This window comes from Gopherus flavomarginatus, chromosome 22, assembly GCF_025201925.1.
Source record: "Gopherus flavomarginatus isolate rGopFla2 chromosome 22, rGopFla2.mat.asm, whole genome shotgun sequence".
Taxonomy (NCBI): Eukaryota; Metazoa; Chordata; order Testudines; family Testudinidae; genus Gopherus; species Gopherus flavomarginatus.
In genome coordinates, this window is record NC_066638.1 from 18,287,201 (window position 1) to 18,530,993 (window position 243,793).

Below are 243,793 nucleotides of genomic sequence, written 5' to 3' on the forward strand. Positions count from 1 at the left end.
GCGCTGGTGTCTGCCGTGCCCCGCTCCTAGGGCCGCGGGAGGCGGCTCCGTGTCACCGCCCTGCCCGCAGCCCCGGCAGCGGCGGACGGGGGATCCGGCCAAGCTGGCTTCGCCCCGAAGCGGGTTGACAAAGGGTCCTTGCAAACCCGGCCTTGGCTGAGCTCAGGCTGGGGCATGAGGGCCGGTGACCAGCCCAGGCCCAGGAGATCGGGCTCGGTAAAGGGGGCTGGCTGGGTAGTGGTGACCCAGGCAGAGACACTAGTGATGTGACAGCTCCTCCGTGAGCAGGTCCTTGGCCCTTCTCTCCCAGGACCCAGGTTACATGCAGCCCTGGACGGAGGGCTCACAGTGCAGTCTCCTTGGAAGAAGGGGAGCGGGTAGAAGCTGCTTTTCCCTGGCAGCACCTCAAGCCTTCTTCTTGCCTTGCAGTGACCTCCTCACAATGGCAGATCACATGATGATGTCAATGAGCCATGGAGTTAATGGGCTCCAGAATTACCGCATGGGAATGAATGGGCTGCAGGGACCCCCCCAGCATGGGCAGCATGTGCTAAGGACTCTACCTACAACCAACCAGATGATGCAGTACGGAGGGGCCAGCATGGATGGGAGCATGAGGCCAAGACCCAATATCAGTGGACAAATGGGCCACCATCAAATGCCTAATACTATGATGTTCAACAGTCCGAGCCAGCAGCAGCAATACCTGGGGCATGTGGGCACTCAGCAGCTTATGGCCAGCATGCACTTACAGAAACTCAACACCCAGTATCAAGGGCACCCTCTAATGGGCATGAACAATGGTCCCATGGCAGCAGGTGCCCAGCAATACAGAGTGGTGCCTAGTCAGCACCCTGGCATGCAGCACATGCCCTCACCAGCTCTGACCTTGAATGTTATGGACACTGATCTCATAGATGAGGAGGTCTTGACGTCTCTGGTCCAGGAACTGGGTTTGGACCGGATTCAGGAGCTGCCTGAGCTCTTCTTGGGACAGAATGAATTTGACTTCATTTCAGACTTTGTCAGCAAACAGCAGCCCAGTGCCATCAGCTGCTGAGGGGCTTGGGGCTCAGCCTTTTCCTTGTGGTGGCTTGATTTTTTCCCCCCTTTCCCACCACCTCCCCCAAAACAATCATTGGATGCTGATGGCTTGCACTGGATTGCTTTCTCTTTTCCATGTGGGAGTTATTTTTCTTGTTTGGGAATGGGAGGGGAGGCAGGTTCTGGTGACCCGGACAGAGTGAAGACGAAATCTTGCTGTAGGATCATCCTAAATGGCATGAACAAGTTTTGTCTTCAGCAGAAACAATGGACTTAAAGTGACGCTCATGAGTTTCCATGTCTAGGCTTCCAAGTGCCAGGGTAGAAGGACAGTGCGGTGCTGCTGCCAATAGTGGGCTTTTGTTCTAGGTTTTGGCATTACCGGTGAAGTTCACAAACTTTATTTGTGATTGAAATCCTGTAATGGCTTGTGTGTCTGAACCTCCACTATCTCACATTGCAAAGAGGGGCTTTGGTTTGGGGTTTGTTGGTAGCTGGCTTTTTGTCTTAAAATCAAATCCCTTCCTTCCTCACAATACTATGATGTTTAACAGGTCTTGAATCTTCCTTTTCTACTTTGACTTGAAAAGGGATCACTTCTCCCTCTATCAAGTTATTACTGTTTTATTGTCTTAGCTGCACAAAATGTGTCTCTCCAGGGAAGGTGATGTATACGTATGTGCCTAAACCTCTGTAGAACTTGGATCTTTTAACTTGTACAGCTAATCAACTGTAAAACTACTAAGTGCTCAGACTAATTCAGATGTAAGGCTTAAAGCTGCAGTCAAGCTCCATTTTCTCTGCCTCTGAAACCAAATAAAATCCATGTAATTATGTATTCCTGGCCTAATCTTATTTATTCTTGTTCTAATCATTATTTATTAGAAAGGGCTCCATTTGTTTGGCTTTGAGACTGTTGGGAATGACTAAAGGGCTTACTGCGGTTTTAAGATGCTGGCTTTTTAAAAAGGACTGGAACAGCTACATGGTTCTTCCAAAGAGCCATGCACAAGGTTATTTCAGCAGCATAATTTTGTGATGAATATGTAGGACCTTGTAAACCAACCCGCCCCCTCCCTGATGTGATAAAGGATGACTTGACTTTTAATTACATTTAACCTTTTCTGAGCAATGTAAAAGCTAGTGGGTTTTTGTTTCCTCTTGTCTCCAGGCTTTGGAAAGTGGAAAGCTCATTGTGTCAACTTTTAGTTGCTACTGCCCCCTGCTGCTGAGAGTACATGGCAGCACATCATTGTTGATCAATGAAGTGAGAATGTACAGGTTAATTTTAAAATAAAAGCTAAAACTCTTAAGTGACAAGCTTGCTTGGTGGTTTGTTTAATCAGATGTGCCTCAGATAGGGTTGCCAACTTTGGTTGGATGTATTCTTGGTGTCATCAGATGACACAATCTAAGATTAATCTTAAATGCCTGGAGAGTCCAGGACAACCTTGAAGAGTTGGCAACCCTAGTCTGGGACGATATCAGGCCCTGTCCAACAGCTGTGTACAAGGAGAGCTGTATATTGCTGTCTGGGCTTTGGAGTGGGTCTCTCACTGTCTGTCTAGACAGTCAATATTACAATGACAGGGCTGCTCATGGCTTTAATGGCTCAAATAGTCCTGGGAATTTAAGCTTAATCTAAAGTGTATGGGAGAGGGGGGTCTGCACCCTCTAACTGCATTAGTAGCAGGGATTGCATTTTAGGCACTGCACTGGTGTCTGACTAAAAGGTGGATTATTCACACGGGCAAATTACCCTAATGCAGACAAGCTGGAATGGTCTGGCAATGAGCTGCTTGTGCTTACACTTCTGTTGGGCTCTCCTGTAATTGCTTGCCTTCCACAGGCTAGACTTTCAGGATTCACAACTCAGCATCTCTTGTGAGAACAAAAGAATCCACATCCCCTCCACCCTGCTGGCTAGGAGCTGTGGCTGCTGAGCACTTTAGAAATGGCTAAATTTCCAGAAGCTTTGTGAGGCTATCATGCTGTTGGTTTTTTTTTTTTTTTTAAATTTTTCCCCTGCTGGTCTAACAGTACTTCATTCTTTAACCCACTCTCCCCTCTCCTCTGAAATACCAGTTTGACGCTACTGGCCTGCCACTTAATACACTACATTGTGTAGTGAATTATCCTCTCCTCTCTTCTCCCCTCCACCCCGAATGCTCAGTGATAGAAAAGAAAATTTCTTCCAGGCTTGTGCTGAATGTTAAGGGGCAATCCCTTATGAGTTGTAGGTGCCTGGACCTAAGGTGTCTGCCAGCTGCATGGTGTGATGAAGTGAGGGAGTTTCTTGGTTTTTCTGTGTTTTCCAGTGGTTTGCATGCAGAGGGAGTAGAACTCAGTTTCCTGGGTGTTATGGGTTTAACAAGGTGAGGGGAGAGGGAGTTTGATGTTACAGAGGACCGGAGAGGGAACTTGGGACTCCAGCCGATGTCCTGGAGGATAGTCCCCAGCGACTGGTGACCTGGAGATGCAGCTCAGGAGTCACAGCTGGTTCTGGCCAGTGGGAAGACAATGCTGCAAAGAGAGGACCCTGGTGACCTGACCAGCCAGAGGAGAGCTGCGAGGAGAGGGGACTCAGGCCTTCCTGTTTACAACCCTGTTTACCTGGAGAGAAGACAATGGACAGAGGGGGCTTGGGGCCAGGGATATCGGAGGTCCAGCTGGGAAGCAGGGGGGCTCTGGGCTGGAGAGGGGGAGCAAGCAGGGCCCACCTGGATGCAAGGAGGCTGGGCTGAGGGAGGCCAGGCTTGAGGCCCTGAGAGTTTCCTGTGCTGTGTTCAACTCTCAAACGCTCCTGTTTTATGCTGGCTGAGAGTCACTCTGGTCTAGAGAACAGGACTGCATCAAAGAGACTGGTGGGGTCCAGAGCACATGGACTCCCTGAGGGGGCCCACAGCAAGAGACAGGCATGCCAAGGCTCAGAGAGGTGCAGCTCCAGGAGGTGGAGGGGCCTGACCCCAAGAGAGAGTGGACCCCCGAGAAGGGCTGTTGCACTGAAAGGGGCACCTCCTACAGGCCACATGGGGCCAAGAGTGGGCATGATCTGTGAGTCTGTGACACATGGTACAGAGCCTCTGGAAAAGCAGATGACCAAAGTGAAGCATTTTGGTGCAGTTGCTGATCGGACAGAATGGCAGAGGTTTCAATCAGAGCAGGAGAGATGACTACTGACTGAACTGACATGCACTTAATGTGCCACCTGGTTAGGAATAAAGATCTCTACACCTCCTCCAGAACCCTGGGCTTCAGGAGCATTCAGTGCTGCCCTTTAGTACAGAGCCTGGGGGTAAATAACTGCTACCTGCTCTGTCACAGCCACACCTGGGGGACTCCTCAGCATGAGACTAGCCAGGTAGTAAGAAGTTAACAAATAAATGAAACTGGTAGCTTCTCAGACACAGAACAGATGTTTCCCTAGTAGAAGTACAGGGAGGGCTGAGAGAATAAATGCTTGTTACAAACCAAAGCCTCATTTGCATTTACTGTTCGTACATTCTCTACGCCCCATGGAAACTATCACTCAATATTCCAAAAACAGCCTAACTCCCTCCCCCTCTGTTACCTGGGGTGGTGGGTAGGTAATACTAGTGCTCTTTTGTATGTCCATCAGAGTGAGCTTGATGTATAAGGCTGATTAATAATGCAAATACAGCATGCCATCTCATAGTGCACATCTGGGGAAGAGAGGGCCTGGTTATGTATCAGTATTGGATACAGCTGTAATAGAATGGCTTCCTAATTTGGTAAAACATGAATATGCAGTAGCAGCGGTGGCTCTAGCTTTTCTGCTGCTCCAAGCATGGCAGTCAGGCTGCCTTCAATGATGCACTTGCAGGAAGTTCCCCCGTCCTGCGGATTTGGTGGCTTGTCTGCGGGAGGTCCACCTGTCCCACAGCTTCAGTGTACTCGCTGCTGAATCCGCAGGTCTGGCAGACCTCCCATAGGCAAGCCCCTGAAGGCAGCCTGACTGCTGCTCTCACAGCGACTGGCAGAGCGCCCCCCTGCGGCTTGCCGTCCTAGGCACGTGCTTCGAGCGCTGGTGCCTGGAGCCACCGCTGTGCATTAGAGGGGTATGCAATGCACTGTGAAAGGTACTGGGTTTAGTCTGATTCAAGACAGCTGATGTTACTGCTGATATTGCATAAATCAGCCATTAAAGTGAGTTTTAGCTCTTGGGAGCAAGTCCTAGTAGTTGAAGTTAAGATTGTTTCTGAAACTATTTTCACACAAGTTTAAATCTCACAGTGAACAGACACACCTGAAGGGTACATTGACAAGCCTTTAATGCCTTAGATTTAAGGGCCAGAAGGGACCAGTCTGATGACCTAAATAGCCTAGCCCAGAGAACCTTCCCCAGCAGTTCCTATATGGAACCCATAATGGCTGGCTGAATTCGTGTAAAGGTAACACTTTTGGTCTCTTTTTTAATGTTCATCTTGTTTAGCTTGGAGTTTGTGAAGTTCCTTGGGATGGTCCTCTTAGTGCATTTGTGTTTCTTTAACACGGACTCCTGCAGACCTCACCAACTCCATAGAACTCCTGCAATGCAGGGCTGCAGCATGTGTAATATTAGATGTTCCTGTTCTCCCCTAGCCCCAAACTCCCATTCTTCTTACCATAGGAAAATAAGTCAGAGGCCTCTTCTCTATATTGACTTTCAGTCACTGGTGCCCCTAACACGCAGGGTCAGCACCTCTGGTAGTAGCAGGGGGAGTGAGTGATAGCAGAGGAGGAAAGACCTGGCACCATGTAGCTCACAAAATATTTCCTTTAAGTGCTTTCTGGCTAATGGCTTATGTGCCAAAAGCCTCATGAACTAAACTGTGCTTGGTGCCCCGTCTATGCCAGATGGCACACCCTTTCCCATCCAATGGTAAATAAAGGCCAACATGCATGCTCCTTCCTACCTGCTGTAGTCTATTTGGGGCTTGAAAACTCACTGTGGGATGACACTGATCTTGAAAACATCTCAAGGCCTGGATCCACAGAGTTCCTCGCTCCTGGGGCTCTGCAAAGCATCAGATGAAGGGGAATAATACAGGCCTGGAAATGGACAGATTTTCTTTCTGCGAAGAGGAATGGTAGCATAAATTAAAGTAGGGGAAGGAGGCCCTATGTAGGCACTGCAGTCTGCTGGGGCCAATTCACCCTAGGAAGTTGTCTCTGCTTGAGAATTTGCTCACTTGCAGAATTTCCTCTGTCCAAATGGTGTCCACATCATCTCAGATTGGCTTGGTGGCTTTGATGACAAAGACATATCTCAGTGAAGGGGGGTTCTTCCTTTGGCTTCAGCAATAGAGATTCAGGCCTGATTTGGGACAAAAGCAAATTCTAAGAATATGTTTGTTTTGTTTTCTTGAAAAATCTCCTCTGGACAGGTCCTAATGCAAAACATCTCCCCTGTGAGGTATCTATGGTCCTTGATTTTCATATCTAGGGAGCACTGGAACAACTTTAAAACACTGTCGTCAAGGGAGCATACTCTCTAGCCACCACGGTTGCTAGGAGAAGTGGTGTCTGGGTCTATGTCTGCTGGGCCCCTCTTGGCCAACTAACCTTGACAGAGAGGCTGTAACAACACTGGGTCTCCCCAGCTGCACTGGACCCTACTTGGCCACTCACTAAGTATCTTTAGATGTTTTCCTCCTAAAAATTAGGCCTCAGGATCTGCCTTGGCAAACAGATGGTGTGAATATGCCAGGAAGGCTGGAGACACGATGGCTCCCTAGGTTTCATTGCCTACAGTTTGGAGGTGCAGAATAGGGCCCCTTCCCTATGTGCTCACCTGCACTTCCTAGCACACACTTGGAAGCTGGAGATGGGCACAGCATAATAGTCCCAAAAGCGCCTAGGTGCCGTAGGAGCCCATGTCTCATGGAAAGTCAGTGGGATTTAGGCTTCTAGATGTCAGTCAGTTTTGAAAATTTGATTCAGACTCCTACATCAGTTTTGAGAATGTTACCCCTTGTCCCAAAAGCGGCGTGCACAGATCCATTTCTCCTTCGCTGTGCCACCACTACAGAGTTTAGACCCTGACAGCCAGGATGTGAATACAGCTTCTTACAGGAAAGCTGAAAGACTGCCATGGACAGTGGCCGTCCATGAGCCCTCTTTACAGCCCTTTACATTGTCAAAAAGCTATCCTCCCCCACGGGAGAACTTCAGACTCTAACTTCTGTTCCAGCTGCTTGGGAGGCGTGCCTAGCACAGAGCCATGTCGTGCATCTAGCACAGCCATCTCTTGAGCTCTAGTTGCTGTGGACTTGCTTTGCAGATAAGGCCCTCCCTATCTCTCCGCTCACTTTTCAAAGTGCAGCCCTATGTAGGGAGGAAGACAGAAGCTGCAGGCTACTACCCACTGTGGGCTCTCCTCTACCACAGTCACCCATGCTCTGAACCCACCCTGCAGCCCTACCTCCCAGTGCCCATGAAAACTAAGTCCCAAAAACTAGGTTTTAAAGGGAAAATGCCTGGTGGTTGCTTCTTTCCCTTGTCATGGCCATCAGGGCAGGTCACTCTAATCTTGACTCTAGGAGCCAACCTTAACCTGCTCTGCTGTGAGAACCCCCTCCTCCCCGGCTATTCACGCACAGCCGCTGGCATGTAAGCTGCTCCTTGGATTGTGCACCCGAATGACACTAGCCAATAACTCCAGTCCCAGACACAGGTAATGAAAGTTTGTTTCCATATAAGTTCTTGAGATACTTTATGAAAATGCCAGGAAATTCCATAAGTGCCTTCTCCTGGTTCCAGATTCAAAAGGATCGATGTTCTCTACCTCACAGACTCCAAGCTTTGGCAATGCCACCATTGTGCTTACATGAAAAGCAGCCATTGTCCAATGTTAGAGCAAGGCACAAGAGTAGGGACTCCTGAGCTCTATTCCGATCTCTATTATCTTGTTGCTTCTTCTTGTCATGTGTCATAGAATCATAGAATATCAGGGTTGGAAGGGTCCTCAGGAGGGCATCTAGTCCAACCCCCTTCTCAAAGCAGGACCAATCCCCAACTAAATCATCCCAGCCAGGGCTTCGTCAAGCCTGACTTTAAAAACCTCCAAGGAAGGAGATTCCATCAGCTCCCAGGTAACCCATTCAGTACTTCACCCACCCTCCTAGTGAAAAAGTTTTTCCTGATATCCAACCTAAACCTCCCCCACTACAACTTGAGACTGTTACTCCTTATTCTGTCATCTGGTACTACTGAGAACAGTCTAGATCCATCATCTTGGGAACCCCCTTTCAGGTAGTTGAAAGCAGCTATCAAATCCCCCCTCATTCTTCTCTTCTGCAGACTAAATAATCCCAGTTCCCTCAGCCTCTCCTCATAAATCAGGTGCTCCAGCCCCCTAATCATATTTGTTGCCCTCTTCTGGACTCTTTCCAATTTTTCCACATCCTTCTTGTAGTGTGGGGCCCAAACTGGACACAGTACTCCAGATGAGGCCTCACCAACGCCGAATAGAGGGGAATGATCACATCCCTCGATCTGCTGGCAATGTCCCTACTTATACAGCCCAAAATGCCATTTGACTTTTTGGCAGTGTGAGTGTCACTGAAAATCAGCTCGCGTGCCGCCTTTGGCACACGTGCCATAGGTTGTCTACCCCTGCCCTAGGTCCTTTTCTGCAGAACTGCTGCCTAGTCATTTGGTCCCTAGTCTGTAGAAGTGCATGGGATTCTTCCGTCCTAAGTGCAGGACTCTGCACTTGTCCTTGTTGAACCTCATCAGATTTCTTTTGACCCAATCCTCTAATTTTTCTAGGTCCCTCTGTGACCTATTCCTGTCCTCCAGCATATCTACCACTCCTCCCAGTTTAGTGTCATCTGCAAACTTGCTGAGGGTGCAGTCCACACCATCCATATGGTCCTCATACTGCTACCCACCACATTGGTGCACATGTGACTGTCTGATCATTGAACTCTGCCAGATCACTGGAAGAACGTTCACGCACAAGCAGCTGGCATCGCAGGAGCTGCTTCATATTGTGAGGCTCTGGGGTGCAGTCACAGGTATTGGGGCCAGTGCTGTAACCCCATTTGGTCATCTTGTCCTTAGACTGGCCAACTCCAGTGTGGAGTCAATTAAGACTATGCCGTATAGTCCAGGGCTGATGTGCACCAAGTGGTAGGTGCTCAACCAGTCAGAGCCAGAGCACGCAGGTTACAGGGTTGTTCTTTACTCTTATATGCCATAACTGAACCCTGTTCTGTTTGGGTGACAATGTTAGGGGCTTAATGGTGGCAAGAAAACTTTGTTGTGACTTCAGTCAACTCAGCTTCAGTGTTATAACATATAGTTGATGCCTTGGATCTGTGCATCACCTTGTGTGCTCGACTCCATTGCAACTTCCCAGTGTATATCAAAAGGAGCAATGCCTGCAAGGATGCAGTGGCTGTTGACGTGAGTAGGCTTAAGGCATCCTTTAATATAGTGGCAGGTGGTGGTAAGAACAGGATCTAGCTTCTTTGCATGAGGGGATCATGCCTGCGCTACACAGGACTATTCAGCAGAGGAGTAGCAAAGTGCCAATGCTATTGATCGCAGAATGGTTTGGTCTGCACCACACTTCGATGTAACCAGCTTGCTGAGAATGTTGTTTCATATGCTAACCTTGGCTTTAGTTTTCTCAATGTGGATCTAAAGGAGAGTGTGCAGTCAAGAGTAACACCAAGGTATACAGGATTTATGGAATGAGTAAATTTCATCCTAAACCAGCTGATGTTGAGTTCGTGCTCTCGGTTTTTGAGGTAGAATGCACTGACTTGCATCTTTGCTGGGTTTGCATGCAGTTTGTTGGCAGCATAGTACTTCTCTCGGGCATTAAGTTCATTCACCAGAGTACTTTCTAATATGCCAAACTTCTTGTGCTGTGTGGTGACACACAGATCATCTGCATAGATAAACCATCTTGTGCCGAAGCAGCTTGGCTGTTTGTGTAGCTGTTAAATAAAGTAGGTGCTAGGACACTACCTTGTGGGAGGTCATTCTTCTGTCATCCCTGTCAGCTCCATTTGCCACAAAAGTTCACAAAGAATCTTTTGTTCTCCAATATGGTCTGTATTAGCTTCATGAAGAGGTGGTTTTTTGTTACCATTAGTACTTTGGCAAGGGGCCATGGCAGGAGCTTTCACGTGGCTGTCCCTGTCAGCCTTAAAGATTGCAAATCCTGCTAAATGCTTTGTACTACTTCTTTCCCACATCTTATTACTGTGATGCTACAAAACAAAGAAAGACATTAAAAACAAGTCTGGACATCAAGTCCTGCTTGGGACCAGCACTGAGTGTTCTCTCCATAAATGTTGAAGGATTGTCAATTCCAAAACAGGAAATGTTTGCTGATATTTGTGCAAAATACCAGTACCATGTTCTCAGCCTACAGTAGACTGACTGAGAATTACAGGACAAACAACCTAGGATCCCAGGAATTCTGGTGGCAGTTGGGGGACCACACAGCCAATACGGCAGCACCTTATTTGTTAAGCTAGGCATAAGGACTGCATTCACCTGTAAAATGGAAGAGGATAATATTGAGCTTCTCGTTGTTGAGCTCAACAAGCTCTCCATAATGCCCATCCACAACCACCAGAGATACTTTTAAATTTTGTTGACCTGCTCATACAATGACAAAGTGTATCATGCATCGTCGCTGGCAATTTCAACAGCGATAGCAGTTGGTGGGGCTATGCAGAGAACAAGGATGATGGAAAGTTGGTCTGGACATGGGCAGCCACGTAATGGCTGAGTGTGATTCATGACCCAAAGTTACTAGGCCGGGGAGATGTGGTCAGGGCTCAGTAGCTCTGCGTGGGTCAGTGGTCTCAGCTCTGCAGGCAGCGGCAGCATCCTTGGGCCCCACATGGCAGGCAGATTCACTGTATTTGGTCAACCCCAAATTGTTTTTATACACAGGGTATAAAGAAGTAACCAGTTCAGTTCCCTTCCCTAGTAATGATATGCTGCCTGCTTAAATGAGCAGGGCTGGATTTGAAGTGAAGACTGGAAGCTAAAGGTCTATCTCCCACCAGCAGTGCCCAGAACCAGCCAGCAACTCCCCACTGGAAACACACACAGAAAAGGAGTTTACTTGGTTCATATTTTTCCTTGATTTATGACACAAAGGCCGAGACTCCTCTCATGCTGGTGTAAACTAGAAGTCAATGGGGTTATGCCATGGGAGCAGAATGCAGCACCCTCAGATACAGGAGCTGGGTCTGAGCAAAAGGATGGACCTGGTCAGGACGGTCTGAGCTGATGAATGTTTGTGCTGCCCTTTGAGAACAGCATTTCTCTAATCCCAGGAAAGGTGACTCTAACATAGCCGTGTAACTCCCAGGGAAATGCAGACCCCCATCCCATCCAGGATGACATGGGTGGAGCAGGGAGCTCTCTTCCTAAGATGGCCTCTGGTTAGTGCTAATGCAGAGGGTGACTATGGCTGATGGGGTGAAAGCCACACTCCATGCAATGAGACACTGGTGATTAGAAACCCATACTCAGCACTGCAAGGCTTCCCTTCCGGCAGTGTTTCTGGGATGTGTCTTGTACTGACAGACCCTTCTTCAGGGTCCCACAAGTTCAGTGCTGGTGTTTGTTTATGATGTGTTACAATAGAGAGGAGGATGTGGTTTGTGAAATTCATAGGTTGGTTGTAGCCCACTGCTGGGTTGCCTCACAGTTGCTATATCAAGGGATGGACCAAGTTCAGCTCTTCCTGTTTCAACGGTAAATTCAAAGGACAGTTAGATGCAGGTTGTTAAAGCAAGTTGAGAAATGTTTCAACATCTTGGGCCAAATCCTGTGCTAGGTTACCACAGCCCAGAGAATTCAACTGGGCTTTCCCCAGTGCACTGGAGAGTAGAGCTGGCTGCTGCTCTGAAGGCCGTGTCTTCGGCCCATCACCAGCAGCTTTAGGAGGCCAGGTGCAATGATGAGTCCTTTTTTGAGTTTCCAGAAACTCGTTTTGCTTGAATAGTAGCCTCCAAAAGCATTTGGCCCAGCTGTGTGGTGTAATGAATTCCCAGAGATCATATTTATAAACATGGCAGAAAATGTCTACATAGGTAAATAAGAAACAGTCCCAGGAGAATAGGGAACCGCCAACAATTCAGCAGTGAATGATCTGCATAGCCTGAGTCCAGTCACATCTCTGACCACCTGAAGAACTTGGGCTGGAAATCTCATGGATCAGGCACTCGTGTGACTTTTCCACTGCTTCCTAAAGGTCAGATGAAGTCAAAGGCAAGACTACCATTCTCTTCAGTGGGAACAGGATGAGACCTTAGGTTTGGGCAGGTTGAGCATGCTATAACAGCAGAGTTTCGCCCACAGACTGATATCCTCCCTACCAGCTGAAAACAGGAACATGCAGAAGTGCAGGGATGTGGTGAAAGTTACACAAACTCAACAGCCATCTGCTCCACTTCATTCAATATTCTTTTTGCCTGACCTAGTAACAAGCTTCTCTCTTGCTCTTCCCAACCCCAGCACTTCTCAATCATATTGCAGCAGTCCCACTTCGCCAGCTGGGTCTCTCCTCTTTGCTGGAATGGGTTCTATGCTTCTTTCACTTTTCACTCCTCGAGTCCCATCACTTCACAGTAGATGGGATGGCAGGGACATCTGTCTGAGTTCAGATGGGCAGACTCATGAGTCACCTGCCACAGGATCAGGGCTGTCTCTAGGTTTTTGGCCGCCCCAAGCAAAAAATTTGCCACCCTAAGCTCAGGTGGGGACTGAGGCTAGCAGGCGGTGCTGGAAGTGGAGGGAGTGATGTCACCTTCTCCCAGCGCCTGCAGGGGCTTTACTCCCTCCCCTGCCAGGCCGCACAGAGAAGCCCCAATACAAGGGGTGGCACAAAGCAGTGCAGCAGCCAGTGCGCAGATGAGGTGGTGCAGCCCCGACTCCCCAGCAGAACTTGCCTCTCCTCCCCAGGTAGCAGTGAGGCCCGGGCAGCTCAGCATGCTGGGGCTGGGGCTTGGGCTTCCCCTTCCCGCTGCAGCCGGGGGCCCGGCGCCCTCGCCCTCTCTAAGTGGCACAGCTCCAAGAGTGCAACTGCCCCCAAAAAAAGGATAGCTGGAATGCCGCCCCTGGAAATGTGCCACCCCAAGCACGTGGTTGTTTTGCTGGTGCCTAGAGCCGGTCCTGCACAGGATACAGACAACCTGCCCAGAGTGAAAGGGGAAATGTATAAACTCTGTCTGTCTGACACAGATACAAGAGCAATACGACAGAGGTCACAGCCCAAGCAATGAAAGAGAAGAAAGAGGTTTACTCCATCTCTCTATTTAAGACTGAATCTCTGTGTGACTCAAAAGCGTGTCTCTCTCACCAACAGCAGTTGGTCCAGTAAAAGATATGACTTCCCCCACCTTGTCTGTCTCATATCCTGGGACCGACACTACTACTGCGACACTGAATCCCTCCATGTTATTCTGGTGCATTTCCAGAGGCAAGCAGTACTCCCAAGTGATACCAACAAAGGTACTTTGTGAAGTACTTTGAGATCCATGGGGAACAATGAAAGAGAAGGGTATCACATGTATCACGAATGAGGTGCACTGTAAATTCTCTGCACTTAGGGGCATATGTGGCTAGGCAGCTGTAAGATTCAGCACTAATCTTGGCGTCGTCTGGTGTTGTAGGCAGAGAGAGCAGCATGGCTGTTCCTGAGGAAGAGGAGTGGGTTGGCTGTGTACAGTGCTCCCACGCTGCCCAGGAAGTCTTGGTGGAGCGGCCATAGACTCCTGCTGGAGTGGCAAATAGGAAAAGTCTGCAGTGCCCAGGCTAGCATTTCTGGAGACAACCCTGTGATCCTATGGGCTGCTTTGGATGTTAGGGACAAGCCCCACATGATCAATACCCTGCTGCCACAGGAAACAGCAAGTGGCCTTCTTCCTTCCCACCCTCCCTGTTCAATCTGTGATGAGGTGATAATTGTGCCATGGCTGAGACCCAGGAGTCTTCCACAGTCTCTTGCTGGGGTTCAGGTCCCTTAAGGAAGACCTCTGCAAGGGGTGGCAGAAGGAGGAGCTGGGCATGTGCCCTAGTTTCCTTTGTCATGATGCATGAAGAAGGTTTGAATGGAGTGTATTTATTTATTTATTCCTTGCAGAGTGAGTTTGTCTGCTTGTATGCCACAGTAGAAATGCAGGTCTGGTTTGCACTGGTTTGTCAGGAAGACTTTCTGAGAGATGGGGAAGTGAGGGGCCGGGACACAGAGTAAAACCTGGTAGTTGAGAGGGCCCATGATATTCATTCACAGGGCATTTAGACCAGGAAAACCAGTGAGTGTTTTAAAACACATTAGCTACCACATTGTAGCTACAACATTTGAATGCCCTGGGGTTCCCCTTGACCAACTAACATTAAAATACCACTGGCTCCATCCACACTAGGTTCTAAAACTTGCAAATTAAAATGAATTCACTAAACACTTTTAAAAACACCCTTCCCTTGATGGCGACAAGGCCCCTGTTCAGCGCTGTTGGGTGTGTTTGCTTTTTCACCCCACTTAACTCCAACAGTTCCCACAAGCAGTTGAAGGAATTAAGTTCTTCAGCACTGCAGAGCTGAGAACATTTCTAATCCACTGCTTTGCGTCCTCCCATGAAACCTCCAGCATCAACAGGGCAGAGCAGATGCGACAACCTCAGGACTTCTAAGGTGAAAAAGAAGCAGAGAAAAAACATTTTTTTTGTTTGACAAGAACCTTCAGCTCTTCCGTATACAATGTCACAACAAAATCAGGCCACTTCTGCTCTGCAGTTCACTATTAATGTAGATGCATAAAGTAGAAAAAAAGTGGAAATGAGAAGCATGGAATTAAATCCATCCACTGGGAAGGTGCAGCAGTCTTGTCTGAATGAAGCTGTCCACCCACAATGCCCGTGTTCTATACTGGCCACATGCCTTTTGTCCTAGGGCTGTGTTCTACAGAAGAACAGTAAAATCCCATCCCAATGCCCATGTGGCAGATCCCCTGGACAAAATCTAAGGGTCGGGGGGACCCAGTGCTAAGAGCTTGTCCATTGTTCCTATCTCCCTGACGTTCAGCACTGGTGAAGAGTGCAAAGACTCCACCTAGGCAGCACCACCACAGCCTTCCTGAAGACTGTCTCCAACTTGGTCCAGAAGGGCCATGACTAGGAGTAAAAGGAGAGCTCAGTCTCCAGGGCCCATCCAGCCCTTGGCCTTTCTGCTGGGATTGTCAGTGAGGGTGCCAGCAGGAATCTAGACAGCTATCAATGGCTATTAGCCAGGATAGTCAGGGATGGTGTCCCTAGCCTCTGTTTGCCAGAAGCTAGGAATGGGTGACAGGGGATGGATCACTTGATGATTACTTGTTCTGTTCATTCTTTCTGGGGCACCTGGCACTGGCCACTGTCAGAAGACAGGATACTGGGCTAGATGAAGCCACCATCAACAGAAACAACTTTCAGCTACTTTCCCACAGGGAGAGAAGTAAAGAGCTGCTATCCCATTCCTGATCCTCAAGAGAGCCAGCCCTGTGTCAGTCCATTACGCCCTGTGAAGGCTACAGTAGAAGATCTATTTTTTCATTGTAATTACAGCTCCCAGCATATAATCATAAAATATCAGGGTTGGAAGGGACCTCAGGAGGTCATCTAGTCCCACCCCCTGCTCAAAGCAGGGCCAATCCCCAACTAAATCATCCCAGCCACGGCTTTGTCAAGGCTGACCTTAAAAACCTCTAAGGAAAGAGATTCCACCACCTCCCTAGGGAACCCTTTCCAGTGCTTCACCATCCTCCCAGTGAAAAAGTTTTTCCTAATATCCAACTTAATCCTCCCCCATTGTAATTTGAGATGATTACTCCTTGTTCTGTCATCTGCTACCACTGAGAACAGCCTAGATCCATCCTCTTTGGAACTCCCTTTCAGGTAGTTGAAAGCAGCTATCAAATGCCCCCTCATTCTCCTCTTCTGCACACTAAATAATCCCAATTCCCTCAGGCTCCCCTCAGAAGTCATGTGATCCAGCACCCTAATCATTTTTGTTGCCCTCCACTGGACTCTTTCCTATTTTTCTACATCCTTCTTGTAGTGTGGGGCCCAAACTGGACACAGTACTCCAGATGAGGCCTCACCAATGCCGAATAGAGGGGAACGATCATGTCCCTCGATCTACTGGCAATGCCCCTACTTATACAGCCCAAAATGCTGTTAGTCTTCTTGGCAACAAGGGCACACTGTTGGCTCATATTCAGCTTCTCGTCCACTGTAACCCCTAGGTCCTTTTCTGCAGAACTGCTGCCTAGCCACTCTGCCCCTAGTCTGTAACAGTGCATGGGATTCTTCCATCCTACATGCAGGACTCTTCACTTGTCCTTGTTAAACCTCATCAGATTTCTTTTGGCCCAATCCTCCAATTTTGTCTAGGTCCCTCCGTATCCTATCCCGACCCTCCAGCATATCTACCACTCCTCCCAGTTTAGTGTCATATTCAAACTTGCTGAGGGTGCAGTCCATACCATCCTCCAGATCATTAATGAAGATATTGAACAAAACTGGCCCCAGGACCGATCCTTGGGACACTCGGCTTGATACTGGCTGCCAACTAGACATGGAGCCATTGATCGCTACCTGCTGAGCCCGACGATCTAGCCAGCTTTCTATCCACTTTATAGTCCATTCAGCCAGCTCATACTTCTTTAACTTGCTGGCAAGAATACTGTGGGAGACCATGTCAAAAGCTTTGCTAAGGTCAATGAATAACACATCCACTGCTTTCCCCTCATTCACAGACCCAGTTGTCTCCTCATAGAAGGCAATTAGGTTAGTCAGGCATGACTTGCCCTTGGTGAATCCATGCAGACTTTTCCTGATTACTTTCCTCTCCTCTAAGTGCATCAGAATTGATTCCTTGAGGACCTGCTCCATGATTTTTCCAGGGACTGAGGTGAGGCTGACCGGTCTGTAGTTCCTTGGATCCTCCTTCCCATTTTTAAAGACGGGCACTACATTAGCCTTTTTCCAGTCATCCGGGACCTCCCCCAATCGCTATGAGTTTTCAAAGATAATGGGTAATGGCTCTGCAATCACATCTTCTAATTCCTTTAGCACCCTTGGATGCAGCGTATCTGGCCCCATGGACTTGTGCTCGTCCAGCTTTTCCAAAAACATGTGCTGCCCGGGTGAGTTAAAGGCAGAAAGAAGGACACCCATTGTAGTCCCCAGCTTCTATGTGTCTCATTAGATGTTGAAGAAGTGCCTGCTCTGGAAAAGTTTAAGAAAGCACAGAGTTTAGGAAACTGCATCATAGGAACCAGTGCCACACGGCCCCTTGGCATCGCAAGAACCAGTGCTGCACGTTCTCTTGGCTTCACAGGAACCAGTGCCACACAGCCCCTTGGCATCGCAGGAACCAGTGACGCACAGCCCCTTGGCATCGCAGGAACCAGTGACACACGGCCCCTTGGCATCGCAGGAACCAGTGACCCACGGCCCCTTGGCATCGCAGAAACCAGTGACGCACGGCCCCTTGGCATTGCAGGAACCAGTGCCGCACGGCCCCTTGGCATCACAGGAACCAGTGCCACACAGCCCCTTGGCTTCACAGGAAGCAGTGCCGCACGGACCCTTGGCATCACAGGAACCAGTGACGCACGGCCCCTTGGCATCACAGGAACCAGTGCTGCATGGCCCCTTGCCATCACATGAACTAGTGCTGCACGGCCCCTTGGAATCGCAGGAACCAGTGCTGCACGGCCCCTTGGCTTCACAGGAACCAGTGCTGCACAGACCCTTAGCAGTCAATGAGGCAGAGTGGACCCAAGAGGGCTTTTCTGGCTCAGATTCTGTGCTAGGTTCCGTGGAGCGTCCATCACCCAAACAAGAGCAGGGGTGACTGCAAGATTGCAGGTGCTTGCCATTCAGTGTGGGAGGCTGAAGCCCTTCAGGATATACGGCTGTGCAGACACTCGGTGGCTCATACATTACAGTGCTGGCCTCGCCCAGGAAGGGAGATGATCGCGTTTTTCAACTATTACAACAAAAGCAAAATACTTTATCTGTGACACTGAATAGAGGAGCCAGGATTGGAGACTTTTGTCACCATTTTTCAAGTTAATTAAATAGTTCTGTGTAGGGGAATGGCAGTGTTATTTTTTTAGAAATTCAATATCCTGTATTTGTCTGGGATCTCTTTGGACAAGTTCACATCTCTGATTGTCAGTTATTCTTTCTGGCTATAGCGCTGAGTCATCAGACAACATCTGAATGACCTCCGTGGACTCACCTCGCAGATCAGTGTCCTCAGATTTGGTCAGAATACTTTCTCCAGTTTCAGCTTTTTCCTCAAAATTAAGAGCTGACATCTTAGTGATGGAGTGACATAAGTCAAACATTCCTTACTTTCTGCCTTTTGTGGGGTGAAGAATGTAGTTAATTTAGGATATATTCCCAGGCATTTAGCCTTTTCCTCAGAAGCACATCTTCTTTGAGCACTGCTGAGTTATGAGCGTTTCATCTCTGGCTCTAGTTTTTCCCTCTTTAATTTTATATAACTTCTTAGCAGTTTTGTTTAACTTAAATCTATCTATATTTTTAATAGAAAATAAAGCAATTTTTTTAAAAACATCAAATCCCAGACTTGCCTCAGTGATCTCCTAATTTTCTCCACTCTCTCTCTCCAATCCAACACCAATTTACTGTGAGTGATTTGCTCTTTCAAAGCACAGACCTAACAAATCGAACAAACATGATGGAGCTGCAAATCAGCAAGCAAATGAGTTTACAAAAACTACGTAATATGAATTTGTTCTGCAATAGAGTTTGTATTATCTTTTAGACTTTAGTGTGATTCATTTCCTCTTTTAGAGATTAAATTACTGTTAACACTCATATTATATTTATCCCAATGATTCTATCTTCTTGGGGCCCCCTGTGGCGTGGTGCCCTGGCAATTGTCCTGATTGCTACCCTCTAACTGCTGGGGGGCGGGGTCTTATCATGGAAAGTGTCAGGCGACCCTAACAATAGGTGGTACTACCAGCTCTGCCTATAATTGGCCAGTATTACTGTATTTTACTGAAGAGCGGTGGTCAGATGGCAAATGGCAATCACATTTGGCCTGATCCAGTATGTTCCACCGGGATCTCAGAGACAGTGAAACAAATGCCTCCCCTCCAGGGCAGCACTCACTGTGCCTGCTGCCTCCAACTCACAAACTGCATGGAGCTGCCAGGATGGCAAAGCATTTTCCAGACAGAGGCTCCTGCGACTCTTCCTCGTTCACTTTGTAGGAAGGTGTTTGGGACTGATTCCTGCGAAACGTGTGTGAACAGTGCCCCAGCAAGGACAAACAATCCTCGGAGGCTGCCTGGCATGACAGGACAGGGTCCCCAAAGTTCATGCAGACACCCATCTGACTGTAGCTGTCAGTTTGTTACTGGCTTTAGTCCAAGTCCCCATTGGCACAGCTTAGGTCAGTACAGCCCTTTGTCCCTGGCTCTCCTGTGCTTTCTCCTGGGCAGGGTTGGCTGCATTGTGACAGACAGCATAACAGTGGGATGGAGATGGGACCTCTGAAGTGGCTGGCTCTTGCCCTGTTGAAGATCAGAGTCAGGCCTTTGGATTGACAATGGAAGGCACTTGAGGGTCAGTGGAGGGATCAGAGTACTGGGACAACGTGCTTACAGTGACGGAGGCTCCAGGACAGACAGGGTGCCTCATTCTACACTGCTTCTACTTTCAGCCCCTCTTGCAATGAGCTGCACCTGCAGCATCCAGGTATCTGATTCTGACTGGCATATGTACATGCATGCAAACACACACACACGTGCAGAAACACACTCACTTACAGACACATGTATGCATTTACACACCTGCACAAACATACCAACACATATCCCACATGCATACACACAGATCCATTATACATTTCATTGCAACCTGAGTGTGTATAGGTGGTAACACTGCAGGCTGTTTAACAGACCCCACTTTGGAAGCCCACAGTGCAATAAAGAGTAGTAGGCACTAACGCTGGTTCACAGAATCTTCTTAATCCTAGGAATGTGCCTTGTTGACAAGTTTAATGGCTGTTTCATGCATTAAAGGCAAATAATTGCAGTAAATGAGTAATCTGTCTAGCAAACCCTCTGCACACATCCTGGTGTTTTGAGTACTGCTGAATGCAAGGCAGAAATATTTAAGACTTAATTAGATATTCAGTGGAGTTTATTGACACCAAAGAATTACTCAGATGTCTTTGTTCATTGAATGCCAGGAACAGATCATAATCAGGCTCCATTTTCTTCCCCTCAATACCAAATATCTTTGGCTAAATTCAAGGCAATGAAAGAAAAACGTTGCAAATGCCTCTGGCCCCTTGCATGAGAAGGCGCAGCAGCAGCAGGCAGCTCTTGTTTATAAATAACCAGGTTCAGGAAAAGGCACTTTCCGTTCTCGTGTCAGTACTTTATGAAGAATAAACAGTTTTCAGAGCTGAAAAAAAGCCCTGCTTATCTTTTCAGTAGGAAAAGCTCTGCATCTGCTTCAATGTATTCAGCCAGCACCCTGGGATTCAAACACCAATTTTGTTTCCCCCATTTCACTTGGTCTGCACAGGGGCAGGCATATGTCACACTCTGAGCAGGGAGGAATAGGCCAGGATCTGGAAATATCAGTTACTCGTTCCCAAGTTCAGGCTGCTATCCTTGGGCCTGCAGGAAAGTACTAGCCCGTTTTCTCATGAGAACTAAGTGGGAGTCCGCAGGGGAAGGGGACTCATTAAAACACAACATTCCATCAGCTCGTTCCTTTCTGCTCTGCTGGCCTCTCAAGTTATGCAAGATTTCAAAAGAGCTACAGAGGCTGTTTAAACAAGTTTGTCATCTCACTAGGGCCTATGATGAGCTGAGCTGAGGCCATGTCAGAACAATGATCCTCAACACTCCTGGCTGGCCTGTCCTTAAAGCCTCTCAAAGTTCTGCACAATTGTAAGCAACACTCCCGAGAGGCAGGGCAGTATGATTAGCCCCAGGTTAGAGGTGGGGAACCTGAGGCACAGAGAGGGGAAGTGACTTGCTCAAGATCATGCAGAACAGCAGAGGCAGAGTTGGGAGTAGAAGTCAGCAATCCTGACACAAAATCACTTGCTCCAGCAAGTAGACAAGGAACAGCATATGGGCACCTGCTCTGCCACCCACTGTAACCCTCATTAATCAAGCTCATTTATTAATCTAGCTATCTAGCACCATAGTTTCTGAACACTTGGAACATTTTAAAGGAAACATACTGGCCATCTGTTTCTCTCAGTCCCCCAGGCCCCAGCCATGGGGAAATTCCTTTGACTGCTTATTGCAGGGAAGCCAGACAGGAATGTGCTCAGTGGTGGCTCTGTTTTTTACCACCCCAAGCACAGCAGTCAGGCGGCTTTTGGTGGCATGCCTGCGGGCAGTCTGCTGGCCACGCAGATTCGGCAGCGTTTCTGCAAATGATCTGACGGTCCCGCGCCTTCGGCACCCTCCATCGAATTGCCGCCGAAGCCGCAGGACCGGCAGACTTCCTGCAGAAAAGCTGCTGAAGGCCGCCTGACTCCTGCCCTCATGGCGACCGGCACGCTGGCCCCCGCAGCTTGCCACCCCAGGCTTGCTGCGCTGGTGCCTGGAGCCATCCCTGAATGTGCATCACATTTTGTTCCAGTGGCAGGGATGGGTGCAACACAGTCCAGAACCATCTTTGGGGTGTGGTGGTCTCATCCTTGGGGGTAATAAATCAGTGGTTCCAGAGAAGCATGCTTGTTGAGGGTAGTTTTGGTCACAGAAAGACTGAAGGCCCCTTAGTTTGCTTGGGCCATTTCCAATCATCAGGCCTTGATTCTGATTTAGGCCTGGGCTACACTAGCAGGGGGGTTCGAACTAAGATATGCAACTTCAGCTACGCTATTTGTGTAGCTGAAGTCAAAGTATCTTACTTCGACTTATCTGGCCGTCCTCACGGCAGTGAGTCGATTGCTGCGGCTCCCCCGTCGACTCTGCTTACTCCTCCTGCCGAGGTGGAGTACGGGTGTCAATTCAGGGATCAATTTATCGTATCCAGAGAAGAAGCAGTAAATCAATCCCCGATACATGGAACACTACCCACAGATCCGGCGGGTAGTATAGACGTACCTTTAGAGCTCAATAGGGAGACAAAGTAAGGAATGGAGAGGCATGGTTACGTGTTTTTCATGACTTGCAATGCTAAGTGGCTGCAGAGCTGCATTTGAACAACCGGAGTCTCACACGTTGGTGATTTCACCCCCAGATAGATTGCAATGCAGTAACCAAGCTTGGAGGTCACGAATACCTAGATCACTGTGCCCTGGATCACCATGGCCAGGCATAGACGGGAAAAGGCCATTTTTGCAACCATAGCATCTGAAAAGAGTCTTTTGCCTGCTTTGCAGTGGGTAGTCCCCAAATTAAGGGCACTGACCTGAACAGAACTCCGATTGTTTTGTACACTCTGTTTTATTTGGTGATCAAGCCCTGCTTTGAAGACAGGTTCAGAATATTTGTGGAGGAGGCAGGGGATTTTGACAGCGAATTCTTATCTGATACATGTATTCATAACCAGCCTGTGATGTTCTGTAACTAGCTAGAAAAAGCAAATAAACAAAGGAAGGAAGTGCACTCACAAAACATTCAGTGCAAGCTCTCTGGGAGGCTCATTCACTCAATTTCACTTTTTACAGGATGCTGCTGCCCCTTGGTGGCCATTGGTTAAACACCAAAATCTAGCTCCATCCAGATCCAGAGTAACACGGAAGGAGATGGAAACACAGAGTAAGACACCCTCAGTGTTGTGACTGGAGATGTTTTGTTTGAGGCTGTAGAGAGGTTGCTGAGAATAGCTCCAAAAATCTGGTGCTAGTGCTCCCCTACCCTTGTTCCCAGGATCTGCACTCAGAAAATGGGGGATCCCTTTGCCTGGTTCAAAGGTGGAGAACCATCCAGTTTCTGTTTTTTCATTTCACTGGTAGCCAGAAAAAAGCTGGAAATGGATTTGGGGACAACTGACCTGAAAATCATTCTTCTACCTAAATCTAGGCTGCTTGTGTGGACGCTGAGAATGTGGAATGGGAGAGAACCAGCCCAAGCTACTTCAGGTTTCGATCATTGCTCTAATTATCAGGGTCACCAAATGAAATTAATAGGTAGCAGGTTTAAAACAAATAAAAGGAAGTCCTTCTTCACACAGCGCACAGTCAACTTGTGGAACTCCTTACCTGAGGAGGTTGTGAAGGCTGGGACTATAACAATGTTTAAAAGGGAACTGGATAAATTCATGGTGGCTAAGTCCATAAATGGCTATTGGCCAGGAAGGATAAAGAATGTTGTCCCTAGCCTCTGTTTATCAGAGGATGGAGATGGATGGCAGGAGAGAGATCACTTGATCATTGCCTGTTAGCTTCACTCCCTCTGGGGCACCTGGCATTGGCCACTGTCGGTAGACAGATACTGGGCTAGATGGACCTTTGGTCTGACCTGGTACGGCTGTTCTTACGTTCTTATGTCATTACCCTGTACACCCCTTAGGGTGGCAGTAGCAGGCCCAGCACATCACATCTCAGGGGCAAGCTCTGTAAGTGCTTCAGCAGCTTGGCCTTGTGGGTGCTAGCCTTGGTGCGTCCCTTTCAGACACATGGCTAAGGGAAAGGTTTTTACTAGGGCTGGCAGGAAAGGGAAAAGGTTGCAATTACTCTAGGTAAAGAGGCTTAAACAGTTACAGTTCAAGGTGAGTGACAGGGCCGGCTCCAGGTTTTCTGCCGCCCCAAGTGGCAAAAAAAAGAAAAACAAAGCCGTTGCAGTGTGATCACGCCCCTCCACTCTTCGGCTGCAATTCGGCGGCAGGTCCTTTGTTCCGACAGGGACTGAGGGACCCGCTGCCAAATTGCTGCCAAAGACCCAGACGTGCCGCCCCTTGATATTGGCCACCCCAAGCACCTGTTTCCTTAGCTGGTGCCTGGAGCTGGCCCTGGTGAGTGATAGCGGTACCAGTTGGGCTCCTGGGCAATCCAATTAAGAGTCAAGGCTTTTCAGACCTGCAGTGCCCTCTGTGGCCCAATCCCTATTCAAGCAAATAAGCATTTGTAGGTTTCCAAGCCAGACACAGTCAGCATCTCTCATCGAGTCACTCTGCACGGGCTCCCTGCCCAGCCACCGCTGCTCCCTCACAGACCTGCACCCAGCTGTGATGTCCGACAGTCACAGCAAGTTCCAAAGTGGAATAACTTCAACAGGAGAAACAGAGAAAGGCCCACCCTAAAATAGTTCATAGCCCAGTGGCTACAGCACTCACATAGGAGGGGAAAGACATCAGATGGACTGGGGAGCTCAACCTGGGGCTCCCACATGCCCTGTGACTGCTCTAACCACTGGGCTAGAGAACATAAAGACACCAGCACTTTTTTCTTTGTGAGAAAGAGCTGATCTGGCTCTGATGCCTAACTTCAGGAGAGGGTTCATGGCCATGGATCCTGAGAGCAGACTGGCACCTCCCTCTGGCTCTGAGTTAGGCACTTAAGTCCCATCCCCTCCTCAGCATTTCCTATTGGCTAGCTCACGCGGCTCCCCACTCAGCATGCTAGCTTCCATAAATCCCATCCTTAGGCACCTATCTCTCCCCATGCACGGTATAGAAAGCCTGAGTCCCTAGCTCAGGACTGTGGTTTTCACTAAGTAGCAGAGCACCTGAGTTACACATTGCAGTGCTGAGCCTTTGTGAATTTAGCCCTTAATCTCCCCTATTCCCCAGTTCCCTGCCTGTGAAATGACGATAACTGCCTACCTCACTGGGGAGTTGTGAGGATGAAATCTATAAGTGATTGTGAGGTGCTCAGACAGTGCAGGGTTGAGGGCCAAATAAGACAGCAGATCTGCCACGCTTGTGTAAGCGCCTCCTTGAAAGTCTTTTCTGCCTCCAAAGGGGCAGGAATGGCTGTACAGACCTCTCTGCCCATTGCACACAGGACCTGCAGGGGAGGAAATGTTCTATGCAGGGCCTGTAGTTCTCAATCACCTCCAGAGAGGGAAGAGGCTGTGTTGTTACTGATCACATTTCTAAGGCCATGTCTACACTATGCATGAAAGTCGATCTAAGCTATGTAATTTGAGTTACGTTAACAGCATAACTCAAGTTGACATAGCTTAGATCTACTTATCGCAAGGTCCACAATACGCAATGTCGACTGGAGATGCTCTTCTGTCAACTCCCCTTACTCTTCTTGATCCAGCTGAGTACAGGAGTCAACAGGAGAGTGATCGGCACCGATGCATCGATCGCCACAGCACTGATCCTCCGGTAAGCATAGACAAGTCCTAAAACAGAAGCATAGGCAGTGCCAGAATGGAGCAGACCCAAGAGCCATCTAGCTCAGTATCCTATCTGTGACAATGGCCAGTACCAGGTGATTCAGAGGAAGAGGTAAGAACCTGACAGGAGCAGATGTGAGATGAGATCAGCTGAAGCCATGAAGCACAAGGTTTAACATCCCTACCAAAATTGTTATCATTAATTATAGCAACTCTGAATATTCTTGTTAGGCATATAAATACCCAGTCCCTTTGTGAATGTTGCTAAATTCTAGACCTCAATTACTTCCTGTAGCAATGAGTTCCACAGTCTAATTATACTGTGTGTGGAATAAGTATTTCCTTTTGAACCTCCCACTTTTTAATTTCATTGAACATTTGTTCATTTCTTCTCATGTTATGAGACAGGAAGAACAGAAGGTCCCTGCATTCTCTAGAGCCCTCAGTATGTTATCTACTTTTATCAAGTCCTCTCTTATTTATCTCTTTCTAAAGTAAACAATCTCTTTTCATATAAGAGTTTTTCCAGAACCCTAATTATTCCTGTATCAGAGGGGTAGCCGTGTTAGTCTGGGTGTGTAAAAGCAGCAAAGAGTCCTGTGGCACCTTATAGACTAACAGACCTATTGGAGCATGAGCTTTCGTGGGTGAATACCCACTTTGTCGGATGCATGTAGTGGAAATTTCCAGAGGCAGGTATATATATGCAAGAGGCAGTGGAAATTTCTTTTATGACTGCAGCATGCCAGCAAGTAACCTTGAGCTATTAATGGATGGTAGCTGAACCGGTTATGAACTTTAGCTGCTCCAGTGTATTCTACCCTTCACACACCGTCTATATCCTCCCCATCTCTATTCTTGGGCATCCCTCCCAGTAGTTTCCTGGGGGAGGATTGTCCCTCCAGCTCCCACCAGGAGGGAACCAATGGTAGAGAGTTCATATAAGCTCTGTGCAGAGGCCCCTTACAGATATCTGACCCAGTTGTACAGCAGCCCAATCTGACCCTACTCAGTAGTGTCTTAATATTACTTTTTCTAATATAATCAAGCCCTATTTTTGCTACAGGGAGGTGTAGGATCAGGACTGGGAAGTTGGAAGGGGAGGTGATATATAAGATCCTGTCATAAGAAATGGCCCACAGTATAAAAATCTTTTGGAACCACAGGCCATTCCAGTTCATGCTGGAAGATCATTTTATTTGGGCTGGACAAATGCAGGTGTCACCAGACCCAAGCTGTGTGCCTCTATTGCCCCCTATGGTGAACACAGACAATGTGTGCCATGGGACCCTCATAATCCATACACTTCCCTGTCTTTGCAACTAACATCTTTTATCAATCTTCCTCAAAAGTACAAATCGCAGGGGCACAAAAGCATCCAAAGAAGAGCTGCTCCTTCTCAGCCAAGCAACATGAGGTGTAAATTATCAATGCTAGAAATTTATACAATAAAGCCAAGTCTGTCTCCAAGTGACTGACTGTCTGTCACCTCTTCAGAGCTGAGACTTGACAAAAGAGAACAAAAAGATCTTTTTTCGGCCAGACAAGAAAGTCATTATCCTTCATGGGAAGGGAGGGAATGTGTGGATTTATCAACAATGCAGGTACCATACTGAAACTGAAGTCCTTTCAGAAGAGCAGCTAACACAGGACATACCATACATCTCAATCCCAGTCAAATAATTCCACTCTCATTTTAGATCTTTTGAAATTTTGAATCTGTTTATGTCAAGACAGCTGACTTGATTGTCATGTCACCTTGCTTTCAAGTGGCAAAGGAAAGTGTATTTTGTACTTTTTGTATCTCATTTAAATAGTTTGCCAATTTATAGTAAAGAGACCTCTCTCCCTTTTAGTCTCATTTACCAGCCACAGTGACACTACAGCTTTACCTCATTTGTTTGTATTGCATCCATTTATCATGTTATATCATTCTTTACTGTAAGCTCTTTGGGACCAGGATCATACCTTCTAGATGTTCTGTAAAGTATCCACCACACTTTTGGGAACTGTAAAACAGATAATAATAAAGTTCATAAATACTGTTAACTACTAAGAATAAGTTAGCTCCCTACACCAACAATGTTGGTCTGGAAAATCTCTCCGTACTGTCCAGCTACAATGCACCCACCAGCACTCATTTTATTCACAAAGACATTGTATACAGCTTCTGTTCTCAAAGGAGTGTGTTTTAAAAACTTTGGGCAGGATCCTGCAAATATCTACATATGCACTGAGCTTGAAACATAGGAGCAGCCCCACTGACTAAAATGGGACTATTCATGCACTTAAAGCTAAGCACGCACATGTTTGTTTGCAGGTCTGTGGCCTTGTCTGAAGTCCTGTACTACACATTTACCAGGATTTTGTATCTACCATTCGAGACATACACCTGTAAATAGTAAAGTAATATTGTTGTCTCACAAGCCATTTCTCAAATAAATGCACACACTAAGTTGTCTCAATAGTGTATATTAGTAATGATGGTTTGATAATATCTCTTATATACAAATTAATCGTTACTCATAGTACCTTAATTCAAACTTTCTGAATAAATTGCAAATATGACTTTCTTCAAATATTGGATGTCCTTTAAAATATTGTTCAAATTTTTTTTAATGAGTGAGAAAACTGGGTATATAACTTACACTTTTATGCTATTGAAAGTTACCAATATATTTCTAACTGGACAAAGAGAGGTAAATTGAAAACCAGAGTAAATAAAAATCATGATTTCAAAAATAATGGAGGGGTGCAAGCACTTTGGATGACAGGATTAAAATTCAAAATGACCTTCATAAATTAGAGATTTGGTCTGAAATCAACCAGATGAAATTCAATAAAGATTAGTGTAAATTATTACACTTAGGAAGGAAAAATCAAGTGCACAGCTACCAAATGGGGAATAACTGGATAGGCAGTAGCACTGCTGAAAAGGATCTGGGGGTTAAAATGGATCACAAATTGAATATGAGTCAGCAATGTAATACAGTTGTGAAAAAGGCTAATATCACTCAGGGGTATATTAATAAAAGTCTCATATGTAAGACACGGGAGGCAATTCTCCCACTCTACTCTGCACAGATGTGGCCTCAGCTGGAGTACTATGTCCAGTTCTGTGTGCCACGCTTTAGAAAAGATGTGTATAAATTGGAGAGAGTCCTAAGGAAAGCAACAAAAATGATAAAGGGTTTAGGAAGCCTGACCGCTGAGGAAAGTTTAAAAAAAACTGGGCATGTTTTCAGTCTTAAGAAAAAAAAGACTTGAGGGTGGACCTGATAATAATCTTCAAATATGTTAAGGGCTGTTATAAAAAGGACAGTGATCAATTATTCTCTATGTCCAGTGGAGATAGGACGAGAAGTAATGGGCTTAATCTGCAGCAAGGGAGATTTAGGTTAGATATTAGGAAAAACTTTTCAACTATAAGGGTAGTTAAGCATTGGAACAGGCTTCCAAGGGAGGCTGTGGAATCCCCATCATTGGAGGTTATTAACAACAGATTGGACAAAAATCTGTCAGGGATGGACTAGGTTTACTTGGTCCTGCCTCAGTGAAGGGGGCTGGAGTTGATGACTTCTCGAGGTCCCTTCCAGCCCTACACTTTTATTAATCTATGATTTTTTTAAAGAATTAATTATTTAAATCACCTTGATTTAAATTGCTCAACTCATTCCAAATCTGAATTTCCTCATGGGCCAATATAAAAATGTATGTGTTTCCAGGTGCTATTTAACAGCATTAAACAGCAAGAAGGAACTCACAATAACATGTATTAATTCATGGATAAGGCCCTATCAAATTCACAGCTGTGAAAAATGTGTCAGAGATCATGAAATCTGGTTTCTTTTCTTATACTATACAGATTTTCACCGAGGAGACCAACGTTTCCCAAACTGGGGGTCCCGATCCAAAATGGGGTTGTACGGGGGTCACAAGGCTTTGTATGGGGTCAAAGTATTGACACTCTTACTTCTGCGCTGCCTTCACTTCAGCTGGGTGGCCAGAAAGCAGCAGCTGCTGGCCAGGTGCCCAGCTCCGAAGGCAGTGCCCCAGCAGCAGCACAGAAATAAGGGTGGCAACACCATACCATAGAACCATAGAATATCAGGGTTGGAAGGGACCTCAGGAGGTCATCTAGTCAACCCCCTGCTCAAAGCAGGACCAATCCCCAGCTAAATCATCCCAGCCATGGCTTTGTCAAGCCTGACCTTAAAAACCTCTAAGGAAGCAGATTCCACCACCTCCCTAGGGAACCCTTTCCAGTGCTTCACCGCTCTCTGAGTGAAAAAGTTTTTCCTAATATCCAACCCAAACCTCCCCCACTGCAACTTGAGACCATTACTCCTTGTTCTGTCATCTGCTACCACTGAGAACAGTCTAGATCCATCCTCTTTGGAACCCCCTTTCAGGTAGTTGAAAGCAGGTATCAAATCCCCCCTCATTCTTCTCTTCTGCAGACTAAACAATCACAGTTCCCTCAGCCGCTCCTCAGAAGTCAAGTGATCCAGCCCCCTAATCATTTTTGTTGCCCTCCGTTGGACTCTTTCCTGTTTTTCCACATCCTTCTTGTAGTGTGGTGCCCAAAACTGGACACACTACTCAGATGAGGCCTCATCAATGTCAAAAGAGAGGAATGATCACATCCCTCGATCTACTGGCAATGCCCCTACTTATACAGCCCAAAATGCCGTTAGCCTTCTTGGCAGCAAGGACACACTGTTGACTCATATCCAGCTTCTCATCCACTGTAACCCCTAGGTCCTTTTCTGCAGAACTGCTGCCTAGCCACTCTGTCCCTAGTCTGTAACAGTGAATGGGATTCTTCCATCCTAAGTGCAGGACTCTGCACTTGTCCTTGTTGAACCTCATCAGGTTTCTTTTGGCCCAGTCCTCTAATTTGTCTAGGTCCCTCTGTATCCTATCCCGACCCTCCAGCGTATCTACCACTCCTCCAAGCTTAGTGTCATCTGCAAAGTTGCTGAGAGTGAAGTCCACGCAATCTTCCAGATCATTAATGAAGATATTGAACAAAACTGGCCCCAGGACCGACCCTTGGGGCACTCCACTTGAAACCGGCTGCCAACAAGACATGGAGCCGTTGATCACTACCCGTTGAGCCCGACGATCTAGCCAGCTTTCTATCCATCTTATAGTCCAACCATCCAGCCCATACTTCTTTAACTTGCTGGCAAGAATACTGTGGGAGACCGTATCAAAAGCTTTGCTAAAGTCAAGGAATAACACATCCACTGCTTTCCCCTCATCCACTGACCCAGTTATCTTGTCATAGAAGGCAATTAGGTTAGTCAGGCACGACTTGCCCTTGGCGAATCCATGCTGACTGTTTCTGATCACTTTCCTCTCCTCTAAGTGCTTCAGAATTGATTCCTTGAGGACCTGCTCCATGATTTTTCCAGGGATTTAGGTGAAGTTGACTGGCCTGTAGTTCCCCCGATCCTCCTTCTTCCCTTTTTTAAAGATGGGCACTACAGGAGCTTTTTTCCAGTCATCCGAGACCTCCCTTGTTGTCCATGAGTTTTCAAAGATAATGGATAAAGGCTCTGCAATCAACCAACTCCGTTAGCACCCTCAGATGCAGCGCATCCGGCCCTATGGACTTGTGCTCATCCAATTTTTCTAAATAGTCCCGAACCACTTCTTTCTCCACAGAGGGCTGGTCACCGCCTCCCCATACTGTGCTGCCCAGTGCAGCAGTCTGGGAGCTGACCCTGTTTGTGAAGACAGAGGCAAAAAAATCACTGAGTACATTAGATTTTTCCATATTCTCTGTCACTAGGTTGTCTCTCTCATTCAGTAAGGGGCCCACACTTTCCTTGACTTTCTTCTTGTTGCTAACATACCTGAAGAAACCCTTCTTGTTACTCTTAACATCTCTTGCTAGCTGCAACTCCAAGTGTGATTTGGCCTTCCTGATTTCACTCCTGCATGCCTGAGCAATATTTTTATACTCCTCTCTGGTCATTTGTCCAATCTTCTGCTTCTTGTAAGCTTCTTTTTTGCGTTTAAGATCAGCAAGGATTTCACTGTTAAGCCAAGCTGGTCGCCTGCCATATTTACTATTCTTCCTATACATCGGGATGGTTTTTTCCTGCAACCTCAATAAGGATTCTTTAAAATACATCCCGCTCTCCTGGACTCCTTTCCCCCTCATGTTATTTTCCCAGAAGATCCTGCTCATCAGCTCCCTGATGGAATCAGTCTGCTTTTCTGAAGTCCAGGGTCCGTATTCTGCTGCTCTCCTTTTTTCCTTGTGTCAGGATCCTAAACTCGACCATCTCATGGTCACTGCCTCCCAGGTTCCAATCCACTTTTGCTTCTCATACTAACTCTTCTCTGTTTGTGAGCAGCAGGTCAAGAAGAGCTCTGCCCCCAGTTGTTTCCTCCACTTGGACCAGGAAATTGTCCCCTACACTTTCCAAAAACTTCCTGGATTTTCTGTGCACTGCTCTATTGCTCTCCCAGCAGACATCAGGGTGATTAAAGTCTCCCATGAGAACCAGGGCCTGCAATCTAGTAACTTCTGCTAGTTGCCGGAAGAAAGCCTCTTCCACCTCATCCCCCTGGTCTGCTGGTCTATAGCAGACTCACACCACAACATCACCCTTGTTGCTCACACTTCTAAACGTAATCCAGATACTCTCAGGTTTTTCTGCAGTTTCATACCAGAACTCTGAGCAGTCATACTGCTCTCTTACATACAATGCAACTCCCCCACCTTTTCTGCCCTGCCTGTCCTTCCTGAACGGTTTATATCCATCCATGACAGTACTCCAGTCATGTGAGTTATCCCACCAAGTTTCTGTTATTCCAATCACATCATAGTTCCTTGACTGTGCCAGGACTTCCAGTTCTCCCTGCTTGTTTCCCAGGCTTCTTGCATTTGTGTATAGGCACTTAAGATAACTCGCTGGTTGTCCTGCTTTCTCGGTCTGAGACAGGAGTCCTCCCCTCTTGCACTCTCCTGCTCATGCTTCCTCCCGGTATCCCATTTCCTCACTTACCTCAGGGCTTTGGTCTCCTTCCCCCGGTGAACCTAGTTTAAAGCCCTCCTCACTAGGTTAGCCAGCCTGCTTGCGAAGATGCTCTTCCCTCTCATCGTTAGGTGGAGCCCATCTCTGCCTAGCACTCCGCCTTCTTGGAATACCACCCCATGGTCAAAGAATCCAAAGCCTTCTCTCCGACACCACCTGCGTAGCCATTCGTTGACTTCCACAATTCGACGATCCCAACCCAGGCCTTTTCCCTGCATAAGGAGGATAGATGAGAACACCACTTGCACCTCAAATTCCTTTATCCTTCTTCCCAGAGCCACATAGTCTGCAGTGATCCGCTCAAGGTCATTCTTGGCAGTATCATTGGTGCCCACGTGGAGAAGTGTGGTAGCGATCTGAAGGCTTGATGCGTCTCGGCAGTCTCTCCGTCACATCGTGAATCCTAGCTCCTGGCAAACAAAAGACCTCTCGGTTTTCTTGGTTGGGGCGGCAGATAGATGACTCAGTCCCCCTGAGAAGGGAGTCCCCAACCACCACCACCCTCCTCCTTCTCTTGGGAGTGGTGCTTGTGGAACCCCCATCCCTAGGACAGTGCATCTCTTGCCTTCCAATCGGTAAAGTCTCCTTCTGCTCCCTTCTCTCAGATATACCATCTAGTCCACTCTCCGCATTAGTAGCTGTGGAAAGAACACGAAAATGGTTGCTCATCTGTATCTCCATTGCTGGTACATGGACGCTCCTCTTTCTTCTTCTGGAGGTCACATGCTGCCAAATTTCTTCACCGTCCCTCTCTCCCCTCTGCACAGCCTGCTCCGAGTCTTCAGGATGTTGTGCCCATAGAAGCATGTCCTGACATCTGTTCAGGAAATCTTCATTTTCTCTTATGCAACGCAGGGTTGATAGTTGTTGCTCCAGACCTCGAACCTTCTCTTCCAATATGGAGACCAGCTTGCACTTTGTACAGACAAAGTCGCTTCTGTCCTGTGGAAGAAAGACAAACATGGCACAACATGTGCAGGTCACAACAGCTGAATGCTCACCTTCCGTAATTTCTTCCTTCTAAGAGCTTCCTCAGCTGTTGCAGCAACTCACAGAAGCCCATGAGATGACAGCCTCAGTGGGCTCTCCCCAGGCAAACTCCCTCTGTTAGCCTCTGCTGTTCACCGCTCAGCTGGTTCACTGCTGACTGCCTTTTTATAGCAGTCAGGCCCACTCAAGGCCCACCTGGAACAAAGCACTCCCAATTCACACTTTTCAAACAAACAATCAAACAATCAAGCACACTGTCCAACTGACAAACTGTCCCCTGCAACAGACACTCAGATACTCACCAACACAGCTCCCCTAATGCAGCACTTAGCGTACCTCCTCTCAGACAGATCCCAGGCAAATGCCCTCTGTTAGCCTGTGTTGTAACTGTAGGGGTCATGACTCAAACAGGGCTGTGGGGAGGATCACAAGTTTATAGTCTTGTTATTGCCACCCTTACTTCTGCACGGCTACCTTCAGAGCTGGGCAGCTGGAGAGTGGCAGCTGCTGGCCGAGGGCCCAGCTCTGAAGGCAGCAGCACAGGAATAAGGGTGGCAATAACACGACTCCCCTACTATAAACTTGTGACCCTCCTTGTAGCCCTTTTTGAGTCATGACCCCTACAGTTACAACACTGCGAAATTTCAGATTTAAACATCTGAAATAATGAAGTTTGCAATTTTTAAAATCCTATGACCATGAAATTGACCAAAATGGACCGTGAATTTGGTAGGGTCCTATTCATGGATTCATAGATTCCAGGGCCAAAAGTGACTGTTGTGATAACCTAGTCTGACTTCTTGTATACCAAAAACCATAGAATTTCCCCAAAATAATTCCGAGAGATCTTTCAGAAAAACAGCCAACCTTAACTTATATATTGTCAGTGATGGAGAATCCACCATGACCCTTGTAAAGTTGTTCCAATGATTTATTACTCTCACTGTTAAAAATTAAGCTTTATTTCCCATCTGAATTTGTCTAGCTTCAGCTTCCAGCCATTGGATTGTGTTATACCTTTCTGTGATAGATTGAAAAGTCTGTTAGCAAATATTTGTTCCCCGTGTAAGTACTCAAACTGTAAACAAGCCACCCCTTAACCTTATTGTTAAGCTACACATATTGAGCTACTTGAATCTATCACTATAAGACATGTTTTCCAATCCTTTAATCATTCTTGTGGTTCTTCTCTGAACCGTCTACAATTTATCAATATGCTTTTTGAATTGTGGACACCAGAACTGGACACAGTTGTGACGTTGCACCCCATAAGGTTTTATGGAAATATGCTTATGAATGGAAAAATGACATATCTGGAATATGTTTAATGCTACATATGCCATGTAACATATCTCTGCAAAGGTTATGGCCTACTGAATATATTCATCCTATTTGTATGCATGTATCATTCTTGTATTCAAAGTTATGAATATTGCCTGTGAATTTGTTTGATTTTAAGTAGCCTCAGTGAAGCATTTGGTCAGCTTCTTGAGAAAAGACTATTCTCAGTAAGTGCCCAATCAAGAAACACTTAAGCTGACAACAGACTTTGATAGACACCAGTCCACATCTGAGCTTTCCTGGGAACGTTCCTGTAGAGAACTAAGTCATGCATGGACATGTGACTTGCCCAGGTGACTCCAAAACTCCATCTTGTAGAGGGCATTCCACACAGGAGGAGGGAAGAATTTCCACCCACAAGAGAGAAACTATATAAAGCCGTGGGAGTGTCCTCAATTTTTGTCTTCAGCTGGCTCGAGAGATAGCATCTCCACCCTCAAAAGATACCTGAAAGAAAACGGAACAAAGGACAGTAACTACAGAGTGATTGCTGGACCCAGACTAGGAGGAGGATAGTCTGTAAAAGAAGCTTACTAGAACGTCTCTGAGGTGAAATTTCATTTGTAATCACTTTCTTACTGTTTTAGGCTTAGACTTGCGTGTTTTATTTTATTTTGCTTGGTAATTCACTTTGTTCTGTCTATTATTATTTGGAACCACTTAAATCCTACTTTTTGTATTTAATAAAATCACCTTTTTACTTAATAATTAACCCAGAGTATGTATTAATACCTGGGTGGGCAAACAGCTGTGCATCTCTTTCTATCAGTGTTATAGAGAATGAACAATTTATGAGTTTATCCTTTATAAGCTTTATACAGGGTAAAAGGGATTTATTTGGGATTTGGACCCCATTGGGAGTTGGGTACCTGAATGCTGGAGACAGGAACACTTCTTAGGCTGTTTTCAGTTAAGCCTGCAGCTTTTGGGGGACGTAGTTCAGATCTGGGTCTGTGTTTGTAGCAGGCAAGCGTGTCTGGCTCAAATCAGGCAGGGCACTGAAGTCCCAAGCTGCTAGGGAAAATGGGCTTAAAGGTAGTCTCAGCACATCAGGTGGCAGTTCTCAAAGGGGGTTCTGTGATCCAACCCATCACAGCAGTACTCTAGTACCAGTTACACCAGGGCACCGGGCATAAGAGATTTGGGGAGGCTAAGCCTCTCCACATAGGGCAAAAATTGACGGATGCGGGGCACCTCCCTTTAGATATGTACCAGACAGCCGTCTTTGGAGTGCTGCCACCAGAAGCTCCTGAGAAATGTGTGAGCGGGGGTCACCAGCGCCCATTGCATAGCGCCACCCTGAGTCCCCACCTGCACTGCACCTCTTCCCCCCGAAACCCCGCCCTCACGGTCTCTCTTCCTCACTACTCTCTGCCCCTCCTTGTGTCACTTGCCCATAAGGCAGGAGGAGACAGAAAGGAGCAAAGGGCGGGTGTGGGGGCAGAGAGGAGTGAGTGGCGGGCAGGCAGGAGGGGAGTCAGGGAAGAGACGGAGTGGGGGCAGGACCTTGGGATGGAGTGCGGGCGGGGCCTCAGGGGAGGAGGCCGAGTTGGGATGGGACTCCCCAGTTCTAGGGAGTTTCTGGTGATCGCACCAAACACAAGAGTCACCTGCCACCTATGCCCCAGTGCCAAATACAAGCAGCAACAACCTCTCTGCTCCTATGTGAGACTCCTGTTTATGCATCCAAAGATCACATTAGCCCTTCTGGCCAGAGCATCACCATGGCACTTCATGTCCAGCCGATTATCCCCCATGAGCCCACATTTTTTTCAGAGTCCGGCCTCCCACGAGGGACTCCCCCACCTTGTAACCATGGCTGCCATGCCTTGTTCCCGGATGTAAACACGTACACTCAGCCATATCCAGAGCCTCCTGCCCCAGCTTACCAAGGGACCCAGGCTGCTCTGTGTCGATGACCTGTGCCGCCTCGTCCCCATTTACCAGCTGCAAACGGTCAGAGCTGTGGGCACTGAAGGCCTCGGCTGGGGCAGCTGAGCCCCAAACCCTTCCACCGCCCAGGGCTGTTCCGCTGCCCCGCCCCCAGGCCGTGTCCCCGTAACCATGGCGCCCAAGGACCCTCCCGCCCGCCGCTGAGGCGAGGCAGTGAGTGCGCGTGCGCCAGCCTGCGGGCCGGTCCCTGGGGCCGGGTACTAGTGCGCACGCGCAGTGGGTGAGGCGGTGCTCTGCCCAGTTCAGCTGAGCTCCCGGACCAGTTTGCCTCAGCCCGGCTTCGCCATGTCCTACGGCCCGTTGGACGCGTGTCGGCCCGGGGGGCCCCAGGGGCAGCCTCCGCCCCGGGACTTCAGCTCCATCATCCAGACCTGCAGCGCCAACGTGCAGCGCATCGCTCAGTACAGTGAGTGCGGCCCGGCCCGGCCCGGCCCTTCCTCGCTCGCGCCTCCAGCCCCCAGCCCCTGGCGCGCGGCGACTCGTAGCCTCCTCCCGCGCCGGCCTCCCCCGTCCCTCCCAGCCGCCTCCCCCTCCCCGTCCCTCCTGCCGCCCCAGGGCCTGGCCCGCCCCCCTCGCCTCTCCTTCCGAAACCCCGCTGCTGCCATTCCTTGCCCTGCTGGCCCCGACCCGCTCCTGCCCTGCCTCCCCCGTGGCTGTGGCATCGCCTTCGAGTCCCCCCCCCCCCCCGCCAGTAACTGTGCTTACAGCTTTCACCCTTGCTCCTGCTTCATGCTGCACCCAAACCGCTGGCCTCTCTAGTTCCCTTCAATCGCCTCTCCATCCTTGCCTTTGCATTGCAGTTTCTCTTCACCTCTTCCCCAGTGTGGGAAATAATGAATGGTGGCAAGCTACTCACTCAAATCCTAAAGTAGATAGCTAATTGGAAGCACGTATTTCTTACTAGGCAGTCGGTTGTCTGCAGGAGAGTTTCTGCTGATCTCTTGGAAGGTTTATATGGAATTTTTAAAATCTGAAAACGTCAGCAGGTATCTGAGGGACCTGAAATAACTGAATACAGCCGGGGAAGGAAGTCAGTCAACCACAGCAGCTCCCTTATAATTGGCCATGTTCATCAACTTGCTTTGTCAGACTAACACATCCATATTGCTGCAACAGCTAGTCATCCCTTGACAGTATGGTGGCCCTCTGGCTTAACATGAGATAGTCCATTCCTGACTTTCCAAGGGACTTGTTTTCCTGGAAGTTCTCTTCATCAGCCCCTGACTTCCCTCCATTGCGATGTCTGCTTCTTTTCCTCCCATGGGACAGTGAAGGCTTCATATCTATAAGACAAAAATAGTGTGGTTTTTCTTGTTCTCTTGCCCACCCATTCACCTGTCTAATCTCTTCTTGTGTTTCCTTGCTTTAATTCTTTTCATGAAACAGAATAGAATCCTCCTGCTGCTACTAGATCATTACACCTGACTAGTGCCAACACAGAGGAGCACATGAGGTGTGGGACTAGCATAAGAGTTTCTCAAAATAGTCAAGGAATAAGTGTCTTATCAAAGGCCTTAATAAAATAAAGGGGCACCATCAACTTGAGTATATCTAGGGATACAAATGCCTAATATTACTGTACCAGACAGAGAAGTTACTTTTCCATTTTGGTTACTTTAGACAAAAGGTGCTTTCAGTAGTAAATTTCATTGTAATCAATTTCCCCCATGTATGATATTACATTCATTACCTTTCTTGGCTTTGATCATCGCTGCATAGAGTACTATCTGAAAGCTTTCTGTCACTTTTAAGACTATTTTGAGCTTTACTTATAAGGACAACCCCAGGGAATTACAGACCAGTCAGCTTAACTTCTGTACCAAGATAATGGAGCAAATAATTAAGAAATCAATTTGCAAACACCTAGAAGAAAATAAGGTGATGAATAACAGCATGGATTTGTCAAGAACAAATCGTGTCAAACCAATCTGATGGCTTGTTACCCTGCCAAAGAAAGCTTTGTGGATGGGGGAGAAGTGGTACATGTGGTATATCTTGACTTTAGTAAAGCTTTTGATACTGGTTTGCACCCCTTCTCATAAACAAACTAGGGAAATACAACCTAGATGGAGCTACTATAAGGTGGGTGCATAACTGGTTGGAAAATCGTTCCCAGAGAATAGTTATCAGTGGTTCACAATCATGCAGGAAGGGCATAATGAGTGGGGTCCCTCAGGGATTCGCTCTGGGTCCGGTTCTATTCAATATCTTCATCAGTGATTTAGATAATGGCATAGAGAGTACACTTATAAAGTTTGTGGACAATACCAAGCTGAGATGGGTTGCAAGTGCTTTGGAGGGTAGGATTAAAATTCAAAATGATCTGGAGAAATGGTCTGAAGTAAATAGGACATTCAATAAGGAAAAATGCAAAGTAGTCCACTTAGGAAGGAACAATCAGTTGCACACATACAAAATGGGAAATGACTGTGTAGTGTCAAAGTTAGACACAGGACTCACAGTTTGTCAGACCACTCTGTTTTATTAGCACAGCTCTCTGCTAATAACACCCAGATAGTTTGTGTCTTGCATGGCGCTCACATTATCTTATTTATACAGATAAAAGGGTGAGAGCGTAACAAGATAACAAAAGAAGCAGAATCTGATACGTTTACCTGGGCTAGGCATGCATATCTTATTTCCTTACTAACTATTACCGATCTTCTGTTAATGTTTCGCCATTAGTACCATTATTTATGCCTAATGTTTCTTTTCCTGGCACCTGTATTTCAACATTTCTTATTTCTGCTTAAAGGTACATACAACATTTCTTTAATCCATTCTTATTTTTACAATATAATTCATTCTACTTTCACAGTCCTTCCTTTTGGCCAAGCTACGCCATGACCAACATTTTACTGGGTTCCACCTATTAACCGTTCCTTATCTCTTTGTTCATCAACGATATTCAAAATCATCATATTAGCACTCTGTTTAGGGGCGGTCACCTGGGTGACATGCCTTACACAACTTTGGATACAACAGGAGACTAACTGAAAAAACATAAAAATTATTAGGATTCCAAACAGGATAGTCAGGACTCCCTGAAACAACCAGTTTCCTATGCCAAAGAAATTGAACGGGTTACTTTAAGAACTCAGTTCTTCATGGTGAAGATATGTGATTTGTTCTAAGTGGCTAGCACGATCTATTACGTCATTGGTATTGTCAGGTATAAACACACAACATTGTTTTCCAATGAGAGCACGGGTCCCTCCTTTGGCAGCCAGTACTGTGTCCAATGCCTGACGGTTTTAGAGGGCCACCTGTCGGATCGCCCTTGTTTCTTTAGCCAGGGCTCTTAAACTTTCTCCAGTTTTATTTGCCATTATTTTAACTACTGCTTGTAACCTCAGGAGCCTTTTTGCATGGTGTATTACTCCCCCAAGTGGGATAAAGGAACTGCCATTAGCCTTTTCCCAGGTGTCATTACTGTTCCATGTTGTGTTAAACAGACAAGGTCCTCCAGTGAGGTCTGGGGAATCGAGTGGGATAGCCAGGACAGGAACACCAGCTTGAGAGTGTGTTGGGATGTGGCTGCAGACCCAGCATTTAGAAATATTAAGGGTTTGAGCTATCGACACTTGCTGCTGGATAAAAGAATTGTCATTGTGGGCTCCCCAGACCTTAAGACACCAGCAGCCGAGGAATAGGCACCACCAGAGGCACATGTTGGAGGCAGGGCTTTTCTGGTTCTGACAACCTCAACTGCAGTCATGATTTTACGTCCACCAGGCAGCAGGTGCTAGGCTCGCTACTGCTCCTTCTTGGGCCTTGCTTTAGGTTGTCATCTGCTTCTGTAAACCCTTAGGAGAACGTAGATTGTAACGTATTGCAGGCTGTTCCTCTGCGTCGTCATCTGGAGTCAAAATTGACTCTGCATGGTCCTGAGGTGGTGATTGGTTCATTGGGGGTTGTGCATTCTTACACTGCAAAACATGTATCCACTCTGCGATGCCAGACAGTTTAACAGCCGTCTGGCTAGTAAGCAGTACCTGATGATTCTTTGATGCTCTTTAAGTCTCTTTGCTTCTTTCCTTGACTCTGGCTATAACAATGGCCTTCACACTTTATCTTTTCCTGATGCATACATTCTTCGTTCACGCAAACAAATTGAGAATACAAATGGTAGTATTTTATATCGAGCAAAAAGGCATTGCAAATTAAACCTTGCTAAATTTTACAATCAATAGCCAAGACAATTTACACTGAGACCCAGGCCTTCAATGTTTTTCTAATTTACATAACATAGACACAATAGAGAATCCTGTCTCTTACCAACTAATGCCTGGTCTACACTACGCGTTTATACCAATTTTAGCAGCGTTAAACCGATTTAACCCTGCACCCGTCCACACAACGAGGCCCTCTATATCGATATAAAGGGCTCTTAAAACCGATTTCTGTACTCCTCCTTGACGAGGGGAGTAGTGCTGAAATCGGTATTGCTGTGTTGGATTAGGGTTAGTGTGGCCGCAATTCGACAGTATTGGCCTCCGGGCAGTATCCCACAGTGCACCATTGTGACTGCTCTGAACAGCGATCTGAACTCGGATGCACTGGCTAGGTAGACAGGAAAAGCCTCACGAACTTTTGAATTTCATTCCCTGTTTGCCCAGCGTGGAGCGCTGATCAGCACGAGTGGCCATTCAGTCCCAAATCCAAAAAGAGCTCCAGCATGGACCGTACGGGAGATATTGAATCTGATCGCTGTATGGGGAGACAAATCTGTTCTATCAAAGCTTCGTTCCAGAAGACGAAATGCCAAAGCATTTGAAAAAATCTCCAGGCTATGATAGACAGAGGCCACAGCAGGGGCTCAACACAGTGCTGTGTGACAAGCATAATGGAAAGCCAAAGAATCAGATGGACGCTCAGGGAGGGAGGGAGTGGGGACCGAGGACTCGAGCTATCCCACAGTTCCTGCAGTCTCCGAAAAGCATTTGCATTCTTGGCTGAGCTCCCAATGCCTGGAGGGTCAAAAACATTGTTGCCAGCGGTTCAGGGAATATGTCGTCAATTTACCCCCCCGCCCTCAAAGAAAAGGGGAAAAAAATCGTTTCTCGCCTCTTTTCAGTGTCATCGTATGTCTATTGGATGCTGCTGGTAGACGAGGTGCTGCAACGCTAAACAGCGGCATCCTCTCCCCTCCCCAGTGGCAGACGGTACAGTACAATATGACTGATAGCCGTCCTCGTTGTCATCCTGTGAGTGCTCCTGGCTGGCCTCGGTGAGGTCGGCCGGCGGTGCCTGGGCAAAAATGGGAATGACTCCTGGTCATTCCCTTCTTTAAACTTTGTGTCCTGGAGATTCAGTCCTGGCAGATGGTGCAATAGGGCTGGTAACAGTCCTCATCATAGCAGCTGGAGGCTGAGCTCCTCTCTCCGTCCCCCCTCCCCCCGCTTTCATATCTAATGGAGATTCTGGGCTATCATAGCAGCGGGAGGCTGTGGTCCTTTCCCTCCACCCTTTAATGAGTAATGGAGATGTCCTGCCTGGAATATCATAGCAGCAGGAGGCTGCCTCCCCCTCATTTTATCTCACTAAAAAGTCAGTGTTTCTTATTCCTGCATTCTTTTACTTCATCACAGAAATGGGGGGATAACTGCCACGGTAGCCCAGGAGGGGTGTGGGAGGAGGGAAGCAATGGGTGGGGTTGTTGCAGGGTCACCCCCTAGAATGGCATGCAGCTCATCATTTCTGTGGGATATCTGGGGCTCTGACCCGGAGCGGCTGTGCTCTGTGGTTCTCTAGTAGACTTGCCCTGTATTCTAGGCAGGACTGACTCTCTATTTTTAGACAAAACATAAAGAAGGGAATGATCTGGGAAGTCATTCCCACTTTGGTCCATGCGCCCCCGGCTGACCTCAGCGAAGCTAGCCAGGAGCACCCATGACAGCAGCAGACAGTACAATAGGACTGGTAACCATCTCTGCTACCTTGCAAAGGCAAATGAATGCTGCTGTGTAGCGCTGCAGTACCGCTTCTGTCAGCAGCATCCAGTACACATACAGTGACCGTGGAAAAAAGGCTAAACGGGCTCCATGGGGTTACCATGCTATCGCGTCTGCCAGGGCAATCCAGAGAAAAAGGGCGCGAAATGATTGTCTGCCGTTGCTTTCACGGAGGAAGGAATGAGTGACAACATTTACCCAGAATCACCCGCGACACTGTTTTTGTTCCATCATGCATTGGGATCTCAATCCAGAATTCCAATGGGCTGGGGAGACTGCGGGGAACTATGCACAGTGCAACGCTCCGGAAATCGACGCTAGCCTCGGTATATGGACACACACCACCAAATTAATGTGCTTAGTGTGGCCGCGTGCACTCGACTTTATACAATCTGTTTTAAAAAACCGGTTTCTGTAAAATTGGAATAATCCCGTAGTGTAGACATACCCTTAATCTTAAAACAAAGAGTTTAAGAGAGGGCCCAATTTGTAATGCATATGGGAAAACAGAATCTTATAGTCCCAGAGGGTCATTTCTTTCTGCTATTCAAAAAGGGTGGCCAGCAGAATGAAATGAAATCATACATTAATTCTTATGGGACATTATAAAATCCTGCTCCTACATATCCCCCTTTTGACACTAAGCTTATTAATTGCCAGTGTCACTTCTTATTTAGTCCACGTAATAGAAAATACTGGGAGGTGATTTGGGCCTGTGGCTTTAGCTTTGCATACATTCGTTTTATCCAACAGCACATTTTAAACATTTCAATTAAACACATACAATTTAAAACCAAAAACAATTAGAGGTAGTAACATTAGTATGCCAGTAGTTGTGGGAGACCATCCAGAAAATATGCTATACCAATGGTAAGCTGTTATGTCTTTCTGCCATGGCAATTCTTAACATGTCCCCATTTGCGTGTATAATATGAATGGTTCGGTTTCCCACATTGTTTTTTTTTTTTCTAGGAACTATGTTACCTTTTAACAGATGATTGGTAACTGTTTGCCATTCAATGCCAAGATTGATAGAGAACTCAGCTAAATCAGTGCTTACAGTAAGCTGAGACTCTCTTGTTGTTGTTGTGGCAAATAGTAAATGTGATTGTTGGTAAACACAGTACTTACATTACATGTACATTTGTCTTCTGGTGGGTTGCTAACACTTTTTTTTAAAAACACTTTTCCTCAAGAATTAACACATGCACATAGACCATTATACAGTACTTTGGTCTCATTATTAATTTTATTTCACATAACAGGATTCTAGTGAGATGTCTTTACTACAGGGCTTTGGAGCAACAGGCATGGATGAGCATGCCCACTTTTGAGGAATCCACTTGGTACAATCTTTGGTGACCAATAGTTTTCCTACCTCCCCAGCCCACTGGCTTGAGGTCCAGATCAGCCAGAAAGATCCCAGGTGCAATCTGGGGAGTGGGCTAACTTTCCATATCTTTGCTTCCAGAGCCTGTTGGTGTGTGATTTTAACAACGTCTTCACTTAACAAATTTTGTCTCACCGTACTGGAGACATACTGCATTTACCTATCAATATAAATATCAAACAATGATTTTTTTTCCTTTGCTTTAACAGATGCATTAAAACCCTTAATATTTTCTGATATTAACCAAAACATCTTATGTTCTAAATATCTTCATTTCAGTACATTCCATAGCTATTGCACTATGTTGTGTTGTTTTTTTACTTTCATTTGTTCTGTAACTGGTATTTAGCTTTTTATGATTTTCTGAAAGACAAAAATAACATTTTTCTACCCCTTTTCGGGTGGCATTGATTATTGCTTAAAAGATTCCTTTCTCTTACAAATACCCTTGCTGATTGCAGGCAAAACAGAAAAATTACCCCATATTTTCCTGTGTGTCTTTGTTCTATAGGCAGGCCAGGTTCTAATGGCTTCTGCTTTTTAAGGGTTATGGGGAAATTATCCCACTGTTTTAGTCATTAAATCCACGAGGTGGTGTACCTCAGGTTTTCCTCTTAGATAGCAGACCAAGTTTGTTTGTTTTTTTTCTGCTGTGTTAAGCTCTAAGTTTATTCACAGGTAATAGCTGAGAAGCATCATTACCATATTACCTTAAAGGATTTTTCCAAAAATCATACACACTATATGTTGTTACAGGGGTACTTACTAACATTAAATTTATTTCAATGTTTAATATTAACAATAATATTAGTGTCAAATCTATTAAAGGTATCTTGTTATTTATTTATTTAGGCAGTTTGTTTGCTGACCAGGTATATCCTTTACTTGCAGCTTCTTTTGTGCTGGCAGTTCTCACCTTCCTTTATCAGTTAGGTAATTTGCATCAACACAGGCTTGGCTTTTGGATTCAAAGCCAACAGCAGTGGTCAGAGACTCTGTCTCAAAAGGGATACAATCAACTTCCTCCAGAATTTTGACTTCTTTCCACTTTCAACTCCTGCTTACAAAACACACAGAGGCTACGTCTACGCTACAGGATAAATTTGAATTAGCTTAAACCGATTTTATAAAACAGATATTATAAAGTTGATTGTGCGCTTCCACACTAGGCACATTAATTCGGTGGTGTGCGTCCCTGGTCCGAGGCTAGCGTCGATTTCTGGAGCGGTGCACTGTGGGTAGCTACTGTAAAATAATGAGGCCAATAACGTCGATTTGCGTCCACACTAACCCTAATCTGATAGAGTAATATCGATTTTAGCGTTACTCCTCTCGTTTTGTAGGAGTACAGAAATCGATTTAAAGAGCCCTTTAAATCGATATAAAGAGCAGTGTAGTGTGGATGGGTGCAGCGTTAAATTGATTTAATGCTGTTAAAATCAGTTTAATAGAGTAGTGTAGACCAGGCCAGAGATCTGAAAAAGAAAACATAGTCTATTGCGGCTCTTTTGGAGCCCTAATAGGATTTTAATTCAGCAGCACGTTTCATTTGTATTTCTTTTACCCCTTTCTACAATATACACTGCACATGTCCTAGGGAAAATGCACATTCCTTCTATACTATATCTTTTAAAACATTAGCCATATCAACGTTTACATAAGGTGTAACAATTTCTTTTGTTCTTACAGAGTTTTTAAGTACCCTTATCAAAGTGACAGTCTGATTACACAGAGCCATTTTAAGGCTCAGTGTGTTTAACATTGCTTCTTTTTGTTTTGTGCACCTCACTTCTGCTGTTGCTTCAGAGGGTCACTGTTAATTTCTTATTCTTACACTACAGCTCTTATCTGCTATTGTTACAAAAAAATCAACCAAACAAAAAGACTCCTGATTTTGACCGTCCTATTGCAGCCATGACTTGGTCTTTATTTAAAAAACATTTTAAATTTTGTAAAGAATCAAGTTACCCCTTAAGGGTTAAATTCTAAATCTCAAAGCCAAACAACACTAATTACCCGTGTCTTGCAAAAAGATCGTTCAGTTTTGCAACTTTGAATTAAAGAGTCAAATGAATTTTTAGTGGCATTGAAAACAAAACCAAAACCAATTTATCTTACACCTACAAAACAGGAGTTTTACAAACCAGATGTGCTGGTTTAGATTCTTAGAACTTTATGCATATTTGTCTGTGAAAATATGTAAACATTTTCTTTTCCTTAACGTTCCTTACCACTGCTTTGTTTTTACATAGCTGTACATATATTTGGATTATTTACAGGCATTCTTTTGGAAAAGGGCCCATTTTCCCTTCAGACTGTCTGTAAAGAAACCAAGAATTCTCTCTCTCTCTCTCTAACATGGTCCTTTTTAACATTTTCACAAAGTTTAACTGCTTAACTCTACAGAGGCTGGAGAGAATTAACTTTTCACTCTTTCCTTTAATCACTTGTTCATCTCCCAAAATGACACCTTTATCACCTCAGATTTCGCCATTTTCAGTATTGTTCCAGGGGTTCATGCCTGCACTTACTGCTTTTCTTACTCCTGACACTATGCCCTTAAGGCTTCCAACCTGTTTTTCAGTTTCTTTATCTGTAGCTTGCCTGCTTGTCTGGGCCGATTCTGCTCCCTCCCTCCCTCCTTCCCCCCCCCCCCCCCCCCCCCCGCAATGAACCGTTTGTGAGTGATATTGTGGTCATTTCACAATTTTGAAAGAGATGTTTAAGGAAAGGGACCAGAAAGGGTGGGGGCCAGTTGAGGAGCCCATCCTCCTTGCTGAATTGGTAGTGGAACACTAAAGAATCAATTTTTGAGGCAGACAACAAAGGGGAACAGAACAAGGGGCTTTTTGTCCTTTTTACAATGAGATGGGAGTATGAAGGGGGTTGGAATCGATCCGGGGTGGGTTTTTTGAGAACGGGGTAAAGGGGAGCGCTCGGTCTGGTGGTGGGACAGGAGGCTTTTAATAAAGCTTTTAACTTATTATTTGAATATTTGAGAGAGGCGAGTTTTGATTTTGTTCACCTACGATTTGCCTCTTCCCACCACTGCATGAAACAGTTAACTTCTCCTTTAGCCAATTTAGTTTTAGGTTGGCCGAATTTGTCCTTTAAGACGTCCACTCGGTCTTTGTTCCAAGATTTTAACAGTGGTCAATGAGTTTTGGGATCCCCCTGAGTTAGCCTAGACCATTTTTCCAGAAATTTACAGGAGTCTGGACCCATCCTAAAATACATAAAATGAGCCGGCGTTCGTTTAGGGAACTGTCCCGACTTAGACATCTGGTTCCCCATACAGGAGGACTTCACACACCAATCGCACAAGAAGGAAATTCGGGTTCGTCAGAGTGATGCCCGGTGCAACACACAAAAGGAGCCCACAGGCTACTGCCTCAGTCGCCCTTGCTTTCACACCAAGAGTTTTACCCAAAGTGCAGTGTGGCTGTGATTGTGCAGATTCCACTCACTCAGACTGCGGGGACAGGAGCCCCTTGGTCTGCTGATCCCCGGACGGAGATGGCACCCAGCCTCAAACACTCCACAGGACGGATGTATAGACACAGAGACAGGACAGTGGTCAGTCCAGACAAAACACAGAAATAATTACCTGACCAGATTCCTGATGTCAGATCCCGGGATCCCTACCAGAACAGAGTGGGAACCAACAGGTTCGATGGCATAGACTTCATTGTGGTTGTGCACCTTTCTGTTCTGGTGGAGGACCACTCAGGCCAAATGCCCAGGTGCCGGCTGTCATGGTCGTCCTACAAAAACGGTCAGGAATCGCACAGCCCCAGTGAAGACGGTTGCCATCTCGGTGGGACCTCTAAATTGTCAAAGTTAGACTCAGGACTCACAGTTTGTCAGACCACTCTGTTTTATTAGCACAGTGCTCGGCTAATAACACCCAGATAATGTGAGCACCACGCAAGACACAAACTATCTTATTTATACAGATTAAAGGGCGAGAACTTAATAAGGTAACAAAAGAAGAAGAATCTGATAAGTTTACCTGGGCTAGGCATGCATATCTTATTTCCTTACTAACTATTACCAATCTTCTGTTAATGTTTCGCCTTTAGCACCATTATTTATGCCTAATGTTTCTTTTCTTGGCACCTGTATCTCAATATTTCTTATTTCTGCTTAAAGGTACATACAACATTTCTTTATTCCATTCTTATTTTTACAATATAATTCATTCTACTTTCACAGTAGGAAGGAGTACTGCGGAAAGGGATCTGGGGGTTAGTGGATCACAAGCTGAGTGACTCAACAGTGTGATGCTGTTGCAAAAAATGCAAACATCATTCTGGGATATATTAGCAGGAGTATTGTAAGCAAGACACGAGAAGTAATTCTTCCGCTCTACTCTGCGCTGATTAGGCCTCAATTGCAGTATTGTGTCCAGTTCTGGGCACCACATTTCAGGAAAGATGTGGACCAATTGGAGAAAGTCCAGAGAAGAGCAACAAAAATGATTAAAGTTCTAGAAAACATGGCCTATGAGGGAAGATTGGGAAAAAAAAATGGGTTTGTTTTGTCTGGAGAAGAGAAGACTGAGAAGGGGCATAAGTTTTCAAGTACATAAAAGGTTGTTATAAGGAGCAGGGAGAAAAATTGTTCTTAACCTCTGAGGATAGGACAAGAAGCAATGGGCTTGCAGCAAGGGCGGTTTAGGTTGGACATTAGGAAAATCCTTCTAACTGTCAGAGTGGTTAAGCGCTGGAATAAATTGCTTGGAGAGGTTGTGGAATCTCCATCATTGGGGATTTTTAAGCGCAGGTTGGACAAACACCTGTCAAGGATGGTCTAGATTAGGGGTCTCAAACATGCGGCCTGCGGGGCTCTTGCGTGTGGCCTGCCAAGCTCCCCGCGCCCCCCCCGCCCCTCTGCCTACCTGTGAGATTGCCCCCTGTGATGTTGCGAGCCCCGTGTCGCTGTCTGAAGCAGCTGGCAGCACGCCCCTTTGGGCTGGGGGGGAAAGGGAAGGAGGCAGAGGGCTCCTGCATTGGCTCCTTCCAGGCACCACCCCCCACAGCTCCCATTGGCTGGGAACAGGGAAGCGTGGCCAATGGGAGCTTTGTGGGAGGTACCTAGAGGAGCAGCAAGAGCAGCGCACGCATAGAGCCCTGAGCCCCTCCCCCTCCCCCAAGGGCTGCAGGGACACAGTTCCAGCTGCTTCCTGGAACGGAGCAGCGCAGGGCCAGGGGCCAGGGCAGGCGGGCAGGCAAGGAGCCTGCCCTGACCCCGGTGCACACCGCTGCCACTCCGGAGCCACTCTAGGTAAGCGGTGCTGGGCTGGAGCCTGCACCCCATCTCCCTGCCCTGAGCCCCCTGCCACATCCCACACCCCAACCCCCTGCCCTGAGCCTCCTGCCACATCCCACACCCCTTCTGCACCCCAACGTCCTGCCCTGAGCCCCCTGCTGCATCCTGCATCCCCTGGGGGCAGCATTGGAGTGGGGACTTCGGGGAAGGGGTTGGATTAGGGCAGGGAAGGGGTTGAAGGGGGTGGGGCCTAATGGAAGGAGTGGAGTGGGGGCGGGGCCAGAGGCAGTGAGTGGGGGGTGTCAGTAATGCGGCCCTTGATTCAATGCACTAGTCCTCATGTGGCCCTCATGGTCATTTGAGTTTGAGACCCCTGGTCTAGATAATACTTAGTCCTCTGCACTCAAGGCAGGACTGGACTAGATGACCTCTTGAGGTCCCTTCCAGTTCTTTGATTCTCTAGAAGATGTTAGACTTGTGACCCATTACAAGAGTTGTTCTGGCATGAAATCTGTGATGCTTGGCTCCTTTGGGTAGGGGAATTTAGTGCATGGGGAGTTCACTACACAACTGTGTACTGGGAGAACTAATAGAACTCCAAGAAATCAACATGCTACCCAGGCAAGGTTCTGAGTTCCAGTATTTAATTATTCCATAAAGCCACATTGTACTATATGTGCTGTTAGGCATTACATTAAAAGACGTTGTTAAATGCAAACCAGTATAGTTTAAATACACTCCATGAGCAAACCCAACATAAGTGACTTGATCCAAGACACAATCTAAATGAAGAAGTCACACCAACTAAACTAAATTGATTTACAGTTTTTAGTTAAATAGTGCAACTTCTTTTTGTAGACTGGGCCTAATGTTCTACTGGTATGATGGAATTGATTCACTTATCACTCCTCATTCTGACTCTGTTGTTCTCAGAAGATAAAACAGTAGCAGGGTTCGTATACATTCTAATCCCACTGTAACAAGATTGTAACTGAAATAGTCAACAAGAAGAACTAGGCTTGAAGAATTGTGTGCAGCACACTTAAATGCAGATTGTTCACATACATCTTCTAAGGTTCGTCCTCCTTCCCAATGCGACGCTAGTTTTCAAAGACGTCCTGCAACTACAATATATTCTAATAGCTCAAGTAGAACGCTCTAGTAACTAGACTACCAGAAATGTAAAGATACCTTCATACTCCTCCGAAGTCGGTGGCTGCTGTCTCCTGCTTCCACTGATTATGAGCACGTTTTTGCTGGTAACATCACAGGCAAAAAACTGTGCTGGGGAACTCTGCATGGAACAGATCACTTTACTGACTAAATCCCCAATTCAGACTCTTCTTTAGGCCAGCTCTATAAAGGCAATATCTGTCCTATAAGTTTATTCAGATTTTTACACTGCTTGCTAAGAAATCATGAACAACTCCTGTTGTTCAGCTCCAGAACTGGCGTACTGGGGGGCTGGAGCTGGGTGCAGTAGGTAAGGGTAGTTGTGTGAGGTTCTCCACAGTGCTTAGAGGTATACCATGAACTTAAACTACTCCAATTAAAAAAAAAAAAAAAAAAAGTCTTCTTGTGCACCTGCCTGAGTCCTTCACAGCTTCAGCAACTTCACAACCATGTTTTTGTAGTTGTAACTGTTTCTCTCCCCTCTTGCTGTCTTTCATGAACACACACAGGAAAAATTGACTGTAATGAAACTGACTGTAGAAAGCACTTTTTGTCTAAAGCAGCGGTTCTCCAACTGTGAGGCAGGCTTCCCAGGAGGCGTGGGAATGTGTCAAGGGAGCTGTGAGCTGTGTGCTTTTTGAGATCTGGCTGTCAACCCTGGTGGCTGGGCCTCGTGCAGAAGAGTTGTGCACACCTGGGAGGCAGTGATAAAGGGGACAGCTGGAGCCCTGCCACCTGGGCTCAGGCTCTCCTTCCCTCCCCACAATCCCTCACCTGGACATGGTGGCAGCAGCAGCGCAGAAGTAAGGATGGCAATGGGGCATCAAGTCTGGTGTGAAAAGTGATATTGACAAATATCACTCTGCCAACCTAACTTCTGTGTTCAGAGCTGGGTGCCTTGTCAACAGCTGCTGCTCTCGGGTCTGCCTTCAGAGCTGGGGGTAGTATATGTACTTGAGGGGGAGGGTTACATAAAACAGACACACAAAAGAAGGGCCCAATCAAATAAGTTTGAAAACCACTGGTCTAAAGTAAACAAAATGGAGAAATGACTTTCCTCTCTGTTATAGCAATATTAGACGTTTGTATCAACAGGTAAACTCAGATATGTGACTTTCTAAGTTGGTGGTGCCCCTCCTATTTTATTAAACCCTTTGGTAAAACTCTAGTCACTTGTAAGCACTTTACAAATCAATGACAAGACTACTTCAGACACCCCACTTGGTCTAACAAAAAGCATTTAGGGTAAAGTATGTTGTGACAATTGGTCTATAACTTTTGCCTGCTTAGAAATTTAGCCTAGAAGTAATTTTCAATAAAGAATGTTATAAATGTGCAAAAGGACCAGACAGAGACTAAATCAATCTAAACAAAAAAGGCCACATTGATATAATTCACGGAGTAAAAACAGGAGATGTAGAACTGGAAATTAATTAGCCAAAATTAGTGTACAAAATAAGGGTATTGGCTGTTTTTCTCCTATCACTTCCCTTTTTGGGTCCTTAAATAAAGAGACTTTGGGGAAAACAGATGGGGGTTACAGAAAAAAGCTTCCCCTCCTGGCTGTGTTTGGTGGGACACATGGCCTTTGTCATTCTGATCCTGAGAGATACCCAGACCAGTCCTGAGAGAGCCACTTCTACCAGCTACTGCTGAATTCCAGTGCCACCTGAGATGAAATGGCATTGAACTTTAACAGCAGCCATAACCACTTCAGCCTCTCTCAGCTACACCTCTACCTCGATATAACACGAACCGATATAACATGGGAAAGCAGTGCTCAGGAGGAGGGGAGAGCGAGGCTGCACACTCCGGTGGATCAAAGCAAGTTTGATATAACACGGTTTCACCAATAACGCAGTAAGATTTTTTTGGCTCCCGGGGACAGCGTTATATCAAGGTAGACATGTATCTTCTCTCTTCCTCAAAAGGACAGTTATTACTATCCGACACCTCAAAGAGATTGTCAATCTGGGGGTGCTAAAGCCCTCTCCAGCTAAAGGGAAACGGAACACAGGATGCTCTTAAAATGGAGGCCTTATTTAATATTTTACTTTTCAAATGCTTTCACTGTTTTTCCTTCTTTTCTTTGTCTTTAATAAAAGGTTAAAATGTTTTTAATGGTATTTGCCATGGTACTAAGCAGACCTTGTTTAGCATTATTTAATGTTGGACAATGACTGGGTTATGTTAACATCTTTGGCCCATTTATTCCATCTAGATTAAGAGGACAGGTCCAGGTCCATCTTAAAGTGGTGAGCAAGCCTTACTTCAACAAAACTTTGATAGCAACATTTCTATGGGAGAGATGGTAATGCAGCTAGAAAGGGAACTTCAAGAAAAATAAGCAAGAAGGAGTCTGTGTTTTGAAATGGTCTTGCCTTGCCTTACAAATCACCAAGCCATTGTAAACTCTTTTCCTCAGCTTCTCAGATAAAGAATTTGATGAGCCAGCTTGGAACCAAACAGGACTCCAGCAAATTGCAGGAAAACCTGTAAGTATTACCTGAACAAACACATAAGTGTGCATGTGTATGATGGAAATAGACTGGGTCTCTTCTGGTTAGTGAGCAGTATCCTGAGCGAAACTCCACAGGGTGGGAGGGTGACGGTAGAGAGGGAGTGTGTGTGGTGTGGCAAGGCATAAACGTGACTTTCTAGTTCTCTCAAAAAGGCTAAGTTGGTGGATGAAGGGAATTTGGTAGTTGTACTGGAGTCAAAAGCCATTAATATCTGCTTGCAATGGACACTGTCATGTGGATCAAAAACTGGTTGAAGGGTCATAAACAAGGGGAATTAACAGCCATGTATCAAGCTGTTGCAGGCTAGAGCAGGATCTGTGATGGAGCTGATACTATTTTAAGCTTCACTTATGATTTAGAAGAGAGAGTAAATGTCACATTAACAAAATTCTTGGATCCTAAATTAGGAGAAGTAATGAGAAGGTAATGTTCTGAAGGGGGAGAAACTCCTGTAGTGCCAAAAGACTAGGCAAGAGAATGATAAGCAGCAATAAGTTATGGCAATCAAAATGCCTAATGTGACTTTAAACACTGTAGAGAAGAATATGCCACTGGGTGACAAACCGCAGGGAGTTCAGATAGAACAACCAACATTCTCAAAGGGTCTGGAAGGACTGACCTAAGGCAATTACACATAGTTTGTCTAAGGCCTTGTCTACACTACACACAACAGTGGGGGTGTACACATTGCAAAGCTAGCTTTGTCGGCAAAACTCTCCTGTTTTGTGACAGAATAAAACCGCCTCAACAAGAGGCATAATGCTTTTTGCAGCAAATTTAAAATGACAAAGTGTCAGTGTAGATGCAGCTGTTCATTCTGTCGCCATAACTGGCCTCCCCCAGTGTCCCACAATACCCACTGTGATCACTCTGCTGCCCTGGATTCCAGCTACAAAGGCATACGCCCTTCGCCTTCCAAAGCTGCGGGAAGTTCTGACAGCTGAGCGTGCTACTCCATTCTGGCAGCAAAGAGCAAATCATTAATGTGGAATCCTCCTCTCCCCTGCACTGGGAACACAGCGGCAGACAGGCTGCTGCGGCAGGGGTTTGGGAGGTGGGAGGGAGACTGCTGTGCAGAGCTGGGAATGGAGGCATCTCCCTTTCCTGCCTCAGGACTGGATGCTTCTGGTTGCTGTCTGAATTTAGAGACAGCATGCTGACACACTCACTCTTCCCCCAACACGTACTCTGTCTCTCTCACATACACACTCCTCCCCTACTCTCATATACTCCCCCAACACAGTCCGTCTCTGTCTCTACACACACACGCCCTCCCCTTCCCCCTCCCCCTTCAGTTGAAAAGTGGCTGGCAATCTAGTAGGATGCCCATGGAACAATGGGATTAAGAAACCTGAATCATGTGATGTTGTGCCTGCCCATGAGGCACTGCAAAACTTTCCCAAAGCACCCTGCGGCCAGTTGCACAGTGGGATAGCTACCCTCAGTGCATTGCTTTCTGTGTCAGTGCAAGAGCTGCTAGTGTGCCTGTGCTCTACCAACACAAGGAGCATAGTGTAGACATGCAACAGTGCTTTAATTAAAGTCGCATAACTTTTGTCAGCAAAACTCTGTAGTCCTAAGCAAGGACTACAGTTGTACACAAGCGTACAAATAATTGAAGGGTGTAAGCAGCAGAGTGGTAGAGAAATAACTCAGGAATAATAAGAGGAAATTATTAAAAGGAAAAATCAAATGAAAACCCAGAAAAACTTCTTAACTGTGAGGTCTCCTAATAATGGAATGATCTCCCAAAGGAAATAGAAGATTGGTTTTTTTGAACCTTAAAATTAGAGTTGATCAAATCTAAAAAATGTGCAGTGAAGAATCTTTCATTGACACCCAGAGGTGAACTAAATGGCCATAGAATCTCCATGTTACAGATTCTTTGAAAAGAAATATCCAATTTATTTGCATTGGGTTTACTCCAGTGCAAAGAAATCTCTTGGGTAAGGCTTGTTGGCAACCTTTTGTCTATGAGAGACTCTGGGAATTGCAGTCTGTGATGTAGATGGTTTGCAATGTCTCATGTGACTGAACGTGCAAATCTCTTGGCAGTTATTGCAAATGTATATATTTGGGTTGGGAGTTGCTTGCTTCCTCTGAGCTCTTTTCTCTTCAAGCTGTAGGAGCCAACTTCTGTCATGGACTTTGTCTCCATCAGGGTATCAATGACGCTACTTATTATGGTTACTTGCCAAGATTTCCCATTGGTCAGGATCAATTCCAGATTCCTTCATATCTTGCTTGCATATCTCTTTATAGTGAAACTTGGGACATCCTGTTGTTCTTGTTCCCTCTGATAGCTCCCTATATAGCGTGTTCTTGGGTATGCATCCATCTTCCAAGCTACTCAGAGGGCCTTGCCAGGGCAGACGTCTTTGCTTGAGCAGGGCTGTCACACTTGGTAAATTTGCCTTTTGAAGAACCTCTGTACTGGTGACTTTATCCTGCCATTTGATGTTGAGTATACGGTATAAACAATGTAGTTGGAATCTATTTAACCTTTTCTCCTGATAAGCATAAGTTATCCATGTTTCCCCACCATACATCAGTGCTGAGTACGCAGGCTTAGTACACTAGCATTTTGGTCTTGATGGTAAGCTTTGAGTTGTTCCGTGCTCTCTTAGTCAGTCTGCTGAAGGTGGTGGCAGCCTTTGCAATGCGAACATTTAGTTCTTCATCCAGTGAGAGGTTGGTGGTCACTGTAGAACCTAAATAGCTGAACTTTTGGATGATTACTAGCTGGTTTGCATGTAGGATAATTGAAGGATCTTGTGGAACCCGCTTATCCTAATACAACCATTTTCTTGATGCTGATGGTTAGAGCAAATGCCTGACAGACACTTGAAAGGTAGTCCATGAGTTCTTGTAGTAGGTCTTTATTGTGGGCTATGAGGGCAGCATCATCGGTGAATAGAAGTTCCCTGATTAGCTCGTTTTTAACTTTGGTCTTGAACTTAAGTTGGGATAGGTTGAAGAGTTTCACATCTGATCTCATATGGAGATGCACTCCATCCTTCGTGTTCTTAAACGCACAATTCAAGAGTACCGGGAAAAAGATTCAAAAGAGTGTAGAGGCAAGAACATATCCTTGCTTTACTCCATTTTTCATCTCAAAAGCTGTCTGAAGTGGACCCATCAAACTGGACAGTTGCTCTCATGTTGTTGTGGAATGAATGTATGACTTAACAGGGTTGGTGAGCATCCTGTCTTTTCTAGTATTTCAAATAGACCTGCTCTGCTGACTGTGTTGAATGCTTTGGTTAGATCCACAAAAGTGATGTACAATGGTCAGTGTTGCTTTTTGCACTTTTCTTGGAGTTGACACAGAGAAAATATCATGTCTATAGTTGATCTTCCAGCCCTGAATCCACACTATGATTAAGGGTAGGCGCAATTCACCAGCTGTTGTAAGTGCACTAAGGTGACTTTTGCGAAAGCCTTTCCTGCTACGCTTAGTAGCAGGATGCCCCTGAAGTTGTTGCAATTGCCCTTTTTGCCTTTATTTTTATACAAAGTGATGATGTTTGCATTGCGCAACTCTTGTGGTGCTTCACCCTCCTTTCCAGCATTTAAGTAGCAGCTGATGAAGATATGGTAATAAGTTGTCTTTCTCACACTTGAGGATTTCCTCTTGGATGCCATATTTTCCAGGAGTCTTGCCACTTGCCCACTTCTGCAGTGGGCTCCACCTCTAGTTCTGGCATGACCTGTAGAGTTGGCATTTGGTCTACTGATTTGCTGGTGATGTTTGTTTCTTGTGCATATAGCTCTGAATAGTGTTCAACCCAACGAGACAACTGCTTGCTTTTATCTATAATCATTTCACTGCTGTGTGATTCGAGAGGGGCAACCTTGTTGACAGTGGGACCTAGAGCTTTCTTCAGCAGTCATACGTGACTGTGAGGTTTCCTGTGTCTAAGGCTGTCTGTATCTCTTCACAGACCTTGATCCAGTAATCATTTGCACAACATCTGCTTGCTCACTTTTGCATGTCAAAGTCTCACTTTGGAACTTTGTTGATTTCTTGTTGTGTTCCAGATAGAGGCTGTGTTCTTAACGTTGATGAGAGGTAATAGTTCTGCTTCGTTTTCTTCAAACCAGTCCTTTTTTGATGGTCTCTTTCCCCCAAATGTAGCTAAAGCTGTTTCATAGAATCATAGAACTGAAAGGGCTGAGAGGTCATCTAGTCCAATTTTCTGCCCTCAAGACAGGACTAAGTATTATCTACAATATCAGAGCGGTAGCCATGTTAGTCTGAATCTGTAAAAGCAGCAAAGAGTCCTGTGGCACCTTATAGACTAACAGACGTATTGGAGCATGAGCTTTTGTGGGTGAATACCCACTTCGTCGGTATTCTGACTGCATGCGACGAAGTGGGTATTCACCCACGAAAGCTCACACTCCAATACGTCTGTTAGTCTATAAGGTGCCACAGGACTCTTGGCTGATTTTATTATCTACACTATCCCTGACAGGTGTTTGTCTAAGCTGTTCTGTTCTTAAAAATCCCCAATGATGGAGATTCCACAAGCTCCCTAGGCAATTTATTTCAATGCTTAACTACTCGACAGTTAAAGGTTTTGTTTTTTTTTTCCTAACGTCCAACCTAAACTGCCCTTGCTGCAACTTAAGATCATTGCTTCTTGTTCTGTCCTCAGGGATTAAGAAGAACAAATTTTCTCCCTCCTTCTTGTAACAACTTTTTATATACTTCGTGGATTGTTGTTCTTAAATCTTCCCAAAATTCCTCTGTCTTCTCAGGTAATGACTTCCCATGCATGCTAAGTTCAAAAGTCTTCACAAAGTCCTGGCAATTCCTGTGGTTTTTAGTGTTAATAGTATTGATTTGGGGCTTGCTCCTAGGTTTTGCTCTGTCGTTTCTTGGCTGTAATCTTCACTTTGCTAATAATCAAGGAGTGGTCAGTGTCACAATCAGTGCTGTGGAACGTGTGAGTGTTCTGCACTAAGGATAGGTCTTTCCTCCTGACAATAACAAAGTCTAATTTGTGCCAGTGGCCTGGTCGTGGATGTCGCTATGACACTTTGTGGCACTCTTTTCATGTAAAATATGAATTGGTAATGCATATTTGGTTTTGGGTGCAGCATTCAAGATGTCGTTGGCTGTTCTCATTCATCTTGCCAATGCCAAAATGTCCTAGGCAATCTGGCCATGAGTTGTCTGCACCAACTCTTACATTAAAGACACCAAGGAGGAAAAGTTGCTCAGTTGATGGTATTCTTTTGATGACTTAATGCAAAGAGTCGTAAAATATATCCTTCTCCTTGGGGTTAGATTTCAGTGTTGGTGCATAGGCACTAATGATGTTCACAGAGCCAATGGTCATCTGAAGTTTAAGTGAGATGATACACTCTGACTTCCCAATGGGTATTTCTAGGAGCTTTACCTGCTTGTTTCTCACAGCAAAACCAATACCTTGCAGACGATTTTCTTCACTGCTTTTACCTTGCCAAAATAAGGTCTCTTGACAGAACCAGCATCTGCAAGTCTTGTTTGCTGAAGTGCTGCAATGTCAACATTGAGTTTGTACAGCTCAGTCTATCAATGCTGATTTCTGTATGCTGTTTTTGTATTGTAGGTCATCGTTGGTTAATCCCGGACAAGTGGTCCTGACATTCCAGCTTCCAAGCTGAAAAGTTCTTGATTTCTTATTTTTGCCAGGTGCAAGGTTTCAATCTGCATTTCAACTTTTGGTTTAGCCCACGCACCCCAGGAGGCAGACAGACCATGGCGGGTCAGCACATGACTGTTTGGGGTCTGCTGACTTTGTGGCAGGCAGTGACTGACTGACCAATAGAACACTGTGATTCCTCCTATCGTTGACGGTGATCTGTGGCACCCTCCTCTTCACCAGTCAAGTTAGAGCTTATAACCCATAACTGCCACCTTCCGTGTAGTGTCCAAATCTAAATGAAGGCTCTTTGGCTGCCTGCCTGGAAGGCTTTAGTCAGTTTCAGTTTCTACCTATAGGTAAAGAGCCTTCTGGGTGGCCAGCTAGCAAGCCAAAAGCTTCTGGTTTGGCTCTCCCCGAACAGAATTTTCTGGAAATCCCTTCCCATGAAAAATCTGATGGTTTTGACTTTGTCTCTTTTTGGGATGAAAAATTTGTCAGATGAAATCTGTTACAGGATGAGATTTCCATTTTCAGTGACAAGGTTCCTACTTATAAAAGGGAGCCCCTTCTCTTCCTGTAGTCTCTGTTTTGTCATTCCGAGCTGTTCAGTACAAATTTGAGGGCTGCTATGTATAATAGACACCTGGGTGGATATTGAACATGTTTATAACGTTCTACATGAAGTGCAGAACACTCTAAACTCTTTCAGAATGTAAGCAGGACACTGCTAATGCTTGAGTGCTTCAACTAGATTTTAGTTGATTTGATCTGGATTTAATGGTGTCAGTCTAATGAATCTAGTTTCCAGTTAATATAGTTCTGTTATAGAAAAACTCTCAGCTTTCACTTGAAGGGATTATTAGTACTTAACAAATAGTGCTTTCTAGGGTGAGACTTCCAAGTGTATTGGTACAAAAATGCAGGAAAATCATAGTGAGCACAACCATCAAATTAACTTCTCAAGCATCACTATAGTTTACCTGCTGTGGGCTAGAGTATGCAATGAGGCAACACAAACTCTACTAAACCTGACCGCTTAGTCCTGTACATCCATTGGGCTATATGGTTGATAGCTTTCTTCTTGGTGTCTTATGGGCATGCAAAGAACTTATTGCCTAGTGCTTTTTTTTTCTTTTTTTTTTTTTAAATCCCTTGCCTTTCTTTCCCCATCTTATGCTCTGACCCACCACTAAGTTCTGTGTGCACATGGCAAGAGAGTGAAACTCGTAAGAAACTTAATCTATGCCGTGATAGCACTCTTGGTTAATGAATGAATTCCTTCCAAATCCACCTTCCTAGGGCAGAAAATACTACAAATTACAGTAAGGTGTCTGGAAACTTTGTGACATGAATTTAATGTAGATCATATGGTAGGCATACTAATGATATGTACAGTTTCCAGTGGTGAACTGTCTGGGTATGCTAAAGCAGAACTGTGTGTGTGTGCAACTAAGGACTTTTCATAGGTTATGGTTGGCTGTCTATTATAGAAGATCATGACTTCTTATAGCAAAGCGTTCTGGGACCATCCTAACTTGCTGGGACAATAGTATTCATAGGTTCCAGAAACCTGTCTATGGTACACCCAATGTAACCACTAACTAAACAATTTCCTCCCCTCACCCCCCATTTCCATGGCTTGTGTGTATCATGTTATGATGGGCATGGTAATCATTGTTCATGGTCACCAAAATGAAAGCAAAACTACTAAGCAAAAATTGGGACCCAGTCAGCATTTAAAGAATTACACTTCTGTCTAAAAATGTTTTCCTTAGATGACTATGGAAAGATTTGAATAAGCAGCTGTTCTGTGCACTTGAGATTCTTCTTCTTGCTGTTTTGTGATGTGTGCCATTTTCCCAGGTTTTTTATCCCCCTTACTGCAGGGGTTCGCAACCTTTTTCTTTCTGAGACCTGCCCTCCCCCTCCCAAAATGCTATTTAAAACTCCATGGCCCACTTGTGCCAAAATAATGGGATTGCTGTGTACAAAAGCCAGAGCTGGCGTTAGGGGGTAGCAAGCAGGCCACTTGCTTGGGGGGCCTCATGCCACAGGAGCCCCCACAAAGCTACATTGCTCAGGTTTCAGCTTCAGCCTCAGATGGGAGGGCTAAGGTCCTGGGCTTCAACCCCATGCAGCAGGGCTTCGGCTTTCTGCTCTGGGCCCCAGTGAGGCTAATGTTGGCCCTGCTTGGTGGCCCCCCTGAAACTCCTCACAGCCCCCCAGGGCACCTTGGATCCCTGGTTAAGAACCGCTGCCTTACAGCAATAAGGAGGAAAGAAAGATCTTAAAGTGACTGCTGAACCACAAGGTTTGGTAGGAGGTCTAGAGCAGATGTAGAACCTGAAATGACCTTAAATACTATTTTTAACGTAGCTAGGCTGTGTCCTCTTTAAGTAACATGTCAACAAAATATGTGCAACCTGAAGCTACAAATGCACCCTAATACAAAAGTTAGAAGTCAGTTCCTCCTGTCACCTTGAGCAAGGGAAGATGCTGTCTGCTATGCAGTGTTTTATAACGCCTGCAACTCCTTACTGAGGAAATGGTACTTGGGACTTGTCAGGTAAAGACTATTCTAGTTATTTGATTCTGATACTAATAAGCTTCTGCAGACTCTTAAGAATTCTCTTCCCTCTTGGCATGGGAACTCCTAATATTATTTAGTGCTGTAAGTGCAAGTGGAACTTCCTGGGATAACCTGACAGTTGTAAACATCGAGCTGCAATCATTTGAATTGTCATAATGTGCCACTTAAACGTGCATGATTTTGGAACCCTTGTGTGGTACGATGACAAATGTTAATTGTTTGGAAACTATACTAACAAATTAGTTCAGAGGAAACTACATAAGCTTATATTTTTATTTTAGACAACAGTTACAGCATTCTGCAAACCGGCTCGCCAAGGAGACAAACGAGTACCTAAAGGAGCTGGGATCTCTGCCACTTCCCTTATCTGCTTCTGAACAGGTTTGTGGGGTGAAGCTTCAGTGGAAAGGAAGAAAAATTATCCTAATATTTTCTTAAGAAACAAACACAATAACTTGTGTCATTACAGTACAAGTATGAGCTAGCAAATCTAGGTCATCTGATAGGGTGACCTCTGTCTAAAGAGAGCAGAGAGCACCTGAAGAAGTGAGGTTTTTTACCCATGAAAGCTTATGTCCAAATATATCCGTTAGTCTTTAAGGTGCCACCAGACTCGTTGTTGTTTTTGTGGATACAGACTAACACAGCTACCCCCGGTACAGAATTGTTTAGGGATGCTTTAAAATGGTGAGTGAAGCTAGAGAGTCCTCAGTGCCCCATGTCGCTTGTGTTTGTAGAACACAAAGTTTGACTTTCAGCTTGCGTGGATTTCTGTGCTGAGACTTTATCCCAAAAGAGATTGGAACACAACCTAGATCTGTGATCATTCTGACACAGTGATGTGACAGGCTTCTTGGTATAGTGTAAACTAGGAAGTCTTCTTGTAACGAAGAGGATCTTTAATCCATTAGCATCCTGATCAGCCTCTGTCTCATGGGTTTACCATGGGTGCATGATCCTGGAACCTCCGAGTTCTAATTCTGGCTCTGCCATTCAGAGCTTGCCCACAATGGACATTACTGCACAGCAAGCCAGGGTGTGACTCTACAGTGCACCAGCTTGCTGCACACTTATATTCCATGTGGACACTGTTGCAGTGCAATGGGAGTTCCACAGTGCACTCATAGTGTACCACCACTTCAAAAACAGTATGTCAGAGGGCATCCATTGGTCTAATTTCCGTTGTCAGGTTTAATCAAAGTATTGCAGCCCACAGCTAGGTTCCCTGTAAGATGCATAGCCGTGCAATAGGCTATTTAGGGACGCGCAGGTCCCCCGGCCCAGCCCCTCCAGAATGGCAGGGGAGAGGAGCCCCTCCCCCGGCCCTGGCCTGCTAGAACTGCAATGGCTGGGGAGAGGAGCCCATCAGCTGGCCCAGACCGGCCCAGCTCCGCTGGAGCTGCCACAGCCAGGGAGAGGCACCCCTCCCTCCAAGCCCGGGTGGTACTGTGGGGGGAGAGAGCTGGGGGAGTCATGCACCATAGCCCCGGGGCAGCCTGCACCCCAAATCCCTCATCCCTGGCCCCACACCAGAGCCCTCACCCCCTATACCCCAACCCTCTGTCCCAACCATCACCTCCATGTTGGTGCACACAACAAATTTCACTTTGCACATGGGTGGGAAAATTAGAGGGAACACTGGCCCACAGGCAACTAGATTTATGTGCCACAGGCAGAGAATAAGAGGGACTGAGCGCCTCAAGTACATTTTGAGGAATCCCTTCCTCACCCCTGCAGCTGGCCAGCTGAACCCTGAGCTTTTAGGAACATAAGACACACACTAGAAGTGAGCTCCTGGGCTGTTGAACCCCTCCCCCTCTGCAGCATAACAAGCAACCGCATCGTACAATTGTACTCATAAACTTGTCCATCTCTCTCTCTCAACTCCTATGAATGCGAGAGACACCACTATAGCAAAACTGACTCCCTGGTCATATTGGAACAGATACAGCCAGGCAATGATTACAGGTGCTTGTCTTGCTAGATGAGGCTTTAGCTTATCTGCTTCTGTGGGTGGGGCAAGGTTTGTCATTTGTTACGAGTGACTCTAGTGGTGAGTTTGCATAGCAGATTTGAGTTCTGAGATGAAGACTGGGAGGAGTGTGGCAAGGATGGCTAACCCACCAAAAGGAAGAGACTTGGGAGTTAGTGTGGGATTGTAACAAAAAGTAATTGCTTCACCCTGAAGAACTGGTGATAAACATTCTTTCTAGGCTGCCTTCTCAGCCGACCTACGCACAGAAGAAAAAAACACAAAAACCTTGCTGCAGGAAAGTTGCTTGGGAGTTCATGGACATTGTTTCAAAGATACCTTCTGTGCATCCTTCACTATTGTGTGAGTGACAGAAGGTTGAATGCCCCAGACTAGATCTTCCTTACCAACGGCAAGGTTGGGAGATTTATGTGGAATGCCCTTGAAAAAGCTCCATGGTTCCAAATGAGAATTTTTTCTGGTTTTTTCAGGACTTGCAAGTACCCATTGTGCTCCTCTATACATGGAGGGCTCAGCTGCTCATCAGAAAGTCTTCTCAGATTACAAGCCAACAATTTAAACTTTTGCATCACTGAAGTAAAAGACTTAGGTGGCTGATTATTGCAGGCATGTGCAATGTCTGACTATATAAACGGACATTTAGGTCTGTACTGTGTTCCTATGGGTTAATTTCTTATTGCAAGAAATGCAGTGTTAATTCTACTTTCACAGGAGTGTCAGGTTTCTAAGAATACATTAAGCATGTGATGAGGCTTAGGAAATGTGCATTTAATTATGAACTTGGGCACTGAGGAATTCTGCTTCCTAATGCAACTAACTGCACAAATCAATGCTGTTGTATCCTACAAACTGTATAAGGAGAGTAGAATGAGAACTCTCCTCACTTCCTGAGTGCAGTAGAACAGGGATGCTTCTCAAAAACAGGGGCACTGATCCTTTGCAGAACAACAAGGGCTTGATAACTCATTTGTAAAATAAGAGCCCTGTGTTTAATAATTCAGAAGTGTAAATGACCCAGTTAGAGAAATGAGCTGGCAGCCCTTGGCTATGTATTTAAAATACAAAAATGAATTTCCAGGTTGTGCCTTTCCCTAGGGAATGTCTGCCGACCCCACGCTTTCCCCTCCCCATACAGGAGATATTATTAGAACTGGGATTTTTCAAAGTCTGTCGTGTGGACCACATCTTAAGAATCAGAGGTGTAGCCATGTTAGTCTGGATCTGTAAAAGCAGCAAAGAGTCCTATGGCACCTTAAAAACTAACGGACGTATTGGAGCGTGAGCTGTCATGGGTAAATACGGACATGCATCTGATGAAGTGGGTATTCACCCATGAAAGTTCATGCTCCAATATGTCTGTTAGTCTATAAGGTGCCACAGGACTATTTGCTGCTTTTACACATCTTAAGAGACTCCCTTCCCTTGTATACCATGATGCAGACCACTTCTCCCTCCCATTGAGCAAGCTAACATCCCAGTGATAAATACAGCAATTGTGTACATGGTTTTCCTCACACTTTCCATGTAATGTATCTTTTGCTGTTCTGTTGCAGTTTAGTAAATGGGCGGGGGGGAAAGGAGGCGGAACCAGTACTGTGTGAGCAGCCAACTCTCTGCAGACCACCAGGGAGTGCTCCACAGACTGCTGGTTTGGTAAACCCTGCATGGAAACGTTCCCTAGCTATCTGGATTCTGCAAGCTGTAGAAAGCCATGGGCGCTGGTTTTGTAGAAAGCTCACATATCCAGAGGAAATAGAAGGCCCATTCCAGCTCCATATTTCTCTAGCTTCTTACCAGAAACCTGCAGAGCTGCTTGGAGAAGGGGCTCACTGTTGCTGTATAGTGGCTCTGTCCTTCGCCCACCCTCCCCTGGCCTTACGGCAGTGTTATAGCGTTAAAATACAATTGGACTGTGTATTCAGAACTGTTACTTAGCTTCTAAATGCCTTTTAAGATACTATTTGCTGTAAGGGATAGCTGATTGTGTTGAAGAAGCTAAATTATAGGCAATGCAAAATTGTACCAAAATGCTGCATAGTGGAGCATTTGTTGGCCAACATCAAGTCTCTTTAACATTCCAATGTGCATTTAAATGCCCTTGCCTTTCCCTGGGAAGATAGTGGGAAGATCTAGTCATCTTATGAGGTTCCCTGCCCAAAGGCCTTGAGCACAAGATTTATGAGGAGAGGCTGAGGGAACTGGGATTGTTTAGTCTGCAGAAGAGAAGAATGAGGGGGGATTTGATTCAGGTAGTTGAAAGCAGGTAAGGGGGTTCCAAAGAGGATGGATCTAGACTGTTCTCGGTGGTAACGGATGACAGAACAAGGAGTAATGGTCTCAAGTTGCAGTGGGGGAGGTTTAGGTTGGACATTAGGAAAAACTTTTTCACTAGGAGGGTGGTGGAGCACCGGAATGGGTTACATAGGCAGGTGATGGAATCTCCTTCCTTGGAGGTTTTTAAAGTCAGGCTTGATGAAGCCCTGGCTGGGATGATTTAATTGAGGATTGGTCCTGCTTTGAGCAGGGGATTGGACTAGATGACCTCCTGAGGTCCCTTCCAACCCTGATATTCTATGATTCTATCTAACACACAACAAAAGGTAACACATCTCCATGGGAACTAAGGAGACAGGCCTGGCATAAACAAAATATAAGCCTTAAATAGATAAGCCCCAAGCACTCTCCTGCTAAATTTTGTGATAAAGGACGCAGTTTTGAGCCTTGACTGAAAGGGTGATGCTCATGTGCTGAGGCATATCCATGGGATGGGAAGAGTGCTCGGTGAAGGAAAATCTTGTCAATCATCCTCTTCAAGATACCGTTACGGGATCTACAGCAGCAGATATGGGGCAGCAGATGTTGCCTCAACCTGATCCTAAATTTAAATTTAAATACCAATTGTAAGTAAGACTGAAATTCCATGCTCTGTATGGTTGTTCAACATATGCAATTCAGTTTCCCTCTAGTGGACAAGAAGTCCTTGACAAGTTATGCTGCCATGTTGATAGGGCCCTACCAAATTCATGGCCATGAAAGACATGTCATGGCCCATTAAATCTGGTCTCCCACCATTAAATCTGATCTCTTGTGGGCTTTTACCCTGTACTATGCAGATTTCATGGGGGGAGACTAATGTTTCTCAAATTGGGGGTCCTGACCCAAAAGGGAGTTGCAGGGAGATCGCAAGTTATTTTAGGGGGGCTGCAGTATTGCCTCCCTTATTTCTGCTCTTTTGGAGCAAGGTGGCCAGAGAGTGGCAGCTGCTGGCCGGGCACCCAGCTCTGAAGGCAGGACCCTGTGAGCAGCAGTGCAGAAGTAAGGGTGGCAATACCATACCATGCCATCCTTACTTCCGTGCTGTTGGTCGCGGAGGCTCTGTCTTCAGAGCTGGGCTCCCGGCCAGCAGCCGCCGCTCTCCGGTTCTGAAGGCTGCCCCACTGTAGCAATACTGCAACCCCCCACTCCCCTCCCATCCCCTAATAACCTTGTGATCCCCTCCCCACATCTTCTTTACGGGTCAGGATCCTTAAAATAACAACACTGTGAAATTTCGGATTTAAATAGCTGAAATCATGAAATTCACTATTTTTAAAATCCTATGGCCGTGAAATTGACCAAAATGTGCTGTGAATTTGGTAGAGCCTTACATATGGAGTAATAGTTGCAATATGTGAATATCTCTTGCTGAAAGTGCCAATAATTACTTTTCAGCATCCCAGCCAAGAGTTCATGAAAGCCTGAATCAGAATGACAAGAGTCTTCCCAGAAGAAAGTATTGAAATTTTTACATCTGGATAGGCTTCATTGGATTATGCTACTGCATCAAATGCCTTCTCATAAAACTGTTTTTGAAAAATTATTTATATTTGCTTAATAAGAATGTTGAAATGTGGACAAGAACTGACTAAAGGATCATAAACTGGGTAATAAACAATACTGTCTCAAGTTGTAGGAAACCTGTATAGTAGATACCACACAAATCTGCCCTCATCTTAGTTAACATCCTTAATGAGCTGGAAGAGGGGTGTGCGTGGCACATTTAATGAAACTAGTACATGACACACAAAAAAAGGGAAGAGCTCAACCCTAATGAGGACAGAATTCAACCAAACTAAAGAAATATGAGAAATATGGAAAAGGTAAAATGAGACTTGCCTTGGAGGGAAATGTAGCTAATAAATCTGGAGAAAAACAAGCTGAAACACAGACAAGGAAAGCAGTTATCCCACAAGATTAAGGGATAATAGACTGCAAACTAAATGCAATGTTGTATTGTGGAAAATGCAGCACTCTAGGGGCTTGTCTACACTGTGGATGCAACAGTAGCACAGCTATGGTGTTGAAGTGTGGACACTTTCTACAGCGATGAAAGGGTTTTCCATCACTGTCTTAAATCCACCTCCCCAAACGGTGATTGCTAAATAACTGGAAGCATTCTTCCATCAACCTAGCCACATCTACAGCAGGGGTTAAGTTGGTGTAGCTATGGTGCTTAATATTGTGAAATTTTCACACTCCTGAATGATGTAGGAAGTAGCGAAGTAGACCAGGCCCAGGGCTGCGTACAGAGGCAGTTTATGGAACAGGAAGGTCGGTTCCCATGTACAGCTCTGTCGTAATCACATAGGGAACACACTATTCCATATTAAGGGAAATATTGACAAAGTAGAGGGAACTTGAAGAAAGTCACTGACCATCCTCCAGCTTTTGTAGGATTCACTTGCCAGGAAAAGATAGGGTTAAATTCTTCTAACTTGGCTAAATGAGTTACTGAGGGATCTGCAGAGGACTTAGGCCTGTAGGTATCTGAATCTTGTTAACCTAAGGAGACTGGCTGATTATTTAGTACAGTCCATGTGGTATGACTAGGAATAATGGGTTGCAATGTACTAGGGTCTGGAAGTGTCTGCAGGAAAGTTCCTCACTCTCTAAATTTAAAGCTAAACTAGAGAACCCCATGGTAGGGAATGATCTAGCATTGGCAGGGGCTGGACTGGGTAATCTGTCTGAACACTGGAGATAGGGGCCTCCTGAAGCTCCAAGCTGGGGGATTGTCTCATCAGTAGATATTTGAATAACTAGTTATCTTATTTCAATTCTTTAGCGCCAACAGAAATTGCAGAAGGAGCGTTTAATGAATGACTTCTCTGCGGCCTTAAATAACTTTCAAGCAGTGCAGAGAAAAGTGTCTGAGAAGGAGAAGGAGACTGTAGCCAGGGCACGGGCTAGCTCTCGTCTCTCGGTAAGTATTTTAAAAGGAGTTGTATAATGAGCTCAGCGAGTTCTGAAGTCTTTATTACAAAGGCACCTTTCACTCAAATATTTGGACTTCTGTGACAAACCATAAACAAATGAAAATGTGCATGTTTGTGGGAGGTACACACCACGCTACTGAGATCTATCAGCTCATATGTCTGCATGGCTGAAGACTTCATAACTGTCATTCTGCACTGTCACTGAGCAGTGTCTGTGTACTAGCTCTTTGTATTCTGAAGCACAGCAGTGCTTTGCCTGCTTGCAGTAGTGGAGGAGGAGGAGGAGGAAAATCAGGCATGTGCAAGTATATGTGGAGAGGGGAACCAAAGCACAGCTGGTAGGCCTGCAATAAGACTGTCAGCACTGGCCTATAGCTCTCCAAAAAGACCTTAAATTTTGTCCGTCCTTGAGCTGCCTCTTGGCAGACACTCTCTCTCCATATCCCTTTTCCCCTTCCCTTGAGCCCCCTTTGTCCAACTGCTTCTTCAGTGCAGCTTCCAATTTTCTTCCTATCCGTGGTTGGTTAAAACCTTTTCTGGTGGTGATGTCTCTGTCTCTTGTAAGTCCCTGTGATTACTAAGAAGCATTCCTAATAAAATGGACAACTAAACCATTTTTTTTTCAATCCCTCTTGCCCTTTTTCTCCCCTGCTTTGTCTAATCCCCTTGGAATATTTATTCGTAATTCTGTTCCCTTGCTGAAGTTTATCATAATCCATGGGTTGATGGCTTTAGAAGTAAATGCACCAAAACACTTACTGTATGTGGATGAAGGAATTGACAAGCAATCACAAAGGACTTAAGCAGACTTTTTAGGGGGCCTCTTTCAGTGGCCTCTGACTTGCAGTGCCGCTGTAGCTTATGTCTAAAAACCAAAGTACCGCAAGCATCTTAAGGGCACTCATGTTAGTATGCTCCAACTCTTCAGCTCCACATAGTAAGAGTCCTGCTTTGCTGTGGTTGGTTGTGCCCATGATGCCTGCAGTTTGTGACAGTAATGAACCATTCCTCTCTTCCAGACTGATGAGAGACTCAAAGAGGAGCAGCTGGTCTCGTTTGATAGGTAACAACTACTTCTTGCATTCCTGGGGTGCATTTTATCACTTCCATCTGTGTGTAATTAATACGTTACTACAAGAAACTGCATTAATGCAGCAGTATCACTGAATTTGGTGCATAGAGTCCAATAAACCCAATTCCTACACAATAGAAAACATTTCCGTATATAGTTAGTTTGTAAACCTTATTGTGGTGGTACACAGCTTCCAAACATTAAACTATTTCAAAACTAGGCTACTTCACATGTTGGCTGTTGGCCCTCCCAGAGATAATTAGCATCTCTTAATGTATTTTGACACTTTAAGGTCTTAAAACTTACAAGCTAGTGAAAACTGCTGGACAGTTGTGCACTAACTCGGACATGGAATCTTGGTACAGCTTTCCAAAGTATTTACTCTTGAGTGGAGAAGGAGAACACCAGCTGGTTTGTCCATAATAGTGCCTAGCCTGCCCAATGCTGTCTCTCCAGGATGCAGGTGATTTGGGAGTGGGGACGACTGGCTTGCTTTAACCTCTCTGCTGGTGTTTGTTTTCCTTTGCAGTTGTTCTTGATAGGGTCGTGGACTAAAATATCAGGCTTTATTTTGACCTCCAATGCCATGCATCCAGTAGGTATCATTCAACCCAGACCCATGCATGGCATGCTCTGCCTAGTACTCAAAACAACATGCTTGCAGGTTGCCTTCCATAAAGACTTCCATCCGTGCCTTTTGTTCTTTGGGTGCCCTACAAACAACACACAGCCCCAAGCACAATAGGAAATACAAAGTTTCCCAGTATGTAGCCATAAGGAACACTTTCATCTAGAACAAAGCATCTTACACAGACCAACTTTTAGTTTCTTTACTGAGATTTTGAAGTATCCTTATGCAAAACCTATGCTTCATCCCTTCAGTAACCTGTCATCACTAGTCCAATTTGTCTCTAAGTACAACTGTATTACCAGAATCTATCTACTTGTACTAAAGGTTTAAATCCACTCCTGATTTGATTTTTTTCATCCCCGGGGGAAGCTTTCTATAATTCACTGGCATTGTGGCATGAATGGAGAGTGGAAGTATCTGCCGCTCAGGAGGAACAGGCCCTTAGTCTGTGTTCTTTCTGCAGTAATGAAGACTGGAATCAAATGCAGTCTCAAGAAGATGTAGCAATAACTGACCAGGACCTTGAACTCATTAAAGAGAGGGAAACGGCAATCAGGCAGTTGGAGGTGAGCTTTGGAGTCTATCATTCACAGCCCCGACCTAAATAAAAGGGCCAGGTAACGTGCTCTAGGCTCGTCTATTTGTGCGGAAGAATCAAGAGAGCTAGGAGTTCAGTAGGCCTAGAGCTCCTTCTAGAGATGCTGATGCTTAGGTGAGTAACCTCCTCGCTGAAGAGGGCTGTGTGCAGGTCCCTCCAGCACCCATCAGCGTTGCTCCAAAGTTGGTAGGAGTGACACTTTAATAAAAAATGTTCATATGAATCCTGCACTGTGATAATTACTAGTGCCCTGGGACAACCACTGAATACCCATGAAGCTTGCTCTCTGCTGTATTTGGTGTATAAGTCTTGAAAGCTTTCATCTCTCATGAGGTAGAAAAAACTGTTACCACAACCACTGAAAATCAACATCCATGTAGAATGGGAATTTTTTTATAGAGGGGTGTTTAGTCTGTTATGCCTTGGGCAGTATTCCTGAGATGGACCTTTAAGCAAAGAAGAAACTAGCTTTGGAAAAATATAATCTATCCCTGTTGGAACTTGTCAAACAGTTACTGACTAAACTGTTGTCTTCAGGCAGACATTTCGGATGTCAATCAGATATTTAAGGATTTAGCTATGATGATTCATGATCAAGGAGACATGATTGGTAAGTATACTTGGACAATAGATGCTCTGAAATATAACTCCTCTCTTTTATCTGGCTTTATTCTACACCTATTCCACATTTTAAATTCAATGTATATGGAAAAACTGATTTAAACCGTAGCAGCTCTTCTATATAAATGCCATATGATAGCATATTCTGTTAATCTTTAATTCTGCTGTTCTGAATTGGCTTCTAATATAACTTGAGTTCTCTCACCTTACACTTGTGTAGATAGCATAGAAGCAAATGTGGAAAGTTCAGAAGTGCACGTGGAAAGAGCCACTGAACAGTTACAGAGAGCTGCTTATTATCAGGTAAACTCTTTCTTTTGTATGCTTTGCACTGCCATACGTATTGACCGGTGCTATCGCCATATTGCACAGAACAAGGCAAACATACCCACTTCTGCAATCAGTCAGGCAAGTTTACATACAACTAGCAGGAGCTGAGGTGGGACTAACTCTTCTAATGAACTCCATCTCCTGGAAAGGATGCTCCCATGTGCGCTACTTGGCTTATTGATAAGATACTAGAAATTAACCATGGATTCCCTTTGGGACCCCTCTACTCAGCCTTCTCCATCATGCAGGTGATATGATGTGGGGTGCATGGACCTGGAGAATAGCTGAAGGTAGCTGCTGGGTTTTCTCTTCAGTACTTCATTTTAAAATAAAAACAGATATTAAAAGATAACAGAGAACTCCTTAGCAGAGGCAGGTTATTGTGTTACAGTGGAAACATTACAAGGCTGATCTTCAGACTGATACAGTAAATCTGTGAGTTTACCAGCCCAGGCAAAAATTTACTACCTAATACTTAGCATAAATACCAACACATGCAACCCCATTCACAAAAAACTTAACAGATGATTTCTCTCCCACCCACTCCTTGACATAGTGTCCCACAACATGCTCAACTTGCGTCATCTTGCCATTTGCTGCTCAGTTCTCACCACCCACTCATCCATTCTTCCCTCTTGCACCTCAGCAGTTATCAGTTCTTTTTCCTGACCTACTAAATCTCTCTCTCAGCAACTTTTCAAAGCCCCTCATTTTGGCCACTTTGATTAGATCTCTAGTGTTGGCTTGATGGCATGCACCTCTCCTCCTGCCTGCCGCGTTTGCAGTTCAGGAGCCTGTGGCAGGACTAAGGTTCTGCTTCAGCTGCTCCCTTGTGTAGAGGGCTATGGCTAAGGAACTGGGCATGCTTGGTCCAGGGTAGGAGACATATGGAGATGGGTAAGAGGAGGCTACAGTGCAGTAGAGCAGCAGTGGTCTGATCCTGGCTTCAGCTGTGAGGAAGGAAAAGGGCCCGTGCTAGTGGTGGTAGCTGTTCCTCTGCTTGCTCTTGACCAGAACTATGGTGTTGGAGCTCCCACTCCAATGGAACAGAATAGCAGCTGCTCTCGCCATCCAGCAGCTTGCGATATTGTTTGTGTCCTGGGACGACTTCACAATTTCACAAACACCAGGGCTGGACTCTCCAACAGTTTAGAATTTGCATGCGTTGTAGGCATTGGTCATACTTACCTAGACACAGTAGGAAGTTTCCGAAGGTAAGTGAGACTCTATAAGGCTGAAGTGGGTAAACTTTAAAACAGCTGCATGTCTGTGTTCACGACCGGGTATATTACAAGCCTCCAAGTCAGGATGGGGATAGAGTACAGTGCAGAAAGCAGAGGCCATTACATCAAAGAGCAGAAATCATGGCTGATGAATTCACCCACATATCATTTGCATAGTTCCAAGAAGCTTCTTGTAACAGCCAGTTCAGGCACACAAAGGGAGATGCAATACGCAGGTAAATTGGTTATTCTTTGATCATGCCTTATGGATGCCCTCAAAGAATCCTAACAGCTGGGTGAGGTATGACTTCTGTACAAGTCATACCGGTGTGTTCTATCATAGCATGGTCTGCTAGGCATTTTAAAACGCAAGCTTGCTCGCTCTCCACTACTGTTTCAGCCAGCTTCAAGTATCTCTCACTCTTTTTTGACAGCAGCAGGAGTTGAGTCCAACCGTGTTCTGACTGCATCACCTCCTAGTTCTTTATGCTGTTAACATTGAGCATTTTTGGTTTGAGTCCATAGAGCACACTGATTTAAACAAAGTGTAATCTGTTCTCTGGGAATTTTTTTCCATTCTCCTCCTGAGTCAGGATAGATGTGCTGTGCTTCTACTTTCGCTGCTGTCTCCTGTCCAGAACTCTATAATTAGCTGAACTCCATTGAGTCTTCTGTCATCTGCTGTTTTAGTGTCAATATTTTTTGTTCTATTTCTTTCATTAGAAGAAATCTCGTAAGAAGATCTGCATCCTGATTCTTGGCCTTGCTGTGGCTTCTGTAATCTTAGGAATCGTTATCTGGCAGGCAACAAAATGAAGTCCTCATAAGAAGTCTAATTTCATTGCAGAGTTTTCCCCTGGGAAAACAGGCTGGCTAGTCTTGGAAATGAATTGACCACCTTGAGGGAGCACAAACCAGAATGTCCTCTAGTGATAGATTTAGAAACTAACATGCAGATAACTACTTGGAATTAGTGAACAGTGGAGACAGTATTTATCAGTTTATGTACAAATTCTATTGCTTTATGTAACTAAACTATCTTGTATTTTTTTGCTTTCTGTATTGTATTATGATTACTCCCTGTCCCAACTGTATCTTGAAGAATGTGATCAGTAATTGGAGATGTCTTATTTTGGACAAGTGGCACTACAATTCTTCTAACATGTTTATATGTATAGTTATACTTTGTAGGAATGATGCAAATAGGAATTACTTCCAAAGAGTGCACAATACTGATTCTCACTTGACCTTGACTCACCAGTTCCTAACGTCTCTAGTATCTGCCCCATGGTTTGATTAGTCTCCAGGTGGCCATAGCTCTTAACTCTTCTAGAGAAACTTTACCCTTACATTTTTGAATGGTAAGGATTAAAATGCATGAGTGCTGAAGCTGGAACCACTAGTGGGCTTGGTGACTGATCAGTTTAGTCTATAGATAATAGTAACTGTTTTTATTCATGTTTGGTGGTGGGGTTTTTCACATCAGCGTTTGTGGTGACAATGCAGCATTTAACATAACGTTCTCTAACAATATATTCTTTCCTAGTGAGACTATAGCTGGTGGCTTACTGTTGTCAAACACCTTAAATCTTCCCACTCGGCACAGCCACCACTTGTGTAAAATTCAAAAATTGCTATTGGAAACCCGCCCTATGGCCTAGGCAACCCTAAAATCTGTAACTGCACATTTAGTTTTTAACTAGTTAATGTGACAACTTCACATTTTTAATGGTGATGAGAGAGGCATGCAAGGTTGGAAACTGAACCCAAGGGTTTGTTGAATTTTCTGGTTTGCATTAGCCCAAACCAAATTATTTAGAAATGACCCTTGAAGCTCTATGACTAGTTAGCAATGTGGAACTGGTACTAGAACAGATGGTATGCATATTGTGAACAAATACTAGTTATGAACATCTAATACTCTTAATCTTCTGTTCATAAGGGATAAAAAATTGGTTTAGTAGTAAATCAATAGTAGTTTTAGAATGGCAGAGAGTATTGCTTGACTAAGTCTTTCTATGGAAGAGATCTCTGGTTCTACTTAGTGTTCTGTAATGGCGCTGGATAGCACTTACCTGCCACCCCCATTCCTCAATGTGGTTCTGAACTTAAATGCACTGATGGAAAAATAAGATTCTAGCTAAAGCTCATAATTGTGTGGTTAACTGCAGCATACTGGCCCATTTTGTATTTAATCTTTATTCCGTGTCTGTCTTAGTTAAATACTAAACTAAATGTGAAAACTGTCATAATTGCACAATTTTTTGCACTATTGCACCATCATTCCACCCAATAACTGCCAATAAACATTTTAAAAAGTCTCTTATTAATTGTCTTTCTCATACAATTTGAAGTGTTAAACTCCTTGTGGTGGAGTAAATGATACTTAGTCTCTAAAGGTGGAAAACATATTTCTTGAAGCTTACCTCTCTAGGTAGGGTGGAAGGCTGTCTTCATTCCAGCTACTCTTGCTCGTGGCATTTACAGTGTTCATTGCTGTAGTGTAGTTAAAGGTAATGTAAAGTGAGCGCTAACTCACCTTTACGTGGAGGTGTACAAGATTTCAATGCTGAAACTCTGTTGGTTACACTGCAGTTAAAAGTAAACTAAACTTGACCTCTTACTGAACATTGTCTAGATAATAGTCCTGCCTTGAGTGCAGGGGATTGGACTATATGACCTCTCGAGGTCCCTTCCAGTTCTGTGACTGGATCATGTACATTGAAAGATTCGCCTAACATCGCTGTTGTCTAAATACGCTTTGGAGAGCTCATCCCACCCGGTCTGACTTAAGGGCAAGAAACATCAGTGCATGCTGCTTCTGACACCATCAGGTATTGCTACTAAATGATCCAAGACTTCGCCTCCTCCATGGACAGTGTGTTGTCTGTACTGTATTGATGATTGGGAAGTAACTCTTCAGTGTGGTGGGCCCATGTATGAAATCAAAGTGGTCTCTGTATGTTTCCACATTGGGGGATATGCCATAGTTGCCGCAGTTTCAGAATAGTCTAGAAAGCTGTGGCCTTTGCTACTACTTAAGTGCATCTTGTGTAGCACTAAATGTTTAGTATTGAAGCTTCCTTTTTCTGTGGTTGGTTGACTTCTCCCTGTTGGTTTTAACTCCCTGTTTTTGTTCTTTAGGAGAACAGTTCTTATCAGCCCATCTTCCTGGAGACTACTGCTTGCTAAGCTCTGACCAGTGGGACTGTGGCAGAAGTTACTTCCCACGCACCTTTGACTCCTAGCCTAAGCTCCAGCCTGAGTTTTTAACAAACGGAGCAGGGGCAGTTGGAACACAGGGCCTCTTTTTCTGAAGTGAAGGAATAGGGCTCAAAACAGGAGCTCAGCTGCCACCTAATAACTGTTTCCTAGAACAGGTGGTCTCTTCTCTGTACCATTCCACCCTATTCGCTTTCCTTGATGACCTCTTCCTTCCTTCCATTAGCATGGGTGGGGAGGACCCCTACTCTAGAAAGTTCTGAAGTTCACCTCCCACCAGAGTGAATAGGCAAAGGCAATGCATTCTCATACTCCAACTACGGGTAAGCGTAGCTGCAGTTCCATTTGCAGTGATGTGCCTCTTCCTTACTACCCAACCCCAGTGTGATCCTTGCATGGTTTCCATTCTGTGCTGGGACAGTAGATGGCTCTTTTTTTAAAAACTGCTTTCTAACAGTGCAGAGAGAACAGATTCTACAGTAGAAGCAGTGCATAGCCCAACCTCTACCACCAACTTGCTATCCTTCAAGGGAATGGAAAAAACCCTCCCGCTCCTGCTAGAGCCATTAGCTTGCCTGTAGCATGCTACAGCCCAGGTACATTTACTTCTCTCCACTTTTTAATCCATTTTGGAGGATCTACAATGTGCTTACTCCTTTCTCAGGAGCAGTTAATGACATAACAGCACTGTTACCGTACTTAACACTTGCACACAAACACGTGCTCTGGCTATATGCAGAGTGCTTGCAAAAGGAAGTTTTATTTAAACATTAATTAAAAATACAGCAGGCCCCACCACAGAAGGAAAAGGAAACAGGTGCTAAAGAAATTTATTTATTTTTGTCTCCAAGCTCTTTCCATTGTGGTTTTAATTAGGTTGGTGTTTAAGTTGCCGGGAATTAATTTTTTATTTGCCTGTAATGTTAATGCTCCAATCATAGACAGTGTTGCAGCAGCCTGTGGTCTTTATTCTTAAACTAACCATGTTTGACCTTCCTCAGCTCCAGCAATTAGTCTGTTACACTTACTCAGGGTGGAGAGAGACGAGGTGGTTTTGTTTTTAAATCTTGCTCTAAGAACCAATCTTCTGAGTTTTCAGTCTGACTTTTCCATTGACTCTGTTATACCTTTTCTTCGCAAGGCAGCAGGCCTGTGGGCTCAACTTGCTGGTTAAAAATCAAAATCAAACTTCAGACATATGATTGAGATAGACTAGGCCCTGTTTATTTCAAATAGAGAAAGCACTCCCATACTTATAATTCCCTCTCTCTCCTCTTCCTTGCCCCCCACCCCCGCCATTTGAATAAAAAAGTACTCAAATCAGACAGGGTTCATACGCCTCCTAGCATGCCCACTTGCTGAGTTATACCTGTTTATAGTAAGTAGGCCAGCATGGCTTAACAGTGAGTGCTGGAGGCCATGTTAATGCAGCTTCCGAGCTGTTGGTTGTTGGATTCTCCTGTTGCTTCAACAGATGAGCGTTCATAACTGATGTGTTATGGGTATGTGTCTGTCTGGTTTTCTTTTTTAATTTTTTTTAACAGCTGCTCACATAGGAAGTGAGTCCAATCCTGGATTTGCAAATGCCAATTGTAAGTCTTCCAAGTGTAACAAGGAGTCCAGTGGCACCTTAAAGACTAACAGATTTATTTGGACTTGAGCTTTCCTGGGTAAAAACCTACTTATTCAGATGCATGGAGTGAAAATTACAGATGCAGGCATTATTATTCCAAGTGTAGTCATTACTGAGAGGAGGGTTTGAGAATTTGGCCTTATGACTTACAATAGAGCAGAGATCTCACAGGCCACTTTTAAAAAGTGGCCACAACATCATGGCACAGACCTTTCCATCTAGGTGTGTCCAGTGCAGTGACTTCCCAGGTTTAATGTCTATCTTGTATGCTTTGAGGTTGGCTTTTAAGGTGTCTTTATCTGAGGACGGGTCAACCCTTAGAGCAGGTTCCCATGCTCGGTTGTAGAGCACTACTATCAGCAGACAGGAAACCTCCATGCAGACATGTCTGACCCAGTAAAGTTGAGCCCTGATGAGCCTGCTCTTGATGCCAGGGATTTGGCATCTCTCCAGGACTTAAGTGTTTGGATCTCCTGTCCTGCCACTTGATGCTGCAGATGGATCTTAGGCAGTGGAGGTGGAAGCTCTCCCACTGTTTGATGTGGTGTTGGGAGTGTGTCTGTGGCTTGCAGCCGTAGAGGAGTGAGGTGAGTACAACAGCAGCCCAATAGATTTTTACCTGGGTTCTCCCTCCAGAGTCTGGGGATGGCCTTTGCCAAGTGCTGAATGATCTCATCAGCTAATATGGTGTTGCTGGAAAGTGTGCTATCCAGGCAGAAGAATTTCCTGACCAAATTGAGGGGTGTGTTGTCAGTTGTGACAATTGGATCATGGTGCTCGTGGGCTGACTGAACAACTTGCACTATGAATGGGATTTCAGCGAGAGAGATTTGTGCAGAGTCTTTCCCACTCTGCCACCCAGGCAGCTGTTGCCATGCTGGTGCAATACAGGTCACAAGCACAGCAGCTGACATGGGTGCAGGATTTGTATTCAGAGTTGTCTTTTCTCCTAGATGAGCTGCTAACCTGAGCCTCATTTACCCATGGACATAGTGATTAGCCAATGACTGTCTATAATGCAGGTTTCCCTTATATGCCATCCTCTCCGTTGACACTAATGTTCTTCCCTGCAATCTGCCAATGAAGACTTTGCTGTGACCCTGGCAGAGGGTTTGGGGGTTACTCACTTTCCCAAGGTGTGACCCCAAGACTAGTATGGAGGCACGAGCCTATCACTCTTCCCGTACAGGCCAGTTAGGGCTGCCCACTGCCCTGAGCTTCCTGACAGTCCTGGGGTTAGTGAACTTTATCACATGAAATACTATTACGTTATCACCTGGCTACCCAGGATCTACATCAGGGGTCTCAAACGCACAGACCACATGCAGCCCATGGAGTTATTTCCTGCAGCCCACCATAGGCACAGACTCCACCAACAGCCAAGCTCCCCTCTCCTCCCCCCCAGTGTGCTGCATCCCTGCTCCTCCACCTATCTCTCAGCATTTCCCACTGCTAAACAGCTGTTTGGTGACACTTAAGACTTTCCAGGAGGGAAGGGGGAAGAGTGGGGATGCCACACGCTCAGGGAAGGAGGCAGAGAAGAGGTGGGGAAGGGGGGTGGAACAGGGAGGGGTGGAGTTGGGGCAGGGACTTTGGGGAAGGGGCTGGAATGGGGGCAGGGAAGTGGTGGGCCAGGGGCAGGGCTGCATGTTTGAGACCCCTGTTAGACTGTTAGGGGCATCAGGCACCATTGCCCAGGGGTCTCTCTCTTTGTCATGCTGTCCAGCACCCCTAAGTAGAAATTTTCTGTAACATTTTTATAATTCTTAGGTGAGTCTGTTTCCCTCAACATTGCACTGTGACTGGGGGGGCGGGGGTAGAAAGGGTTATGCAGTGCAGGAGAAAGTCAGCGCCTATGGCAGGCCCAAGGAAATAACTCCGCGGGGCTGCGTGTTTGAGATCCCTGGTGTAGATCATCAGTGTTAGTGACCACATCAGGAATAGTTACAGGTGTTTGTATTTTATTAAAACCCCTCTTTGCATTACACTTTTTATAAAGTTAATACCTTGACTTTTAATAGCTGTGACAAAGTTCCTCCTCTACCTTGGTGGGTCCTGCACTTATTTGGCAGATTTGCTGACCTCAATGACCTTCCCCACAGTCTGGGTCACCTTCTCCTGTGTCTGATCAGGAGTTGGGAGGTTTGGGGGGAACCCAGGCCCGCCCTCTACTCCAGGTTCCAGCCCAGGGCCCTGTGGATTGCAACTATCTTTAGTGCCTCCTGTAACAGCTGCATGACAGCTACAACTCCCTGGGCTACTTCCCCATGGCCTCCTCCAAACACCTTCTTTATCCTCACCACAGGACCTTCCTTCTGGTGTCTGATAATGCTTGTACTCCTTAGTCCTCCAGCAGCAAACTCTCAGCTCCTCACACACACTTCCTCTCCTCTGGCTCCCCCCTCCTTGACTTGAGTGAGCTCCTTTTTAAACCAGGTGCCCTGATTAGCCTGCCTTGATAGGCTGATTAGAACACCTGCAGCCAATCTGCCTTAACTGGTACTCTAGTGCAGCCCCTGCTCTGGTCACTCAGGGAACAGACACCTGCTTCTCCAGTGGCCAGTAGTAGATCTCCCTTCTAGTCCTCTGCTGTAGAGGGGAGGAGGGAGAGGGCGGCTGCTGCTGCTGTCGTTCCTGCTGGGCCCTGGGCCCTCGCTGCTGCTCTTACTGCTCCAGCTGCTCCCCTGGCTGGGCTAGACACCACCACCCCACCCCCTTTCTCTGCTATCTGCTTGCTGGCTGGGTAGTAGATTTCCCATCTCCAGTTGCTGCTGTTACTCCACCTACAGCCCCATTGAGGGGGAGGGCTACTGGCCGCTCCCCAGAGGAGGGGAGTGAGGGACCCCAGCTCCAGCCCTTGTTACTGAAGATGCCGCCACCACCACTATCATCTGAGCAGGGTCCCTCCTGCCTGGCCACCAGACCACCACCACCTGGAGCTGCTGTGTTTGCTACTGGGGAGTTGCTGGAGCCCCGAGGAGGAGAGGACCACTTGCTGTTGGAGGACCACATAGAGACTCTGAAGACCACCGTGGAGGGGGCACTTCTGGACTGAGTATTTTTTGAACTGTGCTCTTGTGGGGGTCTGGACTGTGTGTGTGTGGACATCGGGAGTGTGGCGTGGAGCCTGCCCCCAGTCCATCCGTGTCCCCCTTCACCCCCACCACTATTGTTGCCCCCTCCACCACCCCCGCTGGCTGTTTTCTATCTACCTCAGCCTCCTGCCTCTGGGACTGAGCTGCTCGCCTGGCTCACCACGCCCACTTCCACCATTTGAGCTTGCAGCAGCAGCAGCCAACCATTGACTTTTTTGCACAGGTGCCTGTGGGCACACCCCTTCCCCTCCCCCCCCCCGCACCCTGGACTGACCCCCTTTCCTTTGCCACATTTGTCTGCCCCACCCATTTCCCTCTGTGGCCCTGATTGTCCTGCCCCAGCCCTGCAGCTAGCCCTGTGGTCCCTCCACCCTTTTTTCCCAGCTCACCCTTTCCTCCTCCCACCCTGTGATCCCCCAGCCCTGATTGGCCCCTCCCCTCGTGCACCCATGCCCCTTCCATGTGCTTGTGCCCTTCCCCCGTTTGAGTTTGCTCTTGTTCACTGCACCCCCCCCCCATGCCATCATCTCCCCTGATCCCCTAGTGCAGCTGGAGGAGACGGAATTCCTCTCTGAGTAGGTGACCTGCCACCCTCCCACCCCTAGGTCCCTGATATCTCCCCATGCCCGTTTAGCCCTCCCCTTCTGGTGCCCTCCTCCCCTGCCTGCAGCCTAGCGGGGAGGGGTTGTCGCCTCCTCTCCCCCCCCTCACTGTTTGTCCCCCTCCCCGCTCTCGTTGTGGCGGGGGACGTGGCGGGGGAGACCCCTCGTGATGCTCCCACCGCCCCTCCTCCACCTGCCCCCGTGTCCATTCCCCAAGCCTCTACCTTGACTGCTGCTGCCGATCCACCTACCACCGCCCCTGCTGGGGCACTGGCGGCAGCGAGTACCGGGGAGACCTCAGCTTCTGCCACGTCCCTTGCCCCTTCTGATTTGGGGGGAGCCCCCCCAGCCGGTGGGAAAGGTCGGAGTGGGAAGAAGGGTAAGGGCCCAACTAAAAAGGCCAGGCCTTCCATGGCAGAGACTGCCCCCGCTACCGGCCGCTGCATCCCTCCCTGCTGCTCCCTCCACCAGCTCCGCGGGTGTCTCTCCCTCGGCCCCCAGGGCATACGCCCAGGTGGTGATGGCCCCCTCACCTGCTGCTGCTCCTCCGACCACTACTTCCAGTACCATCTATAGCGGCCGGGGCCCCTTCCCCACCTTCACCAGGAAGCATGGCATCCGTTGCCTCCTGGTGCCTGCCTTGCCCCATGTGGAGACCTACGTGTTGGCGAGGGTGGTGGGATCCATGGCCATCGTGGTGGCCTCCAAAATGTACAGGAGGGTAGTCTTCTTCCTGGCGTCGGAGGCCACTGCCCAGGAGGTGGTAGAGATGGGACTGGCGGTAGGGGGTGTGTTCGTCCCCCTGGAGCCATTGAAAGACCTGGGGGTCCACTTGATCCTGACCTCCATCCCTCCCTTCCTGCCCAATGCCGCCCTGCTGCCCGAGCTTTCTGCCCTGGGGCGCCCCATCTCCGTCATCAGCCCTCTCCCGTTGGGCTGCAAGGACCCCGCCCTCTGTCACGTCCTCTCGTTCCGCTGGCGAGTGCAGCTCCAACTGCCGCAGGTGGTGCATGACGGAGAGGAGCTCGAGGGGTCCTTTCTGGTCCTCTACAAGGGAGCCCACTACTGGGTGTGTTATTCGACGGGGGAGGCCCGGTGCTACTTCTGCTGGGCGATGGGGCACGTCCGGAGGGACTGCCCCTTGGCCCAGCATGGAGGAGTGTCCAGGACCCCCAAACCCAGGCTAGGCGCCAGCCCTGTCATCACCGATGCCCCTGGCTGCCCAGCACCCGAAGCTGCCCCTCCTCCTTCTCGGTCCACTGCTGTGGAGGAGGGTGCAGCGGAGATGCCACCGGGCGTGGGAGAGGGCTCGCCCCAGGGGGAATCCTCCCTCATTCCTGCTACCCCACCATTGCCTCCCCGAGTCCCTGAGCCATTGCCCTTGCCCCCCGACCCAACCCCTGTTAGCCAGCCCCCGGATGATGCCATGGAGGGCTGGTCCTTAGTGCAGGGTAAGTGGGGCAAGTGGAAGGCTCGGGCCCCACTACATCCTTTGGATTCGGAGACCCCCCAGAAGAGCAGGAAGGGGGGCACCGATGGCGATCCTTCTGCTTTGCCCCCTGACAACTCCTGTGGTGCCGGCTGGGGACACCGTTGCAGCACCGGAAGGTAACACTGCCCCTCCTCCGGGGTCCCTTCCCGCGGAAGCCCCCGAGGGAGCCCTTCTCGCCTCCTTACCATCCACAGCCCCTGCGAACGCCGAGGTGGGCATCACTTTGGGTGCTGGCGGGGAGGGGCCTGGGGTGGCAGATGGTGATTTCTCTTCCATTTATGAAGAGATCGAGGCCCTAGGTCTGACCCCAGTCACGCAGGGGGAGGATGACCCTCTGCCGGTGGGCCTCAATCTGAGCGACCTCAGCCCAGTCCCCGTCTTCCCTTTTTCTGACTGCTGCTTCTGCTCCTGCCTCTGAGAGTCCCCTGGGGTCTTCCATCAGCCCGGCTGCAGGTGGCATGCTGCTGACGGCCGCCGAGCCCATTGAGGTGATGGCCAGTGCCCCGCTGCCAGGACCCAATTCCCATGGAGTGTCCCTCGGGTGTGGAGCACCCGACCTCCTTCCCGGACGGGGACCCCATTAGCAGCTAGGGCTGCCGCACGAACCATAGTGGCTGAGCCCCAGCATCGTTGAGGGTCCCCTTCCCATTCCCCAGATCCCTGAGGCTGAGCAGGAAGGGCCACCTTCCAGAGATCCACCTATTGCGGCTCAGGATCCTACTTCTGCCTCTCTCCCCGATTCTCTTCCTGATACTACCCCTACTCCTGTCTCCTGCCCTATCCCTGATGCTGGCCCTGTCCTTGTCCCCTCCACCTCCCATGATGACATTGCCGCCCCTGGGAATGCCCCCCAGGGAGCAGCCTTAGTAGCTTTTCCCTGTCCCGACCCACCAGGGGCTGCTGTTCTCCTTCTGCCGCCCCCTGTTGAACTGGGGAGCGAGGCAGGCCGCGTGGTGTCAGCCCATCGGACGCCACGTCGGGGGTCTGCCCCCTGCCTGCCCGCCTCAGTGGGCCACGGAGCTGTGACGGGGACCCCGCTGGGGGAAAGTCATAGATCAATAACCCTGCCCCCCCCATGCGCTGAGGGAGGAGCTGTGGGAGTTCCTCGAGGACGTCCGTGGCTCCCATAACAAAGTCCAGCTTGTGCTCATGCGGTGGGGGGATTTCCATCAGATCCTCAGGGCTGCGAGGGCCCTCATGGGGGAGGGTAAGACGATCGGGAAGCAGGCCGCCGCGGCCTACCAGCAGGTCCGCCTCTTCCGTGACTCTTTACTCACCTACGGGGTAGGTCACGGATTGCTGCACGGCCCGATGGAGGCCGTGGGCGTGTCTGCCGGCGAGGATCCCTCCCAGCCCTCCTCATGGCATCGATCATCTTTGCCACATTAGACACCCGGGGCTGTAGGATGGGTCTCCGCAGGAGCCAGGTGCTCTCCTGCCTTTGGGAGGAGGAGGTACTCTGTGGTTTTCCTGCAGGAGACCCATACGGATCCGGCCGCTGAAGCTATCTGGTGGCTGAAGTTGGGGGACGGGGTCTATTTTAGCCACCTCTCGGTTCGCAGAGCTGGAGTGACGACCCTGTTCTCCCCTGACCTACGGCCAGAGGTGCTGGGGGTTGCCAAGGCTGTGCCGGGCCATCTGCTGCACCTCCGGGTCTGTATGGAGGGGCTTGTGGTTAATCTTGTCAACATCTATGCCCCAACATCGGGACCAGAGAGGCTGCGTTTTTATCAGCAGGCGTCCACCTTCCTCGGCTCCCTGGATTCTCGTGAGTGCCTGGTCCTGGGCGGGGACTTTAACACCCCCTTCAAGGAACGGGACCGCTCAGGGACCAAACAGTGCCTGGCCGCCGCAAACGTCCTCTGGGAGATCATCGAACACCACTCCCTGGTGGACGTCTGGCGCGATCACCCTGGGCAACGTCTCGACGTTCACATTCATCCCGGTGGAGGCCCATCGGTCGCACCACTCTCGGCTGGACCACATTTACCTGTCACGTCTCCACCTTTCACGGGCCCACTCCTCCAGCGTTCAGCCGGCCACCTTTTCAGATCATCACTTTGCCACCGTGACAGCCTCTCTCTGCGCGGAGAGGCCGGGGCCGGCCTATTGGCACTTTAATAATAGTTTGCTGGAGGATGCGGGCTTCGTGGCGTCCTTCCGGGAGTTCTGGCTGGCCTGGTGAGGGCAGAGACGCGCCTTTCCCTCGGCGCGGCAGTGGTGGGATCTGGGGAAGGTGTGCACCCGGCTCTTCTGCTGCGACTACACCCGGGGCACCAGCCGATGGAGGGATGCGGCGATAGAGCAGTTGGAGCGGGAGGTCTTGGAGCTCGAGAGGCATCAGGCCACCAGCCCCAAGGATCCATCCCTCTGCGGAGCGTGCCGGGAGAAGTGGGAGGAGCTCCGGGCCCTCGAAGACCATCGGGCCTGGGGTGCCTTTGTTCAATGTCGCATTCACCTCCTTCGGGAGATGGATCGCGGCTCCCGCTTCTTCCATGCCCTGGAGAAAAGGAGGGGGGCCAAGAAGCATGTCACCTGCCTCCTGGCAGAGGATGGCACCCCCCTCACGAATCCGGCAGAGATGTGCGGGAGGGCAAGGGCCTTCTACGCGACTCATTGCTCCCTGGATCCGACCGATCCTAATGCTTGCAGGGTGCTATGGGACGGACTCCCGATGGTCAGCACGGGCAACTGTGACCGGCTGGAGCTGCCTCTCACTCTGGCCGAGTTCTCGGAAGCCCTCCATCGCATGCCCACCAATAAATCTCCGGGCATGGACGGGCTGACCGTGGAGTTCAACCGTGTGTTCTGCGATGTTCTCGGCCCAGACCTGGTCACCGTCTCGGCCGAGTCTTTGCAGAGCAGGGTCCTCCCTCTCTCGTGCAGGCAAGCCATGCTCGCCTTATTGCTGAAGAAAGGAGACCTCTGCGACTTACGGAATTGGCGTCCCGTCTCGCTTCTCAGCACAGACTACAAAATTGTTGTGAAGGCCATCTCAATGCAGCTAGGGTCCATGCTGGCGGACGTGGTCCACCCAGACCAGACCTACGCTGTCCCGGGCCGCACAATCTTTGATAACTTTTGTATCTGGTCGGGGATCTTCTGGAATTAGGGTATAGGGATGGTCTGTCAGTCACCCTCTTGTCCTTGGATCAGGAGAAGGCGTTTGACAGGGTGGACCATAGGTATCTCCTGAGCACTCTGCGAGAGTTCGGCTTCAGACCCCGGTTTGTGAGTTTTCTCCAGGTGCTGTACGCTTCTGCAGAGTGTCTGGTCAGGCTCAACTGGACCGTGACCGAGCCGGTCAGCTTCGGGTGGGGAGTGCGACAGGGGTGTTCCCTCTCGGGTCAGCTGTGCGCTCTGGCAATCGAGCCCTTCCTCTGTCTCCTCCGCCGGAGGCTGACAGGGTTGGTGCTTCGAGAGCCGGAGCTGCGGCTGGTCCTGTTGGCGTATGCCGATGATGTGCTCCTCGTGGTCCAGGACCTGGGCAACTTGGTGCGGGTGGAGGCTTGCCAGGCCATCTACTCGGCGGCCTCCTCCGCGTAGGTCAACTGGGTCAAGAGCTCTGGCCTAGTGGTCGGGGATGGGTGGCAGGTGAGCACCCTTCCACTCGTGCTTCAGGCCATCCAGTGGAGCGCAGGTCCGCTGCTCTATCTCGGTGTTTACCTCTCTGCCACTCATCCGTCTCCGCCAGAGAACTAGCATGGTTTAGAGGGCAGGGTCACGGAGTGGCTCCGGAAATGGACAGGACTACTCCAGTGCCTCTCCCTTCGAGGGAGGGCACTGGTGTTCAATCAACTAGTCCCGTCCATGCTCTGGTACCGGCTCAACACCCTGGTCCCGGCCTCGAGTTTCCTGGCCAACCTCCGGACAGCGATTCTGGAGTTCTTTTGGCCAGGAATGCACTTGGTCTTTGCAGGGGTCCTCCACCTGCCCCTGGAGGAGTGGGGGCAGGGCCTGAAGTGCCTACACACTCAGGTCCATGTCTTCCACCTCCAGGCCCTGCAGAGGCTCCTGTATGGTGCAGGTAGTCCAGTGTGGAGTGCATTGGTGCACGCCTTCCTCTGCCGCTTCTGAAGGCTCCAATATGACCGGCAGCTTCTTTACCTCCATCTGAGAGGTCTTCCGTGAGACCTCTCCGGGCCGCCGGTCTTCTACCAAGACCTCCTCCAGACCTGGAAGCTCTTTTCAACAACCAGGTCTGTGGCACCACTGTGGGGGCTGATCTCCTCGTGGAGCCCCTGCTACACAACCCCCAGCTTCGTATGCAGGTGGTGGAGTCCCCCGCGGTGCGCAAGAGGCTGGTCTTGGTGGGAGTCACCAGGGTCAGAGACCTCCTGGACTACAACTGGGGAGACTGGCTGGATCCCCTGACGCTCACTCAGCACATAGGGCTCTCCAGGCCTCGTACTCCCTGGCGCGTACTTCAGGAGGTGAAGGCTGCTTTACTGCCCGCTGCTCGGACCTACCTTGACTGGGTCCTACAAAAGGGCACGCCCCGCCCACCCTCCACTCTAGGCCACCCGGACCATTTTATAGAGCCCCTGCATCGTGGACCCAATCGGCCCCACCACCATTTCACTGCGAGCCGGCTGCACGATCTGCAGCTGGTTCTGTTCCAGACCACGCCAAGGAAACATCTGTACATGCTTGTGCTCCACACTCTTCACTGCCTCACCCTTGCGTCCCACCCCCGCTACAAAGTGGCGGGACCTTATGCCACCTCTCGAGGGTAAGCCCCAGTGGGCCAGCTTATACTCTGCCCTGGTCCTGAGGCCTGCCGGGGATGTCAGTTGTTGGCTCCTTCACGGGGCTGTGAGCACGGGCATGTACTTGGCGCGGTTTACCCCTGTCCCCAACACCTGCCCCTTTTGCGGCATGAAGGAGACCCTGGTGCACATTTATTTAGAGTGTGCCAGGTTGCAGCCCCTGTTCCGGCTCCTCTTGGAACTCTTGTTGCGTTTTTGGTTGCACTTTTCCCTTCACCTGTTTATCTACACACTCCCCATCCGTGGCCCCACAAAGTCGCGGGATCTCCTTGTCAACCTCCTCTTGGCCCTGGCCAAACTAGCCATCTACAAAACCAGGGAGAGAAGGTTGGCCGACGGGATTTCCTGCGACTGTGGGGCCTATTTCCGCTCCTCCGTTCATTCACGCAACCGGGCAGAGTTCCTCCGGGCGGCGTCCACTGGCTCCCTTGACGCCTTCGAGGAGCAGTGGGCGTTTTCTGGGGTTCTCTGCTTGGTGTCCCCATCAGGTTCCCTTCGTTTAGCCCTATGACCTCACTCCCGAGCCTGGTTTTCTCATTGGTTGTCCCATGCAATTATTTGGTGTCACAGACCTGTGGATCCTCTCTTAGGCTGGGGGGAGGTCCTTTATCAGTGGGCGGGCTTCGCCCACCCACTTCCTGGATACCAGTAGGACCAGACTCCTGTACCCCACTGGCCTGGGTCTGTCACATAGCATACTATATTACTCTTCATTTTTTTCATATTTGACTATACTTTTGTATCACTGTATGAAAAGGTTTCAGTGATGCAGCACCCAGGCCAATGTATCAGTCCTCACGTGGCCCTCGCAGGGCCGCCCAGAGGATTCAGGGGGCTTGGGACAAGGCAATTTCGGGGGCCCCTTCCATTAAAAAAAATTGCAATACTATATTCTCATGGGGGGACCCCTGCGGGGCCCAGGGCAAATTGCCCCACTTGCTCCCCCCCCCCACGGGCAGCCCTGGGAAAAATAAACCTTCCGCTTCTCAGCACAAACTCAGTTTTGAGAAAACTTCTTGACAAGGTATCACTGGTTCTCAGCATCAGCTAGTGCTAAAAGGCACTAAAGCTCAGTAAAAGGGTTGGACAAATATTTTCCATCAAAACTTTTTTTGGATCGAAAAGTAGGGGGTTTTAAAAAGCAGAAAAAAAATCACAGACAGTGTCTACTTTCCTTCAAAATTTGTTGTGTTTTTTTTAATTGAAAAGCTGAAGTTAGTCTGCCAAAACCTGAATATCGTTTGAGGTTTCAGAAGTGTGTGGCCAATATTCGCTGCTTGCTGTGTGTGTTTGTTTAAAGAAACAATAAAAAAAAATCTGCTTTTAAAAAAAATCCAAAACTTTTGAACCACCTCAGCTTGTGACCAAACGCCTGAGCCCATCTTGTCAAGAGATTTTTCCAGGTTTCTGATACTCTGCTGGCTACCTTGAGGCATATCTGTCTCCTTAACTTTGGGTTCATTTAGGCTAGAACATAAGAACAGCCATACTAGGTCAGACCAAAGGTCCATCCAGCCCAGCATCCTGTCTACCGACAATGGCCAATGCCAAGTGCCCCAGAGGGAGTGAACTTAACAGGTAATGATCAAGTGAGCTCTCTCCTGCCATCCATCTTCACCCTCTGACAAACAGAGGCTAGGGACACCGTTCCTTACCCATCCTGGCTAATAGCCATTAATGGACTTAACCTCCATGCATTCATCTGTTTCCTAGAGACTGGCTCCATGGGGTCCCTCACACACTGAAATTAAATATACACTATAATTTGGCATTTGAGAAGTGAAAGGGATGGTAGCCCTAATGGAAAAGCTAACAGCTTGGCTCTTCTGCAAGCCTCAAACTGCTGAATGCGCTTTAGGGTAGGGAAGGCTGGGCTTCCCAAACAGCCTGTCCCTGTCCCTGTCCCCTATCCGACCCCCACCCACTTCCTGCCCCCTAACTGCCTGCCCCCCCTCAGAATCCCCAACCCATCCTGCTCCTTGCCCCCTCACCATCCCCCAGAGACCACCACCACCCTGGGACCCCACCCCTGCTCCCTGTCCCCTGACTGCCCCGACCCCTATTCACCCCCACACACACATTGAGTCCTGAAAGACCCCTGGAACGCCCATGATCCAACCCCCCCATTCCCTGTCCCCCCCACCTCTGCCCCCTCCCTGTCCCCTGACTGTCCCCGGGACTCCCTGCCCCTTATCCAACCCCCCCAGCCCCTTACTCCTGGCTCGCCACTCTCACGGACCTCAGCGCATCCAGGAGCGTCCCTGAGCTGCGTGGTAAGGGGGCGGGGCTGTGAGCTCCAGTGGGGCCTGAGCTTCCTCCGCTCCGCCTGGCGCTCACAGCCCCGGCCCCTTACCACATGGCTCTGAGCAGTGAGGGGCTCGGGAGCCCCGCCGGAGCCACACTGCACCGCTGTCCAGGGACGCTCCTGGATGAGCTGAGGCTCCGGGTGAGGAGTGGGGCCGGGGCGGGAGCCTCAGCTGTTCTCTTGGGGGCCCCTGCGGAGCCCGGGGTCTGGGGCAAATTGCCCCACTTGCCCCCCCCCCCCGGGTGGCCCTGAGTCCTCGTGGTGATTTGAGTTGAGATCCCTGATCTACATGCTGCCTGCTATCTACCTGCAGTCACAGTCATTTATTGTGTTTTTAACAGCAGCTGGTGTAAAATAAAAGTGTCCTCTCTTCTCCAGCTTGGTTGCATGAGAAAGAGGCTGCTAAGGCGGCAGCTTCTCAGGACTGGATTCTGCTATTGTAGAAAAGAGAGGGTTGTTTCACTGGGCTTGCAGGAAAACAGAAGGAAAAAGGGCAGCATTTAAAAATATTCCATTGGCAGAAAGCAAGCTGAGAGCATTAGTTTAGAGCCCAGAAGTGAGACTAATTGCCACAATTCCTCTTCAGCACGGGCAATAGCTCATACCGTGTTTGCAAAACAGGGCCTAAAGTTATGGCACTGTATAATCACCAGTGTCTTGCAAAGTAAGCTGCAGAACCCAGGTCTGTTAGCCCCCTCACCCTTTTGCAGTGTGCCCAGCTCTGACTGGAAGAGCTGAAAGGGCATTTTGAATCCTGGTCTACAGAGAAGCTTTGCCCAGCAATGTCAGCCCTTCTGGATCCAGCACAGCCAAAAGGCTCTGAACGACAGCAGGGCTGACTTAAACCAGGCATGCAATCCTGATCTCTCACCTCACAGGTTGCCACCTATGCAGGCAAGCCTGACATCTGCCCATTAGAGTAGTGAACCCCCACACACCCCTGTCATAACCTAGTCCCAGATTTGGACCTTAGCGTCCAAAATATGGGGGTTAGCATGAAAACCTCCAAGCTTAGTTACCAGCTTGGACCTGGTAAAGCTGCCACCACCCAAAAAATTAGAGTGTTTTGGGGCACTCTGGTCCCCCCAAACCTTCCCTGGGGGACCCCAAGACCCAAATCCCTTGAGTCTTACAACAAAGGGAAATAAACCTTTTCCCTTCCCCCTCCAGGTGTTCCTGGAGAGATGCACAGAAGCAAGCTCCGTGAATCTAAACAGAGGGATTCCACCCTCCCCGTTTTCAGCCTTGGAAAACAGAAGTACCAAGAGCTAATCTCTCTTCCCCCCTCACCCAGAGGGAATGCAAAGTCAGGCTAGTAAATCTAACACACACAGATTTCCCCCTGACTTCTTCCTCCCACCAATTCCCTGGTGAGCACAGACTTAATTCCCTGGAGTTTCCCACTAAAGAAAACTCCAACAGGTCTTAAAAAGAAAGCTTTATGTAAAAAGAAAGAAAAATACATAAAAATGGTCTCTCTGTATTAAGGTGACAAATACAGGGTCAATTGCTTAAAAGAAATATGAATAAACAGCCTTATTCAAAAAGAATACAATTCAAAGCACTTCAGCAACTACACACAGGTAAAATACAAAAAAACATATAAATCACTATCTGATCTTTTGTACTTACAACTGGGAAACAGAAGATTAGAAAGCAGGAACTAGAGAAATCCTTCCCATAGCCGAGAGGGAGATAGGCACAAGACAAAGAACAAAGGACTCACACACAAACTTCCCTCCACCCAGATCTGAAAAAGTCTGGTTTCCTGATTGGTCCTCTGGTCAGGAGTTTCAAGTACTTCTTTCCAGGTATAAGAGACATTAACCCTTAGCTATCTGTTTATGACAACCCCCAACATTCAGGCGCTGGCCTGAGCACAGGCCCGGAACCCTTAGGGAAGAGCCCAAACTTCTTGTAAAGCCCCTCAGGAGGTCACTTGATCCATAGGGAGTCCTGGGGGAGAAGAGATCCGGTCACACTCCACTGAAGGATGATAGCCTCTCCACAGTAAGACTGAACCTTACCTGAGAAGGGATCGCGTCCTTTGCCTGCTGGAGAGAAGCAGGAGTGGCCCACCGGCAGCACCAGCGGAGGCTTAAGGTAGAATAGTTCTTTGCTGCTTTGAGGGATGAGTGAGGCCAAGGAGTTGAGATGAAATAGAAAGGAGGCACCGCAGGCCACAGAGTCTAGTTCACACCACCAGTCTGTCTCTCCCCTTAGCCTAAGGACTGATCTGAATCAGCCCTGCTGCAGTTCAGAGCCTGCAGGGTGTGGCTGTGACACATACGAAGTTAGGCTGGGCAAAGCCATCCTGGTGAAAAGGAGATGTGGAAATAGCAATAAAGCATAAAATTGTATTTACGTTTTTTAAATGTATAATGAGGGGAAAGAGAAAGTAAATGGCAGTGAATATAAATTGCAAGCTAAAAAATGCAGGCAACTGAAAAGGAAAGCCAAACGAATTATTGAACTATCAGTGGCCAACAGGATAACAGATAATAGACGACAGCTTAAAAACATCTAGGGCTCTTCTTGTTCTTCATGTCAGGTATGAGTGTTGTGCTAGGTGCAAATGGTAAAACTGTGAACAGTGACATTGAGAGACTCCAACGCCTCCCCAGAAAGCTGTTCTGATGTTTAATCACTCTCACAGCAAAAAAAATATTTTATTTTAAGGCTGAATTTGTCTAACTTCAACTTCCAGCAACTGGGTCTTGTTATGCCTATGTCAGCAAAGTCACAAAGCCCTGCACAGTCAGGTCTCCAGGCCATGTGTAAGTACCTCTCACCCTTCTCTCGATAAGCTGAATAGAGTGAACTCCTTTAGCCTCACACCATAAGGCTTGTTTTCCAGCTCCTGGATCATTTTTGTGGCCCTCTTTTGAACTCACTGCACATCCTTCTTGAAGCATGGACACCAGAACTGGACACAGCATTCTAGTAGAGGATTTATCGGTGCTGGGTAGAGGCTAGATTACTCCCTACTTCTATTTGATAGTCCTGTTTATACATCCAAGGATCACATTAGCCCTTTTTACTTCAGCACTGCACTGTGAGCTCAGGGTGATGATCTGTGCTGACCCTTACATCCTTCTCTGAGCCACTCCTTTTCAATACAATCTCCCTCCTGTAGTTATAGCTTGTATTTGTGGTTCCTGAATGTACTACCTTGGATTTGGCTATATTAAAAACACACCGTGCTGGCCTGTGACCATTTAACCAACTGAGTCAGATCATTGTGTAGCAGTAACCTACCCTGATTGTTTACTACCCCACATTCTTTGTTTCATCTGCAGTCTTTACCAGCACTTATTTTATACCATTGAGGTTGCTGATAAAAAATATTAACTAGCATCCTCAAACCAAGAACCTATCCCTGGGGGACCCTGCTAGAAACAGCCCAGCTCACTGGTATCTCCCTATTAATTACATTTTGAGACCATTCAATGAGCCAGATTTTAATCCATCTCTGTGCCCTGTTAAGTCCCTATAATGCAAGTTTTTTTAATCAAAATGTCATATGGTACTAGATCTAGTACCTTAGAGAAATCCAGCTACACTATATCAACATCATTAGAAGCATTTGGTATAGGAAACAGGGTTGCAGGACCTCTGTCCTGGTCCAGTATGGCAGTTCCTAAAATATTTGTTACTGTTTCCTACCTTCAGGGCTATGCAATCAGGGTCAGTTATAGTTTTAAGTTCAGCAAACCTTCAACTGAACTCTGCCCTTCAGCCGTTTACTCTGAGAGCCACATGCAGAAATGGGACAAGCTGGTTAAGGGCAGCAGTGAGATCAGAACTGTTGGTTTGATTTGGTGGATAATGGGCAGCACAGGGGCCTGACAGGCTGGTGAGCCTACTGGGATAGTAATTTTTTTGAGGGCTGCAGCAGTGGAGTTAGTACTGACAGTGTGGTGAGTCCTTAAGCAGAACAGGACAAGGGAGAGGAATTGCTGCTATGGTGGAAAGTCTGAGCCTTGGTGAGAGATGGATAGAGAGGTAGTCATGAGGGGTAGCACTGTGCACCTTGAGGTACATGTGTGACCATCTGAGGGTTCTTTCTAACCCTTGAGTTTAACTCTTGACAGTTCCTGGTACCAGGATGGAAAGGACCGATTTGTGCTCACAGCTGCAGTAAATGCATGTATGAAGTGGGTACCCAGTTGTGAAAAACAGGCCTTGAGCATCTTCCCAACCACAGATAGTCCCACTGGCTTCTGATCAGAGACACCACCCCTTGAATTAATGATGAACTTGGAAGAACCTAGGCTGAACTTGAAAGGCTGGTAGTTAGGGGGAAAAAATCACCTTTTTGCTTGTGAATTCAGCAAATATTACCTGCAACACATCATGGAACTCTACAATGCCACTACAGTCACTTTTTCCATGAGAACTGCACTTGGCCCTTGGAGCAGGATTAAGACTTACACTAAATTAGAAGGATTTTCAGTTTTGTAGAATTTTAAGGCCAGAAGAGACCACAGATCATCTGGCCTGTCTTCCTGTATATTACAAGCTATTAATTTTCACCCAGTGCCCTATCACATCAGTTAGACCAGGGGTCAGCAACCTTTCAGAAGTGGTGTGCCGAGTCTTCATTTATTCACTCTAATTTAAGGTTTTGTGTGCCAGTAATACATTTAAACTTTTTTAGAGGGTCTCTTCCTATAAGTCTACATACAATAATAGTTTAGTTATATATTATAAAGTAAATAAGGTTTTTTAAATGTTTAAGAAGCTTCATTTAAAATTAAATTAAAATGCAGAGTCCCCCGGACCCGTGGCCAGGACCCAGGCAGTGTGAGCACCACTGAAAATCAGCTCGCCTGCTGCATTTGGCACCCAGGCCATAGGTTGCCTATCCCTGAGTTAGACCAAAGCACGTCTGTCTTCAGGAGACTAAATAATGTGCTACAAATAGAAAACAAGAGAGACTGAGCTGCCACCACTGCCTCAACCCATTGCAATGACAGGAATTGATTAGTCAAGATATGCCCAGATGATTCCATCAGGCCAACCCCACTGCCTGCTGCTGGGCTAGGCTACCTCTGCCCTCTCTCTCCTCCCCCCCCCCAAAAAAAGTCTCAACCAGTCAGCCATGGGGGAAATGCCTTCTCAAACCCAAATCTGGCAATCAGATCCTGACCAAGTGAGCCAGATAGGCATATAGAAGGAGCATTGCCTGTGCCACCTAAATGATACTTCAAAAAGCGAAAAACAAACCTCCTGCAATGCTCTGTACCTCAGGGGATACCTAGCATCCTTGTAAAATGACTGTGTGGGATCCAGTGCAAAATTTGTCATGTTGGGTATCTTCAGGAGGCTCATGATGCACTGAAAAGTACTGTAACAATTACTATTACCTCACTATAACAACGTTATAGGTTGTAATTTCATGTATATAGTTGTAACCCTTCTGCCAGGTGGAGGCAGCAGCAACAAGGGCCAGGTTCAGGATCTAGGGATTCCTTTTCAACAATATAACACAAAACCAGCTTGAGCCCCCAGCCAGTGACCTGGGACAATTACACACCAACCCCTGGGCACCTCTGAGAGACAATACTTCCCCTCTTGGAAGCACAGAGTCTGAATGTAGCAAAAGCTTTTAATAAAAGGAGGGAATTACCTCAGCATTCATTTGGGAAAACACTGCAACTCGGGTTCATAAACACAAACCATGAGCAAAAGACCCACTCCCAAGTAAGTTGGGCAGTGTCCTTTTCCCCTCGGAGTCTTGAGTCCAGCGACCCAAAAGTCTCTTTAACACACCCATCCTTTCTCTGTACCCCACTCACAGTTGCTGTCTCTGGCCAGTGCAGCCCCAGAGTTCACCTCCCAGCCTGTGTGGAAGGTGGGGGAATGGTAAGTAAGGTGACCAGATGTCCCAATTTTGGGGTCTTTTTCTTGTATAGGTTCCAATTACCCCCCACACTTGCTGTCTGGTCACCCTAGTGATAAGGAGTTGCTGTCCTTGGCCAGTGCAGCCCCACAGTTCACCTCCCAGCCTGTGTGGAAGGCCGGGGGAGCAGGAAGGAGGCACCTTACACACTGCACTGCTCAGGTACTTGCTCATCACCCCAACAGCCAATTGTCACACCTCTGGGGAGCTCTGCTCTGGCCCTCCCCACCACTCTGCTGGCCCCTTGCCGCATCTCTCTGCTAGCTGCCCACTCACCAAGATGTCTTCAGCCCCCCCGGCACAGCTCTGACTGATTTCAGCTGTTAGCAGGGGAGCCTCACTGCTGGTGCACACTGGGCAGTCTCTTGCAATATAGACACTGTCCCAAAGTAGGTCTAATACAGGGGTTGGTAACCTTTCAGAAGTGGTGTGCCAAGTCTTAATGTATTCACTCTAATTTAAGGTTTTGCGTGCCAGTAATACATTTTAACTTTTTAGAAGGTCTCTTTCTATAAGTCTATAATATATAACTAAACTGTTGTTGTATGTAAAGTAAATAAGGTTTTAAAAATGTTTAAGAAGCTTCATTTAAAATTAAATTAAAATGCAGAGCCCCCTGAACTGATGGCCAGGACCCAGGCAGTGTGAGTGCCACTGAAAATCAGCTCATATGCTGCATTTGGCATTTGTGCCATAGGTTGCCTACCCCAGTCTAATACTTAAATCTAGGTATCAGTGATTTCCACTCTACAGCATGTTACGAGACTCCTAATTGTCTAAATTAGCTCTTTTATTATACCATGAAGAGAGGAAGGATCACATGGGGTCTAATGCCCTTAAACAGGGTCCACCCTCTCTCAACTCATTGGGCTTTGGAATCCTTGTCCCCCTGCCTAGTGAGTGCTCTTCAGTTGAGTGTGAGTCCCTGCCAGGTACAGTTCTGCTGCCCTCAGTTCACACAAGGATAACAACCCTTTATTACTCCTGCCTCAATAACAAGGAGATTGGCGATCCAACACCAGCCACAAGGGGTCATCTGGGCAAGCAATCCCATCATGCTAAGCACCTAGGCAGGGTGGGTGTGTCCATGCTAATAAGATCAGCTTCTGAAGTCATTTTCCACAGCTCACCACTAGATGTCAGGGGAGAGCTCATCTAGACTCTGCTTACATCTTTATGAGGCTGAAAATGTATCCTCATGGCTTAAAACAAGCTCAGGCAAAAACTCTTCAAGAGCAGAGGGGCAGTTCACACCTCATCAGGGCATGTATGGGACAAACCCAGCCCAGCCTCACAGGAACAAAGGACACTGGCCTAGGCAGCAACAAAGAATCTGTTGGACTCTTGAGTGAGGGTATGTCTGCATCTACAATTTTGCAGCGCTGGTTGTTACAGCTGTATTAGTACAGCTGTATAGGGCCAGCGCTGCAGAGTGGCCACACTTACAGCAACCAGCGCTGCAAGTGGTGTTAGATGTGGCCACACTGCAGCGCTGTTGGGCAGCTTCAAGGGGGGTTCGGGGAACGCGAGAGCAAACCGGGGAAGGAGACCAGCTTCGCCGCGGTTTGCTCTCGCGTTCCCCGAACCACCCTGCAAACCACAGGGAAGGAGACCTGCTTGCTCGGGGGTTCGGGGAACGCGAGAGCAAACCGGGGAAGGAGACCAGCTTCGACGCGGTTTGCTCTCGCGTTCCCGGAACCACCCAGCAAACCGCAGGGAAGGAGACCTGCTTGCTCGGGGAACGCGAGAGCAAACCGGGGAAGGAGACCAGCTTGATTACCAGAGGCTTCCTCAGGTATGCTGGGATACCTGCTTATTCCACGGAGGTCAAGAAAAGCGCTGGTAAGTGTCTACACTTGATTACCAGCACTGGATCACCAGCGCTGGATCCTCTACACCCGAGACAAAACGGGAGTACGGCCAGCGCTGCAAACAGGGAGTTGCAGCGCTGGTGATGCCCTGCAGATGTGTACACCTCCTAAGTTGCAGCGCTGTAACCCCCTCACCAACGCTGCAACTTTGTGATGTAGACAAGCCCTGAGTCACTCCCCTTCCCTTGGTCAGTTTGGGACTATGATGAGGTAATGCTCACCTGACTCTCAAGTAGGAAAGGGGGGGCAAAACCAAGAGGGAAGAAAGAACAGGATGAAAGGGAGAGACGTTTGCCATGCTCTTCCTCTCTCTTCCACCTACATCTGTCCTTGGCATCATGCTGTGCTAGGCAACACAGTATGAGGAAGAAGTGAGCAGTCCTCAGTGGTGAAAGAACAGGTTAAGGACTATTTAGAAAAACTGGACATGCACAAGTCCATGGATCCAGATATAATGCATCTGAGGGTGCTGAGGGAACTGGGTGATGTGATTGCAGAGTCATTGGCCATTCTCCTTGAAAATTCATAGCAATCGGGGGAGGTCCAGAATGATTGGAAAAAGGCAAATATAGTGCCCATCTTTAAAAAAAGGAAGGAGGAGGATCCAGGGAACTACAGACCGGTCAGCCTCACCTCAGTACCTGGAAAAATCATGGAGCAGGTCCTCATGGAATCAACTTTGAAGCACTTCAAGGAGAGGAAAGTGATCAGGAACAGTCAGCATGAATTCACCAAGGGCAAGTCATGCCTGACCAATCTAATTGCCTTCTGTGATGAGATAACTGGCTGAGTAGATATGGGGAAAGCAGTGGATGTGATATATCCTGACTTTAGCAAAGCTATTGATAAAGTTTCCCATAGTACTCTTGCCAGCAAGTTAAAAAAGTATGGATTGGATGAATAGACTCTAAAGTGGATAGAAATCTGGCTAGATTGTCAGACTCAATGGGTAGTGATCAACGGTTTGATGTCTAGTTGGCAGCCGGTATCAAGCGGAGTGCCCCAGGGGTTGGTCCTGGGTCTGGTTTTGTTCAGCATCTTTATTAATGATCTGGATGATGGGATTAATGGCACCCTCAGCAAATTTGCAGATGACATTAAGGTAGGGGGAGAGGTAGATAAACAGGAGGGTGGGGATAGGGTCCAGAGTGACCTAGACAAATTGGAGGATTGGGCCAAAGAAATCTGATGAGGTTCAACAAGGACAAGTGCAGAGTCCTGCACTTAGGAAGAATCCCATGCACCGCCACAGGCTGGGGACTCACTGGGTAATTGGCAGTTCTGCAGAAAAGGACCTGGGGATTACAGTGGATGAAAAGCTGAATATGAGTCTGCAGTGTGACCTTGTTGCCAAGAAGGCTAGTGGCATATTCGGCTGCATTAATAGGAGCATTGCCAGCAGATCAAGAGAAGTGATTATTCCCCTCTCTTTGGCACTGGTGAGGCCACATCTGGAGTATTGCATCCAGTTTTGGGCCCCCCTCTACAGAAAGGAAGTGCACAAATTGGAGAGAGTCCAGTGGAGGGCAACAAAAATGGTCAGGGGTCTGGGACACATGACTTACAAGGAGAGGCTGAGGGAAATGGGATTGTTTAGCCCACAGAAGAGAAGAGTGAGGGGGAATTTGATAGAAGCCCTCAACTACCTGAAGGGGGGTTCTGAAGATGATAGAGCTCAGCTCTTCTCGGTGGTGGCAAATGACAGAACAAGAAGCAATGGTCTCAAGTTGCAGTGGGGGAGGTTTAGGTTGGCTATTAGGAAACACTGTTTCACTAGGAGGGTGGTGAAGCACTGGAATGGGTTACCTAGGGAGGTGGTGGAATCTCCATCCTTAGAGGTTTTTAAGGCCCGGTGTGACAAAGCTCTGGCTGGCAGGGCCGGCTTTAGGCCGATTTGCCCGATTCCCCGGAATTGGGCCCTGCGCCTGAAGGGGCCCCGCGCTCACTATCTCCCGGAAGCAAAGTTCTGCATCTCCCGGAAGCAGCAGATGTTGCTGCTAGGCAATGAGAGACACTGGCCGGCAGAGGGCTGAGGCAGACGGGGCTGTTGCAGGTCAGGAGGGGGAAGGAAGAGGGGGGAGAAGGCACATGTGCTTTGCAGCCTTCCTTCCCCTCCCCTCCGCCCAGCACTTACCTGGAGGAGACGCCGAGGGAGCTTCGTTTCTGGTCCGGTAGGAGGCAGGAATCTCAGCAGTGGATCTCACCTACCTGAGCAGCTGCTGGGGCTTCCAATGGTGAGTGTTTGACCCTGTGATTCCCTGGAGGTTTGTAATATTGGGTTGGTTTTGTGGTTTTCGTGGTGTTGCTGTTTGAGGGTGAGTTTGTGCCTGCCTGTATCTGTTTCGAAACTAAAGTCGAGATCATGTCATGGAACCCAGGAAAAAAGCCCGGAGCTGGTACTTAGTGCTGTGAACTCCAGGTGAGAGAGAGAGGGAGGTTTGGAGGAGGAAATCAAATACAGCAAGAGAGGAGAATGCGAAAGGTCTGCAACATGGCACAGCAGGCTGAGACTTTTATCTCCCCCCTACCACACCGCAGAAGGGGAAACTGAGGCATGGCGTGATCTGATTCCCTCTCCAAACTATTTTGCAAAGGAAGGGGACTAGGGCTCCTATCCAAACCAGTTCCCTTCCCATCAACTCTGCTTTCCCTGCTGAAGACCGCTGCAGGGGCTGAATATTTCCATTAAACTATGGCTCCTTCATTTGCCCTGCAACAATAAAATAGATCGGCTTTTGGGGGCGGGGGTGAATAGCCACCCCCCAAGCTGTGTGGATATTAAGGTTTTTTTGAGGAGGGGCATGATAATATTCTAGATCAATCAAATGCGCAGCTCAGCTTTCTAGCCATCCAGCAGCTCTAGGGTAGGGAAGGAAGGTGGTCTTGGTGCAGAGTGGTCGCAAAACAGGGATGAATTTAGCCAGAGGTTGGGGGGTCCGCTTGAAATCCCACCCGATGCAGCCACACAGAATCACTGGCAGCGCTGGGAGAGGCCAGGAGTGGAAGCAGGTGGCCTGGTGGGGGGCAGGGGGGGAGCACATTGCCCTCAGTCCTAGGCTCTGGGATGGACTAGGCTGGGTGGTGGGTTCAGTCTAGTCTTCCAGCCTGTTGCTCTCACTGGAGTTTGTGGTTTTCATCTGGATCCACCGAAAAGATCAAACAAGCCCAGCAGAAAAGGGGAATGAGTGAGGCGGGAAAGAGTTTGTAAGGGGTTTAAGTGACCCATCAGCGAAAGAGTAAAACTAGAGTTTGACTGGGTTTCCCCCCAGCCACCACTCCTGCAAACACTGAGGAAGGGGCAGCTCCATCCCCCACTGAGGCTATGGTGAGGGGCATCAGGGGAGGAAGGAAGCCACATGGCAGTCCCTTCCCTCCTGCCCCCAAACTCTGTTCCAAAGCCTGCACTCACCCCTCTCCACTCCCTCCCAGAGCCTGCACCCCTCCACCCTTCCTGCACCCCACCCCGTGCCCCAGCCCGGAGCCTGCACCCAGCACCCAAATTCCATCCCACTCAGCCCTGGGCAAAGCTCCTTGGTCTGGCTCCCAGCCCCTCTCCAAGGGTTGCAGCTGTCTGGAGGTGCCTGCCTGCCACACCTTCCTCAGTCACACCTCATTCATTCAATAGGGCAATTGATTACAAAGTGGAGGAAAGATCTCATTCTACTTCTAGCAAAAAGACATTTTTCTTTTACCTCAATATACTACCTTAGGGGCCCACTATAACATATTACCAAGGTTCAATACAAAGTCATGTAAAAGTTATACAAAAATGCATAATACAGAGATTTATCTACAACTGCATTGACTGCTGTGTGCAGTAATATAGTGACCCCTGGGTCTCTGAATGAGGCTATATACTCGGGGGAGGGGGGCGATGCAGCGGTGAGTTGGGGGCGAGCAGGTGGGCAAGCAGCAGGTGGGCAAAGAGGCAAGCAGTGAGCCAGCAGGGGTTCTAGGGGCAGGCATGGGGGTTTCTGGCAGGGGAGGGAGAAAGTGAAAGGAGGAGAGTGGTGGGTGGGGGACTGACTAGGAGGAACGCAGCAAGTCAGCGGGGGACTAGGGGGTGAAGAGGGGTGTGATGGTGGGGCCGAGCGGGGAGGGGGTAGGTCCTATTTTACTGCTGTGATCTGGTCACCCTGTGTGTGCCAGGTTTCAGAGTAGCAGCCGTGTTAGTCTGTATCTGCAAAAAGAACAGGAGTAATTGTGGCACCTTAGAGACTACCAAATTTTTTTCAACATAAGCTTTCATGGGCTACAGCTCACTTCTTCGGATGAATAGAATGGAATACTTCTTTTTGTCTATGTGTGCCATTTCTCTTCCCCACCCCTCACCTTCCTCTTTGGCCCACAGCTGTTTCGACAGGGTGGCGCTGAGGAAGGAGGGCTTGTTTCTGCGAGGCGGGCGGTGCTGGGGGGAAGAAGGGGGCATAAAATAAACATTATTGAAGAAAATCAGTTGTACAACTATCGAAACAAATTATTTTCCTAATATGAAAGTGAAAATCTATAATTAATATTCTTTTAGAATGCGGTGACTTCTATCAATATGGGCAAGAGATCAAGAGATATTGGTAGAAAGTATCTAAGTGGGAGTAAGAAAAGAGACATATACAATATGATGTAATGTATGTAATATTTAATTTTGTTATTATGTATACAGTCATGGAAAGTAAATAATACATGGAAGAAATGAAAGGTGTTTGGTTTTTTTTTTTTAGTCATCCCTGCCGGGGCCTCGTCGAAACTGTTTGAATTGGGCCCCGCACTTGCTAAAGCCGGCCCTGCTGGCTGGGACGATTTAGTTGGTGTTGGTCCTGCTTTGAGCAAGGGGTTGGACTAGATGACATCCTGAGCTCTCTTCCAGCCCTAATCTTCAATGATTATATGATCTACAGACATTACCACCAAGCAACTGAAGCACTGATCAAAGGGGAGAGCCTGGCTGAAGGGCAACCAGCCAGTCTGTGGTGAGAAGCATCTAAGTTTGTAAGGACACTGAAAGTGTTAAAGTCAGATTAGAACGCGTTTTGCTTTTATTTCATTTGACCAAATCTGACTTGTGCTTTGACTTATCACTTAAAATCTATCTTTGTAGTTAATAAATATGTTTATTTATTCTACCTGAAGCAATGCATTTGGTTTGAAGCATGTCAGAGACTCCCCTTGGGATAACAAGCCTACCTATTACATATCAATTTCTTTGTTAAATTGATGAACTCAAATAAGCTTGCAGCATCCAGCAGGCATAAGTGGACACTGCAAGATGGAGGTTCCTAAGGTTGCAAAGAATCCTGTGGCACCTTATAGACTAACAGAAGTTTTGGAGCATGAGCTTTTGTGGGTGAATACCCACTTCTTCAGATGCATGCCACAAAAGCTCATGCTCCAAAATGTCTGTTAGTCTATAAGGTGCCACAGGATTCTTTGCTGCTTTTACAGATCCAGACTAACACGGCTACCCCTCTGATACTTGGTTCCTAAGGTTGTATGTGGGACCAGAGAAATTAGCTAGTGTCATTTCGTTGCACAATCCAAGGAGCAGCTTACATGCTAAAGGCTGTCCGTGAGCAGCCCGGGAATGGGGGTTCTCACCATAGGTGCCGACTCCATGGATGCTCCAACCCTGGAGCACCCATGAGAAAAATTAGTGGGTGCTCTGCCAAACTCCCCTCACCCCCCCCGCCCCAACTTTTCCTTCTTTGAGCAGGCTGCATCCCCACTTCTCCACCTACCTCCCAGCGCTTCCCGCCCGACTGCAGCCAAACAGCTATTTAAGTGTTAGCATGCTCCGGGAGCGACGGGAACATGGTGCGCTCAGCGGAGGAGGTGGGGAAGAGGCGGGCTGGGGCAGGGACTTGGGGAGGAGTTGGAATGGGGCAGCGCTGAGGCGGGGACTTTGGGGAAGGGGTTGAAATGGGGGCGAAGCAGGGGTAGGAAGAGGCGGGGCAGGGCCTCCTGTAAGGGATGGAATAGGGGTGGGGCAAGGGACGAGGGGAAGTCAGTGCCTATGGGTCTCACAGCACAGCAGGGCTACACTGGCTCCCAGAGCTGAGGACTGGAGTGACCTAGCACATCCTGGGTCCAGATAACACCAGAGGAACATCGCCCCTCCCCATCGCCCAGCCTGGGCATGGACACCCCGCCCCTCCCCATCGCCCAGCCTGGGCATGGACACCCCGCCCCTCCCCATCGCCCAGCCTGGGCATGGACACCCGGCCCCTCCCGCCCCCCAGCTCTGGCACGGACTCTCCACCCCCTCCCATCCCCCCATGCCAGGCACGGGCGCTCCGCCACCTCCCATTCCCCCATGCCAGCCACTGACGCTTTGCCCCCTCCCACCCCCCAGCCCGGGCCCACACACTCCGCCCCCAGCCAATCACTCTCACTATGACAGGCGCGGCGCGCGATGCATGCCGGGATCGCTTCCCGGCCGGTCCTCCAGTTTCCCAGCCTGCCTCGGGCCCGCTTGAATGGGGTCTCTACAAGATGGCGGCGAACGCGAATTCTTGTGGCGGCCTGTCGCTGTTCGACTGCCCAAGCTGGTGAGCGCGGCCGGGAGGGCTGTGGGGGGTGCGCATGCCGTGGGGCTGGGCTGGGCTGGGGTTGGTGGCTTGGCCGCGGTGTGGCGGAATCTCTCATCCAGCAGATCATTGGCCAGGGTGCGGAGTGTGTCCTCAGTGAGTGCAAACGTCTGGCCAGTCGGAGGCACGGCTTGTGTGCTGGGAGGAGAGCAGGACTGCTGGGTTCTGTCCAGGGTCTGCCTCTGATTCCTGCTCTGGCCTGGGACAGATTCCTTTCCTTCCCTGTGCCTCAGCTTCCTGATCTGTAAAATGGGGATTCATAAACCCTTTTGTTCTCATGGGTGTTCGGACTGGGTGAGCTGTTCAGGAAGCATTATGAATCTGCACAATGAAGCAGCGCACTTTGGGAGTGTGATAGTTACGCGGTGGTGCTCTCTCCTGCTTGAACTTGTGCAAAGTGCAGATGAATGAATGTCTTCCATAGCGACTTCAGATATGAGTTCTGTTTTCTATTGAATGCCGCTGCTGAAATAACCAGCATGTTTCAGAAGTGATGTTATGTGTTTTTTTTTTACCCATAAATGTTTCCCCAAGATTTTAGTGAAATAGGGAGTTGGGGCAGAGTAAGCAAAAGCCTGACATGCACTTCAAAAGTATGAGAAACCTGTTAACTTGAAATTGGCTGTGATTCTCTTCGCCCCCACCCCAGTTATGCTGAGGGGAAGACTGTCAGACGGAATGCACAGGTAGAATGTGAAAGTATGATGGGCTTGGTTCCTATCTGTAGCTTCAAAGAGAACAAGACTAAAGGCCTATTTGGTCATCCACACCGTCATCCTTGCACAGTGCAGGATTGTTTTCTTCAGTGTATTCAAGTTTTGTGCTCGGTCTAACTTTGAATTGCCTAGGAGAAAAACTACAGTAAAAGCACTGAAGTGGCAAAGGCAAGCACTCAAAAATCAGAAGATGCCAGAGAGAGCCTAATTCCAACCCTTGTTTGTATGCATGTGATCAAGTCTTTGCTGGCATGATTACCTACTTTTTCTTCCACAAGACCCCAGCTGCAGTCAGTGAATATGTCTCTGTTCTATATTGCTTATTATCTGTCTCATCCCTTTGTATTGTCCCATGCTTTATTTACTGCACACCATGTAAACCTTGCACTTAATACAAAACTACAAATTTACTTATGCGCTTTTTTAGCTTTCTCATTGTCATACTATCTGAGAGATTCACAAATACTACAGAAGACTCCTGTGAGGCAAGATGGTGTTAGTTTTCCACGATATTAAGGCCAAAATTTTTAGGCATCCATGATTAGCTGATACTTAAATTCAGATGGTTTGGGCCTGATGTTTCAGTATACTTAGCACATTTATAGCAGGTCATATGCTCAAAGCAGAGAGCTATCATTGACTTAACTTGCAGTCATGAGTGCTCAGTGCTTCTGCAAACCCATCCCCAAATGTCTCAATCAGGCACCCAGAAAATGAAAAACCCAATTAGTGACCACTTGTGAAAAGTTTTGTTTAAGTGACTTGCCAAGCATCACATAGGAACTGTGTGGCACAGGCAAGTGTAGAATCAAGTTCTCCAGATTGTCATTCAGCCATCTTAACCAGGAGACCATTCTTTCTCTTCCTTCGATCCCCTGCCTCTTTTGTGACACACCATCCCATTTGCAATAAACAAGGTAGGGATCCTACAGGTGACAGTCTCATTCACTGCCGAGCACCATCCATCATGTGTAGGGCCCTCCCAAATTCATAGTCATGAAAAACGCATCACGGACTGTGAAATCTGGTCTCCTCCTGTGAAATCTGGTCTTGTATAGGGTAAAAGAACACACTATACATATTTCACAGGGGAGACTAGTGTTTCTCAAATTGGGATCCTGACCCAAAAGGGAATGGTGTGTGTGGGGGGGGGGGTTAGGCAAGGTTATTTTAGGGGGGGTGTGGTATTGTCACCTTTACTTCTGTTCTGCCTTCAGAGCTGGGTGGCTGGAGAGCAGAGTCTGCTGACAGAGGGCCAGCTCTGCAGGTGGCAGCTCAGCAGCAAGGGTAGCAGTTCCGCAACCCCCCTTACAATAACCTGGCAATGTTCTCCCACAACTCCTTTTTGGGTCAGGACCCTATAATTACAAACACTGTGAAATTTCAGATTTAAATAGCTGAAATCATGAAATTTACACTTTTTAAAATCCTATGGCCGTGAAATTGACCAAAATGGACAGTGAATTTGGTAGGGCCCTAGTCATGTGCACAGAACGAGACAGAATAAATAGTATGTTAAATGCTTATAATGTATACACACACATGGGTTTTATTAAAGTTGTGTGTGTAACCTTCATTCTGGCACTTTAACTTTTGAGAGTTTACAACCTGTGGCTTTTTTTTAATGCAGGTTTTTAAATGTAAATTCCTGGCTTAAAAAAGAAAATTGGTCAGGTGAAATTATATTGACCATCATGTGGGTCATCGGCAGGATTGGGACCTGTAGGCCACCAGCTTTTATAATTTGAGAACTGAGTATCTGGTGGTAGTAGTAGTCTCTTATCCTCTATGTGGACAAGCCACTAGAGGAGAAAGAGCTGCACATTTTATCAGTGGGATTGTCAGATATTTTCTGGATAGGAATGTTGAGACATGGGAAGGAACTGAGGACTTCCAGGTTCTGGAATGGAATGCGCCCTAGTCATTAATACATCTGTCCCTGTCCTGTCTTCTGTCCCCTTTATTCATGTTGTTCCCAGCCTACACCTACTCACTCCGCTACACTCCTCACCTCTTTGCATTCAAGTCAAACTGCTTCCTCCTTCTCCATGGCATTGCGAGCACAAGAGGGACAGTGTCCCTGTTCTTAGTTCTGGTACCTGGCATCATAGAAGCCTGCAGTGGGTGGGAGAAGCAATTGTAGGAAATGCCTTCCTTTTGGAGCATGCTCAGTCCAGTTACCATGCAGGAGCTGTGTGGGAATGGAGCATACTTGGTGCAGACAGAATCTTCAGGGAAGAATGCTGCTGCCTTTTAACAAACCTACAGAATCATGTGCAAACTGCAATTTTTCAGAGGCTTTTAACTCGTCCAAATTTGCTGGATTTACACTAGAACAGCAAAAGCTGCATCTCTGACACAAGAACAACATCCCTGCCAAATTTCAAGTTCCTCCTCCAAAGCATGCAGGTGATAAAACTTCTCAGTTACATCACTGAAAGAATATTCTAGCACCAGGAAAATGTTGGTTTGCCCAGCTTTTCTCTTGAAGATAGTTTTTTACTAACTCTCTCAAATTCGGCATGCAGCAGGCTCCCAGAATGGAAAATATCAACCCCAATGTTTAAAGTTTGGCCATGTTATAGGTAACTCAACTTTGTAATAGAAAGTGTCAGACACGCTCTGCCATTGGTGTTTGTGTTCTAACCAGTTGTGGGGAGGTGCTTGCAGGTGGACTTTATTTTTTTTATTTCTTCTGATCTTGAAGTATCAGTCTCCAGTAAAGATTAAGAATTTCATGCTTTGTTTAAAAGCTTTACTGTTATAAACTATGCTGGCACCTGTTTATTTATAAATTCTTGTTCATAAACTTAGTTTTAATTTCTTCTGAACTGAAACATGGATTACAAGGTCTTGACATAAGCCCAGTGGTGGGTTTATAAAAGCTGGTATGAAAAATCATATGTATACAGAAGGAACATGGCAAACTGTCTTCCAGTTATGCCTCCCTGGGCTGGAGAGGATTCGCAGGAGCAGGCTTCAGCTGTACAGTGTTCCTGAACTCCTGGTTATCTGAATCCTTCATTCACCAAAAGTTTCAGGTGACCCCTGAGACGTTTATATCATGCAAGGTGAACCTCAATTATCTGTGTATGAAATATAACGTGTGATGCAAGACTTAAACATTTGTTCACCAGGAGGCAGTTGGCAAGGGAATAGTTGGTTTCAGCAAGCAAGTCTGAAGAAGCGAATAGTTGGGGCCTCAAGGATCTACATAAAAACTTGGTGTAAACTGGAACATTTTAAAGATACAAATTGTGCTTCACAAGTATCTTTGAACCAAGGTGAAGCTCTCACTGGTGGAGAAGTCACAGTGTTTGTTATCTGGAGAGGATGAATGCCTTCAGAGTTCAGGAAATTCCACCTTGCCCTACAAGCCAGGTGCTGAGATGTATATAATAGTAATGTAGGCCAAGATTTTATGAAAGAGATGACTAAATTTAGGCTCCTAAATCCACATTTAGAAACCTAAATAAGTGGCCTGATTTGAAATTAACACATTAAAATAAAACTTGTCCAGCCCATATCTTTAACAGCTAACACATTTAAAAATTACTTTTTAAAATATCTAATCTAGACAAGACCTTATTTTTGCAAAGAGTTCTCCAAAGGTGAACTGAAGGTAACAATGTACTGTTAACCTCAAATAATAGCACTGGGAAGTGTGAACTGTCCCATTTGTCTTAATGGTGTGTTAACACTCAGACCTAAAGATGACGATCTGAATATTGTGAAAGGAATACTGTCAACTTGAATTTTTTAAAGGTCAATTTAAAAATTCAACTGCATAATAAAGTGTGCTATAATTAGCATTACTTTGATTTTTTGAGAGTTTCTGTGTTCTGTTTGGGCCTGAAAGCACCAACCTCAAACATGTAATGGCTCAGACCTTTTTTCCTCACCTTTCTCTGTGCGCACACTCCTATCTTCTCCTGTTTCAGTTTCAGATTTGCTGCTGCTGCTGCTAATACCGATAAAACACCTTGTTGCTGAACCTGAGAGAGAACCCACGTATACTCTCCATGTTTTATGAGTAATGCAACAAACGGTGAAACAGACAAATCAGTAATTGCTAGAGTCATGTTGGGGATTACTTCTAACAATTCTAGATACAAAATTTTCAAAGGAAAACCTGATTTTAAAATTGATGTCCTTTTAACCATTTCACTGCTGATCACTTTCCAGCCAGTGTATTTATCCAACAATCCCAAACTGCCTCCCTAGGTGCTGAAAACTTGCACTGTGCCTTGCCCTGTTGCCAAGCCTGACGCCTTCCCCTGGCTGCTACAGTGTAGTAATGTATCTTCAGTACAGAAACCTGAAGCTTATTGAAAATGCAAGGGTAGTATAAATAAATGGAACCAATCAAGGTAACAAGGAATATTGTACTGACTGAATTATAGGAAAAGAAAAGAATACAATACAATACAAACTCAAATTTCATTTTTGATGCTGTTGTAAACGCTTCACTCTATTGCACTGAAATATCACAGAATCCACAGACCTAGCCTCATGATTTAAATCAAGTTTACCATGGAGCACACTGGGCTTTGACTGTAGAAGTTTTCTTCATGGAGAATGACAAAATGCTTTACAGGTTGAACCAACCAAGCCAGGCTACACACAGGAATCTCTTCACCCACCAGGAGTGTCAGTGTAAAATTAGGCAACTACTTAACAGTGAAAATGAGTCATGATGGGAGACTAAGAACCCTATCCAATTGAAACTCCTACTTCATCCTTCTTCAAGAATCCTCTTTTTAGAACAGTTATAAAGGACAAAATCATTTCCCATCTTCAACTGGGAGCTGTACATTGATAGATGTAAAGGCCAGCAGAGACCATTATGGTCATCTAGCCTGGCATGTTAACACAGGCCGTGAAATTTCATCTAGTGTTTCCTACAACAAGTTCTGTGGAAAGGATTGTATTCAAACGACTTTCATTCTCAAAAACGAGGAAATCTCTATCCCATTCCAGATCTGAGTTCTGAACAGATGCATCTGAAATTTCGATTTAATCTGATGACCCCAAGCCACCAGAATTCCTCCAAACATTGTAGGATTTACTTCCAGATGCCTACTCAGCCTCTCCTCAGGAAGAAACTAAGATTGTCTGAGGTACAGCCATTACTATAATACAGGGATGGCCATACTTTGTGGACTGAGAGCCACATCAGGTTTCGTAAATTGTATGGAGGACCAGTTAGGGGAGGGGAATCGTGGCTTGGCCTCCACCTCCTGTCTGCCCCCTCCAGGGTTCCTGCCCCATCCAAACCCCCCTGTTCCCTGATGGCCCCCCCCAGGATCCCTGCCCCATCTACACCCCCCCCTTGTCCCCTGACCACCCCTGGACTCCCACCACCCCATCCAATTCCTCCTCTCATTCCTGATGCCCTCCCCCCAGGACCCCTGCCCCATCCAACCATCCCTTCTCCCTGTCCCCTGACTTCCCCCAGAACCCCTGCCCCCTGCTGCCCCATCCACCCCTCCTCCCTCCAGACTTACCCCCCCCAGGACCCCTGCCCCCATTCAACCCCTTTTCCCCTGCCCAGCCCCTATCCACACTCCTGCCCCCTGACCACCACCCTGAACTCCCCTGTGCTCTATCCAACCCCCCCTGCTCCGTCCCTCCTTACCATGTGTCTGGAGCACCAGTGGCTGGCGGTGCTACAGCTGCACCGCCTGGCTGGAGCTGGGCCATGCTGCTGCCACCGCGCAGCACAGAGACCGGGTCAGGCTGGGCTCTGTAGCTGCGCTGCCCCAGGAGCATACAGCCCCACCACCCAGAGCATTGTGCTGGAGTGAGTGAGCTGAAGTTGCGGGGGTGGGGGGAAAAGTGGGAGAGGGGCCAGGGCTAGCCCCCCTTGGCCAGGAGCTCAGGGGCCAGGCAGGACAGTCCCGCAGGCTGCATGTGACCCACAGGCCGTAGTCTGTCCACCTCTGCTATAAAAGGATCATTCTTTGCAGTCTTGCTACCGCTCTGAGAGGGTTTACAAAAAGTCTTGCTGCATAAGAACATAATAAGAACATAAGAATGGCTGTACTGGGTCAGACCAAAGGTCCATCTAGCCCAGTATCTGTCTACTGACAGTGGCCAATGCCAGGTGCCCTAGAGGGAGTGAACCTTACAGGCAATGATCAAAAGATCTCTCTCCTGCCATCCATCTCCATCCTCTGACAAACAGAGGCTAGGGACACCATTCCTTACCCATCCTGGATAATAGCCATTTATGGACTTAATCACCATGGATTTATCCAGTTCTCTTTTAAACGCTGCTATAGTCCTAGCCTTCACAACCTCCTCAGGTAAGGAGTTCCACAAGTTGACTGTGCACTGCGTGAAGAAAAACTTCCTTTTATTTGTTTTAAACCTGCTGCCTATTAATTTCATTTGGTGACCCCTAGTTCTTATATTATGGGAATAAGTAAATAACTTTTCCTTATCCACTTTCTCCACATCACTCATGATTTTATATACCTCTATCATATCCCCCCTTAGTCTCCTCTTTTCCAAATTGAAGAGTCCTAGCCTGTTTAATCTCTCTTCATATGGGACCCTCTCCAACCCCCTAATCATTTTAGTTGCCCTTCTCTGAACCTTTTCTAGTGCCAGTATATCTTTTATGAGATGAGGAGACCACATCTCATAGACATTAGGGTCAGAAGGGACCAATATGATCATCTAGTCTGATCTCCCGCACAAAGCAGGCCACAGAACCTTACCCATCTACTTCTATAACAAACCCCTAACCTATGTCCGAGTTATTGAAGTCTTCAAATTGTGGCTTGAAGACCTCAAGCTGCAGAGGATCCACCAGCAAGTGACCCATGCCCCATGCTGCAGAGGAAGGCGAAAAACCTCCAGGGCCTCTGCCAATCTGCCCCGGAGGAAAATTCCTTCCCGACCCCAAATATGGCGATCAGCTAAACCCTGAACATGTGGGCAAGACTCACCAGCCAGCACTCAGGAAAGAATTCTCTGCAGTAACTCAGATCCCATCCCATCCAACATCCCATGACAGACCACTGGGCATACTTATCTGCTGATAATCAAAGATCAATTACCAAAATTAAGCTATCCCATCATACCATCCCTTCCATAAACTTATCAAGCTTAGTCTTAAAGCCAAATATGTCTTTTGCCCCCACTACTCCCCTTGAAAGGCTGTTCCAGAACTTCACTCCTCTAATGGTTAGAAACCTTGGTCTAATTTCAAGTCTAAACTTCCTAGTGTCCAGTTTATACCCATTTGTTCTTGTCTACATTGGTACTAAGCTTAAATAATTCCTCTCCCTCCCTAATATTAATCCCTCTGATATATTTATAAAGAGCAATCATACCCCCCCTCAGCCTTCTTTTGGCTAGACTAAACAAGCCAAGCTCTTTGAGTCTCCTTTCATAAGGCAGGTTTTCCATTCCTCGGATCATCCTAGTAGCCCGTCTCTGAACCTGTTCCAGTTTGAATTCATCCTTCTTAAACATGGGAGACCAGAACTGCACACAGTATTCCAGATGAGGTCTTACCAGTGCCTTATATAACGGAACTAACACCTCCTTATCTTTGCTGGAAATACCTCGCCTGATGCATCCTAAAACTGCATTAGCTTTTTTAACGGCCATATCACATTGGCGGCTCATAGTCATCCTGTGATCAACCAATACTCCAAGATCCTTCTCCTCCTCTGTTGCTTCCAACTGATGTGTCCCCAATGTATATCTAAAATTCTTATTATTAATCCCTAAATGCATGACCTTGCACTTTTCACTATTAAATTTCATCCTATTACTATTACTCCAGTTTACAAGGTCATCCAGATCTTCCTGTAGGATATCCCGGTCCTTCTCTGTGTTAGCAATACCCCCCAGCTTTGTGTCATCCACAAACTTTATTAGCACATTCCCGCTTTTTGTGCCAAGGTCAGTAATAAAAAGGTTAAATAAGATTGGTCCCAAAACTGATCTTTGAGGAACTCCACTAGTAACTTCCTTCCAGCCTGACAGTTCACCCTTCAGTACGACCCGTTGGAGTCTCCCCTTTAACCAGTTCCTTATCCACCTTTCAATTTTCATATTGATCCCCATCTTTTCCAATTTAACTAATAATTCCCCATGTGGAACTGTGTCAAATGCCTTACTGAAATCGAGGTAAATTAGATCTACTGCATTTCCTTTGTCTTAATAATCTGTCACTTTCTCAAAGAAGGAGATCAGGTTGGTTTGGCACGATCTACCTTTAGTAAAACCATGTTGTAACTTGTCCCAGTTACATTGATCTCAATGTCCTTAACTACTTTCTCCTTCAGAATTTTTTCCAAGACCTTACAGATTACAGATGTCAAACTAACAGGTCTATCGTTACTTGGATCACTTTTTTTCCCTTTCTTAAAGATAGGAGCTATGTTAGCAATTCTCTAGTCATACAGTACAACCCCTGAGTTTACCGATTCATTAAAAATTCTTGCTAATGGGCTTGCAATTTCATGCGCTAGTTCCTTTAATATTCTTGGATGAAGATTATCTGGGCCCTCCAATTTTCTCCCATTAAGCTGTTCAAGTTTGGCTTCTACCTCAGATGTGGTAATATTCACCTCCATATTCTCTATCCCCTTTTTAATGATTCCTAACATCCTGTTTACTTTTTTGACCACCTCTGCACATTGCATGGACTTCTTCAGAGAACTATCCATGATAGTTCTGTTTATCTGAGATACCAAAAATTAACACTTAGCTGTCTTGGTGGCTAGCTACTTAAGGCTCAGCCTCCACAGGGGGTGCATTGTGCTTTGAGGAAGTATTCATTGGAGCTCAAGATCATCATTAAAAAGCTGTTCTGTTACCCAGCTCTACTTTCCAGAGAGGGCGTTCTTGATTTCAAGTTGACAACTGCTTATATTCTTCCAGGCAAGTTTTAGGAGATGCAGTAAACAATCGAAGTACCCATATCCCAACTTAGACAAAGTTTGGTTCCATCTGAGGTTTCTGGGGCTAATGACCTCCTGCACCTGTCAATCCATTTGCTAGACTCTGAGGCTACTAGAACAATGTCTAAAACAGGTCTATTCTTCCCAGCTAGACAGCATTCACTCAGTGATGATTATGGCCCAAGATGGACAAGACTCCTTAAAAGGGGGTACAGTTCCAAAGAATGCCTGTAAGAAAGTATCTTTTGTTTGTTAAACCAAAAGTAATTGTGCACAGGTTTGGAAAGTCTGAATGGTGGAAAACCAAGGAAACCAGACCCTCCCATAAATGTTCTAGTTTGGAGAAAAAATCACTTGACCCTCAAGTCACTTCCTCCCCACACTCAAAACAGTATAAATCCTGGTGGAGATGACTGATGTAGTATATCAGTGTGGTGCTCAAGAGGAGCTTTCCCATGCTGCTTTTTCAAAGAGAGAGTTCTGCTTTGAGTGGTGTATTTGTATCAGAAAGCCTGGCTGGCCATCTTCCTGGAAAAGATGATATTCTAGCAAACAGTGTCAGTAGTAGAAGCATCATTCAGTACAAATGGCATGCTCCATCTAGACATTTTGCTACAGAGGAAAATGAGAAATGGCCCAGCAGGCCTGGCCTACACTACAGTGTTGCTCCTGCTGATGAAAGTCACCCACTACACCGATTTAATAACCCCACCTGTACAAAAGGCTTAGTGCTTAGGTCAATATAGTTAGGTCAACACAACATCAGTGTGGACCCTGCATTGCTCACATCAGACGGTTCTGGCTGTGAGCCCCAGGTGTCTGACAGCCGGAACCTTGCCACCCTGGGGCTTGGGCTGACAGTTTCCTACACTCAGGCCTGGTCTACACTAGGGAGGGATTGATAGAAGTTACACAACTTCAGCTACGTGAATAACCGTGTTAATCCCAGGATATTAAAGAGACATATCTTTTATTGGACCAACTTCTATTTGTGAGACAGCCAAGCTTTCGAGCCACACTGAACTCTTTAAATCTGGGAGAGGTACTCAAGAGTCACAGCTAAATGCAAGGTGGAACAGATTGTGCTACTTAAACTAAACATATTGCGAGGGACCATTCAAGATAGAGTGGCCCATTAACACCTCTGCAGTCTTAAAACAAAAAGAGGGGGTTAGTGGGTTAGATTGTTGTAATAAGCATAATCCAGAGTGTCTGTTCAGACCATGATTTTTAATGTCTACCAGGCCTTGTCTACACTACAAAGTTGCAGCGCTGGTGAGGGGGTTACAGCGCTGCAACTTAGGATGTGTACACACCTGCAGGGCATTACCAGCGCTGCAACTCCCTGTTTGCAGCGCTGGCCGTACACCCGGTCGTGCCTCGGGTGTAGAGGATCCAGCGCTGGATCACCAGCGCTGGTCATCAGGTGTAGACACTCACCAGCGTTTTTGTTGACCTCCGTGGAATAAGCAGGTATCCCCGCGGTGTGCTCTGGTGTTCCCCGACCCCCCCCCCTCCAAGCAGGTCTCCTTCCCCGCGGTTTGCTCTGGCGTTCCCCGACCCCCCCTCCAAGCAGGTCTCCTTCCCCGCGGTGTGCTCTGGCGTTCCCCGACCCCCCCTCCAAGCAGGTCTCCTTCCCCGCGGTGTGCAACAGCGCTGCAGCGTGGCCACATCTAACACCACTTGCAGCGCTGGTTGCTGTAAGTGTGGCCACTCTGCAGCGCTGGCCCTATACAGCTGTACTAATACAGCTGTAACAACCAGCGCTGCAAAATTGTAGATGTAGACATACCCCCAGTTATTTATTTAGTTTAATTTCATAACCCACTAATCTCCTCTTTCCACCTTGCATTTCGCTGTGATGCTGGGGGTACCTTTCCCAGACCTGAAGAAGAGCTTTTGGTGCTCAAAAAGCTTGTCTTTCTCACCAGCAGAAGTTGGTTCAATAAAAGATATTTCCTCACCCACCTTCTCTCCTTAGGAACCTGAACATGGAAGCCTGGATTGAGCCACTGAGTTCTGATCTAGCCTTTTCCAGTGAGTGTCAGATTCTGCTAGAATCATAATGTTTCCACATGTTGCTGTTAACAATAGATACCTTTATTCTGGTGGTGCCAAAAGGCCCCAGCCAGGAATAGGGCTTCATTGTGCTGGGCATTATACAAACATAGGTAAGAGGTGGTTCCTGCGCTGAAAGCCTTAGATTCTAAGCCCAAGTCTACACTGCACACCTTACAACAGCGTGGCTGTGCTGTTGCAGCTGCGCTGTTGTAAGGTAAGCAGTGTGGCCACTCTTTGTTTCTGAGAGAGAGCTCTCCTGGTGACGAAATAAAGCCACCCCCACAAGGGGCAGTAACTTCATCGACGGGAGAGCAGCCCCTGCAAATGAAGTGCTGCCCACACCAGCCCACTTTTCGTCATTAAAACTTTCATGGTTTTTTCACATCCCTGAACGGCAAAAGTTTTAATGAAGAAAGTGTAGTGTAGACAAAGCCTGAGTTGCAAAGGGTAGAGGAGGGAAATATAACATGCAATAAATTCATAGACAATGAATTGGCACAATTTTGTTAGCTGCGTGTTTTCTTGTGTGTGTTTGGGTTTTGTTTGGTTTTGGTTTTTTCTTTAAACTTACAGGTAGAAAGAAGATGGGGAATGGCAGGAAGTGTAATGTTAGTAAGTGCAAAGAGTAGGGGAAGGAAGGAGTAGAAAAAGACAATCTGGGGCTTCTCATCTGCCTAGCTATGAGCAGCAGCCAGTGTTTTGTAGGCATCACAGCAGAAGTGAGTCTTTAGGAGGCTAAGGTAGTGGCTGGTGAGACTGTATACAAAGAGAGGTCTTTGATACAAAGATTTTCTGCTAAATTTTGGAGGAGGAAAGAAAATGAGGGATAAGGGCTGTGATTTCTTCTATGTCCTTTGTTCAAACATTTTAGATCTGGAAAAGCACATGCACAGCCCCCAACATGCTGTTTTCCACATGGTTCTGAAGCATATCCACACAACATTGACCTCTGCAGGTAATCAATGAGGTGAACTTCAATTACAAATTTCTTTCCCAATGCTTCAGTGTCACTGCTATTGTACAGAGCTTCCCAACAATAGCAGAGACTCTGGTCTCTTACTCTCCAGCTATTCAGAAATTTGTTGGCAGCCTGTAGCTGAGAATCATGTAGTTGCGTAGAACGTTTGAGCAGCACCAGAAGCAAGCAATGAGGGTATTTCTAGCGGAGGAGGAGTAGAGTATCAAAGATGCACAAGTACAAGAGATGTGTCCTCACTGTTTCCCCAATAATCAGGAGGTTCTAAAATGCAGCAGTGGGGGAAACCACTGTCTCGCTTCTGATAGCTGAAGAGATATCTGATAAACCTGAAGCCCCCTGCATATCTACTAGCTAGAAGTTAATACAAGAGATGGGAGTCCCCAAGCAGGCTGCAGGGACAGTCCTTGTTAGCAACCCCAGCCCTTCTCCAGTTCCAGAAGCTGGGAGTTGGCTGTTTCTCCCACCTGGCATTATCCAAGGAAGTTGTTAATGGCAGCACTATCCCCCTTATCTTTATGTATCTCTTGCTGGTTGATTTCCTTTGATGGCTGGCTAGCAGGTTTCTGGTGAGTGTTTCAAGCCCATCAAACCTCAATGCGCTGTGGCAACTGAATAACTTGGTAAGTACGGAGAGAGTTGTGTCTGTACGCAAAACAAATCTGGGACCTCACATACAGGACACTTGTGGGACTATTATTTTTCACAGTAAACCTGGATTTGGATTGGGTTTGTTTGGGATTGATAGAATGATGGTACAGTGTTAGCAATACTACACATCAATATTTATTTCTCTCCTTGTTTTCCAGGGCAGGAAAACCTCCCCCTGGCTTGCATCTGGATGTAGTCAAAGGAGACAAACTAATTGAGGTACGAAAATAGATGTAATAAGCGTTTAGATGCATGCAGAAGGAGATGGGATTTAACCCATCTGTTGATGGGGAATTGAATTCCATTGCTTTATTTCCCAGTCTTCCCCTTCCATATACACCCCAAAGTGACCCTTCCCTCTCTCTGCGCACCTCAAAGTGATCCTTTCGTCTCTTGACACACTTTTTTTTTAATTATTATTTTTATTAACAATGATCCAGCCCCCAACCTTTCACCACAGTCAGCTAGGCTTAACGTTTTTAATTTATTTTGATAAAGTGCAAAGTCCCCATTGTGTACATGCACTGGGTCCCAGTCAGGAAGCTGTGCTATGAATCCATCAGCTGCATGGTGATTGGGTTTAGGAATGTAGGATTGGAAGGGACCTTCCAGACCAGCAAGTCTGGTCTCTTGCTCTCAGAGGCAGCCATTCATATAGTTGTGTAAATAAATGTTGCATGCTCCATCTTAAAACTGGTTAGGAGGTGGTTTGTCCCCACTACTCCTACTGAAAGGCTGTTCCAGAACCTGACTCTTGATGGTTAAATATATTCATGTCCAGTTTGTGCCAGAATTCTCCTCTAGCTTTGAGAGCTCTTCTCCATCCTTTGTGTTTACCCTCCAATGTATTTATAGAGAGCAACCTTATTCCCTCTAAGCCTTCGTTTTGCTAGGCTTAAAAGAACTTGGCTTGTTTATCTCCCCTCATAAGAGAAGTTCTCCCTTCCCCTTATCATCCTAGCAGCACTTCTCTGCACCTGGTGAGTTTGAATTCGTCTTGCTAGAACATGGGTAAATTTCAAACAAAACACAATTTAAAAAAAAAAAGCAAGTATTTCCAAAATTGTTGCTTTGTGCAAAGCCTTATTTTACCAAACTTAAATGTTGGGTTAGAATTGTCTGCCTATCCCCTAAAAGTATATATGCTATTGAAGGTTTTCATGTAGCTGGTCTTGGATTCTGACCAGCAGCCCTCCTTGTCAGAAGTGCTCCAGGAGCCTGGTTTTGTAAGCAGAAGCTCATTTAACTAATGCCTGGGGAGCCCAAATGGCCAGTGCAAAGTAAGTAGTATTCGACTGATTCTGAGCTGCTTATTGCAGGGGTTTGTTGCTATAGTTTGTGTTGTAATATTTTTACAATAAAGGTAATGCTTCTCCCTTGCCTAGAGTCCAGCAGTGGGAACAAAACCATTCAGGGAGTCAAAGTAATGCTGCTAAGGAAGAAATTGGAGTATTAGGAATCTGAGGCCTGGTGAAGCGAACCCGAGGAGCTGGGAGTCATTGTTCACTGGCTTGCAGTGTGCGATATTGCAGGATCTTTGGCCAGCAAGGGAAAATTGCCCCTGTCTCACAGGAGATTGGACCAGCAGATCAAGTACATATTTTGGTTATGGTTCCAAAAATACCATCTCTTCCTTTTTAACAATTCATGTTCTGGAACTTATTTAATTGTATTCTTCCCAAGCCACACTTTAGTTTTAATTCACAATTTTTTTTTCTACTACACAGCATAACCAACCCAATTTGTAAGGGTTGGTTATGCTGTGTAGTAGACTAGTAAGTCTTCAGACTTATTTTAAGTACTTTGTTGATGCATCTCCTATCACCTAGTATTGTCTGTAATATATAGTTTGTCTGTTTAGAATGTAAGCTCCTTGGGACAGAGACTATGTCTTGTGTGTGTTGTATAGTGCAGAGCGTGACCATAGTCAAATAGCAGATATTTAACACTTTAGTAAGTGATTTCCCTCATTGGGATCTGAAGTGCTACTCTGATGCCCTGGCATCCCTGCTCTGATTGTTTCTTGTCTTGTAATCGCCTATCCTGCCCTTCTTCCATACGCCACATGTCACAGCCATCAACTTCAGGGTAAAAAATCTTCATCTTTCACTAATTCTGCAGGGCCTATATTCCAGCACTCACTAGTTTGTAAAACATCTGGCTGTACCATGAGTAAAGGCTTGAATGTGTTGTGACATCAAGAACCTGAAAATGCAATTGACTTCACTGATTTTCATTGGTCAACTTCATAGGGCTGTAAAAAGAGCAAAGATAGTGACAGGCAAAGTGGACTTCAAAAATTTTCACTCTTTCTAATCTAATGTTGTTGGTAAAGGTGAAGAAATGTTTGTTCCCAACATATGACTTTAAGTTGACTGTCCTCTTTAAGGGTCAGCTGTTTAGACTAGTCGAAAAACTCTGCATGTTTTCCTGTAGTTAGCAGTGGCTAGGTAAGAGAACTCTTTAATCTTTACAGATTTACTAAGCACTTGATACTAACCGAGCTATCTGTATCCCAGCTCTCATGTAGAGATCTGAGATATAACTTGTGATTGCTGGGTCTGAGAAGTGCAATATTAAAACAAGCCATGAAGTATTAAGCTCAGTGTGTAGAGGATCACACTGGGTTATAACTCAGGGGCACAGAGGAGTTTCAAGCTTGTCTAAACTTCAAATACTGCAGTGGCGGTACTGTAGTGCTTCAGTGAAGATGCTTCCCAAGCCAACAGGAGGGGTGTGACAGTCTATGCTATTGTAGTCACCCCTTTTACAAGATTATGATATACTTTGTACAAAATTTGACTTGAGGTATCATTTGAAAACTCTTCATCTGCTAAACATTGTTATCCCATTGAAATATATGTAGAAAACTATATGAAGTTGAGATTCTACTGTATGATTGTTACTAAAATATTTTAAGTCTGGGTAACACCCACAAACCATTTTTCAGAGACAGACACATTGTCCCAGACAGGTATCCGTAAAGTCAAGTGGGCTATCACTTGCTTAAGCAGCCATTCTCCTGCAGGGGGAAGGTATGAATGTGAAATTTACATTGCATCTCTGGAATGTTTCAGCCCTCATGTCCGCAAGGGACTTCATGTCATCTGCACCTCAATGGGGGGTCGGGGGAGATCCTGAAAGAGGGGAGGCTGGTATATGAGAGAGAGAGAAACAGACCTCCAACTCTACTCTCCTCCTACCTCTCTACTCATGACATCAACGAACACCTATCTCTGAACTGGGGGAGTGGTCCCTGACTGAAAGGAAATCCAGTCTGTGAACTATTATAACTTGTGGTGAAAGAGTCTTGCTTTAAACTCTATTAGCTTGTTAAAGTTTAGGAAATAGCTTGCGTTTTTATTTTCTTTTGTAACCAATCCTGACTTTTATGCATTATCACTTACAATCACTTAAAATCTTTCTGTAGTTAATAAGTTTATTTTAACCAGTATGTGTTTGGATTAAAGTGTGTGGAGAAACTCCATTTGGCATAACAAGGTTGGTGCATTATCATTTTCCTTTGATGAATTGGCGGACTTTCTGTGAGCTTGCATTGTTGAGCAGTGTGCTGGACAGTACAAGATGCAGATTTCTGGGGGAATAAGACTGGGACAAAGAATTTGCGGGTGTTGCCCTATATGTAATTTATGAGTGACTGGTCAGAGTGCTCATGTATTTAGCTGGGACTAAATTTACATACTGAAGACTTCATGAGCAGACCAAGAGTGGCTGCTCTGGCAGTAAAGCAGTGTAAAAGGCACCTCAGGCTAGAGAGTTCCAGGGACCCCACTGTTCAACATTCCAGATTGTACCATGGGGAATGTCACAGTGGTGCAGCGAGGAGCAGCGTATATGCACAGCTTGTCGTTCCAAGTGAAGTTTGCACTTTAAGCACTGGGGTAGCAATTTTAAGTGACATTCAAGTGTGGTGGCTGAAAACAGTCAAAGAAGGGTTACAGTTTTGTTTTCTGTTTGCTTATTTTGGGAAAGGGAAATAGAAACAGAAAAGCTTAAAAAATGAGCAAAGGTGCAGCAGCTTCAAAGATGGATTTGGCCAAACTGAAGTTGAAGGAGAGAGAATGAAAGCAAGTGTTGGTTAAAAGAAGCAGAGATTGAACTGAAAATGCAGGCATTAGAGCTGAGAGAGAGAAGCCTATAAGTGAGCCCTGGGACTAAAGCAACTGGAAGCTGAGGCTCATAGGCAAGCCACAGAGCTGCATGAGAAAACCATGGAGCTGAAAGCCAAAGAGGCTGAGAAGAAGAAAAGGGAACGGAACTACAAACTGGAGATGTTCGCAGTGCACTATAAAAGGCACCCCAGGCTATAGAGTTAAGGGTACACCGCTGTTCAACATATTGACAGGTGAATTCTCCCTTTGACCTCGGGCTGTCTACACCAGGGGTTCAGGGGCTTAGGTTAATTTAACTGCCTTGCTTTGGGGGGTGGATTTTTCTTATTCATGAGCAACGTAGTTATACTGACCAACTTCCTAGTATAGACCAAGCCTTCATCATAGTCAGATAAAAGCTGTAAAATTAGTGTTTATTATTGATTTGCCACTGTCTTGCACCTTGTGAAGTCATTACAGCTCAAATGTGAAATTGCAGAACCATTAACTATGGTTTGTAACCTGTCCTTTAAATCGGCTTCTGTACCCAATGACTGGAAGTTAGCTAATGTAACACCAATATTTAAAAAGGGCTCTAGAGGTGATCCCGGCAATTACAGACCGGTAAGTCTAACATCAGTACCGGGCAAATTAGTTGAAACAATAGTAAAGAATAAAATTGTCAGACACATAGAAGAACATAAATTGTTGGGCAAAAGTCAACATGGTTTCTGTAAAGGGAAATCGTGTCTTACTAATCTATTAGAGTTCTTTGAAGGGGTCAACAAATGTGGACAAGGGGGATCCAGTGGACATAGTGTACTTAGATTTCCAGAAAGCCTTTGACAAGGTCCCTCACTAAAGGCTCTTGCGTAAATTAAGTTGTCACGGGATAAGAGGGAAGAGCCTTTCATGAACTGAGAACTAGTTAAAAGACAGGGAACAAAGGGTAGGAATAAATGGTACATTTTCAGAATGGAGAGCGGTAACTAGTGGTGTTCCCCTCAGTCATAGGCCCAATCCTATTCAACTTATTCGTAAATGATCTGGAGAAAGGGGTAAACAATGAGGTGGCAAAGTTTGCAGATGATACTGAACTGCTCAAGATAGTTAAGAATAAAGCAGAATGTGAAGAACTTCAAAAAGAACTCACAAAACTAAGTGATTGGGCAACAAAATGGCATATGAAATTTAATGTGGATAAATGTAAAGTAATGCACATTGGAAAAAATAACCCCAACTATACATACAATATGATGTGGGCTAATTTAGCTACAACTAATCAGTAAAGAGATCTTGGAGTCATCATGGATAGTTCTCTGAAGATGTCCACGCGGTGTGCAGCGGCAGTCAAAAAAGCAAACAGGATGTTAGGAATCGTTTAAAAAAGGGATAGACAATAAGATGGATAATATCTTATTGTCCTTATATAAATGCAATGTATGCCCACATTTTTAATACTGCATACAGATGTGGTCTCCTCGTCTCAAAAAAGATATACTGGCATTAGAAAAAGTTCAGAGAAGGGCAACTAAAATGATTAGGAGTTTGGAATGGGTCCCATATGAGGAGAGATTTAAACAGGCTAGAACTTTTCAGCTTGGGAAAAGAGGAGACGAAGTGGGGAATCTGATAGAGGTATATAAAATCATAAGTGATGTGGAGAAAGTGAATAAGGAAAAGTTATTTACTTGTTCCCATAATATAAGACCTAGGGCCACCAAATGAAATTAATGGGCAACAGGTTTAAAACAAATAAAAGGAAGTTCTTCTTCACGCAGCGCTCAGTCACCCTGGTGAACTCCTTGCCTGAGGAGGTTGTGAAGGCTAGGACTATAACAGGGTTTAAAAGAGAACTAGATAAATTCATGGAGGTTAAGTGCATTAATGGCTATTATCCAGGATGGGTAAGGAATGGTGTCCCTAGCCTCTGTTTGTCAGAGGGTAGAGATGAATGGCAGGAGAGAGATCCCTTGATCATTACCTGTTAGGTTCACTCCCTCTGGGGCACCTGGCATTGGCCACTGTCAGTAGACAGGATGCTGGGCTGGATGGACCTTTGGTCTGACCCAGTGTGGCCGTTCTTATGTGCAGAGTGAGTGTCAAATGCTGCCAAGTCAGAATGCTAACATTTTACACTTAGTACTGGTGTAAATGAGAAATTGCATTGACTCTTCTCCAGCCCCTTGGGACTAGAAGTAAGAATGAAAAATTCCAAGGTAAGTTCTTACAGTACTTGAAGCCACAGGATACTGTGCTCATAGGGATTTAAATACCCATGTCTGGTTCTGCTCACCCAGTAGGAGGGAATTGTTTGAGAACGTGAGAATAAAAGGAAAACTTAGTATAAGGAAGCACCAGCTCCTTGACTCTCCCAAGAAATGGGATTATAGAATGCAGCTGCACAAGCTTTGTTCAACATCTTTATTAATGATCTGGATGATGGGATTAATGGCACCCTCAGCAAGTTCGCACATGACACTAAACTGGGGGCAGAGGTAGATACGTTGGAGGGTAGGGATGGGGTCCAGAGTGACCTAGACAAAGTGGAGGATTGGGCCAAAAGAAATCTGATGAGGTTCAACAAGGACAAGTGCAGAGTCCTGCACTTAGGACTGAAAAATCTCATGCACTGCTACAGGCTGGGGACCAACTGGCTGAGCAGCAATTCTGCAGAAAAGGACCTGGCAATTACAGCGGACAAGAAGCTGCATATGAGTCAGCAGTGTGCCCTTGTTACCAAGAAGGCCAACGGCATATTGGGCTGTATTAGTAGGAGAATTGCCAGCAGATTGAGGGAAGTGATTATTTCCTCCCCTCCCCCCCGGTTCAGTACTAGTGAGGCCACACCTGGAATATTCTGTCCATTCTCCCCCCATTACAGAAAGGATGTGGATAAATTGGAGATAGTCCAGTGGAGGGCAATGAAAATGATTAGGGGGCTGGGGCACATGACTTACAAGGAGAGGCTGAGGGAATGGGGGTTATTTAGTCTGCAGAAGAGAAGAGTGAGGGGGGATTTGATAGCAGCCTTCAACTGCCTGAAGGGGGTTTCAAAGACTATGTAGCTAGGCTCTTCTCAGTGGTGGCAGATGACAGACCATTGCTGCTTGTTCTCAGGTTGCAATGGGGGAGGTCTAGGTTGAATATTAAGAAACACTATTTCACTAGGAGGGTGGTGAAGCACTAGAATGGATTACCTAGGGAAGTGGCAGATTCTCCATCCTTATTGGTTTTTGAAGCCCGGCTTGATAAAGCCCTGACTGGGATGATTTAGTTGGTGTTGGCCCTGCTTTCAGCAGGGGGTTGGGCTAGATGACCTCCTGAGGTCTCTTCCAGCCCTAATATTCTATGAAAGGTATTGAATTCAGGAAAACCACCTGGGGAACTGAATCTAGTGAGTAAGACACTTTTGGAAGAAGCAATAAATCCATTGAGGTGGAAAGTTTGGGGAATCCTAAAACCTGCCATGATTAAGGTGCAGTTGACCTCAGAATTAAAAGAACAAGAAGCAGACAATATGGCTTTTCAAAGAAATGCTCAGATAAAATGAGTTCTTGAGAAAAATCTCTCAAACACCAATGTAACCAAACAAACCGGAATCCATTAAGACTTACAGGAAAAAGGCAAGGGCAGCAAAAAGATACTAGCCAGAGAGGCTAATGTGAATAGGAAGAGCTCTTCTTAGGAAGTGCATGTGGTGGAGGAAAAAGCCACTTCTGAAGTATTATTTGGTGCTTAAGATCGCCATCTTTTTGTAAAACTCTTGTCCAAACTTTTATATTTTGGTTAACTTGGAAGTAAGGGAAGACCTTGTAAAAACTGCTGTTCACAAAGAGCAGGTATGGAATATATGAAAAATGTGAACATATACCAATCAGCAGGTCCACATGACACAATTGGTGGGTGACTAGAATGCAGAAGTTGTGATATGTTCTGGACTTTGGCAAAGCATTTGATAATGTCTGATGAAGTTATGCTCAGAACATTTGTTCAAATTGATTCTGATATGAACACGATTATGTAGATTGAAAACTGGCTGCAGGCCTGATGGTGAGGGATGATGATAAATGATAACATGAAGAGTTGGCAGAGGACTTGTGCCTTGTCTTTAAATCTTTGGGTTATGATCTAGAAAAGAGAATAAACACATGAAATTTGCTAAACATTCATTAGTGAATATTAAATTGTGAGACGCTGCAAATGCCATGTGAGCAGAGAAATACATAATACAAATGGGTAGAGCACTTAAAAACAAAAGCAGAAAACAAAACGAGGTTCAGTTTGGAAAATGTGTGTTAATCCATGTGAGGAAAATTAATCTGAAACAGAGATTCAATGGGGAATAAAAACCAGAACATCAGTAATGCTGAAAGAGACTCAAAGGTGATAATGGACAGCTAATTAGACAGGTTTGCAAAGAAAAAGAGCCCATTGTAATTTTGTATCTGTTGACGAGGTACAGGAATAGAAGTCGAGATGCCTGTTCCTGGCTCTGCCCCTCACTGTATGACTTGGTCCTTAGTCACAGACGTTGTCAGCTTCCCCAGGCCTTCCAACTATAAACCTGAGAAGATTGCATATGGAATATTGAGATCCGTTCTAGGCATCCATATTACTAGAAAGATTAACAAACAAAAGAGCAGGAAGAGCAACGTAAATGATGAGAAGCTGGAGAAATTAAGTTGAGTGACTTGAAGAGCAACATTCATTTACAGGAAACTTTGAGGGCTCTGCCTAAAGGCCCTGTGCTCTTCTACTAGATGGGACTTCAGCTCTTGGAACCTCAAGCTCTTGAAAACCAGGAACTGCTCAGTTAAGGTCTTCTCAAGTTAAGCTGCTGCTTCACACACAATACAACCTTAATGCAGCCCCTCTTTGGACATCACCCCTTGTAACATTCTTTGGGCAGTGGGGAATATTTGCCTAAATTGCAGAAGAACAATCAAAAGAGATCCTTAATGTATTGCTAGCATCTCTAATTGTAGTTGTGCAGTTGGTTGCAAGGAGAAAAGGCAAGTCAGTGTGATCAGTATGGTGGTAGCAGAATTAAAAGCAGAGTAAATGTTTAGTCAATTTAAGGATAAAATGAAAGGTAACCCTAACACGAGAGTTGTAAGAGATGCTGTTTTCTCTTCTCGTTTCTCGCCTCGCTTTTAGTTGATAAGGATGGAATGCTCATTTAAGCAGAAATCTTGAGATAAGGTAGTGTCTGAAGGGAGTTTGTATAAACAAAGGATAACTGTTAGCCGTTGATGAATGATATATGTAATGGGAAGGTATAAATGCTTGTCTTACACTACTTGTAGGGGGGAGATGTGCCTAAGGTCGGGGGGGGTCCCTGTCCAACTGCAGTCTTCCCTTGCAATTGCTCGAAATAAACTGTCTCTGACAAATGCAGAGTGAGGGCTTGTTTTCTTCCACACCACCAATCAGCAGCACATCCCCACAACAATGCTGCTTAGGGTAAATTAAGTCAAAATGACTTTAAATTAACAAACAGGAAACCTTGATTCAAATCAATGATTTAAATCATGGTTTACCTTTGTAGTTTTTAATTTTCCTAATGAAGGGTTGATTCTCATTGGTTGGTAACCACTAAAATGTGTTGACTTGCTACTAAATATAGCCTTTGCATTAAATTTAGTGCTTTTTTTTTTGCTGACCAGTAGGATAAACTATATCTGTGCATGCTCATTTAAGTGGTTGTATAACTTAATTTAAATGTATTCAGATTCTTAATGTTCCCATTTTATATTGTTAGAAAATGGTTAATGATGCGTTTTTTTATTTACTAGATTAATTATTAATTTGCATTAAGCTGTATTTGGATGAAAAATCAATTAAAAACAGGACTTTTTAAAGTATTAGCTCAATAAAACTACCTTAAATGTGCTGGATACATGACCTTTTTTTCTTATCAGAATGTTTTGTCAAAACATGCTTTGCAAATGAAACGAATTTATTAAAGAAAGAAAGTATTATCTGTAGTTATTGAATGGAACTAATTGTTTCAGGTCACCATAGAATCATTGAACTGGAAGGGACCTGGAGAGGTCATCTAGTCCTGTCCCCTGCACTCAAGTCAGGACTAAGTATTATCTAGATCATCTCTGATAGGTGTTTGTCCAACCTGTTCTTAAAAATCCCCAAAGATGGAGATTCCACAACCTCCCTAAGGAATTTATTCCAGTACTTAACCACTGACAGGACATTTTTCCTAATGTCCAGCCTAAACCACCCTGGCTGCAATTTAAGCTTCTTGTCCTATCCTCAGAGGTTAAGAACAACAATTTTTCTCTCTTCTCCTTGTAACAACCTTTTATGTACTTGAAAACTGTTATCATGTCCCCTCTCAGTCTTCTCTTCTCCAGACTAAACAAACCCAATTTTTTCAATCTTCCCTCATAGGTCATGTTTTCTAGACCTTTAATCATTTTTATTCTTCTCTGGACTTTCTCCAATTTGTCCACATCTTTCTTGAAATGTGGTGCCCAGAACTGGACACAGTACTCCAGTTGAGGCTTAATCATCGCGGAGTAGAGCGGAAGAATTTCTTCTTGTGTCTTGTTTAAAATACTCCATGTCCTTCATTACTTTAGAATTAGTAGATATCCTCTTAAACCTAGTTTTTCTCCATAGACTGTAAGAGGAAACCAAGCTTTCCTGCTTTTTCAGCTCCCAATTGGCTTCTTAACTTTGAAAGAACTAATCGTTGAACTGAACTAGTTGAATAAACTGAAATGAAGAAACTATCTTTGCACCTACAAAAGAAGTTGCTGCCATCAAAAACTTGTTCAACACTTCAGCAAACTCTGGTTCCAGGTGCTTAGCCGGTGACTTCCACCAGTTTAGTTTCACCAAGTTATTTTAGACTTTGCAACAGAAGTACTGCTTACTTTTATTTTTTAAATTATTTAAAGATACTATATTTTATCATTTAAATTTAAAACATTTTTTAAAAAATTATGAATTTGTATTCACTGTCATGTTGCCATGCAGCCCACTGCCCATTCCATCAGATGGTATGAATAGGAGCCCTAGATTGGTGCTATGGGCACAGGGAAAATATCAGCTTTTGTTGACACGGGTGCTGTAATGGTTCTATATGTGTCCACAGGAGGCAGAGTTTTGTGTGGTGTGCAGCAGCACCTTAAGTAAGCATTTCCTGATCTTCCAGTGTTTTGAGTTGGAGGTTTTGAAGTTCCATGCCTTAGTCACTGTATTTGTTTAAATCTTAATCCATCCAGATCCGTAATCCTCTAAATTACTTTCCCCATAAGCCACATTACATACCTAACCAATGCATATATGTCGACCCTAAATATCAGCTGATGTTTCGGCAGTTCTAATTAAGGTATTTTTATGCCATGAGGAAGATTAACGTGGTGGCGGCTAGTGTTTCCTTACTATCTGCAGGCAGAAGGAAGTTCCTTTTGAGTGTGTCACTTGTCAATGGAAATACTCTATTGGCATTAGGGTGTAGTGTCTCATAACTTGGTACCTTGCTTTTTTAGTTTTTACATAGAGGGGATGTAATGCATGCCCAACCTTAATCCAGTTTAAACAAACAACTTTGTTTATACAGTAAGTATGGAGAGCCAGAGTAAGAAGGAAAAACTAAGGCCTTGGCTACACTGGAGAGTTGCAGTGCTGGTGGTGTCTTTACAGCGCTGCAACTTACTCACCGTCCACACTTGCAAGGCACATACAGCACTGCATCTCCCTGGCTACAGCGCTGGCTGTACTCCTCCTCTGCCTGGGGAATAACAACTGCATCGCTGGTGATGCATTGCTGCTCTGCCAGTGTGGCCACCAAAAGCGCTGTTATTGGCCTCCAGAGGTATTCGGAGGTATCCCAGAATGCCTGCTCAGCCACTCTGCTCATCAGTTCAAACTCTACTGCCCTGGCCTCAGGTGACTCGCCCTTTAAATGCCCTGGGAATTTTAAAAATCCCCTTCCTGTTTGCTCAGCCAGGTGTGGAGTGCAATCAGTGAATGTTTCCAGGTGCCCATGCCTCCACGCACCAGACGAGCCCCAGCATGGAGCAATGGCGAGTTGCTGGACCTCATCAGTGTTTGGGATGAGGAAGCTGTGCGGTCCCAGCTGCGCTCCAGCCGTAGGAATTACGATACCTATGGGCAGATATCAACGGCCGTGCTGGAAAGGGGCCATGACCAGGACGCGGTGCAGTGCAGGGTTAAAGTGAAGGAGCTGCGGAGTGCCTATTGCAAAGCCCGTGAGGGAAACTGCCGCTCAGGTGCTGCCCCCACGACCTGCTGTTTTTACAAGGAGCTGGACGTGATACTTGGGGGTGACCCCGCTGCCAATCCGAGGACCATGATGGACACTTCAGAGCGGGAGTGGGAGGTGGAGGCAGAGGAGGTGGTGGGGGAGGAGGAAACCGAGAGTGAGGGTACTGGAGTGGAGGGAGACACCCCGGAGTCCCAGGAGGCATGCAGCCAGGAGCTCTTCTCAAGCCAGGAGGAAGGCAGCCGGTCGCAGCAGCCGGTACTTAGTGAAGCACAAGCAGAAGAGCAGGATCCCAGTAAGCAGCTTTTATTTTTAGGATGGAACTGTTTTGGGAGAGGAGGGAGGGTTACGGCTGCATGCATGCATGCCTAGAGGTGGAATAGCCCATTGATGTGGTCTATCACGTTGCGGTAATCGGCCTCGGTAATCTCTTCAAAAGTTTCTGCCAAAGCGTGGGCAATGCACTTCCGCAAGTTTATAGGGAGAGCCACTGTGGTCCTTGTCCCAGTCAGGCTAATGCGTCCGCGCCACTGTGCCGCGAGGGGTGGGGGGGGACCATTACTGCACACAGGCAAGCTGCATAGGGGCCAGGGCGGAATCCGCATTGCTGTAGAAGACCCTCCCACTCTTCCCAGGTAACCCGCAGCAGCGAGAGATCTTTCAGGATTAACTCCTGTGGAAAATGTTGGGAGAGTGTTCACTGTAGGAGCTCCCTGCAGCAGTTTGCTTTCCCCAATACACAGAAACCCCTGCACAGCCCTGAAGCAATCAGTCCCCCTTACTCACCATTTCGAGGCTCCTGTGGGTTATGTGCGCTTTCTTTGGTATGGGAAAATTATGCTAAAGTGAAGACTGTAAACTCCTTCACTGTGTGGGAATAACTATCTGAGATACAAACAATGCTGCCTCTGTTAACTGTTGCCTTTTTTTCCTTTCCACAAGCGACCTTGAGTTCTCTGCTGCCCATGTTAACAGCAGCTCAAAGACCGCAAAACCTGCGGAAGAAGCCATGAAAAAGCAAAGACAACTTGCTGCAAACAGTTATGCATCACTCTGCCAGAGAGAATAAAAAACTGTAGGACTGGAGGGAAAGGGAAAGCAGGATCCGCCAGAGAAATGCAGCGGCCAGGAAGAAAAGCACAAAGCAGCTGATAAGCATCCTGGCGCACCAAGCAGACTCTATCGAGGCGCTCGTAGCCATGCAGGCAGAGCACTACCGCACCGCACCGCCCCCTGTCCCAAAGCTCTTTCCCTTGTGTCCCAATGTCAGCTCAAAACCCCCTTCCCCTGCATCCAGGTTCTTACCTCCACCAGCTGCCTCCAACACCTGTGTATTCACCAACCAGCCCTGAGAACTACGACCCTTACCCTCTGCACTCAACCCCCATCACCATGCAGTATAGGCATCCTGAAGTGCAGCAGTCATTGCACAGCACTCCAGACAGGACATAGTCAAACCTATGACTGTACAGTTCCCCACCCCACTCCCCTGCCCTTTTAGGTTCCCAAAATGTTGTGTGTCTGTCAAGAAAGTTATTTTCTTTTGAATAAATGAATTCTTGGCTTTGAAAACAGTCTTTAATAATGCAGAAAGTCAAAGATACCTTAGCCCAGGAAAGAAACAGGCACTGCAAATCAGCTTAGGAAAAACAGATTCCTACTAACATTGTAACCACTGCACTTCACTCCTGTGCAAGGCACCAAACATTACTGTTTGCTTTCAGCCTCAGATTCCTCCCTCAAGGCATCCCTGATCCTTGAAGCCCTGTGCTGGGCCCCTCTAGTAGCCCTGCTCTCTGGCTGTGCAAATTCAGACTCCAGGCCTTTAACCTCAGAGGTCCATGCCTGACTGAATCTTTCACCCTTCCCTTCACAAATATTATGGAGGGTACAGCACGCGGATATAACAGAAGGGATGCTGCTTTCCCCCAAGTCTAGCTTCCCATACAGAGATTGCCAGTGCCCTTTTAAACAGCCAAAAGCACACTCCACAGTCATTTGGCACCGGCTCAGCCTGTAGTTGAACCGGTCCTTCCTCCTGTCAAGCTTCCCTGTATATGGTTTAATGAGCCAAGGCATTAACGGGTAAGCGGGGTCTCCAAGGATCACAGTGGGCATTTCGACATCCCTTACTGTGATCTTCCAGTCTGGGAAAAAAGTCCCTGCCTGCAGCTTCCTGAACAGGCCTGTGTTCCGAAAGATGCGTGCATCATGCACCTTTCCAGGCCAGCCTGTGTTAATGTCAATGAAATGCCCACGGTGATCCACAAGCTCCTGGAGAACAATAGAGAAATACCCCCTTCCGATTAAAGTACTCAGATGCTAGGTGGAGTGGTGCCAGAATAGGAATATGCGTCCCATCTATCGCTCCTTCACAGTTAGAGAAACCCATTTGTGCAAAGCCATCCACAATGTCCTGCACATTCCCCAGAGTCACGGTTCTTCTTAGCAGGATGCGATTAATGACCCTGCAAACTTGCATCAAAATGACTCCAACGGTCGACTTTCCCACTCCAAACTGGTTCCCAACCGATCGGTAGCTATCTGGAGTTGCCAGCTTCCAGACTGCAATATCCACCCACTTCTCCACCAGCAGGGCAGCTCTCAATCGCGTGTCCTTGCGCCGCAGGGTGGGGGCAACCTCCTCACACAATCCCATGAAAGTGGCTTTTCTCATCCAAAAGTTCTGCAGCCACTGCTTGTCATCCCAGACTTCCATGACGATGTGATCCCACCACTCAGTGCTTGTTTCCCGAGCCCAAAAGCGGCGTTCTGTGGTGCTGAGCATTTCTGTGAAAGCCATAAGCAATGTCATGTCATACGCGTCAGGCGACTCGCAATCATCGTTGGACTCCTCATCACTTTGGAGCTTAAGGAATAGCTCAACTGCCAAACGTGATGTGCAAAGTCCTCAGCAGTTCGGGCTCCATTTCCCACAGAAATTGCGCTGCACAGAAACTGTTGGGAGAGTCACAATGGCGCCAAACGTGGGCGGAAAAACAGGGACTGCTGGGATGCAAAGAGATGCATCACAGGGCGTTGGGACAGGAAGCAGAATGACCCGCACCCTTTCGTCCCCTTCCCACAACCCATGGCGCCAAAATGGGACGAGGTGCTCTGTGGGATAGCTGCCCATAATGCACCACTCCCAACAGCGCTGCAAATGTGGCACACTGCAGCGCTGGTAGCTGTCAGTGTGGCCACACTCCAGCGCTGTCCCTGCACAGCTTTACGAAGACAGCTGTAACACCCAGCACTGCAGACCTCCAAGTGTAGCCAAGGCCTAAGAAGAGTAACAGAAGAAATGGGCAAATAGGTGGATTTGGTTGTGGGTGAAAACACACTGGAGAAACCAGCTAGGCCAAACAAAGCTCTGGAGAACACAATGTAGGCACAATCCTGCATAGGAACATAGGACTCGCCATTCTGCATTGGACCCAAGGTCCATCTAACCCAGTATGCGGTCTCTGACTGTGCCCAGTACCATATACGTCACAGGAAGGTCTTTGAGAAGGTGACAGATTATTTAGACAAAGGAAATGCAGTAGATCTAATTTACCTCTATTTCAGTAAGGCATTTGACACGGTTCCACATGGGGAATTATTAGTTGAATTGGAAAAGATGGGGATCAATATGAAAATTGAAAGGTGGATAAGGAACTGGTTAAAGGGGAGACTCCAACGGGTCGTACTGAAGGGTGAACTGTCAGCCTGGAAGGAGGTTACTAGTGGAGTTCCTCAGGGATCAGTTTTGGGACCAATCTTATTTAATCTTTTTATTACTGACCTTGGCACAAAAAGCGGGAATGTGCTATTAAAGTTTGTGGATGACACAAAGCTGGGAGGTATTGCCAATACAGAGAAGGACCGGGATATCATACAGGAAGATCTGGATGACCTTGTAAACTGGAGTAATAGTAATAGGATCAAATTTAATAGTGAAAAGTGCAAGGTCATGCATTTAGGGATTAATAATAAGAATTTTAGTTATAAATTGGGGACACATCAGTTGGAAGCAACAGAGGAGGAGAAGGACCTTGGAGTATTGGTTGATCACAGGATGACTATGAGCCGCCAGTGTGATATGGCCGTTAAAAAAGCTAATGCAGTTTTAGGATGCATCAGGCGAGGTATTTCCAGCAAAGATAAGGAGGTGTTAGTACCATTATATAAGGCACTGGTGAGACCTCATCTGGAATACTGTGTGCAGTTCTGGTCTCCCATGTTTAAGAAGGATGAATTCAAACTGGAACAGGTTCAGAGAAGGGCTACTGGGATGATCCTAGGAATGGAAAACCTGCCTTATGAAAGGAGACTCAAAGAGCTTGGCTTGTTTAACCTAACCAAAAGAAGGTTGAGGGGGGATATGCTTGCTCTTTATAAATATATCAGAGGGATTAATATTAGGGAGGGAGAGGAATTATTTAAGCTTAGTACCAATGTAGACACAAGAACGAATGGGTATAAACTGGACACTAGGAAGTTTAGACTTGAAATTAGATGAAGGTTTCTAACCATTAGAGGAGTGAAGTTCTGGAACAGCCTTCCAAGGGGAGTAGTGGGGGCAAAAGACATATCTGAGCTTTAAGACTAAGCTTGATAAGTTTATGGAAGGGATGGTATGATGGGATAGCTTAATTTTGGCAATTGATCTTTGATTATCAGCAGGTAAGTATGCCCAGTGGTCTGTCATGGGATGTTAGATGGGATGGGGTCTGAGTTACTGCAGAGAATTCTTTCCTGAGTGCTGGCTGGTGAGTCTTGCCCACATGCTCAGGGTTTAGCTGATCGCCATATTTGGGGTCGGGAAGGAATTTTCCTCCGGGGCAGATTGGCAGAGGCCCTGGAGGTTTTTCGCCTTCCTCTGTAGCATGGGGCATGGGTCACTTGCTGGAGGATTCTCTGCAGCTTGAGGTCTTCAAACCACAATATGAAGACTTCAGTAACTCGGGCATAGGTTAGGGGTTTGTTATAGAAGTGGGTGGGTGAGATTCTGTGGCCTGCATTGTGCAGGAGGTCAGACTAGATCATATTTGTCCCTTCTGACCCTAAAGTCTATGAGTCTATGAGAAACCCCACAGTAGGCACATGTGGAGTAATCTCTTCCCCTCTCCCCTCACCCGCCCAATCCCCCAGCCTCATCCTAATACCCAGTAGTTAGATTGGTTGAAGCCCTGAAGCATAGTGTGTTTTATCCCTTCCAAAACTGTGTTTTGCACTGGCCTCAGGGTGGTGGACTGGATAGGACCCAATAGATGTCTTCCATCTCCAGTTGCTCTGATTTTATAAAACAGAGCTTTCTTTGAATTTCCTTTGATCAGTTCAAGGCAACATTGAAATGTTATCCAACAGGCTTTAATATGCTGAGACCATGTGTCACTTCCTATGTCATGCATAGTTTTTCCTTCCTCTACTAGCTTGCTAAAGATTTGTGGGATTGTGATGGGTTTTGATCTGTTTGCTTCATGTTCTAGAGTCCATGTTTTAGGACGATCTGGGAGATTGTATGAATCTGATAAGGTAACGTTGCTATTTATTTAATATTCTACCTCAGAAACTGATCATTGATGAGAAGAAATATTATCTATTTGGGAGAAACCCTGATCTGTGCGATTTTACCATTGATCACCAGTCCTGCTCTCGGGTCCATGCTGCCTTGGTGTATCACAAACATCTTAAAAGGGTTTTCCTCATAGACCTTAACAGCAGTAAGTAACTTGGCATTTAACCAGGGAGCGGGTGATTTGATAGTTTGACTGGTTGGATTTTAAAAATGTTTGAAAAAATGTTTTGATGCATAAGGATTGAGTTTGTGTTAACTTCTTATTGACTGAGAACTTGTAACACTTCCAGTGCACTACATCCCAATGCTCACACCTTCTTGAACATCCCCAGAGCTATATTCCGTTCCAGTCACATTTTACCATGTGTGGAAACTATGGCATCTGGGATATGAACTAACATGCTCATTCCGAGATTGACGCAAGCCGGGGGTAGAGGGACTCCTTGCATCACTCAGTGCCCCTCCCTCATTCAGCGATTGGTGACAGTATTTCCAGACTCTGGAGTCGATCAGAGTGGTAGCATGGCAGTGAGGTTATGGAGGGACTTGGCCTTCCCTTCAAAACTGTTATAACTTGAAGTATAAAAAAAGGCTTATTAAGCTACATCTCCATTGTGTAGGGCACTTTCTCAGGATCTGGAACTCAAGGGAGCTCCAGCCTGTTCCAAGCAGCTGGATACAAGCAAGGGGTGGCTAGAAGTGCTTGAGGAAGTCTGAAACCAAAGTGTACTTGTCATTTCTGTTTGAGTTATTAGGGGAGTGCTGACCCCTTGGTGTTCGGGAGTGAGCCCCCTGCATGGGATGTTTGGGTGATTAGCGTTACTGCAGTGACGTGTATATATCCAGCCATTCACGCGTGGGTTTTGACCTTACGGCAGTGTTCCAGTTCCCCAGTGACAGTCTGTTTTTTCATTCTGATATTCTCCTCAGCACATGGCACGTTCTTGGGTCATATCCGTTTGGAACCTCACAAGCCCCAACAGATTCCCATTGACTCCACAGTTTCATTTGGTGCCTCTACACGGGCGTATACTCTGCGAGAGAAGCCACAGACACTGCCATCCGCGGTTAAAGGAGATGAAAAAATGGGTGGTGATGATGAGGAGCTCAAGGGTTTGCTGGGCCTGCCGGAGGAGGAGACCGAGCTTGATGTGAGGACCACAGAGCATTGTGCCTCTTACTGGATAGCACTCCCCACCATTGGCTTGAGTGTCCTTGGGGCTCATTTCCCTGGCACTGCAGATGGTTTTAGGGGTGTCTGCTGCTGACACTCACAAGCCATCTTATGCCACTAGAATAGGCTTGCCTTCATGCTGCTTTCCAGCACCTCTTGTATAACAGTCCAGTGATTTTTCTGACAGGCACTCAGCCATTTTCTTCTGTCCCAGCCAAACCCACACCAGGTCGCTGGCAGTTGCCCAGCCCTGTTGCTCATTCACAAGCAGTGCCTGCTGTAGCCCCGTCACCTGCAGTCAGTTAGTGAAGGGCAGACCAGGACGGGGACCGAGAAAGTGCAGCTGGCACTTCTGCCCCATTCTTTCTTTCCTTGAGGTTTAAGGCTGGGGCTAGGTCATGTGCTGTGCTCTGCTGTTAACTCTCACAGCTCTCCGATGGCTGCTGCATGTGTTATAGCTGCACTGACCATTTCCTCCCTGATTGTGTCCTTAGAACCTGACAGAGTTTAACACAGCCCACAACAAGAGAATCTCTACGCTCACCATAGAGGAAGGGAACTTGGATATTCAGAGACCAAAGAGAAAACGGAAGAACTCCAGGGTGACATTCAGCGACGATGATGAGATCATTAATCCAGGTGAGCATGTGTATCTTGCCCCTCCCATCTCCTCGCCCCCACCCCTCTGAGAGCCTGCTTGCTAATATCCCATATTTGGAACCACACCCCGCCCCCGCCCCTGCCTCACATGGCCAGCGAGCCAGTCAGTTGGAAAACACAGAAATCTGAGTTGGAGACTCCAAGGGGACTGGCCCTTCAGAGAAGCACTCACATTTCCCCACATCGGTGTTATGTGCCCTCCAAGGCACTTTCCAGCTGAACCATACTGTTGTCTCCTGAGAAGAGGATACATAAGGTCCCTCAACCCCTACAGCTCCTGAGCCACTTGCCAAGCACCCAGACAGAGCCCCTGAGGTGGTAGAGTCTAAACTTCCAGCGGCTCAGAACTCAACACCGTATGTGCTGAGCTCTCATATTTTGGTGTCTAAATGGGAGCTGAGTGTTTTTGAAAATCTAGCCCTAGATACTTTGAGCACCTGTAGTTGCAGGGATGGCAGACCCGAGTTTGGATCCACAGTTCAAATTTCCCCTGCTAATCTGCATAGGTGGCTGGGGGTGGGTCCCGCCGAGGGGGCCCTCTGGCAGCCAAGGAGTGGAGTTACTGGTTAAATTCCAGTTAACGGTAAGCCTAATGCTTAAACAGTTTAACCTTTTACATCCCACTTCAAGCATCAGCCGGTGTGAGTTGTTCAGGTTCCTTATTTCCAATTTGAATTTATTTGTCTGGAAGTTGAAGCTTAGCAAAGTCAGTCAGGAAGGAAGGTGGGTACGGTAAATTAACCATTGGAACAACTGTAACCTAAGCAATAATAACACCCATCCCCAAAGGTCAACAGTTCTTCCAGCTCTTCCCAGTCTGAATAAATTGGGAGCCCACTGCCACTAGATGGCCCCAGCAGTGTGAAGGATCTTAGTTTCTCTACTGTGCACGTACAGCTCCTGAACTGCTGCTGTCTGAAGGGAAGGTCCATATGACACTTCCATGTAGAGGTGTGCTTGCATGCCATGTGCACGCTGCAGCGCACATCCTCTCTTGTAGCCTTCATACTAAAAGCCTAATCCTTCTCATGCTTACAGAGGACGTGGACCCTTCAGTTGGGCGTTTCAGAAACATGGTACAGACAGCAGTGGTCCCAGTTAAGGTACAAACTAACTTCCAAACTAACCAAAAAACTTTGTCTTAATTTGTAATCTATAGCGTGAATTATTGTCTTAAATATTGTGCATTAGGGTGGTGGATTTGTCAGTGTTTTCTTTTTGTGTACAGATGGATTAAAGGGAAACTGGCAGTTCTGTTTAGGTTCATAATTTAGGCAGTGTTTACAAAATTGAAGATCAATAGAAAGGTCCCAAATGCTTTTCTAAAAATTCATTGGCTGTGTTTTTTGGTGTTATAGGATGAGACACAAAATACTGTCATGGATGAGAGCCGTGGTGGGCAGCCTGTGAGCCGCACGCAGCCCATCAGGGTAATCGGCAGTCAGGCTGCGAGACAGTGTTTACCTTGACGGTCTGCAGGCACGGCTGCCCACAGCTCCCAGTGGCTGCAGTTTGCCGTTCCCAGCCAATGGGAGCCGCGGGAAGTGACATGAGCCAGAGGGATGTGCTGGCCACTGCTTCCCGCAGCTCCCATTGGCTGGAAATGGCGAGCTGTGGGCAGCCATGCCTGCGGATGCTCAATGTAAATGCTGTCTCGCGGCCTGACAGCCGATTACACTGACAGGCTACAGGCTGCCCACCGCTGGATTAGAAGCTGGCTAGGGGGCAGAAAACAACAAATAGGAATCAATGGTCTGTTTTCTACACGAGAAAAGGTTAACGGTGGGTGTCAGAGAAAGTTCCATATTAGGACTGGTGAGGTTTGATACATTCACTTTTTCTGTGGGAAGGCAGGGAACAATGAAGTGGGCAAGTCTGCAGATGACACCATTATGTAAGCTACTCAGGACTAAAGAAGACTGAGGAACTTCAGAATAGCCTAACACTGTGATTGCATATTGACAAGTACAAAGTAGTGCTCATGGGAGGGAATACTTTGAGTTACTCATAAGATCACTTACGTTCTAAATTAATTGTAACTGCTCTGTAAAAAGACCTGGGTGATCAAAAGCAAGACATAAAATCTGCCACTCATAATCCAGAGGCAGCCCTGTTTGTTAATTTGTATCCAGGTAAAGAAATATACTTTAGAAACCATGCCCACTCAGCCATGCCTTCTGGACACATGCAGGTCGGGCAAGCAAGCTCAGGAGGCAAAGATGGGAAGCTTAGTCTATTCCATAAACTAAACCCTAACTAATGCTTCCAGCACTCAGGACTGGTCTGTGCTATAGAGTTAAGTTGACGTAAGGCAGTTTACATCAACCGAATTATGTCAGTGTGGACACTACAGCCTTGCTCCCACCAGTGTAAGTGCCGTACTACACCAACATATTAACTCCACCTCCATGAGAGGCATCGATGTAGTTAAGGCAACAGTGTCCATGTAGACACCGCATTGCTTACATCAGCTGTTGGCTGTCATTCTTGTCAATGCTGGAGCTGTGAAATTGACAGAAAGTCTGGAAGGTTCCCTGCTGTGAACCCCACACCTGGCTCACAGCTTGGGTTGTCACTCCAGGGCAGGTGGGGGCACTCTTTGCTCCGAGGCTGGGCAGCCCTCCAGGCTCCCAGCAGGGAGCTCCACCTGGAACTGAGAGCCTGTGCTCTCAGCCCCCGCACACTGCCCCTGTTTAGTCAGTGCAAGTGCTCCTGGAGAGGACGTGCTCCACTGACAGGAGGGTAGTGGTGGACTTGAAAAACCACAGTAACTAATTACTGCAGTGGCTGTGTCTCGACTTAAATCAACTTAAGTCTGTCCTGTAGACATGCCCTCAGTCTGTCCTGCACTCTGCATCAATGAGAGCGTTGGGAGTGACTTCGGTGACAGCCCCAAAGGAAAGCCAACTGGGGCGATGGGGAAGAGGATAACCTGTCCATGTCTGTGTAACTGCTTCTATAGGACAAAGCTAAGTGTGGTGTACATGGTGACCATTTGTGGTGTTTGAGGAGAAAGTGAAAAAATTAGCTGGGATCCAGTTAAAGTGGCTTCTTGTTCTGGTCCTCCATGCTGTGAACCATTCACTAAATAGTTCTTTCTTCCCTCCAATTGCAGAAGAAACGGATGGAAAACCCAGGCTCGCTGAGCATGGATGAGTCTGTAACACGGCGCATGCAGAACTTCCCCTACGGTGGAGGATTGTATGGTGGCCTGCCTCCCACTCACAATGAGGCAGGTTCCCAATCGCATGGCATTCATGGGACAGCACTCATTGGAGGCCTGCCAATGCCCTACCCTAATCTTGCCCCAGAGGTGGACTTGACTCCCGTTGTGCCATCGACGGTTAGCATGAACCCTGCTCCCAACCCTGCCGTCTTTAATCCTGAAGCTGTGAATGAACCGAAGAAGAAGAAATATGCAAAGGAGGCTTGGCCAGGCAAGAAGCCCACCCCTTCTCTACTGATCTGAGATGGGCTTTGTTTGGGGGTGGGAGCGATGAACTTGAGAAGCTGTTCCCGTGCAGTATCGTCTTTTAAAGTTTTTGTCCTAACCACATGTAATATCAAGATTGGAGGAGTGAAATGTCCCTCAAAGATCTGTCTTCAAAACATTTTTATATGTCTGTAAAACACATATCTCCCACCTCCTTTTGAATCTAAAGGCCAGCAACCTTTTCCTGTAGCCATTATGCTCCATAAGTTAAAAGGACACTGTTAAGTAATTCAGCCCCACATTTATGGCCTGATCCTGCAAACACATCAACTAGGTGTAGTGCTGACTATGAGCAGCCTCGCTCCAGCTAGACTGCTCAGGGCGATATGCACCACCTGAAGAGTAAGCAGGCCTAAATTCAGTACTAAATCAGGCTTTTGTATGTAACTTTAAACCATGACAAAATGTAATATAAATGGAATGGCTTTGTTTTACCGTTACAAAATCACATAAACGCTTTTAGTTTGGCTGTAAACATTCCTTTGTACTTGCAACCTAAAACATGGCAGCATCTGGGTAGCCCTTGAGAAGCTGGAGGTGAAATGGACAAGAAATAAAAAAGTAGAAATTGACTAGTCAGTTTCTACTTATCACCCTCTGTTAAACACAAAAGGCAAACAGCAAAGAAATGGTTAATGTGAACTCCTTAAAAACCTTTCTGCTCTAATATTCGAGGTGTTACAGAGGACACAAATAGGGACACTTGGTTTTTTAAATATGGTTTTTAATCTTTCAGCTGAAATGAAATATCTTTTATTGAAGAGAACACACAGACACAGAGCACCTTAAGACTTGTGCGCACACAAAGTGTCATAGGTCTGTGATTAGGAGCAGCTAGCCAGCCAGCAGCCATGGGTTGGTCACATACAAACTACATGGGTTTTAATGATTAAAGAATAAAACCATGTGCAGTCTTCTGTATGTGGTCCTTTTCCCCTGTTAACAGCAGAGGGCAGGGATTAAAGACAAGCAGCAGACTCCTGAAATGATGGTAGTTTCTTAGTGAAATGTAAAATCCTGCCTCATCTAACAAAAGCAGTTTTTCCGCGCCTGGGTACACAGTGCTCTGGTTTGACCTTTTTGTTTTTCTTTCAGTTGAACGAAATGAGAAATGTGACTGGGAATACTCCTGCAAATCCTCATCTTTAGCTTCTAAAACTGAAATTTTACGTTCATTCAGTATTTTGCTTTAAGTAAATACATAGAGAAAGCAGTGCTACGTTGTCCTAGGCTTATTCAGGAGCCTTTATATTGTGTGATTAATAGTTCATCTAATTAGTCACCATATTATTTCTGGGAATTCCTCCAGAATGAGCCCTAAAATATGACGCAACATCCCTGGCGGGTCATTAGTAGTGCATTGTGAGGAGTTACCTGGCAAACTAGTGTTGCCAAAACCTGACAGCCATCAGAGTTATGCTGCCCTGTAATGTATCAGATCTGGCCATACACCCTTGAACTGCTTTGGACAGATGTTCCAAAATCTGTGTAATGTTTGTTTCTGCAGAATGACAAATTCTATTATGTTTGTGGTATAAAAATGAGCTAGTAACTACCCCAGCCAGGATTGGTTGAAGTCCCTTATGGCCTGGCTGGTTCTCTCCCGCTCTCCACCATGTCTGGCTCAAACTACTAGATGCTGGAACTTTTCCTGGTGCCATTTCTCCATGGTATGATTGTAACACCATGTTTTAGGTTATCATGCTAAATGGCTTGTGTTTCTCTTTAGTCGTTCCTATTCCAAATCCTCCAAAGTCCACTTACAGACTTCCTCCCTAGATTTTTAGTTCTACTTCTTCCCAGGCTGTAGGATTTTTCTATTTCCTGCCTGTCTGTGTTATGAAGGCAACTCTTTAGGATGTGACCAGCTGGGGCAAGTAAAAGTTGAACAGACTTTATTTTGCAAGATCTCCCTGGGGAAGGGAAACTTTCCTGCTTGTTGTTTTTGAAGCTCTTCTCCTCGTTGGGTTTGTACAAGCTCTCGTTATTTCAGAGCTCTGTGGCTATTATGGGCCAGGAAGGAGGGGATGGCATGAAACCCATGGGCTTTGTACAGAAGTTTGTACATTTGTGTAATAGGCCTTTTCACACTTTCTGTTTAGCTTTTTACCTGTAACCTTTACTATGTAAATTAAACGCAAATTTTGTCATTTTGGAGTTCAGTATGTTCCTTCCCAATCTAGATCCCTGCTGCAGTTGGGAGTTTACATCTTGAAGGTCTTTGTCACTGCAAAATGCCCTTGTCATTGGAGGCCCTAAGCTTAGCAGACTGGCTTGTGCTCTGCCCTAAAAGAAGAGTAAGTCTGATTCCCACCCTGCCTCCTATGCCTTGTGCTCATGGCCTACACCCAGTTGCCCAGAATGGTGTCAGTCACGGATTGTCCTCAAACGGTAATTGCCCTTCTCCATTTTCTGACCCTCTGGCCAAATGGATCTTTGTTTTCCTGAAAGGGGCTCAGCTCCCAAAAGCCTGGGCAATGCTGCCTTCGAGAGGCAGTCTGTGAGCCATCCTGGGAGTGTTCACTGCCATAGGACCAATAGTTTATGGGCTACGTGCCCAAAGCAGAGGACAGCACTCACAACTGAGGCCGACCCGTCTGCTCCCATTGTGCAACTTGGGATCTGAATGTCAATGTGCACCCAATGCACTGAGCGGTTAGGGGCCTGCTGCTCTGAGTGGTTTTGCCAAGTCTCAATCTGATACTTGCATTTTTAGACCCTGTCTTTCCAGGAACTGTTCCCAAGAATCCTGCTTTGGAAGGGTTGTGGACGCTGTCTCTCTAGTGGCAGCAATGCAGGCAGGAATAGCTCTAGAGCTAAAGCAACAGGAGCATGTGCTCAGTACCACCAAGGTGCAGGCCCCAATTGTAAGGGCTGAGCACCTAGAAACCTGTCCTGGATTCCTTTGGAAACGTGGCCCTTTGCTATTGCATCTCTGGCTAGGAATCCTTAAAGGCTGGTCCAAAGGCTGAGCAACTCGCACTCCTGCAGCCGCAGGGCGGGGAAGCAGAAAGCACTCCAGGGCTGAGGCACTGGTGCGGCTGGAGGAAGCCTGTGTGAGGCTTTGCAGGTCAGCCAGATCAAAGGGGGACACAGCGGGGAAGTGAGGATTCAGGCTAGAGCAGGAGTGGGGAAGTTGGAGATGGTTGTATGAGGGGTGCCTACCAAAGGAAGGAGAGCTCTGCGTGTCAGTCCAGCAGAGAAAGGCTCATATTTCAAAAGCAGTCAGAGGGAGACAGGGACTTCCTCACCAGGAGGGTTCCCAAGGCAGCCTGCACAGACCCATGTGTTCAGCAGGGGCCAGTGTTGAGCCACGGCCTTTGGCAGTGCTCTCGCTGCTCACTGAGCTGGCAAGTTGCAGTGTAGGAAGCAAAGCAGCTGCCACTTTTATCCGTCTGCCCTTGGAAAGCATGGGGCTGATTGGGAGGGGGAGGGGCAGGATCCTAGCCAGCTCCCACAGTGGAGGCAGCTGTGTGTTTAGGCCCAGGGCCACCCCAAAGCCAGCCTCTCCCTTGCTCCTGTGAGCCCTGGAGAAGTCCTTGGGTACATGCCGTTGGCTGGCTGGCTGACTTACTGAGCATGGGTGTGCCTCAAGCCCAGCCCTGTCCATGAAGCTGCCCTGTCCCCCTCAGCAGGCCAACCACCAGCTCCCCAAAACCAGCAACCTCCCAGGGTTTCAGGCTCCAGCATGTCGCTCTGCTTTCTGCAAAACTGCCAGGGCCGCAGAGGATTCAGGGGGGCTGGGGTAAAGCGGGGGAGCGAACATAAAAAAAGGCATCACCCGCTGTGGCGCTTGTCTCACTGGGTGGCGCTCTGCGTCTTCGGTGGCGGCGGCGGGTCCTTCACTCGCTCTGCGTCTTCGGTGGCAGCGGCGGATCCTTCACTCGCTCCGCAACTTCGGCAGCACTAAAGGACCCGCCTCTGAAGTGCCGCTGAAGACCCAGAGTGAGTGACCGGCCTGCCACTGAAGACCTGGACCCCCATCGAGTGAGTAGCCAGGGAAGAGATTCTCGGCCAGGGTTCATGGGGCCTGGGGCAAATTGCCCCACTTGCCCCCCCCATTCCCGGGAACCCCTGAAACCTGCTTCTGAGTTGCTCACCATGCTGGGCAGCTACAAGATGGGCAGGCAGGCACCTGCCCTCTCCCTCCAGGCTCCTGCCCATCCCCTGGCCCCTTCCTGACTTCCCCATGTCCCCACCTGTCACCCATCCCTTGACATGCTGGGGTGTCCCTGTCACACCAGCACCCTCTACAGCAGAGTTGGACTGTCTAGTCTGGCAGCTGTGTTGGGGAGCGGCCGGGCGAGGAGACCTGTCCTCCCTCAGCCCAGAAAGATGTGCAATGGGAATGTGTGTGCTAGGTCTACTCTGACCCTACTCCCATAGCCCTGCACGGTCTAGGCTGGAGCTTGGCAGCCCCGTGGGGGCACTGACTTTTGAGGAACAGGCAGGCTGGCTGTTGCAGCAATTTTGCGGCAGTTCCCATGGTTGGTGGCCACAAACAGCTCTTCACTCTCTGTTCTGCACCAGTTCCTGTTCCAGGCCTGCTGGGAATCATTCCCTTGCTCGTTCCCCCTCTTGAGCAGACACCAGGTACATCCTAGAGCCTTTTTCTCCTGTCTCATTAACTGAGTGTGGAGGGGAAGGAGACAGTGGTGAAAATAGTAACTCTGCCTATGGGGGGGGGGGTATCCCCACACCACCTCGACTGGAGAGAGGGGGAACCCCAGGCTCCTTGGCACCATCTGGGCCACCCTGCAGCCTTGTTCTGGTTGCCAGCTCAGCCGAGCCTGGTATTATCCTTTCACCCAGCTCCAGCTAGATGTTTGGTCTCTCAGCAGCAGCTACAATATTTGAAGTTCTCCTGTGAGTAGAACAGAGACTGACGATGAGCCAACTCAGCCCACAGCAGCACTTCCTGTATGGCACTGGAGTCCCAGCTTCTGGTGAAATGTCTCCCCTGCTGGAGGGATGCCAAGGGGTGTTGGCTGGAGAAAGCTTTTCCCTGCAGAACATCCAGGCAGGCAGTGACCAGGCCATCTGCACGGACACTGGCATGAAGCTAGCAAATCTATGGGCCCAGCTGAAAGGCCAGGTATGAGCAGTAACCAATAGGCAAAGCTCTGAAGTCCTGAGGGATGGAGCTGTGCTTTGCAACTGGGAAACGGGAAAACTGCTGTTCTTCCAGGGGCAGGAGGGCAAAGCACCAAACTACCAACCTGACCTTGCCCTCCACTGGGCAAAATTGCCACCTCCACCTGCTGACTCTGCAGGACACTCCTGCAGATGCCACACATGACCCCACCCTGATATGTGTCAGTTACAGGGGAACAGCAGAGCATGGGGCAGCCCTTACGGGGAGCAGGCCATGTGCAGCATTCCCAGAGTAATGGAAAACACTCAGATGTAAGGGCAGAGGGAACCCATTTAGCAGGGTCCAGGACAAACCGGTTCTCAACCAGTGCTCCATTGGGCTGCACAGCCTGAGGAATTTGTAGCCAGACCTCTAGGCCACAGGAAGAGCCCAGGGTCCAAGCCCTCTCCAGATAAAGCCAAGGGGAGTCCTCCCATCAACTCAAATGAGCACTGGCTCAGCCCAAGGTCAGCAATGGAGAAAGGTCATTTAATAGGTGCCTGGGCATATTTATTTTCAAGGGGATGCTCAGTTGTGACCTACCTGCTCTAATCAAAGGAGCTAGACCTCCAGGGCAGAGTGACCACTGGGACATTTTAAAATTTACCTCACCACCACCAAGGAGTTTAACAAGTAAAAATGCTGTTTTTAATCAACCCCAAAATTCCCTTGCTGGCACATTGCACCACTGCCTGCCAGAATGTTGGAATGCTGCAAAACTGGGTCTGTGAGCATTCATTCAACTTCACACTGGGCAGGTTGGTGCCAGTCCATCGTCATGAATGTTCACATTAAACGTGCATTTGCACGAATGTGTGAGAATGGCTCTCCATCCTCCAAGACCCTCTAGCTACATGCAAAGTTGTTTATTCTTTGCTGTTCTCTTGATTACAAAGTTTGTCATCCAATCAAGGTACGTAAAAACCATGTGACTTCGTCGATGGATTTGCAGCCCTCTTGTCACAGGATTTCCCCACCAATTGCAAACAAACAACAAACACATTGTAAAAATCACAATCTGGCTGTGGATAATTTGCAAATAAAGGGTTACATTTGTCAGGTTGGTTATTCATAAACTAATTCCCACAGCTCCAAGCAGACCACTGAAGACTCAAACTGCCCAAACCCTTTGTGGCAAACAGCTAATTTAGCCCTGCTTCCAGACAGTAATGTGTCCACCAATGAATTTCTTCATTATTCCAAATCTTTGAATGAGTTTTGTGACCAACTTTACGCCTATGAATTATTCCTTGGCTATTTGTATGAGTCAAAACTACAGTTACCTGGGGCTGGGGATGAGAAGTTTGGGGTGCAGGAGGAGGCTGTGGGCTGGGGAGGTGGAGCCGAGGGGTTCAGAGTATGGGAGAGGGCTCTGGGCTGAGGCAGGGGTTGGGTGTGGGAGGGGGTATGGGCTCTGGGCTGGGGGTGTGGGTTCTGGACTGGGGCCAGAAATGAGGGGTTCAGAGTGTGGGAGGGGCTTTGGGCTGGGGGAGGGAGTTGCAGTGTGTCGGGGGGGTGAGGGCTCCGGCTGGGGGTGCAGACTCTGGGGTGGGGCTGGGGATGAGGAGTTTGGAGTGCAGGAGGGTGTTCTGGGCTGGGACTGAGGGTTTCAGAGGGCAGGAGGGGGATCAGGACTGGGGCAGGGAGCTGGGGTGTGGGAGGGAGGCGGGGTACAGGCTCCGAATGGCTCTTACCTCAAGCAGCTCCCAGAAGCAGCAGTATGTCCCTTCTCCAGCTCCTATGCAGAGGTGCTGCCAGGCGGCTCCATGCACTGCCCCATCCACAGGCACTGCCTCTGCAGCTCCCATTGACCAGGAGCTGGTGCTTGGGGCAGGGGCAGCATGTGGAGCCCTCTGGCAGCCCCTCTGTGTAGGAGCCAGCAGGGGGACATGCTGCTGCTTCCAGGAGCCATGCAGAACCCTGCCTGGCAACCCTACCTGTGGGGTGGAGCAGGGGAGGTGGCTGGGAGGGCTCAGTTCCCAGAGGCGGAGGAGGAGGGCTGAGGGGAGGGGGTTGGGCGTGCTCAGTTCTCTTGGGGGCAGGGGAGGGAGCTGGCCTGGTTGGAAGGGGAGAGAGCCAGCCATGGCCGTGTGACCACAGGCTGCCCTGGGCCTGAACATGCTCCTAAAGGTGACAGCCTGGTGGGGGGCGGGGGACACGGGTCCCTGCTGCCTTTGCCATGGAGCCGTGTGGGCAAGCAGGGAGTGGGCCTGTTCTGCTTCTTCCTGTAGGACATGGAAGAGGCCGGAGAGGGGCTGGTGTCTGCTGTGCTTTACCCTAGATGTCCCGGCGCTGTTGAAGCTAGAAGGCTCTATGGGGCCATCCCAAGCCAAGAGGGCAGATCAAAGGGAGAAGGGGCTTTGCCTCAGACTGGTTGAACCCACTGGGTTGGTTTTATTAACACCTGTCATTCTAGCAGTTAATTCACATTCTGGCTCAAGGACCCATCCCCTCCTTCTCCTATAAGGGGGTGCTGTGACAGCCACCATTGGGGCCTGCCCCCAGGACCTCAGTGGGGAGCCTCCAGGCCTGGAAGCAGACACTGCTCCAACCTGAGCTGAAGAACCAGTAGCTGGAGGCTGAATAACACCTGCCCACTGTGGCTCACCTCTGTGGCTTAGGGCTCATTGCAAACCAGGGTCCTCCAGCAAACAGTGGAAGGACAGCCACAGGGATTTAGGTGCCTAACTCTCACTGGTTTCCTTTGAGGAGCTGGGCCCACGGTACTGATACTGCCAAGGTAAAACAAATGCCAAAAAAATTGTTTAACCCCGTCCTTAGTCTGTTGACGAGAAGTGAAACAGCCCCATGTGCTGGGTTTTGATTGCTCCTGCTGGCGGGTCAGCAGCAACTGCCACACGCTGGGTGCTGCTGGCTGCAGGGGCAGCTGGGAAAGAGCAGTTCAGCCTGGGCACTTGGCTTGTGCTGGCCTGGCCCTGGCCCCCCCCAGGCAATGTTGGGAGCTGCCCTGTGCACTTGTCCTGCCCTCCCCCGTACCCGTAGCACCTTCCCCACCCTCTAGCACTAAGTAACATCCCTAAAGAGCAACACATGCTCACTTCCTTCCTCATTTGCTATGAGTCATTGCAGCCCAGCTAAGCAGCCCAGAGAATGGCCTGGCTGTGAGAGCCCAGCACAGAGGGTTTCACACTTGGCCTTGGACTCTACAGTATTTCATTAACTCTTGCACTGCCATACTCCCCTGGCAGCCCTTGAACACAGCCCCTGCCACGCTGGCGGCACCACTCGGGCACCCGGGAAGGCGTATAGCTGAGGCAGAAGGGTGTCTGGACACATACGCAGTGTGCAGCATGGGCAGAAGGGTGAGCACCTGCATTGGACGTTATGCAACAAGTGACTGAGCCGAGATTCTTTGGGAATGGCTTCACCTGGCACCCTGCAGCCAGCTCCCCAGAGCAGTGTCTTCCACTTTGGGCTGGATATGTATTATTTATTGGTAGTGTTATCATAGGGCCTAAGAGCCCCAGTCCTGGGCCAGGGCCCCACTGTGCTAGGGGCTGCACAGAGAACAAAGGGACAGTCTTTGCCACGGGATGGGAAGGCAAAGCCGATGGGTGGGACAGGGTCATGCAGCACCCTATCGGCGCATCCCTCTTGCAGTGACACTCACCTGCTACCCTCATTGGCTAGGAGAGACAAGATGATTGGACAAAATCTCTGGCTCCTGCCCTGGGCAGGGAGGCTGGGAGTGGGAGAGTTTGCTGCTGGGCCCCACTGGGTTTGGAGTCAGCTGCTGATGTCACCTGTGTGTTCCCAACCACTCCAGGAAGCAGCTGTCCCCGGGGTGCTCACAGGACCAGCCCGTCCCAGGCAGGCCACTCAGCCAGAATTTATCAAAATTGCTGCATAAACCTTCCCAGCCCCAGGGGCCAAATGCGAGTTAGCACTGTGCAGTACCCTAGAACCACCAGCCACTCAGCCCCTTGGGCAAGTCACTTTCAGTAGGGCCGGATTAACTGTTTGTGGGCCCAGCACCAAACATATTTGTGGGCCCCCATGTGGTTGTGATGGGCCCCTTCCAAGTGTGGGCCCAGTGTGATAGCATCATTGATGCCATAGTAAATGTGGTATTGCTGGAATGGGGATGAAAACATTTATTCAAAAACAAAATAAGATATTTGAAGCCACACTTGATTGACACCTCCATTCAACCCACAGAGAACAAACTGGGCTAACATCACTGTATCCAGAATATCATTGAATTTGGTTTGTGTGGGAGGAGGTTGTTTGTTAGTTTTATCTTTTTTGTTTAAACACTCAGGGCCTGCTTGGGGCCCTGAACACAAGTGCTTAATTAGCACACTTATGAGCCATATCAGTGGCATTGCACCTGCACCTCCCCAACACCATCTCCTCCACCCAAAGTTATATTTCATAAATACATTTTTTGAAAGCTGCATTTTCTACATTGATACAATAATGTTTACAAAACTTTGGGACGGGGTGTGGGGAGGAAAATTGCTGGTGCCCATCTTTTGCAGGGAGAAAGGGCCACTGAGAGGCACACACACACTTAACCACAAAGGCTACCACAATCCAGACTCAAGCTCCTACCCCAACCTTCGCACTTGGCCTCTCCCCCCAACCCTGTCCCTCCTACTGTCCCCACCCCATACAACTAACCCCCAAAGAAAGGCTCTCCTCAATCTCCCTGCTATTGCCCACCCACCCCCCACTCACTTTCACCCCTGTGCAGAGGTGAAAGTAAGCTGGTACGGGCCGGTATGGAGGACCCGTAAGAAAAGGAGACTGATTGAGGGAGGGAGAGAGAAGCCTGATCCCTGCATAAGAATAGTTTAAACTTAGCTGTTCCCTGATGGTTCAGCCCCCAGAACTAGGTTTCCGGCATCCTTGTTAATTTCACTCACAATAGCTGAGAGGAAGGGGTCGAGGGGAGGGTGTGTTTGACCACAGCAGGGGTAGTCCTTTTCTGCCCCCGGGGTGAGAGGATCTCTCCAATACTAATATACACAACAAATGCAAGATTTTGGCTGCACAGCTTAAATCTAGAGCTAATAAAAGCAGGTGGAAGGGGAAAGCTCACTGTCACATTGGTTTCTCGTCTCCTCCGTCCCCCTCCTCCAGCCAGGCTGCAGACAAGGCTCTGCATTCCTCCCCTTCCCGCTCCCAGCAGGGGTTTTCCTCTAAGCTCTAGCTTGCAGTAGGGAGACTGGCTGAGATGCCTGCTGCTGCTGCCTGCAAAAGAACGGTTTAAACTCAGCTGTTCCCTGTGCAGTTCAGCGCCCAGAGTTAGGAGCCATTTCTGGCATTCTTGTTAATTTCACTCCCAGTTGTTGTTGGGTGTGTGTGACCATGGCAGGGGCAGTTCTTTTCTGACCCCAGGATGAGGGGATCTCCTAAACACAATCAAAATCAGGAACCATTTCCAAGTTCAAATCTATCCCATTCCCTCCCCAGCAGAGGATCATGGTTGTAATGTCGAAACTGCTTGCAGATCCTCTTTGAAATGTTACTGTTTAAAAAAAACAACACAAAAACCATGGAGAACATGGTGGAAAGATGTGTCATGATGATTAGGGTTTATTTTGGGCAAAGCAATTTTGCTAAAGCAACTCAAGATTCACAGGGAAAGCAAATAGCCCCCATAGACAAAACCACAAAGGGATTAGAGGGGAAAACTGAATGTTCAGGGAAATTATTGTACCTCGTTTGAAAGAAATAGTAGTTTTCATTCCAATCCACCCTCTTTATATATTGATTTAAATACCTGAAATGTCCTTAGGACATCAGGTGCAATCTCAGATCTCTTTTTGTTTTGTCCTGCCTGCAGAGTGCAGAGGCTGAAATTGACAAAACTTTCTCTAAATATCTTGTATATTTCATGAAGGCTATTCTAGTGGTCCTTCATTCATCCCTGACTTCCCCTCCCCGCTCCCTCCCTGGCTGGCTGGCTGTGGTTTTTGCCTTGGTTACTCCTTGGCAGACCCAGCCCAGCAACCCTGCTGGCTCTCTGCAGGCAGCAGCCCACAGGGGCCGGTTGCTGGGGTCGCTGCTGGTCGATGGCAGGCTGCAGCTGCATTGTTTGTGACGCATTCATACACATACACATATATACAGTATATATTACTATCCCGTGGGGAGGGCGCTGGTGCCCTTTTTAGGGGCGGGGGGACAGGGGAGACAGTATTTCTGCTGCTCCAGAGGTGAAAGTAAGCCGGTCTGGTCCAGTACGCCGTGCTGGACCGCATCGACTTCCACTGCGGGGATTGAAAGGGCTCTGGGCTGGCCGCGGCTGCAGGCAGCCCAGAGCCCTTTGAATCCCGGCCGCGGCTCTGGCCACAGCTGGTTCCGCAGGGCCTTTAAATCTTGAGAGGCCACACCTCTTCTGGATGAGGCCCCGTCCCCCTCAGGACTCTGGCAGTACCGATAAGTCCTGTAAGTTACTTTCACCCCTGCCCCAGGGGCTGTCACCTCCCTCCCTTCTACTACCCCCACACACACACATTGAGCCAACTTCCATGCAGACTCTCCCCTCCTTCTCTCTGCCCCCTGCCACACCAATTCCCACCTTAACACCCTGCGTCTCCTTTCCCCCCAAACCTCGCCGCACCTCCTCCCCTCATTGCAGGGGGCACAGCAACCAGCACTGAGAAGCCCCACTGTCACCACCCCCCATTTCCAGGGACCACAGACAACCACCCCCATCCTAAAGTGCAGGGTCGAGACAGTGCCCAGGGGCCTCTGGGCATCGCGATGGCTGGGGGGCTGCACACCGCTCGGGAGCCACAGCACTCTGGCTGCCCCCACTGCCCTGGAAGCACAGGGGAGAATCAGGGGAGGGGGGAGCCAGGAGCTCCCACCCCGTGGCCCAAGTGGAAGGGAAGGTGCAGCGGGATTACTGCTGGGAACCCTCGCCCTGCACCAGACCATTTCCTTGCTTGGGATTCTTTTTGGTCCACTCCTCCCACTTCAGCTGGGGTGGCTGGTAGCATGGCATGAGGTGCTCTGGGACGAGTAGTGCAGCTGCCAGCGCAGGTCCCAGGGCCCCAGCGGAACACAGCGACATACAAACTACAACTTCCGGCATACCTGCCACACCCAGTCCCTGTTGCACCTGTGCACTGCACTCCCCAGGCTGCTGAGTGTTTCAGCTGGTGCTGGGAAGTTGCTGACTCTTCACATTGCTGCACTGTGGCCCAGGCTGGATTAACCCTTTGTGGGCCCCTTCCAAGTGTGGGCCTGGCACCACCGGTACTGGATTTCAGGGCCTGAGATTTCCAGGTTCTCATGCAAGAAGCAGGTGCCCTGCCTTCTTCCTGCTTAGGGCTGGCACCTTCCCCACGCTCCCCACATGCTCATTGTACTGAGCGCTGGGTCCTCAGCATGGTGGTGCCTGCTTGGTGCAGCTGGTGCTGGGCCTGGCTGGCACCTTCATGTCTCACTCCCTGCACCATGTCCAGGGCAGATCCTTCCGTTAGTTCATAACAAAGCCACCCTTGGCCTGCAACAGCCCCCTTCCCCACACACAGCCATGCGCTGTTCACACACATAACCTCCATTACTGTGGCTGCCAGGCCTTCTGCTCCCCCAGCCTCTCCGGGACACAGCATCTGATGCAGGGAACAGGGAACACTCAGGCTATGTCCACACTACCAATTTGTGTCAACAAAAACACCCAGAAGTCGTCATAATAAAAATCGCAGTTTTGTGTTCACACTTGCTTCCTCTATCAGCAGATAGCATCCACAGTAGGAGCACCATCAATTGACAGTGTGAGCAATGCACTGTGGGTACATATCCCACAGTCCTTCTGTTGCTAGGTGTTGTGGGACAATGGAGCAGATTGCAGCACATCTTGGGACAGTGCTAAATGTCCCGTGATGCATTGCTTTCTGTCCCAGCACTACTCGGTCTTCCAGCTTTCTTTCTTGGCATTTTTTCAATGGCCCTTCTTTGCTGTGCACCCCGGCATCGTTGTGAGAAGGGAAGTATTCCACACTGCTCTCCTGTGCTCTGTTAACTGTCATGAAGACATCGTGGATGGCAGTGCAGTTAATCATGAAGTTCCTAACTGAGGAAGACTCGCAGGTGCCCGACATTCTGCATGTTATGGATAGGAGCAACTTTAGATTGCTTTTGACATTCACAGAGCAGGTGCATAGGGTGGAACGTTGCTTTTGGGCTCGGGAAACAAGCACGGAATGGTGGGATCGTATCATCATGCAGGTATGGGATGATGAGCAGTGGCTACAGAACTTTCGGATGCAGAAAGCCACCTTCCTGGCACCGTGTGCAGAGCTCGCCCCAGACATGCAGCGCAACGACACCAGAATGAGAGCTGCCCTCTTGGTAGAGAAACATGTGGCAATTGCTGTATAGAAGCTGGTGACTCCAGAGTGTTACCAATTAGTCACGAATCAATTTGGAGTGGGGAAGTCGACTGTTGGGGCTGCGTTAATGCAAGTGTGCAGGGCAATAAATTGCATCCTGCTACGAAGGACCATGACTCTGGGAAATGTGTGTGAAACAGTGAACGGCTTTGCAGAAATGGGTTTCCCTAACTGTGGAGGGGCAATAGATGGCACGCACATTCCAATTTTGGCACCAGCCCACCTTGCAACGGAGTACATCAGTAGGAAGGGGTACTTCTCCATGGTGTTGCAGATTCTTGTGGATCATTGTGGGCTTTCACTGACATCAATGTGGGGTAGTCTGGGCAGGGGCCCAACACATGCGTTTTCAGGAACCCTGGCCTCTACAGAAAGCTGCAGGCAGGGACTTCATTTCCTAACCAGAAGATTACAGTGGGGGATTTTGAAATGCCCACAGTGATCCTGAGGAACCCTGCGTACCCCTTACAGCCATGGCTCATAAAACCTTATATAGGACACGTGGACAGCAGTAAGAAGCCGTTCAACAACAGGTTCAGTAGGTGCCAGATGGCAGTTGAATGTGCCTTTGTCAGATTAAAGACACGCTGGCGATGCCTTTATGGCAGGTTGAACCTCACTGAGGATAATATTCCTATGGTCATAGTCACATGCTGTATGTTGCATAATCTCTGTGAAGCTAAGGGTGAAAGGCTTGCTCTGGAGTGGAGTGCTGAGGCAGACTACTTGGCTGATTTTGAGCATCCAGATACCAGGGCAGTCAGAGGATCTCAGAGGGGAACTATTCAAATCAGAGAGGCTTTGAGGCAGCACTTTGACAATGAGCACCAGTAACATATATCTCTATCTGAGTTGCTTCAATGTTACATTACATGTAGTTTTCCTAGGGTGTAATGATGACATTTGGGGCCTTCAATTCCAGTAATAAAGTGATTAAAATGTATGTATTGGCAGTGCCTGCAATCTCACCTAGTAGAAAAAAATAAAGACGATTTACCGTTATAAAACTTTTTTTTTATTGCAGAAGAATCAGCACACACAAACACACACATGCTTTCAAGGAAAGAGGAACCAGTGAAGAGCAGACTTTCACAACTGTGTGTAGGTCCAGCTATCATTGTGAAAGTTGTCTGAGTGGGTGGAGTGAAGGGGAAACTGAGAAGTCATAGAAGGTGGAAAGGAATGTGTGCACGGAGTTTGGAGGAGCATGGAAAAGAGTTCTGAATGTGCTGCAGTGGAGGTCGAGCACTGATCTGCTCAGTCTGCAGCACTATTAAGGACTTCAGCATCTGTGTTTGCTCCTCCATTACTTTAAGCATCTGCTCAGTTGTGTCCTTAACAAATGCGTGATTCTCTTTTCTGTCCTGCCATTCGGCTTCCCAGCACTCCTTGCATTCCCTTTTTTCTGCATTGGAGCACTGCAGGACCTCCCAGAACATGTCTTCTTTGCTGCATCTTGAGTACTTTCTTATCTGGTGGAGACGCTCAGCTGGAGTGCGTGGGGTGTTCCTCAAGGCCACAGCTGGTGACGCACAGGGGACAATGCACAGAAGCAGGATTAAGTTCATGCACAGCACTGAAACATTTCAGTTAAATGCACCTTTTGCAACATTGCCATCACTTTCCCACTGACCCTAGCCAGACACTCATCTCTGCAAACTCTCAAAGCATGATGAGTGTTGGCAGGGGAGAGGGGGCGCTCCCCATGGGGAAAAGAGCACACACTCTTTGCAAGGGTCATGGTGCAGCATTCTAGGGAACAAATTCTAAAATATTCCCACATTTTTCCACAGGCGGGGGTAATTCTAGCAGACATCTCACTGCTAAGGGTCAGCAAGGAAATGAGGGCACATCTACTCCATGCTTGTGGCTTCCGCCCTGCTCCCTATGCTGCTCACCCATGTGCCGCTTTGGTCCCTGCACAAATGATTGCTGAATGGTGCAGGAAAGTTTCCTACAATGGGGGAAGGAACAAAGCTGTTCTGCCATGGAAACTTTGGCAGAAGATTGTTGAGTACCTCCCGGAAACTTTCCTGGAGATCTCTCTGGAGGGATTCCCATGAGATCTCAGTGTGCATCAACGCTGTGTTCTGCCGTACCGATTAGCTACACAGGGAAACGTCCACCTCACAGAAACATAGCCAGCCTCACCTATTTCTATACCCTGAACCCACCTTCGCAATACACAAGCCACAGCCACTTACCAGGTGTCTCATCTCCTGCTTCTTGTTCACTGAAGAGCAATTGCTGAGACTGGCTAGACACTTCTGGAGTGGAGAACAGTTCCTGGCTGCCTGCCCCACCTAGCAACCCCACCGGAAGCTGCACATCCTCATCTAACTCCATCTCTTCATCAATAACTTCATCCTCCGCGTTGTGTCCTCTTTCCTCTGTCTCCGTGCCCTCCGAAGTATCCACGGGGATCTTAGCGATGGAGGTTGGGTAGTCACCGAGGATAGCATCCAGTTCCTTATAGAATCGGCAGGTCTTAGGTGAAGCACTTGAGCAGCGGTTTGCCTCCCTGGTCCTATGGTACGCTTGCCTCAGCTCCTTTGTCTTCACTCTGCACTGCAGTGTGTCCCAATCACAGCCCTTTTCGCACAAGCCTCGAGAAATCTGCCCATAGGAATCCGAATTCCTACAGCTCAAGCACAGTTGGGACTACACAGCCTCCTCTCCCTATATACTGAGCAGATCCAGCAGCTCCGCAGTGCTTCAAGGAGGAGACAGTGGCGTATTATTGCCTAGGCCAACAAAGCCTAGGCCTAGGGCAGAAAATTTTCAGGGGCGGCAAATTTGCTCATGCCCCCTCCCCAACTCCACCCCTTCCCCAAATCCCCAGCTCGCCTCCTCCCCTCCCTCCCAGGCTTGCCGCGTGAAAGTGCTGGGAGGGAGGGAGGGAGGGAGAAGCGAGTAGCGGCACTCGGAGGAGGCAGAGCAGAGGTGAGCTGGGGCCCACGGGCACTGGGAGTAACCCGAGGGGAGCTGGGAACCGCTCCCCACCTAGCTCACCTCCGCTCCACTGCTGCCATCTTCCGAGTGCACCGCAACTCCCCTTCGCCCCATTCGCTCCCAGACTTGCTGCACGAAAGTGCTGGGAGGGAGGGAGGGATACGCGAGTAATGGCACGCTCAGGGGATAGCGGAGGTGACCTGGGGCCAGCGGGCACAGGGAGTAACTCTTCAGGGAGGGGGGCAGGGAACCACTCTCTGCCCCAGCTCACCATCACTCCGCCCTCGCCATCCCCCAAGTGCGCCACATCTCCCCCCTCCCTCCCAGGCTTGCAGTGGGGGAGCAGCAGTGAGCTGGCATGGAGGCGTGGGGGTGGCAAATTTGTTAATCCGCCACTGGCAGGAGAGTGTTTGCTGCGATAAGCCACCATAGTCACCTGGGAAGGTGTGATGAGCCTTCGCCATGCTCATCACACCTTCCCAGGTGTGATGAGCATGGAGGAAATGGAATTTCGAAAATTTCCATGGCTTCTAAGGGGGAGGGGTGGATAGTTGTTTCCTTGGCTGCAGGGCAGTGGAATTCAAACTGCTGACCAGAGCGGTCAGGATGGGGCATTGTGGGACACCTCCTGGAGGTCGATGAAATCAAGAGTGGTGTCTACACTTGCACTTTGTCGACAAAAATGTAGAGGAAAAAGCTGTAAATCTCTTGTGCGGGTGGATGGATTTTGTTGCCAAAACTGGGCATTATCCGAGACAAAAGTTGCCTCGCAGTGTGTACACACTCACTGTTTGGGTTGACAAATGACAGTTTGGGTGACAAAACTTGATAGTGTAGACAAGGTCTGGTGCTACATCCACAGTTCTCAGCTCTGCCCTGAGAAGTAGTAACAGGAGCCGCCCAGCGTGAGCTTTGCCTGCAGGAGCCTCAGGGCAATGGAGCTGACCAGCGCAGCGAGGGACGGTTGGAGCATGGCCATAGGAGCCCAGCGCTGGAGTTGTGGGTGGGGATTGAAAGAGAATGCACTCTCCATGCCACCGAGGACGGAGGGCGCTGTGGGGATCACCCATGCCCCAGCCCTGGAGAAGAGGGGAGCTGGGGCTAAGCTCGTTGGGGCAGGAACCATGTCTTTGGATATGTTTATGCAGTGCTCAGCGCAGAAGGGCCCTGGCCACCCCCAGCATATAAATAGTGACAGGAATGGAGGCGAATTTCCTGCATCTTTTGCTCTGACTTCTTCCTTACCACAGGTGAGATGCCCAGCCAAGGACCTTTTCCCAACCATTCTGCTGTCCCTGCCACACACCAGCTGCCACAGACGTGGCCGGAGACACGGCAGGCTCCCCAGCAGGTGGCTGAGCAGGCAGCAGCAGAGATGCATTTCCTAGGCTCTGGGCTGGCTATGGTTGTCTCTGAAGCCTTCCACTATCACCTGGAGGCTACAACCCCAGCAGAGAAGGAAATTGACATGAGCAGGCTGAGACCTGTGGTGAAACCTCCCCCCACAGGCAGTTCTGGTCACGCAGTGCCCTGTCGTGCTGTGCACGGAGCATGGCGAGGCAGCTGCACGGTCCACGGAGCAGGCTCGGCAGCAAGGTCAGGGGCTTGAATGTTCTGCAAAATTTGGACAAAAGTGTCTGAGCTGGGCTTATAGGGATCCCCAGAGAAGTGAATGCTGCAGAAGGGAGTCCTGGCAGTCCAGACAGCTTTTCCTTCCCTGCCCCAAGCTGCTCCTCTCTGCGGCCCAGGCAGGAGGTGAGCATGAAGAAATCAGTGAGGAAGCACTGGGACATGACACAGCATCTCACCATGAACCCAGCTGGAGGTCACTACCATTTACAGCACAGTGGAGGTCCAACAGGTCTGAGCACTTGCCCAGGCTAAGCTCTAAGGACCTCTCTGTGGGAGGGATGCTGCTACCCACTGTACCAGGCTCCCGCGCAGCCCTGTTGCCAGCACATCCAGAGAGGGGGTGTGGGATGTTATGCTTTGAGTGTGGCTGGAGAGGAATGGTGCAGGGGGCCTGTCCCCCTCCCTCAGCAGAGGCACCCCAGTTCCTGGGTAGATTCTGAGCCCCTACAGCCTCATCAGCCCTTCTGGGGTGAGGGGACCACACATGACTGCCTCTGCTGCTCCCAAGCAAAGGGGCCCAGCTGTCCCTCTGGGCAGGAGAAGGGGACCAAACTCCTCAGTGCCTGCCTCTCTGGGCAGTGCTTGCCAGGCTCAGGCAAGCCTGGGGATGTGACTCACCTGAGATCCCATAGGGATGCTGGGGCAGAGTGAGGGATACAGGCTGGACGTGCTGACTTGCAACCCCCTGCTCTAAGCCCTACCCCACACTTCCCCTGCCATGCCATGCAAAGTGCAGACCCGATGGGGCCCTGGCTGGGAGGAGAGACTTGGGTATCCTTCCAGGGGAAAGTCGGAAGGCTGGTGAGTGGAGCTAGGGGGTCCAGAGGCAAATGGAGGGCTGGCGTATGTGCAGGGAGTTGCAGGTTGTATTAGGCGACCCCAAACACACATCCCTCTCCTGTTACCAATCCCTCCCTTTGCAAGGGCCCCAGGCTTTACTCCAGAGTGGTCACAACTGCCCCTGACAGGGGGCGGGTTGGCCTCTATTCCAGGGCACTCAGAGCTTGGCCTTGGCTAGACAGCAAGGCGCAGCGCAAGCCAAGGAGACACAGTGTGGAGACAGTCTGGTTTGGATGGGCCGAGATGCCAAGATCTCTGCTAAGCCAATGCACCCAGTTCCTCATCTCAGGGCTCACAGACCAAAACCCCTCCAAGCAGAGCAGCAGCGTCAGCACAGAAAGGCCCAAGCACCCAGAGTGCTGGAACAATTTTTAAAGCAGGGGAGGCAAAAGTCATTGAACAAACCTGTAAATGCTGGCTAGGATGAATGCCGTGCATTCAGTGGCTTGGTCCAGTGGCCCTGCTGGGGTCTATGAATTTTGGCATGTGTGGCCATGGCAGGAAGGAAAAATACTGTTTGGTGAAGATAATGCACGGGAGCCTAAAGAGAAGGGGTGGAAGTCCCAGCACTGAGGCATCCAGGGCTTTGTAAGAGGCTTGGGGCACTGCCAGCAGCATCCGCCTCTGCTTGGGGAAGGAAGTTATTTCAGTCAAAAGCAGAAGTGAAAGACACAGTGCAGTCCAGAGTGCCCTGTCTCCCCTTACACTCGGATCCCAGCAGAGCCACAGGGAGGGTGCAGAGCCATGGAGCCTCTCTCTTTCCAGGAGTATATCTTATCCCTGGACATTGCATCCCTGCCCAGGGTGCTGAAGGTTTGTTCCGGGGTGTACTTCCAAGGTGAGTACCTGCCTGCTTCCCGACCACAGCCAGGATGTCTCTGCTGTTGGTGCCAATGGAGTGGGGCCTTGAGACCTGTATCTGCAAATCCTTGAACTCCTTCAGGGGCTGGAGAAGCAGGGTGTTGCCTGTAGTCACTGCAGGACAGGGCTCTCTTCATCCCATCCCAGCCTCACCTCATTCTGTGCTAGCAGCACAGAGTGCTTTGATAGCAACCACTCCATGCCACCTCCTCACACCAGCAGGAGGTACTGTGGTGACAACACTCGGCAATGGGGAACAGTCCTTCTGCCAATCCATGGGCAGGAAGCCTTCACTTGTATCCAAGCAGCTTGTGGAGTGGGCTGTGATCTGACCATTGCAATTCACTGAAACTCCATGCACTACCTCCCTCCCCCACCAAAAAAAGCTTGTCTCTTGGAGTGACACTGGCCCTCTTCTGCCCATGTAAACAACTAAAGGGAAATTAATACAATCTGAACAATGAAAAACACAACCCCTCCACAATCACAGTTTTTAAACCATAATGGAAGACAGGCAGAGACTGCATGAAGGAAATGTGCTATTGGTTTTATGGGGAAGGTTCTCAGCTACTGCACAATGGGCAGCAGGATGAGACAATTCATTGGCCTCTGGCTCCAAAGTCCCTATAAACCAGCTGCGCTGTACCAGAAGGGCACAGACCTGCCTGCTGAGCTGGAGTTGTTGTTTCCCAGGTGGAATCCCAGATGTCGAATTGGAGAGAGAGCCCAGCTAACGCAAAGGCAGGCAATGTTAAGATGGAGTTAAGAATACGTAACAGCATGAAAACATGCAGTGCACGCTGCCCTGTACTGACAGCACATGGGTTTTATGGTGTTGACTAAGCTTGAGATTTATGATATTTATGTCATTGTTGGGTTGTGGGTCCAGATTAGATAAAACTAATTTTTAAAGGCACATCTGAATTTTTCTTTCTCTGTGTGTGCATACATGCGTGTGTGTGTGTGTGTGTGTGTGTGTGTGTGTGTGTGTGTGTGTGTGTGTGTGTGCGTGCACACATACCACCCGCACATCTCCCTACAGGGCAAAATTAAGGTTGTTTGCGTACCCTAGCTGTGCATTTCCATATTTTAGCATGTTTAGTTTTTGTTTCAGTTTAACACTAACTTTGAATTGTCTGGGTTTATAATGGTTGACTGGGATAATTACACCCTCCCTGGAATGTGTTTTACCCTAAATTACTGACATGTCCTCTCAGCTTTAACTTCATTGGAAGAATTTCCTTGTTTTTTAAATTAAAAATGTCATCCATGGTCACTGCAGCATTGTTGTAGATGTGCTGGTCCCAGGCTATCAGAGAGACAAGGTGGAGAAGGTATTATCTTTTACTGCACCAGCTTCATTCAGAATTAGACTTGGTACAATAGAAGATATTATCTCACCCTCCTTGTCTATCCATGACCACTAACAACAAACCTAACGAGAATGTTGATGTGCGATGGTCTGAAGAGCTGTAGAGTCAACACAGAAATGGCTGGTCTAGTTCAATCTCCTGTCCCCAGCTATGGCCAGCACCTTCAGAAGAATCATAGAATCATAGAAGATTAGGGTTGGAAGAGACCTCAGGAGGTCATCTAGTCCAACCCCTTGCTCAAAGCAGGACCAACAGCAACTAAATCATCCCAGCCAGGGCTTTGTCAAGCAGGGCCTTAAAAACCTCAAAGGATGGAGATTCCATCACCTCCAGATGATACTAAACTGCTCAAGATAGTTAAGACTGTGAAGAACTCCAAAAAGATCTCACAGAACTAAGTGATTGGGCAACAAAAAGGCAAATGAAATTTAATGTGGATAAATGTAAAGTAATGCACATTGGAAGAAATAACCCCAACTATACATACAATATGATGGAGGCTAATTTAGCTACAATGAATCAGGAAAAAGATCTTGGAGTCATCATGGATAGTTCGCTGAAGACATCCATGCAGTGTGCAGTGGCAGTCAAAAAAGCAAACAGAATGTTAGGAATCATTAAAAAGGGGATAGAAAATAAGACAGAGAGTATCTTATTGCCCTTATATAAATGCATGGTACACTCGCATTTTGAATACTGCGTACAGATGGGTCTCCTCATCTCAAAAAAGATATATTGGCATTAGAAAAAGTTCAGAAAAGGGCAATTAAAATTATTAGGGGGTTGGAATGGATCCCATATGAGGAGAGATTAAAGAGTCTAGGACTTTTCAGCTTGGAAAAAAGGAGACTAATGGGGGATCTGATAGAGGTATATAAAATCATGAGTGATGTAGAGAAAGTAAATAAGGGAAAGTTATTTACTTGTTCCCATAATACAAGAACTAGGGACCACCAAATGAAATTAATGGGTAGCAGGTTTAAAACAAATAAAAGGAAGTTCTTCTTCACACAGCGCACAGTCAACTTGTGGAACTCCTTAACTGAGGAGGTTGTGAAGGCTGGGACTATAACAGCGTTTAAAAGGGAACTGGATAAATTCATGGAGGTGAAGTCCGTTAAAGGATATTACCCAGGATGGGTAAGGAATGGTGTCCTTAGCCTCTGTTTGTCAGAGGGTGGAGACGGGTGGCAGGAGAGAGAGCACTTGACCATTGTCTGTTGGGTTCACTCCCCCTGGGGCACCTGGCATTGGCCACCATTGGTAGACAGGATACTGGCCTACATGGACCTTTGGTCTGACCCATTACGACCACTCTTATGTGCTTATGTTCTTTCTAGGTAATTCATTCCAGTGCTTCACCATCCTCCTCGTGAAATAGTTTTTTCTAATATCCAACCTAGACCTCCCACACTGCAACTGGAGACCACTGCACCTTGTTCTGTCATCTGAGAACAGCTGAGCTCCATCCTCTTCAGAACCCCCCTTCAGGCAGTTGAAGGCTGCTATCAGATCACCCCTCACTCTTCTGTTCTGTAGACTAAACAAGTTCAGTTCCCTCATCCTGTCTTCGTAAGTCATGTGCCTCAGCCCCCTGATCATTTTTGTTGCCTTCCACTGGACTCCCTCCAATTTGTCCACATCCTTTCTGTAGTGGGGGGCCCAAAACTGGACTCAATACTCCAGATGTGGTCTCATCAGTGCTGAATAGAGGGGAATAATCACTTCCATCAATCTGCTGGGCAATGTTTCTAATAATGCAGCCCAATATGCCGTTAGCCTTCTTGGCCACAAGGGCACACTGCTGACTCATATCCAGCTTCTCATCCATTGTAATCTCTGTTGTCAGACATCACCAGTGTGGTGCTCTGCTCTGTTCAATGTTGATAACAGTCAGCCGCATGTGTGTTCCCTCTCTGTGCTGGCCCTGCTCTGCGCAGATAGCTGGCACAGCAAACCCAATGACCCAGACTCCGATAAGGTACAAAGGCACCCAGCCAGCATTATAGTCAAACAAAGCACAGTATTAGTTTCCCAGAGACTCTAGAGGACATATTACGAATAATATGGTCCCTGACAATGGACCAGCTCAGACAGTGGTGGGACACTCCATTGCCCTCTAGGCTAGACAAAGACACCGCCCCAGGGATCTATTCTTATACACAGGTACAAATAAGTTACACATCACTCCTGACGTATTGAGGTACAACCCCTCTGCGTGTTGGTGTGCTGCCTCTCTCTTGGTACATGTTGGTTCGAACAAACATGTCTAGCCATCATATTATCCTTTTGACTCTGTTGTTTAGGATGGGTCAGCCTGTACCTCCTTATCTCTGTGGAATGTGTTCATACCAGACTGTTCTGGTGCCATCCTGACACCTGTTTATACTATTAGTGCTTGATACCTTTTAGGTAGGTGTATACGTCCAATTAGCAGCCTTCTTCTTGCCAGCTCCTGTGAGCAGGGCCTGCCTCCGGCTCACAGCTTCACTTTGCTTTATGTTAGCAAAGTCTTGACCATTACTTTAGCTCAGGCCTCAGGTCTCATACCGGGCCTCTGATATAAGGATTTATGTTTCAGAAACTCATCTTACTATATTCCCCCACTTTTTGTCTTTTTATGGGGAGGATGTTTACCCATCGTCTCAGAAAAGCATAATGCATGGACTAAAGATAACCCTGTGGCCTAAACACTGTTACGTGGTTAACTTATTTTACCATCCATATACTCATGCTCCACCTGTCTTTAGTCTGCACATTCCCTCTATGACTGATGGACAGATTTTATTATCCAATTATTTTTACTCTCTTATGGTGGGCCCGGGACCATGAATGAGGAATGTAGTTTTATGATTGAGCCTAGAGGCACTCCCAAATAATTAATATATGTGAATAATATGGATATGGCATATATATTTGTAGCATATATGGGCATATATGTATAGTATGTATGTGTACATATGACACCACCGTATATCCAAGCATAACCATATTTTTCCAATCTGGTGGTGTACTCTGGCCCTTTTACTTTGGTGACACAGATAGAAACACACTCCTATTATGGTAATTGCAGTTACTTGTATCATCATTAGTAATAGGCTGAGTGTTTTGAAATACTGGGATTGGCACTGTTATAGTGTGTTACACAGTATTATGTATATAAGATATAAAATAGAAATCTGGAGTACTGACACTACAAATGAGGCCTTTATATATAAAAATGTCTTGTAATTAGTTACTACACAATACTACCCATTTATGTTATAGGTTACCCTTACTGCTGGTTGTTACCCTCTGGTAAGCTTTGCTAGGCAGGAAACAAGAACTGCTAGCTTCTGTTCCATTCAGTTTACAGAATATCAGGGTTAGAAAGGACCTCAGGAGGTCATCTAGTCCAACCCCCTGCTCAAAGCATGACCAATCCCCAGGCAGACTTTTGCCCCAGATCCCTAATGGACCCCCTCAAGGATTGAACTTGCAACCTTGGGTTTAGTAGGCCAATGCTCAAACCACTGAGCTATCCTTCCCCCCCCACCTTGCATTGCTCTGTGATGCACCAGTAGTTGACATAGATCCAGTTGTTTTTCATGGATGCTGTTTTCCAGATAACCTGCTGAATGGACAGTAACCAATTTACCAAGTATTGCTATGTCAGGATTTAGTATTGGTATCCAGATGGTTTTGAATAACATGTGCCTCAGTTAGGATGCAGTGTTACTGATCCCAAATTGTGACCAATACTAACAGGGAATTTATATACCTACCAATAATTTGTAGTTATTGTGTGACAATTTTTTTAACCAATTTGTTTCTCCTTGCCTTCATGTTGTATGCTGCCGTTCGTTTGGTAATTTTTACCCGTGTGTTGGTTAAACAGTTTAGCAAGGTTATGCACATTGTACATGTTGTACAACAATAATACAACACAGGAACAGTAGAACAGTACAACGAGAATACAGTAGTACAGCAATAATATCGTTGTTTTTACACAGTAACCAAGTTGAAATTAAATGACAGTTTATCCTGGTCCAGCTAGTGGTTTTTAGCTGATTGTTGATACTATTAAATGGTAGATAGAGGTGTATTTGAGCAGTCTCTTTTTTATAAAGCACTTCATTTTTCTTTTCTTGATGCTTGGGGTTTCTTCACTGTATACTGATATTTTCTGGTGTCTTCAGGGTGTGATATTTTCTGGTGTCTTTGGTCTGTGGGATGCAACTTAAACAACTTTTGTTAGTTAACATAGTAAAGTTTTTTTGTTTTCTTTTTTGTTTTTGTGAAAAACTTAATACAAAGTTTAACTTAGTTTGTCTACAGTGTAATAGGGACAATGTAATAGAGACTGAGTCTTTTATAACACAAGCTGTATTTTTGCGATTGTTGTGTAGACATTCATTTTCATCCATTTGAGGTGCATTACTAATATTTCATACTAAATATAATGCTCAATGACTAAAATAAATGTTCACAATCTTCTGTGAGAAGGTGTATTGCTTTTTTTTCCTGCTGAACATTCTGTTAGCAACAGAGTCAATAACGTATTTTTTACCAAGCTTTTTAGAGTTAATTTGCTTGTGATACCAATTTCACTCCTGTTAACTGTTTAGAAACACAAACTTTAACAACCACTGCTTCCCATTAACATAACAAAGCAAAAGAAAAGCATATAAAATTAAACCAACTATAAAATTAAACCAAAATAGATTTTAATATAGGTCCATGCAAATACTTTGAAGGTATTAAACTTTCATGATGCTTTGTTGTGTCTGGGAGCCAAAGGTGGAAACCTGTTGAAAACATGGAAACCTGTTGAAATTGTTTGGCTAGCGTTATGCTTAAATTGTTATTTTTAAACATTTTTGCTATCACATTCAAAACTATATTTAAAAGTGCAAACAAGTTTATAAAAACCCAAACAAGAAATTGACATTTTGTTAATACTATCTTTACCTTAATGTTGAGGTTTCCCCTTACATTTTTTCTTTGAATAACAAATAAAAAAAACTTAAAAAACAAAACAAAACTGTGATTAATAAAACAGAATTCTTTTTATTTGCAATTGAATTATTTGTTGAGGCAGAAATATATGTACATATATTTGTAACTGAAACCTTTTTGAACTTTGCATAAAAAAGTGGTTCTAATAATACTATGATTATACCCCAACCATGATCGTAAAATAGTGTGGTACCATATATACATATATTTAAAAGGGTATAAAATTGACTTTTGTTGCAACAAAATAAAAATAATAAAAAGGACTCGTAACACACACAAGACAACACACATGACATACAGGACTAACTTACAATTAAAAACAAATGACTTCAGAATTCTGTTCATAACTATACAAAATAAGGCAAACAAAAATAAAAAATAAAAAGGTTAAACATTTGAATAAACAAGTTATTACCTTATTTAAAAGTTTTAACATAAATTGAGAAAAAATATATTAATATTTGCCAAATTTACAAGGAATTTTGCATTACTTTATATTTAACATTATTTTAAAACTCTGCTATATGGAAATAAGAAAAGTCCATGTTTCAAATATTAGTGAGTGGTTAGGATTAGAAGCAGAGTGTGCATTTCTGTTGCTTGGCAACCATATCTTCAAGAAAGGTAGGAATAATTCCAGCTGTTGCATTCCTGAAGGTTAAAATAATTAATTTACTGGATTTATATAAAGTAAAGTTTTTACCTTATTTTTTCTTTGATTGTTTGTTGTTTTGTTCTGTTTTCAATTGTTTTATCTTTTGGAAGTTTCTATAAAAACTATAACTTTAAACTTTTAACAGAGAGAGAGAGCCAAAATGAGGAGCGATGGGGGAAGTGGGGGGGGGGAGGTGAAGAGCAGCCTAGGAAGGTAGCCAGACCTGAGTCAAAAGAGATTAACTCTATCAAGGTATTTAAAAGTACAGGCAGCAGCAGTGAGTTTAGCAAACTGAGGAAGCATATTAAGGAAAAAAAATTAACCGGTATGTAAAAATATCTGAGAAAGAAGATTACCTTTTTAGATATGAGCCCAGTGTGTGGTTCAGTGGGTCAAAGCAGTTGGGAATCTGCAGAGTTGGGAACTGGGCCCCTGGTTTTTATCCTGGCTTTGAGAGGAGAGTGGGGGTAGTTAGCTGCTCTTATAAAACCTGAATTTGTTTCCCCAGTGTCTGTTACTTTTGTGTGCATGCCAAAAGGATGGCAGGAGTGCCCTTTTCTGCTGCAGTTAACTGTTTTGGGGCAATTCCATGTGTTAATGCATCAATTCTAGGTGTTAATCTGCTTAATTTCTTTTTTTTACTTTGAAATTGTTTTCTATTCACACCCTTGCAATCGAGTCACAGCTCCTGTCTCCTAATGAGCTCGGTTCCATTTTTTCCTTTATTTGATTTACCAATTCAGTGAAACTATTGTTTGCTACTTTTTCCATTTGTGCACTTACTTCTTCTGTTCTGATAGGTACCAGTCTAGGTGTCAGTTCAAGTTTAACCAGAACCTGGCTTTTATTACAAGGTGGTGGTTGCAATACAGTGGACCCCAGTTCATCTTTTAATTTTGCTAGGGCCACCTTTTTCCACTTCTGTCCCCATTCTTCAGGCACAGGGGAGCTACCTGAAGCCTGCTGTTGACCACAAATTTTTATAACAGGGGCGGCATATCTCTTTTTTGTACGTTTCTTACAGCTGTTTTCAATGTTTTATTCTGTTCCTGTGCTGGTTGTCTCCGGGCTGCTTGCCACCCGGCAAGGGCGGTGGGAGCATTCCAGGGCTTTGTAGCTTCTTTTGATTCTTTTAATTATTTTTTTTTTCTGTTACTGTTACTTACCCCACCAGTTTAGAGGTGTGCTGTTTTAACAGCCATGGTTATAGTTTGCAATAGTCTACATTTCAAGGCTACTGTCTCTGCGGTAGCCTTACAAATTACATTGCATGTTTATTTCCCATTATATTTTTTAAACTCTTTGGGGATTTGCAGGGAGGGGTTAAGGGAGTTTCCTAGCTCATGGTTTTCTGTCATGTTAGATCACGATTCCTACAGCGAACAGCTTGCTTACTCACCAGATCAGCAGTTGTGGTCACCAGTGTTGCCACATGTCACCGGTATGGTGCTCTGCTCTGTTCAATGTTGATAACAGTCAGCTGCGTGTGTGTGTTCCCTCTGTGTGCTGGCCCCGCTCTGCAGATCGCTGGCACAGCAGACTCCGAGAGAACCCCCAATGATCCAGACATAAGGTACAAAGGCACCCGGCCAGGTTTATTGTCAAATGAAGCACAGTAATAGTTTCCCATAGACTCTACAGGACATACTATGAATATGTGCCCCTGACAATGGACCAGCTCAGACAGTGGTGGGACACTCCATTGCCCTCTAGGCCAGACAAAGACACTGCCCCAGGGATGTATTCTTATACACAGGTACAAATAAGTTACACATCACTCCTGACGTATCGAGGTACAACCCCTCTGCGTGTTGGGGTGCTGCCTCTCTCTTGGTACATGTTGGTTCGAACAAACATGTCTATCCATCGTATTATCCTTTTGACCCTGTTGTTTGGGACGGGTCAGCCTGTACCTCCTTATCTCTGTGGAATGTGTTCATACCAGACTGTTCTGGTGCCATCCTGACACCTGTTTATACTATTAGTGCTTGATACCTTTTAGATATGTTTATACATCCAATTAGCAGCCTTCTTCTTGCCCGCTCCTGGGAGCAGGGCCTGCCTCTGGCTCACAGCTTCATTTTGCTTTATGTTAGCAAAGTCTTGACCATTACTTCAGCTCAGGCCTCAGGTCTCATACCGGGCCTCTGATATAAGGGTTTATGTTTCAGGGCCTCCTCTTACTACAATCTCCAGGTCCTTTTCTGCAGAACTGCTGCCTAGCCACTCAGTCCCTAGTCTGTAGCAGTGCATGGGATTCTTCTGTCCTAAGTGCAGGACTCTGCACTTGTCCTTGTTGAATCTCATCAGGTTTCTTTTGGCCCAATCCTCTAATTTGTCTAGGTTACTCTGGACCGTATCCCTACTCTCCAGCGTATCTACCTCTCCCCCCTCCTGTTTAGTGTCATCCACAAACTTGAAGGTGTGAGAAACACCACAGCAGGCAGATGTGGGATAATCAGCCCCATTAAGGCCCCACCCTAATCCCTGCTGATCAGAGACTGATTGGTAGAGATTGAAGGTTTAATTTCCCTTCCATGCTGTATAGGTATTTATACTACACTCATCACCATAGTATCTGAGCACTTTGCAGGAGTGCATTAAGCCACATGACTGCACATGTCATCTTTTTTTGTTCTCTCAGCCTTTCCCCAGAGGGAGACCTGTGCAGGAGAGTGTCTTGGTTTGGTAGGGTGTTTTTGTTTAAATAAATATATATCTATTGTGAGATGTTTATATTAGAGACAGCAAGGTTGGAGAAATGCCCCTGGCACTTGGGGTAGACAGTTGTGAGCTTTGTGATAGCCCCTTCTGAAGAGGGTTGTTAGTATTAACTCTTACAATTAAAGGAACTTCCACACTTGTTTTTCTGATTAGCTTTTCAGATTCCCAGGGCACTTTGTTTGCTTTACCCCACTTTGGAGCAGCACAAAGGCTCCAGGATGGACTGGCCAGGTCCAGGGTGTCCAGCCCTGGCATTGCCAGAACAAAAAACTGGAATGTATACAGCAGCTTCTCTCTCCTTCCTGCACATGTTCCCCCACCCCGATTTCCCTGCTCTCACACACACACCCAGAACCCCCTTTCTGTCCCCCACATTTCTCTGCTCCATCCTCCTTGCTTCCCCTTGGCAGTGCTGAGTAGATCTGTGCAATGGGCATGGGTGCCAACCCCATGGGTGCTCTGGGGCTGGCGCACCCATGGAAAAAAATTGGTGGGTGCTGAGCACCCACCGGCAGCTCCCCATGCCCGCCCGCGCCAACTCTCCTCCACCACGAGCATGCCGCTGCATCCTGCTTCTCCTCCCTCCCAGCCCTTGCACTGCAGCACAGCTGATTTGTGGGGCAGGGAGGGATGGAGGAGGAGGGGGAATGCCGCATGCTGGGGGAAGAGGTGGGGTGGGACTGGGATTTGGGGAAGGGATCCAATAGAGGCAGGAAGGAGGAGGAATTAGGGCGAGGACTTTGGGGATGGGGTTGGAATGGGGGCAGGATCAGGGGTGGGGCTGGGGTGGAGTCAGGGTGGGACCAGGGGCGGGGAAAGGGGCAGGATGGGGGCACCCACCAGCGCCATAGAAAGTTGGCGCCACTGGCAATGGATACTTTTTGGAAAGCAGCAATTAGGCTGAATGGCCATTTTCACTGCTATTTTTCATAACGGAAGCTGGCTCCTTCAGCAGAAGCTTATGAATAAAACCCTCCTTCACAGTGACTGCCAAGGAATTGCCATCTTTGCTGGTGTCTGCCAGACCCCATTTCTCCAGTGGGAGCGTAACCAAGCTGCCCACATGGGCGTGTGCTCCGGAGGTGCAGGGAAGGAACACTGTGAGGAGCTAGTGAGCAAGGCGATGACCATCCTTGCTAAAGGCAGCCTCTGACCTCAATCCCACTGGGACAACAGGAGATGGAAGCTGGTCTGAAAAGGGGCAGTTCTTTGTGGAAGCTGCTGTAGAGCAGCAGTTCTCCACCAGGGGCCCGGGGCAGGGGGCGCAAGCAGGTTACTTGGGGTCCACCAAAATAAACTGGGGAGCAGGGCTGGCGTTAGACTCGCTGGGGCCTGGGGTTGAAGCTGAAGCCTGAGCCCTGCCACCCAGGGCTGAAGCCAGAGCCTGAGCAACTTAGCTTAGCTTAGCTCTGGCTTGAGGCCTCTGACAATTGCCCTGCTTGCTACCTCCTAATGCTGGGCCTGGCTTTTAATCTACTGGATATGCAGAAAACCAGTTGTTGTGGCACAGTTGGGCCGTGGAGTTTTTATAGCATGGGCGAGGGACTCGGAAAGAAAAAGGTTGAAAACCCCTGGTGTAGAACATTATTCATCAGCCCTGCTAAAGACAAACGTCCAGTGATGAAGAATAACAAGATGGGAATATCGACTATGTAGTTGATGCATGAGATTTGAGAAGTTTTTAACTGTCAGGGAAGTTTGAAGGTTCTGCGTTATTCTGTTTTTAAGACCATTAGGAAAAAGGAAAAGAGCTGACACCAGGTGCTAATTTCTTAAAGGGCCTGTTTCTAAATTCATTTGGACTCCTAAACTAATGAACAGGTTCACTTGTCAAGTTTCAGCAGATCCATTCTGTACTCTTATCGTTTGTAATCTCCTGGGGGCAGACACTGTGAACTCTTCTGAGTCTGTGCAGCAGCCAGCACCATGGGCCCAACCATCTTGCCCTATAGTGCGACCACAATAGAAAGTGCTACATGATAGTAAAAGAACAGAGTTCTGGCATCTTCAGGTCTCCATTGGCCTTGTAGTTTATAAACTCTGCATGCTTGTTGTGCTCTGCAAACTCACTGCGTGCTCACAGGGTTTCTGAATACAGGAGTTCTGAGCCAAGCCCTGGAAGCAGGGGGTGGAGAACTAAGGGGAGCCGCGCATAGCAGTTTACCACTGACGTGCTCTAGTTTGTTCATAAATGTTTATTCCTTTCTCGCTCACTGAGTTGAGGAACCCCAAGATCAGGACAGGGTGACAGGAGAGCTGGATGAGTGGATGGTTGCAGTCATTTTGAGGTTAGCTCCTGTCCTTGAAACTGAAGACAGAGGAAAGGGGAGAATGTGGAGGAGCAAAGAGCAAGGCCTGTGTACATAGTTTATTAGCCCAATAGTAGTGTGAGAGGCTTAAGAAGAGAAGAAAGCCAAACATGAATGTGTTGCAACCTCCATCCAGTCTGCAACTGCCAGGCAACATTGCAGAGAAAAAATTTGGACAGAGATTTGAGACTAGTATTTAGCAGCCATAGGCGCAGAGGAGAAAAATGATAAAGAGAAACCATCAATCTTTTTGCATATTGTTGGGGAGGAAGCACTGGATATTTGTCGCAACTTTAAGTTTGAAGAAGGTGAAAGCATGAAGTTAAGTAAACTACAGACCAAGTGTGAGGAACGTTGCATGCCAAAAAGGAATGAGACCTGTGAGACACACACATTTTTTACATGCATTAAAAAAATGATGACACTGTATGATGACAATATATCTCCGAATTAAGAAGATTCAGTAACACCTGTGTCTTTGGTGAGTTGACAGAGTCTCTTGTCAGAGATAAGAATCATTTGTGACATTAAAGACAATGTGTTTTGAGAGAGACTGTTCTGTGAAGGAGACTTAGCTTTAGAAAAAGCTCTCCTGATAGCAAGGTACCAGAAATTGTGAAACCACAAGCCAAAGAGCTGAATTCACCGAAAGGGGTTATCCACAAACTAAGAACTAAAGAATCTAGGCAGAATTGGTCAAATCAGAAAGTGGACCCAACCGCTATGAACACAACCACTAGGGGAAAGACTGGGTACGGACGATCATGTGGAATGTGTGGATAACAGATTGGCCCAAACAGTGTTTTGGCTATGGGAAGTTCTGTCATAAATTTGGAAAAAATAATCATTTTGCAAAATGCTGCAGATCCGAAATGCAGAAAAGTCAGATGTGGGCAGCTGAAGACAACTTGGTTGAAGAGTTTTACATAGACCTGCTGAGAACAAGCAAAACTGGGGAGAGGGACTGTGTACTGCCTATGACAATGAATGGAACAATTATACCACACAAACTGAACACAGGAGCTCAGCCAATATTCTATTGAACAAGATTATGAGAGACTGGAAATAAGACCTGTCGTGGTATAATTCCCCACTCTGAACCTTAGCGTCCAAAAGATGGGGTACCAGCATGAATTCCTCTAAGCTCAATTACAAGCTTAGTACTTGTAGCGCTGCCACCAACCAGGAATTCCAGTGCCTGGTACACTCTGGTCTCCCCAAAACCTTGCCCGGGGAACCCCAAGACCCAGTCCCTCTGGATCTTAACACAAGGAAAGTAAACCCTTTCCCTCACCATTGCCTCTCCCAGACTTCCCCTCCCTGAGTTACCCTGGAAGATCACTGTGATTCAAACTCCTTGAATCTTGAAACAGAGAGGAAAATCCACCTTCCCTCCTCCTTCTCTTTCCCCCTCCCAGACTCTCCCTGAGAGAGAAAGTAATCCTAACACAGAGAGAAAATAGCCTTTCTCTCCCGCTTCCCTCCTTTCTCTCCATCAATTCCCTGGTGAATCCAGACCCCATCCCCTGGGGTCTCACACCAGAATAAAAAAAAACAATCCCGTTCTTAAACAAGAAACTTTGAATTAAAGAGAGAAAAAACAGTAAAAATTATTTTTGCAAATTTAAAATGGAATAGGTACAGGGTCTTTCAGCTATAGACACTGGGAATACCCTCCCAGCCTAAGTATACAAGTACAAATTAAAATCCTTTCAGCAAAATACAAATTTGAACTCCTTCCAGCCAAATACACATTTGAACTCCTCCCAGCCAAAAACACATTTGCAAATAAAGAAAAGAAACATAAGCCTAACTCGCTTTATCTACCTAGTACTCACTATTCTGAACTTATAAGAGCCTGTGTTGGAGAGATTGGAGAGAAACCTGGTTGCATGTCTGGTCCCTCTGAGCCCCCAGAGTGAACAACAACCAAAAACTAACAGCATGCACAAAACTTCCCTCCCTCAAGATTTGAAAGTATCCTGTCCCCTGATTGGTCCTCTGGTCAGGTGACAGCCAGGCTCACTGATCTTGTTAACCCCTTACAGGCAGAAGAGATATGAAGTACTTCTGTTCTATTAACTCTTACTTATCTGTTTATGACAAGACCAAAACTGGGAATAACAAAAATAAAAGTCACTGGTTATTCTGTAAGTGTACCAGTGATGGGGGAGGTGCATAAAAAGACCATGTACAGGTTCCCGTTCATTGTAGAGTCAAAGGGCGTGACACCAATTTTAGGGCTGGCTGCATGTGAGAAACTCAGTCTGGTAAAAATGGGTGCTCTCACTACAAGATCATATTGAACCTGGCTATGAGACACTCTTTTGGGAATATTATGACCTCTTTCAAGGACTGAGCTGCTTGCAGGGTGAACATACAATCCGGATAAACACGCAGGTCTCTCCAGTTATCCATCCCTGTAGAAAGGTGCCGTTTGCACTCTGTGATAAACTCAAGGCCGAACTCTCAAAGGATGGAAGCAATGCAAGTAATACAAAAAATTGAGGTGCCAACAGAATGTATGAGCGTCCTACTCGTTGTGGAGAAAAGTAAGGGTCAGCTACGCATATGCTTAGATCCAAAAGACTCAACCAGGCTATACAAAGAGAACATGTCAAACTACCAACCAGAGACGAAATTATGGCTCAGTTTGCAAATGCTCAATATTTCACTAAATTGGATGCCTCCTCAGGATTTTGGCAGCTAAAATTAATTGAAAACAGCTCAAAACTATGCACGTTTCAAATACCCCTTTGGAAGAAACAGGTTCTTACACTTACTCTTTGGCATAGATTCAACACCAGAAATGTATCACAAAACCACCCATATGAACTATGAACATATTAATGGTGTCTATACTTTAGAGCAAAAGCAACAAAGAATCCTGTGGCACCTTATAGACTAATAGACGTTTTGGAGCATGAGCTTTTGTGGGTGAAGACCTGCCCCTAGAAATTTCCACTACATGCATCTGACTAAGTGGGTATTCACCCATGAAAGCTCATGCTCCAAAATGTCTGTTAGTCTATAAGGTGCCACAGGATACTTTGCTGCTTTTACAGATCCATCCTAACACGGCTACCCCTCTGATACTTGACTTTAGAGCAAGACATCATTACCTGGGGCTCAACTAAAAAGGAACATGACTGTAGACTTTAGGAAGTCTTGGATGCAACTAAAGCTGCAAACTTAAAACTAAGTTGGGAGAAATGTGTTTTAGGGGTTACAGACATGACCTTTGGAGGTATTATTTCCAATGAAGGTGCAAAGCCTAATGAGAGATAGATTTCTGACTGTGATGGGGTGTTCACCCCAAACAATGTCTGAAGGGGTAAATTAGACCAATTAACCTTAGGCTACACCTAGAGGAAACCCAGGAAGTGCTAGACCCTAATTGCTAAGAAAGTACAGCAGTGGGAAGAGCTGGGCAGGATCTATAAAGCGAGAAAGTTGGTAGGTTTCCAGCAGGAAACCTGCAATCATATTGTCTATACATGAGGAAGAGCAGGAAGCTGTAATGACAGAGTGGGAAGCAGTCCAGGGAAGGAGCAGTAAGGGCTGGGAGCAATAGCGTAGCTAGAGAGGGAGCGGGGGAGCAGCCGCTCCCCAACTGAGCACAAGTGATGCCTTGTCAATTTCTTGGCACCTTTTTACTCACCTGGAGGAACGATAAAAATAAAAGGTGCCACTTGCTGTGACGCTTTTATTTTACTCACGCAGCGGCGTTCCGGGTCTTCGGCAGCACTTCAGTGGCGGGACCTTCACCTTCAGTGCCACCGAAGGCACCTGGAGTGAGTGAAGGGCCCACTGCCAAAGACCCAGAGCACCACCAGGTGAGTAAAAGCACCGCAGTGGGTGACGCCTTTTTTTTTTATTGCTCTCCCTGTTCCCTCCACCTGGCTATGCCACTGGCTGAGAGAATAAAAAAGCCCAGAGCTGCTATGTTGAGGGTCCCGGGACTGGACCCTGGGGTAGATGGTGGGCCTATGTTCCCCTACATGACATGGCTGGAGTGACACACTAGGGATAACCCATTGGGGATGTCTGGAAGCAGTCTGGAAGCAGGCTTTGAAGATATCCCAGGAAGAGGAAACCACATAGTGACCTGGCTGGAAGACCGAGTCATGGAGAGGAGATTGCAGTTCCTGAAGTGAGAGGGATCACAGGTCAAGACAGGATGGGTGAAGATGCCCCTAGAGGAGGGTGCAACTCCTGGCAAAGTTGATTTCCAGGACATCCAGGAAGAGGAGGCACCATTAGTATTGCGTGACTCCCCGTCACACAGCCATTGAAACGATGCCACGTTCCCAGTCAAAGAACGATGTCCAGCAGTTCCTGGAAATGGTTAGACTTGCTAACCTGCCTAGAGAAGCGGTGTTTGAGGAAAGTGAGTGATAAAGACTCACTCCAGAGAGATGTGTTGGTAACCTCTCCTCTCTAGGTAGTTGACACATTGTATATATGGATTGTAGTCTATGGCAATGTACTCACTGGGTTGAGAATTGAATGTATATGTTAGTAGATAGTTGTTATATATGTGGACATATATTTGTGTAAAAGTTAGACTCAGGACTCACAATTTATCAGACCACTCTGTTTATTAGCACAGTGCTCAGCTAATGACACCCAGATAATGTGAGCATCATGCAAGAGCCACACTACCTCAATTTATACAGTTTAAAAGGGAGCAAACGTGACAAGATAACAAAGGGAGCAGAACTGACAGGTTCACTGGAGGCTAGACATACATAGTTAATTTCCTTGCTAACTTTTACCAATCTCTGCTAATGTTTCACCATTAGCTTAAGTGGATTCATTGTTTATGTCTTAATGTTTCTTTTCCTGACACCTGTATGTCAACATTTATTTCTGCTTACAGGTTCATACAACATTTCTTTAATCCATTCTTATTTTTACAATATAATTCTTTCTACTTTCACATTTGAGAAAGATGATAGTTTAGAGAGGCTCCCACTCAGGGGCAGCAATACGAGCAGGAATGCTGAGAGGTGCCCAGGAAGCAGGGGGTGAAATTTTCAAAAGAACCGTAGTGACTTTATGAGCCTAATTCCCATTGACTTTCAATAAGATTTAGATTTCTACATGTCTAAGTCACTTTTGAAAATAGGACTTAGTCTCCTAAGTCACTTAGGCATTCTTGCAAATATTGCCGTGGGTGCCTAACATCCACTGAAAGTCAATGGGAATTGGTTACTTAAATCCCTTAGAGCCAGATTTTCAAAGGTATTGAGGCATCTAAAGGTGAGGACAGGTGCCTAGTGGGATTTTGGTGACCAATTCCCATTGATTTTAATAGGAGTTAAGTGCCTAACCTGCTCAGATGTTTTTGAAAAACCCTTGTCTGCATGTTTAGGCCCCTAAATACCTTTGAAAATCTGGCCCTTATACTTCTTTGAAAAGTCTGGCCTGTGTGGTTACGCAAGTTTTCTAACAGATATATTACAAGAAAGCAGAACAGAGGGGAACAGGGGAGTTCTACTTTTTTATTCCTTTCCCATTCACTGATCTCTGTTCAGTGAACTCCCAGAGCATCACTCTCCCTGGCCTGGCAGCCCCACCCTCTGGCACCTGCAGGGCTCCAGAGCCTGTGGGATCCACTTGGCTACAGGGGCTCTTAGTCCAAGCCATTCCCTCTGGCTAGCAGGGCCAGCTTGGGAGGTGGGCAGGCTGGGCGATAGCCCAGGGCGCACCTTCTTGAGGAGGCACCTCCGGAGCAATGGTGTCCTGTCCCTCCTCCTCCCTGTGCTGTTCTTCTGCTGTCTGCTGCCACCACTGCCCCACTCCCTCTCTCCACTTGGAGCCACCCCGGCCAAGCTGCTCCCAGGAGCCTCCTGCTTCCTGTACAGAGGGTGGAGGGCTGATTTTGGAGTGTCCCCATCCCCCCTCACCCATGTACCCAGTCTCTGCTGAGCTGGGGTGGGCAGACAGGAGTGTCTGTGTGTGCTGCTGCATGGCTGTGGGTCAGGAATGGGAGCTGCTGGCCATTGCTGCTGGACTAAGCAACTGAGCGTAAAGTGACAGGGTGTTGCCTCTCACACTCCCTCAACACACAGTCTGTCTCTCTCTCACACACACTTCTATTATTGTTGTTGTTATTGGCAAAAACAAGGAGGAGTCCTTGTTGTTTTTGCTGATACAGACTAACACAGCTGCCACTCTGAAACCTGTTATTATTTCTTGGTACTTCCTGTCAAAATGCGCAAGGTACATATATTTCTGTCATTTTATTCTTTCAAAATTTGTTAAGGATTACAGCACTGTTATTTCAGTTCTTTGACTGGTCTATCTATGTTTAACGCCGACAGAGCCCGGTTGTTGGCAGGCAGGATTGAACTGGGAACCGGGGGACCTCTGGAGCTTACTGCATGAGTCTCTACAGCATGAGCTCAAAGCCAACGGGCTCTTAACTAAGGGCTTGGCTACACTTGCAGTTGTGCAGCGCTGGGAGTTACAGCTGTCTTCGTACAGCTGTGTAGGGAAAGCTCTGCAGTGTGGCCACATTTGCAGCATTTGCAGCGCTGTTGGGAGTGGTGCATTGTGGGCAGCTATCCCACAGAGCACCTCGTCCCATTTTGGCGCCGTGGGTTGTGAGAAGGGGACGGAAGGATGCAGATCATTCTGCTTCCTGTCCCAATGTCCCGTGGTGCATCGCTTCACATCCCAGCAGTCACTGTTTTTCCGTCCACGTTTGGCGCCATTGTGAGTCTCCCAATGGTTTCTGTGCAGCGCGATTTCCATGGGAAATGGAGCCCGAACTGCTGAGGACTTTGCTGATGGGTGTCGCCAGCACATCACGGTTGGCAGTTGAGCTATTCCTTAAGCTCCAAAGTGACAGTGAGGAGTCGACAATGATATCGATTCGCCTGATGCGTATGACACTAAAGTGCTTTTGGCATTAACGGAAATGCTCAGCACCATGGAACGCCGCTTTTGGGCTCGGGAAACAAGCACTGAGTGGTGGGATCACATCGTCATGGAAGTCTGGGATGACGAGAAGTGTCTGCAGAACTTTCGGATGAGAAAAGCCACTTTCATGGGACTGTGTGCTGAACTCGCCCCCACCCTGCGGTGCAGGGACATGAGATTGAGAGATGGCCTGTCAGTGGAGAAGCAGGTGGCTATTGCAGTCTGGAAGCTGACAACTCCAGACAGCTACTGATCAGTCGCGAACCAGTTTGGAGTGGGAAAGTCAACCATTGGAATCGTGTTGATGCAAGTTTGCAGGGCCATTAATCGCATCCTGCTAAGAAGAACCGTGACTCTGGGGAACGTGCAGGACATTGTGGATGGCTTTGCACAAATGGGTTTCCCTAACTGTGGAGGGGCGATAGTTGGGACGCATATTCCTATTCTGGCACCACCCCACCTGGCATCTGAGTACATTAATCAGAAGGGGTATTTCTCTATGGTTCTCCAGGCACTTGTGAATCACCGTGGGCCTTTCATTGACATTTACACAGGCTGGCCTGGAAAGGTGCATGATGCACGCATCTTTCAGAACACTGGCCTGTTCAGGAAGCTGCAGGCAGGGACTTTTTTCCCAGACCGGAAGATCACAGTAGGGGATGTCGAAATGCCCATTGTGATCCTTGGAGATCCCGCTTACCCGTTAATGCCTTGGCTCATGAAACTGTATACTGGGAAGCTTGACAGGAGCAAGGACTGGTTCAACTACAGGCTGAGCCGGTGCCGAATGTCTGTGGAGTGTGCTTTTGGCCGTTTAAAAGGGCGCTGGCAATCTCTGTATGGGAAGCTAGACTTGGGGGAAAGCAGCATCCCTTCTGTTATATCCGCGTGCTGTACCCTCCATAATATTTGTGAAGGGAAGGGTGAAACATTCAGTCAGGAATGGACCTCCAAGGTTCAACGCCTGGAGTCTGAATTTGCACAGCCAGAGAGCAGGGCTACTAGAGAGGCCCAGCACAGGGCTTCAAGGATCAGGGATGCCTTGAGGGAGGAATCTGAGGCTGAAAGCAAACAGTAATGTTTGGTGCCTTGCACGGGAGTGAAGTGCAGTGGTTACAATGATTTGCAGTCTTTTTTTTTCCTGGGCTATGGTATCTTACACTTTCTGCAATAAAGAAAACTGTTTTGAAATTTGAAAACTGCTACAAATTCATTTATTGGAAAGAAAATAACTAAAAGGGCAGAGGGGGTGGGGTGGGGAACTGTACAGTCAGAGGTTTGAATATGTCCTGTCTGGAGTGCTGTGCAATGACTGCTGCACTTCAGGATGAAAATGCTGCATGGTGATGGGGGTTGAGTGTAGAGGGTAAGGGTCGTAGTTCTCAGGGCTGGTAGGTGAACGTACAGGTGTTGGGGGCAGCTGCTGGTGATAATAACCTGGATGCAGGAGAAGGGGGTTTTGAGCTGACATTGGGGCACAAGTGAAAGAGCTTTGGGACTGGGGGGGGTGCTGCAAGGTAGTGCTCTGCCTGCATGGCTACGAGTGACTGGATACAGGCCGTTTGGCGCGCCAGGATGCTTATCAGCTGCTTTGTGCTTTTCTTCTTAGCTACTGCCTTTCTCCTGCTTTCTCTTTCCCTCCAGCACTGCATTTTTTCCCTCCAGTCCTGGAGTTTTTTACTCTCTCTGGCAGACTGATTCATAACTGCTTTCACCATATCTTCTTTGCTTTTTCATGGCTTCTTTCTCAGGTTTTGTAGCCTTTCAGCAGTCTCTGATCCAGCCAGTGGGTATTCAAGGACACTGTTATTAGAAAGACAAAAATTGAAACATTTTACAGAGAGGCAGCATTGTGTATAATCACAGTGAAGGAGTTTACAGTCTCACTTTAGCGTACTTTCCACATACCAACCAGAGCACAGAGACCACACAGCAACGAAGAAATGGTGAGTAACGAGGAATGAGTGCAGGAGTTAATTAATCCTGGAAGATATCTCGCTGCTGCGGGTCACCTGGGAAGGGGGACTGATTGGGTCAGGGCCGTACTGGGGTTTCATTGCGTTGAGGAAAGCAAACTGTTGCAGGGGGACCTACACTGAACACTATCCCAACATTTCCACAGAAGTTAATCCTGGAAGATCTCTCACTGCTGCGGGTCACCTGGGAAGAGTGGGAGGGTTTTCTGCAGCAATGCGGATTCCGCCCTGGCCCCTATGCAGCTTGCCTGTGTGCAGCAATGGTCCCACCACCCCTCGCGGCACAGTGGCGCAGACGTGTTAGCCTGACTGGGACAAGGACCACAATGGCTCTCCCTATAAACTTGCGCAAGCACATTGCCCACGCTCTGGCTGAAACTTTTGAAGGGATTACCGAGGCCGATTACCGAGACATGATAGACCATATCAATGGGCTATTCCACATCTAGGCATGCATGCATGCAGCCCTAACCCCCCCTCCTCTCCCGAAACATTTCCATCCTGAAAATAAAAGCTGCTTACCGGGAACCTGCTCCTCTGCTTTTCTTTCACCAAGTACCGGCTGCTGAGACTGGCTGCCTTCCTCCTGGCTTGAGAAGAGCTCCTGGCTGCATGCCTCCTGAGACTCCGGGGTGTCTCCCCCCACCCCAGTACCCAAACTCTCGGTTTCCTCCCCCCTCCACCTCCACCTCCCCCTCCTCTCCCCTCTCTGAAGTGTCCATCGTGGTCCTCGGATTGGTGGTGGGGTCACCCCCAAGTATCGTGTCCAGCTCCTTGTAAAAACGGCAGGTCGTGGGGGCAGCACCTGAGCGGCAGTTTCCCTCATGGGCTTTGCAATAGGCACTCCGCAGCTCCTTCACTTTAACCCTGCACTGCACCGCGTCCCGGTCATGGCCACTTTTCAGCATGGACTTTGATATCTGGCCATAGGTGTCGTAATTCCTAAGGCTGGAGCGCAGCTGTGACTGCAGAGCTTCCTCCTCCCAACACTGATGAGGTCCAGCAACTCGCCATTGCTCTGTGCTGGGGCTCGTTTGGTGCATGGAGGCATGGGCACCTGGAAAGATTCACTGATTGCACTCCACACCTGGCTGAGCAAACAGGAAGGGGATTTTTAAAATTCCCAGGGCATTTAAAGGACGAGTCACCTGAGGCCAGGGCAGTAGAGTGCGAACTGATGAGCAGAGTGGCTGAACAGGCATTCTGGGATACCTCCGAATACCCCGGAGGCCAATTACAGCGCTTTTGGTGGCCACCCTTAAGGAGCAGTGCTGCATCACCAGCACTGCAATCCTTATACCCAAGGCAGAGCAGGAGTACAACCAGCACTGCAGCCAGGGAGATGCAGCGCTATATGTGTCTTCCAAGTGTGGATGGTGAGTAAGTTGCAGCACTGGTGGTAGGTTTACAGCGCTGCAGCTCTCCAGTGTAGCCAAGCCCTAAGGCTGTAGAGCAAACTCATTAATTGCTCTCCAAGTGGTCTCAGTGCCACTAGATGGGACAGAGCTCCACACCCAGGAGGTGTGCGGGTTACATCTGCATTTCATAATTTTATTTCTCTCTTATGCTTAAATTTAATTCTTTGAGTAGAGAGTTCTAAAATGCCTAATGTGTCCTGGCTGCAGCAATGATCATTATTACTGTTATTATCATATTGTGCTTTGTCAGTCATTATTTAAAGTGGTACAATCAAATAATAGTATCCTTCTAGAATGTATATTCAGCTTGTACTCATCTTACCAGAGCCAGTTTAAAAAAAAATTAGCTAAACACATATTTTTAGACATTTTGCAGATAAAGGTTCCTTATTTTCAAATTGTGTTTTTAGTTATATCTGTAAAATAACTTAAAACTTGTATAGAAAATAAATGCAATGCCAAGTATGATTCTAATAGCAATAATGGAGTCAAATGTTAGTGAGTCACGTACATGACTGTGGTCGATAAGCATAAATGCCAAAATAATTAGAAAAATTAATTTCCTTTCTTAATAAAAGAGAAAAAAACCCTTACTCATGTATGTTAAAATTAAGTATGCTTTTAGTAGAGTGAAAACCAATTGACTAAAATAAAGTAGATAATGGCAGTAACACAGAAAGTAAGCAGATTTTATTTATTTTTATTTATCTCTACTTAAAATAGTGTACAAAGTGTCAAACTTGTGTTTCTGATATCTGTGTTAAAGCTCCAGAATTGATACCTCAAGGTTTGGGATTGGGAATATCTTGCTGTATTACCTCCTGATTGTTCTAAATTTACATATAAACTTAAAATGTGGCATTAATTGGAGTTTGCATATATTTTTTCTTTCTTTATATAACAATTAGATACACTGCTTCTGTCAGCTAATTCCTAAGTTATCTGCAAAACTCCTGAGAGTTTTCAAGTGCCTTAGTCCCTGGAATCACAGTTAAACATAGGATATAAACTGGACACTAGGAAGTTTAGACTTGAAATTAGACAAAGGTTTCTAACCATTAGAGGAGTGAAGTTCTGGAACAGCCTTCCAAGGGGAGTAGTGGGGGCAAAAGATATATCTGACTTCAAGACTAAGCTTGATAAGTTTATGGAGGGGATGGTATGATGGGATAGCCTAATTTTGGCAATTAATTCATATTTGATTATTAGCAAATGGTCTGTGATGGGATGTTAGATGGGATGAGATCTGAATTACTACAGAGAATTCTTTCCTGGGTGCTGGCTGGTGAGTCTTGCCCACACGCTCAGGGTTTAGCTGATCACCATATTTGGGGTCGGGAAGGAATTTTCCTCCAGGGCAGATTGGCAGAGGCCCTGGAGGTTTTCCGCCTTCCTCTGCACCATGGGACACAGGTCACTTGCTGGAGGATTCTCTACAACTTGAGGTCTTTAAACCATGATTTGAAGACTTCAATAATTGAGGCCTGGTCTACACTATGACTTTAGGTCGAATTTAGCAGCATTACCTCGATTTAAGCCTGGACCCGTCCACACAACGAAGCCCTGTTTTTCCACTTAAAGAGTTCTTTAAATCGATTTCTTTACTCCACCTCCAACGAGGAGATTAGCGCTGAAATCAGCTTTGCGGGGTTGAATTTGGGGTAGTGTGGATGCAATTCAATGGTATTGGCCTCTGGGAGCTATCCCAGAGTGCTCCATTGTGACTGCTCTGGACAGTGCTCTCAACTCAGATGCACTGCCAGGTAGACAGGAAAAGGCCTGCAAACTTTTGAATCTCATTTCCTGTTTAGCTAGCATGGCAAGGTGCAGGTGAGTGCAGATCTCATCAGCAAAGGTAAACATGATGGAGTCCCAGGATGGCAAAGAGCTCCAGCATGGACCGAACGGGAGGTACGGGATCTGCTCGCCATATGGGGAGATGAATCTGTGCTAGCTGAACTCCGTTCCAGTAAACAAAATGCCAAAACATTAGAAAAAGTCTCAAAGGACATGAAGGACAGAGGTCATAACAGGGACACACAGCAGTGCCACGTGAAAATTAAAGAGCTAAGACAAGCCTACCACAAAACCAGAGAGGCAAACAGAAGGTCCGGGGCAGAGCCGCAGACATGCCGCTTCTATGCTGAGCTGCATGCCATGCTAGGGGGTGCAGCCACCACTACCCCAACCCTGTGCTTTGACTCTGTCAATGGAGAATCACACGACAAGGAAGCAGGTTTTGGGGATGATGAAGATGATGATGAAGAGATTGAAGATAGCTCACAGCAAGGAAGCGGAGAAACCAGTTTCCCCGACAGCCAAGATACATTTCTCACCCTGGACCTGAAGCCAGTACCTCCCAAACCCACCCAAGGCGTGCTCCCAGACTCTGTAGGCGGAGAAGGGCCCTCTGGTGAGCGTACCTTTGTAAATATTACACATGGTTTAAAATCTGCCCTGGCATTTGTGGCCAGTACATCTACTGCAAAAATCTGTTAACGTATGGGAATGGAGCGGAAATCCTGGTGTTTGCTGGCATTCAGACAACATCTATTCCTTATCTCTCCTTGTGTTATCCTCAGGAGAGTGATATCATTCATGGTCACCTGGTTGAAATAGGGTGCTTTTATTAAGGGGACATTCAGAGGTGCCCGTTCCTGCTGGGCTGTTTGCCTGTGGCTGAACTGAAATGCTCCCCGCTGTTAGCCACCCGGTAGGGGGAGGGATGAAGTGATCATTCCAGAGAATAGAGTGTTGGGGGTGGGGATTATTTGGGTTTGAGCTGCATGCTAACCCGCAAACCGCAGCCCCTCCTTTTAAATTGCAAACCCATTTTAAATGGCCAACCCAACGGCCGCTTGATATGAGAAACAAGGGTGCTGCTGTTTGAAACCATTCCCACATGTTATGAAGGTTAAAGAAGCCAAAAGACTGTGGCTTACCATGGCTGCCTGCAAGCCAAATTCTGTTGCCTGGCACGGCGGGAGGGATCTCTCACACCACACCAGCAGGCCCTCAATAGAAGAGGCAAAATGCTACCTTGTAACGAAAGCACGTGAGCTGTGTAATGTGAACAGCAAGGCTTAACGGGAAAGAGTGATCCTATAGTTCTCTAAAATGTGTTTTTTTCACTACCAAGCTCCCCTTTTCCCCACCAGCTGCAAATGTTTCTCCTTCGCAGAGGCAAGCGAAGATTAGAAGGCTAAAAAAACACACTCGGGATGAGATGTTCTCAGAGCTACTGCTGTCCTCCCACACTGACAGAGCTCACCAGAATGTGTGGAGGCAGACGATGTCAGAGTGCAGGAAAGCACAAAAGGAATGCGAGGAGAGCTGGTGGGCTGAAGAGGATAGGTGGCATCAGCTTGCTGACAAGGCAAGAGTCGATGCTCCGACTGCTGGAGCATCAAACCGATATGCTCCAGCATATGGATGAGCTGCAGGAAAGGCAGCAGGAGCACAGACCGCCGCTACAGCCCCTGTGTAACCAGCAGCCCTCCTCCCCAAGTTCCATAGCCTCCTCACCCAGACACCCAAGAACACGGTGGGGGGGCCTCCAGCCACTCTACCCCAGAGGATTGCCCAAGCAACAGAAGGCTGGCCTTCAATAAGTTTTAAAATTTTTAAGTTTAAGTTTTAAAGTGCAGTGTAGCCTTGTCCTTCCCTCCTCCCCAACCCCATCCTGCGCTTCCCTCCGCCCCCACCCCTCCAGTTATCCCCTTATTTGTGTGATGAATTAATAAAGAATGCATGAATGTGAAGCAACAATGGCTTTATTGCCTCTGCAAGCGGTGATTGAGGGGGGAGGGGAGGGTGTTTAGCTTACAGAGAAGTAGAGAGAACCAATGGGGGGGGCGTTCATCAAGGAGAAACAAACAGAACTTTCACACCGTAGCCTGGCCAGTCATGAAACTAGTTTTCAAAGCTTCTCTGATGCACAGCACGTCCTGCTGTGCTCTTCTAACTGCCCTGGTGTCTGGCTGCATGTAATCAGGGGCCAGGCGATTTGCCTCAACCTCCCACCCCACCACAAACGTCTCCCCCTTACTCTCACAGATATTGAGGAGCGCACAGTAAGCTGTAATAACAATGACAGGTTTCAGAGTAGCAGCCATGTTAGTCTGTATCCGCAAAAAGAACAAGAGTACTTGTGGCACATTAGAGACTAACAAATTTATTTCAGCATGAGCTTTCTTGAGCTACAGCTCACTTCTTCAGATGCACAGAATGGAACACACAGACAGGAGATATTTATACATACAGAGAACATGAAAAGATGGAAGTATGCATACCAACAGGAAGAGTCTAATCTATTAGATTCTAATCTATTAGACTCCTCCTGTTGGTATGCATACTTCCATCTTTTCATGTTCTCTGTATGTATAAATATCTCCTGTCTGTGTGTTCCATTCTGTGCATCTGAAGAAGTGAGCTGTAGCTCATGAAAGCTCATGCTGAAATAAATTTGTTAGTCTCTCAGGTGCCACAAGTACTCTTGTAATAACAATGGGAATATTGCTTTTGCTGAGGTCTATCCAAGTCAGTAAACTGCACCAGCATGCTTTTAAACATCCAAATGCATATTCTACCACCATTCTGCACTTGCTCAGCCTATAGTTGAAAAGCTCCTGACTATTGTCCAGGCTGCCTGTGTATGGCTTCATGAGCCATGGCATTAAGGGGTAGGCTGGGTCCCCAAGAATAACTATAGGCAGTTCAACATTCCCAAAGGTTATTTTCTGGTCTGGGAAGAAAGTCCCTTCCTGCAGCTTTTGAAACAGACCAGAGTTCCTGAAGATGCGAGCGTCATGTACCTTTCCCGGCCATCCCACATTAATGTGCAGGGGAGTTTCAGAGCGAGTTCTGTTGGAGGAGCAGGTTTTTGTAGTTTGTAGTTTGTGGATTGTATTGTGTAGTGTGTGTGTGTGTGTGTGTGTGTGTGTAGGCTGCTAGGGGCAGTGTGCTGGGAGAGCAGCAGAGCTCTGATTAGGGGGCGGGGCTTACCTGATTAGGGGTACTATATAAGTAGTCAGGCAGCGGCACAGGAGCCAGCAAACAGAGCTGTAAACAGGGGAGTTTCAGAGGGAGTTTCCAGGGGGAGGTTGCAGGAGAGACTAGGACAGAGGAACTGACAGGCTAGTTAAGGGATTGGGGGGTAGTCTGGTGCCTGCTGGGGGTTTGTGTTGTGTTCTGTTCCGTGGACTACCAGGCTTTAGGTGGGAAGGCTATGACTGATACAGAGGTAGCACTGAAAGACATAGTGAGGATGACTGGATGTGGAAGCTGCGGCATGTACATGATCCTGGAGGGAGTACCTGAAAAGAGTTTTGTCTGCATGAAATGCTGCCTGATAGAGCTGATGGAAGAAAAGATCCGAGGACTGGAGATGCAGGTGCAAACTCTGGTTGAGTTTAGAAGGGGGTTTGAGCAGATGATGGAGCACAGACACAAGGGGGCTGAAGGGATAAACTCAGACGTGCAGATTGAAGCAGGACCAAAGAATTCAGAAGAGAGACTGCTGGGTGAGGAAAGTGGATGGTGGAAGCATGTGACTAAAAGAACCAGGCAGAGGAAAAGACGGGCCAGTGAAGGAGAAATAGAACTCAGGAACAGGTTTGCAGAGTTGGAAAATGAAGAAGGGACACAGCAGGTGGTCGCTGAAGGAGAGAGGGCAAGGAAAAAGAGAAGAGCTGATAGTTCTACAAGAAGAGGGGAGGAGTCAATGGAGGCAACACCAAATATAAGCCCCAGGAGGATTGCAAGGATGAATAGGAATTGAGAGGACTTGCAGACAGTGAGTGCGGGGGATAGACCAGAGAATCACACTGTCACCAGGAATAGGCAGGTCTACATGATTGGAGACTCCTTACTGAGAAGAATAGAGAGGCCTGTAACTAGAGCTGATCAGGAGAACAGGAGGGTGTGCTGTCTGCCGGGTGCTAAGATACAGGATGTGGACCTGAGGCTGAAAAGGATCCTAGCGGGAGCGGGAAAGAATCCATTGATTGTCCTTCATGTGGGAATGAATGATACGGCTAGATACTCTCTGGAATGTTTCAAGGGAGACTATGCCAGACTGGGGAAGACGCTTAAGGAAATCGAGGCTCAGGTGATCTTCAGTGGGATTCTGCCGGTTCCTAGAGAAGGGCGACAAAGGTGTGACAAGATTATGGCGATCAACAGATGGCTCAGGCAGTGGTGCTATAAGGAGGGCTTTGGGAGGTAGGGCCATTGGGAAGCATTTACGGACAGAAGACTGTTCTCTCGGGATGGACTTCACCTGAGCAGGGAGGGAAATAGACTTCTAGGATGGAGGCTCGCCGAACTGATTAAGAGAGCTTTAAACTAGGAAGTTGAGGGAGATGGTTGGGAGATGTCCAGGAGATCTCCACGCCTGAATGTAACCTTGAGAGGGAAGTAAACAAAGTAAGAGGGGATACAGGCGTGGACAGAAGAATTGGCATAAGGAGGAAGGGTAGTGTAGATAGCAGACTAACAGGTGATGCTGGTGGTAGAATGTCTGAGCCTAACAGAGTAAAGAATGTCAGTAAAGCCAAACGGCAAAAATTAAGATGTCTGTATACTAATGCAAGGAGCCTAGGGAACAAAATGGAGGAACTAGAGCTACTGGTGCAGGAAGTGAAACCGGATATTATAGGGATAACAGAAACATGGTGGAAGAGTATCATGACTGGAGTACAGGTATTGAAGGCTATGTGCTGTTTTGGAAAGACAGAAATAAAGGCAAAGGTGGTGGAGTAGCATTGTACATCAATGAGGAGGTTAACTGTAAATAAATAAGAAGTGATGGAATGGACAAGACAGAGTCTGTCTGGGCAAAAATCACACTGGGAAAGAAAGCTACTAGAGCCTCCCCTGAGATAGTTCTTGGGGTGTGCTACAGACCACCGGGATCTGATTTGGATATGGATAGAGACCTCTTTAATGTTTTTAAGGAAGTAAACACTAATGGGAAATGTGTGATCATGGGAGACTTTAACTTCCCAGATATAGACTGGACGACAAGTGCTAGCAAGAATAATAGGGCTCAGATTTTTCTTGATGTGATAGCAGATGGATTTCTTCACCAAGTAGTTGAAGAACCAACAAGAGGGGATGCCATTTTAGATTTGGTTTTAGTGAGTAGTGAGGACCTCATAGAAGAAATGGTTGTAGGGGACAGCCTTGGTTCGAGTGATCATGAGCTAATTCAGTTCAAACTAGATGGAAGGATAAACAAAAATAGATCTGGGACTAGGGTTTTTGACTTCTCGAGGGCTAACTTTAAAGAATTAAGGAAATTAGTTAGGGAAGTGGATTGGACAGAAGAACTTGTGGATCTAAATGTGGAGGAGGCCTGGAATTACTTTAAGTCGCAGTTGCAGAAACTATCGCAAGCCTGCATCCCAAGAAAGGGGAAAAAAACCATAGGCAGGAGTTGTAGACCAAGCTGGATGAGCAAGCATCTCAGAGAGGTGATTAAGAAAAAGCAGAAAGCCTACAAGGAGTGGAAGAAGGGCGGGATTAGCAAGGAAAGCTATCTTAGTGAGGTCAGAACATGTAGGGATAAAGTGAGAAAGGCTAAAAGCCAAGTAGAGTTGGACCTTGAAAGGGAATTAAAACCAATAGTAAAAGGTTCTTTGGCCATATAAATAAGAGGAAAACAAAGAAAGAAGAAGGGGGACCGCTAAACACTGAGGATGGAAAGGAGGTTAAGGATAACCTAGGCATGGCCCAATATCTAAATAAGTACTTTGCCTCAGTCTTTAATAAGGCTAATGAGGAGCTTAGGGATAATGGAAGGATGACAAACGGGAATGAGGATATGGAGGTGGATATTACCACATCTGAGGTAGAAGCCAAACTTGAACAGCTTAATGGGAGAAAATTGGAGGGCCCAATCTTCATCCAAGAATATTAAAGGAACTAGCGCATGAAATTGCAAGCCCATTAGCGAGAATTTTTAATGAATCGGTAAACGTGGGGGTTGTACCGTACGAGGAGAATTGCTAACGTAGTTCCTATCTTTAAGAAAGGGAGAAAGAGTGATCCGAGTAACTATAGGCCTGTTAGTTTGACATCTGTAGTATGTAAGGTCTTGGAAAAAATTTTGAAGGAGAAAGTAGTTAAGGACATTGAGGTCAATGGTAATTGGGACAAAGTACAACATGGTTTTACTAAAGGTAGATCTTGCCAAACCAACCTGATCTCTTTCTTTGAGAAGGTGACAGATTATTTAGACAAAGGAAATGCGGTAGACCTAATTTACCTCGATTTCAGTAAGGCATTTGACACGGTTCCACATGCGGAATTATTAGTCAAATGGGAAAATATGGGGATCAATATGAAAAATGAAAGGTGGATAAGGAACTGGTTAAAGGGGAGACTACAACGGGTCGTACTGAAGGGTGAACTGTCAGGCTGGAAGGAGGTTACTAGTGGAGTTCCTGAGGGATCGGTTTTGGGACCAATCTTATTTAACCTTTTTATTAATGACCTTGGCACAAAAAGCAGGAATGTGCTAATAAAGTTTGCGGATGACACAAAGCTGGGGGGTATTGCTAACACAGAGAAGGACCGGGATATCCTACAGGAAGATCTGGATGACCTTGTAAACTGGAGTAATAGTAATAGGATGAAATTTAATAGTGAAAAGTGCAAGGTCATGCACTTAGGGATTAATAATAAGAATTTTAGATATACATTGGGGACGCATCAGTTGGAAGCAACAGAGGAGGAGAAGAACCTTGGAGTATTGGTTGATCGCAGGATGATTATGAGCCGCCAATGTGATATGGCCATTAAAAAAGCTAATACAGTTTTAGGATGCATCAGGCGAGGTATTTCCAGCAAGGATAAGGAGGTATTAGTACCATTATATAAGGCACTGGTGAGACCTCACCTGGAATACTGTGTGCAGTTCTGGTCTCCCATATTTAGGAAGGATGAATTCAAACTGGAACAGGTTCAGAGACGGGCTACTAGGATGATTCGAGGAATGGAAAACCTGTCATATGAAAGGAGACTCAAAGAGCTTGGCTTGTTTAACCTAACCAAAAGAAGGCTGAGGGGGGATATGCTTGCTCTTTATAAATATATCAGAGGGATTAATATTAGGGAGGGAGAGGAATTATTTAAGCTTAGTACCAATGTAGACACAAGAACGAATGGGTATAAACTGGACACTAGGAAGTTTAGACTTGAAATTAGACAAAGGTTTCTAACCATTAGAGGAGTGAAGTTCTGGACCAGCCTTCCAAGGGTAGTAGTGGGGGCAAAAGACATATCTGGCTTTAAGAATAAGCTTGATAGGTTTATGGAAGGGATGGTATGATGGGATAGCTTAATTTTGGCAATTGATCATTGATTATCAGCAGATAAGTATGCCATGTGGGAGGAGATGGGATGTTGGATGGGATGGGATCTGAGTTACTGCAGAGAATTCTTTCCTGCTGGCTGGTGAGTCTTGCCCACATGCTCAGGGTTTAGCTGATCGCCATATTTGGGGTCAGGAAGGAATTTTCCTCCAGGGCAGATTGGCAGAGGACCTGGAGGTTTTCCTGCTGTCCCCTGCAGCGTGGTGCATGGGTCACTTGCTGGTGGATTCTCTGCAGCTTGAGGTCTTCAAACCACAATTTGAGGACTTCAATAACTCGGACATAGATTAGGGGTTTGTTATAGAAGTGGATGGGTAGGGTTCTGTGGCCTGCTTTGTGCAGGAGGTCAGACTAGATGATCATATTGGTCCCTTCTGACCTTAAAGTCTATGAGTCTATGAGTCTATGTTGGTGAAATGTCCCTTGTGATCCACCAGTGCTTGCAGCACCACTGAAAAGTACCCCTTTCGGTTTATGTACTCGCTGGCTTGGTGCTCCGGTGCCAAGATAGGGATATGGGTTCCATCTATCACCTCCCGACAGTTAGGGAATCCCATTGCAGCAAAGCCATCAACTATGACCTGCACATTTCCCAGAGTCACTATCCTTGATATCAGCAGATCTTTTATTGCGTGGGCTACATGCATCACAGGAGCCCCACAGTAGATTTGCTCACTCCAAATTGATGCCTGACTGACCGGTAGCTGTCTGGCATTGCAAGCTTCCACAGGGCTATCGCCACTCATTTGTGAACTGTGAGGGCTGCTCTCACCTCGGTATTCTGGTTCTTCAGGGCAGGGGAAAGCAAGTCACAAAGTTCCATGAAAGTGCCCTTATGTATGTGAAAGTTTTGCAGCCACTGGGAATTGTCCCAGACCTGCAACACTGTGCAGTCCCACCAGCCTGTGCTTGTTTCCTGGGCCCAGAATCGGTGTTCCACAGCTAGAACCTGCCCCATTAACACCATGATGTGCACACTGTCAGGGCCCGTACTTTGCAAGAAGTCTATATCCATGTCTATGTCCTCATCAGTCTCGTCAGCGTGCTGCCGTCACCTCCTGCCCTGGTTTTGCTTTGGCAGGTTCTGGTTCTGCATGTACTCCAGGATACTGTGCGTGGTGTTTACAGTGCTCATAATTGTCTTGGTGATCTCAGCGGGCTCCATGATCCCAGTGCTATGGCATCTGGGCTGAAAAAAAGTGTGAAACGATTGTCTGCTCTGATGGAAGGAGGGGCGACTGATGACATGGCTTATAGGGAATTACAGTCCACAAAGGGGATGGCTTTGCATCAAGGAGAAACACAAACAACTGTCACACACAGAATGACCCTCTCAAGGATCAAACTCAAAACCCTGGGTTTAGCAGGCCGTTGATTTCACGGAGGGTAGGAGGAAGCAAATGAATACAAAACAAATTGGGTCTATTTCTTGTTTTGATCCACTCCATCTATCTTTTACATCTTTAGAGTGGCAGCAGACAGTGCAGTATAACTGCTAGCCATTGTCATCTCCTGGGTGCTCGGCAGGAGTCTGCCCAGGCGCCTGTGACTGACCTCATCAAAGTTGGTTAAAAGAGCACCCAGGAATATGACGATGACAATGGCTACCAATCATAACACACCATCTGCTGCCAAAAGGCAAGGAGCGGCTGCTGTGTAGCAATGCAGTCCCACACCTGCCAGCACTCAGGAGAGTTATGGTAACGGTCAGCTGTACAGGTTCCATGCTTGCCGTGGTATGGCATCTGCACAAGTAACCTAGGAAAAAAGGTATGAAACCATTGTCTGCCATTGCTTTCATGGAGGGAAGGAGAGGGGGTCCTGATAGCATTTACCCAGAACCACCTGCTACACTGTTTTTGTCCCATCAGGCATTGGGATCTGAACCCAGAATCCCAATGGGCAGAGAAGACTGCGGGAACTGTGGGATAGCTACTCACAGCCACCCATGGCGCAACACTCTGGAAGTCGACGCTCGCCTCGGTACTGTGGACTCAGTCGACTGCATAAAAACGATTTTTTAAAAATCGAATTCTATAAATTTGACCTAATTTCTAGTGTAGACATACCCTCAGACATAGGTTAGGGGTTTGTTACAGGCGTGGGTGGGTGAGATTCTGTGGCCTGCATTGTGCAGGAGGTCAGACTAGATGATCATAATGGTCCCTTCTGACCTTAAAGTCTATGAGTCTATGAGTAAGGGACTGGGGAAGTGCACCCCCAGGTTTCAGATGGGGCTCCATTCCTGGCCCTGCACGCAGGCTTCTGGGTGCCAGCCCTGCTCCCGGGGCTCTGCTTCTGGCCCCTCATGTGGGCACCGCTGCCAGCCTGCCGGCCCCATGCCTGGGGTCCAGGCTGCCACCCTGTGCCCAAGGCTCCGCTGCTGGCCACGTGTCCCGGTCCCGGCGGCCGGCACCGCACCCACCCCTAGCTGTGGCCCCAACCTTGGCCCCCTTACACGTGTTCGGGTCCCCCCTTCCCAGAGATGGCCCTGCTCCCAGCCACTGCTCTAGGGGAACAGGGGATGAATGGGGAAGGGGGCTGACTTTCAGCATCTCCACTATTAAAAGTGTTCCAGAGCCACTGTGGTTAAAGTTTCCTCTCCCCAAAATCTGAAAAGACTCTCCGATGAGCCAGGAGTGGCCAGACGGCTGCAGGAAGGCAGTGGGCTCTGGAAAATGCAGCCCCCATGTGACAGCATGAAACCCACCTTGAGCCACATGCCAAGCACCAGGCAGGGGCGGCTCCAGGCCCCAGCACGCCAAGTGCGTGCTTGGGGCGGCGAGCCGCGGGGGGCGCTCTGCTGGTGCCGCGAGGGTGATAGGCAGGCTGCCTTCGGCGGCTTGTCTGCGGAGGGTCTGCTGGTCCCACGGCTTCGGCGGACCTCCTGCAGTCATGCCTGCGGAGGGTCTGTGGGACCAGCGGACCCTCCACAGGCAAGCCGCCGAAGGCAGCCTGCCTGATGTGCTTGGGGCAGCAAAATGCCTAGAGCCGCCTCTGGCACCAGGCCCCACAAGTCACAGCAGCAGTGCAGAAGTAAGGGTGCAATGAACCATATACAATGCCACTATTACTTCTGTCTGCTTGTGGTGGTGGTGTTTCCTTCAGAGCTAAGAGCCCAGCCAGCAGCTCAGGCCACCCTGCCAGTGTGTAATTTGTGCCAAGGCTGAGCTCTGGCATCTCTTTCAATACAAATTAAGCACTGTGGAAAGGCTATGGTGTCCGGATGTGATGGGAGGGGTGGAGCCTAGGGAGCCCGTGGGGCCCAGGGGTGATGGTGGGCTACCAAAATACAAGTTTGCCCAAAGCATCATTTTCCCTAAGGCCAGCCCTGCTGGCTAGTGTGGTTAATGCTGCTCCTCACCGAAATCCAATCAGGGGCCTGCAGATTTTACACAGCCCCTGAAACTTGGATGGTAACAAAGGGTGTGATGGGGTAGGCAGAAGGCAGGAGTCACCATCTAAAGATTTCAGAAAGAGAGGAGGGGTAAAGACCTGCCACCAGACACAGTGTGGGCCTTCCAGGCATAGCACAGGTGTGCGGGGAGGCTGTTGCAGGGTGCAGGAGTGAAGGGGGTGTGGCATGTTGCAGCATCCAAGGTGGAAGGGAGTACTGGGGGGTACCCAGGATCCATGGGGGAGGCAGAGTCTTGGGGAGAAAGGCGTTGGAGGAGTCCTCTGGAAGGGAGTTGTGGGGGAGTGCCACAGGGTCTGTGGGGGTAGGAGGTCACAGGGGGTGAGGGAAGTGTCACAGGGTCCAAGGGGGTGAGTGGATTGCTGGGTCCATTGGGGAAGGTGCTGTTTGTGTCTGAATTTAATAACAATGCAAGATTGTCAAAACAGCAGGCTCAAATAGAATTATTTAATCAACGATTAACACAGCATATAGAGAAAGAAAAGCTCTCTTACCTCTCTGTGTGTAAGGTGAAGAGCTGGCCCCTTTCCTCCCAGTGGTGGGGTGCTGGCAATGTTCTAACTCCCCATATCTCTGTCCTTTCGTAGGATGTGAGACAAAGCCATTCACTTTTGGAGGGAAAAATTACTTCCCTACAGTTAATTTCACTGTGTGTTGTTTTCAAATTCTCATTTTACCTAATTACATATGGAATTTCTTGTATGGCATCTTAGGTTACATGCCAGATACGCTGAAGAGATTCCTAACTCAGTTATTATTAAGGACACTGTTGCAACAAGCACTTCCTAACGAGTTAAAACATCTTTTGATTTGTCATTATTTCATGTATCACAGAAAACATATGCAACAACAAATACCTCTTATCAACCACAGAGCATAACTGAATTACGTGTGCCTCCCTATCAATGACCCAGTCTTGTTCATTATAAGACACTTTTGCAGGGACCTTCATTAGTTTTGAGAGATCCTTTTCCTGGACATCTGGAGTCTCATAGTCTTAGAGGTGCAGGGAATAATTAGATGCAGCCCAATTACATAAATTCCTGAGAGTTGCCTACTTACTAACTTCAGGTTCAGAACAGAACTTTCAGTTTCACAGGTACACGAAACTAAAATATATATAGATAGACAACATAAAAAGGATTTTGGTTAGCATGTAAAAGAATCATGGACGTTTAATATAAAAAAAACATAAAAGTTAATATTAACAGCACTATGGGGAGGTGTCACAGGGTCTGTGGAGAAAGGGTGTATGTGTGGTGGGTCACAAGGTCCATAGAGTAAGGGTACAGTAGCAGGTACCCAAGGTGCATGGCAGGGTCCCAAGGGAAGTGGGTTGGGGGCATTTCACAAGGTCTGTGAAGAAAGAGAGCTGTAGGGTGAGGTGTCATAAGGACCATGGAGGAAGCAAGTTGAGGGGAGTCACAGGGTCCATGGAGGAAGGGAACAAATAGCACTTAAATAAGGAACTATGTTTTGATTGACTGTAAATTACAAAATAGTTCTCCGGTCACCTCAAGTCACATGTGACCATTATCCTGTCATGGAGAGATAAGGGTCTGCTACTCCCAGAGCTAAAGTTTAATACTGAGCAAAACTCTGCCAAATATCATACCCACATTTCTATTTTGCATTTTCATTCTAAGTAATCATACACTAAACAAATAACTCAAACCAAGTATTCCAACAATTTGTCCCCAAAGCCAGTATTCCAACAATCTGTCCCAAACTGTTGCAGAGAAATTATACAGATAGTTACAAATTAAGAAATCAATAGGAACCCTGTTTTCTTTTTAGATAAATTAAGAATTGGGAGAAATGGCTACATTTATCACCCTGTGTTTAATTATGTAACAACTTTAAAAACATGCATCCTGCTGAGTGTTGTGTTTGTGAGCCAAGCCACACAAAGAGTGGACAGCCCTGCGCACTGCATCTTCACCCCACCAATAGCCTTGCACGCCCACCCCATTGTCAGCCACTGGACCCCCACTCCACACTCACTACTGGTGAGCGGACAGCTGGTGAGGAGGGATCCAGCCAGCAGCAGGACCCGCCAGTACTGAGTGGAGGGAGACAGAAAATACGGGACAATTTGTCCGTTTTTAAGAAAAAGTTGGGACAGCTGCAGGAGGGCTTAAATATGGGACTGTCTCTTTAAAACCGGGATGCCTCGTCACCCTACCTTGAATCATTTTTGTGGCTCTTGTCTGCACCTTCTCCAATTTTTCTGCATCTTTTTAGAAATGTGAACCCCAGAATTGTGTGCAGCATTCCAGTATTGGGTTCACAAATGCAGTATACAGAGGTAAAATCAGCAATCTGCTCCTACTCATGTCTCCGTTGTTTATGCATCCAAGGATCACATTAGTCCTGTTTGTCACAGCATCACACTGGGAGATGAATGTCTCAGTTTTCAGGGGTTAGCTTTTTGGACAAGTTGAATTTTTCTGCAGAAAACAGACACTTCTTGTGAAAAAATTGGTTAGTGGCAAATCCAATTATATGATGAAAAGTAGTTTTTAACTGATAATTTTGTCACTTATGGGGGTTGAACCCCCAGTTCCTTACTTAAGTATAATTTGCTAATTACAACTGTGCGCATGTAAGCATGGGTGGCAGGTGAACACGCCCTTGGGGGAGGCTAGCTCCCGGCCCCTCTCCTTCTGCCCGAGGCCCAGCCTCCTCTGCCCCTCCTCCCCCACTGGAGCCCAGAGCACACACCCCCCACATGGCCACCACCACCCCCTACCTGTCCCCAGCCCCAGCGCTGGGCGGCCGGAGCACTGGGCAGGCAGCATGACCCCAGCGCCAGGAGGATGGGCAACATGGCGTGGCCTCAGCCCCAGGGTCTTGGGCACACTGTGGCACCAGCCTGCCTGCTCCATCCTCTCAGCCACAGAAGGGAATGGCAGGCAGGAGGAGATCTGGGGGTGGAGGGTGGGCAGTGCCATCCCAGGCTGTTTGGGGAGGCACAGCCTTCCCCTGCCTACAATACCCACCGCCTATATACATAGGTATGTTTTCGGAGGTGAGGCGCTCATGGCACAGGCCAGAGAAAAATGCTTTGGGACAAGGAGGGGCAAAGTCCAGCTCCTTCTGGTGTTCACAGGGCCATGGCTCCTGGGGTGACCCAGAGTTATTTGTCACTCAGTCAGTCAATCAAGGGCCAGTTCCTTATTTGGACAGTAAGTAATTAATAATGCATTAATTAATAACGCAACCAGTTATACAATCCAATCACTTTTGGTGACATTTATGTAATCTTACGCTGATGAACTTTTACAACATTTTGGCCTCTGAATAAGACACTAGGAATGAGGAACCACTTCGAGCCTCAGATGGAAGCAGCCCCACAAGTTGCTCTGGACCAGGAGGCACTGATCTCCTGTCCCCCGTGCCATTGGGACAGACTTGGGGCCTGGCTCAAGCCAGCGTGTGGAGAATGATCCAGAGAGCATTGTCCCAGGGGATGGATTCGGTGCTCTGACAGCCTGTTACCAACCTTCATGCTGAGACCCTTTCTGCTGGATCACTCCCACGCAGGGCTCAGCAAAAGCAGAACTCTTGGCTCGGAGTGGGAGTGGCTAATCTCTGTGGCACTGAATGAGGACTGGAAATGAATTAGTGTGTGAAAAATTAGTCAGCAGCTTCCCATAAGCTTTAAAATAGCCATTTGGCCATGTGCTTCAGTTCACTGCACATATGAGAGAACACCTGGCCAGGCAGCCTGCAGCTCTGGGGGAGGGCAGAATGTGGCAATTCTTGAGGTACCCAGAACTGTGAGTCGCATTTTTAGCCCCAGCCTCTAGCAAGAGGGAGCCTTGCCATGGTGGCCGGGTGCTAGACCCTTCACACCACCAGCCTATTGGCCTCTCCAGCACTCTCCTCCGGGCTGTGCTCCCCCCTGCCTTCACCTTCCAGGGTAACAAGAGGTGCCCCCCAGGAGCCTCCACAATTCAGCTACTTTCGCCCCTTCCTCTCCTGCACCTCCAGCAGGTACAATGGCTGCCTTCCCACCTCCAGCAAGTGTGACTGCTTCCCCTACCCCCATCTTCAGCAGGTGTGACTGGCTCCCCACCCCTGTCTCCAGCAGGCACAACAGGTGGCTCCATCCTGGAAGCCTGGGAGTTGTATCTCCCCCCTCAGGACAAGACTTTTGTTACAGTTGCTGCAGGACCGGCACTAGGGGTTTTAGCGCCCTAGGCGCACGGCAATTTCGCCGCCCCGCGCCCTGGTCCCGCGGCTCCAGTGGAGCTGCCGCAGTCGTGCCTGCGGAGGGTCCGCTGGTCCGCGGCTCCGGTGGAGCTGCCGCAGTGGTGCCTGCGGGAGGTCCACCAGAGCCGCGGGAGCAGCCGACCCTCCGCAGGCACGACTGTGGCAGCTCCGTCAGAGCCGTCTGCCGTCCCCTCCGGCAAAATGCCGCCCACCAGTAATCCTGGCTCCCTAGGCAATTGCCTAGGCCGCCTAAATGGAAGCGCCGGCCCTGAGTTGCTGGTGTCTAGGCCAGGTCAAGTTAGTACCCAGGTCCCGGGAGCCGGGATCATTTGCAGTGGGGCCCCTCAAGCCCTGAGCCACAGAAGGCCTGGGCATGGTGCTCCCATGGCCTTGCTGTCTGCAATGACCCCGTCCTTGGGTGAGGCAGTCTCTGGAAGGCATTCTCCCAGCTCACCATTTCTCTGACTCAGGAAGCACTGCCTCGGCCCCCAGCTACCGTGCTCGCAGCCACGGCCCCAGTGTCGCCCGTTAATGTGAACATCCCTCTTTCCTGAGGCGAAAGGCTCATGAGAGCACAGTCACTGCCCACAGGGAGACCTTCTGGCCCTTGCTCTGCACACACCTCCTTCCCAGGCCTCCTCAGTCCTGGTGCTGGCTGGAGGGGTCCCCTGTCCCACCAAGGAGCATGCTCGCTGGCCTGGACTTCACAGGCCTGCGCAGCCGCTCCCCTCCTGATCAGCCTGGTGGCTGTCCTCCACTGGTAATAGCTTGTTAGCCAACAGGCTCTGACTGTCTAGGGTGGGAACTGATGCGGGCCCAGCACTGTCATACCTGCGAACATCACAGTCTTTATTGTGTTTGTCCTTATGGGGGTGCAACAGAGCTCTTACCCCACTGCACTGATGGGGAGCTGAGGCCCAGAGAGACTAAGGTCCAGGACCCCAGAGGTAACTAGGCACCCGATTCCCACTGAAATCAATCGGAGTTAGGCACCTAAGCACTTTGGAGGCTCTGGGCCGCACTGCCTTGCCCAGGGTCTCGAGTCGCAGGCTGCCTGTGGCAGAGCAGGAGTGGGCCATCCTTCCATCCTTCCTGTCCGGCTAGGGCCCTTCTCCAAGGTGTGGTGCTTCCTGGGGAGCGAGGGCCTTGCTGGGTGACAGTGAGGTTCCACCCCCGAGACAGGCTGAGTGACTGCGGCGCTGTCAGCGATGGCTGACTGACTGCAACCGCAGAAACGCCCGTAAACCGCCCCCATGTTCCCCTGCAGGGTCGGTGTACGAGGTGAGCGGCAGAGAATGCTGCTTATCAACAGGGGATCTGATGAAAATTACTGGCCTTCGCCTGCAGAAGGTCACCTGCGGGGATCCAGAGACCGGGCTAGCAACAGAGCTGCCTCTGAACTTCAAAGGTAAACTGGGACACCCCATGCCCACCCAGCCTACTGCAGGTAGGCACCTGCCCACCACACACAGACACACCCCATCGTCCTCCACACACACCCATCCACCACCCCCTCATATACACACCCCCACCACTACCTCTAGGCCATCCGCACCCCAGCCATACACACACACACATCACTGCCTCTAGACCATCCGCACTCCCAGCCTCCCCCCTACACACATACACACAACCCCCACTATCTCCAGGCCATCCACACCACAGCCATACACACACACACACATCACTGCCTCTAGACCATCCGCACTCCCAGCCTCCCCCCTACACACATACACACAACCCCCACTATCTCCAGGCCATCCACACCACAGCCATACACACACACACACACACACACACACACACACACACACACACACCAGCCCTCCCCTCTCCCCTAACTCACTGCCTCCAGGCTCATCCACCAGCTCCCTCACACATAAACATCCCGAACACTACCTCCAGCCATTCTTACACACACACGCACAGATACACACACATATCCAAACATACACACACACACGCACACCCCAGCCTCCTCACATACCCCCCCACTCCTGCCATTGCCTACCGGCCATCCTCATCCCAGCCATAAACACACACATACAGTCACCATCCCCACATCACCAATATATATAGGCCATAGACTCACCCTACCATGACATGTAGGCTTCACCCCCACCACACTCCCCAGCCACCTATAACCAAACAGAGCCTGCCCACCACAAACGGGCCCTGCTACGCTTGCCAACTTTCTGATTGCAGAAAACTGAACACGCTTGTCTGGGGTTGTCAGGTGTCCAGTCGAAAGGGACCCTGGTGCATAGGTGCCAGTGCTCGGGGTGGGGGCAGTGCACGGAGCCTCCCTGGCCTCCCTGCACCTAAGGGCCACAGAGACATGGCAGCTGCTTCCGGGAGCTATGCAGAGCCGGGTAGGGAGCCTGCCTCAGCCCCGCTGCACCGCCGACTGGACTTTCAATGGCCTGGTCAGCAGCCACCAGGTTCCCTTTTCGACCAGGTGTCCCAGTCAAAAACCAGATATCTGGCAACCCTAGCCCCACACACATGCCCCAGCCACACACACACCCTGGCCACCACATGCAGGCCACACACACACACACCCAGCCACATACGCACATGCCTATCACCTCCAGGCCACACCCCCACTCTGGCCGCATTTGCTGAGGCAGGTGTGGCTAATCCCCAGCCCTACTGCCATTGTGGGGTGGGTGGTGGGGTGGGGCAGCCCCTTATGCAGGCGCTGCTGGGATCTGTGCATGGCACAGGCTTGTGTATAGACAAGGCTCCATTGAGGCTCCTCATTCCTGAGGTCCCTGGTTCAGGGTTGGCTGGCCAGGTTTTCCCAGGCAGGACCGTCCCTTTGTTGAGATAGCTGTCCTGGAAGGCCTGCCTGGGTTCCAGTGCACACGGCCAACTTTCCAGTGTTATGGCCTCAGGATCATCCCAGTCGCAGCAACTCTACCTGCCTCACTAATGGGTAGCTTCCTCTGGCCCTCCTGCAGGGCATTTCCAGCCCAGCCGAGACAAGCTGTCATACACGAGCCTGAAGAAGCTTACCAGGACCAGGCCAGCAGGGCTCCAGGACATGCCCTTCTCCTTCACCTCAGCAGTTGACTTGACCATGGATGGGTGGGTCATTCCCAAGGGCCAGCCCATTTCCCTGCTTTCGGTGGCCAGGCATGAGGGCCAGGAGTTTGCCAACTGCACAACCACGGGGCAGGACGGGCAGCATTTGCTCTGCCTCCCCGTCTCCCTCCAGGGCCAGTTCTATGAGTGCACCAGGCATCAGAGCTACACGCTGAGCCAGGTGCTGCAGTCGGAAGCACTGAGGGGCCAGCGCCTGAAATGCTCTGCACTCGGCAGACACTCACTGCTCCTCTGCCCTGTGTACGAAGTGGAGGCGATAATGCACAGTGAGTATGGATGCAGCCGGGGCTGCTGGGGGTGTGTGTGTGTATGTGAAAGAGAGAGCTGGATGGAGTGGTGTGTGTATGGCTCCATGCCTCTGGGTCAGTTTGTCGGGGAGGTGTGTCCTGGAGTCTCTGTGTGTGCTAGGGTGACCACCCATCCCTTATTTTAAGGGGCAGCCCCTTATTTCATTGATTTGTCCCTTAAGGCAACCACTTTCATTGATTTGTCCCTTAAGGCAACCTTATTGTAAAATGTACTGAAATGTACTAAAACAGTTCATTAGTACGTTTTAAACTTTAAGTTGAAGCTTACGATAATTGAATTGTACACTTGAGAGAACAATCCATGCTATGCGAAGGGAAATGGTGTTTCCCTAAAATGTCCCTTAAATGTCCCTTAAAGTCATGGCTTTTCCTTATTTCCATTCAACAATGGTGGTCCCCCTAGTGTATGCCTACCTCAAAGTGTGTGTTGCTGTTTCTGTGTGACTTTATTGGGGAAGAACTTTCCTTTCAATGAACTGAGGCATTAATTTAAATCATTAACTGAAGCTATTAAGAACCCAAATAATCCACATCAGACAATTTAAGCTAGTGGGCCAGACTGGATAACAAAGATGGCAGTACTTTTCCAAGCACCTATGTGAGTAACCAAAATGGGATGCTGCTGCTCACAGTAAATTGTGCAGATCTTCAAAATATGATGGTGTTGCCCCTGGCTTACCTTGATGGGGCTCCTTGGCCTCAGCTCCTTCTTTTCTGGGGGTGCGGGATAAGTCATGGCATCTCCCAAGTGCCACCCATGTAAGGCATCAAACCGAGCAGTCACAGTGAACTGTACAAATCTGCCCCACCCCGCACTCTCCTTTTTCACATGAGCAATGGAATGGCAACAATGCTGATATTTACTTGGGAACTAGGAACTGCCAGCCTGGATTCATAGATTCCCACATTCCAAGGCTAGAAGGGACCACGTGATCACCTAGTCTGACCTCCTGTATAACAAAGGCCAGAAACCTGCCCCCAAATAATCCTCAGAGCAGAGCTTTTTAAAAAATTCCAATCCTGTTTTTAAAATTGTCAGTGATGTAGAATCTACCATGACCCTTGGTAAATTGTTCCAATGGCAAATTGCTCTCTCTGGTAAAAATTTACACCTTATTTCCACTCTGAATTTGTCAGGCTTCAACTTCCAGCCATTGTTGTGTTACACCTTTCTCTGCTTGTTTGTGTGGCTTACGTTCTTTGTTCCTGGATGTATACATTTATACTTAGCCATATTAAAACATACATCGTTTGCTTGCCCCCAGCTTACCAAGTGATCCAGATCAGTATATGTCAATGACTTGTAAAAGCAGCAAAGAATCCTGTGGCACCTTATAGACTAACAGACGTTTTGGAGCATGAGCTTTCGTGGGTGAATACCCACTTCGTCAGATGCATGTAGTGGAAATTTCCAGGGGCAAGTATATATAAGCAAGCAAGCTAGAGATAACGAGGTTAGTTCAATCAGGGAGGATGAGGCCCTGTTCTAGCAGTTGAAGTGTGAAAACCAAGGGAGGAGAAACTGGTTTTGTAGTTGGCAAGCCATTCACAGTCTCTGTTTAATCCTGAGCTGATGGTGTCAAATTTGCAGATGAACTGAAGCTCAGCAGTTTCTCTTTGAAGTCTGGTCCTGAAGTTTTTTTGCTGCAGGATGGCCACCTTAAGGTCTGCAATAGTGTGGCCAGGGAGGTTGAAGTGTTCTCCTACAGGTTTTTGTATATTGCCATTCCTAATATCTGATTTGTGTCCATTTATCCTTTTCCATAGAGACTGTCCAGTTTGGCCGATGTACATAGCAGAGGGGCATTGCTGGCATATGATGGCATATATTACATTGGTGGACATGCAGGTGAATGAACCGGTGATGGTGTGACTGATCTGGTTAGGTCTTGTGATGGTGTCGCTGGTGTAGCTATGTGGGCAGAATTGGCATCGAGGTTTGTTGCATGGATTGGTTCCTGAGCTAGAGTTACTATGGTGCGGTGTGCAGTTACTGGTGAGAATATGTTTCAGGTTGGCAGGTTGTCTGTGGGCGAGGACTAGCCTGCCACCCAAGGCCTGTGAAAGTGTGAGATCATTATCCAGGATGGGTTGTAGATCCCTGATGATGCGTTGGAGGGGTTTTAGCTGGGGACTGTATGTGATGGCCAGTGGAGTCCTGTTGGTTTCCTTCTTGGTTTTGTCTTGCAGTAAGAGGCTTCTGGGTACACCTCTGGCTCTGCTGATCTGTTTCCTTGTTTCCTCGTACGGGTATTGTAGTTTTGAGAATGCTTGGTGGAGATTTTGTAGGTGTTGGTCTCTGTCTCAGGGGTTAGAGCAGATGCGGTTGTACCTCAGTGCTTGGCTGTAGACAATGGATCGTGTGATGTGCTCGGGATGGAAGCTGGAGGCATGAAGGTAGGCATAGCAGTCAGTAGGCTTTTGGTATATGGTGGTGTTAATGTGACCATCACTTATTTGCACCGTGGACAGATGATGGGCAAAACTGGGGTGAGAGCTTCTGCAGCAGGAACCAAGATCCCCCAACCCAATGAATATGGGAGTGTGGGCAGCCCCACTTGTCACCCACACACTGTGCTGGGCAGGGGGAATTGGCACCCAGAAGACATACCAAAACACACAATGTAATCTTTTTTTAAAAATCTCATGAATTTTGGGTGTGACTCATGATTTTTGATCACTTGAGGTTGGCACTATTGAAACTATCCCATACTTTTGAGAGAGATTGGAGGAGCAGATAGCCTGGAACAGAGCAGTGCCATTTTGGCAGATGTTTCCAAGCCCTGTCTATAGCTGAACATTACACCTTCTATGACTTGTGGTGTGTGCACCTGGGCCATGAATTAGATGGGGGCTCATAGGTCTAATAGGAATCCCTAATTCCTATTGTGCTAGCCAGTTTTGTAAGGAGTGAGACTGTTACGGCTGCTCAGCTCAGGGCCCAGAGGCAGCTGGTGCACAGCCAAGCATGGTACTGGCATTGCTCAAAAGTGTCCTATTCTCCAGAATCTGAGCTTTCAGCTTTAAGAAAAGTCTATAGCTGTCATGATTGTGAAGACAAGCTCAGAAACATGAACCATCTGTAACTAATGCAGAGCTGAGTCTGCAGAGAGCCTGAGAAAACAGCTTGGAGAGGTGTGAAAAAACCCACTCACCTCAGTGAGGGATTACCATAGTCAGGGCCGGCTTTAGGCCAATTCCACCAATTCCCCCGAATCGGGCCCCGCGCCTAAGAGGGCCCTGCGCCCAGTGGCAGGGCAGCCGGGCGGTGGGGGGGGGCAAGTGATCGAGAATCCCTTCCCTGGTGAGAGGCTCCTTTTTAATTTTTACTCACCCAGCACTGCTCTGGGTCTTCGGCAGCACTTTGGCGGCAGGTCCTTCACTTGCTCCGGGTCTTCGGCAGCACTTCAGCGGCAGGTCCTTTAGCGCTGTTGAAGACCCGGAGTGAGTGAAGGACCTGCTGCCAAACAAGCTCCACATGTTTTTTTACGTGGCTTTTTTTTTTTTTTTTAGTCATCCCTGCCGGGGCCCCATCAGAACTGTTCGAATTGGGCCCCGCACTTGCTACAGCCGGCTCTGACCACAGGCATCCATCGATGGTCATTTAAGATGTGGAACTCATTGTCCCAAGAAGTTGCTGAGGTGAAGAATTTAACAAGATTAAAAAAGGAGTTGGATAGTTATATGGAGACCAAGAATATCCAGTTATCTCAATACTAAAAAAGAGTGTTGGAATATTAGAACAGCCTAAACATACACAGAACTGGGACATTAAATCTTGTGCTTCAGGATTTAAACCAATCTCTAACTATTAGAGACCATGTGAGACCTGGGAGGGAAGGCGCAGATTATATCACTTTGGCTGCTGTGGGATTCTTATGCCTTCCTTGGAAGCATCTGGTGCCGGCCAGCCTTGGTGGTGAGATATTGTATGTTTGGTCTGATGTTGGGTTCCTCAGTTGGGAGGAAAATTTTGATCAGAAAAATGTGAATGATAATTGGAAATTGTTTAAGAACACTTTTCTACATGCTCCAAAAGCCAAAATCCCACAACTAAGGACGAAGGCCATATTGGTTAAAAAAACAACCTGGTTTAAAGGGGAAGTGAAGGCAGTTATACATAATAATAATAATAATAATAATAATAATAATGTAAAAAATGGAAGAAAGGGGAAGTTGTTAGTAATGAATATAAATCAGAAGCTAGGAATTGTATAAATAGATAAGGGACGCAAAGTGACACAAAGCAAAATCTATGGCCAGCAGAGTTAAGGACAATAAGAATGAATTTTTTTTAAAGTATATTAGGAACAAAAAGAATGCAAACAATGGTATTGGTTCATTACTAGATGGTGATGGTAGAATTATCAATAATATTGCAGAAAAATCAGAAGTAATCAATAAATATTTCTGTTCTGTATTTGGAGGAAAATAGATGATGCAGGCATATCATATGATGATAATAATAACACTCTTTCCATTACACCAGTATCTAAGGAAGGTGTTAAATAGCTGCTACTAAAGTTAGATATTTTTAAATCAGCAAGTCTGGATAACTTGTATCCAAGAATTTTAAAATTGCTGGCTGAGGATCTTTCTGGACGATTATTGTTGATTTTCAATAAGTCTTGGAGCACTGGGAAAGTTTCTGAAGACTGGAAAGTGTAGTAAGAGGAGGCCCTGAGATATAAACCTTGGTATCAGAGGCCTGATATGAGGCCTAAGGCCTGAACTAAAGTAATGGTCAGGACTTTGCTAACATAAAGCAAAGTTAAGCTGTGAGGCAGAGGCAGGCCCTGCTCACAGAAGCTGGCAAGGAAAGGGCTGATGCTGCAGAAAGAGACATAGCTAAAAGGTACTGGATACCAGATATCAGAACATTCGCATACTTGTACACTCCACACAGATAACAAGGAACAGACTAACCCATCCCAATGACAGGAGCAAAAGGATAATATGATGGATAGAGTTGTTTTGTTCAAACCAACATGTACAAGGTGAGAGGCGTAACCGTACTACGTAGAGGGGTTGTACCTTACTACATAGAGGGGTTGCACCTCATACATCAGGAGTGATGTGTAACTTGTTTGTACCTGTGTATAAGAATGCATCCCTGGGGTGGTGTCTTTGTCCAGTCGAGGGGGCAGTGGAAAGTCCCGCCACTGACTGAGCTGAGTCCATTGATCGGGGGTACATATTCGTAGTATATCCTGTAGAGTAAAAATCTACAGGGAACTATTATTGTGCTCCGTACGGAAATAAACCTGGCCGAAGTGCCTTCGTACCTTACTAGACTCTGTGGTCATTGGGGGTTCTCTTCGAGTCTGCTGTGTCAGCTATCTTCGAAGAGCTGGGTCAGCACACAGAGGGAACACACGCACGCAGCCGAGTGATATCAGTATTGAAGAGAGCAGAGCACCACACCGGTAGCATCTGACAACAGAAGGAAGCTAATGTTGTGCCAATATTTAAAAAGAAAAAGAGGATGAGCTTGGTACTTATAGGTCTGTCTGGCTGATCTTAATCCTGGGTAAAATAATGGAATGGCTGATATGGAACTTGATTCATAAAGAATTAAAGGAGGGTAAGATAATTAATGCCTATCAACTGGTTTATGGAAAGTAGATCCTATCAAGCTAACTTGATATACCGTATTATTTTGATGAGGTTACATGTGCTGATGAAATAGACTTCTGTAAGGCATTTGACTTGGTACCATACACTATTTTGATTTGAAAACTAGAAAAATATATAATTAACACGGCGTGCACTAAATGGACTAAAAGCTGGCTAACTGATAAGTCTCAAAGTGTAATTGTAAACAGGGAATTTTCATCGAACGGTATATTTCTAGTGTGGTCCCTGGGAGACTGGTTCCTGGTCCTACTCTATTTAACATTTTTATCAGTGACCTGGTAGAAAACATAAAATCACTGACAAAGTGTGCACATGACACAAAAATTGGGGGAGTGGTAAATAATGAAGAGAACAAGTCATTGACAAGTATCAGAGGGGTAGCCTTGTTAGTCTGGATCTGTAAAAGCAGCAATTAATATTACCCCTCAATATCCAAATCAAGTTTGCCCCCGAAGACCGGGACACCTGGCACTGGCCACTGTCGGTAGACAGATACTGGGCTAGATCGACCTTTGGTCTGACCCAGTACGGCCGTTCTTATGTTCTTATGACTGACTTCCCATCAGTTCAGCCCACATCACTTCACTCAACCAGCCCCTAATCTCTCAGTTCTGTTCCATAGCTTCACCTCTGCTCTTCCTGGGGTTCTCCACCCTCTCTCCCAGGCTGGGAGGGGGGGCTTCCAGTGTCCCCTTTCCCCCTCCCAGGGTGGAGCAGAGGTGTGCCACCTGTCCCCAGGGTTCATAGGAGCCAGCCTGAGCTGCTGGGCTCTTTCTCTTGCTCCCTGACCCTGGAGAATGGCTTCAGGTTGCTGAAGGTGAGAAGAGAACTCTTCCTACAGCAGAGTGACTGGTTGCTCAGCCTCAGCAGGCAGGCAAGTGGGGCAGGCAGCCAATCAAAGCATTCAAATTCATACAGGGGCGGAGTTTCTGACATTAGCAGCTGGCTCCAACCTGGCTGAAATCCACCAGCACTGAGGACACTGCAGTGCCCCCGGGGCGGGGTGAGGGCCCGGTGCAGTGCTTCTATATCGTGATGCCAACTTTTCCCATCCTAGTGCTAAAAAATTCCCAAATCTGGTCAAAAATTCCCAGATACAGTTTTTTATTTCAAAATCTCAAAGGAACGTAATATGTGTGTTTTAATAACTATATAATATATATTATATCCAAAATTATTCTTATTCATTCGAGATATTTTACATTTATTATAATTTTTATATGTATAGACATGTTTTTCAATTTTAAATTTATGTTACTTATACAGTAAATAAAATATTTAACACATGAGGAATAGGACTGAAATGATAGAAAACAATGTATTTTACACAAATTTCACTATTTTAAAAACAAAAGTATTAATAAATATAGCAAAGTTACATTGAAAAAATAAAAAGTAAACATATGATTATAAAATAAGATAAAAAGCAAACAGAAAGAACAAATAACACTCTTTTATATAATTTTCCTTATTATAATCTCTTAGTTTTATCCATTTTCTGACTCATGGTCTGAGTCTTCACTAGGAACATCATTACCATCATTAATATTTTAATGCATTTTATCACTGTCATTTTTACTGTACATATTTTTATAATGTAAATACAAGTGCTTAATAGTAATTACAAAATCAGAACATTTCTCTTGCTTTGCTTTCAAAGCTGACCTTATAACTACACTAGAATTGAGTGTTTTGGTTGTCATAAAGTTTCTATGTTTTTATGTCAGTTACCATGGAAAAAATTCTTTCACATGCTGCATTTGAATGTGGTAATGTGAAAACCTTTTTAGCCAGTTCAGATATATTTGCAAACACGAATTGATCTGAATAATCTAAATTCATTAACTTTAAATTTTTCTATAAGTTCCTCAGTCTCAGTTTGCGCCAAAACATTGCTAATTATAGCAGTTTGTTTAATGTTACAGCCTCAGCAATTTTGGAATCAGGGAAACATTTTTAACTACTTCAGTCAAGTGTTCTACAGATTAAATAGTGACCTTGTGTTCAGCAAAGTAATAGGCCATTCTAATCTCTGCATTTTTAACTTACTTTTCAAATTTTTGTGCTTTTTTAATTTCTTTGTATTAGATACTGTCTCATACTGTATTAGATACTTCTGTTTATGTTTTTTACCATTAGCGTGCTTATCTAACTTACTAGTACCTGCCTGGATTTTTACATCACAACATTTGCAAAAAGCTCAAAAACTATTGTTTTCTACTTTCTGCAGCCAGTCTTTTTATTTACCTTCTTGAAGCCACGAGTCTTGAAAGGCTTTTTTGAAAGTAGATGGCTTCTCTTTTGGTGGAAGTTCACCCCGAGTCTTCAATACTCTGTCAGGGTGCTCTCCCGTTGTTTTTGTTTCGATGTGGACGTATCTTTGTCTACTCCTGCAGTCCTCTTCCTCTTTTCACCAGACTTACCAGTCTCTTTATTCATTTTTTACATTAAATAAAAAATGGAAAGAGATCTCTGAAATAATGGAATGCGATAATTAGTATAATGTATATTTCAATTTATATTTAAATCAAAGAAGGAAACATATTATACATTACACCTCTACCATGATATAGCACAACCCCATAGAACATGAATTCAGATATAACGCGGTAAAGCAGCGCTCCGGGGAGGGGGGCGGGGCTGCGCCCTCCGTGGATCAAAGAAAGTTCGATATAATGCGGTTTCACCTATAATGTGTTAAGATTTTTTGGCTCCCGAGGACAGCGTTATATTGTGGCAGGGCCAGCTCTGGCTTTTTTGATGCCCCAAGCCAAAATAAAGAAAAATGGGGGGGGAATGGCCAGAGCAGCAAAACAGGGTTAAAAACAAAAACAAAAAAAAAACCCCTGCAGCGTGGCCGGAGCGGCAAAGCAGGGGAAAAAAACAACAAACCTGCGGGGTGGTCGGAGCCAGGGTGCAGGGGGACTCCCTGCGCTGCAGATGTGCCTCAGCTAGCAGAGGGGAGGGGGGAGGGAGGAGGGAGTGGGGGGGAGAGAGAGAAGAGGAGGCAACCAGGGCTTCAGCAGGGCACTCGCCACGCGGCCCGACAGCCGCGCCGCCTGCCAGGCGGGCTCCGCGCCGCTCCGGTCAGCGGGGATGAAGGATGTGGCCTGCCAGGCTTGCTGCAGACCTGGCACCAGCTGGGGCAGACGGAGCGTGCAGCTGGCTCCCAGCAGGGCACTCCTCTCCTCTGCGCCCCGGCCCCCTACAGAGCAGCCGGATAGGCAAACCTAGGATTGGACATTATGCCACCTCGTAGAATCTGCTGCCCCAAGCATGAGCTTGCTCGGCTGGTGCCTGGAGCCGGCCCTGGGTAGAGATGTATTACCTAACACAGTAGGCAAAGATATTTAATATTTGCTTGGAGGAAAGTGCTGTTACAAATTTATGAATAGCCAAATGCCCTGATCCACATTCTCTGTGCAACCGCAAGCACGAAATACAAAATTTTAGAGATTTAATGACAGATCAAGAAACTAATCATAATCAGTTAAGTATTGCAATATATTTAATTATTGGAAGAAACCTTACCTAGAAGATAAATTTTATAACCATCTCCTCATTACCCGCCAGCCAGTTGTTGCTGAGGTTGGTTTGTTGTGAGTGCATGTGCGCACTTGCCACTTCACTTGTGCTGTCATGATATAGTACGTTGAAGCACCACCAATAGGAAAGCAGCACAGCCCGATTATGAAAATCACGTGACAAATATTCACCAATCGAAGAATGCATTTTGAGGGAAATTTAAAAGAAGGGCAAATATTTTTCTTTTTATGAAAACTTCCCAGGATTTTTGAGATTTGGAAAGTTTTTTACTTTTTATGAATTTTTCCCAGGATTATTTAGGTTTTGAATGAAAATTCCCAATTTCCCAAATTGAAACATTTTACTCAAAAATTCTCCAATTTTGGGAAATTTCCCAGGATATAGAAGCACTGGCCCAGTGTTGTTCCTGTCAGTGTCCAGTTGCATGGGAGAACAGGGTCAGGCTGCAAACCTGCAGGCTTCACTGAGAGGTTTTTCCTCAGCAAGGAATCAGCCCCCAGGAACAGCTGCACAATCTTGTGTGAGCGGCAAGTCATTTTGGTGACTCATATGGGTGGGACCTATTTTGTGGTTGGAGCTTGGAAGAGTACCACTACCTTTCCCCCTAGAGCCCTGCCTTTATATTTCCCCAGTCCTAGGCTGGTTGCATGCTGGACCAGTCCCCCAAGTGGTGCTGATGGAGATCTCTGTAGCAGACGGATGTCTTGGCCATGCCCCCATAGACCCCATTCACATCAGCTTTCACACTGTGGTTTAAATTTGATTGTAGCCAGTTGGGGTCTCTAATAGCAGTTGAACCTGGGCCCATGGAACGATGTTATAAAACACGCCTCTGCCTAGAATAGCAGTGACCTAACTTCATTGCACCATGACCCCCTTTGGACAACAAAAATTACTATGTGACCGAGGTGTGGGGGGACAGAGCCCAAGCCCCACCTCCCAGGGCTGATGCCCTCAGGCTTCGGCTTCAGCCCAGGACAGTGGGGCTCAGGCTTCAGCTTCAGTCTCAGGCCCCAGCACGTCTAATGCTGGCCTTGGCAAGACCATTAAAATGGGGTCGCAACTAGAGTGACCAGTCAGAAAATGTGAAAAATCGGGACAGGGGTGGGGCCTATGTAAGACAAAGGCCTAAAAATTGGGACTGTCCCTATAAAATCAGGACATCTGGTCACCCTAGTCGCAACCCCCAGTTTGAGAACCACTGACCTACCGCATTTCTCTCTGTGCATATTGACCAGGTAGTTAGACACACACGCACTCTGCCCCCAATGGGGTCAAGTAACTATATGCTGTGTTTCTGTTCCCACTGATCAGTGCGTTACAGGACCTCTCTATGCCAATCCACAGAGGACAGGATTCTGATCTAGCCCAAGTAGAAACTTTAGCTCATGCTACAGCAGCTCATGCTTTCAGCTCTGGATGTCCCCTATGCATTCCCCAGGGTATCAGAATGGCACCTGTCATGCTGAGTTTTAACCAGTATTGGAGCCAGGGTCAGTACATCCTGCCAGCATCTCAGCCTGGACAAGAGCAGCATTGCAGACCCAGGGTCTCCCTGGCAGGGAGATAACCCCTGGTTATTGTAGGCTGCAAAAGCATCTGGGGCCTGATTCCCAGCTGGCATCACCAGGGTCAATGGGGTGACACTGGCTGGGGTTGGGATTGCTGGCTCTCACTGATGCATGTCTCCCCCCTGCAGTGCGGAAGGAGGTGGTGAAAATCCCCTCCACCCTGGAAGTGGATGTGGAGGATGTCACCGAGGTGTCTCAACACATCCACTTCATCAAGCCACTGATGCTAAGTGAGGTCCTGGGGCTGGAGGGGGCCTTCCCCTTGCAGGCCGAGATCCTGGAGGGTCCTGAGTACCCACCTATCTTCGAGAACGACTGGATTACCCACCTGCAGAAGGGACAGAAGATCCAAATCCATGGCAAGTCCTGTGCTTGGAGAATCCTCGCCTCATCCAGCAAGGGCAGAAGGGGCTCCCGGCACTTCCTGCTTTCCAGCACCTACCAGGGCAAGTTTCGAAGACGCCCCCGGGAGTTCCCCACAGTCTTTGACCTGACAGCAAGTCTGGGGAAGGGTGAGTGCCTGCGGGTGGTGGTGACTAAAGACTGTGAGAGCCCTGAGGAGGATCTGCCATCTCTCAGCATGGGGGATCGGCTGGAGGTGCTGCACCTGACAAAGACCCAGGTCTGCAGGCAGGCAGAGCACAAATCCATTGACGTCCTCCTGTGCAGCAGAAGCAGTGGCGAGGATGAGGAGAGTGAGCAGCTCATGTTGCCGCTGCACTTGGAAGGCAGCTTTGTGGAAGAGGTCAGCGACAGCAGGAGATACAGCCTCCCCGAGATAGTTGAGCAGCTTCAACTGCCCTGCGAGGTCAAGGTGGCAACCAAGGATTCTTCCCTTGCCAATGACATCCTGGGCTCTTTCTCTGCTCTGCGTCTGGAAGCGCGAATCACCGAGACCTTCTTAGTGACCAGCTTGTGTGAGGCACCGTCAGTGAGCTTCCAGATCCCTCCTCAATGGCTGGACATGACCCTGTTCTTCACAGAGGAGCCTGTCTCATCGCAGACACCCCTGACAGACATGTCAAAAGTCGAAGAGCTGACAGAATCCTTTTATTATCATTTGCTAAAGCTGCTGCCTAGCAATGAGGCTCCCCCACCGCGGCCCCCCAAAAGAAGGGACTTCAGGGACAAAGCAGGCACCCAGCTATCTGGAGCCAAAGAGGTCACTGAGAAACCAAAGGTACTCGGGTGTGTGTGTGTGTATGTGTGTGTGTGTGTGTGTGTGTGTGTGATGCATCACAGAAGGACTCAGCTAAGCAGCAGAACACAGAAGGAGCTGGGAAAGAAGGGGACCTGTGCAGAGGTTGGGGTCCTTGCTGATCACCCCACTTCCCTGCAGAAATTCTAGCTGAAATCCTGCCCCCCGGCTCTCTGGTGTCCATTTGGGACTGGATTTTCTTGGCAACTTTCCTATGGCTTGTAGTCCACACACCCTGCTACCAGCATCTTCAACAGACTGAGCTACAGCCTTTTGTTTTTAAAATCCATCTTGTTGCTCTTCCCATTAGCCACTGCCCCCTTTGTCCAAGTTGAAGTGCACACCCGAGAAGTCTATGCTGCCGTCCCCCAAGCCTAGGAATGCGAGGAGTCTCTCGGCTGTCCGGAGTTCCCCGAATGAGTACTCACCACATCAGATTGGCTCACAGATGGCCCCCAAGCCTAAGAAACCCTTCAAAGAGGCCAGAGGTGAGACTGTCCAATAGACTTGCGGCTGTAGCACTAAAGATGAAAAGGAAGTGCGCAGCATGATGCACTGTGGCAAAATTATTAGGACTAATCTGATGAAGCTAAGGGAAAACTACTGGGCTGTGATATGGTGGGGAGGGATAACTCAGTGGTTTGAGCATTGACCTGTTAAACCCAGGGTTGTGAGTTCAATCCTTGAAGGGGCCACTTAGGAATCTAGGGCAAAATCAGTACTTGGTCCTGCTAGTGAAGGCAGGGGGCTGGACTCAATGACCTTTCAAGGTCCCTTCCAGTTCTAGGAGATGGGTATATCTCTCTTAAAATGGTGCCCCCATTGCTTGGGATGCAATGTTGGACACAATTTTAAAAAGGCAAGTGGGAAATAATTACTTGCTTCCAGCTGTGGGAGCCAGGAGCTGGAGAGGGGGTCTGGGAGCATTGACCACTGCAGGGGCTGGGAATTTTGCTACTAGGGGGGTTTCCCTTGCCTCTGCAGCATCAACTTTCTGGCTCCTATCAGCCTGCATAGAGATTAGATTTGACCAAGAAATGGAAAAATCACTTTTCAAAACACTGGGCCATTTGGAATTTCTTCCTGTTTCAAAAGGTTCAAATGTTTAAATTGTTTTACCAAAAAATTTGAGTAGTCAGAAGTTAGTTCTCCCCCTTTTTGCCAGTGAGTGCAATGAAATGAATGCGGTCCAAAGTTTTCCTCACACAGTCCTTTTTTCCAATCTGTATTGTTTCAAATCTTCAACTTTGGAAAAGTTTCCAAGTAACAGAATGACAGTTTCATTTCTCCTTTTGTCTCTTGGTAACTTTTCTAAAGTTGGGGAAGGTTTGACAACTTACAGAGAAGAAAAGGGAGAAAAAAAAATTCTAGACCTTATTCATTCTACCACGTTCAGCAACAAACAAACAAACAGAGTGAGAAAGGAGGAAAAAAACCTGGTCTCAAAAAAAATGATTTCAAAAATTAAAATTCAAATTCAATTTGAAAAGAAATTAGATTACAATTTTTGTTTAGAACATTTTTGTTGACAAAAATTAAATTTTTCATGGGAAGATATCGTCGGTTTTCCGAAAACATCATTTTCAGCAGGAAATTTTTGATTGGCTCTAGAGTCAGTGATATCTGTGTTTGAACATACACAGTACTATAAAATGCATATCGGTACTCTAAGAAAGCATGGCCTCGGCATCTCAAATTGGGCACCCAAAATTAGTTGACCATATAACAATTTTGGCCTTAACTATGTGTAAAACAGGAACAATACCCACCCACCAGCCCCTCACCTCACTGAGGCTGTCCAGGCAAGCAACCTTAGTTTTGATGCTTTCTAACTTTCGAGTGCTCAATTTTTCAACTTTCATATTCTTTAAAGTTTTAATATAATGTAAGAAGAAATCAAGCCATCTCAACTCAGGGAGCACACGCAGCAAGGGGTAAACCTCATGCCAGTGCACATAAAGAGAAGTAGGCTACAATCATAAAAACAAATCTCATGCTTGAGGATGTGAACTGATCTCTGCAGGGACTGGAAAGGATGTGCCCTCCCACTAACAGCACCCTAAAATTGGCTCTAGGTTCACTGAACTGTTTTGTTTGTCATCCCCCTCAAAGCATCAGATACTGGCCACTGACAGAAGCCAGACACCAGTCTGGTTAGGTCATTGGTCTAATTGAGCACAGCACATACTGTGTTCTTAGCAACATGCAAACACACTATATTGCCCATTGCTTTTTATGCTCTTGCTCCTGGCCTTTTGCTGTTAGTCACCTTTGCAGTGTTGTATTCAGATAAAAGTATTACTCTTGCATTGCAAGGCCTCTCAACACTGGCAGGGAAGGAGAAAGAGAGCCCAAGAATCTGCCTCTCTAAAGGGTTTCTATAGCCTGTACCTCCCTAGTATCTTAGCACATGGAGTCATCCAGGGCATTCCAAATGCTGTCACAGCACCTGCATGGTATTCTCTTTCCTCTTCCTTTTAGATGCGAATGTCAGTGATGGCTCTGAGCATGACTATGAACTAATTGATGATGACCTTATAAAAACAATCGATAAAATGCAGAAGGCTGTTCTTCACTACTAGGACTCCGGCCTACAGAACATGACAAGAAGCCAGCCTACGCCAAAGCCACTCTCAGTTCTTAAACTCAGAGATGAGCACTTGCAAAAGCCAAATGCAGCACTGAGTCCCATGAAGTGGCTTCCAACTGTCTTCACCAGTGCAACCTGAAGAGACAGCTGGGTTCCAGCAGTCACTGCTCCCCTATGCTGCAAGCAAGCCTGCACATTCAGAGACCTGTCCTCTATGTACTAAAGCAGAGGGCTGGTTTTATTGGTCCTATTGTTGGTGTCACTAGGCATAAATCTAGGTAGCTCAGGAGGGTGGACGATCACGAGTGCCAATGAAGCCCTCCTGCTCAGGCCTCAATGAACCATTGTTCCTCCATGTTAAACACTTCGTGTAACCTAATGTACTAATAGCTGCAAAAATGTAGTGTTAGTTTTCGGTTGTAATAGCCAGTTCTCTGCTGTAACACGCTGAAGCGAGCTCAAGGTCGTTTCTGAATACTGTATACATGTCTCGGCAGCGGAGAGGGGGGAGGAAGGGGGAAGACAAAAGATTGAGAAAAGATACTGTAGCTGGATGGGAAAGGAGAGGGGAGTGAGAGATCAGCTAGTCAGCACGAAAAAGTTCTCAGAAAGCAACTGGGATATAAAAGGAGGAAACTGCTTGTGTTAGGTGTGCAGGATTTGGGATTGTTATTTCTCCCTTGCACCTTATTTGAGCTCAAATAAATTTGGTTGTTTGCTTCTCCCCCTGGTGTGTTGATTGGCGCTACGCACTCTGGGCAACGAACCCCGCTGTTGCTTGCCTCGGGCACCCTGTGCCGGCAACACTATGGTAAGCTAAACGCTGTCCTTAGCTGTGTAGTTTGGAACCAGGGTTGCTGGAACAATTTGTGTAGTGGGGGGTGCCAAGAGCCATTGAATCAAACTGTAAATTCTGTTTGAGAGAGGAAACACTTCAAGTCTACGCGTGCTGCAATACCCCCAGCTCCTATGTTTGGAGCCCCTGGTTTACACTGGTGTGCCAGGACAGATAGGCGGGTTAACAAACAGTCTCTCCAATAATTGCCCTAGCAGGCAGAGTCCCAGTATTCAGGGGAGTCTCCCTTCAGTAACTGAGATGTGTGGATTCAGCTCCTCTGAACTCTGATCTACACTTTTGAGCTAAGCAGAGCAAAGCTGATCCTGCATCAGCATGCCAGCTGGGGGATGGTCAGGGCATGCTGCTCTCCTGCACCTGCTCTAGGACATTTCAGAAGTGACCCCCAAGACAATATACTTGGGGAACGGTTTTAGTACTTACCCAAGGGATGCACCATGTTCTTACCCCTGTATAAACCTGTATACCCCATTGTAAGCTTCTGGGATGTGGTGCTAGTGCTAGAGCTTGCTTTCTGCATTTACACTTGATCTGAATCACCTTAATTCAGAGCTGTAAGGAAGGCGTTGGAAACACAGCACCCCTGGCAGGGCCGTCCTTACCTGTACGTGGCTGCATGGGGCACCATGAAACTTGGGGCACTAAATTTCCTGGTGCCCTGCACAGCTGCGTACTGCTCCAGCCCCAGCCCCAGCCCCAGCCCCGCTCCTGAGAACTGCAGCAGGGCAGGGCCTGCACTCACCAGTGGCAGAAAGGGAAGGTACTCAGCCCCAGCCAGGCCCCCAGAATAGCTAGGAACGGCCCTGACCCCTGAAGCCTCACCTGTGTGCACTCACACACTGAGGAGGCCCATAGGCAGTCATCTACCAGTTGGCAGGCAGTGCTTGAGTGATCTTTCACCCTCACTGCATGGATAACAAACACTCTTCTGCAGCTGCTGCATGCTGTTTTGGGTGTGGTGTAATATTGTAGGTCATCTGGGCAAGCCAAAGCTTTCAACCCTGTGTGCCTAAAGTCAGACTTAATAGAAGCAGCTTCATTAAGGAAGGTGCTGAGCAGCTCTCACTCCTGTCAGTGGGATTTGTGAGCAAATGGCCCTGCTGAAAATTAGGCTACTTTGTTTAGGTGCCTCACTATGTATTTAGAAACCTAACTTTAGGCATCCAGGTTTGGCAATGTAAGCCTCAGAATATCTCCTCCTGTGCAAGAATCAGTACAGTTGCCAGCATACAGTGATCTGGGTTAGTTACAGTTTGTTTAGCATATTTTGTATAGTGCAGTGCTGGCTACAGCTGGGACCCACACAGATTGCTCACACATTTACATAATTGGAGAGGTTGCCCTGGCTCTCTGAGGACACAACGCAAACACCAAGGCACAATGTCCTATGGAGAAACACTTTGAGGGCTGGAATTAAACACACTCTACAGCTCCAGCTGAACTCATTTCTCCTTTTGAGAACACTGTAAAAAGCTGCAGTTGTGAACCCCCTCCCCCATTACTTTCAGTGATTTGCTGGTTTGTCTCAGCCATTTTTAGACAACCAGAGGCTACATCTTTCCTCACAGCTGGAGATAACTGCTGCTAACATTCCACCTGTCCTTCAGCTCACAGGGTACCCTGTGCCCATGAGCAAGCCTGTTGCCCTGTCTTCCTTTGGCCTGCCCAGTGTGATGCTTGTGATGACCCTGCTGCGCCCTTGGTCTTTGGCTTTCATTTATAAGGTGGCAAAAAAAACCAAACAAAAAACAATAAAAAGTGTCATAATACAACCCCAGCAGTTTTATTTAAAGTTTAGAAAAATATCTTGAAGCCTCGGGATCATTATTCTCTATGCAACAAAATGCATCTGTCACAAAGTGCATCAAGGGAGAGGGAAGAGAAATAATTGCATGGCTTGTTTGATTTTAATGGTACAAAAATTGAGGTTCTTCAATGGCAGCATCATGCAGTGCAGGAGAGCACTTCCCCTCCTTTCACAACCCCCTGAAATCTGAACACAATGCAGGCATGACAAGCTTGGTGGAAGCAGGGCTGGAAGACACCAGCTGACTGCTTTGAGAAACGGGTAGAAATAAGATTCTAAAGAGATCTGAAACCTAACCCCTCCATCTGACTGAAAGCAAGGTCCTTTTGCTATTCATCCAGCCAAAGGGAGGATTATACTCTGTAATATGACTTTAACAATGGCTTTGTGGAGCTCCACATTTATTCTTGTCTACTCTCCAGCAGGTCTGCTCAGTTTGTCAGCCAAAGATATTTTTTTTAAATCTATAAAAGCATACTGGGATCTGGAGCTAGGTGATAGGGCAGAGGGTCTCAGAGCCCAGGCTCCAGCCCAAGCCCAATTTTTTAGCTCAACAGTCCAAACTATGCACCTGAGTTGGCTGAGACCCAGCACTGTGGGTTTTTTATTGCACTAGCTTGATTTTCATACGTCTACATTGCATCACTAGAGTCCATACCCCCAAAACTGCTAGTTATACCTGTACATCACTTGTCCTCAAAATTACACCCTTGGCCACAGCTCTGCTGCGACAAGAACCTGAAGAGAATATTGCATTCAGTGGGCTTGCACAGGTGTAATGGAGCAGAATCTGAAGACATTAGAGGGCAAAGCCAGTTCTGTTGATGTGTGAACAATAATCCAGCTCCAGCTTCCAAAGCTGGACAGCTTCTGCAGTACCAAAAGAGCAGTAAAACCTTACTCTCATTTACATATAAAAAGACTACATAGAAAACATTAAGATTGCAAACTGAAGCAACTGAAATGTAGAAGTGCCAGATTTAAGGTTGTTAATTATAATCCAGCTCCAATCATGCTGCCCCCCCCCCACCTTTTTTTTTTTTAATCACAGGACCCCTGCCTCATTTAGTGCACTGGACAGATGTTGCTCAGATACTCAATCAGGGTTATGTACTGAAGGAAGCTACAGTCTGTAAGACCCCTACCTTGTCTGTTGCAGAAGCTGGAAGGTGGTAGTAGCAAATAAGGCAGGGGACTCATAGTTAAAGCAGCTGAATGCTAACCTGGAGAATGACTCCATTCCCACCTCCACCAGATTGCTTATGCTGGGCAAGTCACTTAAACCAAACTTCTCCTAGAGGGTCACTGTGTGTTCCTCATGTTCTGGGTGCCCAACAGGAGATACATGGGACCTGCCAAGCACTCACTTTTGCTACTGAAGTCAGTGAGAGCTGGGAATATATAAAGTGCTAAAAAACCCTAAGCACTCAGAAATAAAATCAGGCTCTGCGCATCCAAAGTTGGGCACTTAATAATTTTGGCCTTAAACTCAGCCACAGTTCCCCATCTAAGTTCTTTAACACTCAGTAATCAGTGCCACACAGGTGCTACAGTAATGAATGCCATAAAAAATGCCCATGGGAAATTTCTTTTTCTGTGCAGGGTTTGGTGTACAGTAAATAAGCATGAGGTCCTACACTGAATGAGGATAAAAAAATACTGACTAGGAACCCATACAGTGGGCATCATTCACTGAATGAGGCATGGAACTTGTGGAAAAAAATATAAAATGGTCATATAAGTAGTTATGATGATGCACAAGCACAAGGGGGCTGAAGCAAAGTTTATGTAGGCAACCTTAATTCTGGCATTACCTAAATATCAGTGCTTTATTTTTGCAACCTTATTTTTATTTTAAAGTAGGAAATTATTATTTTTAAAAGAGAAAAAAAGTTCTACATGATGAACTGTGTAGTGAGCTCCACATGGGTCATCAGCAGAATTAGGACTTCTGAAGTTATCTTTGTTTTTAATAAAGACAAAAATCCTGGAGTGTTACATTTAGTTTCTGACCTTTCTATGGTATTCACATTTTTTGTGAAAGTTTAACCCTTTAAAAAAAGTTTACTCCAAAGGCTTTATGCATTTGCCTTCACAGGAGGAGAAAGTACAGGATCTGTTTATTCAGTTCAGGGAATATACCAGGGGTAAGTTCCATCAAGGTGGAAGCTTTTCTGCCTTTGAGAATGCCCGCCACAAGCACATCCATCCCAAACTAAAAAGCTTTATTGGAATATCAAAAGTTTCATTAACAGGATCATCCTGTAATACAAATATAGATGTAAGAAGTACAGAAAGTAGACAACTATTCTTAAGCACTGTACCTCGGCAGGCTCTCTAAGAATATCCCACCTTTAATTCATAAAGAGGCTGAAGGCTGGCCAAGCTGAGAAGCCATTTCAGAACAATCTGCCAGTAACGAGGCTGGGCAGACCCACTCCCCCCCACCCCCTTACCAGTGGTGCTATATGAGATGGATACTAGATGAACAAAGGCTCTGAAGTTTCCAGTTCTTCACACGGAGGTCATTTCTCCCCTGAAAACCTGGTTAAGCTTTAGTGTTACTGTCTCATTATATTATTTGAGTCTGCTTAGGGGAATACTTTGCTGCTCTTGCTTTGCTGCTCTTTATTTTGCTGCTCTTGCTTTGAGAATTCTGGATGCTCACAGAGTAACTGCGGCTTTCAAGGGATGTAAGTAGCAGAGATCACCTTCTGCAGAGAAAAGCTTGGTAGATATGTACACATAGCACTGTAAGTGCAGCATAGATTGATGCTTGCATGGAACCAAACCCAGCAAGTTAGGGCAACTTTCAGAAGCACCTTTATTCAGCATCTGTAGATTTATAGTGATCGTCATCCACAGTGGAATAGATGTGTCCCTCACTGCTAAGAAATTCAACCGCTTGCCTGAGGAAGGAAAAACAACCATTTCATTATTGACAGCTTCTTTCTGGGGAGCATGTCCTCAGATCATTGCCACTGCTCTCCTCCAGCATCTCATGCAAATGCTTCAGCAGCCCTTTCTCCACAGGAAGCCAAATTGCTCCATGTGTCAAAGGGAAACAAAGTTATTTAGGATGAGCACACACCTTCCCAAGGGAAAGCCTATGTGGCCCACCCAATAGCTTCCAGCCCCTGCCAACTATGGGAGAAAAACACCACCACTTAACATTGTTCAGCTAGAGGAAATAGCTATGGCTGCCTGTTGCAAAATGAGATGGGACACAGAAAATGGCAAGATCTAAAATGACATGCTGAGCCTCAGCACCTTCCCAATACTCAGGGAGGCTGGGTTGGGGTGGGGTGGGGGGGCGGAAGGATAAGAAGCCAGTCCACCCCAGTGAATTCTGCCTGATATCCAGGGTATGCAAAATGGGCTTCAAATTCAGATATGTAACAGAAACAGACACATTGCCCATACTACTTTCAGTCACAAGTAACTTACACAAATATAAAAACAGTATTATTACAAGCTGATACAGCTCATCGGTGTCCCACTCAACTCCAACTACTCAGCTCATCTTTCTGAAGTTTTAAGAAATGTTTAGATCTGGGTTGACATCAAGCATGAGAAACTGGTCAGCGTGAAAGGAAAGTGTGGGAAGATAATGGCTCTTGCTCTATGTAAATATGGAGGGAGGGAAGGGCAGGGGGTGCAATATTGTGTGGCAGAGGAGCCAGGGAGTGCACAGTAAGTACACATTTCAGGATATCAAACTGTTTAAAGACGGTGCTGTTCTGTCTTGGATAAACTCATCCCTTTCTGAGAATATTCCTAGATAAGTTGAGTTTTTAGCAAGATCTCTGGAATTCACCTTTAAGCCTGTTAAGTCCTCAGATGAAGTCATTCTGTGACAGCTGCCTGCTAACAGGCACCTCTGTTTTAGAGAAGTCTTTTCAAATTAACCTCTATTGTAAATAACAGATGTGAGTGAGTATCCCACCAATACCTTGGTGATAGAATTAATCTGTGTAGCAATGCACTATATGCTAAGGAAAATGCAGATTCTTGACCTGAAAGAATTAATGGGATCTTTGCCCCAACATTTACTACTGTTCCATCCATTAAGATACATGAGGCAATATCTGGAGTCCCAGCACTCCTGCACCCTACAGCAAGACAGTGCATTTCTTTATCTCACTCTCTATTTGTCAGGTACAACTAAGTAGGTTCAGGGAGGACAGCTTTGGTTTCCAGAACATCCTTTGTTTCTATATACTTACTTGATTGTTGTCATATTGATGTTATGTAGTTGGGATTTCAGCTCCTTCAGGCTCAAGCCTTCTGCATCAGGGCAGCTTTTAATCAAATTTAACACCTGACAAAGAAAGAAGTTACAGACATGGTTAGCAGTACACTCAGGAGCACAGCAGACTCCTCCATTTCATGTTCCCACAGACTTAGGTAAAAAACTCCAGATAGCATTGCCTCCACTCCATGGATATTGCTTTTACTGAGCACAAATGTATTCGTTCCATTTGCAGAATGCTTGCAACTTTTCCTGTTACTGGAGGATGACATATTCCTTCCACAGGGAGAGCTGAATTCCATTTCTAGTTACAGTCCATGAGTCTGCCACAAGTTTAGCACTACTTACTATCTTCAGGTTATGGCTGAACTCCCACCAGTCAATGGAAGGGTTACAAAAAAGATGGATAGAATATGACCTTTATGTAATAACTAAACTTTGATTTGTCCTGTATCACATTGCATTCGACATCACTCAGTGTCCATGCATCCTGATCGCTGTATTACTGTAAAGACAAGTTACTGTTCACACATACCTGACTCTGATGTGCTGTAAGTCCATTCACTGGCACATTACTGCCACATCCATAGCTTGCCATATCACTCATCCCAAAGGAGCCCAGAGACTGAGGCATTTTTGATGTCTAAAATTACAGAATAAAACAGCTGTGGTCACAAGCTACTTCAAGGCCACAGTAATAATACAGAGAACATATAAGAACGTAAGAACGGCCATACTGAGTCAGACCAAAGGTCCGTCCAGCCCAGTATCCTGTCTACCAACAGTGGCCAATGCAAGGTGCCCTAGAGGGAGTGAATCTAACAGGTAATGATCGAGTGATCTCTCTCCCGCCATCTATCTCCACCCTCTGACAAACAGAGGCTAGGGACCCCATTCCTCATTCATCCTGGATAATAGCCATTAATGCACTTAACCTCCATGAATTTATCTAGTTCTCTTTTAAATCCTGTTATAATCCTAGCCTTCACAACCTCCTCAGCCAAGGAGTTCCACAGGTTGACTGTGCACTGTGTGAAGAACATCCTTCTATTTGTTTTAAACTTGCTGCCCATTAATTTCATTTGGTGACCCCTAGTTCTTACATTATGGGAACAAGTAAATAACTTTTCCTTATTCACTTTCTCCACATCACTCACAATTTTATAGACCTCTATCAGATCCCCCCTTAGTCTCCCCTTTTCCAAGCTGAAAAATCCTAGCGTCTTTAATCTCTTCTCATATGGGATCTGTTCCAAACCCCTAATCATTTTAGTTGCCCTTTTCTGAACTTTTTCTAATGCCAGTATATCTTTTTTTAACTGAGGAGACCACATCTGTAGGCAGTATTCAAGATGTGGGCGTACCATGAATTTATATAAGGGCAATAAGACATTCTCTGTTTTATTATCTATCCCTTTTTCAATTATTCCTAACATCCTGTCTGCTTTTTTGACTGCTGCTGCACACTGCATGAACGTCTTCAGAGAACTATCCACGATGACTACAAGATCTTTCCTGATTAGCTGTATCTAAATTAGCCCACATCATATTGTATGTATAGTTGGAGTTATTTTTTTCCAATATGCATTACTTTACATTTATCCACATTAAATTTCATATGCCATTTTGTTGCCCCATCACTTAGTTTTGTGAGATCTTTCTGAAGTTCTTCACAGTCTGCTTTGGTCTTAACTATCTTGAGTAGTTTAGTATCACCTGCAAACTTTGCCACCTCACTGTTTACCCCTTTCTCCAGATCATTTATGAATAAGTTGAATAGGATTAGTCCTAGGACTGACCCTTGGGGAACATCACTAGTTACCCCTCTCCATTCTGAAAATTTACCATTTATTCCTATCCTTTGTTCCCTGTCTTTTAACCAGCTCTCTGTCCATGAAAGGCTCTTCCCTCTTATCCCATGACAACTTAATTTACATAAGAGCCTTAGGTGAGGGACCTTGTCAAAGGCTTTCTGGAAATCTAAGTACACTATGTCCACTGGATCCCCCTTGTTGACCCCTTCAAAGAACTGTAATAGATTAGTAAGACACTATTTCCCTTTACAGAAACCATGTTGACTTTTGCCCAATAAGTTATGTTCTTCTATGTGTCTGACCGTTTTATTCTTTACAATTGTTTCAACTAATTTGCCCAGTACTGACGTTAGACTTATCAGTCTGTAATTGCCAGGATCACCTCTAAAGCCCTTTTAAAATATTAGTGTTACATTAGCTATCTTCCAGTCATTGGGTACAGAAGCCGATTTAAAGGACAAACCATAGTTAATAGTTCCGCAATTTCACATTTGAGTACTTTCAGCACTCTTGGGTGAATGCCATCTGGTACCAGCGACTTATTACTGTTAAGTTTATCAATTAATTCCAAAACTTCCTCTAGTGACACTTCAATCTGTGACCATTCCTCAGATTTGTCACTTACAAAGGATGACTCAGGTTTGGGAATCTCCCTAACATCCTCAGCCATGAAGACTGAAGCAAAGAATTTGTTTAGTTTCTCCGCAATGACTTTATTGTCTTTAAGTGCTCCTTTTGTATCTCAATTGTCATGGGGCCCCATTGGTTGTTTAGGAGGCTTCCTGCTTCTGATGTACTTAAAAAACATTTTGTTATTACCTTCTGAGTTTTTGGCTAGCTGTTCTTCAAACTCCTTTTGGGCTTTTTTAATTACATTTTTACACTTATTTGGCAGTGTTTATGCTCCTTTCTATTTACCTCACTAGGATCTGAGTTCGACTTTTTAAAAGATGCCTTTTTACCTCCCACTGCTTCTTTTACATGGTTAAGCCACAGTGGTTCTTTTTTAGTTGTTTTACTGTGTTTTTTAATTTGGGGTATACATTTAACTTGGGCCTCTATGGTGTCTTTGAAAAGTGTCCATGCAGCTTGCGGGGATTTCACTCTAGTCACTGTACCTTTTTATTTCTGTTTAACTAACCCCCTCATTTTTGCATAGTTCCCCTTTCTGAAGTTAAATGCTACAGTGTTGGGCTGTTCTTCCCACCACAAGAATGTTAAATATTATATTATGGTCACTATTTCCAAGTGGTCCTGTTATAGTTACCTCTTGGACTAGATCCTGCACTCCACTCAGGAGTGAATTGAGAATTGCCTCTCCCCTTATGCGTTCCTGTACTAGCTGCTCCAAGAAGCAGTCATTTAAAGTATCGAGAAATTTTATCTCTGTATTTCATCCTGAGGTGACATGTACCCAGTTAATATGGGAATAACTGAAATCCCCCACTATTATCAAGTTCTTTATTTTGACAGCCTCTCTAATCTCCCTTAGCATTTCATCATCACTATCACTGTCCTGGTCAGGTGGTCGATAATAGATCCCTACTGTTATATTCTTATTAAAGCACTGAATTACTATCCATCGAGATTCTATGGAACATGTGGATTCATTTAAGATTTTTACTTCTTTTGAGTCTACATTTTCTTTCACATATAGTGCCACCCCCCCGCACAACCTGTTCTATCCTTCCGATATATTTTGTACCCCATAATGATTGTGTCCCACTGATTGTCCCCAATCCACCAGGTTTCTGTGATGCCTATTATATCAATATCCTCCTTTAACATGAGGCACTCTAGTTCACCCATCTTATTATTTAGACTTCTAGCATTTGTGTACAAGCACTTTAAAAACTTGTCATTGTTTATTTGTCTGCCCTTTTCTGATGTGTCAGATTCTTTTTTATGTGAATGTTTCTCGTCTGATCTGGCCCATACTTGACCCTCTTCCATCCTCTCCTCCTGACTAGAACCTAGAGAACCTCCATCAATAGACTCTCCTCTAAGAGAAGTCTCTGTCCGATCCAAATAGAGTGATCCCAAATAGAGACTACTGGAAGTTGGCTGTACCACAGTGGCAACAATCTCTCTGGGGAAGCCAGGGTGACTGCATCATGATCACAGCAACCTCCTACTTCCTGAAATTATCTATGCTGCCACATTAAACCCCACTTCCTCCAAGAACCTCTCATGGAGACATCCTGGAACATTGTTCTGTATAAGAGCTGGAGCAGAGAAGAGATACAAGGACATACCATGATGCTTTTTCTGAGGACCATATGTGCGTTGACGATTTCCAATAAGTGTGTGGTGAACTCATTCATATCTTCCAGGGGCATGATCTTAAATGCTACCAGGCTCTTCTTATTCTTTTGGAGAGGGAAAAAAAGCAATTGGAAAGATTACAACACTAGGAACATATTTAATATGTCTGTAAAAACACATTGCAACTATAGCCCTAAAGAGCAGAGGGACAGTGATGGGAACAGTGTTTCTTTCTATAAAATCAGTGACAAAGTTATTGAAGTTAGCTCTAATCTGAAACTTCCCCAGGAACAGATTCACATTATGTGAATGTGTCAGACCTTCATGGGAGTAATTTCTCTCAAAGATATACCACCACACCAACCCAATAGCACTATACAGACAAGACGGCAGTGGCTGTCCACAGCAGAGAATCCTGGAAAGTCCTGTATATCAGTGCCCCTTTAAAAGCAGTGTTAATATTATAGAGAGAATTAGAACTCATCCTCTTTTTAAAGTTGTATTAATGGAGGAGCAAAATAGTGCCTTTTCTTTTAGGACTAGATGATAAAGACAGAGTCAGAAGTTTGAGGGGGAAAAAATGCACAGCTTACTTTCAAGCAAACTAGTATCTGTACTGTGCTTTACATATACAGTGCCATATAAGTGCTTATTATGTTACTGAAATAATGACTGTTCAGCTCCTTTCTTCAGCTGCAGTCTTGCTGAGGCAGGGACCATGCATCTGTGTGGTGCCTAGCATAATGGGTTCCCCAGTAACCTGACTGGAGCCTCCGGGCATTACTATATACAAACAAAAGCATCATATGAGTGACATTATGAGAGGTCAAAGTGATGCTGAGAGATTAGATATTGGAGCAATTACTTAGTCAGTAGAAAACAACTTGCTGAGCCATGCAGCATGACTTTGAAGGTTCTCTTCTCTCTCTTGCATTTGGGAAGGGGACAGTTTGAGAGGATAGATTTTCCCCTGATGTTTACTACTGCAGATACAGTGGCAGGGGTCGGTGTATCTAGTTACCTACCTGTGATAAAAATGAATGGTGTTCATGTCATGTTGGATGGTGATATGTTTGTTGATATGAATTGTTATCAGGGCACCTGGAATGGGCATCTATTAATGTAACATTTGTAAGAAGGCAGAATAGTTAGTAACCAAGTTGGAAACAGATTCCTGAAGGCAGGCATTGGCAGTGCTGGTAAGTGACAAGGTTTGTCTAAAATTAAAATGTTGCCTCTGAACTGTGTTTCACCAGCGACCTGATCAAGCCCCACTGAAGCCAATGGAGCTGCTATAGACATGGGTGGAACACAATCAGGTTCCCAAAAAGGATGCAACAGAATCCCTAGGCAGGCTTTATTAGAAACAGCAGACAGGGCGAACCAGGCCTTCAGCAATCACTTCAGCCTCGCTATTTAGAAGTAGTCATACAAGTAAAGAACAGCATTCTACCTGGAATGATCGAAGATGACCAGCCACTTTCACGTAAGTTCCTGGGGGCACCACAACATTTTCACTCCCTGCCTCCTTACAAAGAGAAGGGGGGAAAAAAAGATTTGCTTGGTCCTTCTAGTTCCTTTCTCAGTTATTAGTAAAATCAAGTTACAAAAAGAGAGACACCCATCTTTTTTAAAAAAGCCACACATTCCTGTTTGGAAGTTTTCTTACCTACTGTTGTTCCAAGTAACCCTAACGATCACTGCAGCTTTAACAGTAGGAGAAAACATACTTCTCTGTTTACATTGTGCATCTCACAGAACTTTGTTTAATCAGTTACACTATGTCCATACAGTCAGTTTGCCCCACTTCAAAGGTCCTTCGTACAGCAAGAGAAAAAATGTTTTGTACAAGAAGATGAATTGTACAGCCATATACATTGACTGGGGGGTCTTGGGGCAGACATAAAACCGCCTTTTATTCTGCTGATTGCACTTCAAGTTTACAGCGTCTAACTGTCTCAAACTTGCTCACCTTAGCTAGGTATTGCCTGTAGTTATATGTTGTAACTTCTCTTTTAAATATCAGTTAATGACAGCCTGCATTACTCTACCGGTATGCGAGAGTCTAAGGAAACCAGAGACATGTCTAGTTTAAGATAAAGTGGTTTCAGGATAGAGAGGGATTCCATCTCTTCAAATGATAAGCTTAGTGCAGTGGCTCTCAACCTTTGCAGACTATTGTACTCCTTTCAGGAGTCTGATTTGTCTTGCATACCCCAAGTTTCACCTCACTTAAAAACTACTTGCTTACAAAATCAGACATAAAAATATAGAAGTGTCACAGCACACTATTACTGAAAAATTGCTTCCTTTATCATCATTTTTACCATGTAATTATAAATCAATTAAAATATAAATATTGTACTTACATTTCAGTCCTCTCACGAAAAGCCAAAGACCCAACACCCTCTCAGTTATACCCAATCAGGCAAAGTGGGAATTCAAATTTGTATCTCCCACATCCTGAATGAGTGACCTAGCTACTGGGTATTCTGGGACAGATGGACACACACACACCCAAGCCTGGAATATTCAGTGTATAGCATACAGAGTAGTATAAACAAAAATCATTATCTGTATTAAATTTTAGTTTGTACTGACTTTGCTAGGGTTTTTTATGTAGCCTGTTGTAAAACTAGGCAAATATCTAGATGAGCTGATGTACTGCCCAGTACCACTATGAATACCCCTGGTTGAGAACAAAGTGGCTTAGTGTATGTGAGAATAGACAAGTAGCTCGTCAGTGTACATGTTTTAGGCTTGCTTAAGCACAGCCATGCATGACACCAGCAGGCAATCAAACTAAGTCCCCAGAGGCACCAGGAGTGTTTATTTTTTAAAAAGGGGAAGAGGAAGACGTGCTCATGGTGTTCAACGCTGACTTCTTCAGTTTGGTTAAGGAACAACATTCTTTAAGAATCTTGCCCCATCATCAACATCCTGAAGGACATATACTACAATGTTTGGAGTCCAAGAGAATAATTCCCCAGGAACACGAAATATTTTTGTGTGAAGGATGCTCTTCTAGATTTACATAGGTCAGATAAAATACTGATAACAAGTCTCTTTTGATACAGTCAAATTATCCACTGGGGGATCTAGTCTGTTTTCAGAACACAAACAGCTCCCATGCAATAAGTATATGCAGAGAAGGAAAGCAGACTCTATAATAGAATAGGTAAAAGAGAATTTTCCAGTGCTTAATAGACCTATTCAAAGGAAGTATTACTAAGAAGTACCTCAGCATATCTGGAATCAGATCAGGCATTTGGGGCCCAGGCATTGCAAGGATGGACTCCTAGATCTCTGCTACTTAGTGGAATTCTCAGCCCTGAGTTAGACACCCAGGCTTCTCACATCTTGTATGGAGAGTTACACAATTAAGAAAGGGATTCTCAGAAGCCAACAAGCTGAGCAGGGAGATGTCTAAGCCAGCCAAGAGTGAAAGACAAAGGAAAGAGGCAGGGCTTATGGCCCAGAGAGAAGCACCTGTCTCCACTCAGGATTCTCAACCATGAGCTCTCTCCTGGAGTTAGGCCCGCAAGCCAGGTCAGCCCTTTCACAAAAAGCCAGAGAGACAACACCCTCCCTGTTATAACCAATAGTGGGAGAGTCAGGGTCAATTCCCTGCTTCACATCAAGCAAAATGGGGATTCAAACTTGTATCTCCCAGGTCCTGACTTAACTGGGACAGATGGACACACACACCCAAGCCTGGAACATTCTTCACTTGCTTCTGTCCCCATCCCACCCCCAGTCTTTTGTGAGCGTTAAGACATACTCTGAGCACACTAGCCAGACTGGGCTCCTCTGGCAAGATGGGAGAAAACCTAATTTGAGAATCGCTCTGGGGTTCTGGCTTGAACAAGGGGCTCCGAGCTGCTCATTAGTGTCAGGACTGGGTGGCTTTGCACATGCTCATCAGCGGAAACATAAGCACCTACAGGGTTAGGCAGCAGCTGGAAAATAGTTTTGAGAATGTTGGTGGCACTTAAATGGTGGACATGAGTTCCTAGTATCTATGGGAACCTGGGCCTTAGGTGTCTTTTCAGTTTAAAAAAAAGCAGTCACTGAGATATTTAATTGAGTTTAAAACTTGTGACATCAGTCTCTAGTCCTGCTGGTTAGCTATACTATGGTCTCAGTTTACATTTACAAGGTAAATACTATTTCCTCCATCATTCCTGGACAGAAAGTATCAGAATTCATACTTATCTCAACCCTAAACCCCAGTTGGTACTTACATCAGTATCAACCCACTGTCTGACATCCATCGGGGCTGCAGTCATATCATCTATTTTATAGAGGATGTTGGTTGGTGCCTTCTCTGCCTGTCTGATTATCCCCATGATAACAACCTGCATTGGAAAAAAAAATGAGATCAGTTTACTTGGGAAAAAACTTAGGACCAAAGTAGTTTAATATTTAACACTTACACACAACCACTTTCCCTCCCACCTATTTGCACAACAAATACCTACTCAGCAGCCCTTTTCACTTACCTGAGAGATCTCTACTTCTCGGATCTTGAATGTCTCATCAATCTGCTCAGCAGCATATAACTGAGACACTGTACATGGCACAATATTCTGAGAACGGGATCGCTGCAAAAGAGAATTTAAAGAAGACTGAAAATTTCACCTTTTGATCTTTGAAAAAAAACAAACAAACCAGAACTAGAAATTTTATTTTTCCACAAATACACTTGTTAAAGTCTTAAGTTAGGTACTAAAAGCACTTTTACCTGAAGACTAAGGCTGTATCTCCATAACCTTTATATGTTTCTTATGAAGTCAGCACAAACAAGTAACACTATTCTAGTTAATTCTCAGCAAAGCAATATAGATCATAAGAATATAAGACTAGCCACACTGGGTCAGACCAAAGGTCCAGCTAGAATCATAGGGTTGGAAGGGACCACAAAGGTCATCTTGTGAGTCTAACTCCCTGCTAAGATGCAGGATTTGTTATGTCTAAACCATCCAAGACAGATGGCTCCAGCCTCCTTTTGAAAACCTTCAGTGCAGGAGCTTCCACAACCTCTCTAGGCAGTCTGTTCCATTGTCCTACTGTTCTTACAGTTAAGAAGTTTTTCCTGAGATTTCATCTAAAACTGCTCCGCTGCAGTTTAAACCCATTGCCTCTTGCCCTGCCTGCTGTGGCAAGAGAGATCAACTGTTCAACTTTTTATGGCAGTCTTTCAGGTACTTGAAGACTGCTATCATGTTTCCCCTCAATTTCCTCTTTTCCTAACTAAACATACCGGGTTCCTTCAGCCTTTGCTTATATAACACCTCTCTGATCATCTTTGCTGCTCACCTCTGGATCCTTTCCAGTTTCTCTACATCCTTTCTATACATTGGTGACCAAAACAGGACACTGTACTCCAGCTGAGGCCTAACAGAGGCCTAGCCCTGAGTAGAGCAGTACCATCACCTCCTGTAATTTGCATGCTATGCCTTGGTTAATGCAGCCTAAAATTGTATTTGCTTTTTTTGCAACAGCATAGCATTGCTGACTCATATTGAGATTGAGATGTTCAAAGTGATTTACAAACATGGAGGCCATGTCAGCATTATGATTTTTAACTGAGTCTGCGACCAGTTAGTGCCACAGGCAGCTCGAACCATGGTTTGAGTTCACTTGTTAGGATACAGATATTCAGGCCTGTCTGCAAAGGCCTATACTTTAAGAATTTAGGTGTATTCTTATCACTAAGCTAGTTATAGAGGTCTAAAAGAAAGAATCAAAATCACTGTGTCTGTGTAAGGGCCTTCTCTTACTGTGACATTCTGAGCCCTGTTTTCAGGCTAAGGCCTTCGGCTAAGCAGCAGAGGCAGTCATAAACTGGGAAGCGTATGGTCACATTCTCACATTCCAAACCAGTTACACTGAAATAAGGTGCTATTGGGCTGTTAGGAATACAATTCTGTCCTGATATTCCTATCCCTAAAGAGGGAAGAGCCCCTAAAAGATGTAAAAGGAAACTTAGTTTGATAGCTGGGATGTGAAATCCTCATTTCTGTATTGTTCTATCACTGTAGTCTCCCCATCCCTATTGTTTGTATAATCTCTGGTTCTGTGATTGTTTCTGTCTGCTGAATAATTAATTTTCTTGGGTGTAAACCAATTAAGTTGGTGGGCTACAATCGGTTAAATCATCATGTTAGGATTGGTTAGTTACATTTCAGTAAAATGACTGGTTAAGGTATAGCTAAGCAGAACTCAAGTTTTACTGTATAGCCTGCAGTCAATCAGGAAGTAAGGGGGGGAACTGGAATCATGTTTTGCTAAGGAGAGGGGGAATGGGAACAGGGACACAGGCAAGACGCTGTGGTGTCAGAGCTGGGAAGGGGGACACTGAGAAAGGAAACTGGACTCATGCTTGCTGGAAGTTCACCCTAATAAACATCCAGTTGTTTGTACCTTCAGACTTCGGGTATTGTTGCTCTCTGCTCATGCAAGAAGGAAGTGAGAGGGTGAAGGAATAAGCCCCCTAACATCACTCACAATTGATACTCTTAGGAATCACAACAGTTAACTATGTGCTGCCCCTCCCAGTGGTCTTGGCTGGCACACGGTTGTCTTCCTCAACCAAGGGATAACATTGGGTTTGTTTGTTACTGCCTAACTAAGTTTGTGTAACAGAGTTGGCCTGTCTTCCTTCTTCCTTACAACTTTCCCTATGCACTCTTGGTATTGGTCCAGGTGCATATCCTTCATGCTTCATTATCCTCTGCTGAGAACATATGGGATAGCTCTCCTGGTTTTCCCTGATACAAACACAGTAGGCAACATGATAGGTGTTGAGACAAAGGAGTATTTTATACATTCTTTTGTTGTGGAGATAAAAACGCAGAGTGGACACAGCTCAGCCATGTCTGATGTAACCAAGTCAGTAGTCATAAAATGATAGTTGCAGCTATAGCACAGCGGCACAGTTTAATTAAGCCACAATATCCTGTTAATAAGGTAAATATCTATTCTGAGTGGGGAAACCAAAGTAGAGTATATATAACTTGCCCAAACTCACAAAACAAATCAGAGGTAGCTCCTAGACTGTTGTACTCCTCCCATCACTGCTTCCCAATTAAATGATATATTGGGAAGTTTGTTCCTAACACTGCACAATTTGTTCTGTGCTAGGAGAGGTGTAGATAATCCTTCTCATTCTCATGACAAGAATGTAGAGACCAAAACCCCCAAGGGGAGCTCCTGAGTATGACCAGGCACTTGTGGGCTAAGCCCAACTCTCCCAAACCCTTATCTGGACTAGGAAGCACTACATACCTGTTTCTTTTCTCCTTGGGTGGCTGCAGGAGATCCAAACCCACCTGGGGACTGTGAGTATCCTCCACTAATTGAAGCCCCTCCATAGCCACTCTCAAAGCCACCTGGGGGAGAGGGGAAAATTAAGGTTAATAACACAGTGCTGCCAACCCCAAATGTTCAAAAGTCACAAGTTACACCCAAAAAAGGCATTAAATTGGCTTCAAATAAGACAAAACATAGTAAAAAAAAGTTATTTACATTATAATTTTTGAGCTTTTGGGGTCATAATTTTAAGTGTTTTGCAGCAGATTTTCATATGTTCACATAACTTGAGCAACTGGAGCTTTAAAAAAGCTCCAAATGTTATTAGACTTGTGATAAAACAGTGAGCGCTGGCACCATTGACAATAAGCCTGCTCCACAGCCAGAAATAACATGAGACTCCGCACTGGAGCTGAGAGGATTCCATCAGGAAAGACAGGAGGAGAATACCCCCAACCCTTGCTCCCCAGCCTCCTGAATACTCCCCACCCCCAACCCTTGCTCCCCAGCATCCTGTATTTTTAACCTGCACCCAAGTCCAAACCCAGTCACAGCTCAGAGAAGGCACCAGAACGCTGAGGTCATGGGGATTCCAGGCAGCAGGCCATGGAGAAGGGCGGCATCACGGGGGTCAGCAGCCTGGGCTCAGCCACGTACAGGCACCTCACAAGGGAGAGACACATACCCGCCCGCCAGCCCCACAACTAGGAGAGCGGAACCCACTGCCTGCCCCACCACATCACTGCCTCCTGCAGCCCACCACCCACGCTCATCACCCTATTCCCTCCCCTCCTGCCAGCTCCTCGCACACTTCATTGCTCCAACTCTTCCCCCACTAAACCACCTCATCGCCCTGCCAGCCCCTCCTCCAAATCACCCCAGCCCTTCCCTCCACTACAGCACCTCGCTGCCCTGCCAACCCCTCCCCCACATCACTCCAACTCTTCCCCCACTACACCACCTCCCCGCCCTGCCAACCCCTCCCCCACATCACCCCAGCCCTTCCCCCCACTACACCATCTCACTGCCCTGCCAGCCCCTCCCCCACTACACCACCTCGCTGCCCTGCCAGCCCCTCCTCCAAATCACCCCAGCCCTTCCCCCCACTACACCACCTCGCTGCCCTGCCAACCCCTCCCCCACATCACTCCAACTCTTCCCCCACTACACCACCTCCCTGCCCTGCCAACCCCTCCCCCACATCACTCCAACTCTTCCCCCACTACACCACCTCCCCGCCCTGCCAACCCCTCCCCCACATCACCCCAGCCCTTCCCCCCACTACACCATCTCACTGCCCTGCCAGCCCCTCCCCCACTACACCACCTCGCTGCCCTGCCAACCCCTCCCCCACATCACTCCAACTCTTCCCCCACTACACCACCTCCCCGCCCTGCCAACCCCTCCCCCACATCACCCCAGCCCTTCCCCCACTACACCACCTCGCTGCCCTGCCAGCCCCTCCCCCACTACACCACCTCGCTGCCCTGCCAGCCCCTCCTCCAAATCACCCCAGCCCCTCCCCCACTACACCACCTCGCTGCCCTGCCAGCCCCTCCCCCACTACACCACCTCGCTGCCCTGCCAGCCCCTCCTCCAAATCACCCCAGCCCTTCCCCCCACTACACCACCTCGCTGCCCTGCCAACCCCTCCCCCACATCACCCCAGCCCTTCCCCCCACTACACCACCTCCCCGCCCTGCCAACCCCTCCCCCACATCACCCCAGCCCTTCCCCCACTACACCACCTCGCTGCCCTGCCAACCCCTCCCCCACATCACTCCAACTCTTCCCCCACTACACCACCTCCCCGCCCTGCCAACCCCTCCCCCACATCACCCCAGCCCTTCCCCCCACTACACCATCTCACTGCCCTGCCAGCCCCTCCCCCACTACACCACCTCGCTGCCCTGCCAGCCCCTCCTCCAAATCACCCCAGCCCTTCCCCCCACTACACCACCTCGCTGCCCTGCCAACCCCTCCCCCACATCACTCCAACTCTTCCCCCACTACACCACCTCCCCGCCCTGCCAACCCCTCCCCCACATCACCCCAGCCCTTCCCCCACTACACCACCTCCCCGCCCTGCCAACCCCTCCCCCACATCACTCCAGCCCTTCCTCCCACTACACCATCTCACTGCCCTGCCAGCCCCTCCCCCACTACACCACCTCGCTGCCCTGCCAGCCCCTCCCCCACATCACCCCAGCCCTTCCCCCACTACAGCACCTCGTCGCCCTGCCAACCCCTCCCCCACATCACTCCAGCCCTTCCTCCCACTACACCATCTCACTGCCCTGCCAACCCCTCCCCCACTACACCACCTCCCTGCCCTGCCAACCCCTCCCCCACATCACTCCAACTCTTCCCCCACTACACCACCACCCCGCCCTGCCAACCCCTCCCCCACATCACTCCAACTCTTCCCCCACTACACCACCTCCCCGCCCTGCCAACCCCTCCCCCACATCACCCCAGCCCTTCCCCCCACTACACCATCTCACTGCCCTGCCAGCCCCTCCCCCACTACACCACCTCGCTGCCCTGCCAGCCCCTCCCCCACATCACCCCAGCCCTTCCCCCACTACACCCATCTCGCCGCCCTGCCAGCCCCTCCCCCACATCACCCCAGCCCTTCCCCCACTACAGCACCTCCCCGCCCTGCCAACCCCTCCCCCACATCACTCCAACTCTTCCCCCACTACACCACCTCCCCGCCCTGCCAACCCCTCCCCCACATCACCCCAGCCCTTCCCCCCACTACACCACCTCCCCGCCCTGCCAACCCCTCCCCCACATCACTCCAACTCTTCCCCCACTACACCACCTCCCCGCCCTGCCAACCCCTCCCCCACATCACCCCAGCCCTTCCCCCCACTACACCACCTCCCCGCCCTGCCAACCCCTCCCCCACATCACCCCAGCCCTTCCCCCCACTACACCATCTCACTGCCCTGCCAGCCCCTCCCCCACTACACCACCTCGCTGCCCTGCCAGCCCCTCCTCCAAATCACCCCAGCCCTTCCCCCCACTACACCACCTCGCTGCCCTGCCAACCCTTCCCCCACATCACTCCAACTCTTCCCCCACTACACCACCTCCCTGCCCTGCCAACCCCTCCCCCACATCACCCCAGCCCTTCCCCCCACTACACCACCTCGCTGCCCTGCCAACCCCTCCCCCACTACACCACCTCGCTGCCCTGCCAGCCCCTCCTCCAAATCACCCCAGCCCTTCCCCCACTACACCACCTCGCTGCCCTGCCAACCCCTCCCCCACATCACCCCGGCCCTTCCTCCCACTACACCATCTCACTGCCCTGCCAACCCCTCCCCCACATCACTCCAGCCCTTCCCCCACTACACCACCTCGCCGCCCTGCCAGCCCCTCCCCCACATCACTCCAGCCCTTCCCCCACTACACCACCTCGCCGCCCTGCCAGCCCCTCCTCCAAATCACCCCAGCCCTTCCCCCACTACACCACCTCGCCGCCCTGCCAGCCCCTCCCCCACATCACCCCAACCCTTCCCCCACTACACCACCTCGCTACCCTGCCAGCCCCTCCTCCAAATCACCCCAGCCCTTCCCCCACTATAGCACCTCGTCGCCCTGCCAACCCCTCCCCCACATCACCCCGGCCCTTCCTCCCACTACACCATCTCACTGCCCTGCCAACCCCTCCCCCACATCACTCCAGCCCTTCCCCCACTACACCACCTCGCCGCCCTGCCAGCCCCTCCTCCAAATCACCCCAGCCCCTCCCCCACTACACCACCTCGCTGCCCTGCCAGCCCCTCCTCCAAATCACCCCAGCCCTTCCCCCACTACAGCACCTCGTCGCCCTGCCAGCCCCTCCCCCACATCACCCCAACCCTTCCCCCACTACACCACCTCGCTACCCTGCCAGCCTCTCCTCCAAATCACCCCAGCCCTTCCCCCACTACAGCACCTCGCCGCCCTGCCAACCCCTCCCCCACATCACCCCAGCCCTTCCCCCACTACACCACCTCCCCGCCCTGCCAACCCCTCCCCCACATCACCCCAACCCTTCCCCCACTACACCACCTCGCTACCCTGCCAGCCTCTCCTCCAAATCACCCCAGCCCTTCCCCCACTACACCACCTCCCCGCCCTGCCAACCCCTCCCCCACATCACCCCAGCCCTTCCCCCCACTACACCACCTTCCCGCCCTGCCAACCCCTCCCCCACATCACTCCAACTCTTCCCCCACTACACCACCTCCCCGCCCTGCCAACCCCTCCCCCACATCACTCCAACTCTTCCCCCACTACACCACCTCCCCGCCCTGCCAACCCCTCCCCCACATCACCCCAGCCCTTCCCCCCACTACACCACCTCCCCGCCCTGCCAACCCCTCCCCCACATCACCCCAGCCCTTCCCCCCACTACACCATCTCACTGCCCTGCCAGCCCCTCCCCCACTACACCACCTCGCTGCCCTGCCAGCCCCTCCTCCAAATCACCCCAGCCCTTCCCCCACTACAGCACCTCGCTGCCCTGCCAACCCCTCCCCCACATCACTCCAACTCTTCCCCCACTACACCACCTCCCCGCCCTGCCAACCCCTCCCCCACATCACCCCAGCCCTTCCCCCCACTACACCACCTCCCCGCCCTGCCAACCCCTCCCCCACATCACCCCAGCCCTTCCCCCCACTACACCATCTCACTGCCCTGCCAGCCCCTCCCCCACTACACCACCTCGCTGCCCTGCCAGCCCCTCCTCCAAATCACCCCAGCCCTTCCCCCACTACAGCACCTCGCTGCCCTGCCAACCCCTCCCCCACATCACTCCAACTCTTCCCCCACTACACCACCTCCCCGCCCTGCCAACCCCTCCCCCACATCACTCCAGCCCTTCCCCCACTACACCACCTCGCCGCCCTGCCAGCCCCTCCCCCACATCACCCCAGCCCTTCCCCCACTACACCCATCTCACTGCCCTGCCAACCCCTCCCCCACATCACCCCAGCCCTTCCCCCCACTACACCACCTCGCCACCCTGCCAGCCCCTCCCCCACATCACCCCAGCCCTTCCCCCACTACACCACCTCCCCGCCCTGCCAACCCCTCCCCCACATCACCCCAGCCCCTCCCCCACTACACCACCTCCCCGCCCTGCCAACCCCTCCCCCACATCACTCCAGCCCTTCCCCCACTACACCACCTCGCTGCCCTGCCAGCCCCTCCTCCAAATCACCCCAGCCCTTCCCCCACTACAGCACCTCGTCGCCCTGCCAGCCCCTCCCCCACATCACCCCAGCCCTTCCCCCCACTACACCACCTCCCCGCCCTGCCAACCCTTCCCCCACATCACTCCAACTCTTCCCCCACTACACCACCTCCCCGCCCTGCCAACCCCTCCCCCACATCACCCCAGCCCTTCCCCCACTACACCCATCTCACTGCCCTGCCAACCCCTCCCCCACATCACCCCAGCCCTTCCCCCCACTACACCACCTCGCCACCCTGCCAGCCCCTCCCCCACATCACCCCAGCCCTTCCCCCCACTACACCACCTCGCTGCCCTGCCAGCCCCTCCCCCACATCACCCCAGCCCTTCCCCCACTACACCACCTCCCCGCCCTGCCAACCCCTCCCCCACATCACCCCAGCCCTTCCCCCCACTACACCACCTCCCCGCCCTGCCAACCCCTCCCCCACATCACCCCAGCCCCTCCCCCACTACACCACCTCGCTACCCTGCCAGCCCCTCCCCCACATCACCCCAGCCCTTCCCCCACTACACCACCTCGCCGCCCTGCCAGCCCCATCACCCCCGCCAGACCCTTCGCCCATCGCACCCTCACCGTGACCGCTCCACATTACAGCTGCTGCTGACACCCCGCCAGGCGCGCTCGGCTCCAGCTGCAAACAGCTCCTCTGCGCGCCACAAGCAACCATCCAGTCAGGGAGCCCGACACTCAGGGCTCGCGCAGGGCTCCAGCCAATCGGCTCCCAGCTTAGCGAGGGGCGGTGCAGGCACCGCCCTCTCCTTCCGGTGGCTTCAGACTCGGCGAACGGAAGGGCAAGCGCCGCCATCTTTGCTGTTGGCACTGCCCTCTCTGGCCAGTCTGACAAGCTGCTCCCCGCGCCGTGGCCACGTGCCACGGACCCGGTCGCCCCGGCGGCTTAGCTGTCGCGTGGCCTGATATCGTTAGGCTCCAGGACTAACGGCTGTAGAGCCCTGTCCCCACACATGGCTCAGGCTCGGCAGCGGGTGCTAAACCGGGCCTGGCGACGAGGCGCCCTGCCCACACTTTGCCCTGTGGACTAGAGTGGAGCCTGTAGCCCTAGCCTGGCTGCTGCCCTGCATACAGTGATTTCCCTACACACCCCTTAATTTCCTACACCCCCACCCCAGTTTTGTGAACTAGTTACATGCCAAACCTGGTGGCTGAACTTCGCAACTTTGTCCTCACCCACAACTATTTCACAATATATACCTGCAAGTCAGTGGCACTGCTATGGGTACCCGCATAGTATGCCAACATAAAAATATGGCTGACTTAGAACAACGCTTCCCTGGCTCTCATCCTCTAGCGCCCCATATCTACTTGCGCTACATTGATGACATCATCATCTGGACCCATGGAAAAGAAGCCCTTGATGAATTCCACCATGATTTCAACAATTTCCATCCCACTATCAACCTCAGCCTAGACCAATCCACACAAGCGGTCCATTTCCTTGACACTACTGTGCTAATAAGCGATGGTCACATAAACACCACCCTATACCGGAAACCTACTGACCGCTATACTTACCTACATGCCTCCAGCTTCCATCCAGGACACACCACACAATCCATTGTCTACAGCCAAGCTCTAAGATACAACTGCATTTGCTCCAATCCCTCAGACAGAGACAAACACCTACAAGATCTCTATCAAGCATTCTTAAAATTACAATACCCACCTGCTAAAGTGAAAAAACAGACTGACAGAGTCAGAAGAGTACCCACAAGTCACGTACTACAAGACAGGCCCAACATAGAAAATAACAGAATGCCACTAGCCGTTACCTTCATCGGCCAACTAACACCTCTCCAGCACATCATCGAAGATCTACAACCTATACTGAAAGATTATCCCTCACTCTCCCAGATCTTGGGAGACAGGCCTTTCCTTGCTTACAGACAACCCCCCAACCTGAAGCAAATACTCACCAGCAACCACACACCACAGAACAAAAACACGAACCCAGGAACCTATCCTTGCAACAAAGCCCATTGCCAACGCTGTCCACATAGCTATTCAACAGACACCATCATAGAACCTAATCACATCAGCC

General features: G+C 47.3%; 6 protein-coding genes, 3 long non-coding RNA genes and 1 other non-coding gene across 11 annotated transcripts; 6 read left to right on the forward strand and 4 right to left on the reverse strand.

Annotated features, from left to right (window-relative positions):
- Positions 1-169: 169 nt before the first annotated feature.
- Positions 170-1,882, forward strand: LOC127039137 (cbp/p300-interacting transactivator 3). The gene has a single exon (XM_050932378.1). It carries the CDS (start codon positions 323-325, stop codon positions 1,058-1,060), a length of 738 nt encoding a protein of 245 aa, XP_050788335.1. The 5' UTR covers positions 170-322; the 3' UTR covers positions 1,061-1,882.
- Positions 1,883-34,363: 32,481 nt separating this feature from the next.
- Positions 34,364-36,779, reverse strand: LOC127039159 (uncharacterized). Its single transcript, XR_007770905.1, has 3 exons — positions 36,565-36,779; positions 35,628-35,769; positions 34,364-35,205 (listed from the first exon to the last, which is right to left on the reverse strand). It is a non-coding gene; the product is annotated as an uncharacterized LOC127039159 (long non-coding RNA).
- A 191-nt stretch (positions 36,780-36,970) lies between these two features.
- Positions 36,971-75,291, forward strand: STX12 (syntaxin 12). The gene is made up of 9 exons (XM_050932371.1): positions 36,971-37,117; positions 52,925-52,994; positions 61,529-61,628; positions 68,345-68,482; positions 69,515-69,558; positions 70,662-70,764; positions 71,334-71,406; positions 71,638-71,720; positions 73,694-75,291. Exons 1-9 carry the CDS (start codon positions 36,997-36,999, stop codon positions 73,784-73,786), a joined length of 825 nt encoding a protein of 274 aa, XP_050788328.1. The 5' UTR covers positions 36,971-36,996; the 3' UTR covers positions 73,787-75,291.
- Positions 37,415-49,502, reverse strand: LOC127039160 (uncharacterized). Its single transcript, XR_007770906.1, has 3 exons — positions 49,407-49,502; positions 48,956-49,374; positions 37,415-37,994 (listed from the first exon to the last, which is right to left on the reverse strand). It is a non-coding gene; the product is annotated as an uncharacterized LOC127039160 (long non-coding RNA).
- A 28,999-nt stretch (positions 75,292-104,290) lies between the features above and the next one.
- Positions 104,291-143,179, forward strand: PPP1R8 (protein phosphatase 1 regulatory subunit 8). Its single transcript, XM_050932367.1, has 7 exons — positions 104,291-104,406; positions 117,932-117,992; positions 135,694-135,847; positions 136,633-136,853; positions 137,371-137,515; positions 138,575-138,639; positions 140,652-143,179. The coding sequence occupies exons 1-7, from the start codon at positions 104,351-104,353 to the stop codon at positions 141,003-141,005; spliced, it is 1,056 nt and encodes a 351-aa protein (XP_050788324.1). The 5' UTR covers positions 104,291-104,350; the 3' UTR covers positions 141,006-143,179.
- On the forward strand, positions 120,136-133,020 carry LOC127039139 (zinc finger and SCAN domain-containing protein 29-like). Its single transcript, XM_050932380.1, has 4 exons — positions 120,136-120,581; positions 121,767-122,139; positions 129,860-130,434; positions 131,082-133,020. Exons 3-4 carry the CDS (start codon positions 129,900-129,902, stop codon positions 131,150-131,152), a joined length of 606 nt encoding a protein of 201 aa, XP_050788337.1. The 5' UTR covers positions 120,136-120,581; positions 121,767-122,139; positions 129,860-129,899; the 3' UTR covers positions 131,153-133,020.
- LOC127039312 (small Cajal body-specific RNA 1) lies at positions 120,257-120,421 on the forward strand. The gene has a single exon (XR_007770942.1). It is a non-coding gene; the product is annotated as a small Cajal body-specific RNA 1 (non-coding RNA).
- Positions 143,180-160,628: 17,449 nt separating the features above from the next.
- On the forward strand, positions 160,629-218,895 carry THEMIS2 (thymocyte selection associated family member 2). The gene is made up of 6 exons (XM_050932322.1): positions 160,629-160,797; positions 201,481-201,621; positions 203,177-203,587; positions 214,512-215,563; positions 215,892-216,069; positions 218,063-218,895. The coding sequence occupies exons 1-6, from the start codon at positions 160,704-160,706 to the stop codon at positions 218,161-218,163; spliced, it is 1,977 nt and encodes a 658-aa protein (XP_050788279.1). The 5' UTR covers positions 160,629-160,703; the 3' UTR covers positions 218,164-218,895.
- LOC127039149 (uncharacterized) lies at positions 166,883-169,357 on the reverse strand. The gene is made up of 3 exons (XR_007770887.1): positions 169,246-169,357; positions 168,203-168,294; positions 166,883-166,980 (listed from the first exon to the last, which is right to left on the reverse strand). It is a non-coding gene; the product is annotated as an uncharacterized LOC127039149 (long non-coding RNA).
- A 4,143-nt stretch (positions 218,896-223,038) lies between the features above and the next one.
- On the reverse strand, positions 223,039-242,427 carry RPA2 (replication protein A2). Of its 2 annotated transcripts, none has more exons than XM_050932390.1 (10): positions 242,311-242,427; positions 236,456-236,559; positions 233,668-233,769; positions 233,410-233,523; positions 230,619-230,693; positions 229,156-229,269; positions 226,761-226,763; positions 225,622-225,729; positions 225,061-225,155; positions 223,039-223,743 (listed from the first exon to the last, which is right to left on the reverse strand). In XM_050932390.1, exons 1-10 carry the CDS (start codon positions 242,402-242,404, stop codon positions 223,659-223,661), a joined length of 894 nt encoding a protein of 297 aa, XP_050788347.1. In that variant the 5' UTR covers positions 242,405-242,427; the 3' UTR covers positions 223,039-223,658. The 2 variants fall into 2 exon arrangements, with proteins under 2 accessions (XP_050788347.1, XP_050788346.1); XM_050932389.1 differs by having other exon boundaries at positions 242,305-242,426.
- Positions 242,428-243,793: the final 1,366 nt, after the last annotated feature.

What these genes read in the sequence shown, in the direction of transcription:
- LOC127039137 (XM_050932378.1), top strand. Translation starts at nt 323, where the DNA reads ATGCAGCCCTGGACGGAGGGCTCACAGTGCAGTCTCCTTGGAAGAAGG.
- STX12 (XM_050932371.1), top strand. Translation starts at nt 36,997, where the DNA reads ATGTCCTACGGCCCGTTGGACGCGTGTCGGCCCGGGGGGCCCCAGGGG. An exon ending in AGCAAATTGCAGGAAAACCT is followed by an intron (nt 52,995 to 61,528) that starts GTAAGTATTACC and finishes TTTTTATTTTAG; the next exon opens with ACAACAGTTACAGCATTCTG. An exon ending in TGATCAAGGAGACATGATTG is followed by an intron (nt 71,407 to 71,637) that starts GTAAGTATACTT and finishes ACACTTGTGTAG; the next exon opens with ATAGCATAGAAGCAAATGTG.
- PPP1R8 (XM_050932367.1), top strand. Translation starts at nt 104,351, where the DNA reads ATGGCGGCGAACGCGAATTCTTGTGGCGGCCTGTCGCTGTTCGACTGC. An exon ending in CCTCATAGACCTTAACAGCA is followed by an intron (nt 135,848 to 136,632) that starts GTAAGTAACTTG and finishes TATTCTCCTCAG; the next exon opens with CACATGGCACGTTCTTGGGT. An exon ending in AGGAGGAGACCGAGCTTGAT is followed by an intron (nt 136,854 to 137,370) that starts GTGAGGACCACA and finishes TTGTGTCCTTAG; the next exon opens with AACCTGACAGAGTTTAACAC.
- LOC127039139 (XM_050932380.1), top strand. Translation starts at nt 129,900, where the DNA reads ATGCCTCCACGCACCAGACGAGCCCCAGCATGGAGCAATGGCGAGTTG. An exon ending in AGCAGAAGAGCAGGATCCCA is followed by an intron (nt 130,435 to 131,081) that starts GTAAGCAGCTTT and finishes CCTTTCCACAAG; the next exon opens with CGACCTTGAGTTCTCTGCTG.
- THEMIS2 (XM_050932322.1), top strand. Translation starts at nt 160,704, where the DNA reads ATGGAGCCTCTCTCTTTCCAGGAGTATATCTTATCCCTGGACATTGCA. An exon ending in GCTGCCTCTGAACTTCAAAG is followed by an intron (nt 201,622 to 203,176) that starts GTAAACTGGGAC and finishes GCCCTCCTGCAG; the next exon opens with GGCATTTCCAGCCCAGCCGA. An exon ending in ACCCTTCAAAGAGGCCAGAG is followed by an intron (nt 216,070 to 218,062) that starts GTGAGACTGTCC and finishes TCTTCCTTTTAG; the next exon opens with ATGCGAATGTCAGTGATGGC.
- RPA2 (XM_050932389.1), bottom strand. Translation starts at nt 242,404, where the DNA reads ATGGTTGCTTGTGGCGCGCAGAGGAGCTGTTTGCAGCTGGAGCCGAGC. An exon ending in GACAGTGGGTTGATACTGAT is followed by an intron (nt 230,694 to 233,409) that starts GTAAGTACCAAC and finishes TCTCTTTGTAAG; the next exon opens with GAGGCAGGGAGTGAAAATGT. An exon ending in TTACAGCACATCAGAGTCAG is followed by an intron (nt 225,156 to 225,621) that starts GTATGTGTGAAC and finishes TTTCTTTGTCAG; the next exon opens with GTGTTAAATTTGATTAAAAG.